Here is a 288358-nt window from a genome sequence, read left to right as displayed (position 1 = left end):
ATAAATCTGTAAGAAGAACATTGGCACGGCACATTTGAGACAAAGCTTTGGCTGAAAATACGAACTTTGCATTAGCTTCATAGATCGAACTCCCAAGGTGACAAATTCCAAAAACGAAGATTGCACACTGAAATCATCTAGCCTCCAGTCACAGAACTTGCACACAAACAATATTAGAAGGAACCTCCTACCTGATGCCAGCCAATGCATCGCGACAGGCAATGCTTTCTAATGTCACATAGAAAAAACACATTTAGGTAACACTGGCTACTGGTTTATGTGGAAAATAAATACTCTTTAACTTATAGGAGGATCCATCAAACCAGGAACCAGGGGATACAGACGTTCCATCTGATATTCTTTAGTCTGCAACAGCAGAACATTCTGCATAATCAACTCATCCCAGTTATCTCCAAAGGAAAATCTGCCAAACCCATATGCTTAATTAGATCATCTGTAGTTCCTATGCAACACTTCTCCAGGAACTGGAATTTGAAATCAGGATTTTTCTTCCCCTGTATTCTGCAGTTGAATAAAAATGAGCAGGCTTGTACCCACATAAATAAATGTTCACAATGCGCCTGTAGATGTTGGTCAATAAAATGACTGAGTAACTCTTTCAGCAGGAGTGTTTAAGCCATGGCTACTGCCTTACTGGGAACGACTTCATAGCAGCACAGGACAGAAATTTGGAAGTTGGATGGGATTTCACATTTACCTGTTTTTTAGTTTTTGGAGGTTTCTATAATTTTAATATTGCAGAGAAAGAAACAATAACATTGAGACCTTTCTTTCTATATATGAGAAATCAGTGTAATCTGTGATGATGAACCAAGTAGAGGATATGCATTTCATATTTTACCAGAGGCCAAGTGGTATGGCAGCTAAGAATTTTTTTTTTAAATGTTGACAAACTTTTCAAGAGGGCAAGCTATGTCTTCTGTATCACCAGAAGTGGGAAATTATCAGTCAGCCTCTTCTTTCCTTAAATAAGCAAAAATTCCATTAACTTCAAGACTGGGATTTTACCATTGTGTTTATAGAGGACAAAAAGAGCTAAGTCCCATTGGGCAATGTTATCTTATCTAGTAGTGTAAAACAGCATTAATTTTGAGCAATCAGAAATTTAATACAATATGAAAAATAATGAGAAAAAATTGTTAACATCTTTACAGATTTATGCTGAGGGTATGCTCCAAGAATTCATTTAGTATAATAATTCTGCCTCAGAAATTGCAGCAGACATACTTGAAGATCCCCGAGCAATTATATTTCTATTCACAGATTTGTGGTGTCAGTTGGAAAAGGATACACTAAATTCTTCACACCAAAAGGGTGATGTATTCTTCTTTTAAGTAAAAAATGAAATCCATTTTAATAGAGGAATTGCTACTGCACCTGTCTATTTATAATGAAGCTTACATGATGGGAAAAACACACACAACAAAGCTGATTCTTTCATTGTGTCACTTTGAATATGAATACCTGCATTAAAATCAATATCAATAAGAATACTTGGCCTTAGGATCCCAAGTGCACCTTATTGTTAATGTTCATTAAGTAAGGAAGAAATAAGGTAAATGACGTAACTTTGTATAAAGCTGTGAAATTATGAAAAAAACTATGTCTGATCCTCACAACTTTATCTTCCTGTAGTCATTCAGTAGCTTTTAGAGAAAATGAACATTTATTTCAAACTCAAAAAAGGAAAAGTTTGGAAACTGTTTATTCATGATCACACTGTTTCCTCTGGGAAATTCCTGCCTGAAGTAGTTCTGCCTGCAAAGTACTTATCTCTGTATAAGTGATGTTCCACTTTCTTACTGCACAAGTGGAGCAAATAATTCAGCCATTCTTTAGATTATTAAGTCTTTTCTTTAGCATTTCTTTTCCTTTTCTCTGTGGTAACATCCTGTTTTGTTATGATACTTTGCCAGTATTTCCATTATAAAGATCTTGGTTTTGGTATGTTATATTTTAAAACATTTGCTTGGTTTAGAGAGAAGTTTTATTACACATACCTTATGTCTTCAGTGAACAGTTTACAATCATCACATGTTGCAAAAGCTCCAATATTGAAATTTTGGTTTTCTAAGTGGCACGCGAGGTTACTGGTCAAATTCAGAGCTGTTATAATGCCACTGAATTAAACAGAATTACACCTAGTATAAATATGGATCACTTGTTTCATCATTCAATAATAATATAGATGCCCTCTAAAAATTTTGTTGTACCTTATTACTTTCTTTTGGGTCACAGATCTGAGGTGTCTAAATTTTTATATACTTGGCTCAAGATACCTTTGCCCTAATTCTCCAGAGCCATTGAAATCTGTAAGTCCAAAATCCATGGGCTTTCAGTCCATGAGAATCTTAAGCTGGATATTCCATAACTGTAGTGCTGAACATTTTACTACTATTTTTTGGATATTTGGATCCTAACTTTCAGGTTTTGCTTGTGTTGCAAGTTTGTTGCAAGGGGATAGACACATAGTATAAGCAATATAAGGAATAAGGAAGGCAACTTGCAACAAGCGAACTATAAAATAATAGAAGCTCTGCTCAGGGGAAGAAATAACTGCTTTCATATTAAATATGCTCTTGCTCTGTGTCACAGACTAAACTGACACAGCATACACAAGGGAAAAAGCTATTTAGGTCACTTAGGAGATATTTATTTGCCTATAGCTGTAATTTCATTAGAATGCTAGAAGCTCCAATTAAAGGTTATGAAGATAATCTATTATGGCAATTTGTTATGAAGATAGAAAAAGACCTTAAAAATAATAGTTTACACTTACTTAGCAGATTGCCTTGTTCCACGTCTTGAGAAAGCCTTTGTTTTAGCCTTTTAGTTCAAACAAATGAGAGAATGGATATGATGGTACATGAATGAAACGACAGGAAAAAACAACCAATGGTTCCTTCGTGGCTATATCAAGTTGATGATCCATTAATCTAGAGCCATTATCAAGTGACCATACTTCCTTAACCTCCTGATATCATTGAAGGAAACAATTAAATGTCTTAGCTGTATTTTCTTCTCTTTCCAAACCTAGAACTGTACCTGAGCTTTGAATGCTTTTTCCATATTTCATTGGGACAGGTTTCTGATCTGCATAACAATCTTAGAGAGAAAGATTTGTACAGGCATTATGGCATTTATGAACTTAGAAGGAAACTTTTAAGCTGTCTTTGAAGCTTTTTACAATTATCTTAAAAACCAATGTACTGCAGACACCTTCAAAGAGTAAAGCATTAATAAAAAATCCCTAGATGTATAAGTAGCTGTTATCATGAAAGATTTAGTCAATTTGAATATGAAAGGGTACATTGTTTTCACTGCAGTGTTCAGCAGGATTGCCCAGGAATTTCTGCTGGTTGTGTGTTTCTTTCAGTGTGTCTGAACAAAACTAGTGACACTAAAATGGATTGTATTTATATGAAAGGTAACAATTTTCAGTTTAGGATATAAAGAATCTGTGTCCCAGACAGGAAAATACATTTCAGTGCTTCTGTAAATAGGAAAATCTTTTCATTGCAATGAAATGTCTTGGGTAAATGGCAGGAATATCTCTCACTTTAAAAGTATGGACAGAAGCAGGCCATTTTCTATTCTGTAATTCTTTCCCTGTGTATTTCTGGCAAATCATTGCCAAAGCAGCTGTACTTCTCAAAACGATGAATTTTGCCTTTGGGAACTTTCCACACAGGACCAAGGTAGAGTAGCTATTTCTTACAGTACTCCTCTCCATAACCTTATCACTGGAAATATTTTGAGACCGAACTGCTATGGCGCCATCGATCTTTCAACGGGATGATGTCATAGTCTGTCGCTGTCCCACAACTGCTCTAAACTAGAACCAGAAAGTTACCAGGGCTTTGGTCAGTATAAAAGCTGCCCCATAGGCAGAAGCAGCCTACTCCTTTGTTATTCAGACAAATAAACCCAGAGAGAGAATTTTTTTCAAGAAAAAAATTTAGGCAATTAAAGCAAATGCCACAAGATATTTATATTTTAGACAGGTACACTCTTCACTGGGTAAAAAGATGGCTGGACAGCCGAGCCCAGAGAGTTGTGGTGAACGGAGTTAAATCCAGTTGGCGGCCGGTCACGAGCGGTGTTCCCCAGGGCTCAGTTTTGGGGCTGGTCCTGTTCAATATCTTTATCAATGATCTGGATGAGGGGATCGAGTGCTCCCTCAGTAAGTTTGCAGACGACACCAAGTTGGGCGGGAGTGTTGATCTGCTCGAGGGTAGGAAGGCTCTGCAGAGGGACCTGGACAGGCTGGATCGATGGGCCGAGGCCAACTGTATGAGGTTCAACAAGGCCAAGTGCCGGGTCCTGCACTTTGGCCACAACAACCCCATGCAACGCTACAGGCTTGGGGAAGAGTGGCTGGAAAGCTGCCCAGAGGAAAAGGACCTGGGGGTGCTGGTTGACAGCCGGCTGAACATGAGCTGGCAGTGTGCCCAGGTGGCCAAGAAGGCCAATGGCATCCTGGCCTGTACCAGAAATAGTGTGGCCAGCAGGAGCAGGGAGGTGATTGTGCCCCTGTATTCGGTACTGGTGAGGCCGCATCTCAAATACTGTGTTCAGTTTTGGGCCCCTCGCTACAAGAAGGACATGGAGGTGCTGGAGCGTGTCCAGAGAAGGGCAACGAAGCTGGTGAAGGGCCTGGAGCACAAGTCTTATGAGGAGCAGCTGAGGGAACTGGGGTTGTTTAGTCTGGAGAAGAAGAGGCTTAGGGGAGACCTCATCGCGCTCTACAACTACCTGAAAGGAGGTTGTAGCGAGGTGGGTGTTGGTCTCTTCTGCCAAGTAACTAGCGATAGGACGAGAGGAAATGGCCTCAAGTTGCACCAAGGCAGGTTTAGATTGGACATTAGGAGAAATTTCTTTACTGTAAGAGTGGTCAGGCCTTGGAACAGGCTGCCCAGGGAAGTGGTTGAGTCACCATCCCTGGAAGTATTTAAAAGACGTGTAGGTGAGGCGCTTAGGGACATGGTTTAGTGGGCATGGTGGTGTTGGGTTGACGGTTGGACACGGTGATCTTAGAGGTCTTTTCCAACCTTAATGATTCTATGATATGCTAATTGTGGATGATATCTTTCTTATGTTCATGGATGTAAATAAGCAGTGAACCACATGGAGATCTGGTTAAGTATGTAGCTGGGCAAAACTGATGATGAAAAAAATGATTTTATACACACTGTTAAGGAGTTTGACAGATATCTCCCATTCCCCAAAGATCCTCTCAAAACCATTAAACCCCTTTGAGTGAGAAAGTAGTTTCACTGACTTTGGTGTCATACTCATCAGAAGAACAGCATAAAGATAAACGAAAACATGAGAATTCTTTTCTTAAAAAAATGTCCATCATAGAAATAGGAAACAAATTGCCAGCATTCTTTCTCATGAAGTTGCTGGGACTTCCCTTAAGAAGAAACTTTGGACAGAAAGCAGCCTGGGTAGCTCCTACCAAGCAGAAGAATTTTAATAAAAATAATTCTTTCTTTCTAAGCTGCCCCCTGACTATCTGATCCAACCTAGATCAGGCTTGTTATAGGCAGCCACCAATGCCAGATTGATTCTTGTCAGAGCTGACATTCCAATGGAGCATCTGACATTAGTGCACATTACCTCTACCTCTGAACTGAACTACTATGCTTTTATGGGTCTTTCTGTCCTTGGTGTAGTGTGATTCTTCATATTTGACAAAACATCAGAGCCTGTTTTTCCCTGTGATCCATATCGTTTTATGTAACTTGCTGGGAAGCAGCACATCATCTGGTTTTATACATCTCAAACTGGGTGTTCTGGGGAGATGGGCATCCTGAAAGACAAAACCATGTCCTCATGATCAAAGACTGTAAGTCTCTGCAAGGGTACTGTGTATAAGAACTGAGAGTGCAGATGGATGAGCAAGCAGCTGTAGCAAGGGTGAATATCAACTTTGTTCCTGCCACCTGCTATGCCAATTTAGAAATGACTCTGTAAACGTACCTACAGAGTATAGGAGATTTCACTGAATATCTGAATGTAACACATCGCTGATGCTTTACTTACTCTTGATAGCTAAAAAGGGTCATATTATATTTGATGATTGAGCAGCTGAGTTGATGTAAGAAAGCACAAAGGTTTGTGGTGTGCAGGCACCCCAAGTCATATTCTGTTCTCACAGAAACTTCCTAAATCGTGAAACCGCTGTTTTTATTAGGGCTACTCTGACTGACAACTGTATAAATGAAAGAGCAACCTCATTCTCTGATTCTATAGCTCAGGCCCAATACTGTGTCCTGCAGGCAGGCTTGTTCCTTAGCTGATCTTAAGGTTTTATGGAAACAGACAACCTCTGCTACTGTGTACAATGAATATAGAAATTGCCCAATCATCTCTTTATTAGCACGTACACAAATAAATTACAGAGACTCAGATGCTGCTAACGACAGCATCAATAGAGTGTTTTCTCCTACACATGCGCAGTAATGTTATGGGGAAGTCTGGGAGGTCAGATGCTTTGAATGTTCTGAGTTCTGCCTGATATGAATACCAGCAATGTGGATGTTCTGTTGGCCCAATGACAGGATATCTGTTGTGCAAGAAAAGTGCTGCCAAAAGCACTTTTCTGTTCTTAAATGCAGAGGACCGACACTGCAAAGACCTTGGGTAGAAGTGACAGGGGGTACGTGGGAGCTCCTCTGCAGCTCCACTAGTACTGTTCCAGTCACATCCACAGTGGAAGTGCTGTACCGGATACAGTGAGGGGTTCAGAGTGACTTATTAGTGGAGTTAAGAAGGTTGATAGATTATAAAGCGCCTATTCAAAATGTTTTACCTATGTTCATAACTCTCCCAATAAATATTTACTAGGGGCTGAGAAGTGTCAGGCTAAATGTCAGGTCAAGAACATTGGGGCTCGTTTATATGTCATTTGTGTCTGCCTTCCCTCATTTTTCTCTTGTTCCTATGTCCTTTATAAAACTTGTCCTGATTTCAGCTGGGATAGAGTTAATTTTTCTTCCTAGTAGCTGATATAGTACTGAGTTTTGGATTTAGGATGAGAGTAATGTTGATAGCACACTGATGTTTTAGTTGTTGCTGAGCAGTGCTTACACTAAGTCAATGAGTTTTCAGCTTCTCATACTGCCCTGCCAGTGAGGAGGCTGGAGGTGCACAAGAAGCTGGGAGGGGACACAGCCAGGGCAGCTGACCCAAACTGGCCAAAGGGATATTCCATACCATATGACGCCATGCTGAACAAAAAAAATGGGGGGAGTTGGCCGGGGTGGGTTGTGGCCGCTGCTCGGGAACTGGCTGGGCATCGGTCAGTAGGTGGTGAGCAATTGCATTGTGCATCACTTGGTTTGTATATTCTTTTATCATTATTATTATTTTCCCTCTCGTTTATGTCCTATTAAATTGTCTTTATCGCAACCCATGAGTTTTACCTTGTTTCCGATTCTCTCCCCCATCCCGCTGTGGGGGAGTGAGCGAACAGCTGTGTGGTGTTTAGCTGCCTGCCAGGTTAAACCACGACAAACTGCGCTTTCGGATCCATAATCTCTTTTTCTCTTAAAGATAGTTGTCGTTAATTTGAGCTGAACTTTCAAAGAGTATTAGGTGTAAGGAAACTTGTATTTTTTTATATTGCAACTTCAGTGGTGTAATAAACTGCTAGTTTGTATAAAAGTGATTTTCTAAATGAGATTTTTCCAAGAATTACTATAGAATACAGCAGAATTTACTTGAGAAGTATTAATAAAAATAATAAAACCAACAGCTATAAGCCTTTAATATGAGAAGTGTTTCAGGAATGTTTCATTGCTTCTTCGATATTATTTAATAAAGAATTATAAACTCTATTTATAACTGAACAGTACATAGACAATATCATTGGACAGTATCACGGACAGTATTATTGCATAAGCTGGGCACATTCCATAAGCTGTATCTCTTTTAAACTGTACTACATTTTTGCTAAAAAGCATTTACATTATGAATGTGCTACTGCCTTGTTAACTCCAGTCAAACAGTGTGTATTGTAGGGCTATTTGAATGTTACCCTGTCATAAGAAATCCTGTTTACACAGTAATTCCTTGGATCTAGGTATGCAATTTGGTTTTGTGTTTGAAAACCACTAGAAAATAATATTATTTTGGATTTGAAAGCAACGTGACTAACTGGTGTTATTCTAAGTCACTAACAATATTTTAATGATCATGATTTACAGTTAATACTCATGTTGTGTGTCAAGAGGCCCCAAACTGAAACTGGAGCCTTTTGTGTAGATGTTATATGCTGTCAAAAAATTGTTCCCTTCCTCTCCACAAGCACTGGAGATGAGATGATTTTTTTTCCTTAGGATTAAATTCACTCTGCATGAAAAACGATGGCAAGTCTTAGGTACTATTTAGGTCTTATACAGTTCTATAAACTGTAGGCTTACCTGTGGTATGTAGGTCCAGATCTATGTGCTATATCTCCTCACAGCCAGAATTTCACACCTAAAGAGTGAATTTCAGAAAAGGCAAAAAATTTATATAAACCGGCATCCAGTTAATAGAAAGATATCTATGGTATGACTTCCACTTGGAGCAAAGGAGTGAAAAAAAGGCTTCGGTTAAGTGCATATTGTCAGAAATGGAGGGCTTGGTCTCTGCCTTTGGCACACTTGAGCACTTATCTATTTTAATATGGGCTGTTTTAGCCTTTACTTGAATGTGACCTGTATTAGGTCAGTTACAGTAACAGTTATGACAGCTCTGCATCACAGTAGGACTATCTTGGATTGGGAGAGCAGCAGAGAGTGGATCAGAGTGGCTTTAGGTTAGTATAAACACATGTTTTTGAAATAAAGTAACTAATAAATTAGTCTTAAAAAGCCTGCAAATTGGTGTAACTAAAATACCCAGGAACAGAAAATTGTATTTGTCTTATAGACCAATATCCTCTCTGCACATGTAATTTGTCTGGAGACAGAGGTGCCCTGCAGAGGAGAGTGGTAGCGTGGTTAACACGAATGGACAAAGTCCTAATTTATGTGTGGGGTTAGACTAATATCCAGAGCTTTAAGTTCACAGAAAATTTATTCCTGTGATAAGCTAACACTAAACATTTTGTTAAGAAAGTTTAAATGGCTACTTTAAAATGTCTACCATAATATTAAAGGAAATAGGGAGAATTTCTTCAAAGTGTGGTTCCAGGGAGGAAAATGAGATATTGAAATTGCAAGTCATTCTTAGTACTAGAAAAACTAAACAGAAAATAGCCATGAGTACACTTCACCGGTGTAACAGTCAGAGGGGCGAGAGTTGGAAACAGTTTCCCAATAACAATTAGAGTAGTGGTGGAAAGCCCTAACTACTTTAAAGTTGTATGTCATTGCCTCATGAAAAACATCGCATGATGTCATTGCCTGTGAAAGCAGACTCTATGAACTTGGCAGTCCCCTCTAGTCCCAAGGCCATTTTTTCTTTCTTTTAGCATTTGATTCCTGCTTTTAAGTGAATGTGGATTTTTAGCAGAAGTACCATATATCACCCTACACTCCACCGTATTGTGGGCTAAGCAAAGGCAAAGGGAGCAGAGTACTATATATTGCCTCAGCTTGTGCTAGACCATGTGAAAATGCCCCATATTTTATTAATCAGCCATGTTTTGTTATGGTTCCTGTAAAAATGGAAGAACAAGGTTGTTATGATTAAACTTAATTTAACAGCACAGTCACTGCTGGGTAATGATAATTCTCCTCATCCACATTTAGGTGAACAGAATACATCTTATTAGCTATGCTTGTTTCAGACTTTATATGCTGGGTTGGCTTTGATGAGAAGATTCAATTCCTGTCTTGGATAGGAATTCTTTTACCATATCTGCTGGCCAGAAATCAGTTTAAGACTGCCCAACCATCATTTTGATAAAAACCACCAACTTCAGTTGCATTTGATGTGGTGTCATAGAAGAGATCTATGTCCATTACTAATCCTTGGATTTACCTCGTCTCCTGGCAAATTTCACCTGAAAAACAATTAGAATTGGTTATTGTCTTCCAAGGACTAGGGGTATCCCAAAGGTTTATCATACATGTTTTAGCTGCTGTACATCCACTCACGAAGAGCACGATGCCTTTCTTAAAAGAGACAGAATGTTGGCAACATTTTTTATCTTGAAGAGCCCTATAGGCCCATATGCTGGAAACAGGTTATCTCCTCTCTTTGGACAGAATCGTTTCTGGTATGGTACTGGTACTTTATTTCTGAAAGAACAAGGCCTATAAAGATGCTCAATGAAAGACACAATATTTTTTTCTTTTAAAAACTGAGGAACTACCTGGGTAGGATTCAGATTAACAAAAAAAAAAAAAGATTTTTTTCTGTAAGGGGAAGACATTTGCAGAGAATCAAATTAAGACAGTCAAAATACAGGACTGAGTGTAAGGAAGAGACTTCTGCTCCTGATCTTAGTTGTTCCATCTGGTCTAGGGAATAGCATTTAAATAGTCATTGCTGTGGATTTGCAGTCTATAGAACAGGACTTTACCTGAGAAGGATGTAGGTCTTTTGTTTCAACTTACCAAAACACTTTTGGTATTTTAGATTAAATAAAATCTCAAAATGAGAAATCTTCTTTCCTTGCATCATGTATTTGCTGTTCTAACATACAGTCAATTTTGTCATACATATTCTCTTGCTTTGATCAGCAGTGGCAAATACATTGTTTCTATTTGATATCTCCTTCCTTATTCTTATTGAAAAAGTATTGTTTCCATGTATTACGTATCCTGAATACATTCTTCTATTGGCATATATGTTTATATCTCACTGCTGGTAACAGAAGCTATATCAAACAGACAAAGTTGAAAAATTTTTAAATTACATACTCTGTAGATCTCATTAGAGTGTTACAGTAAGGTAGTTTAAGCTGAGCTTGCACTTTATTTGCATTTGGTTTATACTGGCATTTGCAGAATAGGGTTTTGCCGGCAGAAACATTCACAGAAAGTGAACGTTAATGCTACATGGAGGAATATTTACAGAATGTTTCAATTTGAAAAAGCTGATGGTTTAGCTGCTTCAAATGTTCATTCAGTTGAGAAACAGGGAACTACTGACATATAATATTTATGCAGTATATTACAAATTTTGAGTATTTGTGACCAATTCCCTATGGAAAGAGTATTCAGCTACAGAGTAAACATGAAAAAAAATGGGATCAGTTCCGAAGAATCTGAAAATAAGATAAAAAATCAGTATCTTGCAAATTAGTCTTTCAACTCGCAAAGTAAAAGACATGGATCTCCTCTCCAAAGGCCATTTTATTTTGTAAACATCTGTGGATCACAGGATTAACAAAAGGATGGATTGGAATTTTCTGTCAGAATAAAGACTGAGTATGAACTGATCAGCGAGGTTCTGCAGTACAACAGAGCTCCTTGCTATTCTCCTCGTCTTGGTCTTCTCTTGTGCTACGCTCTTGAACATTGTAGTGCAAAATTGTTTGGCAGTTTGACTAAGAATAAGAAAGAAACCACTTTGCATAATCACTAGTTTCATTTAAACTACATGTACCCCAGAGGTGGTCTCTTCTAGAAAGCTGATTTTCCTTCATTATCTCAATGTATACTCAAGCTTCATAGTAAAGAATCTGCAGCATTGATGATGAGAAGGTGCTATGTAAGTACAGACAATGATGATAACTATTTACAAAGAACGTGCTTTCTGTTATACCATACAAAGCTCTAGCAAGCCTTTTGATCAATTTATCCAGCACTATTTTACCTGTTTTTGTGACAAAAATAGCATTTCTTTACTAGTTCATCGAAATTGGGATGATGTTTATCACTTTATTCTGTTCTTCTTTGTGTATTGCAAAGAGCTGGAATAATGAAAGAATTTCTGCCTGTCAAATACTCTTCTTCTATTCTTTATTCACAAAAGTCCCAGTAATGCCAGTGATATTTACAGTGATGGTGGGAAGCAATAAGAGCTTTTAATTAATATTTCAGTATTTAGCAGAGCATGGCTTAGAGGTCCTCATCTGTCTTCAGCCATGCTAACTGAAGGAAGTGAGTCTTGTATGCACACATTTGTGGGTGAATTTGGTAAAAATTAAATAGATCCTTACTGAAATACTTTTCAGAAACATAAATCTCACTGTTGCATAAAAGTTGGTACCCTGTCACTGGAGTGCCTGATAAATGTGTCAATAAGCCATCTGTGCTCCTTTCTCAGTGTGAATGGCTCAGTGAGCCCAATTTTGCCTTCTGAATAAAACAGACTGGTCTCCCACTGTTGCCACAAAATCATCCATTTTACTGTTCCACCCTTCTCTGCTGACTGAGTCCACAAACTCTTAATAGTAGCCCCATCCTCTCCTGCACGTAGCAGTCATTATCCCACTCAGTCGATCTTTATGTTTCCCATTGAACCCTGGAGCGAAGCATAAACTAGCTTGTTTTTCCCCACCAAGTAAAAAGCATTAATGCCAGATAAGTCACCCATCAGACATCTATTCCATGCTCACTTTCATTTAGTTTCCAGATACCTTGAAAAGATAGATAACACTCATCTGAAACAGGCTGGTGGGTGGAAAGGATGACATAGTTGCTACTGCCTTTTCATCTTTTGGAGTATTATAGTACTGGATTAGTTGATATCAATCATACAGAGTTATGTACTATATATGGTGTTTTCTATTTTATGCTTGCAAGTAGATAAAACAGAAGGTTTATTGTAGAAACTCAGTCTTATATGCGGTACCTTGTGGGAGTAGCTGTTAGCAGTTTGGAGTTTTAATTACCTATAACTTAATAGCTTGAAAACATCTATTCTAGAAGCTATTGATTTTGTCTGAATTACACAATTTAGTTTTTAAAAGTTACATAGATTTCTACAGCTGCACTGATTACATTTTTCATTTGCATGACAAGGTCAGGTACTTGTTTGTAAAATAGCATTTTATAATATGCAAGCAGCAAAAGGAAACATCTCTTTCTCTGTAGGTTTTTATTGTTAGATTCTTAAAGTCTTTGTATGGAAAGCTACATCCTTCTTAGAGGCAAATAATTATATTGTAAGCTGAACTGTATTAGAAGTCCACTTGTCCTGGTTTTGGCTGGGATGGAGTTGATTTTCTTCCTATTAACTGGTATAGTGCTGTGTTTTGGATGTAGCGTGAGAATAATGTTGATGACACGCTGATGTTTTCGTTGTTGCTAGGTATTGTTTACGCCAGTCAAGGACTTTTCATCTTCCCATGTCCTGCCAGATGTGCAGGGGGCTGGGAGGGAGTGTGGCCAGGGCGGCTGGCCCAGCTGGCCAATAGGCTATTCCATACCATATGACGTCATGCTCAGCATATAAGGCTGGGTGAAGAAGAAGGAGGGGGGGGGGTTCGGAGTGATGGCATTTGTCTTCCCAAGTGACGGTTACGCATGATGGAGCCCTGCTTTCCTGGCGATGGCTGAACACCTGCCTGCCGATGGGAAGCAGTGAATGAATTCCTTGTTTTGCTTTGCTTGCGTGCGCGGCTTTTGCTTTCCCTATTAAACTGTCTTTATCTCAACCAACGAGTTTTTCTCACTCTTACCCTTCTGATTCTCTCCCCGTCCCGCTGGGGGTGGGGGGAGTGAGTGAGCGGCTGCGTGGTATTTGGCTGCTGCCAGGTTAAACCACGACACCACTAAAAAGCTCATACTCTCACAATATTATTTTGATGTGGCATACATTCATCAAATTCTAGTGTCTTTAAATATCACTAATGAATTTTAATTCCCCAGTGAACCAACTGGAGAGAAATCATTGTCTTCTCATGTAGCAGATATTTTACTGGAAGACCTACTGCCTACTTTGCACAGCTTCTTGCATGGTTACTGTCTCTGCATAAACATGAAAGCCAGCAAAAGAAGATGATGTGATCTTGGAAAGTGATTTCTGCTGAGTTGACCCTTTCCCTGAGGTACTCCAAGCAACGAGCTGCATGGATCGGTGCTGGCTCTGTGCAGGGCTGGTATCAGAGCCTCTGTACTGTTCCCCTGCTCCAGTCAGAGATATCAAAATGACCCTGGACGCAATCAGACACATCTCAATGGGCTCATTATTCTGGCTTCAGCACCAGTGTGGCCACAACTGAGAGCAAAGAGGAGGAGAAGGAGGAGGCAGCATCCATGCAGTGGCAAGAGGAGGGCAGAAGTATAGTCGAGGAAATTATAACAGAAATTCTGAGGCTCAGATAGACTCAGGAAGGATTGGTAGGTGTTAGAGGAGGGCTCAGGGACCAGGCAGACCTGGATTCATCTGGCAGTTTTTTCAGCTGAGACTTGGCTACCAAAAGGTTGAGAACCCCTGAACTAGCAGATCTAGGAGTGTGAAAAGATAGACCATGTACAGGCTAACTTGTCCCTTTCAACTTCTCCAGATATAAAATGATGATGGCAATTTTTTCTGACTTTATAAGCAAATTGAAAAGTGTACATCAAATTGTTTGCATGTCAGATTTTGCCTAAGATTATGCTTCCCAAATGGAGTTCTTTGCTTAATTTCATCAGTGGCTTTCCTTACTTACGTGGAAACAGAACTGAATACTGAAATATTTACAGCTAGTTCAGAATGTGGACATCTCCGTTGCCTAATAAAGATGTTAATATATAACCGGATATGCCACACCTCGGATTTTGGAAGTCCTCTCCCCCCTGCATTGCTTAAAGTATTCACTGAGATTTCCTTTAAATTATACAGTGGCATGAGACTTGTGGAGTGTCGATAATTACGAGGAGAATCAGTTATAAAAGGATTGCTCTAAAATGCATGTTAGAGAATATATTTCTGTGCATCTATGTGTGCCAGAACCTTCACCTGAGAAAAACAAAATTAATCCACATTTGCACTGGAAACTGAAGAAATTTCAGACCAAATTAGTTTGGATTTATCAGGATTCTCCATGGTCACCTCTCACAAATTCAGAGGACTCCACCAGAGTTGTTTCCCTATTCTTGCATGGTTCTTACGAGCAGAAAGCCTGGAGAACGAATAGCCACAGAAGCAGCAAAAACAGAGTGTGAGAAGAGCTGTGAGAAGCAGCTGGAATCAGAGCTTCTAAAGAGATATTCCAGTGAGGAGCTCACATTCAGAGTCCACTCCTCCAGATGGTATTTCTCAAAGCCTAACACATGGGTGACCTGCATTCCTTAAAACTTCTTTAGGTAACCTGCAATGTTCAAACACACATTTTTATGTAAACTAACAAACAGAAGACTGGGAGAAAACACAAATGATGCAATATTCAAAGTTTAACAATTTTTCTGGTAAATGGAAATTATTAGAGCAGTTCAAGATAGCCCATAGAGTGTTTTCTAATTCAGTTTTAATGACAGTATTACACAGTGAAGCTATAATGCTCAAGGAAGTATGAAAGAAGAGGCAGAATCAGTGCAGTGGCAAGGGGAGGGCAGAAGCGTAATCAAGGAATTTTTAACAGAAATCCTGAGGCTTGGATAGACTCACTGAATCATGGGACTCTGGTGTTTTTTCAGCCTTTTATCTGAGCTGAAACAGACATTGTAAAGCTTTGGGGGGGTTGGTTTTTTTTTTCCTGAATCACTTTCCTGCTACTTCCCACTCCTATTTTTAGCAAAGCTCTTAACCAAGGAGATAAAGCTAATCAACCCACAAAATGAATATGGAATTGCTTTAAGTAGAATCCAGGTAGTAGTATGCATTTGATTAGGTTTTTTTTTTATTTCTTTGTATATACTTGGTAACTAGCTAATATAATGTAATAAGAGTATTAAAAAATAAAGGCAGAGCATATCAACAATCTTGGCAATGAGGAGTGTCATACTATTCAACAAAGTGTGGCTTGGCTTTAATACTTTTAAAGATTTCTAAACCAGATAATGTGTTGAGAACAGTGTTTCTTTGGACTTCCTCAGTGGTGTTTTCCTGTTCCTTTCAGTCTAACTTAGAGATAGTCTAGTGAGCTTTTTCAAAGTGGCTGATCTGAGCTTAGTGCCTGCTGTCAGTTACTTGTGGTGCTGCTTCATTCACAATGAGTTGTGCAGCTACTAGCTGTCGTCCTTATCATTGCTTAGCCAAACAGCATGGGATTCTGGAAATGAGAAACAAGGAATATTTGAAAAGAAAAAACAGCAACAAAAAAATCATGTCTAGACATATGCAACCTCAGTGTTAAGATTTTCAAGGAGACTGAAATCTTCCCTTTGAATGAATGTGTGTGTATCTATGCCATGGAGCAACAGTTTTAGCTCTGTAGTTAAGCCTGAACTGTGCTCTATTTGGAGATCAAGGTTTCCATCTCTTGGTTATATGTGAAGAAAATGTGCTCGTTTGAGCACTCCGCGTGCTTTGCTCTGTGTGATATTTCTTAACAAAATACCTCCCCATGTTCTAGAAATCTAGTAAAAGGGACAGGTATTAATTAGGTCTTACAAATATATTCTTTTCTTCTAAAGATGTTCTTTATGAGACAATTTTTGCCTGGACCTTCTAACTGCAGTCTACTAAAAGATCAGAGATAAAATCAAACCAGCTCTTCTTGCAGTATCCTTTAAATGTCAGGAAAGGGGAAGATAATATATTTTAGTGTGTACCAGTGAGAAGAGACTGGCTCTGTCTTCTCTGCAACACCCCTTTACGTAGATGAAGACAGCAGTTAAAGCCTCCCCTTCATCTTTTCTAGACTCAACAAATCCAGTTTTCTCAGCCTCCTTTCACAAGTCATGCGCTCCAACTCTCTGATCACCTTAAAGGACCATTATATTGAATGCTACTTTTTGTGAGAGAATTGGGGAAATGTTTTTTTACATTATCAGATATGACTTGCAAGGATTTCCTGCCTTTTTCAGATTTTAAGTAAACCAAATGCATTGCCAATCAAACAAGAGAGCAAGGTTTCATGATCATAACCTCATGCTTTTCTAACTTATCCATAAGCATACTTGTGATTTCTGTAGGAGAAAAGAAATTCAGTTCTTAGTATCTTGTCTAGTTATCTTCAAAAAATCCATTACAACATACTTTGTCTACATCCAAACTGGAACTCATTCTAAACCAAGCCACCTTTAGAGTCAGCTAATAGAAAAGATCTTGAATCAAGAATATCTTTTCGCCATATTTACTTACTGTGACCATCGCTATGAAAAAGAGACTTCAAACGATGTAAGTCATGACGCAGAAGCTCTCTTCCTTGTAGTTTAGACAACAAAAAATAGAATGGTGGCTGTGTTTTTCTTTGCCAGTGTTGGATTTCCAGTGGAATTCAGCTTAGAAGAACCGATGATGAGGCAGTGACTTATCATTTCTACAAAGATCTGTAGGTCTCTTGCTATCTCACAAGCATACAGAGAAAATTAAAATATATTTTTCAGTGTTAAAATCTTTGTATTTAAAATTCAAAATAAATCACAGAATCATAGAATCATAGAATGGTTTGGGTTGGAAGGGACCTTTAACGGTCATCTAGTCCAGCCCCCCCCCTGCAATGAGCAGGGACATCTTCAACTTGATCAGGTTGCTCAGAGCCTCGTCCAACCTGACCTTGAATGTTTCCAGGGATGGGGCATCTACCACCTCTCTGGGCAACCTGTTCCAGGGTTTCACCATCCTCATCATAAAAAATTTCTTCCTTATATCTAGTCTGAATCTACCTTCTTTTAGTTTAAAACCATTACCCCTCGTCGTGTCGCAACAGGCCCTACTAAGAAGTTTGTCTCCATCTTTCTTATAAGCCACCTTCAAGTATTGAAAGGCTGCAATAAGCTCTCCCCGGAGAGAGAGATATATATCAACATATAGAGCAGTAACCTATGGCAATTATTAGTCTCTGCCTTCATCTTTTTCACTAAGAAGAATACCAGCAACATATCTGAACCCTTGAAAATGCATGAAATGCAGCATTATGAGCTGCTGGTTCTTCACAAGTAGGAAGTGGCTTGGAAGTCTTATTTGTGTAAAGATGGGTCACCATTGCCTAATTGCAATATATGCAGGGTTGAATTTGTGATAGAACATCTTACCATGTGATTTCAGGAGTAAGCAAAGCACAGATACACTAGCACATCAATTGGATGTGTCATGATGAAGTGTCCATCTTCAATTGTGAGTCTACTGAATGATTGGTGAGACCTTGTTTGACATTACCAGTCTCCCTTCCTCTCACTGGTAATCAGAGAAGACTATTCATTGTAGACAGGAGTTTGAGATCTCTTTTTCCTGGGCTTACCCTTGTGGTTTTTTTTAGTTTCTTTTTTTTCCCCCTCTGTTTTGGATAGGAAGTCAAGGAAGCAAGGAAAAAAAAAGGATTGGCCAAAGTTTACTGAGGCAAAGAAAGCACTGGGGGGCGGGGGGCAAGGTGGGGAACAGAACAGGAAGGCAGTCTTAGAATCCATCTCTTTAGAGCTGTGGAAGGGGAATTTTAATTTGGAGTTGTGTCTCACTATCTGAAGTGGTAGATCATCTAAAGCTCTCCATATATAATGGCTTTTGAAAAGTAAAAGACTTCAATTTTTCCTGCCCATTACCTTACAGGCAAGTATAGAAATCTTTCTGAATATATCCTTGACGGAAGGTAATTTTCAGAACAGTGCTTTTTTCAGGTAGCTGTTCTTCAAGGGATGAAGAAATTTTCACTTCAGAGATTTGTGGTCTCACAATAACCTGAGGGTGATTCAGGAACTTTAACAGAGGTTTCTGTTTTTTTGACTTAGAGAAGAATAACAACAAAGAGATTGTGCTTAGTTAGTGTTTTAATGTGTCTAATTCACTTGATAAATGTTGATTATTTATTTGTTGTTGCAAAAGCTACAGATACTTAATACAGCACTGTTTACTTGACATTTTTCTATGGCTTTTGGGATGGCTATTACTAAAAATGAAAGGCACAAAGGACAAAATAAAATTGTAGATATGCATAATTCTCACCAACCTCTTTATTTAGATTGTTTTATGTCTAGAGGGGTTTGGTACATTTACACTCTCTTCTCATCTCAAGTCATGAAGCAGATATGCACCTTTGGATTAAATTCAATTACAACAGTCATCTTTTCTCTGAAAAGCCAGATGAGCTTTTCTAAGATGATAATGGCATTATAATGAGAAGTACCAGCATTTGCTAGAGAGCACATTAATACCCACATCCTTGATAGCAACTCAGTAAGTCAAATTGTTGCAACTTCTTTGTTAGCTAGAGATCTGATTACATGAAAGAAAATACATTCTAGAAAAAAAATACAAAAAATCCACAAAGAAAATATTAGCGCTACTTTCTATATCTTGATGTCTAACTGAAGGCATCAAAATCCATGTTTGGGAGCTGAAATATATGATCCAAATGTCAGAGGTGGCCCTATATGTGTGTAAATATGAATGCAAGTGTTTGATTCCCATCTTAATTACGTACATTTGAAAATTTCAGCCAACACTTGCAATCAACTATTCAACCAGTTCTGTATCTGACATTGGATATTCTACAGCACTGCCAATTAAATCATGAAGGTCAGCCAAAATAGAGCTCGAGAAGTACCTTCACAATTAATCATGGCAATTTACTTAATTCAGTTCTGCCTCACACATTTAGACACTTTGGGAAATTAATAGCTTTGCTGATTAGTGTAATGGAAACTGAAAAAATAGATGTCTATTTTATCTTTGATATGTCTCTGCTAACATTCATTATATTGTTTAAAGCCTATAGATATTTAAATACCACATGAATAAATAGTCTCTTCTCACATGCGCATTATTTGGCTTATGCTGTCTGCAAAGGTTTATTGAGAATAAATTATGGAAGTAGGGTGGATTTCTATCAGATCATGTAATCATATTAGGGAAATATATTTCTTTTAGTAGATACTCATATGAGGTCTTGTCAGAGACAATTCTGTACAGAGGTACTCCTCTAAAAGTCATGATGTTTGCATGCTTCAGAAGATGCATGTTAACAACGTAAGATAACTAGTTTCTCGATTAGGTGACTTCAGGGTGCTTGCTCTTTCAGTACTGCAAAGCAGAGTGATATCAGGATAAAACAAGAACTGTGACTATTATCTCACAACCCTCAGCAAAAAGCTGACATGCACTTGTATTTAATTGCCAGTCAGGTTGCACCTTTTAGCACTACCATCCCTGTTGGTACATTACTCATTTTGTAGCTCCACCTGTGCTCAATTAGGCCTGGCTGTCCTTGAAGATTCCCAGTCCCAAAGCCTCTAGACTTGCAGGGATAAATCAGCTCTTAAAAACATTGCTTGTCTGTACTGAGTAATGTTCGGTTAATAGGAACAAAAGCAGCCAGAGAACTGAAGAATCACAGTAATGGCTATCAGAAAGGCAGTGTTTGCCTATAAAAATAAGCACTGCAACTCAAGTTTAAAGTAATGTCTACCTTCTATTCTTCAAAGCAATAATTGATCAAAGTTGGTAATTTGTTGTTAGAAGAGTTTTAAGCAGATGTGCTTCCAGGTTGACTTTCCCAGTCAGTGGGATTTCCCTGAGTAAAGGTACATACAATTTCCTTATTCTTTTTCTATATTTTACTTGGAAAAAGATTTCTTTAAAAGTAAGTTTAGAAGAGCATGGGCCCTGTTCCATAAAGAATGTGAGTGGTTGTGTGGGATAAGTTATCATCTACATAAAAACAAATTGAATGCTGAATGCTACTGAAACAGAATGGTTGATTTTTACACTCACTTAAGCTTTTAGATTTTCTGAGTTTCAGAGGCAATGGCTTAGCAGTCTCTCATTGTTAAAAACTTGCATCTTAACGGTAGTCTGAATCTCTCAATTATTTGCTTATAGATTTTGGCTGTTGTTTTGCCTTTGTCCCTCTTTTAGACTATTCTAGTTTTTAAAGTTTTATTCCCTGTGTAGATGCTTATAGACTCTGGTTATATCATCTCTTACTAACAATTTTATACAAATTGAATGGACTTCTTTACAGTTGTAGGTCTGAAGCAGATTTCCATTCAGTTTTTCACTGGTACAAATGAAAAATGTAAGATACAAACCAACCAAAGTCAAGCTCTGTGAAGTGTAAAAATGTCTAGGTATAGTGAGATACTGACCTTGCAACACTTTTCACTGTTAACTCCCTTTGAAATTTTATCCACAGTTGGGTAGCTCCATCTATGTCTTGTATATTACTATACCAAAGTGTGCTTTTGAACATCCACATCTAAGTGCAGCGTGGGGTACAGTCCCAGTGCCCACGAGCTGCTTCTCTGCTCCTGATATCCACAGAAAGGAAAGGCAGGCACGCAGGCCACGCGGGAGTGTCAGCATACTCCAAATAGGTGACAGATGTGGATGATCACAGCGCACATCATGTTTGCTTCCCAAGGGCAAATAGCAGATCCAGCTTATTTTATTGTTTTCTTGACAGATGGTATAAATACCATTAACTGACAACTGTTGGCTACTGTTGTATTTTGAAACTGGAGATGACTTTTTATTTTACCACACAGCCGTGGCTCCACTGTTCAGTCAAGCAGGATCCAACTACTAATCTGAAGTTAATAAAACTCAGGAACTTTAGTAGATATTGTGATGAACTGAAGCCAATTATGGGCAATCTTGGGTCAAAACCTAAACAGTCATAGGCTTTCTTATGACTACAGGACAAAGTAATGAGTTTTGCAAGGTTTGCAAAATTAGAGTACAAACCTATGAGGATCATATATTGTGGACAATATAGTGTGTTTACATGAAAGTGAATGTCCTGAAACAAGTAAGTTTTTGCCCAGTTTAAGTTGTGATATCAACATGATAATTAGTGACTTCCAAGGATATTAGAGGGTGGATAGGATCTAGTATCTCCTTTAAAATTAATATTTATGTGACTGAAGTGTTCCATTTATATTCTATACTCCTTTTTACATACCTCTACAGTCTGTTTTATCACAGTTAAATCATTTTACATGATTCTCCTATTTCAGCCACTTTGAAATAAAGCAGCATGACAAAACTTTTGATCATTTTCTGTGCTTATCTTCCTTCTTAAAATGTATGCACATGCCATTTAATATCAGTAGACCATATTGTGTCATCAGACGTTAAGCAGAACTTCTGATTGAAATCAATAGGGAGCATACTTAAATGTTGATGACATAATATTACTCGCTGAAACTAGCAAAAAGTTAGACTAGCACATCATATGTGAGCATGATTAGTTTTATGTTAGTATTACAGTTAAATGTACTGTGGCATGAATGTTAACAATGAAACAGATAATCGGAATTTTATACCTATATTTTGAAAAGCAATTGTGAAATGACTATCTCATGTCATGATTGTAAAACTTATAAAGTGCACTAACCAGATAAAGTCAGGAATTAAGACTCTAGGGTTTTGCACAGTTACCACTGTATTCATGCTTTTGCTGGTTTGTTCTTCAAATAAGAAAGGCCTCTCATGAAAATGTGAATAAGCGACATGTAGTTGTACATATGTGCACATGTATATTCATTGGATAATATAAATAAGGGTGGAAGAGTATCAAGATATTATCTCATTGACCCTCCCCAGCCTGACATAATTTCTGAATGATTATACAACCATTTTCAAAATGATAGGGTTTCCTCAACCAGGCAAATGTTTAGACCCTGGCTCTCCTATTAGAAGGTGTTTTCTAACACCTATTCTGAATATTTCTTGCTGTAATTTAAACCTATTATTTCTGTAAATCATATTCAGAGTAAACTTGCAGAATGTTTGTTCCCGTCTGTTCTAAAATACTAGGTATTTGATAAATATATTTATATTTGCTCATTTTTCTCTCTGTAGACCAGACTGACTCATTTCTTTCCACTTTGTAGATAATTCTGGGACCCCAGATGATGTTTTTCTTTTCAGTTGTTCTGCATCTTCTGTGCATTACAATGCTCAACAGTCAGCCTCATAATCCAGCTGGGGCTTGTCGTGGTTTAACCCCAGCCAGCAACTAAGCACCACACAGCTGCTTGCTCACTCCCCCTCCAGTGGGATGGGGGAGAGAATCGGAAGGGTAAAAGCGACAAAACTCATGGGCTGAGATAAAGACAGTTTAATAGGTAAAGCAAAAGCCGTGCACGCAAGCAAAGCAGAACAAGGAATTCATTCACTGCTTCCCATCGGCAGGCAGGTGTTCAGCCGCCACCAGGAAAGCAGGGCTCCATCACGCGTAACGGTTACTTGGGAAGACAAAATGCCATCACTCCGGATATCCCCCCTTCCTTCTTTTTCCCCCAGCTTCTTATTGCTGAGCATGACGTCATATGGTATGGAATATCCCTTTGGTCAGTTGGGGTCAGCTGTCCTGCCTGTGTCCCCTCCCAACTTCTTGTGCACCCCCAGCCCACTCACTGGTGGGGTGGGCTGAGAAGCAGAAGAGGCCTTGGCTCTGTGTAAGCACTGCTCAGCAATAAGGAAAACATCCCTGTGTTATCAACACTGTTGCCAGCACAAATCCAAAACACAGCCCCATGCCGGTTACTATGAAAAAAATTAACTCTATCCCAGTCAAAACCAGCACAGGCTTTACCGGTGTTGAGCAGAGTGAAATAAGTGATTTATGAGTGTTATAGACAATAACTGGTAATAATTGTACGCAATAATTTTTTTTTTTCGCAGCATCGCATTGCTGTTGACATATGTTCAGTTTCTGAACTACAGTATGTCCCATGTCCTTTTTCAAGGAATGTTGTTTACGTGGTGTCCTGGTTTCGGCTGGGATAGGGTTAAATTTCTTCCTAGTGCTGTGTTTTGGATTTAGTATGAGGAGAATGTTGATAACACACTGATGTTTTCAGTTGTTGCTAAGTGCCCTCCTAGTCCAAGGACAGCTCCCATGCCTACTGACTGAGCTAGGTACACAAGATGGGAGGGAACATAATCAGGACAGCCAGCCCAGCTGGCCAATGGGGTATTCCATACCATGTGACGTCATGCTCAGTATATGAATGGTAGGCGTGATCCAGGAAGTACCGATCGCTACTTGGTTATCGGTCAGCGCGGGTGGTGAGCAATTGCATTGTGCATCACTCATTTTGTATATTCTATCATTATTATTATCATTATTATTTTCCCTTTTTTCTGTTCTATTAAACTGTCTTTATCTCAACCCATGAGTTTTTCTCACTCCTACCCTTCCGATTCTCTCCCCGTCCCACTGCGGGGGCGGGGGGAGTGAGTGAGTGGCTGCGTGGTATTTTGACTGCCTGCCAGATTAAACCACGACACATGGTTTTCCTTCTTCAGAACTTGTGGAATAACATTCAACTAAACAATGAAGGAGGAAATCAGTCGCACTACGTATTTTCATTTCTGCATTGATAATGTATTTCAGAATTACTTTGTTCAACGTCAGGGTGTCTGTGTCTTTGGACGTCTTCTGAGTATTGGCTTCTCACTTTTTCTTCCTGTCCTTCTTTCTCCCTTCTTCCTAAAGCTGGGTATTTACTTTAAAGAACTTTCTAGCAGTGTAGTTTTGACCTTAATACAATTTTTTATTGTTGGAATTTTACCTCAAGGCCTCAGTCAGAACTTTAATAAAGAAGATTTTAAACTGATAGAAAAGTTATTAAGTTTGTTTTAATTATTTTCCCTAGGCAAAGTTTCTAAATGGATAGATTAGCTACAGGCTGATACAGAAAATGAGGTGTCCTTAAAAGAATGCAAAGCACTGTCTATCTCAGGAAAGTGTTTGGATCAGAATAATCTATGCTGATTTACCTGACACGAACTCATGCAAACTGAAAGTAATAATCAATTACTCCATGTATAGATGAATGTGAAACTGTGCACAGATTTAAAGTAGCGTTGTATTTTCTACCACCACAAGTGCTGATAGTCCGTAACCTACAGCAGTTTTAGAATGATAGGCAGTTCTTAATTGCATTTATGATGTATGTCGGGAAGCAATAATTTAGCTGGAAAATACCATAGGCAATCTATTGATCTAATCAACTGAAGGAAATAGGCACATCTTTGAAATAAAACCAGTCATATCATGCTAGAATGTTGTCAGCTGAGGCAATTATTTTATCTTCTGATATTGCACAACTTGGTGTTCCCAACTTGGTAACAAGTAAACACATTTCATTTAGAATTTAAGAAGGAAAATGAATCACTTACTAACTACAAAACAACACAGATAATATTATAAACACAAACCATCCAAAAATAGATGGAAAATCAAGCTTTCATGAGTTAGGAATATTAGAATACAGATTGCCCAGCCTTGTGCACAGACACTTTGATTTCCAAGCTCCATTACAGCAATTAATATCATGGCACTTTCACCTCTCTGACCTTGACACTTGTCTGACTTTGCTAATAGTGACACAGTGGATATATCTTAATAGTCAGACTTAACAGCGAGTAGCAGTTTTTTTTCCTTCCTGACTTGCTGATTTTCTTCCTTGCCACGGGATTTCATAAGTCAACTTATACCGCCTGAAATGGAGGCAGTAAGAATACTGATAACATTGCATATCACTCTCCCCTGCAGTGACAACACCTGTTTACTTTTCCATCCCTGCTGGCACTGTACTTTCCACTTTTAGATGCTATTAAGTCAGTGCTCTGTACCAAACCGCTTGGTGAGACTGAACTGGCTCCTCTGCTATGTCTGGCAGATCTTCCCTGGTGTAAAGTTTAGACCAAGAGAGTGTTTTCCAACGGAGCAGACAGTGAGTTGAGAAGTCTTTTTCTTCCCCTACTTAGTATGCTGCATATCTATTCACCACAAAGTGATGAGCTGTATGTAATTGAAGTGTGCTAGGTGAGGATGATGTTGTAGGCCTGCTGAGAAGACTTTAGGGAACTCAGAATTGGAATAAATTCACTAGGAATGGATAAACAAGTGTAGAAGGAAAAAGAATTAGAGCTTCAAAAAAGCAAAAGTAAATCTCGTTTAGGATTCATATTGAAGATGGTTAATGATTTCTTTTTTAACTTATGCTCTTCTGAAGTGCAAAGTATATTTGCAAATATTATGAAATATGTTTTCAATTAATCTTTTTCCTTGATTGCCCCCTCTTTGAGCACATGTTTATTTGTGCTCATTAGCCCTAAGTGAAATTCATAGTAGTGTCTACATTGTGGGATGAGCCACTATGCCTGCAAATATACATGTGTGTGCTGGTTTTGGCTGGGGTAGAGCTAATTTTGTTCATAGTAGCTGGTATGGGGCTGTGTTTTGGATTTGTGCTGGCAACAGTGTTGATAACACAGGGATGTTTTCCTTATTGCTGAGCAGTGCTTACACAGAGCCAAGGCCTCTTCTGCTTCTCAGCCCACCCCACCAGTGAGTGGGCTGGGGGTGCACAAGAAGTTGGGAGGGGACACAGGCAGGACAGCTGACCCCAACTGACCAAAGGGATATTCCATACCATATGACGTCATGCTCAGCAATAAGAAGCTGGGGGAAAAAGAAGGAAGGGGGGATATCCGGAGTGATGGCATTTTGTCTTCCCAAGTAACCGTTACGCGTGATGGAGCCCTGCTTTCCTGGAGATGGCTGAACACCTGCCTGCCGATGGGAAGCAGTGAATGAATTCCTTGTTCTGCTTTGCTTGCGTGCACGGCTTTTGCTTTACCTATTAAACTGTCTTTATCTCAGCCCATGAGTTTTGTCGCTTTTACCCTTCCGATTCTCTCCCCCATCCCATTGGAGGGGGAGTGAGCAAGCAGCTGTGTGGTGCTTAGTTGCTGGCTGGGGTTAAACCACAACAATGTGCAGTCTACAAGATGCTTTTTGTTTTGCTCAGATGTCAAAAGAAAAACAGTTTTGAAATTCCTATTTTACCAGAGTGTACAACATTAAATCCCTTACCTCTGCTGTCACCAAAGCACTGTCACCTGCACGGCAGATATAAAACACTTTCTGGCAGCATCGAAAAGAAGTGGACGAATTAGTAGATGCAGATAATTTTCTTATCACTGAAACTGATGACAGCACAAGTGCATCCATGGTAAGGAGCAAGGAGTTGTCACTTTCAACTTGAACCATGCTACTCTGGACAGAACTTCTGTCTCCAAGAGTATCCATTTCATTTGTACTCATTGACCTGCAGTTTTATTTGATAGTATTCTATCTGCCTGATACAGTTTCTGCTTGAAACTGCACAGGCAAGATTATGCTCCTGGCATCCATCCTAGAAACGTTATTCTCCGGAATGAGTGTGTCAGAAACGCACTTCCGTAATTTTAATAGTACCATGAATAAAATAAACTTCAAAAATGAAGTTCTATAGAGTTATGAAACATGAGGTGATATTCTGACTAGAAATTCTGTATATCCATGCTTACTTTATTAACTATTATTTACTGTTCCGTTTCATACTTTTACAGTTATTGTGGACTCAACTTCAGTTACAGTCTTTGCAATGAACTCAGAGCTACACTTAGTGATGTAGTTATTGCATAGTTATTTCATAAGATTCCAGACGTCTTTCACTAGGACGAAGAGAGTTTTGAACCATATGACTGAACAAACATATTCACAAAACTTCAGTTCAAATTGGTGAGCATCTGTGGCAGAACTCACTTTTGAGTTACTGAGTTCAAATATTTTCATTACTGTGAATATGGAATTGCTGATCTAACAGCATAAGTATGCCAACATTACAAAATAACTTTAAGTGATAAAGAAATAAAATATAAGAGAATTTTTAAAAGATGTAAATTTAGAATTATGTTAGTATATCAGTGAAAATTTTCCATTTATACTACAATATTTTCTTCCAGTCATAGGGATATTGCAAATGTTTTGAAGTGAAATTTTGATTGAGCTCAGTTCCCTTTGCTTTCTACAAGTCATATTTTCTGTCCCCTAAGAATCTACCTTTTTAAAATCTCTTGAGTTTTTTAGTGTTTTTGGCTTCATGGCAAATACTTCCAGCATGACCTTTTCCCAAACACACGTTATTGAAATCCTGTTTTCTCTGAAGACCTTGGGAAATTTTATTGTAGATTTTGATTGTGATAGACTGTTTTCTCTTAATATCTATGAAATGGATCAAAATAACATGAAATTCAGTATTACTAAATACTATATAAATACTAGATTTTGGAATGTAAGGATTATACACTGTTGCAATATTAATCTATTTTTAGAGGAATATGAGTATCTCATGGATATTCTTTGGCTAATTTAATTATCCATTAATTCTTGTATTGGCTAATTTAACTGCCTAACAATGCCTGCTCTCAACTATGCCAGGGAAATTTCTGAAGATTTTTTTTTAAGTGAAATTTTTTCTGCAATTTACATATATATGTGCAATATTGTTTGTGCTAAGCTGCTGTTGTAAATGGGTGGACTGACTAAGATGATTCTTAAAGTATGCTTTCTTTCAAACCTACAGTTACCAACATCTTGTCAACACACCATCTGTCTAAAAATTTTCAGAAACAAGATTATAAATAGTTGCTATGTTACCTTTTTCACTTTGCAAATGGCTGCAAGTGTGAGAAATAATACCTGAAGTCTACTGTGAGTTTTGACATTTTTTACAGTGGGGCAAGAGCAGTAAGCTTCTCACAGGAAAACAACTGGCTGAAATGCTTACTCCTTCCCCAACCTTTTCTCTACAGCATGTGGTATTTCTTCTGTAAATACCAACTTGAATGAAATATATCCTGCCATTTGGAGAACACACTGGAGTGAGAATAACAATCATGATACGTTTACTATAATAAATGAGCTGCTTGAAACAAGTATTAGGTTTTACATTATCATATTGACTCTGGTTCAATTTCTTATCCTCAGAAAGATAAAAGTCATTGAAAGGCTGTTTAGTTTTTAAATTAAGTGGATTAGTGACAATCTCATTAATATTTAGGTGTGTAAGCTTTTACTTGCCAAAGAGATAATCTACAAATTCTAGTGCATGGCATTTAAAATTTCCAGGCTACATAGATCAGGGCTAGAAGTCTTGGTCCTTACAGCTGATTAAGGCAACACAACTTCAGAGGGTATAGCATTAATTGATGCTGAGAACAGGAAGGCCAAGGAATAAAATCTGTTTCTCTTAAGACCAAAATTGTTCTTGGGACTTATGACATAAGGCATTTATATGACTTAATTCATTACAGTGAAGAGTGTGTTCATCGCATAGAATGAAAAAGGAATAATTTTTTTTCTACTTTTCAGGAATCTTTTTGGATGGTGCACTTGTTTCTGCTTTTCCCAGCTTCGCTCTCGAGGCCGACTATGGGTTTTGTTTGAGTGTTTTTGTGTTGCCTAGGGAGGACTCTCTTATTCCTTCTGTACAAAATGTTATTCTTTTTAAGATTAAAACTTGTTTTAAATATTAAAAATCTGAAATACTTTAAGGTTGAAAGCTAGCTCTATGTCATTGAACTATTTAAAAGATGATGATCTATGATTTACTTCTAGTCTTACACTGCTGCAAGTGCATTGTGTTCTTGTAATATGAAGTAAAAACTACTTACCAAGTTCCTACTTACTTGCTGTTAATGTTTTAAGTAAATCTTTCTCTTTAAAATACACGTCATTTTGAGGTTGATTTAGTGTTTTTGAAAGTCATTGATAAACAATACGAACAATAAAAGCTCTTCTGAGTATTTCTGTAACTATCTTTGAGGGTTTGTTTTCTGCTGTTGTAATGTGTTGTTGGGTTAGTAAGAGAGGACTTTAATCTGCAGAAAGGATAAATCTTGGGTAAGGGTAACCCATTTTTCAACCTGCCCAAACTACATCTCTTTTCTTCTTGATCTCAGAAAAAGTAATCTCTGGAAAAATTAGATGCAAAAGAACGGTTAGATAAAATATTTAATGTAGCTGCTATGGAGAATTTACATTGGGGAATCATAGTGACTAAAATGAATCCTCTTTCAGTGTTTTCTGTAGTGCCATGTGTAAGTTGAAGCTATTTGGCTACTCTTTATTCAGCATTGCATTAAATCAAGGAATAAATAATTAACGTGTTTTTCTCTTTAGCATGAAACATGGTGATTACAAAGGGAAAAGGAAATCTAAGATATAGAAAGATGAGTTTGAATGCTAATGAATGTAGCAGAAAAGATTTGTCAGGAATAAGTGCTGTGGCACAGTAGATAGATACAAAAAGCTTTGCAGAAAACTGTAAGGTTCTCAGCGAAATAATCTTAAAAGGGACACACAGGCAAAAGCGGCACGGTAACACCGTACAATGCTGTGTTTCTGTTTCTAGACTTCCTAGAGAGAAGGGCACAGATGATCCAGAGAACATGAACCATCCGACTCCGCTGGTTTTCAGAAACTAATAGGACCAGATTCTATTGCCACAATAGTCAGTGGCAACCATAGTGTAACAGACTAACACAGAATTTTGCTTAGTCACAGAATAGGATATTAAAATATCTTCTATGTGACAAAAGTTGGTTATGTGATTACGCTTATGTTACCTTAAATGATGTTGCACTACAGCAACAGTATAAGACAAATACCTTAAACATCTTTAGGCCATATATATATCCACTGTATATATCTATCTGTATACATCTCTCTCTATATATATATATCATGATCGTCTATAGTATTTCTTCAGTGAGCCAATTCTGTAGTAAATGATATGTTTTAAGAGGCAAAAATTGAATTAAATTTAAGTTTATTGATACTATTGCTCATGCATGTTAATTTTTATTAAAATCTTGGTTAGACAAATGATGTACATTCAAGTCATTAAGTGATAATTAGTTTTTCATTATTGTTGTTATTTAAATTGCAGTTCCTCAGTGTAAACAGCACTAAAACATTCTTAAATTAGTATGATCTGATTTAAATACCCTTTAAATGAGAGTCCTATCCTGTGAAAAGGAGTGTTTTGAATGGTGTTTATTTTCAGAGTAAAACTACATTTCTGATTTCCTCAGTCGGGTGGGATCAGTGCACTCGTTATTGAATATTTAATGGACTATGTTTGTTTTCTTTTTAAATTTATGGTGAATAAAAGTATATGTAAGTGCAATGCAAATGAACAGTACTATTGGAAGTGTTTTGCATAGTTCTAGTAAACAGTGATTACATTATAGCAAATACAAAATTTTGAGTTTCAAGTTGTTTGCCTATTCGCTATCTCTTCTTAATGGCTGATCTTCCAACCTTCAGGTTTTTTAGACTTGCCCAATAGCCTTCACATCTTTGAAGCTTCTCAGCATTTGAAGCTGAGCACTGTCAAAGTCATAGGCTGAATTAATATTTTATCAGTTCAGTAAATGTTCTTATGTATAAGTACATGTCAGAGAATGTCTTTGTTTTCTAGAACATCAAGCTTTACTCACTGTGGTGTATGCACAAAATTTTTTTTTTTCCCGAACTATTTTTAAATAAACTGAGCTTCTGATTTTGATGTGGTAAAGAAAAAATTGGGCCTTATTCATGAAGCAATTTGTCTCTGACCCAGTTTTCAAAGTAAATTCAATTAATTTTTCATGCTGAAATGACAGAGAGTTTGTGATTACATAGCTCTATGCATTTGTAGTACCTTTTGACCTTGCTTTTCATTACTGCATCCATTTCACCTACACTTAGTGTAACATTCAGCTACTATGAAGTTATTATAAATACTATTTAGAGATGTTCTTGGAAGGGACTTTTGGAGGGCATCATAAACCTCCTGCTCACAGCACAGCTAACTGCTCAGTAAGAGCAGCTCTGGGCCTTGTGCACAGGAGTTTTGAGTCCATTGACAGGGATTCCACAACCTTTCTGGGCAACCAGGTCCGGTGTTTAAGCATACTCCTTGTGGGGAATTTTTTTCCTTCTATATGGAATTTCCCTTTCTGCAACTTGTGAGTGTTGCCTCTACTCTTTTCACTGTGTGCTTTCAAGAAGATACTGGCTTTTTCCATACATTTTCTCCCTAGCCATCCACTCGGTAACTGAAGACGACAATTAGATCCCCCCTTAACCTCCTCTTCTTCAGACTGAACAGATGCAACTCCCTTTGCTTCTTCCCGTATGTCATATTGTCATGTGCTTAAGCTCCTTAGCCACCATGGTAGCAATCCACTGGATTCTTTCTAGTTTGTCTGTGTCTTTCTGGGTTGTTGAGGAGCCCAAAGTAGACATAGTGCACTCAAAAGGGTGTAGTATCCACTTACTAAATAGTACATCTTCCAAAAGCACAGGCCTCATGGACAAGATTCATCTTGCCTTACTGTTATGATCTAAAGCAATTTAAACTACCTAAGTAGACTTCTAAAATCAGTGAAGGGAGAAAATTCCCCTGGAAAGTGATTCATCACATCTAACTCAGTTATTTCAGAAGGAGATAAATTACTTACTGAATTCTCTCTCTTCATTCACTTTTGAAGAAACTTGGACAGCTAGACTAGCCTGGACACATAAGAGACAGCTACATTTATAGTAGGGTGGATCCAAACTCTATGCTGTTAAGATCTGCAGTGTTTTATTTCCAAGTATAAGATATTAGCAAACCACACCTTGCCTCTTTAATAGACAATGTACATCCTCCTGTCATCCTGCAAAAGCTGGGGTAAGCATAGCATCTGTTATCTTCTTAACATCAAACTAAGGATACTGGCAAAATTGCATTTTCCTTCCAGAGTCTTAAGCTTTTAAACTTACTCAGCCTTTTTCTCATCATCCCACCTGAATCAGCATGGGTTTCTTCACTTCAGGGCTTACTCATCTTAATAATTTTTTTCCATTTGAGAAGTGGGGGAGCAGACTACTGTGGTTTTAACAGATATAGAATATAGAATAGAATAGAATAGAACAGAACAGAACAGAACTAGAAGGGACCTACAACGATCGTCTAGTCCAACTGCCTGACCAATTCAGGGCTGACCAAGTTAAAGCATGTTATTAAGGGCATTATCCAAATGCTTCTTAAGCACTGACAGGCTTGGGGCATCGACCACCTCTCTAGGAAGCCTGTTCCTGTGTTTGACCACCCTCTCAGTAAAGACATGCTTCCTAATGTACAGTCTAAATATATATAATTCTGTAGTACTTTGAATTCACTTGTAGGAGATGAGAGTTGTGGGAAGGAGGAGAAATACTGTTAAGTCTGAATTTTACTGAGACTCATTATCCCTTTTGGCAGAGGTGTCTAGGAATCTAGGATTCTGCATATGTTTGTGCTAGACAGAGAAATACACAAAATTCTTACAAAATAACACAGCAGTTCTATAATTCGTATAATTTTAAGTTGTAATAGAAATACATGTTCCTTCTGTGTATATATTTTAATTGCTCCAGATTTTTTATTGATACAGTGCTTTATTGCAGGGGAACAAAAGTTGTATTCTGCAACCACTGAGCTAAAATAGAAAGAGGAGGAGCATTCAGATAAAGAACAGAAACTCAAATTTCAAGTGGACTGAAGTAAAATGCAGTGAAAGTTTGGAAAATTTGCCAAGGATAAGGAAGAAGAAATGGAACAAGACATGGATACCACTATTTAGGTTTGTAAAGATGGAGATCAGGACGCTGAGAAAAGGTTTCTTTTCAAAGACATGAAGGTATTTGTAGAGTAAAAAGTACCAGAGTGACAGAACACTTGAAGGGAAGAGGTGTAAAAGAGAAGGAAATAAGTTTGGCTAGGGCTAACCAGCAAAGACAAAAAAGAAAAGATTAAACCAAAATCAGAGTTTTAAAAATAGCATCAAGAAAACTTGCAACTAAAGATATGAAATGCTATTGCCTTAGGAAATGGACGTTTAGTTTTTAAATTTAGTGCAAAAATGTTTAATGAAGTCACACTCGAAAAATACCCAAAAGTCACTGTTGCAACTGTTGTGGGAAACTGGTACAATTCCTATTGTTGAAAACATATATATATGCTAATATATTCTGATTTCTGCAGCTATTTCCATTCAGGTTTTTCTCCAAACAGAATAGCAGAACATGAATTTCTGGTAGAAATAATTAAGTTCACTGAGAAAAAGACCTCTCACAACTGTCCTATAAACAAGAAAATATTTCTAGGTCTTCTTTCATCTGTTAGCTTCTACCAGGAATACACTTTGTCTCTTCAGGATTATGAATTGTATTAATAATTTGTCATTGCTTTTGCATTTTGATTCCCTTTGTGACATAAAGACAGGGTGTCTTTTCTTATTTTAGTTCATTAACAATACAGAAAGGTCCCATGGAACCGAGGTTTGTGAGCTAAAGCAATGTCAAACTGTACTGTGACAATAGCTGGTATTTCAAACACTGACTTACTGATAAGCCACTGAATTTGCACCTGGCTGAATCAGGCCTCTTAGCAAATGAAGCTCTGTAGCTGGCACAATAACAATGTGTGTTATTGCTATACTAATTTCACTTCAAATTTGATTTTTATCCAATATTGAAACAAACTTTTGTGCCTCTTATTTTTTCCTACTAGAAGCTGCTATAGCAAAACAGCCTACTAAAGAGACCTCGTTTCACCTTGCCTCAAAGCCCAATGCTGCAATTAACAGTACAGAAACAGGTATATAAGACATAGGCAATGAAATAAAAAAGTGTGTATTCATCAGCAGATATAGTCATAGGCCTTCCTTATTCAGGGTCCACCTTTTAAGAATGAGACAATTAATATCAAGAAGGCCATAATCGTTCTTCTCTGTATCTGCTTTTAAATTCCTTCTACTATTTTGTTCATCTGCTATGGATGCTTCTGTATAGCCAGAGGACACTTGGGAGAATTCTCCCTTTTGTGGGTTGAAAAAGATCACTGCTTTCACACATCTTTGTCTTTTTTCAGGGGGTCTGAGGATCTATAGTTAGCAAGAAAAAGCGACAGTCTAGTCTTTGACAGTTTCTCTCTCCAAAACTGTGGGTGAAGCCAGTGTGAGTTATTGCAGAGACCCTCTGTGGTATGGTCAAGCATTGCCCTGGCCAATCTAAGTTCCCACAGTCCACATATCTGAAGAGATTTCTCAGAGAAACTTCACAACCTTAGTTATGATAGTGGCTGTTCCACTGGAAGGCTGCAGCCAACACCAGAAGATGGATTCCCAGTAGGATTCCCCGCAGGTAAAGTGGAGCTTCAGGGCTTTTCAGCTGGGATTAGGTAACAGGCTGAGAGAATTTGAAGAAAGTTTCAAGTTAGTCTCAATTTCTATTTCATCCATAAATAGTTTCTATACATGAAAGAAGTGGTACAGGCGATTTTTTGCACCTGCTTTGTGCCTTTGCAAGGACATTCTTCTAGGAGAAGAGAATTTCTTTCCTCGGAGGTGGGGTTGATATAGGAATATTCAGTCAGCATAGCTGCATAGTTTGATAGGGTGAAATTAGCTGTATGGAATTATGTTTGCCTCTCTGTTTCTAGTTTCTGGAGGATGGGTTATCCTCTCACCTCTAGTATTAATTGGCAAGCTTCTTGGCAGCCTCAGCAAAGGACCAAATAGTGCTTAGGTATGGAGCTTAAAATGCCATCTCATTCCTGCACTGAGCCCCCAAGTACGGGACTTATAGGAGAAATTTAGGTAGCTGCTGTATTTTCTCTCCTCCATGGATAAACACAGCTTCAGCTCAAACCTGGTAGTTTTTGAAAGCAGTGATTCCCTGAAAAGAACATGATTAAAGAAGCAGGATATTGATAGTCAGCTGTTAGCTTCCTGCTGAGAAGTGAAAAGGGCCTTTTGGGAAAATCAGGCATGGCATTTGCTCAGGAAGTCTCTAAAATCTTTGCAATGAAGAAAGAGAACAAAGGGAAGCAAACACTGAAAAGCATAAAGATAGTCCTGAGTCTGCAGACCACGTATAATTAAAGATAAATTTACCCTTTTTTGTATTTTTCATTTTGCTACTCCTTCATGTTTCCACAAACAAATAGCATATGTGAAAAATTTTTTTGTTATGGATGGTCTGTGAACTATGTAGTTTAGATAGTCACTGCTCCTTTTTTCTTTTTTGTAATATCTGACAGGTCTGCTAAGTGTCTTGTTTTTACTAGCTACATAGATTTTTTTAATCAATAGTTAATCAGTAACATTGGTAAACTCCTCAGGCTGCAGTGGATATTTTCAGTAGATTTTTAAAATTTCATTGATTGCTACTTCTTTTTTTTTAATTCCCTAAAACTCTTATAGTCTGTGTTTTAAATCACATCATCTGGAGTGAAACATGCATCATTATTATTCTTGCCCAGACATCGTCTCGAGAATTGTTAAGAATCTTCCCCTCAAGATGATAGCTGGTGAGAATGAATTCTTCACTCCCTAAACCAAACTCATGTCATGGGAGACAGGAGGTAACATCACCTTTCTGTGTCAGGAAAAAACAGAATTCTACAACCCCCAGCCTGTACAAGTCTTCTTTAGTATGCATCTGACAGCATTGAACAAGTGTATTGACTTACTGTTCTCTTGTTGTTCTATCCTTGGGACTGTCCTGATGAGGCACTTAAAAAAATATGTGGGGTTGTATTGTGGACAAAATGTCCAGGAGATTAGCTACCAACTGCCCAGTTGTGATAAAAGCAGAAAGTGCCTTGAACCTGATTTCTATTTCTCCTAAAAAACATTTGTTGCTTATCACATTAAACTCAAATGGGATGAAATTAATCTAAATGTGGGGTTGACAAGCAAGCCTTACATAAAAAGTAGGCAGTTATCAAAACTTCCAGATCTGCTTGGAAGTACTGGCTCAGCTCAGTTTTATTTTGTGGGAGAAGAGATTGCTATACTCTTTTTCTTCGAACGCAGATATCAAGAGTCATATTTATATCCCCCGCTGAATCAAATTAAGCAGAAACAAAGAAAATGTGTTCTACTTCATCAAACCTCTTTATCTGAGCTTTCTTTTCAAAACTTATCACTGTCATGTCCCCTGACAGCACACCTCACACTAGAAGCATTTTGTCAGATTTTTTACTATCTTTTAAAGGAAAGCTGGAATCGCTTAAAGGGGCATTGCCAATTTAAAAATCAATGTATTTTCTCAATTTGTAAAATTACTCTTAGTTCCAAACAATGCTAATATTGTTGAAAAGGAGATACCAAAAGAAAGAATCTGTCATTCATGCGCAGTATATTTGACTTTGTGTTTGCCAGATTCTTTGCATCTTGCAGGTGTTACTGAGGGCCACACAACAACAAAGGAGTAAGTAGAGGATGCATGCAAATATATTCATGGTGAACTGAGAAAAAAGAGAGTATATGCAGGGGTACAAATGCTGAGGCAAAGAAATAAATGGAGATACTGGCAATAACTGAGAAGGGATTGAGGAGCTTATTCTAGGAGGAAAGGGTGAAGGTTAGAAGAGAAAAAGAGTGATAAGGGTGAGGCCATAAAGTTGGTCCCTCTCCTGCATCTGGGGTGGGAACTGCGGGGATGGAGTTTTGTCCTTATGTGAGTATTTGAACCTCTTTGATGGCCATGTGGAACTTGGGATCTGGGGATGTGTGGCCTTTAGGATAGTCTGAGCCCTTCACTCTGCAGGGTACCCATTGCACATTTACCTTCATCATAATTAGGAGACCAGGCAGGCAAAAGAAGTACCCAGACTCATCTCTATCCGCACAAGGAGGCAGTGAAACTCTAATGTCACTCTCATGTCAAACCACTATAATTTTCACGTGTTTCGTTTTTAGGTCATGGAAGAGTAAGGATCCCTGATGTTGCTGTACTTTCTTGTAACTCTAGTTGGCTGATGTTTCTAGTGTGAATCATCATGATTACGAATTCTAAATTACTACTTTCTGTGAATATGGCATAATCTTCCTTTTGAGCATATGCCAGAACATAGTTAAAATACAAACCAAAAAATATAAGAAGGCAGAATTTCAAGGAAAGGATACTGAAGTCACTTGAATTTGTTTTCCCTGTTACCCAGCTTCATTGTACATTACCATTTCAGTGGTCCTGGTTTTCTCAAATGAGTCAAGTAGTTCTCAGCTTTGAAGGACAGGAAAGTAATTAGATTAGTAAGGTCTAAAGATCAGTTGAGAAGAAAAGGTAGATAAATTGTCAATATGATAAAAGATGAAATTCATTGCTGACAAATCCATAGTAATGCACAGTAGATGCTATTTGTAGGCATTGTTGAGTTCTAAATGACGATATACTGAAGTATAGACACAGGAATGATTGTTTCCAAATGAAGGAAAGCCTCTAGTGGCATGCAGCAGCACTTACTGAGCAAAGGTAAATATTAAGAATGAAACAGAAATAATCCTGAAATTAATTAATTAGTAATTGTGCTTAATAAATTGTGTGTGCTGTCATCTGGAATATTGTATTAAGTTTTCATAAATAGGCAAAATGTAATAGAAATTTCATTTTTGTACTGGGACATATAAAAAATTGGAGCTGTTTAGTCTGGAGAAATGATTAATAAAGGAAATACATTGTAAGAATTTAAAATAATGAACATTGTCGAACAGTATTTTGGAGAGGGGAAATGAAATTTTTCTTCATTTTAATGAAACTGAGCAATAATGAAAATTAAAGTAGAAAATAAGATTCATGATGAGAGATGCATGATACTGCATACGAGGAAGTGAGTAAATGGATATGGAAAGGAGCTGTGGCTTGGGTTCTTTGAGTTCAAGCTACTGTCAGTTAGACATCACAGAATGTTGTTTTGGCAATAGTATTTCATGTTATGTTTGGTAATTTCATGAAGGAGACTGAGACCTAGCTAGTTTCCAACTTCATAGATAAAGCTAAGGAGGAACAGGTGTCCCCACCTGGGCAGAGACACAAACTCTGAGGCAGTCATGAATCCTGACACATGGATGGTCAGCCCTGGAACAGTCAATGGTGAGTCAGGTTTGCTGGTTGTCTAGGAGGGGATAGAGAGAGAGGCAGATTGTCAAAGGGGAAAGCAACTAGAACAAGCGGCCACAAATATTTTACAAAATACGGTGAGTGTCAACTTCTTTTCATCTGTATGTGAGAAAGAGCCAATTTAGTGGCAAATGAACATGCCTACTTTTTTATAATGCCTTTGGTCTTATAAAAGGTATAAGACCTTTTATAAGGTCTCTTATAAAAGAGAATTCTTTCTTTCCGCCGTCCTTCACGAGTGCTCAAAGATTACTCCATAACAGTAAAATATCCATGAATTTTCCCCTCCCTGTCTATTTCTGAGTAGTTCTCAGAGAGAATATAATTTATTTGAATGTGTTGTCTTTTGCCAAGGAAGGAAGCGAAGATTAATTATTATACCAACATTAAGTACCTGTCCTCCACTTTGCCCTTTCCCATGTCAGAGCCCACCTTATGCTTTCCTTCATTTTTTAATCTGTTGTGCTTCTTTGCTGTCACTGAGAGCTGCCCCCTCAATCTCTTCTGCTTTTAAATCTTTTCTATGCTTCCCTGTGTACTGTGGTCACTTCACCTCCATTGTACATCTACAAATCAAAGCAGTTTGGTAAGCCAACAAAACACAACTGTATTCACTCATGCACATGGCATTGTGCAAGCCACAGAGAACTCTTGTTACTCTCTCTCCCCCTGTCAGCACAGTCCTTAGGACTGTATTTGATTGCAATTGATATAAAGAGATTCAGTTCACAATTAATATCACTCCATGGCCTTTCAAGAGCATCACACATATCAACTAACAGAACCTTACTGCCCTACCAAAGTAGTCTGTTCTGACTATCACTGTTTTTAGAGGAACAAAATGAATTTGTTCCCGTTCACAGGATACCAATAGCATAGATCAGCTCAGAACCAAGATGTTTTGGCAATAGCTGACTATAACCATCAGGTTATATTCTCTCCTATATGCAAATCTAGACTCCAAACAGGGCCTCAGCTGAGAGCACACTCCCCCAGACTAAGTACAGGTCCTGCGCTACAGAACAAGCTCCCTCTCTTTCCACATATTCACCACACTTTGCAAACATTAACTAATTAGTTAATCTGAGGTCCCACTTAAAACCAAGATCCTTTTTTTAGAATCTGATTTAAAGCTAATTAATTAAGATGAGTTTCTGGCTTATTAAGCTCATCATAATAAGGACATTATTTTGATTAGTCTAATGCTGGGCTCTCTCTCTCTCTCTCTCTCTCTCATTTTTTTACTCTGAATTCAGCATCATACTCGATGAAAGAGTAAAAATTGCTTGTTGACAATTTCACAGGGAATAAGAATAGCAAGGATCAAGTTTGCACTCATCAAACAGTATAGCAATCGGGTTTCCCTATATTCTGTGATATCCAGGGTACTTTTGCTTGGGAGTATTAACAAAGGCCCACTGCTCATTTACATCCAACATTGCATCCTGTTCAAGTGGGCTTTCATAACCCTCTGGAACATTCTCTCTAAGTAGCCAATGCTTCTCTATATTTCTAGTCTCAAAAGCACAAAATTCCCTCATAAACAATATTTTCCCCACCAGGTTATTACATTCAGGTACTACTGAGATGATAAGGTACTCACTCTGTGACCTGCCTTAGAATGAAGGATTAAAAAAGCAAGTAAACAAGTAAAGATCTACAAAAACATGAGTGAGCAATATAGAGTGCATAATGCAGACTTTCAATGTAATGTTATAGACTACTAAGGAAGGAAAAATTCTTTTCTGCAGTACATCTCCACTAGTCTGCATGGGCTGCATACATGCACTTTCAAATGGACAACTTTTCAGTAAACTTTGACAAACTGTCCAGTCTCAATAAAATAATGAAGTTGCTCCTTTTTTTTCATTGGCCTCATGTGGCAATGGGGTGCATTTTCCAAGTCGTATGCTGCTTCACACTCCTCTGCTGCTTGTTGGAAGGTAGTAATTAATGAGTGCCCATGAGAATTTCTTTCCTTAAGTGTAGCTCTTCACTTTGAGAAGTCCCAGGCTTACCATTACAGTATCTTTAACATTAGACAAGGATCATTTATAGATCAAGGGTTTGGCTATCTCATCTTTTCCTTGGTCTAACTTCCTTTTTTTGGTTTTTTTTTTTCTTCTCTGATGGGAAAGAGCAGGAGGTAGGGTTCTCTTCCCTTTGCCACTGTTTCCTAGGACAGGCTGTTCCCCTCTTTCTTTGCCTTTCTCAATATTTATTTATTTCTTTAAATTTTATCTTGTTTATCACCCTCTGAATGTGCAATAAACTTTATCTATCACATATCCAGCAGAATATTCAATGTACATACAGCTCCTCAGATTCATAACTTCCACCTAACTGGAAGCTTCAAATAGACTCCTTGCAAGGCATATTAATACAGCTGTTAGAGGAGCTCTGTTACCAGTGGCAAAGCTCTTCACAAAACAACTGTTACATCTTTGACCTCAAGGAAGACTTTCAAAATATCATTAAAAGGCAAGCCTAAGAATTGAAGTTCATAATTTTTGGACACAAAAAATCATACACTTTGATCAAGGTTTTAGAATTTCCCTTGTGCCAAACATCACTCATGCCTCATTGCTCCATAGGTGATAATTACTTCTTTTTCTGTATTCTCACAGGAGCTATTGAACTCTCCTCCCCCCTTTGCTAACATATCACCCTGTCTTATGACTACTAACTCCTACCTCTATTTTTTTCAGACTGATGAATGTAATTAAATTAAACTCAGAGAACTTTTTCACAAGCTATTTGAAGTTTGTTGTTTCTGTTTTCTGACCTGAAAAAAAAATCTGTGAAAAAATGCTTCTCTGTTTTCCCCATCTGTATCAGCTGGTCTAAAAAAATACAATTCTTCTCCATTCAAACTATGACCACCATATGTTGTCTCCTAATGGAGAGACCTTCACTGATTTTGGTAAAAACAAGATGACTTTTTTGCCCTAATCTTGATATGACAATATAAACCAGGACTATTCAATTGGAGGCCAGCAAGACAATTCCATCTGGTCTCTCTTCTTCCAGTAATACTTGTATATAACCTCTAAAGATTTATTTGCCATCTGGCCAATGAATAAACTATTAGAATACAATCTGGCATCCAGTTTGTAATAAATTGAGCAGTCCTGCAATATTCTGTGGATCTTAGAGTAAGACCATGACCTAACAACAGGAGAGAGGAATCTTGTACACACTGGGATGAAGCAGAAGCATGCAGCCATTACTTTTTTTAGCTGCAGAAGGAAGCTTAACTGGAAATTGGATGGCTGGAAAACTCAGCATCCTCCTTCTTTCATCCACATGCTATGCATGCGTGTTTGAGTATGAATATAGCACAGCCTACCTTAGTAGCAAAAGTGTTGAATAAAAGAAGGAAGTGTCTGTCTTGAGTATTACTTGTAGCTTTGAGGTGCCACAACTGTAATGATGGAGAAGATACCATCATGGTGGATTAGATTATGACTATAAAGCACTGTGAGTGACATGTGCCTAGTTCATTCCAGGGCGGGGGGGGGGGGGGGGGGGGAGAATAGGTCTATACAGTGAAATAAAAGGAACATGTCCCTAAAGCCAAATTGTGTTGATGGGCCTATGTCTACATTGCTTCAGGCTGGTTCCTTTTAGAGCACAGCAACTATTTATCACTTAGCTTACATGGTATTCCTGTAGCCCTGAAACACAATTACTTTTATGTTCAAAGTATTTGAAATAATGTGAGGGATGTTCTACTTCCACCAAAATTTTGTTTTTATCACGTGGTACAGATGTTGTTTATGACAGGCCCTGAGGTGCTCTGGTTGCTGAGGATGGGATGGTAGAGAATTGTATAGGGTGGAGAGAGTCAAAACTGATGCAATCTTATGCTCACTCTTTTTCAGTGTGATATCTGATATGAGTTATCCCCAAATCAAGTGGGGATGCTTTGGAGAAAACTGGTCTGAACAGTCCAGGCAAAGCCTGGAGGAGAAAGAACAGCTAAGAATTATACACAGTCGGGGGTCAAGCACTCAGGTTTGATCCTTTTCATTTTACCATTGCAGGCATCCTTGAGGTTTCTCTACTAAGCAATTTTACAGACTAACTCTTTGGAAAACAAAAGGTCAGGAACACTGTGGAAGAAATCTATTATCGTATTTGCAAAAGAGGACAGTAAAAGGGCTGTATTAGAAGGAAGAAAGAAGAATGTTTGGAGCACAGGAAGGAGAGCCCTATTCCTTTTGAAAGAATGTGACTAGAAGGCAGGATGCAGAGAGTTGGAGAGGGAGACAAAGGTAAATAGAGGACAAAACCAAATAGATTGTATAAGAGAGAAGTATGTGCTAATAAGAGCACAGGAGGAGGAGAACCAGACAAAATTAATCAAGCTGGGAGCAAAGTGGAAGCTAGCTATAAAAGGTCGCAGCAAGGCATGCTCATGGGATTCAATGAGGTTTTAAAGAAGGCAGGTGAGTCTCTCTGCAGAGAGTTGTAGACAGCTGGAGGAAGATGAGAATTTAGTCCACAGGATCATGGGGATAGAGGGAAAGTGGCATGTTTAGGAGCAGTAAGATAGGAGGAGCTCTTATGTTATTTTTTAATAATAATTAAAAAAGGTATCTTGGGCTTGAAGAGGGCTAAGTGAAAGTGTTACTAGTTAGCTGTAACTAGCTATTGGCTTCATTTAGTCTCAGTACTAACCAGACCTCTGATGTACCTGATACATACTCTGATGGCTTTTTTCCTCTCTTACTGGCTTTACTTAGTCAATTGAATTGAAGCTCTACTTGATGTATGAGCTTAGGCACAGCTTTACGTTGAAGCTGACAGTATCCCAATACAAGGGCCTACTCTCAGTATAATAGGAAGTGTCTGAAACCTGAGTTGAGGACACTGAAAGAGCAAGGGTAGACGTCTTTAATTGTAAGCATCAAACATTTAGGTTGTAGATGAGCTCAAGTTGGAGTTCTCTGATTCAATCTGGAGATCTCCACCACTTGGATAGCTCTGCTGCTCCTCAGAATCAACCTCTAATCACTCTGGTTAACCCTGCAGCATTTGCTAACATCCTTGAAGTTAGTTCGAAACCACATCTGACTCTTCAAGCTCCAAGAAAAGTGAGGGCATCAGGATGGATGGATGACTCAGTGTAAACACACTGCCTTCAGAAATAATGCTGAAGTCGCAACATCAGTATAATCTTACGGAAACACTGTCCAGCACAGGAAATTAGCAGCATGAATGAAGTGGCTTAGATTACTTGTAGCCAGATATATGACTTGATGACGATCTCTTCAGTCAGAATTAACAATCATATGGTCACTTCATTCTTTTTATTTCAACATGTCAATCACAGTTGGGAAGGATCCCCATCCTCTACCCCCCTTCCAAAATAGTATTGGGAATAAGCATAGACACTGTGCTTTGGTTGGTGATATAGGAGATCTCTACTGCAATTTTATTACTACTAGTTCATTTTGAAGCCTACTATTAAAAAGTAAGGTGAAAGGATGGTGAAGTAAGATATGTGTAGGGAGAGGAGAGACACGAGGAAGTATTTCCAGGCATTGATAGGATTCACCCTGCCCTCCCCATCACTGATACAATGCACATCTTTGCATGTTTTGCTCCCCATGTGCATTTGTCACCCTAAGTTGATTGAAAGATCTGTTGCTCTCTCACACCATGCTCCCACACTGCCTGCTCTCCGACTCCTGTGTCAAGAGGCTGCACCCTTTATCACATCCTTTTATTACAAAAGGATTCAGCTATGTATCCAAAGAATTTTAAAACTGAGAGAAATAGATGATTTTGGTAAGCAGGAGATACTTTTGCCCTGTTGCTGCTTGCACACAGCTGTGGGTATTGGCAAGTAGTGCAATCCAATAGGAGTAGGTGTGTAGGGAGAAGCAGTTGGTGCTGAGGACCCAATGCCCAGTGTGCTGGAGGTGCATTCCTGTAGGGCATCTTTCAGTTCAGTTTCATACAAGAAGTGTTTCGTATATAATACAGCTGCTCTCTGATGTGAGCCAAAGCATGATATATAGCGCATGAACAAGAGATTTACTTCAAAAGCACACTCTTCAGCTAAACTGAAATGCTAATGTAAACATTCCCAGTGTAAGCTGAGTGACTTCACAAATGCCAATGAATTTACATGGTGCAAGAACAAATGCGAAAATGGGATATAGGCAAATAAAGACAGGGAGAAGAGAGCAAGCATTTGTAATTGAGACAAGGAGGCACAAAACCTCTAAAAGAACAGCTGTCTGATACACAACAGACAACTTTGTCAGTGGCAGCAGATATTCCTGTACAGATCCTGCTGTTATTATTTTCTTGTGCATCTTGTGAATATATATTGTAAGTGCGAAGGAGGATCTATCAATCTATAACATACATTGAGCCACAGCCTAGAATAAAATAATTCACGCAGTGCTAGGATAAAAATTATATATGGAAAGATGCCAACGAGTTAAAGGTCTATATTCTCTTTTCAAATCACTTTTGCAGGACTGTGAAGCCCTTGGCTCTGATGGAGTTTCTTCTGGCTTTCATTGTTATATGAGACAGCATATCCAAAAATGTCTTCATATTAATGTCAACTTCTCTACCTTCTGTCTGTGTTTTTTTAGTTAGGAGATATTCCGAAGGGGCATCTTAATCTGTTTACAGTATAAACAAATACCCATGGAATTAAACTTTAATTTTTAAAATAATTTGAATGCGTTTCTGGCTCTTCAAATCAGCATTCCAGATTTGATAATGCGCAGATTGTGTGCACAAATAAATTCTTCCATGTATTTACAATATCAGGATAGAACTCATGAAAGAAGCTGCTATATAGGGCAGAAGTAATTATTGGAAATTAGTTAAAATATTAGCTACAATTCCATGACTGAAATCAGAACCGTTCACTGTTTTATTTAACTTTTCTGTTGTTTAAGAATTTGTTTAATTCCCTTTACCATTTCATTTTGAATGTGCCAAAATCCTGAATACTTAGAATTCTGCATATAGCAGATGATATTGGATAAATTTATAATCCCTTTTTGGTGTATTCTCTTTCTGAGATCATAATGTTTCTTTTATATTTACGTTACATACACAGGGTACCCCAATCAATAATTGTGAAAATATATGGACTTCTATATAAATTTTATGACCAGAAGAAACAGTTATGTCACTACATTTTAGTAAGATTTTTAATACAAAAGACATAACTTAGTCATTGCCTTTTCAAATACCAAAGCAATATTTAGTGTGCTGCTGAGCAATATCTAGTGAGAACAGAAAGAGACAACTTTCCAGAGCTGTCGTGAAACCTTTTTTATGAAACTGTAATATAATTTTGCAATTTTAATTTAGTTTTGCCTTTGAGGAGTAAGTATCTATGTGACTATACTCCACCTGGAAACTTCAAAGCCTGCTTTTATGTGAAGCAGCACATATGAGAGGAAAAACTGTTCTTTCTGAGTACATATTTGTTTCTTCCCATTTCTCGTCTCCATTAGTCGAAGGTCAGAGTTCTTACTGACCAAATATGTTTGTTGTTTTTTGATCATGAAAAAGCATAGTAACTGCTGTAAATAATGTTAAAATAAAATTTAATTTAATTTTATACATAAGTCAGTTACAAGATTTTTTTTAACACCTGTCATTTCAATAACATCAGTAATTTTCAGATTTTTTCCTGAACTCTTCAGCTTGTTTTGGTGAACCAAAAAGCATCTTCTTGTCAGTCTTTGAAATATGATGGTCCTTTATATGACATAGATATTATGTTACAAGACTTTTGACAAGACTGCATTGAATTGGCACAAAACCATAATATTTTGCCATAACTTTTCTTAATTATCTTGTAAGAATTTTCTAATATTAAAACAGCCATTCTAGATGAATGACATGAACAGTTTGCTAACGTTTGTCTGACGCAAGTAGTCCTTTCATAAACACTATCCAGCCTTTCTGTTTGAGCAAAAGTGCAATGTTTGTCATATGCAAGGCTCATATTGCCTTTTCTAATCCCTGAACTGCTGGTGGTTATCAGCAGTACATTCGGGCTGCTAATAATAATGCTACTGAACTGATACTTGTTTAATACCCAAAACATTTCTCACACAGAGGCCAAAATTGGCTTAATCAAAGTATTTTTCCCAGGTATTAGAGACAGCAGTGCAATCAGCTGATATGATCACTGAATCTTTCACATGTTTATGGAAACTTGATTATCTCCAAGTTAAAACTTAGCAGTTCATTGGTGTTGGCTTTCGAGCTATTTGTTAATTTTTTTCCCTTTATTTCCCTTAGTAATCAGCTCTGAGAATTAAATTTACATTAGGCATTCACTATTCGTAGGTGATAAGAAGTTCCTTCTAGTTAGGTCAGACTTCTTTCCTTTCTTCTTACATTTTTCTCACATATATGTAACTAAATACTCTAGATCCACTGGCAGTAGCTTTCTCAGTTTTCCAGCAGGCAGTTTTGAATTCAACCAAAGCACCATTTTGCTTTTCAAAGCAAAGTATGATTAGCACACTTTGAGTCCAAAAGGTTAGTTAGATGTAGAGTTGCCATATGGTACTCTGTGAATGACTGCATGTATTGTATGTACAATTGGAGCATGATTAGACTAATAGCTGCTTGTATTCATTAACTGTAGTAGCAGAAATGTAGTAAAAACAAAGATACTTTACTCCTGATTATAAGTAGTGCACAGTTGAATGATAACAAACTCAAATGGTCACTGATTTGTTTGGTTCTTTATGTTAACAATTTGGATAGGTTAAGATGACTTAAGATGGCTATAAACCAATGTTTATTGGTTTCTGAAATGTGGGATCTGCTTGAATTCTTAAATAAAACAACTTCCCAAATCTTGGCCAGTATAATCAAAATATCACTTTCAACAGATAACATAGTCCCAGGTTTTCTGAGAGGCATAGACTTGCTTACCGTTGCCTAGAATGAACAATTTAGATTACATAATACTTCTAATATTGATAAATGTACCATCTGAATGAATTAAAGATTGTGTATAGCAAAAAATGCACCTATTTCTAATTAGATGCTGTGGTTTCTTCTACTTCCATCCTGTTATTGTAAAAGAAGGGCCTCTTCTGCTTTCGGAGATAGAAGTTGCATGCATAGTCTCATCTGACACTCTTTAGTTATACTAGAAGTTTTTTCATCAGCTATGTTTTATCATATATATAATGACACTGATTCCAACAATGCTCTCTCTCTTCACAGAAGATATATCATAAATTTGTAAATTCATTGTGTTCCTCATAATTCTGAGGGACAGGATGCCATCCAGAGGGACCTGGACAAGCTTGAGAAGTAGGCTCATGTGAACCTCATTAGGTTCACAAGGCCAAGTGCAGGGTCCTGCACCTGGCTTGGGGCAACCCCTGGTATCAATACAGGCTGGGGGATGAAGGGATTGAGAGCAGCCCTGCCAAGAAGGACTTGGGGATGCTGGTGGATGAAAAGCTGGACATGAGCCAGCAATGTGCGCTTGCAGCCCAGAAGGCCAACCGTATCCTGGGCTGCATCAAAAGAAGCATGGCCAGCAGGTCGAGGGAGGTGATTCTGCCCCTCTACTCTGCTCTGGTGAGACCCCACCTGGAGTACTGCATCCAGCTCTGGAGTCCTCAGCACAGGACAGATGTGGACGTGTTGGAGCGGGTCCAGAGGAGGGTCACGAAAATGATCAGGGGGATGGAACACCTCTCCTGTGAGGACACGCTGAGAGAGTTGAGGTTGTTCAGCCTGGAGAAAGGGAGGCTTTGGGGAGATCTTATTGCAGCCTTTCAATTTTTAAAGGGGGCTTATAAGAAAGATGAGGACAAACTTCTTAGTAGGGCCTGTTGCGACAGGACAAGGGGGAATGGTTTTAAACTGAAAGAGGGTAGATTTAGACTAGATATAAGGAAAAAATTTTTTACGATAAGGGTGGTGAAACACTGGAACAGGTTGCCCAGAGAGGTGGTAGATGCCCCATCCCTGGACACATTCAAAGTCAGGTTGGACAGGGCTCTAAGCAACCTCCTCTCATTGAAGATGTCCCTGCTTACTGCAGGGTGGTTGGACTAGATGACCTGTAAAGGTCCCTTCCAACCCAAACTGTTCTATGATTCTATGATTCTTGCAAGAAGTATCTCTCCGGTAAGCGTTTCCCTTCACTCTTGCCTTAGACATACAGTTTTATATGTAGAGGTGAGTAAGTGTTGTGCCCTGTTAACCAAATGAGTGTCACTGTACCAGCAGGCTGCCTTCATTTTTTATTACTTTCTTCATCTTCTTGTTATTGGAAAACAGGTCAATAGTAAAAAAGTGAAGTAGTCTGGGACCAAGATTTGATTCCTGTAGGAAGGAGTTGAAATCAAATCAATTGATTTGATTCTCACAGGGCCTACAGGAATTATGCCTGATGATCTTTGTATCTGAGTTAGCACTACATTTCAAAACGTATCACTGGGTTTCAATCTACTTACCGTATGCAGTCTTAATATTGTATTGATTTAGTTTATTAACTTTGCTTTTAGTCAAAGTGCAAGTCTTCAATAAATCTTGCCTATACCTCTATGTGTTAACTTTATGACCTTATCAATAAAAAACATGTCTATTTATTTTAACTGAATATTTCTTCTAACCTGCATAATAAGAATGGCTTTGATGTAGTAATCACCCAGGAAGCTTTTTTATTCTTTACACTGTTTGTAGGCAATGGGAAATTTAAATTAATGAATGAATGTCTTTCTTACTTTTTTGGTGAGACCAGGAAATCAAGCTGCCACTTTTTTTTCCTTGTGTCCTCTACAGCTCAAACCAAAGCTCAAACAAGCCTTAGCTGTGATCTGAAATAATTAATGGAGCACTGAATAACCAGTTAAAACACATTCTCTACGAGGATTGGTAAATATACAGCAAAGTGAGAGATTACACTATTACATAGTTCATGGCTTCTCAGTGATCTGTTTAGGAGTTTTTTATTTTCATCAAAAATGAAAATAAAAGAGAAAAAAATGTGTTTTCAGGACTATGCACAAGTTCTTCAGATTTTACATGCCCTGAAACAATGAATTTTTCATTGTTCTCCTTACATACACACAGAAGAATCTTTGCTGAGCAAAATGATTATGGGTGATACAAAATAAACATTAAAGCAACCAAGATCACATATACATGAACTCTGGAAAGCATCATCTGTCAGTGTTGTGATATTTTAATGAATTACTTAAGATAATTGATGCAATTAAAACATTTCAGCCTGATCTTTTCTGTAAGGGTAATCTTCAGTTTAAAAATACCTAATGTAATTGGGTCATTTTTGATGAAGGACAAGTGTTGGATTATGCCAGTACTTTGAGGTTAAGCAGAGACTGAGGTTTCCTCAAAAGAGAAACACAGGTCTCGATAATTTTTTAAAACAGAAAGATTCTAGGCATATTTTTCTACAGATGCTGCAAAGGAATCACAATTTAGATTATACCATGTTTCTATGTTTTGGCAGTTGGGTGCGGATAAAGTGCCCCTTCTCAGGCTTCTGTGAATTATGCTCCTTTACATAATCAGAACTTTTATTGCAATCAATTAGGCTCAAAGCCTGGTCTAATTCTTTGCTTTTTTGAGGAAGCAATACAGCCTGATTTACATAAAATACTGCAGCATGTAAAGATGCCGATATGAATGAAGGAGATGGAGTTTATTTAAACTCTGAAGCTCTGTGGTTTTAGACTTTTTTTTTAATGTGGTTCTCATGTTTTAATTGACAGTGTTGAACAAGAAAAAAGGTCTCTTGTTAATTGAAATTTACTGTAAATTCCCATCAATGCCAGTAAAGATGCTGTAGTCCAGTAGATTAAATTGCTATATTATATTTAAAAAGAAAAGTATTAATATTCTGTTAAGGTTATCCTTTCCTTCACAATTTCTATTAGTTATTTTCCATCATGCAATTATGGATTAATTGCTTCCTAACACTTTTTAATATATCATTGCTTTGTAATAGTTTGAATTTAGCAAAGAGGAGGTGCAGTCCATTACACATAATTAACATTGCCACTATTAATACATTCATGGCCAGTGTCAGGGAGGTCATTAGATTACAGGAATAGTCTCTAATAATTGCTCAGCACTAAGTTCTCCTGGGCATGTACGAACTGCAACTGCATGTATAAATCCCTTGCTGCACTTCTCAAGGATCCTGCAAGCAGCACTGGATTAGATTTTGGAAAAAAAAATTCTTGTTCTACAAATACTATAATACAGAATATTTGGCAATTTTGACTCTAAACTTGTACTTCGTCAATGTCAAACAACAAGCATGACATGAACAATAAGACTTCCAAACACTAAAGCAGAGCTATAAGCTCTGAATAACTTCTAACACATTTGCTACCCAAATCACCTTTGTTTCTACAAAAACAATGGGCCAAATTTAGCCAGAGTATAGACTAAACTTCACCAACTTAAGAAGAATTCAGACATTTTAAACTAGGGCTGAATGTCGTGCAAAGAGGTATTTTCCCTACCTCTTCTCAGATGTTAGTTTTAAAAATGCATGCATGGCTGGAGGTTTGAGAAAGTTGTGCTGAAACTGTGCAAGCCCTATGAGAATTTAAGCAGGATGAAATGGCAGGTTGCAAGGTTCACGTTATAAGCCACATCCTGACTTCAGAAGTAAGCAGAGCAGACTTCATTATGACATCTGAAGTTCTGAAATTTGGAAAACATACATAAACATTTTTTTCACCATCAAAAATCAAAGTAAAAACCTTTAAACAGAAAGAACCTAGCTTTCTTGTCAAACATATTTTGTTTTATATTTTGGTATAGTGCGTCTGTCTTTAGAAATTTTTCTACCTTCGTGATTTGTGTTTTAGCAAATTGTGCCAATATTTTGGTATTAAAATAAACTGATACATTAAAGACCGTTTAAAATAAAATAGTCTCATGCTTTCAGCCATTAAAAATCAAAGTCATGGTCTTTTGCCATCTTTCTATGCTCATTGATATTGCAAAGCTCAGGGAAAAGTAGGTGATTAAAAAACCCCAAACTCTCAAAATATCAGCCTCCACACTGCAATGTGTATTTTTCGTCATGAATGTTTTATACAGGAGATGTTCAGCAGTGTGGCTGGTTCATTAGCTCTGGGTTGTGCAATACCCAAGTATAAAGTTGGCCTCATTTTCATAGGTGCTTACAGCTCATAATGAAGTCTGTGTAATCTTGCATTTGCTGTACTGTTCTCTAAATCAGGGCAGCAGCTTTCAATAGGGATAGTAATTAAAAGGAGAGTGGTGATACGATGTTTAATTTGTCTGATAAATAAGCCTGTAATGTAAGTAGGGGGATATTCCTGTTGCTGAATGCTGAATGCTGAATGGTTCTAACAACTCTTGACAAATCTAGTCAAAGAAAATAATATTCTATAGCAAAAATGAAGAAAAAAATTATACATACATGTATGTATACATATATATATCTCCTCTAGCCCCGGTGCAGACTCTGCCTGTTAATCCACCATCCCAGCATACTATCTTCTGTCTTCTTAACCATTTTGCTTCAAGGCTGGTGTTTCCAGTCCATAGTCCATAGTCACTGATATTTCCCCTTCCTCCTACTGTACATCCCTGCTCTCCTTCCGCAAATTGAGACCTGCACCTCAAGTCCTTCAGCTACTTAAGGCACATCATACCTCAACAGCCCTGTGGGATGTGCATCACACTTACCCTCTTCCTACATCTCGCCTACATCCTACAGCAAGGCAGTTTCTGAGCTTCTTGTATTATTGCAGAAGCAACCCTTGTAGCTCCTTAAAGGAGGTGGTCCAGAGCAATAGCAGCAATTATCACTGCAGTCATAAACAGTTTTAAAACTTCTGGTCCTTACAATGACTCTGATTCTCACATCATCCTGGCAGAGTATTTCTTAAGCAGTGAAAGAAGCAAGAAGTTTGACTTATCCACATCAGTGAGATGTGGGTTATTACTAGGTATACAGTAATACCCTGTATACAGAGTAGCTGCAATTTTGCAGCCCTTCCTGCTTCTCTGTGGAAGTGGTTTGCTGCCACTGCTCCATGGGACTTTCATTGCCAATACCAGTAGAAGTTACAAACCCAAAAGGTGCTGTGATACACACATGTGGATCGCGCTCACCCTGCTTGGACAACTCTGGTATGATGGCTGTTAAGCAGCAGTAGTAGAATTCACATTTTCATTTTCCCCTTTCGCAGAAACACAAAGCAAGTGTGTCTTGCTTTCAAATATGCTGCCAGCTGCTGAGGGAAACGTGTTTCCTTCAGACAGATTAAAAGTTTGTTTGGAATTGGCATTATTTTATTTGTGTGTCATTTGCTTATGTAAGATTCTAACCAGGCAAAAAGCTCGCATTATTACTGGAAGCATTAACCATTTAAGAGTCATATGTACATATTTGAGTTCTGTCTTGCTTTTTAAAAGGTAGTCCTATAAACAAAAAAAAATTCTCATAATTTATAAAGCATTATGAATAATGGAAAAAAAGAAAAAAAATTAAAAATCAGTAAAGAGATTGTTGGTATATATTGCCAAGCAGGAGCCACTGTAAGTTGTATTGATAAACAGCGATCTCTTATTTGTCAAAATTCTTTGAAAATGCTAGAAGTATATTATTATAAGAGTATAACAAAAATAGATAATTTGCATTTGTTCACACTTTGATTTCATTTTGTTCAGTATGCTGCTACCCCAGCTGTGCACTGGAATGAGATTCAAGCCAAAATTTACAGATTCTGAGCTGAGACAGAACTCTACCAGAAAAGGATGACACATTCTCTCCTAATGTCCAGGTCAGACTCCTCTCTGCTTCTGTTCCTATTTTGTTTGCCTAGTGTCTGAGGGATCGTCCAATTTCATAAACTAGTGTGAACAACTGTCTCTGGAAGCCATCTCAGCTGAATGTCTCCATGGATCTTCCTTGCTTCCAGGCAAAGCAATGTATAGTCATAGTACTTAAGCACCTTTTATGCACTAGCGTTTTCCTGTTGCATCCAAAAATTTGTCCAGTATCCTAAAGCCAACCATTCAGAAGGAGCTAATGGTCCTGCTGAGGGCTGTGATTACAGGGACCATAGGAACCACGTGGTTCTGCCCACATGACATTGCAAATGAGCTACACAGCCATCAGACTTTGGTGCACCTCAGGAATCTGGAGCATATGTCAAAAGCTGCTAGATCACTAGCCTTTCAGGATTCAGGCTGTAGCCCCTCTACGTCACTGTTCTTTCTTGTTCCTTAGGCCTGGCCTAACTGAGCTTATATCTTTGCTTGGTCTTTGTTTTCCTACCTGGTTCATCCTTATTTTTTTTTCCTGTCTCCCTATTAATTTCACCACTGAACCCTGCTCATTGTCTCCTTGTTGGTCCCAGGACAGCTCTTATAACAGAAGGATATGCTGTTGGCTTGGGAGCCTCACTTCCAAACTGCTTGCTTGAGCTATTCAAACTCAAGGCTTTGTAGAATTAAAATATTTCTGGATGGTGTGGTGAGATTAAGATGACTGGCTTTGAACAAGAGTTATGCACCTATGTTGTCAGGTAGGCCATGAATCTTATGCAAGCATTAAACAGAAACTGCAGGCTCTTTGATAGTTAAAGACCTTTAGCTACATGAATCTGGATGACTATCTGATGTGGATATGGAGTGGGAGCTACAGGTCTGGAAGTAGTAAGTGGGATGAATTTTGGGGTGAAATGTATCTGCTAAATTCTTTTTGCTGCCTGAAAACTAAAGATGAACTGTGCTTTGAAGGTAGGGAGGTAACAAATAAAATAGTACACTTTTCAACACTTGGAAAAAAAGATTAATTACTGGATACCCTGGAGCTATGCATGAAGTTGCTGGCTAAGTTTAATAATTTAAATTAGGAGGTTAGTGCAGAATTCATCTCACCCAACTTCAGATATTTACAACATATGCTGTAGGCATATACACTTAAGCAAGTCACTTGAGGCTTCTCTTTAAGGTCAATGGGAGAAACAGAAAGTGATTTGTTAGGCCTATTATAGACAGGCAGTTTAGAAAGAGAAGATTTACTCCCTATTTCTCCCACTAACCTTGAAAAGAGGCCTCAAGTGACCAGCTCAGCTCTTCCTATCTGCTTTTGGTCAGACAAATCTCACCTTTAGGCTCCCTACAGAGTTAACCTTCACTAGGCAAATCAAAGGAGAAGCCTACTTTAAGCACTTTGAACGGTCCTCTTGGTCACTACTGACCACAAAAGAAAACCAAGGATGACTAGATTTAGCATTTCAGTTAGATATTTACAAATTACACGTAGTGAATTCCTCTGCCCTGATTTTCACTGTATACATTAGTGACAATCTAAGAAGCAGGAATGTATTGCATACTAATTAAGTTGGTCGAACATGTAGATGCCGTTCACATTACTTATAACTAGAAAGGGCTGGATTCAAAAAACCTTAAAGAAACTATATAAATTGGCAGTGTGACAAGCAGAATTCAAGGAACAGGAACTCTGGATAGTTTAAAGATTAACATACCAAAATATAGATTTTAGTACAGGTATTAATAACTTCGAAAAGAGTAGAGCAGTGGCTTAGATATTTTTTTAGATATTCTGTTTTCTCTTTAAATAGGTAAAATTAACTCCAGTTCCAGAGTGAAGGAACTGCAGTGTGTTTCCTTTCATGTCTTTGGATGCTCATCATGTTTTTCTTAAAAAGGAAAAAAAACACTTCAGTTGTGTTACCAATAAGAAAATAAATGAAACCTTTTAGGATGTATACAAAAAATATTCCTCCCCGCTCCCAGTGCCGAAAAGTAGTAAATGAGAGTTCAGTTAAGAGAAAAGAGAAAAAAAACCCAGATTATATGATCATGTGTAGCTTTAGAATTGACAAAAAATAGCGTAGAATGGGAAAAAAATGGTGCTTCATTTGATGTGATTCATATGTGCTATAAGGTTGAATTGAATTTCAGGTAGTTAGAGATTGGCTTGAAATTAAGTGATATACACTGCTGATTAATAAGCACTTATGGAATACAAGATGCCTAGGAAGACAATGGCCAAAAATAAGGAAGAACAAGAACATGATTTTAAGCATGAAAAATAGCAATGGGGCTGAAATGAATATTTAAACTCAGACATTCCAAATCTAAGGATTGCTCCACTCCAATAGTTTCAGCTATCTTCCAGTTGTAATGCAAGTATCTTCCAAGACAACCCAAACCAGAGATCAACTGATTTATTTTCTTATGTATACTTGTTATTTCAGATGTTCGTTCCTGGATGTAATACAAAGAAAGCATAGAAATCCCTGAAAAGATTCTGGAAATGGCATTTGAAAGCCATTTTGAGGGCTTCCAGAGCTATTGAACAATCCAGATGAATTAGTTTAAGATGCAATGCCCTCCATAGATCAGCAGTGAGTACACTAACTTCACTGCGAAGATGAGCCAACAAGTGTGCAACGAGTTGACCAATGTATCATGTTGAAAAATAGGATGGATCCTGGCATAGAAATTTGGACTGCTTCTAGTTTTCTCACTGGTAAGTTGTACTATAGTATATCCTCAGTGTGCAAAAAGGAATTTTTAGTGCTATCTATACAAAATTGAGTCCTAATATATTGATATGCAACAGGGTTTGCACAAAAGCCCTTGTCTGGTGATTGTCAGTCAACCTAAATTAGTACTTCATTCTGTAAAGGAAATGTTACTACAGAAAGCACAGGAATTTTAAAAATTTTGGACTCAGCAGTTATTCTGGGAAGCAATCCCACTGCACTATGATAGTTTAGGAAGACGTAAAAGTATTCTGATTTAAAAAAAAAAAAAAGCATGGATTCAGTCATTGTCAGTCTTGAAAATTTGTATATGTGTTTGCTTCTGATGGTGTATTATGCTAGATAGCTACTAAGAGATTTTAAAGGTAAGAACAGTATGTGATATCAGCAATCTCAAGTTTCAGAAAACCCTTATATTTTGGGAAGGCTGAAGGTACAGAATGTCACAAACTCCCTATGTAGCTGGGAACATCTTTCTTATCTTTGAAGTCAGCTAAGGTTGTGCACAGACTTTGTTGTGCACAGATGTTTGTTTTTGTTTAGATGTAAGGATTTAAGTAGAAAGATACTCATCAGAATGTGATATTGATATTTTAAGGATTGGTAGATTTTTAGTGGAGAATTAAGATGAGAGAAGTGGTAAATGCCCTACCTCTCTTTGAGATGTGAAAAGGAATCGTATAAGGAGTACCATGGAAAAGTGAAATCTAAGCTTATGGTGAATACAGTAGAAAATTTCTGTAAGCTGCTCTGCTGGATATACAGAAATAAATGCCCTTGATAAAGACCTCCATTTCTGTGGATTTAGAGGTGCTCTGAGAAGGTCAAAGTCATCATCCTGAACTTGAACTTGTCAAAGAAGATAAAAGCTCTCAAGTCTATAATGAGATTGAAGCTTTGATTGATGTCCTTTGGCAATAGCTCACAGGAATCATGATTTTATAATGCTACAGAATAATCTGTGTTGCAGTCAGTCATACAGAGGTGATGAAACTAGGGTATGCTCATATTCCCTTGATGCTTTGAATTGTCTTCTTATTCTACTGGCTGTAGAGTCTTCTAGACTAAATGAGTTGCATAAATTAGATAGAATATAAGGAAGGACAGGGTTTTCTCCCTGCAAAAAGGCCTTTGAACTGAATCAGGCTAAATCTAGGTCAGTGCCTGAAAAGAATCTGTCGGCACTCCAGATAGCTTCTAGTAGTTATCAGCAATAAGTGTAAAAGCTTGACCTACAAATCCACAGCTCAGCTTCCAGCTGTGACCATGGTGAAAGCACTTACAGGCTGCAGCTACTTTTTGATGGATCCATTTTGATCACACTGCAGATGGAGAATGTCACATAGGTGCTGCCTTTTCCTGAAGCTTGATCCAAAGGGTTTTTAAAGGAGCCTTCCAGCTCAGAGCGGGTGGCTTCTCTGACCTGCATCATCTGAATAGTTCACCTGTCCCTCAGCATTTTCCAGTGAGAAGGTAGCTTGAACTGATATAATTTGATAAATTTGTTTCAAATTACCTCTGCTGTTCTCTACATATTTTCTAAAATAGGTGATTCAACAAGCTTAACGGACACTTTCCCTTTTACCCTCTAAAGCATGTTTATTGCAATTATGATTTGTGTAAACATTTTTAGCATATACCTATTTCACAACATTAATTACAATCAGTTACAATTATCCAATTTATTTTCTTTTTAAGGACAAGTATAAAAAAGAAAATCAGTTTCTTTAGAGTAAAAGTTGATTTAATCTTTTACTCATTCATAATCATCCTATTATATGTATCAGATTTTTCTGCTTTCTATATTAATAATATTCATAGAATTAAAAGTCAAAGAAATATTTTAAATGTCTCTTTGACCTTTTAAATAATATTAAGATAGAGTTCCTGAAAGTGATTGCTACATCTGACTTTAAAATCTCCGTTTGCATGCATCTTTTAGAAGGACATCAATCTTAACTGCAGGTGATGAAGAATTTGTCATGTTCCATGATGATCACCCTCACTGTCTCACTATTAAATACAGTGTCATTTTTCCAGTTTGAACTCCGCTAACTTCAGATTTCAGTTGTTGATTCAAATTCTGGTTATCTGTAAAATCCCTTCATCCTATTCTTGACCTCATGAGCTCGACACTTTCTTAGGTGAGAGCAGTTGAAGGAAAAAACAAAAGTCCGTTGAAACCTAATAGCGTCAAATCACCGAATAGGTGATTTGGTGAAAAATCTTCCTAAACATCCCTCTTTTGTCAGTTAGTCTCAATCCAAAATGAAGCCTCTTCCTTCCCCCTAGGAACAGCAACAAAGGTGTTCATAGTTCTTGGCAAACCCAACGTTTTTTCCCCACATTATTTGTGCAGTTTTGAGGCCATGGAAAATTGTTTATCCCATTGCCATTTAATTCTTCCTCTCATGGGGATAGATACAATATAGAGTGAAATTTATTCTCTGCCACAAAAACATTATTTAACTGTCTTAGACTAACAAAAGTGTTAGAGTTGCACATCTTATGTGGATGTTCAACTGTTCAAAATCAGATCCTAAATTACAAAATCCAAATGACTATTATTTTTCTACATCTAAACTCCATTTGAAAATAATCTCAAATAAGTGACCATTTATACTCACATACCCAATGTGTGGGACATGAAATTTTATTTCAGCATTTTAAAATATTTGAAGCCCATCTGTTAAAAAAACCAAAAAGCAAAAAGATAGCAATTATGTCCTACTATTCAAAAAACTGTCAGTTACACCACATGAACATTTTATCATTTGGTAAAGGCCATGTGACAGTAGCAACTTTCTGTTACTGTACTAACACAGACAAAGAGCTGATTGTTGATGAGCATTTATCTAACTCCTAAATTCTTTTGGAATAAAGATGAATATAGAAAGAGTGTCTTGCCATAACATACTGAATTCTGTGGTGCCTACAGAGAAGCTGAGGGTAGGTAGCTTATCTGCCCTCAATTAAGATATAACTGTCCCAAGGGAAAATTGAATGGGTCTGAATGGGGTTTACTTCAAGAAAAAAATAAGTACAGAAAGATATTCCACCTTCAGCAAGAGTGATTAAAAAGAGCATGACGGGAAATGAGATGTTTGTATGTCAGCATTCATATTTCAGTTCTGGGATTTTCAGAGAATCAAGACAGATCCTTTTAAACTAGATGACTTGAATGGAGCATGTCTTCTCCAGTCTCTTTATGCATCCCAGAAGGCCAAAATCTGTGTGGCTCTGACTCCTTGCTTTGGAGCATGCTTCAGGTTGTTAGTTGTTTTACACTGGTTTTGCCTTTAAAACTAACTTCTTTAGGTAGTTACCAGCTTGATATATTAGCAGAACTATCTCCTTTCAGAAGAATTTTGATAATTTCTATTTTTTTTGTTATATCAGCTCCCTTGGTGAAACTGCAGTAAAGCCATTCTGGGGGTGGGGAACAACCTCCTATTTTTCATTTCAGATAGATATAGATATTTATAATAGGCATGTCTAAATATAAGCTACTGTGCAGTAATGAATGTCTTTACGCAGCTGAGCATCACTTACTTAGCTTAGTTCTCTAACTCTTATGCTTGTCCTTTAACTGATGATGCAGCCTTGATGAATTCAGCTGTTCTTGTTAGGCCACTTCAGGATGAAAAAGGAAACAAAAGCAGCATTGTTTTGACTTTACATTACCCATATCTAGTGCACATTGGTTTGGATGTCACTTCCCAAACACTACCTTTCTATACAAGTGCACATTTATAAACCATTGCATCTCATTTGATCGTGGATTAGATAATCAAGGCAAGACAAACAAGGCAAGAGCTGAAGTGTGGAGGAAGTGTCTTACAGATGAGAAGTTGGAAACTTACTGAAAGACTCCTCATGAACAAGGAGTCCACGAAGGACAATGTAATTTCAGAGTCGCAAGGTAAGGAAACATGCTGTCTCACCTAAATTACATTATTGCTGTATAACTATGGCTTTTTTTTTCTTCTTTCTCATTTAGAAAATCTCATATACCATTTACATACACATACACACACGCACACAGACTCCTCGCAGTCTTTTTTTTTTTAACTGAAAAATAATTTCAAAGAAATAATTATCAATGAAAATGGTATACCAATATGAGATTTTCAGAACTCCCTTCCAGTGTATAACAAGAATGAATTCAAACACATGTTATCTTTTGATAACTTCCTTCTGGTTGTCTCTTGATAACTTTGGTAAGAGTGAAATGCAACAGTGATGCTACGGGATGAAAATAGAGAAAGAAAAAATATTGTAGATGACAACCTAAGAAACAGTCTCAAGACCAGCGGAGAAATGGTCTCAGAAGACAGTATATCAGATATTATTCTGATGCTGTACCTGAGCATAACCAAAAGACTAATAAGGTGATATGCATAATATTTTTTAGGATGTCTTAATGTAGTAATAAGAGAACCTTAATTCTCTGCTTTCTCTCTGCTAAGCCTCTGTTTTTGAAAACTGCCCTCAAATTTACTTTTGCTCCTGCATACTCTACAGCACTCTTTTACACTTCAATTTTCCTTGTATGCTCTAAAAGCAATGAAAGGAAGAGAATGAAGGCACTCTTTTTATTACTTGTTTTGGAAGGAGCTGCAGAAATATTTTCTTCTTTTCTTCTTTCTAGCCTTCTGGCCATACTCAAATTTACAACTGCAATATTGAATAGATTTCTTTTGAGGATTAAATACTACAGCTGAGGTGACTTTTCAGATTAAAATGCCTCTTCTTTCTCTGACAACTTTAGTCTTTGAAATAAATTGTAATATTTGGTTTTTCTCCATTTGTGGTATTGTATCCCAGATTAATACATATTCTGAAGTTACTGCTACGAAGGGACTTGCTACTGATCAGAAATGAAACACACTGATTGTAAATGCAATGAGTGTCAATAGAAGATTACGGAGTATAAGTTTTTGTAAGCCTCATTTCTACTTCTGTACAGTACTGCTGGTGGTCATCTCAAATGGGTATACAAAGCAAATTCAGGTTGTTGTCCACATAATAGAAAATAAAATACACTGATAAAATCTTTCCTTTGTCAAAGAGCAGACCAGATTATGTTGACTCAGACACTTATATTAATTTTTATGCATGCTTAGAAGATACTGGGCAAACAATGAAAATCCATTACCTATGGGGCATTGTTAATTGTGGTAGAGAACACTTCTATATTAATTAGTTCGAGGCAAGGAAAAATATATTAACAATACTCTGTAAGAGATTCATTTATGATGGCAGCTTAGTACTTGCTACTTAAATATTGGTGCACATCTTTGTTGCAACCATGTCAAAATAATAACATTATACTATGGATAAAAACTGATGTAATATGTTTTGACCTTTATTTCTGAGAGAAGTGTTAGTATTAACTTTCAGTAGTATCAGTCTATAGGAACTCACATCAGTTAGACTGATTAATGTAAATTCTTTTAAGCTATTTCTCCTGACCCTAGGATCATGGAGCACTTCAGTGTAGCGATAGCAAAATTTTTTTACATGGATTTGTGTTGGTTTATGTGTTTCCTGAATGTATTTTAAAAGAATTCCTAATGTTTTTATTTATTCTTCTGGTAATAGTGGCAATCCCAAAACCTGTGTTATGACAAATGTGCTAAAATTTTTTTCGCTACACAAGGACAAAGAACTACCCAGGAACCTTGCACAGCTTTTCCCAAGCGACCAAATGCCTCTCTCAGCTATGAACCATGTTGGTTTTCCTGACTTTCTTTGATTAAATAGATTGCAGAAAGACAAAGAATACTCTTGAACTGTTTCTGTACCTGTACACTGAGGGTAACTGGAGTCCAGAGTAAGCAATTAATAGACTTTAGAGTTACTAGGCTGCTTATTTCCCTTGTGTAGAGAGAAGATGTAGAAATACTCTTGCCTGAATGCAAAATCTAGCCCATGACAGAATCTTTCAAACTAGCAATGTCCACAGAAACAGCAAGAAACTTCCCACTTAATCCCCAAACTGATTCATTATGTATCTTTTTGCTCTGTATGGCATTACTAGATCGATGGGGCTGCTGGCATTAGTACAAAGAGCAGCTTGGATTTTTTTCTGAATTTACTCCAATATGACTTAAGCCTGATAAAGAATTCATATGCCCTGTGGAGTTTGGAAAGATTGCTAGGTTACTGAGCAGAGGTGAAGTAGTAGTCAAACCTGTGTCAAGAAAACAGGAACATCTCACTGTTAATGCATTGTCAGCAGCAATAACTTTTTTTGCTACGTATCTGCAACACTTCTGGGTTTACATGAGATGAAAATTAAGATATGCACATTTTTTTTACTCCAGATATTATTAATATTTGTCTACTTGATATGAAAATGCACATATATAATGCCTCTGGGTCATCAAAGTAATTCTTTTTGACTGATTGTTATAATTACAACTGATACTTTGGTCATGAATTCTAAAAATTGTGGGGAGATAAATTCAAGGACCAGAACGCTGGTGTTCATTAATTTCTCTTGTTTAAATACAGGCTTGAAGTGCTGAGACAGAGCCTTCCCTCCTAACCAAAGTGATGACTAATACCGCCAATGTTGTGGCCACTACTTATTACTGAGGAGAAACCCCAGCAGTATCAGATAATAATTATATGCTGTACCTTGTCTGGATAAAGCACTTTAAAAAATGTATTTCACACTACTGCTCAAACAGAGATGCCAGTCTGTTACTGATGCTTTTGTATTCTACAGCTTGCATGCTTTTCCTGCCCAAAGGCACAATTTTTCTGTTTGAAGTGGCCTGTGCCTTCCATCGTGTTGTCTGTTTTGCAGCCAGCAGTCCAAAAAGTTGGACACTAGAACTGCACTTAACTAAGGGTGCCTTTTAGGGTATTCTTGAAGGACTGTCTTGTACTACAGTTCTTACTCCCTCATTTCCAGCTTGTGATAATGCCCTAAGGCTTGACTTGTGATGATGATACCATAAGGCTTTGAAAAAATGAAAGTAACATTGCAATATATACTGAGATATTTTATAAACAAGGATGAGCCTCAGAACAAGACCCTGTTGTAATTGACCATAGAGGACAGAAGCAGTGAGGAAAATGGCATGTTGCCCTGATGTTCTGGGGTTTTGTTGGTTTATTTGTTTTGCATTCATTTTTATTGCTCCAGAAGAATACAGCAATATCGGAAAAAATCAAAGCTCTGCAATTTGTATTCAGCTGCAAACAAATTTGCTTTCCTTTACTAAAAATGTATAAGCATCTGCATACATAATCACCAGAATGTAAGAGAGAAAAAAAGTTTCTCACTGACAGAAACCCTCTTTACCTCACTGTTGATGGTTTCATTTTCAGAAAACCTGTTCCACCATCATTTGAAACATGCTCTTTTCTCTTGGTCAAGAGAAACAAGGGATTAATTTTACTGTGAAAGATGGGTTTATGTGCTGATTATGTCCAGCTCTGATTGGATATCAGGTAAAGGACTTTAAGAAACAAGGCTATCACTAAATGCATGTTTAAATAGCTCAGTTCAGCATTTTGCATAAAATCTATCCAAGAAATAATGTGCTATAGCTTTAGAGTTCCCTTTTTTCTGTGAATCCAAGAACGAACTTCAGTGCTAGTGGCATTTCTGAGTGCCATGGAAACCCGCAGACAGTAAGACTGAGGATCTGCTCTTTGAAGTATCTATAGTGGTCAGTTTTGAGCTTGCCACGTAGCTGCTATGGTTTCAGGGATGCAAAGCTCTGTGGTAAACTAGGATAATCATCACCAGTCAGGGAGAAGTTAGGGAAAATACCAAAGAATTATCCATGACCTTTCTAACATAGATGTTTGCTGTGCTGGAGTCACCTGATACGGAAGAATCCTCAGCATTTCTACTGACTAGGAGAAACCAACCTGCTTTTTGAGTGTGTTTTATAAAAGTTGAATAATAATTATTAATGAGAAAGGAGAAATCATTTAGCATTTAGCTCCTGAGGTACATAGAAAATGCTCTGTAACTGTGCATAATTTCTAATATACAACAATTTATAAGGTAGCAGTTCACTAAACTGGCCTTAGCTTTAATAACATGCACAGGCAATTATATCACATCATAAGAATTCCAGCTTCTTCTCATTTTCTGTTGTTAATTCCTCATAAGCCTCACAAGTCAGCAATGAAATCAGGTGTATTACAAATTGGTGGTAAAGTGCAAGCCTGTAAAGAAATTGTTGAAGAACCTCAGTACTGTCAGCATCCTAAACTAACTAATATACCACTTTAGTGAGTATTTTCCTACCATCTTTTTTCATCTGGCAGGAGAAATGCATAAAAACCTATTGAGATGTAGTACACGATGCATGAAAGAAATACCAAGAATACATTCATTGGCATTTTAATTCAACCAAGTTTATGAGGCTAGTATTACTGAATAATTAACTTGAATATAGCTTAGTAATATTATTCTAGCTAGTTGGAATGGCTATGGAGCTTTACCCAGTCCCATATAGAATAGAAAAAAAACAGAAATACTTTTGCAAATTACTTTTCCATAATCACTTCAGCTGTGGGGTTTTTTTTTGACTGGGGAACTAAAACTGTTGCCTGTGCAATAGCAGGTACAGATACATTATGCATGCTGTGATGGTGATGGAGGGGAACACAAGGGACTGTATAAACCTTTCAGTGCCATGTGACCAGAAACATATATATTATATGGGACAATGATAATGTGGAGGCTATGGACATGTCAGCAATCCCTGCTTCCATCCCTTCTTCAGCACATCTTCTGTAAGTGTGAGAAATGTTTTATTTTTTTATGTATTTAGAAATATCACTGTGAGTTAGAGTTATAATTTGTCCATCATAGGAGGTGATGGAGCAATTGCAGTTTTCATGGTTCTCTCAAAAGCACTATTCTTTCCCTATAGCTAGAGATGTCTTCACTTCATCAAGTGTTAAATCAAGAGAGGGGAGAGTTAACTTTGTATGTTCCCTGTTGATTAATCTTGGGGGAGGCAAATTTTTTTTTGTATCTCTCTTTGGAATTGTACGGATTAAATCATGATGCTGCCCAGAAGTTCAAAGAAAATATAGGCATATTCTTTCAGAAAATTAAGAGCTGTGATTAGCAGAATGCAAAATAGTTTGTAAAATGTTCATGTTAAACTACCTTCAATTTAAATAATGAATATTTCTGACAATTTTTTATTCCATATGTTACTTTCTGACGATATGAAAAGTATTTGACATTCAAAAATCACATCTTCAAAGACTTTGAGGACAATACAGAGAGGCAGTAAGTGCCTGTTTGTACTGATCTCCATAAAAATAGAATTGTGCTCCATTCTGTACGGGAGGTCTTCCCCTTGTGAACTGGGAGAGAATACTGTTAATCAAATATGAAAAAAAATCTGGAGTTTGATACAGAATAAGATTGCATCATTTTCTCCCATTTTTTTCCACCCAGCATAATTTATAGTCCTGTGCAATCTCAGGGAAAGACAGTTAAGAAAATTTGGGGTTAAAATCTCAACCTCTCTGAGTTGCTGTTATTGAAAATGTAATTTTAATTTGTATATCAGGAACCAGGAGTAGACAAAAGAGACTTTTCACCCAGAAAAAGAGATTGCTTAGAACTCAGTCATTCCAACTAACATGTAATTGTGCGTTTATATTATAAAACTATCTAGGCATTTCTTGAACTACAGTGTAGTGTGATTATTAGTCATTGATCATCAATACTAGCTAATAGACCACCTATTTAAATGTCTTTTTTTGTGGAATTTATTAAGCATGAAAAGAATAACATTTCTAACACACAGAAAGTCACTGAAGAAAACTGCAAAGAAACATCTGCACCTTTTTGATTTCATTATGATTGTGAATTACATTTTAATTGCTTGAATAGGAATTTCATTTATTTCAGACCAGACATGATCACTTACATTATTACAAGTTCTGACCATTTAGGAAGTGGAGAGAAGCTCAACTTCTGCGGAAAAAACTTTCCCCTTTCTGACTGTATATTGAATGAAGATGAATGAAGAGAGGAAGGGGAAAGTACTGCCTTGATTTGCAAGATTGTCAGCAACCTATCATTTCTGCAGAAAATTCTCACTTACTTTGAGCTTTTGCCCCCTTTTGTCCTGTGAAGCTATGTCCTACTTCCTCTTATGAGTCTTCAGGGCACCAAAAGGCACCAAAAATGAGACAGGAGCTTGGATGTACCTGGTAAGACCAGTGTGTTAAAATTAATGGGATCCACAGAGAGGAAAGTGCCATAGGCAGCAATGGGAACAAAAGGCCATTTGCCTTCCTTTTGCAGGAAGAAAAGCTCAGCAGCATAAAAAACGCTGCTGCTTTTCTTTATATCCTTCTTTCTTTTTTCTTTCTTGGTCCCTCTCCTGTGTGGGAGGCCCAATGGCCAACAGGCAGAATGTTGTTCCAAAGTACAGAAGACACACCAGGAGTTCAAGGAGAATGCTTAGTCCATGCATAGTTGTAAGCCCATCTATATTACTACAAGGAGTTGTTGCAGATGGCTTTTTTTTTTTCCATTGTTGCAGAAGAGTCTGTCTCTCCTACAAAAATGCCTTCTTTATGTCACATCTGTTTACTTCGGTCAGGTAAAAAGAAAAAAAACCAAACAGCAACAACACCAAAACGTAGCTTGACTCTTAGTAAGCAGCAGAGTATATGATAGTATATGATTTACCTCCTGTGAAAACAAAGAAACTAAAACCCAGAGGAAACTGCCTCAGAATTGCCGAACACCACGCAGCTGTAGTTACCTGGGGAAATATCTAGCATAGTACTGACTGAAAATCTTCTTGCAATTTAACAGAAACCCATGCACCCACAATTATTTCATACGATCCATGTGCATTTAATGATGTACCAGTACCACTGAGGTAGTCATGTGTACAATGTAATACTGCACATTCTCGTTCTTGCCCTTCATTTGTGAAAGTCAAACACACTCTCACAGACTTTCCCTTTCAATACCACATAAATAGATCACTTAAGCTCCTTGCATTCGCTCCCTTGTTTCCACATTTGTGTCAGCTTTCTCACTGGGAATATAGAAGGTAGACAGAACCACAATATATAGTGCTATTTTTCTATATATAGGAGAGACAAGCATATAATGCAGTTACTGCTCCTATCCTCTGGGCTACTAAGGAATCCTCTCTGCTCTTTGTACTTGTCTAGAAACATAGAAGAGTCCAACAAATCCATGCTTTCTTGCCTTGCCCCCCCTTCTCTCCCCTTTCTCTCCCCTCCCCTCCCCTCCTTTTCCCTCCCTTGCCTTGAGTTGCACTGCGCTGCATTGCCTTCCCTTCCCTTCCTCTCTGTATTGTAGTACAATACATTGTAGTATGCTCTAGAGATTAAGGACAAGTCATTCCAGTTTTTTTAAAATTAATTTTGAAGTTTTTATATTCTATTTTCTAAACTACATAATGAAGGGTAGTTCTAAATAAGAGAGCTTGGTGAACAGCTGTCCTCACAAGGAGACAATCTGGCATCCTGCAGTTCAGATCCAGTAGTTATGCATTAGGTCTTGACATTTCAGTATAATTTGGCCTGAAGGTAATGGAAGATGCTCCAGATCTTACTCACTTTCTCATATGAGGAATTAGTTGGACTCTATGAATGAGTAAAGCAAGCAACATCCTGGCCAGCAACAGGTATTAATAGATTAGAAACGGATTTCCTTGCATGCAGCATAGCAAGTCTGTTTAGGATCCATTTTCTCAATTCTCCTCTTTCAGAAAGAAAAACAAATGCATCTTTATTTCTTCAGGGTTTTCTCTGTTTATGATCTACAGAACTCGTTGTTAGGACCTGTCACTCAAGGGCACTTTAGACATTTTAATGTGCAGCCATTTTGCCAGAAGCCTGTGGCAGAATACCAGAGTTTGATTTCTGGTGAAATAAAGGACTTCCAACTTAATTATTAATTACTATCTTAGCAATCTTTGTTTTTCTGATAAAGCAAGCCTGGAACTTTGTTTGGATATAGTGACCAGTCATACATAGTAACGATTCCAGAACTTACTTCCTCCAAGGATCTCTTTGACATATGAGGAAATTTTCTGCATTAATTGTATTTTCCATACGGTTTTAGATACCTCCTCCCTCAACTCTGGACATCTTCCTCCTTTGTACATTCCCCAGGATACCGTTTCTCCCACATGCTTTTGTACATTGCCTGAGCTAGCTATTTCTCTGTATTCAGCTGTATTTCCTCTTCCCCCCAAACATCTCAACATTTTTTTTCCTTAGGGAGTAGCTAAGGAAGATAACATGGAGAATTCATGCCCCTACCAGAGTCCCAGCCCTCCCTACTACATTCTCTTTCTCACTCAGCTTCTTCTTGCAGTAAAGAAGGCATATTAGAAGAAAGATAGTACTCTACTATACCCACGCGTTGGCTGTTATTTGAGCTGTTGTGAATACTTTCCCTTTAACAGTCAGCTTCTCTGAAAAGTTCGCATCATAAGAGTTACTTTATAATATCTCAGGTTCTGAGGTTTCAAGGAGATTGCTGTCTACAACACTTTCCTTCAAGAAGTAAAACTGATAGGGAATGAGAATCTGAGATAATATCAAGAACTTTCTTATTTTTGTGTGTGCTTTATTACAAGCCTCTTATTCTAGTATCTTATCCCCAAATCATTTTAATGGGTACACTCCCCATGTGCCTTTCACAGCTTTAGGAAATTTAGGGAAAAAAATTAGGAATTTAGGAAAATTTAGGAAAAAAACCTCAACCTGTTCTTTCCTTGCATTACTTTTTTCATTGTTTGTGGCTAATTCTTTGTTACTGCATTATTCATTTTGTCACAGTAATATTTTAACTTATATTGTCCAGCACAAGAGAAAACACAAGTTGTACTGAAGCAGAAGAGAATGATAAAAAATAGTTCTATATTTGAAGGCTAATCTCTATTTCCCAATCTGTTCAGGCAACTGGTACCTGGATTAGCTTATCCTGAATGTAAGTTTCCTCTCTGCAAAGCCCTACCCATATCAGTGTCTCTCCTTTTGCTTGTGAAAATATCAGGAGGCACATCCCACTGCTCTTTCAGATGAGGTGCATCAGACGTCTTCCCCAGCCAGTTGCTTCAGTTCTAAGACAGACATGTTTGGAAAGAACACTGGAGGAATACCAGCTCTCAGTGGCTCTGCCTCTTTGCTCGTGAGCAGCATGTTAGGCTGTTAGAGTTTAGGGTTCGCCCGCCCTATCAGTTACGTAAAGAAGCAAGTCTTGGCTAAAAAAGTGCTTCTACATCTAAGTCATAGGTTCCTCTGTGTAGAGAAGTGATTCTACACAGAAGGTGAGGAAAAGTGACTCATTACAGCTAAAATTAGGCTAAGAACAATATGAACCATGCTAGAAAGACATAGTGAACAGAAAGGGCATTTCACCCTGTTAGAATGGTCTTGTACATACCTATGAGTGAGGGAGAAGACAGGGAAAACATCAGGAAATGTCCTGGTAACACCAGGTAAAGGTGATAAGATAAAAGAATAACAGAATAACAGGGAGAATAATTTTAAACAATTGTGTCAAATTTAGAAAATGTGCTGAGTTGCCTACCCAAAATATAAGAAGAGATTAATATAAAAATACTATGATTAAATGTTAGAATTAAAGTAACTGTAATATCACCATAATTTTTAACTGCTTAGCATGCTTTTCTCGTCTCCATTTCAAACAGCTTTACAGCTCGTGTTATAAGAAGAAATTATATAGGTTGACAGCTTTACTAGATTTGCAAGACATATTCATTATTAATAACCTAGTCTTTGAAGAAATTATTCTGTGAAGAATTTTTCAAAATTGATTCCCTTAACATATTCATAAATATTAAAGTTGGCTTCACTACATTATTGGTACAGAAAACTAAATATAAAATTCTTACAGAATTTTTTCTCCTTTCTTTTTAGATGATAAAACTAAAGTATATTAAAACAGTGTTGAAGGATGCATCTCTACTGTAAAATCAAATATAAGTAACGACATTCTCATCTTGAATTGTGGATCCCTCACAGCACACTGGAAAAGATTAATTACAGCTTGAATAGAGAAACTCCACTTAGGAAGATCTTTACACAGCAGGCACACAGCTAAATGCTACATTATTCTCCCCAGCCTCTCTGTCCCTTTTGCCCTGAGTCCAATTACCAGGTTCCATAATGTTGCTCAATCCTCATCAAGGTAGTCCATCCTCTGTTTGCCATTCTCAGACTGTAGTCCCACAGTCATTAACAAGGTATGACTTGATAAAGACTCCATGCTCACTTGAGATAAGACACATCCTCAAGGCGGGCAGCAGAGGGGGGGTGTGCTGATCTCCTCTCTCTGGTGACCAGAGACAGGACATGAGGAAATGGGATGAAGCTGCATCAGGAGAAGTTCAAATTGGACATTAGGAAAAGGTTTTTGACTGGGAGGGTGGTTGGTCTGGAACAGGCTCCCCAGGGAAGTGGTCATGGCACTAAGCCTGTCAGAGTTCAAGGAGCATCTGGATGGTGCTCTTAGTCATATGGTTTAGCCTTAGGTAGTCCTCCCAGGAGCAGGGAGTTGGACTCGATGATCCTTATGGGTCCCTTTCAACTTGAGATATTCTATGAATCTATGATTCTGTATAATCTGAGATTAGTTTATTGTTTTTATGATGGTGCTAGCCAGGCAGTACCACATTTACCTGAAGTTAGAGTTATGGGAAAAGCTCTTGAAGAAGTATCCATTGAACCAACAGGAGGAACTTATGTTTGATCAACACTTTGATTGCAGGGATGTAGCATTTCTGGGATAGCCTCAGGAGCCCCAAAACAGGATGTACTGAACTGCACAAAGACAAGCCTCAGTCTTCTCTAAAAGCAAACTCTTGTCTCTTCTGATGAAGAGTCTGTGACTGCCTGCATTCCTAGAAAGCCAGTTCTAATTAACTCCTATTTTGCACTTCCCATTCTCAGAGACAATATCCCACTTCTAACCTTCCTTTCCTTTTTGAATGAACTCTTGTATCTTTTATCTTTTATGGCTTGCTATAAGAGAGAGCTTCACAGAAGGACAGAGTCTTTTCTAGTTCTGGTTCCCAACCTCACACAAGAAATATAGATGAAAGAAACCTGGGAAAACTCTGCTTAGTATGTGACATTGGGATATTCTTTACCTATATAGTTTCTTGGAATTTCATGTGAGGTCTAGGAAGTATATAATGAGCAAATTGTATGAATTAAAAGTACAATATGGTCGATTGTGGATGGATTTTTACAAGAAATGAGGAAGAACACTCCTGGTACAAAATCAACCCCTTGCAAGTTCTACTTCCCTTCCAAAGCATGGAGCATACTAACGCCTTTCAAAAAATATTCCTAATGTGCATTGCACAATCTGTTTTCCTAATTTTGCTCTAAGAAATGTGTTTTAGCTGAGGTGCTGAGGTTTTCAATATATAAATAAAAAAGTGTGCAGGTTTTCCAGAATGGAAAACTTTAGCCCAAATTACTAACGTGAGAACATTTTCTTATAAGGATAATTGTGCCTGGCAACCTCAGTAAAAAGATGTACTTTTGCCTTATTTGGTAATTCACTGAGGGGATAAGGAAAAAGCAATTGACATGGTATATCAGGACTTCGGTGATACTTTGATTCCACCCCACATGACGTTCCCGTAACCAGACTAGAGAAAGAATGAATTGTGTCAGTGCTTTCAATCTCTTTCCGTTTTTGTTCCCTAATTTTTTTCCAGGGAAGGAGCAGATTCCTTGCATGGCAAATGCACACCTGATGGCAAGATGCTTGCTTGTCTTAGGTTCTCACAGAACATGCAACCATCTTCTGAAAAACAAAAGGGATAGATAAAATAGAATAGGGCCCCAACTGATTGAAAAAATATATTGGAAAAACAGATACCAATGTTTTGTTGTCAGATTGAGTGGAGATGTCAAGTGTCTTACAGCGGTCTGCCTTATGCCCAGCCCTATTCAGTATTTCCTTTAACGTCAGGAATAATGGAGTTGGATTACCACCACCAAGCTTGTGGAAGACACAAGACTTGTATTTGATGTGGGAGACAGGATCAACATTCAAAACGGTCTTGATAAATTGGAGAAGTATTCTGAAGTGAACAAACTGAAAGTAATAAGGCTTTGCATTAGGAAAAAAACAATCAGAAGTCCACATGCAAAATGTAAGTGGTAACTGGTTATGCTATCGTCTTGCAGAGAATGACAGGCAGTTTATAAGAAACTATGACTGAAATGTAACCCCACAAAGTGATTCTGGTGCAAGCAAGATGAACCTCAGTGTTCGTTATAGAAAAAGAAGCACTGTATACAAGTAATAAGAGAAAAAAATTCTGTTGTAATTGCCCTCTGCAAGGTCTCAGCTGGAGCATCACATCAGGTCTTTGGCACCATATATTAGGGAAGAAATAGACCAACTGAAGTAACTAAAAAAGAAAGCAATAAGAATATAAGGTTTAGAAGACATCTACCTTGAGAAAAAAACTAAAATTCGTTTTGTTTAAAAGAGAGAACTGAGGGAAGTGACAAGGAGACAAGCAGCCATTCTTCCGACATGGAAAGAGTATTAGAAAAAGGACAAAGACCAGTTATTCACTGTCATTGCTATGCACTTGCTGAAAAAAAAGAGAATTCATAGCAAAGCAGATTCAGGACAGATTCTAATAAACTCTCTCGAAGTATAAGCACTGGCAAAGGCAACTGCGAGAGGCTATGGAATTTCCTTCCACTCAGGGAAGGCCAGATTAAAGAGAATCTAAGGCAATTGTCTGGTGCCATTACTGGGGAAGACATAGATGATCACTCAAGGTCTTCCCTGCCCTGCACTTTAATGATTCTGTGGCAGTTTCACTGGAGCCCCTAATGACTGGTTGCAGCATTGGCGTTGCTTGTTTGCTGTTTCTACTATGCCTCTAAAGGAAATGAGATTTTTATGGCCCAAGTGTAAAACTGGTATAATTTAATTGCCATTGTGCAGTTCTGTGAGTACACAATTTGGCCTTACGTTGTTTTTTTTAATGTTTCAAGAATTTGTATCTGAATTTGTAAATTCTAGAACTCGGTTGATGGATTTGAGCATTTAGGTAACTGCTTCAGGTTTTTCAGCTTCTAATTTTATATGTGCTGAACATATCTGTAGTAGCACATTTTCATTACATGAGGATAATTGAATATTTTATAGAAGGGAAGTAGAATGCTGCAAATTCGCTGGAAAACAAATAAACAAAAATAACCCAGTATACTACTAAATACTAAGATTACTTTTACTGCATCAATCTTGCCTACCTTTTCCTCAGGACTATCACAATGCAAATGTTTTCTGCATGAAAAAGTCTTGCTGACAGAGGAAAGCAAAATATGTAGATAAGATGTCTATCTCATATATGCTCATCTTTAAAACAAGGCAATGCATCAGTAAACTACTTGCTGCACATCTCAGGGATTATTCTAATCCTTCTTGTGCAGTATAAAAAGGGATCATACGCACCACAACCAATTTTCAGGAAAGGGTAATGCAGTATATCTTGAACATTCATAGCAATTTCTAGGCCTTGCAGATGATCAGTATTCCACTTTGAAAAAAGTTTTAATTTTTTTTTATTTTTCAGTCCCCCAAAGAAAGTTGGAATTTTTCCTTTCCAGAGTAGAGTATGCAAAATGTGCAATGACTGCAGATCCTCCCTCGTCTGTTTACAGCAGTTCTGGTGATTTAATTTAAGAAATGAAGTTTTCCAATTTCACAGGCGTTTTAATTTTTCATTTCAAGAAGACTTGGTTTAAGACATTGAGAGCATTCATAAGCAAAAATAAGTCTTCCCTTAGAATATATTTCCTGTAGATTTTGTTAGAATGAAACACATTTTGTACAAGAAGTCAGCAAAGTTCAACAGGAACATGTCTCAGATGTGACTGTGACAGGGGGGAGCTACGGCAATGCAGCCTGACACTGCATACAAGGGCCTAACCATATGATACAATGGAAGAAGCACAGCGTGCAGGGACATATATCGATGCTCCCTCATTTAGCCGTTGTCTACCACTATATCCTCCAAGTGAGGATACAGCTAAGTGAGGATGAGCTAAGACTGTTTCTTTAAAGCTGTGGCTTGAAAGGCAAAATGTGTTATGTTTAATTATGTTGATCTCATCCCAGAAGTTCATAAAAAGTAAGACCACCCTATGTCCCGAGGAGCTCACAGACAGATTCAGTCCTTATGAATGATAGCCATCAATGATTCAGCAAAGTATTGGTCACATAACTTCAACACAACTGCACATCAGTAAGCATATGCAAATGCATAAAATTAAGTATGAACCAATTGCTTTTCTGGCCAGCTCCAGCATGTCCCCTTCTGAATACGTAAATGCAACAGAAATATATGTATTGAAAAAAAATTTTTGCTTTTAGGACAGGGAAAAATACTACATCATTCATTCTTCCCCATTTTGCTGAAATGTGAGACACTACATATATGTTTTAATCTTCAAAGCAACTACTGCTGCTCTGGGTGAAAACAGTCTGTCAGAGACAGAATGTTGGCAGCTTTGACTCTTGGCCCCTAATATAGCAAGCAACACAGCTGAGCCAGCTGAGGTGATCTACACCAATGAAAAACCTAACACTGAGTTTTGATACTCGCATTTTTTCCTTTCTTTGAACTAGTTTATCTCGGTAGAAAACTACCCTAGCCCTCTAACAGTAAATCTTTTGCGCTAGGAAGGTGCTTCAGTTTTGTAGTTTTCAGATTGTTGTCAAGATAGATGCACCTTCCTGGTATCTGAACCATTTTTATTTTTGCCTTGTATTGTACAGTTCACAAACTGGTCCATATTGCCTGCTTTTTATCACCATCTTATTATAAGGTGTTTTTTCCTGGTAGCATTTGGCACTGGTAGTTATTCCTTCCTGCCTCTTCCCCTCCTTACAAATAACACTTGGCACATTCTGGATTCTTGTTTTTCTATATCTTACTGCTCCTTCACTTCGTGTTACTTGGTTTTCAGACTTCTTTGTGAAATAACATCAGTGCTGTAAAGTAATCAAGAGTCTGAGGAAGTCCGTAATGCAACTGTCAAAATCATGTAGTGAACATCGCCACGTCCAGTTGAGGACATACTAGTTTGACAGCATGTCTATAGTATTTTCAGCACCCTCACTGGTATGGTAGTAAAGCCCTAGTAGAGAAACATAGTGAAATTCTTTACTACACAACCAGTGGTAAATTTCACCTGTAGTGTTTAATGATTAACACAAAAGCATGGTGCACCTTCTGGCTAAATAGTGGAATTCCAGGAGAACTTATCTCAATCTTTAGGTCTGTTATAGGCTACTTAATGACTTTTGGCATGTCACTTACATTTTTTGTATCTCAAATTATATCTGCTAAATTGGAATAACATTGCTTGCTTTCTTTTTCCAATCTGTGTCTTGTTTATTTAGATAGAGAACTTGAGAGGCAGAGAGTATCACTTAGAATGTATCTGCGTAAAACCTTGCACAAGGGGTCCCAAGATCTCTGCCACAGCCAAACTGAACGTGACAGTGTCTGTAATTTACTTATATTGCACCTCTGCTATAATGTATGCTAGTCACTGATAAATACTAACCTTCAGAAAGCTTATCCTGAAATGTTAATCATGTATGTAATCCTTACAGGTCAGTCAAGCTTTACATAAGGTACACATATTTGTAAGGACATGCTTCCCCATAAGTCAAACCACTCTAAATGCAGGCTGCTGCCGCCTGTCTTCTTCTCCCCTGCACCATGTGTGAACATTGTCCTCCCATTCTGCTCTTCTATGCGTAGCTGGTCTGATTGAAAGACAATCCCTGTAAATGCTGTTAGAACACTTGGATCAGAGTACAAAGATAAGCATGAAGTTAAAGAACTCATGTCATATTGTCTCAGGGGTCTTATTTAATCTTCTTTTAGGTGCTGACACATCAATAAACATCTTTCTGGTCACACAAGTAAGTCTGATGTCTGATGTAACATGACAGATCTCTTTTGGGGGGAAAAAGTTATGACTTTTGTGACATAACTTTCTGCTTGCTCTCAGTGGGAAATACTTCACTAAATAATGACCCTTTCACCTGTATTTCACTGGAAGCCAGCATCCAAATGCTTATAAACACTTCAGTGCAAAATGTTTTAAATTGACTGTATCTATAGTACACAGGATAGCACAAACACAGATGAATCACTTCTAAGTTTTATTGCAATTAGAAAACAGTTTGTGTTAAAGCTTCTGATACTGTAGCTTGCAGCTTGACATTATTGAGCAGGAAGTTTTGAGCTAATTTCCAAAGGGCAGTTATAATGTAGGGCATTTTTCTTTGCTTCAGAGAAATAGCTTCAAAAAACGTCTGTGCTATGAAATTAGGTAGAACATATTGAAGAATAATTTGGAGGCACACAAATTTCTGTATTAAAAGATCTTGGATTATTTTAAAGTATACTCTTTTGTATGGTAGAAACAAAATTTTATAGAAAAAAAGAAAAGTTTTACATCCAAGAGAGCTCTTTGGACACTTCCTGATCTAATACATCTTTTACTGAAAATTTTCCTGAGTAAGTACAAATGTACACTACAGAGGTACTCTGTTGTTTTTAAAAGAAAAAAAAAGTCTCCATGCTGTTTTATCCTTTTTGGAATATATTTCTTCCTTTGACTTATATTAATGCATTGTGGGAATATACTTGGGGGAAGTTTCAGAGTGCTAATCTTAGAGCCTGTTCTTTCACAGTATGGCCCTACCAATCTAGCAACAAAAAAGCATTCACAAACGTTTTCTTCTCTTTGTTTTACTTCCTCCACCTTCTAATTGCATTTTCTTTTCTTTACATTCTTTGTTGTTTATGTAGTAACATTCATGAAAGGTGGTCCAATTTTTCTCTCTCCTCCCTCCCTCCACTTCATATTGTGCAGATGTAGAAAATATATCCCTTGTTATGAACCATAATTTATGTATGTGTTGAAAATAAAAGTGAAAAAGCATTCTTCTATCCCTGGAGATCCCTCCTTCTGCTGGTACAGATCCCTCACCTGCTGTGCTTTCAGTTCCAGTTCATTGGAAAAAACGTTGTCCCTTACAATATTTTTCCTCTGCTGACTACCACTCCTCTGGAACAATTTTAACTGCTGTCTTCAGAGCAAGCGTACTGAAGAGCTTAGATCTTGTCAGCAGTCTGCCTATTGTACTTAGCTGCACCAACCAGATAAATTCAGCATGAAGAACCCCAGCTGAGACAGATGTGAACCTACTCAGCAAACAAAAAAAAAGCCAGCGCCCTTCACACAAATGTAAAGGGTCTCATTCTCAGGGGAGGTGCTGCAGATTTATTTTAAAGAAATGTAGGCCAAATTTTGCCCCCTGGTTACACCTTCATTATACAATTATTTTTGCCTCGTGACTCCGGTGGGGACATAGAGGTGTAATGGAGGACAGAATTTGGCCCCATTAATATGTGCCACTAATGAATGTTATTTTAAGGTGCGGGATGAAATCTTGTCTGGACAAGATTATTGAGGCCCAGAATTGAAAATGTTCTTTGGCAATGTGTGGATGGGTGCAGAGGGAGGGATGAAAGAGAGGAGAAAGAAAGAAGGTAGAGTTGGATTTGAGATGAAAGATATCATATATTCTGTCACAACCCCTGGTGAAAGTGAGAGCATCCCAGTCCACACTATTATGCATTCAGCACATGATGGACCCAAGGGGCCAGTTTAGCACCCTCTTAGATTATATGGAGGTGGAAAGGATGCCACAGGAGAAAAATTCTAGTCCTGGAGTTCGAGGTTAATTGGAAATTTTGATGATATTGACAGGATAACCTTTTATTTCAAATAGGAGATGGACTAGTTGATCTCTCAGATATTTTTATTTGGTTTCTAAAGGAAACAAAGCTTATATAATTATACTATTTGTCTGTCAGTCCCAGGCTGATATGTTCTGAAACACGTGGCTGATTTCAACCAAATCTGACAGGGGAGACGTCTCAAGAGTAATGATGTTCCTAACAGGTGGTTGTTTTGTGTGTGTTTTTTTTGTTTTTAAATCAGCTATTACACGAAGAAGAAAGAGTTCGGGGTTAAAATTTGAGGCAAGAGACACAGAAGAGTTCGGTTAATAGCTGAATCCAGAAAGACATGGGGAGGCTAAAGCAGGGAACATTATCAGTATTAGACAATGTTTCCATGCTATTTTTGAGGTAGGTGTCCAATATGTTCATAACCTGAAATCTGAAGTACCTCCAACTCCAAACCTTCACTGTAACCTTAGTTCGACCCTACCATTGCATACTTGTGACTTCAATTCCTGTCCATAAACTGAAGATACAGATATTCTGTACAAATGTTGTGTGTTATGCTGCATAGGATTTGGGAAAGCAACAACGCAGAAATTATTTACAACTCTCCATGTAGCACTCTAGCTTTTTTCTTAGTGTTTTCCTACTTCGCACCTAGTGAGTTTTACTATTCTGACCCTGTGCATTGTACTGTAGGAGATCGCACTATAGGGAAAAAGCTCTTTTTTTTTTTTTCCTCTCTGGTCCTTCCCTATGGCAAACCCATGTTTCAGTGATTGGCAGCTGCTTCCAGGAGGCTGGAGCAGATAGGCTAGGAGACATGCATGGCAAGCCTGCCAGCATAGAGGAAATAGACTGCTGCAATTGGTTTTTTCTTTGTAGGCTGCTGGAATTTGGGTGGCTAGGCAGGAGCTGGTGGTTTGGTAATTCTAAAATTGTTTGAAAGACTAGTAATTCAATCTGGGATGTGCCAGTGTTATTGGGAGGTTACAAAGATCTCCCCAGCTGAGTGTTGTTGGCAATTTCTAGATGAGAAAGCAAGTACAGCTGAGCTGGGTAAGAAGGCGGCAGTTACCTTCTGCGTGGCTGCCAGGCGCAGCGCTGCTCTTGAAGGTGGTGACAGTCACAGCCCCCTGACTGGACACCAGCTGAAGCCTGCAGGCAATTGCTGCCTGCTGATTTGGTCAGGTGTAGCAAATTCTAAAAAGCAGGTCAGGGCTTGTGTGCAGTCCAGCTCTGCAGCATAAATTAGTACTTTGTAAGGAGGCCTGAATCTATCACAGGTGCATGCATGCATGCATATTAGCTATACAGCCATAATAAGGTTTTGCTATAGGAGTTTTTATATTTGTAGGTATATGCCATTTGTTGACAAAAGGTCTAATGCTCTTGTATATGTGCTGTATTGCTAGAACCCCTTAATAAAAAGAAGTGTTTAGAAAGCTGGAGCACAGGGAGCAGCTCCTTTAAAACTTGTCTGGACAAGATTTTTGGAAGAAAAAGAAGCTGTCTTTTTAAAAAAACAAATGTATTGTAGCTCTACCTACATGTTTCCACTTATATCCTGATTATTTATTCACATTGGCTGGAGTTAACTCTGCTCCCTACAGCATTCATCCTGTTGGTATATAAAATGGAAAGTTCTGTAGATTGCCTAGAAGGATTTTCTCTGAGTGTTGATGTCAAGATGGGCAATGGATTAGAGAAAATCGTAGTGTGAACCACGGTAAAGTAAAATCATGTTATGATATGCATGACTTGCATCTATTGCTAATGATGTAAGTATGATGTTTGTAATTTCAGTCATCCTTGCTGCTGTACTCATCTGACTATGGAAGCAAAGGGCCTTGACAGGAGCAGGTGTTCGGGTAATTCTGGAAATTGCATGGAAGAGAAAGACAGCAGTTTAATCCAGCTCATACAGCCTATTGGAATTGCTGACCTACTATAGAACTGATTGAATTTTAATTAGTTGAATTATCTCTGAATTAAGCCGGTAGGTATACTTGTGGTTGTGGTTTGAACAAACTTGGGTTTTTGCATAGGTCCAAACTGGAAATAAACTGGAAGAGAACATCTGGGAAACAGCTCTCTAACTCTTTTCAAATTAGATTAATGGCCATGTATTCACTAGGGACTGACATAGTATTCTTAGCTTCTTACTTTGCCTGAGTAGAATTTTTATGAAAACACAAAAATTTATAGTCATTACACTACATTTTCCCACTCAAAATCTTCTTTCCTGCTTGGGGTTAGGAAGCAACAAATGCTTTGTAAGTATAGCTTGCTCGTATGATTTTAATAGAACTGGGCTTCTTTTTTTCCTTTTCTTTCTCATTCCTAACGAGAATAGGACTGGGGTAATACTAATGTTGGCAGCAGTAGTAGTAGAAAGACACACACAGCACACCTAGGTGCCAAACAAGAACGTGTTTGGAAAGATGAGCAAACCCACTTTATAGCCTAGGGGTGAAAAGCAACTTCAGCACTCCATTTTGTGACTGTTCTGGATCGGCAGAAGGAAGTTCATCGGGCAGTTGAGAAGGCTGCTGGTAGAGTAGCTAGGGAAGGTAAGGTAAACTAACCCTACAAAAAGCTAAGTCTACGTTTAAAAAAAATCCTAATACAACGTATATGGAGGAATGGGACAACGTATTGTACTGAAGCACAGTGGCATACTGATTCTAGTCTGTTACAGTATTCAAGGATGGGGAGGAAAGCAGGTGGCAACTGCAGAGTGCTACTAAAAACTTTTTTTTAAAATATTTGCAAGCAGCATAAACAAGAAAGCCCAGAGGAATAAGGAAAAGGTTGAAGTGCTTTATATACTGCTATAGAAACAATGTGAAACTTCTTATGCAAAACCAGCATAAAGCAGGCTGTCCTTATTTACAGCACATGCAAACTTTTTTAAGAACATCAGCCTGATGGTGTATTTAAAGAAACTCAAAGGTTTTTTCTTTTCTTTTTTGACTGAATGTTTCCATGTATTCCAGTCCTTTGGTAGTAAGTGCATCTATGAGCACATACAGTTCATAAATGGGCATCTGCAGCTAAAGTTCAGTTCAGCAGGCTTTTAATCAAGTTATTCTGTGTGAGCTTAAAACTACTGCAGCTGTGATTGCCATGCATTAAATCTCAGTGCCTTCAGGTGTGTCCTGCATGCAGTCGAACAACATGGTCCTCATTTTTGCTCCAGGTGTTATAAGAGTGTATTGACGATCTTGGAAATGCCTGAATTTACTCTACTAACTGAAGAAATTAGAGAGAAAGTTATTAGAAAGAAAGATGCAGGTCCTTTATCTGGGTGAGTAAAAATTATTTGCATGTAACATTGATGACTCTGGTTGTTGCTATTTTGTAACACTTTTTTTTTTCCTTAGTATTGAGGTATTATAAAATTGTCTTTTTAATTTTAGAGAAAATGCTGTACTTTATGTTCCTACCAAACCGCTGCTACCGTTCAGGTTTTTTTTCCAGCATTTCATGAAGATACTAGTATTACCTATTAATAATAATCCTCAATTGTGAGGTGCCTTTATCCTTAGAACTTTGAAAGGAAAAACTTCATTATCTGTCTTGGTTCTGAATGATATTTTGCAGTAATACACCTTGAGCCCAATCATAAGGATATTTTAAATCTACCTTTTGATCAGATGGGAGTAGAGTTCACTCCAGACCAAGTGGTTAGCAGAGAACTATTCTACAATGTTCTCACCAACTAGTCCTGATGAACTGCTTTATCATTCAAAGGCTATTTTCAGTTAACTGGTTCAAGTGTAGACTTTTAGTTCAATATCACTTTATCTGAATAACTACATCAGTTTAGTTCTCTGGCAAACTACAAATTGTCTGCCAGCAAATATTCAACAGAAACTGAAATGCTGTTCTGAGCTCCAATAATTATTTTCCTGGTGCTGTGTGAAAAAGTTTTCTTGTCTGTGCTTAACATAGCTTTGCAGAGTGTGTGGGCAATTAGCAAGGTGGCTTTTCATACTGTGAAAAAGGAAAGTCCTTTTTTCTGCTGAAACAAGTTTGAGCTAAATAGCGACACATACCAACCTCTACTAAAAGAGGTGGCAGTGGACTATAGAAACCACACCAAAACATCTTTTATTTTATGAGACACTCGGGTGTCAGGTATCTACGGGTGTGGGCGCTCCAGCGATACTGTCCAGCCGGGACCACAGAAGCGATTTGATTTCTGAGGTCTGGCGCTGGCTGAGCCGCTGCGGGGGGTGAGGGCTTCCAGGCGGGACCTGCACCCGGGGCTCCTGCCCGCCCTGTGCCCGGCTCCGGTGCGCCGGGCCAAGGCTTTGCCTCCTGGCCGGGCGAGGTACGCTCCTGCCTGCCCCGGAGAAAGGACCGGTAGCTCGGTCAGGTTACGCTTCAGAGCGCCGGGAGCCCCTGCTCGGGGCGGGAGGCGACTCGGGGACGGAGAGGTGCTGCGGGGAGCGGTGGCCCCGACGCCCGCAGCCCCGCACCTCCCGCTTACCGCAGCGGGGCCCGGGCGGCGGCGAGGGGCGCATCCCGCCCCGGGCAGGGCTGGGGAGGTCGGACAAAGGCTTCCAGGAGAGGGAGTGGCAACCGGCCGCCGAGCCCCGCGGCGGGATCCGGGGGAGCGGGCCGGTGTCTGCCGGGACGGGGGGAGAGGGGACGAATGAACTTCCCCACGGGCGCGGGGAGCCCCCTGCCCCCCAGGAGGCGGGGAAGGAGGAGGCGGCGGCAGCCGCTTTCCTAGAGGCGAAAGCCGCTTTCTTCTCCCCCGAAGGTGGCTGCCGGGGAGGAGAGACGGGGGAGGAGCCGGCTTCAACCGCGGGCGGGCGGTGGCCCCTCCACTGCGCCAACCTGCAGGCGGGCCGGAGGCAGCAGCCCCGCCCGGCCGCCGTCTGCGCGGGGCCGCACCTCCCCTCGCCTCCGTCCCGGGCAGAGCCGCAAGCAGCCGCTCCCCGCTGCGCCGGTCCTGGACTGCAGCTTGCTGGCGGCGAGGGCAACAAGCAGCGGCATCTTGGAGCGCCTTCTTGCCCGGGTGCCCTTTCATCTCTCTCAGTCCTCTCCTCTCTCGTACCTGCAGCCTCTCCTTCTCCCTCCGCTCCTCCTACCTTGTTATCTCTTCTTTTCTCCCCCTTCTCTTCCCATTTTCTGGGTTTTTTTGGGTGTTTTTGCTTTCCTTCTTTTTCTTCTTCCCCCATCTTCTTCTTTTTTGAACCCTCTTCGTCTAGTGCCTCTTAATTTCTTGATTTCTTCTGATTTTTTTCCTTGGACTTTGCCTTGTCATGTCAAGATGGAAGTCAGGCATGACTGGCTCTCCTCATCCCCCCATGAAGGCTTCGAGCAGATGAGGCTGAAGAGCAGACCCAGGGAGCCTTCCCCAAGCCTCACCAGAGTAGGTGCGAACTTCTACAGCACTGTCAAGCAGCAGGACTACAGTGCCAGTGTCTGGCTGAGGAGGAAAGACAAACTGGAGCACGTAAGCCAGCTTCTATTTCCCTCCTTTTTTTTTCTTTCTAGACCTCTGTCTAGGTATTCTGTTAGGCTACCTCTCTACAGCTTGGACTCCAGAAGAAAAGTGTTGCTCCAGTAATTGGGCATGGCATTTCCCAAATGGTAGAGAAAGGAGCTACTTAGAGGTCCCAGGCTGGTCAAATCTGAGGTAAATAGGATGTCAGTACTGTTCCCAAACCACACACTAGTCTCTTCCTAACTGGAAATATTTTTTAATGTTCTTGGCTTATTCATTCTTCTATTCCCGCAAATTCAGCACTGCTGTGGGAGGAGGAAGATTGGGATGGTGCAGATGGAGGTTGGAGCATTTATCTCACGGTGATTATAATGTAGTTCTAGAATTGCTAAAAGAAAATAGCTTTTTTTAATTCTAGCTGTGATTTTCCCCCTCCCCCCCTTCTTTTTCTTCTTCTTCATGCATGGGACTTTGAAAATATTCAATCTGTGTGGGACAGAAGAGATTTCCTTCAAGACATCTATTCCTGCAGCAGTAGTACATGACTTAACTAAGTGTGTTTGGGAACCACAATAGAACTGACACTGTGGATAGCTCTAGTGAATATTTTATGAGAATGTAAGGTGCTTCTAAGTATTCCTGTCTCAGATGATGTTTGAAAGCATTTTTATGTTACTTCTAAGAGCAAGGAAATGGGTTGAGATGACCTGGATACTGTGTAAGAGTTTTCTGAATAGCTTATTAGATTAAACCCATTGTTACAGTGTACAGTACAATCAAAACAGGGAAGTAGCTGCATTTACGGGATGCAAAAGAATGTGGGTGGGTTTGCATAATGCAACAGTGTGCCATTCTTTACATTAGTGAGTAGTTTGCAATCACAGTCACATTGACTCCAAGATAGACAGAAAAATATTTCTTGTGGTACAGCCACCTGAAGTCTCTTTGGGTAGAAATGGTCCCATCACGAGGATAAATGGCCTTTATTATGTGGAAATCCTAGGCGACATAGTAGAGTCCTTTAAAGATGAAACCCGAAAAAAGCTCCTCTATCAACTAGTTCATGGAGTATTACCCTCCCTTCCCACTAACCTGCAGAGTATTTTATCTCTGTTAGTGAAATCTTAAACTTGAGTTGTTTACACTTCCGGGGAAATGACAAAAACTGATGAACTGTTGGGAATACCACATTTCAAATGTTGAGAAAGGTATTGAATCCTATCTGCCTTCTTACACGTGTTTTTGTGATTCTTCACACTAACAGCAAGCCTTCACAGTAGTAAGCTTGTAAGCAGGGTATTCTCCCATTGTGAATCAAGAAGAAAGGTCAATGCCTTATCTCAGTACAGCTGATGGCTAAAACATAGAAAGTACAGAAATCTGAGCACTGGTTTTTGTAACAGGTTTTTGCTACATGTGCCTACGTGTTGATATGTGTCATCAAATGAATGATTATTAATTGGGGAGGAATAATCTGTCAACAGTTTGACAGCTAACTACTGTTCTGGTAGGTGAATATTAGCATGTTCAGATATCTGTATTTTAAATCATACCACAATATTAGCATGGACAAGGAAAATAAGCATTAACTTGTTCTAAGATTACAAGTGCAAAATCCTTATTTTGTGTGTGGTTCAGTTGGGTGGTTTTTTTTTTTTTTTTTGGATGAAGTCAGTATTTTGTCACGATAGTAATCTTCAATAACCCTGCAGCATTGGTGTGAAAAGCTTTTTCTGCAATCAGTTTGGTATGAATGCATGTTCTTCTGGGGGTTTCCCTCTCATTTGATCCAGTTATTTTTATTCCCAGAACCTATTTGAACAATATAAAGAAAAAAAAATTGGAAAATTGTTATTTCTTGCTTGCCATGAAATACTTATTTCATTGACATTTATTGTGAATACCCTGCAGTACATTAGGTATGCCAACAGTATATATGTGAAAATACTTTGCTTTTATGATTTAAGGTAACTGCATTACTCATGAGTGTTGTAACAGACAGGCTATTGCATAGCTCCCCTTAATGAGTGTAAATAAAATATGTATTAATTTCTAGATTGTATTTTGCTTATGCAGTTTTGGAGAAAGGTTGTTATTTTCTATTTTCAGATAAATTTTTGAGGGTTTTGAGTGTTTTCTTGCCAAAGAAGTTATTTCCTACACTCCACTCTTCCACTCCAAAAGACAAACCAATTAATTTGAGATGCATCATTTTGAATGGTATAGTCATTGACATATGATAGCTTATGGCCAATATTGGATAATGAAAATATACAAACTTCATGAGGTGGATGGAGGACACGAATAACATTTCATTGCAGCTCCCTCTGAGGTAATCATGTTACTTGATACCTACAAAGAAAATCAAAATACAAGGAGTGAGCATTCATGGAGGCACTGATTTTGAAAGTATGTCGTCATAAATTTGATGCTACATAATGACAGATATAGGCAGAAGAAGGATATATAGTGAGTGTAAGTCAAGATATGCATGAACAGATTTTGAAGTTTCATATGTACTCTTTAGGCCTTGTGGAGGGGGTTGGTTTTTACTTCATTGAAATTATTTCTTAAATTGCTTTCAGTGTGGTTGTAATAGGGATAAAATTGGGCCAGTATATTTTGTACGCTACTTCCAGTAAATCCTTGTAGACCACAGTAGATATAATATATTGACTTTCGTTAAAGTGAGTAGCATGATTTATTCATGTGCGACACTTCTTACTAATCCATGTATAGTTTGAGGGACTAAAAAACATCTTCTGAAGCTAATTTTTATCAAATTGTTTATATAAAAAAAATCTCAAATACACAAACAGTTTGTTTCTAGATTTCAAAACTGTAACAAAGTTGTGGGTTTTGGTGTTGTGTTTTTTAGTGTTTTGTTTTTTTTTTTTAAAAAAACAGATCTCAATTTGAAGCATGTGGTAAAGAGGTTCAAGATTCAACTGTTGCCATATCTCTTTGAAAAGCACAAAACAAGTTCAAATGCACAAATATGATACAGTTTCTTTAAAATTGTTCAATACTTAATTATTGACTGACCATAGAGGAAGTCAAAACCTGGAACATACTGCTGGCGTCTTGCTAATTGATTGTTCTTCAAATGGATCTTAGTATAGTGTGTCTCCTCATTGGCTAATTGTTTATGTGGGTTATTTTTTTCCAAAGTGGCAGTAACACAATTGGCACCATACAAAATCTGAACACAGCTCACCCCTGTTTCCTTTTGGGAACTCGACGCTGTATTTAAGATTAAGTGGATCTGCTGTAACATGTTTAAAGATAGGCCAATGAAGAGCTTTTGCTGAAGTGAGGCCTCAGTGTACGTGTGCTGTAGCCAATGGGTCAAAGAGCCACACTTTTAATGGAGGAAATTACTAGAAGTGTGAGGAACTCTGACATTGCAGATGTGACTACAGTGAGGTTGCAAACCTTTGGCTGAAATTCCTGCAGAGTTGCGATTGTTCAGATTCTGTGTATCTGCTTCAGCTGGTTCCTCGTGCCTTTTTGTGAAGTTGTTTGCCCGGTACAGGAAGTGTTGGAGTGAAAGCTGCTGTGTGAAATATTCTTGAAGTCTCCTTTGCATAGTTCTTTTTTGTTTGTTTGTCTTTGTCTGGTGTCGCCTTTTTTAATGAAATGTGAGTTGGTTAAGAGAAAAAGAGGGAGGAGGTAGGGATGGGGAGAAAGAGTAGCTGACCTGATATCCTTTAGCTGGTGGGAGTTATGTCTGGTTTACTTTACAGCAGCTCTCCTTCATGTCTCTGTATCCTTCAGTAATGACAAGTACTGTATAACTGCTTTCCTAGTACCTCAGCAAAGAACTCTAGAGAACTTAAGTTTAAATAATCAAAACTTAAAACAAAAGCAGAACAGAATTCTTTTTAGGCTACAGCAGATATGCTTCAAGCATATATTCTTTTTTATGACAAATACAGGTATTTCTTCTCAAAGATGTAGTGGTAGTCTTTCTCTAATAACTTTTGAATTTAATTATTTACTTAATTATGTTAAAACATTTTAAAAACTGTCTTTTAAGAAACTGTTTCAAGACTATAACTTCTTGGGAGACCTGGTATTAGAACAGTTTTATTTCCTGGAGATCCTCAGTTTGTTACCTTTAGTATTATCTTAATTAGGGGAAGTAATTTATAATTCTTGCATCATCTCTTGTTTTTACTTAAGTTCTGACCAGTAGCAAAGGCAACATTGGGATTTTCAGATTCTAAGTACTCTTGCTATTATGAGAGTTGACTTGACCTGTTGACGTCACACAGTTGATCAGCATACCGCTATCCCTTCGCCAGCGTTGCTACCCGGAGAGAAAAGAGGCTGTCAGGTAGAGGGAGGGCAGTGTTAGGTGGCAACAGAGGCAGATATCTAACATGCAAATGTTAGGCCTAAGACAATTTACAACGCTGGCTGACAAGCATGGCTGTGGTACTTCTCAGAGCCTCATGACCAAATCAGAAATAACATGTAACTTTCATTCACCTGTCATAACATCTTTATAAAAGTTGAAATCCCAAATCCAATTCTGCTGGTTCATTTTTGTTATTCAAAAACTAGTAGTTCCCTTAGGCAGTGGTTTTTTTCTCTTTTTTCTTTTTTTTTTCCTTTTCTTACAAGACAGGAAATTCTTAACAAAAACATTGTTGGAGAGTTTAAAATTGCATTTCCGCTCTTGCATGTAAATTAGCACAAGTGTTAAAAGTCAGAGGATGGATTTATAGGCTTCAGAATTTGACATCCTAAAGATGGCAGAAGACACCATGTGCATAGCTATAACCTGTAATGCCTAAACAAAGAAGGTGGACATAGCTTGATGTAAAACAAGTAACAGAAGTAGAACTTAGTCAAGCCAAATCAGTTACTGGACAGAGCCAACAACTTTAACTTAAGGGAGAATAATAAAAGGATCTAAATCAGAATTAAAAAAATCATTACACGCATTCCCAAAGCAGCCCGTGTCTTGCAGTAAACGCAAACACATGGCTTTTTTGAGTTAAATGAATTGACAGAGTCTTTTGCATTAAGCAGGTATAAATAATTTATCATCTGGAATAAGGTTGGATACCAAGAAGAGTGGAGTCCACCATGTATGAAGGTACATAAGTGGGCAATTCAGAGGGTTCTAAAAAGTTGGTTTCCAGCATTCGGAGCTTTTTGATGGCATGGTTGCAGATTACAATTCCAAATGTCTGTCTGGTCCTGGAGACAGATATTTATATTTAGATTTCATCATTAAAATCAAGGGAACAAACTCCATTAAGTAGAGGGACTTTGGCTTTTTCTCAACAGAAGACTGACATTTGGAACTGCCTGCCTGCAACAGTGGTACTAGCATGCGTTGAGGTTCTTGCTGAAGCAGTAGCGTGCGGTTCGCTTCACTGCTGACAGACTGTGTGTGGAGGAATTCTTCTGTTGAAATGCTGCTTTCTTTGAAGGTGTCTTTCTCTAGTAATGTTTTGTAGACAAACATAATTAGAGAAAATAAATGTTCAGAGAAGTGCGAAAAGGGGACCAAAGTCACTGAACAGTGTTGGGAAAATACTGAATAGCATTTTAGGGCAGAAAATGTAAAATGGTTTCTTTCAAAAATAGTATGGGGAATTTGAAATCTTGACATTTGGAGGGGAAAGAATAACTTATTTCAGTAGTTATCACGCATAAAAGTAATTTTGTATTGCAAAGCAGTGAAAATATGATACCTAATAGTTCCTTTTTCTCTTTCTAGTTGTGGCGGGTTAACCTTGGTTATCTGCCAGCTGCCCACCAAGCCACTCTCTCACTCCCCCTCCTCAACAGACAGGGGAAGAAAATGAGATAAAACATCTTGTAGCTTGAGATAAAGACAGGGAGATCGCTCACCAATTACTGTCACGGGCAAAACAGACTCAACTTGGCGAAAATTAATTTCATCTATTGTGACCAACCTGATCTCCTTCTATGACCAGGTGACCTGCCTAGTGGATGAGGGAAAGGCTGTGGATGTGGTCTGCCTGGACTTCAGTAAAGCCTTTGACACTGTCTCCCACAGCATTCTCCTAGAGAAGCTGGGGGCTCATGGCCTAGACAGGTACTCTCTTCGCTGGGTAAAAAACTGGCTGGACGGCCGAGCCCAGAGAGTTGTGGTCAACAGAGTTAAATCCAGTTGGCGGCTGGTCACGAGCGGTGTTCCCCAGGGCTCAGTACTGGGGCCGGTCCTGTTCAATATCTTTATCAATGATCTGGATGAGGGGATCGAGTGCTCCCTCAGTAAGTTTGCAGATGACACCAAGTTGGGTGGGAGTGTTGATCTGCTCAGGGGTAGGAAGGCTCTGCAGAGGGACCTGGACAGGCTGGATCGATGGGCCGAGGCCAACTGTATGAGGTTCAACAAGGCCAAGTGCCGGGTCCTGCACTTTGGCCACAACAATCCCAGGCAACGCTACAGGCTTGGGGAAGAGTGGCTGGAAAGCTGCCCAGAGGAAAAGGACCTGGGGGTGCTGGTTGACAGCCGGCTGAACATGAGCCGGCAGTGTGCCCAGGTGGCCAAGAAGGCCAATGGCATCCTGGCCTGTATCAGAAATAGCATGGCCAGCAGGAGCAGGGCGGTGATCGTGCCCCTGTACTTGGCACTGGTGAGGCCGCACCTCGAATCCTGTGTTCAGTTCTGGGCCCCTCACCACAAGAAGGACATGGAGGTGCTGGAGCGTGTCCAGAGAAGGGCAACGAAGCTGGTGAAGGGCCTGGAGCACAAGTCTTATGAGGAGCAGCTGAGGGAACTGGGGTTGTTTAGTCTGGAGAAGAGGAGGCTTAGGGGAGACCTCATCGCGCTCTACAACTACCTGAAAGGAGGTTTTAGCGAGGTGGGTGTTGGTCTCTTCTCCCAAGTAACTAGCGATAGGACGAGAGGAAATGGCCTCAAGTTGCACCAAGGCAGGTTTAGATTGGACATTAGGAGAAATTTCTTTACTGAAAGAGTGGTCAGGCCTTGGAACAGGCTGCCCAGGGAAGTGGTTGAGTCACCATCCCTGGAAGTATTTAAAAGACGTGTAGATGAGGCGCTTAGGGACATGGTTTAGTGGGCATGGTGGTGTTGGGTTGATGGTTGGACTCGATGATCTTAGAGATCTTTTCCAACCTTAATGATTCTATGATTCTATGAATTAAAAATAGGGAAGGATAGTGAGAAACAAGGACAAGGCTAAAAACACCTTCTCCCCTCCTCCCTTCTTTCCAGGCTCAACTTCAGTCCTTCGTTCCTGACTCTTCTACCTCCTTCCCCCTAATCCGGAGTGGTGCAGGGGATTGGGGAATGGGGGTTGCAGTCAGTTCACAACACTTTGTCTCTGCCGCTCCTTCCTCCTCACACTGTTCCCCTGCGGTAGTGTGGGTCCCTCCCATGGGATACAGTCCTTGTCAAACTCTTCCAGTGTGGGTCCTCCCCACAGGCTGCAGCTCTTCAAAAACTGCTCCAGCGTGGATCCTTTCCATGGGGTACAGTCCTTCAGGAATGGACAGCTCCAGCATGGGTTCCCTACGGGATGCAGCTCCTGTCAGAAAACCTGCACCTGCGTGGGCTTCTGTCCATGGGCCACAGCTCCTGCCAGAGCCTGCTCCTGTGTGGGCTCTCCACAGGCTGCAGGTTCCTTCAGGGCACATCCACATGGTCTGGTGTGGGGTCCTGTTTATCTCGCATTTTTCTCGCTCCTCTCACACAGCTGCTGTGCAGCGTTTTTTACCCTTTCTTAAATATGTTATTGACAGAGGCACCACCAGCGTTGTTGATGGGCCCAGCTTTGGCAAGTGGCGGGTCTGTTGTGGAACCAGCTGGAACTGGCTGCGTCCAGCATGGGAGCAGCCCCTGGTCCCACAGAGGCCACGTTTGCAGCTCTCCCCCTCCCCCGCCCCACCCCCAAACCTAGCCATGTAAACCCAATACACTAGTCTTAGAAGCTGTCTTTCTCTGACATACGAGAGAAACTTTCAACATTGCATTGATCTAATGCACCAGTTCTGATAATTTCAACATCAGTCACTTTGAAAGTACAAATCTCCAAAGCTAAAATTAAAACATTTGAGAGACATAGTCACTGTAACAGACTTGACTTCATGTTGTTGCACAAGAAAACAAAACAACTTGAAGTTTCAAAGTTGCATTTAAAATTCATTTATATATGCATGTATAAATTTCATTCAACTCCTTCAAGACTTTTTAGAAATTAAGTTTTCTAGTTTCTGAACAAAAGACCTAAAACTATATTTGTTCCAGATGCTAACTTCAGTGAAGATATGGGAAAAGTGGTTTTCACTGCTATGCCTTTCCTAATGCTATCAGCAATAAGGAAAATTCAAATTACTTTTTTGCTACTGTCATCCCTTCTTTTTATCAGCGTTGACCATCCTTGTTTAAGGATTTTGAAATAGCAGCTTCAGAAACTTGTAACTTAATCTCCTTGTGTGTTACACAAACAAATACTCTGCAGTTTTCAGTGGTTTGGTCTTGTAGCAGACCATTGACAGTAACACTTTTAAAGATAGAGGGAGTACTTAAGACACTAGGAAAATTATCCGTAGTGAATATCTCCTCACAAATGCAATCAGTTCACTGTCTATAGAGGACGCCCAAAGAAGCTAGTCTCTGTGGTTGAACGTATGTCTAGCTTAGGCCTTCTTCCATTCCAGAGCAAGGAATGCTAAAATACTGCAGTGAAAGTCTCTTTACCAGACTATCCAAAGACAGAAACAGCAGACCAACTCATGCCAATGATTAATAATCTCCACTTCATTGTCATTCAAGATGGGAAGCCCTGTACTCTCAATCATTCCTAAAAAAGAAAGTCCTGTGCTGGCAAATAGACTCCCTAGATCTGTCTCCCCTGATGGAGCCCTTTCCTGAAGAACATGCTTATGACTGCCCTGCACCTCTTGCCCTGCTCTTTTTATAACGTTATTTAAGGTCTGATTCCCAGGCTTTTTACATAGTTTCATTACTGAGAGGAAAAAAAAAGAAGGTGCCCTGCTAATGCCTTGGAATGTCCATATATCCTCTTAAACTGAATAATCCCTCTGTCATATTTCAGAATCTGAAAGGAGGTTTCTTAAAATGAGATTTGGAGTTTTTTTTTAATTTATGCATTACTAGATTTTGCATTATTAGATGACAGCTGTTAGACTGAAAAAGTATAACATTAATTTTCCAGTGCAGTGACACTCGTCTAGTGTCTATAACATTGCGTAGTCTGAGTGGACAATCAAGTTGCTTGCAATCTGTCCTTTGTGGTTCTTGGGAACTAGAGTAGGTTGTTTGAAGATACATCGAGATTAGGCAATAGGTCTGGGATCCATATCCCCTAATCAGCCAAACTGGGGACCTGTGGTGCTGCTTGCTCGTGACCTGTACGCCCAGGTTTCCAGAATGGGGGAACAATGATGTGTATTTGTACCCAGGTGTTATCTGGTGGGGATGCAGGTGAGCTATTTATTGAGAATTGAGGCACTCCCAGATTCACCAGGCTTTAGTGTTATAAAGGAAGCAAGTTAGCCTACTGTTCCCTCAAAGTGACTTAAATACTGGGCTTCTTGTGATTGTCCGACTATCTACTGTGCCTTAGTGGGCAGAAGAGCTACTCAGCTGAAAGTGAAGAAATATGTGCAGTGAGTTAGGAGGACCTCAGAAGTTCAAGAGGAGGAAGAGAGGGAACGAATGACACATTGGTGCCAGTGAAGTGAATTAATTTAATCAGAAAATAATTTTTATTGGATCATGAACTTCTTCCTAGTTTTTTTGGATGCTTAGCCATCAAAACAGTCTGGTTTTTTTTTTTTTTTTTTTTTAAGGTTTGCTCCTCAGAATTCTTTCACTTTTATAAAGGCTTTCCAAATATAATATAGGATTTGAATATTTTTTATGGGGATTGGCTTCTTTTGTTTTGATCAATGCATTGTGTAATTTGACTGTGTAGATAATATCGAGCCCTGGACAGAGAATTATCAGAGTGGTATTTTTAGCAATACTTCATTGGCTTGCTCTCTGAAGACAGAGACAAATTTACCTATTTTTTTCCACTTTTGCACAACCTGTAAACCCTCTTCCCTATGTGCAGTATTTGTAGGTGAATACAGTTGTGCATTTTAGTAACTTTTCTTATTAAAACCAAAAATTTAAAAAACTTAGTTCTATTTCTGATTGCATGATGTCAACATACTCAGCAGCTTGTTTTATAATTTATATAGTTGTTGCAGCTCATAAATACCAGTCATTCTATTCTAATTTTTGTTGCTATTTGTATTTCACTATTTACAGTTGTAATGAAATGTTTAATGGAATAAAAAAGCTAATGTATTTGAGAATTGCTACTAATAAAACAAATAGCGATTCAGATAATTCCTGCCATTCTGATACATTAAATAGGTTGGATTTCCCCAAGGCATTTTAAACTGTTTGGAGCAGAACCAAATGTGGAGCAGTGCTGAGGTGGCAATTGTGACCAATTTAACTTTCATGAGCCTGTTGTTACTGCAATAAAGGCATATTTACTTGGGGTTATACTCTAACTTGATTCTGTAAAAGCTAATATATGCTGTAAAAAGCCTATCATAATGAGCAGATGTGTATTTGTTTTGAAACACATGAATGAGTAAAAGTTAGTAATGTCTTCAGCACTTCCAGCCACAGTAAACATGGCATGTCTCACTAGTACTTTTCATGTCACAGAAATTGTGCTGCTGCCCCTTAAGTTCCATAACTGATCCCTTCTAGGCAGGAGTTTTTTGATAAGGGAATATGCATTATGTGTGCTGAACAAACTTCAGGCATTCCCTCAACTGAGGCTACCTACTTACTTATGGGAATGGTGTTAAAGGTGACAGTGATTTGAACCCTGCTTCCTCAATGCAGTTTGTGCCCTTTTGTTTGATCTTGTTCCAAAGCCATGGTAAAGTCTCCATTGACGTCACTACTGTGGGTTTTAGTTGTATATGAGCTCCTTGAGAGAAGACTGTGGATCAGCTTGGCTGTCATGGGTTTGGGGCAAAAAAGCAAGTTCAATATATCATGCTAAGCAGTTGGAGGAAAAATCTGCTTGAGAGTCCTCACCTTTTCTTGAACTTTAAGTCTCTGGATCATCAGGCTAGTTGCTGGATTTGAGAACGCTGTGCAGTTAGCACAGGGGAGAATCCTTGACAGGCTATGAAAAGGACAGAAGGCATCCGAATATAAGAGATGGGATGTAAGGAACTGTAAGGTCTATGTGAACGTGCAAAAAATTATATAGATCCAGTTGCCCACCATTTAAGTCCACCTTGAGGTGTTTCATAATAGAGAATACAGAAGGAAGGAAGCTAGACAGGTGCACTTGAAACTTCAATTATCTGCCAAGACTAATGGACGGATACCTAAAGAAAACTCAGAAAAACAAAGCTACCCATGAAATTATTTCTTTGCTCCCAATTAGAATACTTCTGTTCCTCATTAGAAAGTGTGGGTGAAAACAATGCCCATCAAGCTAAAAAACAAGTCAAACCTAAACCGGGATATGATCTCAGTTTAGTGATAGCAGTCGTCAACTGTTTTCATGTTTTGTGCTCATTTAAGTGGAAATGTGCACCTGCTTTAATGATAATAATTGATAAAAAACCCAAACCAAACCTGTTGCCTCTCATGGAAAATGAGTTAGGTGAGCAAATAGAAGAATGTGCATGGATGTGAGTGGTGGCTACAATAAAGATGGAGACTTTTCTCAAGTTCTGCCAATTCCCCATAGTTGTTTATTGGGGAGGACTCATGAGCATCTAGAAAGTCTTGTGTTCGTGGAACACTAAGAATATACTCAAGTGATTAGAGAACGTATAGCAATTCTGAAACAGTATCTTTCCTATGGCTTTCTGGTGGCTGCTGACAGAAGCTGACCTGTTTAGCCTCTTCCTGGGCAGTGATAAAATAGCCAGTGTAAATTAGGTTGGGAAGATGAGTGGAATGGAATAAGTTAGGGCTAAAGCTCTGTCAGTTTGTTTTAGGACCTGAACAGCTCTAAGTGTCTATGCAGTCTGATGGGAGGGGATTTTCTGTCTTTATAAACAGAAGTTGATGTGCATTTGTAACCCTGTGCTGCCCATTCAGTTACCTTCTGGAATAAAGTGGTTTGAAGGTTTCAAGCCAATGGGTTGGCTGAGGTAGCGACCACGCTTTTTCCTTTCTTCGCCTAAATCAGTCCATCCAATAACTTCTTCCTGCTTATTAAAGAATTGTCTTACGGTCTGCAGCACTGTGTTTAGTCCTGTAAACTCTAATATTGAAGGTATGCTATCTACTGACCTTTGTGTTCTTTGATGCCTTATGGAAAAGTAATTTCCCTAAGTTTTCAACAGGATTCATAATGCTAAGTTCCGGTAGGATAGTGAGCCTATCCTTCACATCATGTAGACATGGCTTCAGTCACAGTTTGAAGTGTTTGCTAAACCATGCTATTTCTCCATGTGTGTTTTCATGGAAAACCAGTATGTTTCATGAAGAGTTGACTTTTGCTATTTGCTAGATAAAAAAGCATTTGGAGTCGTGCATACAGTCCTGTGCATAAGTGCTGCTTAAAACACTATGGGATGAAGTATATTCAATGCTGCCTTTATTGGATCTGTGATTTTTAGATCCCTGAGAAGATGCATCTTTTGAGTAAGTCCTGTTACATAAACAAAGATTATACAGCCACCCTGGTTGTTGCAGCTGATGGGATGGTTCTAAGGAAACACACCTTGAAAATGAATGGCTTAAAACAGGCAAAGAAAAACAACACTGATGAATGAAAGCCCAACAATTTTGAAATTATTTGCAATTTGAAACTATTTTTGGAGTGATTTATTTGTAGAATGTGACTTACACCTAATCTGTGATGCTGAAGGCTGGTGCTTGTTTGGGATGCCGTGAGCGTAAAAAGATCATCAATACACCAAATGCTGTTTCAGGCCCTTACAGTGACTATGATTTATTGTTTGAATAACAACAACAATTCCTTTGGGTCTAGCATGAAACAAAGTCACTTAAGTGTTTGGAAAATGTTACCCGTTTGAACAAAGCAATTTCCTTGTCAATGTGAGCTGCTGTCCTTGCAGACTTTTCTTTCAATTCCCTATTGGGCCTGTGGCAGACAGATAGCACCTAACCCTTTCTGTGTTACTTTATCCCATTTTATGCAGCATTGTTCTCTCTGAGCTTTGTTGTCATGGCTTAGTTGCATCAAACTCCTGTTGCGGAAAGCTGGAATGTGCCAGCCTGTGTTCTCTGGCTGTGTGGTATATGGTCTTAATGCACATCAGCCTAAATCAATTTGTTTCTGCAACCGTATGACAGCTGAAACCTTTGAATTCTGGAAATTTCAATTTTTAAAAAATATTTTTTTTTCAGTTTGTGCACTTTGTTCCCCTAATCTGTCTGTGCTGGGGCTGTTCCAAGCATTCTGTTTGGCTTTATATAACTGTGCTTCACATCCAATTTTTAAAAGCTATTATATTGCAAAACTGTTTCCCTTTTTACTTCTCCACATTTGGATTTACCTACCCAAACCAAGGCCTTTGGTTTTTCCTTTTTTCTATAATTTCATCTCATCACTTCTTTCACGATGCTTGATTTTTAAATTATTTTTCTTTATTCCACTGTCCCCACCCTGCTGCCCTGTCCCCCTGAACTTCTCTGATAAATCCCCAGCCCTATTTTGGTATTGCATGTCACCTTCTGCGATGCACCTTGTGTGGAACTCCCAGGGAAAATATGGTGAGTGAAATATATGTACGATTTACAAAAATATAGTTCTCTTCTAAGGTCTATACATAATTTTCATACTGGCAGGGTAACACTTCCTGAAGTTCTTAAGTGACTTAAATTCTTACGTCCTGAGTATGCACTTTTGAAAATCCTGAAGTTACAATGAAAATGGAAGGTTTCTGAGTTGTGTGATGGTTTGAGTTGGGCAACAGCCTTGCAACTGTGGTCTATAGATCTAGTAATATAAAAGGCAATGATTACACTAAGAACAACAAAAGTTTTTGCCACCAGTGTGATTTTGTTGTGTCAGCCAACAGCGTGTTCTTTCAGAATCTTCTCTCCTTGTACTTAAATGAGAGCTCAGATGTTTTCAGTGCAGAGAAATACAAGCAACTGTACCATAGTGCCTTGAAAGGGATGTGAAAACTGTTTCTCAGTATTATGGAATCTGTTTTCCAAAAGATTGCACATTTATTTTTATTTTTCAGAAATAGACAACTGAGAAAATACATCTTTTGAAGGTAGTTTGTGCAGGTAGTAAATAGGATTTTCTCTGATCTAGGGAGAAGTTTGCAGCAGATGTAGAAATGCTTCCTTATTATAGGAGCACCACTGTATATTAATACTTTCTGACTTACAGGCCACAGTACATAAGACACACATGGAGTATTTGAAATTTGTGTATGTTTTAGCTCTCAGGTTACCACTGTATGTTATGTTTGTGTTGTTTTAGTTTTTTAATACATTGCTCAAATAAGGGGTGGTGGTATTTTTGAAAGACTGTAAGATCCTTTCCCGTTTGGACTAATCTGGTGACTGTTTTTGAGCTGTTGCTTTCTATGATTTCTTTTTTGATAAAAGTCTCTCCCTAATAGCTATTTGTGATTTTTAATTTTTTTTTTTTAATGCTTGTTTCTCCAGTGTTTAGAAGATTAACATTTTTTTATAAGAATGTTTGCAAATACTTGTTGCTGTGTTTATTCACTTTATGATTCTGTTTGGCATTCTCAGTTTATTTCTGGACATCATTAATTTTTGATAGTGTATCTGGCTAATTTCTTCAGGCTCTGACCATGGAAGTTCTGACTTAAGTAGAATAGCTTGATGAGGAACCAGCTACTGATGGGCATTTGATTATTACCACCATAATGGAAACATCTTCCTAAAAAAACACTCTAGATAATAATTGCATGTCTAATTAGAGACATCGTGATGATGTAATCTGAAAACAACATAACTGCTGGTAGTGGCCTCTCTTCTGTGAGTTATATTGGTTTTATAGTAGTTTGTTTTAGCTCTACTTAATTAACTTTAATTACATGTCTACATATGTGTATGCTTTTAACTCTTGAGATTGAGACTGTAACTGATAAGTTTGTTTAGTTGTATTTATTGCATGTTTACCATGCATTATGTTGGTTTTTCCCTTTTTGGTTAAAAAAAAAAAAAAAAAAGGCTTGGCAGCAGAAAGGAAGGTTGTCTTATTATATTGTCCTGGCTGCTGTGCTTTGCAGGAAGGGGGAGATGAGTGATTTTTGAGAGCAACTGAGCCATGAGGCCTGGAGAAGCTTTTAGGGAGGACATGGGACAAGCAGAGAAGGGGAGGAACTGGGAAGCTTGAAGGAAACTGTAGGCTGGGAGATTCCTGAAAGGAGCAGAGAACTTGCTCATAGTAGGATGATGATAGAAAGATAGAAGCGCTTTTAGGCCTCTGGAGGGTGAAAACATGAGGATTGTTAAACTCAACCTTTGAAAGCCTTTGGATTGGGTAGCCAAATCAGAGGAGAAGACCTGCCCTGCAAGATGATAGGGCCAAATTTATTTTTCTGATTTTTCCTTGCAGCCGGTTTGAGTTCTAGGTTCTGTATTACCTCAGTATTTTTGTGCTAGTAATTAGAAATAGAGAGGTGGGATTTTTTTGTTTGTGGTTTTTTTTTTTTTGTTATTACTGTTTGGTTTTGTCTGTTGTTTTGATATGCTCAATTTGGCATACTCACTGATTTTACCTGAAGGCTCTGGCTGAAATGAAGCTGCATCATGAATGTCCGCATACAGACTAGCCAAATGTTGTGGCAAGACAAGAACAGAAAAAACAACTTTTGTGGTTGACTCCTTGGAATAGTGGGCTCTAAAAACATACATGAACGTTGATGCAAAGATTTGGGGTTTTTTTTTGTGGGGTGTGGGTTTTTTTGGTAGTATAATAAATGAATGAATATTTGAACCACAGACTCCAATGTCTGCCTGGGACATGTGGAGTCATTGGCTCATTTAACTAGCTTCTGTTACATAGCTTTAAGCAAGGAATGTGGAAGCTACACAGACCACCAAAAAGGGAAATATGAAGTATTTAGACTGAGTGGGGCCACTCTTGCTTTCCAAAAGCTGGAGGTATTCTAATTGTGAGTTAATTTAATTTAAGTCCCAATGCAGCTGATAAGTTCTTTGGTAGCTTTTATTTTTTAAAGTTTTTATTTATTTGCAATTCACTGTGTATGACTGGGCACAAATAATGCTGCTTGCTTTTTCTTTTTTTTTTTTTAATGTTTGCTATCGGCAGAGAAGGCACATAAGTAATTTCTGGATGGCTATGCTTACACTTTTGACATAAGCTTTTGCAAATGTACACTTGCACAAATATTTCTGATGTGAGCTTTTTTCAACCCCAAAAAAGCCCACTCCAAATGTCTGTATGTATGGATGCCACCTGAAAACAGAGATAAAATAAAAATGGGGCTTTTTTTTTTTCAAATGTTGATTTTCATACGTAATGGTCTCACCTGATTTGTTTAAATATACTTATTCTGAGATGCAGCGTTTTTAGTTTCTTTCTGCAGTCTTTATGTCAGGTAAATTGCCATTGATTTATGTAAAGATTCAAGCAGTTTTCCTACGGCTTTATAAATAAAAACTGCATTAAAGGTGGAATACCTTTCTGAGGATTCTAAACCAAGACTACAGAAATGAAATAATGTTTTTTCTTAGTTATCGGCTGCCATATAATCTGTAAGGTTGTTATACTACTTGAAGCATGTAGGGAGAACAACGCAGTCACTTCAATCATAACTTCTGCCATGTGAATAACCCATTGCATGCTATGATTAGTCTCCATTTGTCATTTGGGTGACAGCATTGTCTTCCAGAGAGCTGAGATTCTTTCCTTTCCATGGTGTTTCATCAATACTTTGACTTGATGTGGGAAACACGAGTTGATGTGGGTATTTCAGATAATCAGGAAGCTTTTTTTTCTTCTTTCCACTCTTTTATGTTGTGGGACAGGAAGACATAAAGAGTATGAATAATGAAGTCCAATGGAGACAAGTGTTTTATGACTTGGAGTAGCTTCCAAGTACGGTATTAATACCAGGTATAGCAATAGCAACAGTTTCAATTCTTAAATGACTTTCGCTAGGTTTTCCTTGTTGATAAATCTAATTTCCAGTTGCAGATAAATAACATTGGACTGGTGGACACTTGAAATAACACCGGTTCTTTCAATTTCTCAATCCTGAATTCATGACCATGTATACATCCTAATGGAAAACCCAATATGGACTAATTTCAAAGGGAGGAGAAGGTGTTACTTAAAGCTCAAACTGTCTGCAGAAAGTTTTCTAACATTCTTAAGAAGCCGCTTTTTCCCTATGTATTCAGTTTTGAGGGGGTGGAGGTGTTGATTTTACACTTGTCTTTTCATTTTGTCTTATCTTTTGGGATATCAAACATAGGACTAGTTTGTTTTCTTTCCTTTTCTAGAGGCAATGAGAGATACCTTGTTCTCATAGACCTCAAGAGAAGTTATATACCACTTGGAAATCCTGTTTCTGAGCTGCCTTTTTTTTTGGTTAGTTGATTTGACTTGACGTGGTTTTAAGGATCTTTGTTTTTAACTTTTTTCACCACCACACCCTTTTTTACTCTTAGCCAGAGGAAAAATGAAATCCCTATATTCTCTAGCTAAGGATTTAGCTGAAAAGTTGTGAGATTTTTGTTCCTCTGGATTTCTAGACAGGATAACATTACCTTTTGCATGACTGTCTGTAACCCTTTATCAATGCCAGCTAATTAATCCATTTTCTTTTGCTGTGAAATAATTTTGATTACTTACTCAAAAGGACGCTCATTCTTCAGTAGTCATATTGGTCCCCTCCGCAGTGTGGGACTTTACATTTGCCTTTGACCTTCACAGGGCTCCTGTCAGCCCATTTCTTGAGACTGTTGAAATCTGTCTGAATAGTAGCCTTGTGTTGCCCATGAATGTGCTACAAGTCACTCTGTCCAATTGTCCAAGTCATTAATGAGACATTAAACAGTACTGATCCTGGTAGCAATCCCCGAGATGCTCATGTAGCACGTGGCCACCAGCTGCACTCTGTATGCTCACCACAACTCTTTTAGCCCAGTGAGTCATCCAGTTTCCAACCCGTTTTATATGGTTACCCAGTGCACATCTTGCCAATTTCTCTGTAAGGATTATATGGGAGACTGTCAGAAGCCTTGCTAAGATATGCAAGATGTTCTGCTTTCCTCTAGTCCACAGTCATCTCACACAGAAAGCATTCAGGTTAATCAAATAAAATTTGCTTTTCGTAAATCCAAGTTATGGCCACATCATCTTCCTCACTTGCTGCCTTCCCTCTTGAAGTATGAAAAGTTTGACCACTTGCCATCTCAGTGGTTGATTCCTGAGCTTCATCTAATTTTAACTATGGGAAATGTTTGCCATTTCCAACTCGAAGAAAGAAGTGGATGTAAATTCCTCCCCTGTACCTGCTCTTTAGTGCAGCTGGCTATTACCTTCACAGGATGACTCCCAAGTCAAGCTGTCTGTAATTAGACTAACTGTTACTCTGATTAACAGGTTTGAGACCATATTTGTGACTAATTTTTTTGTATTAGAGAAAGGAGTATCTAACAGTAGCAGTGCTACTTTGAGACTCAAGATGTTGACTAATTTCCCTCATCTGCCAGAATTTTCTTCTGTTGCAAAGTTAGCTTAGCTTAACTTCCTTGAAGCTTGCCTGGCACCAGGAAAATGCCTACTCTTTGAAAGAGCGATGGAGCTGAGCTGAGCAACGAAATGTTGAACTTTGACTTCATTATGAATTTATATTCAGTTTCTAGATTGAGTCTCCTAAAGTTGGCCTAACCTAAAGAAATGTTTTGGGCATAGGCAGGGAATAAGATCTCAGGACAGTGTTTGACTTACTACTCCTTTTAAAGATAGAGTGAAAACAGGCTTTGTTTTTTCCATGTGACCTTGGGCAACTCATTTCTCTGCATGTATAGTGGGCTAATAGCACCACTCAGCTTTTTATAAGGGTTGTGAGGATATATCCAGTGAAGATGATAAAATATACATATGGCAACTTTTGAACCATATGAATACTTTAGATAAATGTTAATATCACATTTTTCATTTCAGCTCCCCAGAATAGATGGTACACTGGCAATTTTAGATGCAAATCTATGCATGTCTCATCTGGTTCCAATGGCAGGTGGATATTGAGAAATGATGTCTAGCTCCTTGAGTTGCAGGGTCTGCCATCTTCCTTGTGTTGCTGCTAGTAACCATGTGGCCAGAGGCTAAGCTGACCAACTTGCTGATTTTTACAGAAAATTTATTTACTTTTCTTCACAAATGAAATTGCTAACTTTCTTTCAGATAGGTGAGATGATCTAGCAATCATGTTGCTGCAGGGTGAGCCAAATTTGATCTAGAAGAAGGAGCAGGAATGTGAGAAGAGGAGGAGAGCTGATCAGAAACCTCCCTTTTGATGGTTGATATACTTGGGTTGGTTGAAATGCAAAGAAAAATAGCATCTTCAGGGATGTGTTTGACTTCATCATGGCCTCTTACAGAGTATTCTTTGTTGGTCTCTGTCTCTTTCAGGGTAGGAATCTATATGGCTGCAGCCGAAGGTTGCAGGCTATTGCAATACACAATGATATTTGAGAACTTCAATTACCTGTTTGTTCCATGTCAATATCAAAATTAACCATTATCCAGGTAGGTTTCAGAAAGTAAAATTCTGCTTAGCCAAATCCAAAGCATTACAGGGAAAATATTTCCCAAAATGACAAGACTAGGTTACTTCTGTAGACCTGCCTTCTTGCTTCCAAGGTAGGGCTCTGACTTGCTTGGAAGTTCTTGAATTTAGAAGATGTGTCCTCACTGCTTTGCAGAACATGGGGCTGAGGGCAAACTGAAGCATATCATCGCATTTTTGACAGGTGGAAGCTTAAATGCTATCATATTACGTTAGCATTTTTCTAGGACTCCTTCTTAGACTTGTTTGTCTGAACAAGGGCTTTTGTTTGGCTGCAAGGTGAATTTGAGCTCAAGGACAGTCTGAGTCCTGGTTTTGAAAGGCAATAGTAGTATGAACAACTAATAATAAAATCTGCTTCAGAGAACCTTAATTTGACTTTATGCAGATTTTTTGCCTTCAATCTTCTAGCATATTGATTTAGCTATTGTTTTATCTCAGGAAGGGTGAAACTTTGAGGCATGTGTTATTGAACTGTTTTGATTGAACTTGTCTTGCTAGTACAAATTCCTAATGTTACTTACCAGTCACTTCATTTCCCACATAAAGTGCTTCTTATCTGGCTCCTTTAAGGAGTGCACTTATTAAAACATAGGCATACATGACACACACATTGCAATAACTCTTTTATAGCATTTATTACTATTTACATACTCTGTGTGGCCATAGCTTCTCACAGCAAGTTAGGAGGCTTATCCTCAAATATTTAGATAAACAGTGCAAGATGTTATTGGAGACACTGGAGTAAAAGAATTATGTCAAGAAATGTGGATCTGCAGACACAGTGGATGTTCTAAAAATTGCTTCCATGGTGTATGGTCTTCATAATATCAGATGGAAAAGTTGATGTAAAAATGAAAAACTGTAAATTGAGCCAGCCTGATCTGCTTGCTTTATTAAGAATAACTTCATGCGACTTTTGTTTTAAAAGTAGAATCTTCCAATGGAAAAATCCAGAAGCATTGTAATTCTTGTTCTTTCTTATGCTTGAGGGGAAAAAAAACCCCTAACCTCTGAGCTGTTCTTTATTTCAATACCAGATTAGCAAAATACTGAACATAGCCAAGCTCTGTATGTGGGTTCTGCTCTCAAAACATACAGTGTAAAATAGACTAGTTATCTTCCACAGAAATACCTGAAGAAGAAGAAAAGCATAAAGAAAACCTAGAAAACTTGGATCAAGGAGGAAAGAAGCTCAATGCAGAAAGCTCCTGTAGGTAAACTCACTGCTGTGACTTCACAGAATTACAGAACGGTTGAGGTTGGAAGAGACCTCTGGAGGTCACCTTGTCCAACACCCATGCTTAAGCAGGACCACCTAGAGCAGGCTGTTCAGGACCATGTTCAGGCGGCTTTTGAGTATATCCAAGGATGGAGACTCCACAACCTCTCTGGGCACCCTGTGCCAGTGCTCAGTCACCCTCACAGTAAAAAAGTGTTTCCTGATGTTCAGATGGAACCTCCTGTGTTTCACTTTGTGCTCATTGCCTCTGGTCCTGTCACTGGACACCACTGAGAAGAGTCTGGCTCCATCTTCTTTACATCCTCCCTTCAGATATTTGTACACATTGATGAGCTTGCCCCCGGTTCCCCGAGCCTTCTCTTCTCCAGGCTGAACAGTCTCAGCTCTCTCAGCCTTTCCTCATAGGAGAGATGCTGCAGTCCCTTAACCATCTTCATGGCCCTTTGCTTAACTGTCTCCAGTAGCTCCATATCTCTTTTGTACTGGGGAGCCCAGAACTGGACACAGTACTGCAGGTGTGGCCTCACCAGCGTGGAGTAGAGGGGAAAGATCACCTCCCTTCATCTCTGGCAACGCTCCTTCTAATGTAGCCCAGGATACCATTGGCCTTGTTTGCCACAAAGGCACATTGCTGGCTCATGTTCAACTTGGTGTCCACCAGGGTCCCCAGGGCCTCTTCTGAAAAGCTGCTTTCCAGTAGGGTGCTGCCAGCATGTACTGGTACATGTACCGATGGGGGTGTTCCTCTCCAGGTGCAGGACTTTGCACTGCCCTTTGTTGAACTTCATGAGGTTGTGCCAGCCCATTTCTCCAGCCTGTCGCGGTCTCTCTGGATGGCAGCACAACCCTCAGGCATATCAGCCACTCCTCCCAGTTTTGTATCACCCGCAGTCTTGCTGAAGGTATACTCTGCCCCATCATCCAGATCATTGATGAAGCTGTTGAATAGGACTGGACCCAGTATCTGCCTCTGAGGCACATCACTAATTAATGGCCTTCAACTAGATTCCACATCACTGATCACCACACTCTGGGCCTGGCCCTTCAGCCAGTTCTCAGTCCACCTCACTGTCTGCTTCCAGCCCATATTTCATCAGATTCCCTATGAGGATCTTATGGGGAAACTGTGAAGGACCAAATAAAAAACCATGTTTATGCTTGAACAAATCTATAAAAACAAAACAAATTACCACCTCATTTCATTTTTCTAAAGTCACTGGAGTAATTATTTAAACCAACAGGCAGTCTTTGACAGATAGTTACTAACACGTTTGGTTACATTTCTATGTAACTTAATGAAAAAATGTATTTCATAAAATTGTAGCCTACATATGCAAACAATGTGGCACAGAGACCTATTAACTAATAGCTATTGCACCGGTGAAAGATCACTTAACAAAAATACATGTAATAGGTGTATTTTATACAACTTTTTCTCAGAATGTAAAGGTTGCTTTGCTGGGAAATGTGAAAAAGAAAAATGGTGTAATAAGATAGTGTACATACTTGCTATCAACTCTTACAACAGTATATGTTTCATAGATAGATCATTAGAAACACACCCTTGAAATATGTCCCTCTCTTAAGTAAATCACAAAAAACAAGACTGAAAGGAAGATTAAGAGTCACATAGTCCATGCTTATGCCTCTGGACTGCAATAACTAACTAAGTGTAATACTTAATTGTGGATGAAGTTATATTTTAGGCATCAGGATAAAGAATGAAAATAGTGGCTTCTGGTAAGAAAATATTTAGAACTTACTATTCTTGCATTTTTGCTGTCCAGAATTATGACTGATGTATCTAGTCTTTTTCATTACAGTTCATATAAAAATGATGAAATTATGTTCTTTACTTACAAATTTACCAAGTCCCTGTGGGTTATTAATACATTTATTAGTATTTTAATGCTCAGTTTTACTGTTTTATCTTGAAATAAGCTAAAGAAGTTCAGTTCAAAGAAAGTGCTGCCTCTCATACGCAAATGTAGCCTGCAGTATAATTGTACTAGGATTTTGAAATAAAGCAAGTGTGTAAATTGTTTCTCAGAACATAGAGTAAGCTCACCCTTACTGTTAATGTGTTTTTCTGCTAACGTGCCTTATCTTCCTGTCTGTTTGTGCCTGTTTATTTCTCTGGAACATAATCCAAAGCCATTGAAAACTGTCTGTTCCAATGAACTTGAGATCAAGGCCTTAAAATTCTCCATTTTAAGCTCTGCAGGAAGAAATGTTGATGGCTTATGTAGTGCTGATTACTGTTTTGAGGGCTTTAGGCTGTGCTTCATTTTTAAGAGTATATTCAGTACAGATACTGACTTATTTTAAAGTCCTGTAGTCTGGCATACTTTTAAATAGAGATCTTTTCTTTATATGTGTATTGTATTACAACTACTTGAGGGGTTGGGGTTTTGGGTATGGGGTGTTGGTTGTTTTGGTTTTTTTTTCTTTCTATTTAAACGTGAATGGGTAATGCTATACTTATACCTTTTTTCCCCTCTAGTAAAAGGAAACACTCTATAATAACAGAAATCCGTGTTTTATCTAAGGCTGTAAAACAGAAACCTCACATAGTTACATGATGTTTTTGCAGAAAATGAACGTTATCTTTTTCCTATAAAAAATAAATTTTGATGCAAGTAGGGCATATAGTTTTAAGTACTTTTACACTTCTGTGAGTCTGCATGCTGAAGCAAGCAAGTAGTTCATTATTTTAAAAATAAAATAAAAAAAGTCACAAAGATTAACTGTCCTGCCTTCCTACGACCCCTTCCTAACACCCACCTTGAGCTAGTCAGGTGATTTAAAACCTGTTTAGGTTCTGCACTGCTTGCCATCTGGGGTCGCGATGGTTTCAGTGCTTATAGACTTGGAGTGCTGCAGAATAGGCAGTCGTGCAGTAGGTGAGGGACAGTATAAATCAGGCTATATTCGAATGAACCATTGTGATGGCTGCACTCCTATTCTTCAGACAGGTAATTCTATTGTTTCTGTTTTTCAGAAAATTGGAGTCATTGGGTCAACATTCTTCATTAAGATAGATGCTGAAAAAGAAACTTTGTTGGTAAAAATTTATTGTTATCCATCAGCAATTGTAGTTTTTGTCTAAGTAAGATGGAGACTAGGTAAAAATGTATGAATACAGTAATTCATAGAATGATTGACTGTCTTGGGTGATAGATTGCAACAAGTATGCTTTGCTTACAAGTATATCAGACAACACCTATTTTATGTTCATGCTCATCAAACTTCTATTACAGAAAGGTTTGTTTTTAACTTTTGTTGCTGTTCCATTTTTGGTTTGTTTTTTTTTTTCCCCTTGAACAATAGTGATTTGTTTTCCACCTCTGTGCAGGCACATACGCAAGTTAAAACAAAAACAACCATTCTTTTCTCATTTAGTAATGCCTTCATACTACTTCAGGTTACAGGCTTCCTCTTTCCTCCCCTTCTTTTAGGGATGCAATTATACCTTTTTTTTTTATTGCATGTAAAATATATGTGTGTATAATACAGAGTTTAACAGTCTTTTACATAGCTACAGATTTGGCCATGTTGTGACAGATGCCCAAAGGATAATGTTACAAATATATGTAGAAAAGTATGAAAACCATGTCTTTACTTTGGATAGAAGGAGAATCCGAATAAACAGTTTCAGATGATTCACTTTATCTCCACAGTTAGAAAATCCCTTTGCCTCAGGAGACTTTAATAGCTACTTTATATAATATTTAATATGTATTCAGTGGTTGGAAAATGTAAAGTATAACATTGGAGCATCTGCTTATTCTGGTGAGGTTGTTTTGTGTTTTTTATCCAACTGAAAAAGTTGTTTTGGTTCAAACTGAGTAGTCAACATGTGGTGAACTCACTCCACCTTTGAAGACACACCTTTGAAGGCATCTATCATCAATTTTGCAGTTCTGGTAGCAGTGAAGATGCAGAGACTTGGCTATGGGGTTACCCTGTGAATGAGTATTCAGAGACAGGCTGGATTCACAGATTATAGGGACAAAGCTGGTCAGGTTCCAGGCTCACTCTGTGACACAGTCGTACTTCATGAACACGATATGGATGTATCCTAATCCCACAGAAATGAAATTATTTGTCTGAGAGTGTATAGAGGAAGTTGGAGGTCACCTTTATATTTTTAACAGCATATTGTATAATAATAGGGATTAGTGTTCTATACCGAGCTTAGGACCTTTTATGCCGTGCAGTGCGCAAATGCAGCGAGAGACAGGACTCGTCATGAAGGCTAAGGAGATGGAATAAAGGCACAGAATGGCAATTTGCCTTGCTCAGTTTGTTGGTTTTGGATTTAAATTAGTTCTTTTATTCCTAGATTGGTGTCCTAGCCACTATATTTAACTTTTTGGCTTGTCTGTCTTTATTGCAAGTGTCTGTAAGATGAGGCACCCTGGCCTCGGTTTTCATCTGTCCCTGGCACTTGCACAGACTATATCTACAATAGCAAGTAGTACAGAGCAATATAAGCAGATACTTAAAGCAAAATATTTGGTGCTAAGGCTGAGTGTCCATGCTGTACACATTTGGGAGGTTTAAATAGGACTAGCTCTAGTCTGGTTCCATTGACTGAACACCTATTAGCAGTTTTTGAGTATTAGTTGCACTCCTGAAATGCATGTGCGGGTTTAATCCAGGTAAATCCAGCAGCATATTCCTAGATCACTCTGTGAAACAAACTGAAGTGGGGATTATGGTGGCTGTCCAGAAGACTATTGTAGAAGGAGTGAGTAATCTGTATGATAGCAAATCCAGGTGTATGCCTCCCTATCATGAATACAGTGTGACTGCTAGGTACTTAAGAGATGTGTGTTTAATCAATGTGCAAATATTATATGTACCTGTTCCCAGGAACTGTTGGTTTATTAATGAGATAAGAGTATTAGGGTCTACCACCATGGTGCTCTTGAATGCTAAGTCCATATTCCAGACTTGATTGCTATCAGTGATAGATGAATCTGCATTGTAAGCAAGACCCTATAAGAATGCAAGTGAACGTAGAATTGGTCAGCCTCACCGTGGCGAAGATCAGTGCATTGTGCCATGCCCTGACCAGAGGTCCATCCAATGCTGTATCATCTTGGAGTTCCTAGCATCAGAAGATGGGGAGGGTCTGTTGGTCTTTTTCTACACAAATATATTCAATTTTCTTCTCAAATCAGGACTGAATTAGCTGGAGATTCTCCAGTGTTCAGAGACCTCAATAAAGCTTTGAAAATAGCCTACTCAAAAGCGGTCAGAAGAGATTTCTAAGAGGAGTATATCCATGTATAACTTTCTTTTCTAAGAGACACTTTTTCATGAAGGAATGAACTACTTTGTTTTGAGACTGAGAGCAAACCCAATCTGTAGTTTTGGTTGGTTGGTTGGTTGTTTTTTTTTAATTACGGAGAAGGGAAATTTAGAGGTCCTTTTGGACAATGTGGCATCTACTGTGGAATGTGCCCCGGGAGAAGAGATGAAAAGATGTGCTTCTCATAGTTGCGATCTCTTATCTGGAAAAGCTTTAGGTTCCTGAAAGCCAGGATAATGTAACCCTAAAGAAAGATAGAGACAGAATGTAAAAGAGGTGTCAACAACTACCTCCAAATATTAAGAGATCAGAATATAATCCAAATGTAATTTATTTAATTTTAAAGGCTAAATAAAGCAAAAAAAAAATCAAAGATTTAGATCTGTGGAAAGAAATTTGTGACTCAGTCTAGGCTGATTCATGGTTTTTAATAGTTCCTGTAAACTATGTGGGCATGCTGTGGCTTTGTCTCCAGTTAGTGGTCAAACTATTTATAGCAGATTCAAAGACTGATACTATCTTAAGGAAATTTATATTTTCAGGAAGCTTTATTGTGTTGGCTACAGAAATGTTATGTGTAATCCTTGTAAATGATGGAAATAATTATGTTTCCCATCTCCCCCCCAAAAAGAATTATCAAGGTAGGAAGTGTTTTGTGTAATATACAAAGGATTTTAATTGATTTAACAATTAAATCTGAGCATTGGATCTTTCAGATTCTTCATTCGAGAAGAGATGTGTGTCTGAGGACACAGTGATGCTTTTTGGGACAAACTTCTCTGTGCTGTAAAGCAATGAGCGTGCAGCAATCAGCTGCAATGTGGAGGTGGCTCCAACCATGTTCTCACTATTCAGATGTGTGACTTGTAGATTCTTGAGCTCCTTGTGTGAGTTATTGGGCTCTGTTCCTACTGAAGCTTATCCAGATGAGGCTGAAAAGAAGATCACAGCACTCAACAAATGTAACATGGACAGCACTGCTGGATACTACTCTTGCTGTTTAGTACACCCCTATGTTTAGTAGTCATAGTTTTTGGACGTTGTCATTGGAATCTTCCAATGCTTTGTCTGGTTTTTTGTTCTTGATGAATTTTCTGGTTTAGGGGTACTTTGTGACCCCTCTTTCATACACAGGTGAAGATTGTTTACTTTTCCTAGCTCTGGTCAACAATTTTGATCTGGCAAAAATAAGCATTTAACATGGCTGATATATGTTTGGTATGTAACATTTTGCAAGTCATTCTTCTTTGTGTTCAGATGTGGTTTTCCTTTCCCTGCATTTTGAAATCCGGTAATTCTTAACAGTAGAATTAAACAGCCTTTTCAGGAATGCGCTAGATGTGTGAGTCAAGAGCGGAAAGCAGTAGCGCTGTGATTTAGTTGTAGAATTTCAGAGAGAGGAGTTGGCCATTGCTCTGCAGAGTTTTGTGCATCACCTGGGAAAGGATGTTCTTAGTGTTTTGCAGGTAAGCAAATGGCATCAGGGCTTCTTTAATGTGGCGGGGTATTGGTTTTGTCATCCGAAGAGCTGTTTCCCAAAGGAAGAAAGGGAGAGATTAAGACTTCATTCTTCAATGTGTGGGATTCTATATATTCCTCAGCCCTTAGTTTTTCAAAAGTGATTTTTCCTGACAGGTCAAGCTGAGGTCACTCTCAATCTCATCAAGGCCATATTTTTCAGTTGTGTAAACAAGTGGAGCACAGCAATAAGTGAAACACAGCGGAAACTACTGAGGGTGTATGTGTGCTGCAGCAGCAAAGAATTTGGCCAGGAAGGATACCCAGGCCTTAATTACCTCTTGGAACTAACTTGATGCCTTAAAATCATTAGGTGATGAAGCCATTAATGATCTTAAGCTGTGCCTTCTGTTCAGCTTGACCGGTAATAAGTTCATTAAGTTATTCATTACCCAACATTAAATTTCTGAACAGTAGCTTTCAGCTACACTGCAAAAATGTGGGTATCAATCTAAATTATTATAAATGCATATTATTCCTTTCTTCCTCTGCCAGTGCAGTATAATGACTGTATGCACCAGGCACACAGTATATTCTTGTTCTGCCTCATGCTTCACTGTACAGTGTTTTTAAGTTTGCTACTCAACCACTGTCCAGACACTTCCTGCTAGCCTGAAAAACACAGCCTTACAAACAGATGATCATCTCTCATCTGGAAGATCTGTTCAGAGAAGTAAAGCTGCTTTGGTTTTGGTTTTGGTTTTTTTGCTACCTTATTGATCAGCTCTTTCTCACTCTTGTTTCCTAATTACAACTATTGATGTCATCTTACCAGCTGACTCCAGGCAATCATTAGAAACATTTCATTTCAAAAGCAAGCAATGTTTTGGCTGCAAAGAGCAAAGCTAAGAATATTCATGTGTTAAGTTATATCTGATTTTAATAATTTACTTCTCCGTAGTGTCTTTTGAGTTAACATCAACTCTGTCTATGATGGCTTCAGGCAGGTAGCAACATTCTCTCTCATGTTAAGACCTTGCAAGTGCGTGAAGCTGTCCATGTTATCCAGGTTGCTCCCTTTTTCCTGTCTTCTGGCATGACAGTCAACTTTGTTGCAAAATAGTTCTACTGTGTCCGACTGGGATGTAATTAATTTTCTTTACAGAACTGTGTTTTGTGTTTTGGCTAAAACTGTTGATAATGCACTAATGTTTTGGCTATTGCTGAACAGGGCTTGCACAGCACAAAGGCCTTTGCTTCTCACTGGCCCCTCAAATTGAGTAGGCTAGCATGGGAAAGAGGTTAAGAGGGGATACAGCTGGGACAGCTTACTCAAATTGACCAGAGGGGTATTCCATACTATATGATGTTATACTTGGCAATAAAAACCGGAGGTAGAAGAAGAAGAGGGGGTGGTTGTGTGTGAGTGACTTCCATGGTGGTCATTGCTCAAAGACTGTCTGGGCATCGGTCTGCTTGTGGGAGGTGGTGAGTGATTTCCTTTGAGTCACTTGCTGGTTTGGGGGTGGGGTGTCCCCTCTTTCCTTCACCTGTTAAGCTGTCTTTATTTGATCCACAAGTTTCCTTGCTTTGTTCTTCCTATTCTCTCCCATGTGCCACTGAGGGGGGGAAGTGAGTGAGCGGCTGTATGGGTGTTTGTCTTCTGATTAGGGTCATCCCACCACAATAGCGTATGTAAGTATAAATCATTTGCAGACCTGCAGTGAGAAGCAGTGTTGCTCTCCAGACACCTGTTTTGTGTGCCTGTTAGGTCAAAATTAGCTATATAACAGCAGATTGTCAATCTGATTTGCATGTATATTTGCTTTGAAGCTTTTGCCCATTGGACTGGCAGTTCTGTCCATCAGTATCCAGAGTGAGACAACCTATTCTTTCTCAGCAATTTTTTTTTTATTTTAAAACCATTGATTTGCAGAGTTTATTGTTAGACTCTTTACTTCACTTTTTCATAGGTAGGAGCCTCATATCACTCAGGACAAGGAATAGTCTATCTTGTAATCCTTTGTTAAATGGGCTTTTTTTTAAGCTTGGTAAAATGAGTGGAAGTCTTTTTTTGTGGATCTCACCGTATTTGCCCACAATTAGTTTAGGGCAAAGCTTCAGCTGCACTGTCCCTCTGTCTTTTAAGGAAACAACCCATCCCCAAAATCAGTTTTCTCCTTTTTCCAACATGGGTAGGATTTTGGTTAAAGAATTTAGTTCAGAAGCTTGTGCAGTTTTCTGAGAAGCCTTTCAAAGACCTTGTCACTAAAATCAGCTCTTCCATATTCTTCTTGTGTGCTTAGCTGCAAGTGGGCCAGATTATCATCCACTGCTATCATCAGTTTTTCAAATGTTCTGTCATTTCCAGATATGGTTTCTGTTCAGCTGTCTGACCACTTTCTGTCTTTTCACAAAATTTCAGGTCTTGCAGTCCATTGTTTTGGTAAAAGTTCTGGTAATCCTCCAACCACTTTTTCTGAAAGTAATTTTCTCAGAGCATCAAGAAAGCCTTTGGTGTATGGGAGTGTTTGGCCCTGCTGTCTTTACTATTTTGAGTGTCCTTGTTAATCTCTGCTCTAATACTGGTAAAATTTGGGGTTTTTCTTTGTGGTGTTTTTTTTTTTTTGAGGGAGTTCTTTTTGTGTCTTTCCCACTTTCTTGACTTTTTGCAGTGTCTATAGTATACCTGCATGATAGTATATGGCTACTTGATAGCATCTGTTTGCTGTTGCTCTTTTGTTTTCACTTTGAATGCATGGAGGCTGGATGTGATATCTAGGGCTTCTTTGATAACTCCTTAATGCACCTCAGATGACTGCCCTTTAGGATTCATTCCTGGGCCAAATCCCACAGCATTTTATTTCCGTATTCTAAGCCTATTGCTGTCTCCACATTGTGTCTTCATAGTTCATCTTTCTCACAGAGCGTATAGTGGGGAGAATAGTAGCTCATGGCTTGGGAGTCCAGGTACATGTTGAAATTAAGGTATTCCTTGCTGCTGCTGTTCCTGTTTCATGGTAAAGGGAATCCTGATCTCGCATGTGTCTTTCAGTACTGTGCAGGTCCATTTCTTGCTCAGCCTGTGCTGGAGATACATATTGTGTACACCTACACTTCTCAAGTTTTCACAAATTTGTAGCAGTCATTTGCCTGCTTAATTTCTTCCTCATGGCTCTTTTCATTTGGAGGTGGGTTTAATCAGCACCACCTGCTTCACAGTGTCTGGTGCATGAACAAATACTGGTGCTGTTCAGCTACTTCTCAGTTCTTTCCTAGGATCAATCCCTTTCCCAAGAACCAGTTGGTGAGGCTCATGTGTTGATTTTTAAAGTTGGTTGTATTTGTCATTGAGCTAGTTACACTGGAATAGTTTGGCACTCTCCTGGCCCTGTTGCTTGGGATTGTGCCACCATGTCTGTCAGATACTGTGTCACCCAGGAATGTGAGCCTTGGTCATCCAATGCCTTTCTGAGCATTTTCTTGTCCATGTGATTTTGCAATAGTACTCTGCTGTGCCTCTGTATTTCGTCTGGAGTTTTCCAGAGCCATCGCTCTCTAGCATGTATCTCTGTATCGGGCACCGGCTTTCTGAGGACAGCTTTGGAAGGGGCATCATGATCAAGGAAGTCCAACAGATGTAGGTCACCCTTATCTGTTGTAGCCCTGAGGTTACACCAAACCCTGAAGATCTTCTTGGGTGCTGCTCCATTTCTCCACTTCTGTCTCAAGCTATTCTCAACTTAGTGGTAGCAGCTTTGATTTTTCTGCCTTTTCTTTCCTCTTCTATCCAAGTTTGAGACTGGCATGAGGCAGAGTACTGCAGCAGAATTACATGTTTTTTATAATCTAGGAAAATTATATCAAGTGTAATTTCACATGGAAACAAAACTGAATTACATCAACACAGCTAATGTTATGTAGGAGGCCAAATACTAACGTATGTATAATGATTAGCTGTTTTTAAAATTGGCTGTTTTTCAGTGTATACATTACGTCGGCTTTTTGTATAAAAATCTGTTTTGTTAAGTACTCAATAGCATATATTGTGATCATTCTTGCTTAGCTGAATTAAGTTAATTCGAGTGGTGGTTGTGAGATGATGATACACTTCTGCGTTTTATGTTTATTTCGCGGCTGGAGAAGGGGCCCGAGCAATGCTGCACCTCCCCCTCGTGGAGGACGGCGGAGGAAGCGGGAGCGCCCGGCGGGCGCCGCCTTGGGAGCGGCGCGGCGGCGGGGGATGCGCCGATCCGCATCGAGTCCTACGTGTTTTCTTCCCATTTTGAATATGGGCCAGTATTTCTTTAGGAGTGGAAGTTACTGGGGGAAATGCTGTTCTCTTAACCGTATTTCTCTGTGACAGAAACAGTTTGTTTCCTGATAAGGTATTATAGCGGTAGCAATTTCAGCATTTAAAGGCTGTGTCCCATCTTCACTAACATATATGAAAAGAGGCAATCTTTTTTTTTCCTGTCGACTAAAAAATTAGGATCATACTCTTCATATTTGGCTTTTCTAGAAGCATCTCTTGAGTTACTTTGTGGTGGAAGGATGCTTGGCGTGGGTATTCTGTAAACTTGCAAAATTGTGATCTGTGATTAGTGCTCAAAATATAATAGACTAAACCCTAAACTTCTTTAAATGGGACTCCTTAAACATCTGCTTCTTGCTTTAGAATATGTTTACAGTTGTGTGCTAATTTCAGTGGTTAGATCAAGAAATCCTGTGATGGTCTGAGTCATTTGGCTGCAGCATGCGTAGCAACAGTGTCATCGTCTCTGTTGACATTGATGACAGGAGGTGGAAGTTGCCCACCCTCTCGGTGCGGCTCTGCACCGCACTCCTGTGCCTCTCCTCCCCCAGCCATTTCCCCAGGGCGCTGAAGAGGCTCTTGCAGCCCACCTGGCTGCTCCAAGTGGAGGAGTGGTGGGAGACATAGGCTCTGTGCAGCAGTCTTGGCGCCTGTGGAGAGAGAGGGTCTATTAATTGTGTTTTCCTTTATGAGGTTGTGCGGGCAGGCATTCATGTGCATATGAGAGAGAGATGGATTCAGCTCCATTTTGAAGCTGTTACCTGGCTGTGCTGTTGGCCACATAGAGGCCGAGGTCTGTGCGTCGCTGGAGCTGGGGTGGTCCAGTGTGACCCCCTCAGTACAATGGTTGGCAGAAACAGAGAATCTCATTATTGTTTCACAGCCCTTGGAATTGCTTCCTTGGACATTGAATCAGTGTATCACAGCAAAATAGAAAGAATTGTTTCCAGGCAGCTGGACTCTGGGAGGCAGCACTCATATGTTTTTTCAGCTGCATCTGATAGATAAGGTGGCTTTCTCTCTCTCTCTCTTTTTTTTTTTTTTTTAAAGAAAATGTTTTTAATATGTTGGCATTTCTTTTGCAACTGTTCTTACCTTTAACTCACACTCTCAGCTCTTCACAAAATAATGGGAAAATATTTCTTTGAAACTTGTAAGCAATGTTTGGTCTTGATGACAGTGAAAACCCATCATCCTCTGTGTATTGATACTGCCCATTTAAATAGCAATCACCTGCTGTGGACAGGGTCATGCTCTAGTTATGATCTGTGAGCTGGCACATCAGTTTAGGCCTGGGTAATGCATGCGGCCTTTACGAGAGAGCTGAACATTCAGGCTATGTTTCAACCTTTGGCTACTGCTGAGTAGTCTTAATCGGTAAGTAGCCTCTTCCATTGTAGAGATGCTGTACCAGTTTCGTAACATCTGAATGTATTTCCACTGATTTGAAACTACATGCCTTCTGGTGTGACGTCCTAATGTCTACAGCAGAATTTTCCATAAAATTTTTTTTCCCCGCAAGGCCGGTAGAACTTCTTAATCCTCTATTTTTGCTTCAGAACATCATTTGAAGTATTTGAGGCTGTGCTTTTATATTAGTCCTTTTAGAGAACAGGATTTTACCACTGGGAAGTCTCATTGACGTTAATGTATGAATTGTATGAATGAGGGGGTTTCAGGATATAGCTTATACGTGAGATTTTGGTAAAGCTTCTTGCAAGGTGAAATACTGCTGTGTATATGGAAGAGTAACAGACTAGTTGGTGATGTCTTTGATTTTGGTGGTGTTCATTGTTGTTTTTTTGTGCTAGCTATTGATTTGTAGATCCAGTGAGCCTTGAAGAGGGACCAGATTGAGATACCTTGCTGTTCTGCCCTTCTCTTTTTTTTTTTTTTTTTTTTTACTTCTTCTCCCCCCCCCATCTCTTCTCCTTCTTCTCCTCTTTCTTTCTCTCTCTCTTTCCAACAACTTCTTTTTTCCTGCAAATTCTGTTGCTTTCCCATGTCACCAATGAAACTGATGAGCAGTGAAAAACTAATACTGACATTTGTAGTTGTGTGATTCGGCTTTGGAGTTCCTGTGCTAGTTAGATTTTTGAAGGAATGGAGATTTTTTGTGTTTCTCTTTTGTGTTCAGTTGACTATTTTAGCACGTAGAAGTACAGCACTTCACCAATTTACACTCAGAGTGCACTTGGGACATATTTCTTCATAGCTGTGCTGGATAGGGACTTACTTTTTTGGGAAAAAACAACTTGATTCTGAAAAAACAGTTGGGATAATGACAGCTAAAATATACAACAAGCTGACAGAATATTAGAGAGAGGTTATCTTGAAATAATGGGCCTGGTGAAAAGGCCCAAGTAAATGGAGGAGGTGCTATCTGAGGTGCAGTCTTGACATTTGTTGTATGAAAATAATGCCACAGTAAAATAAAATAGTTCTTGCTCCCACAGAGTAGTAGGTCTTCTGGCTCTGGTCATCTGTCAGACTTCTATACAGAAAGGTAGAAAGCACAGAGATATTTGCTGCCATATCTATTCTCCTGTCTTGCATAGCCATCTGCCTGTTATCACTGTACTTTTTAAAAGCATTTCTGTTTGCTCTAAGCCTTTAACAATAAAATTCAGAATTCTGTTGTTCAAGTTCATCTGGCCAAGACAGGCTGAACTCCATACTGAAAGTATTTGGGCTTGGATTTTAAGCTACTTGGGTGCCTTAAAATCTTGAAAAGTCTTACGGTGTTCTGCCCTGGTTTACTGCTTTCCCATTCCTGACAAAATGGAATATCCTTAAAATGAGAAAGTGCATGTTATTATTCTGTGTAGATCCCAACTATCATGACAGATTTAGACCTTTTCTGAGAGTGAAGATTTTGGAGAAGGAATGGGAAAAAAGATGCATTTTGTGAAATATCAAGTTATTTAAAAATTCAAAGTCTTTGTGTAGGTGTCTTTGAGGTTTTGTATCTGTTTTGGCTTGCTGGCTTTTAGAATTCCTGCAGATATATTTAACCTAGTTTATCTTTATTCTGTGAAGTCAAACAATGTTGTATGCCTTTGTCTTATTACTCATTAGAGCTGTGATTTATTTTAAACTATTTATAGCAAGATGTTCATAGATCTTTCCATTATTTATTACAACCTATGGGGAGAGATGGTGCTTCATAATGCTGGGGACGATTTGAACAGACTTATAGAGTACCCCAAGGGAAAGACTTGTCCCTTAGGCTTTGTGGCATCTCAAGCAAATCCAAAATGACTCAAGAGTTCTGCATTTAAATTTATTAGGACTTTTCATTTAATGAAAAATTGGAATGCTTTGGTTTTCCATCCTGTCTTCAGATAGCAATCAAACGCCGAAATAAAGGAAATTTTACCAGGGCAAAAATTCAGTTCTTTGATCAGTTGCTTTATGTTTGGTACCTCTTAATACAACTGTTCGATGGTTGCAGATTGAGGGCTCTAGTATGAAGGTTTACGTGCTGCAAAGAACATGCATGGGCGAAATAGAGTAGATCTGGCAACGCAAGTTATTTTCATCACAAAAATAGATTACTTTTAATCCAACTTCAGTTTTTCAGCCTCATTGTGCATTCTTTAATCATTTAGAGTGTTCAAGAACTTGCTTATGTCCTTGCTTAAGAAAAACTTTCTAAATAAGTGTTTAAACTATGTGGCCTGTTAGCTACATTTCTACAGGTGCCTAAAGAATGTGATCAGATGCCTTTGAGAGCTTTCTTTTTATTTTTTGAAATAGCCTCTGAAGCATGGGGCTCCTGATGACAGTTAATCTGCTGAGAGGGGTAAAGTCTGGCTATATATACCTGCCTCTGCATGAAAGGGTTGTAAGCAGTTAGCAAGGATTAAATTAAGGGGTTTAACTCAAACTTGGGAGGAAGATGGTTTCCTCTTGTAAAGAGGAGAAATTCTAGACCTGTCCAGAGAATTACGCTCCCCTTGTTTGTGGATCCTTTAAGAATTGAAGGGAAAAAAAAAAAAACACCAAACAAAAAAATCCCAACTATGTAGATGTAAAAGTTGAAATTCACATTTAAACTATTGCAGTTACACCAGTACACAGTTCTTTCCCTTGGTGGACACTCCTCTTTTCTGTGTGTGTGTGTTTGTGTTGGAAGGAGTTTAAAGTAAATGAAAAATGTGGCCGTCTTTTGAAGCAAGAGTGCTAATGCTAAAGTAAGCCAGTTAACTTGAAAAATCTTTTTTTCTGCCTGTATAGTTGCATTGAAAGCACTTGTTCTGTATAGAAATGTCTTTTAGTTGAACTTAGGAGATGATATTTGCACTTGAATTTGGGAAGTGTGTGTTTTAAATATGAGAAGACTGTGCCAGAATTCACTCTGAAATTTGTATGCATTCAATTAATTCTTAACTGTTCAGTAAAAAATGGAAGCATCCTGGCTTCGTTGTCTGAAAGGTGAAGTTGAAAATTGTTTGCATATATGCATAGGCCCATGTGACCCTGTTCCATACACACCTTGTGTAGAAACATAGGGGCAAGACTTGGCTTCATATTCAGCATCTGATCACTATCCAATATATATCTTTTGTGAATATAAGGGTTTCAGAAATTTCAAGAATTGCAGGAAAGGTTTGCACAGACGAGCAAGATGGCTGAAAACATTCTGATGGAAAAGTTTTTATTTCTAAAGAGCACAAGCCCTCTGTCGCCTGCTTCATGGCAATTGAATTGTTTCGCAGAATCTTCTGTTGTGTCTCAATGGTATTACAAGTGGAACCTCTCTGATGAGAATCCCATTAGCAGTCTGATTAACACAGCTGTATGAGTTGTCTGCTGTCACTGCCAAAGTTCTGGTGTGGCACTGAGCACTTCCAAGTGCATCTCCTGCTCCCTCCATGTTGCTGAAACTGCTCGAGGCAAAGTCTCTGTAGACAGCTTTCTGGTCAAACAGTGAAACCAATGCTCTATACTGATTTTTTTTATCCTGTAAGCTACCTTGTATACTGTTGTCCATTTTCTTCCTGAAATTTTGTCTCTCTGGGTTTTGTAGAACCTGTTTTGCTTAATTTTTCCCTCCTACCTTCTTAATCACTCTTACAATGCCTCTTTCCACTCCATCTTGCTATGTTTCTTAGGGGCTGAGCCATGGTCCCTTTCTTTTATTTACATCACATAATCTCATCTGTAAATATAAATCAATTCATCTTTGTCATGATGGATTGCAAATGAATTTCTTTATTCCAGACCTTTCTTCTTCAGCCAGCACTAAAGAGAGCTTCTTGTGGCTATTCAGCTAGATATCAACAGCTCAACATGTCTAAAACAGACCTCCTGTAGACTCCTCTACTGCTGCTTCCTTGTCACTCTGGAAAACAACCTAATCTTGCCGTGACGTCCATAACATGTGTGTCATTTATTACTTTGTTCTTTCTCTAAGTTCAGAAACAACATAGTGTTATTGATGACTAAATCATATTTCTCTGTGTGATTTCTTAAAATAAGTTCATTGCTGTTTCAACAAACAATCAAAACTTCGATCCAGCTCTTCTTCACCTTTTAAACAAGCTTGCCAATTAGTCCAGCATCCTTTCCCTTGCTTTCTTCAGGTCAGTCCTGCACTCTCATACCCATTCAAACAGATTCAGTGAAAATCATTATTGTATCCTGTGGCAAAGAGAAGAGAAGAAAGCTATGAGCATCTCTTCTGAATTTCTTTTCCTTCCTTGCACAGACCATGGTCTCAACTTTTCTAGATCTTTATAAACTCTCAGTCATTACAAAAGCACCATTCCATCCTCTTTCATCCATTCATTAAAATTTCAGGCTCAGTCCTGTGCTTTCTTAGTGCAATAATATGCTTTCTCCTTGAGAACATCTCCAAGGTAGTCTCCATAGCCTCTTGATGACCCTTTCTTTAAAACTCCTTTATTGTGATGCCCAAAAAGCTTGGAAATGGTCAGGTTGCTGGGATATTACTCTAAGTACCTATCAAACTAGCCAGTATTGTTTGATTTTTTTTCCTTCTGCCTCCTCCTTTGTCATCTCTTACTGTGTTCTTTGATGGCAAGGTCCATGGAGTCAGGACTGTCTTTGTTCTTTTTTTTTTTTTGTATCACACCCAGCACAAGCAGCATCCTGGGTTGTCACTGAGAACATTAAGACTGTTACAATATTAACTAAGTAATTAATCATAGTTACAGCGTTGCAGAGAGATTTTTTGTAGTGTATATTCTTGAGAGGGGTGGAGGTAGAAGCATGCAGTAGAAGCGCCAGTTGATCATTTCATCCCTTTGGAACTTACCACCTTGTTTTCCTAGGAAAAAAGGGTTTTCAAAAAAAAAAAAAAAAACAGGCCGACAAAGAGCAACCACATTGCAAATAAAAGATGTTCTTAGCTAATCTGAAGGGGCATTTGGCTGCCTCACAAAAACACTGTGTATTTTGGCAAAGTTAGGAGCTTTGGCTTAGGAAGATCCATGTTTGGAATAACAGGGTGTGTTGCAAGTCAAAATTCAGGTATCTTGGCAGAGATGTATGCGTAATCTGGCATGATGCCTTTCTGCACTGTGCCTAGCTGTAGCAAGTGCTAAAGTCCCTTGTGAACAATATATGAATCTCATTTCAGGGAGAAGGAAAAAAAAAAAAAAAAGAGGAGGAGGGAAGAGGGAGCCAGGATTTATTTTAACATTTAGTGGATATAAAAAACAAGTATCAAGAAGCAAAACATTTCCGTGAAGCATTTGCTGTGAAAATTCTGCAACTTCTTGTTGCAAACCTCTTTATCGCTTGGATTGGCTGGTTTCCAGAGCATCAAGGCTAGGAATTTAGGGACTGAAATATAATCAGTGGTGATACATTTTAACCACATAAAACATTCTCTGCTTCCAAAGCCTACGGTGTCTCTAGTAAGCAGTGCAACAGCAACAGCTCCTTGCTGCTGGACTCCAGAGACGGGGAAAATATTGGATCAGAATGGTAAGAAGCTCTCTGCTTTTCACCAGATCTAGATTATTACTTTGAAAAGAATGTTTAAAAGATAATGATGAAATTAGTAGGGATCAGTATTTAAACCAAGAAAACAGTGTGTAAGATACAGTGGCATTATCAATGTTTTGCTGGAAGAGATTAGCAAAGCAAGTTGGTGACAAATACCTTTAGCACTGAACATGTTGTGCAGCTTATATAAAATCTTTTAAAATTGGGAAACACTGCTGACTAGAATTTGATGTAAAATGTAAGCCTCTCTACTTGTTTTATTGCAGAAGGACAGCTGCGTGGGCTTTTAAAATAATTTTGCAGTAATAACCACCGTCACAGACTTTATACATAAAAATATAAATAAATCTATGCTGATTGCTTATGCAGCCTGTATGTTTATATGTTTTCTTTTGTTGGGTTTTTGTTGGGGTTTTGGGGTTTTGTTTTTCAGAAGGAAGCAGGGATGCGCAGTACGTACTTTCGACTTTTAGGGAGTTATGAAGTTTTTCTTTTTCTGGGTTTTCAATCTGTGAAGACCTGTTAGTCACATTGTATTTCTCTAGTGTAATTGTTTGGTGGGAAAAATAACGAAGGAAAACTTTTTAGGATAGTGATTTTACTCTTTGTAACAATTTAAATATTCTGATCTAAATATTAAAACAATAGAAGTAGAATATAAAACACACAAATATAAAATCTGAAATTATTGTAAATTGATACCAATGCTATTAGTAGTTTAAACAATGCCTGAAGATACAATAAAAATATTCTTATTAGCAGTTTGCTACGTATTAAAGAATTGGAGGGGGGATGCAAATATTGGGAGTGTTTACTCCCCCGACTCATTGTCAAGACTGTTTTTTTTTTTTTAATTGAAATATGCATCAAGCCCAATCTCTGGGAACACAACCATTCATTTTAAGTGTGTACTAAGTCCAGGAATACATTGATTATGAAATTACAGTACATCAGACTTATTTAGTAATATGTTTTCCTTTCACCCTGAAGAGTACTGAAATGTGCTTACTTGACAGCCCAGCTGATGTGTGGGAAATTATTCTCTTTGTGATTCAAATGGAAGAGGAGATTTTTAAAAGAGCAACTATGGGAGTTTAAAAAGTGTACAGCAGATGTGAAACTATGTCTGATTTGGTATTTTTTATTTCTTATGTATTTGTTGTTGCTCAGCAGTATGAAAATTAGAATGCAAGAACTAAAACTATCACTGAATGCTTTCTAATCTCTTCCTTTTCTAAGTGGTTTCACTAAGTGGCAAGAAATAAAATACTGAAGTACAGTAGATAGTAAATCATGTTATCTTGGCCTATATATTCTAGGTTATGACTGTAAACACACTTTGATGTGTTAAAGATTTATATTTTCCTTCTCAACATGCAGCATAGATTACAAAATTGATAATTGAATGGCAACCAGGCTGTAAGGTTCTTGGAAAGATCCTTAGGATTAATCTAAGTGTGCTGCTGCTTGTTGTTGTTGTTGTTGTTGTTATTATTACTATTTTCTTGACAAAAATGCCCAATGTTGAGTATTCATTAAACACTACTGTGGTACTGAAGAGATTTCAATATATTGTTGTTTCTTGTCGAAAAGAATGTTAGTATTATCGTGTATCTGAATTTTGGTATAGGAAAACATTGGAGGTAGGAGATCTGGCCGCTTTTCCCTGTTGTAAACACAGAACTTAATTAATAACAAATGAGGTTATATATATTTCCAGGTGTGTGATTCCTTAGTTCCTATGTAAGTCAAATACAGATATGCTTCAGAAACAGCAAATTAAGGAAAACATTTCCTTCTAGAAACATAACATCCATGTACTGCCAAATACTTGCTTTTGATAAAGTTTAAGCTAAAGTAAACTTGCCTTGTGTCCTGCCTGACACGGATTAGTTAGGTAACTAGTGCAGGCAGTTCACAAGGGATCTATTTCTTTCAATTTGGATTGCCTGGGCAAGGGTCTGGCATATGTTGTTGAAGAGAAAGAAAAAAAAAAAAGAAGAAAAAAAGAACCAGCTGTCCTCCCTACCCCCCCCAGAGGATGAACCCTTAGCAGTAATCAACTATGGAGTAAATGGCACAGCTAGTCCAAAGGGAACAGTCTCTTACTTACAATTTTAAAATGATATGATTTCTTTCAGAATGTAAATACTAAATGGTCTTAAAGAGGTCAGAATTGCAAGCTGCCAAACGCTTTAGATACCCAGGTTTAATTATTCAAAGTGGTTTTTTCTATTAAGTCTAAGGAACAAAAGTAAAATTAAGAATAATGTACCAGCCTTACCTGAAAAAATGAAAAGTTGTAAACGTGACTATTGCAGTGCTAAATTCTAATAAAGTATCATCTAAGATTAGTGCATGAGATACTGGGTATGACAAAGTTTGTTTTAAGTGTCTTTCTGGTGCAAGATTTAAAAAGCCTACTCAACTATTGGATGCATGATTCATCCAAATGAATTTAGGTTAAATACTTTTTTTAATCCCAGTGACTAAATAGAAGTCTGATAATCTGCCTGAAAATGTAATCCTGTATTTAAAGGTGTATACTGTAAATATGTAAGCTTTGTAGTTTATATGTAATATAAAGTATGTTGAGGGAAAGGAAAAATAGCTTTGTATCTGCTATGAAGTTGATTCAAGACTTAATAATATTCTCAGGTTTTACTGGTTTAGTTTTTTGCTTTGTTCTCCTGCCAATTTTTTGGCAAAAAAAATAGAGTTTGTTCATTCAGAAGTAGTCATCCTGGCTCTTATAATACTACTGCTGAAAAAGTATTGAATAATTTAGTCAGAAGAAGTCTGATGCAGTACAGCTTTGGTGAAATCACAGGTTTTGTGTGTGTGTTTAGTACTAACTTATATGCCTCAACTAATTTTTGGCACAGTTTGGTTCAGGTGATGTGTCATAGCTGTGTCACAGGCTGTTTACCACACCAGTAAGTCTGTGCACCATTCTAGAGTGAAATACGTGCTCTTGCATGCTCCATAAGGATTGTTTGTGAAGGACGAAGATAACAACTTTGACCTTTAATTGAAATGTAATGCTGAAATATCTCCAGATATATATTAGAGTTTACTCATAATGAAATAAGCTTGTGTTCTGAAATCTCTGCATCCATGTTTATGGAGCCTGAATACTTTCAGTGAACAAAATATGACAGCAAGCAAGGTTTATGCAAGGATTCCTAAACTGGAATATTTTTTTTCATGGTGGTGGATTTTTTTTTTTTTTAAGCCTTTTTCCTTTTGATTCATTATCAATATACTCTGTAGATCAGGTTTTGCTCACTGAAATCCACCTTTCAAACTGTGCCATTACACCGGTAGTATAACTTAAAATGAGTTGCTTTCAGAAAGTTATGAATTATTTGCTGTGGTTTACATAATGTATTAGCATGTCTGCTGCATCCGTGTTCAAGACAGGGTTTTATTCCTTCATCCATGTGATATAAAAATAAACTATTAAAAAGGGAGGCTTTTAGCATTAGTCTGTGCTTCTGGCTTTCATCCTGTCATGCCATCAAAAATGAAGGTTGGGGAAAATGAAAGCAGGGAAAAAGGTCAGTCTGGTCTCTAGGTGAAATAATTGATGGGAGCAGCTTCCTGGGAGATAGAACTAAAGTGAGAAGGTGGTTGGATAATATAGATTTTTCTGCATCTGGTTAATGTTCGTATTGCAGCATTTGCAGTGTTTTGAAATATTGGGACAAAATTCAGTTGCCCATATATCTTACGACTCCTACAGCGATGTGATATTTTGCCGCACATAATTTTCTTATACTTCATGACCGTGTTGAGAATACTGAAAACAATTAAGGATGAAACTTACTATGGACTTTTTACATAAAAAAAGGTTTGGAGAAGACAAATGGGTACTGACAACTTTATACCCACTTGATAGGGGGCAGATGTAAGAAGAGCCAGTTATGGAGTTGTGCCCTGAAGGATATGTTTCTAGTGCTTGTATAAGGAGTGTGCTCTGGTCAGAACTGGGGCTGCATAACATGTACCGGTGGGAGACATGATGCACAGTTTTGCTGGATTTCCAGGCTTGCTCCACTACATAGAGTGATGATGGGAAGCTACTATACCTAAAGGAATTCTCTAGATCTTGCACTTGAGTTTTCAGTGTACTGTAAATCTGTTGTTAAGAACATTTTATTTAAACATGTTTTCCAATGTTGCTGTGCCACCTGGGGATACAGCTGCATAGTCAGCCCTATTGTATCATCTGATAATGAAGTGGACAACTCGGAGATGAGTGCTGTCTACTCCCCTGGAACTGTGCCAGAGGCTCCACTTCCCCTCTGCTCACCAAGATACACCTCAGTTATATGACTAAAGCTTTTAGATCCATGAGAATGAAACTCACAGCAGAAGGTTGGCAATCTCTGGTGTAGATCCTTATTCAGTTGAAGAGGATCCTGTGATAAATCCTGTGTTGAAATCCACAGCACTTCTGCCTCCATTGCCATAGTAGGATGGCTTTCTTAGTAGTCATGACTTTAACTCAATAGTGCTAACCTTTTGGATAGCGCAGAGATGTTCTGAGACCATGTGTGGCAGCCTTTTCTCCCCTTATGTGATGGGATGTGGCGTTCATCACATTACTTTTGTGTGATAGTTCTCCCTGTCACAGGATAGGAGGTGGTACATGTGTGTCAGGCTACTAGGCTAGAGGCTGCTGACCTGTTCCTTCCTATGACTGGACGTACACATATCCAGTAACAGGGAGAACGCTCTTTTGGCCATATAATGGGTATTTATTTGGCCAGGTGATGACTGAGAATGGACATTCATTTGGGAAAAATGGCAAGAAGGAGGATGCTGTAAGACTACACCTCCGATTTACCTTTTCCCTGTCAATACTTCTAATAGTTTTTGTTGTGGTCCTTTCTGTTCAGAAAGGAAAAATCTATGTAATGCACTATAGATTTTAGCAGCATTAGTTCTGGAGAGAAAGTTTTTGAAGAATATATGCTTGATTTGGCCCAAACGGAGGGTCTGAGCCATTGGGTCTTGAGTAACCAAAGAGCTACTACTCTGCAGACCTCTGACTCATTCAGGTAAGAATGAAGGATCTTCCATTGGCTCAAAGTGGCCTGCAAAATTTATGTCAGAAAAAGGAATGCTTCTCATCTTTTTTTTCTTTTCACTGGAGAAATAGAAGAGACTAATTTTAGAGTGTGCTAAAAAACTCCATGACGAAAAGGTCCTGTAAGTCAGTTAAACTTTGTTAGGTTCTTTTCTGACTCTACTAAACTTGTTGTATGCACTAATGTTAATTTTCTCATTTTTTCTCTTTGTACGATTGTCAAAAGTGATAGGCATGTTAAAAAGAAATGGTTTTTTGTCCTACTCTTCATTCCACTTTTACACAGGATCCATCACAAAAGCAGCACTTGCATCTAATAATTCTTCCACTACAGCACAGGTAGAGAGAAAATTGGTTTCCCTGCACATGCAAAGCATGAGAAAATGAGTTCTATGTGAGGGATGAATACAACACACTAGGAATGCTATAGGCAGGATATATTAAGGTCTCTGCTAGCATCCGTTTGCTGCAGAGGTCGTCATGACATGATGTTTGTAGTTAGTTGCTTCCCTTTGTGCACTTGGGCTGGTCGTGGACTGTATTTCCCCTGTCGCTCAGTGCTGGTGTGGTCCTGTAGCCAGCAAGTGATGGGGAGTTCCCTCACCTATGGCGGCACCTCATGTATACCTTCTGTTTTGTTATTCATGTATTAATCATCTAAAGCTAATTGCTCAGCTTGGGCTCCTAGGAAGTTATAGAAGAGCTTGAAAGATTGAGTCCTGAAAGAATCTTTTGTCTTAGTGATCCTGGTAGATTTGATGGTTTTGGAATTGACAGGTAATTGCTGTATTGCTAGATTCTGAGAAAGAAAGCAGTCATAATTTTGGGTTAAAAGTTTGTTGGAAGGAAAGAAAAAATACGAGGAAACTGTTACTATGGATGTAGTTTCGGATGGATTGAGAACACGTGCTCTAAGGTGACAGCAGTTCATTCCTCTGATGCTGGCAATAACACCGTTTGTAGTGTGTGCCATTGCACAAACCCATTGTTTGTTCTTTCCTTTGAAGAAAAAAAAAAAAACACAAAACCACCTCCACAGGGTTGATATTTATAACTTTTACCAAATGTGTATTTAGGTATTTTACTTTATATAGGGAGGAGCAGCACTGCAATCTAATAGGACACATGCATGTATAGTTAAGTGCGTGGAAAAAATAAACAAATTTAAGAGTGTCCCAGGATAAACATGAATCTTTCTACTGTATCAATTTCAGAAATTCCTGAAGTCATGGCAAATGCAAACAATCTAACTGAAGAAATTAGTTTTGATGCCATGCATCATAAGAGAGAACATGCAATTTTTTAACTGTGTTATGGAAGGAAGTTGTTATACAATACTTCAGAATTTATATGACTTTGTGTTACATCAATGTCTGTAGTCGTTTTTGGTTTGTTAGCATATCAAAAGTCCCCAAAATGCTGTACCTCTTTCATAAATTTACTAATGAAGTTGGCTTCACTGTTGATGTATGTAAAAGATACCTGCAAGATGCTGCTTGAGAAAGTACTTTATAGAAATAGATAATTATAGGGAAAAAATTACTTCTCTGGAACGATAGTACTTGTTATTAATTTACCAGTGGTGTAAAGGTTTTCCGAGTAGTTTGTTTCCTATTTGTAACACACTATTTTTTCTAATAACCTTTGTGTCTTCAGAAAGCAATTTTAGATCAAAATGTTTTACTGGGCATATTACACTTGGAATTTTAATACAGAACTAATATAGGCCACTGTTGTAAAGGTTTGTTTCATAGCTTAAAAATTATTTGCTCTTGCAGAAGCATGGGAACTATGAAAACTTTCCAAAGACATAGGTTTTCTTGTCTATTTACTACAATTTAAATTGTGTGCATGGTTGCTACCATTGTGAATCATACCCATGTTTCTTTAAAGGTGTCCAGAAGAAGTGACGATATTAATTCACCTGCTGCTAAATACTATCCTACTCAGAAAGTAATGCAGAAGTGACTCAGACATCAGAAATGAAAACAGAGTCAGTTGCTTAGGGCTAAATCTTGCAAGCGCTTACTACTGGGTATGGTGTGTTGTGACTTTCTTGGGATTAATCACACCCTAAACAGACAAAAAAATATTCCAGTTCCCCCTCCTCCTCCCCACTACTCCTCCATTTTCTGTGGAAATAAAAAGGCTTCAGGGGATTTTGTTTTAACTGTCTCCAAACAAAGCTGTAGGCAGTGTGTGTGGTAACGTTTGTTTGCAAGAATGGACAGCTTAGGTACACCTGGAAACTCTTGGTCAAAAATACACGTTGTGGGCTATGCTCTTAGCCTTGCCCAAAGAAACCTTCAGCAGGAGGTGCTTAAGTCTCCCGAGGATGCTCTCAGGTAGGAGCTCCAAGGGGAGGGCCAGGGCCAAGGCTGGTGCTCACTGCTCTGCCCCTGCCTGTGCCCACCACTGGTGAATATTTTGCTTTGCTAACGGGTTGCTGTGTAACGTTTTGCTTCCAGGCCTGACTGAAGAAGGGCAGTGGAAAGTATATGGTGAAAATGAATTGGCACAGCAGCTTAGTTTGGGGAGGGTTCATTGAAGCTGTCAAATGACTTTCCTCAACTATTATTTAAAAAAAAAAACAACAGTGCAATCCATGTCATTGTAAGTGAAAAATGGGAGTTAACCCATTGTTCTCTGTTTTAAAGACAGGCTCTTTCCAGTTTGCTTTACTGTAAACTTTCCTGCTGAGTAAGAATTATGTTAGGATATTGGAACTGTCTGCGCCGTACTGAGATGTCATAGTAACGGGAGTTGAGCATTCTTGCCAATTCTGCTTTACATTTCGGTATTAAGTGTTGCACAAAAAACAGAGCAGAGATTTTGATCTAGACTGCATCTTAGCAATTGGGGGAAGGATGGTGCATTCAGTCAGCACTAATTTCAAAAAGGAATCCTGACCAAAACCATGAAGCCGCATTTCTGTTAGGTATAAGAGGTTTCATAACCTAAACCTATTTAATTGTCTGACTTTAAAAAAAGCAGCTGCTGTTGCTTTTAATAGTCCAAGTGAGACCCACAGCTGAATATGGCAAACTTGCAGAATCTAGATATGGAGATCCTACCCTGAGCTTACATAGGTCTCTTGTATTTTCAGTAGTGGCATGTATATTTTCTGCTGAGTCTCTGATCTCAGACTATGTTGTGTAAATGTGTATGTATTTTTTAAATCAAAAGCATAATTTCTGAATGGACAGTGTACTCTAGGGAAATGGATACAGGACATAAAAGACTGTGCTTAGCTTAAAATTTTTACTACCTTTAGGGCTTGACATTCACAAGGCTGCAGAGAGAGGCATATCATTTATTGTGTTATAAAAACTCTTCTACCCTAAATTCTAAAATAGTTGTTTCCTGATGGAGACTTGGAATATAAACTGACATACCTGACAGTTAATTAAAATTCAGTGTTGTTTGTTCTTGCTTAAATTAGTGAAGAAAGGCTTCTAGGAAAGCTTTAGAGAATAACATTCTGAAGATTTCAAATTATTTTGAAAGATGAGAATTCCCACGACTCAATTACTTAAAGAGTTGAAACATAATTCAGATGCTCCTTTACCACCTGTCACATTTTTAGAGTGAGTATTTTCTCTCTCTCATAAATAAATAAAAGGAGTGAAGTGCACAGAGAACCTCGTATTTTCTTTTTTACCTAGCAGGTTGTTTTCTGAATCCTAGCTAGTGAACTACATGCACGTACTACTTCTATTATAGTGTTGTAACCCACCTGGACAAATGCATACCTAGTGGGAGTCCAATTGTTTCATTAAGTTACACTAGGAATTGGCCAGTATTGTTGTACAAACCAGAGAAAAACATGTGTAATTGGTTTTGTTTGTAATGTGAAATCACTGATTAGCCAGTTAATACCATTTTCTTTCCCATGCACGCAGCCTCCCCCACACAGAAAGATGCAAAAAAAAAGTATAAAAATAAGTGTTAAGCTATGACAATTAGGTCTCCAGATGTCTGATTCCTTGGTTTAGAAAACTGCACAAGAGCTTATCTATTCCTGAAATAAAAATGATTTAGATAGTCCAAAACTTCTTTCACGATTGCCCATCTGCCAGGGTGTGCATTTCATTTTTCATGTAGTAAGTAAAATTTCTGAATAATTCTTTAAATCATTGCTGCACAGCTCATTACACAGATCTCATGCTTGCTAATACTGACAAACAGAAGGCAAAAGGACTGGCAAAGCATGCAGAGCACCCATACAAGGCTTGCAAGGCAGAAAGTCCATCATGGAGAGGGGAATAGTTCAGTGGATTTCTGCAGGGTATTAACCACTTCACCTGTATTATTTCCCTGTTGCCCCTTTCAAGAAATGCAGATACATATTGAGGGGGATGGGAAAGGCAATTTTCCAAGCTTTCTTGTTGGGTTTGTGCCGTTAATTTCCCCTCTAAATCAGGTACTCGGATTTTAAGCTGTCCTTTCACGTTATGTACTCTAGTAGAGGGGACTGGATTCATACCTGTGTTTAGGTAGGCAGACATCTCTAATCTTAATGCTTAAATTTAGAGTCTTACCTTGTTCAGATTTTGGAAAGGTGACTTCTGCATGAGTCTGACAGGTTGTGGGTGCTGACACATTGGCAAATCAAGACCTTTCTATACTTTATACTGAAGTCACAACAGGAAAAGAGGAATCTTACTGATTTATGTTCCCAAAACTGTGGACTGACTCTTGCATACTTTGCTGGAGGTGCAGTTAATCAAAACAGCTGCAGCTCAGAACACCTGGAAGTTGTGCAACTCTTAAATGTCTAAATGTAAATTTAAGAATCTAATTTGAAGCAGGCAGATTTGATCATTTTGCCCTTGGTTACCCAGGAAACCAGTTAATTACTATGCATTTGCTTCAGCAGTCTGCATGGAGCTTTTAAAACGTTTTATTATAATTTTTCTTTTATTTTGTCTTAAGCTAGTGTTTGTAGAAAGGGCTGGCTTGACAGCTCTGGCAAATGAAATAGTCTGCCTGCCCACGGAATATGTGCTCCCTAGACAGTGGCAGTCCAAACTTCCTCATGCTGTTTTGTCAGTGTGCTACAACTCTTCTTGGGGGGGGTGGAGAGGGGAGGAGTTGGAGGAGGAGGTAGGGTCCTTGTACCATCAAGTCTTTGCCACCAAAACATGTCAGCATTGTCAGGAAAAGATGACCTGTATTTTCCTTCCAGCATAGAAAACGGTGCAGCTAAAAACTGGATGAACTCAAGCTCTGGAAACCTATACCCAGTTTGCAAACCATCCTCAAGATCACAAACCTGCCATGTTGCAGTCAGCATTGGTGACAGATGATCTCATGAACTAAGCAGAGTTTTCTTTGCTCAGTGCTGATGCAAAAGGATTTTCAAAGAGTTCTGGTGCTGAAGCCTTCAGCAAAAAGTCCTGGGATGATATTTGCAAATAAGAGGTGGAAGTGGGAAATCTGGGAATTTACTCTAAAATGTTAAAATTGCAGCCTGTTGTGCTTCACTTTCCAAGTGCTGATCAGAGTATCAGTTTATTACTTCAGTTTGTCTTGGTGATGACTTTTGTTGAGACAGATATATAATACATAATCCTGATAGCTACAAATCACCTGGCACTCCTAGAAAAATCATCTAGGAAGCAGTCAGTCTTTTCAACAAAGAATTGTGTATTTGCTTTCCAAGTGGTTTACAGGCCTTCTGGTTCAGTTAGTTAGTAGCCTAACAATCATGGAAGATCACTGACAGAATAATACTGCTGTTCTTTAGTGATCACGGTGAATTAACAAATGTTTCAACAAAAATAACAAGGCAATAAGAATGGAGCATATCCATGACATCTTTTCATTTCACAAATCTTTGCTCTATCATGACTGAAAATTGAAATACAGAAAGAATGTTCACATCCAACTTCAAGCATCTGGCTTAAATAGCTACAATGCTTCATAATTGTTGTTCTGTGCAGCTTCTGTAGTTACGAGAGAGGTTATCCAGGAAGTTGTCAAGACCATCTCTATTCAGGCTGTGCTTCTAAGGCAGCTTAAATGATCCAGTCCAGGCTGCATATTGCTGCCCAGCCTCAGGCCACGCAGCTCCTTTTCCTCCAGCCAGAGCCATCACTTGTAATTAATCAGTTCTGGAAGTTGCTTGCTTGAAAATCAACCAAGAGTTTTGGACTTTTGGGGTAGAAGACATTGGCTACTGCAAGAGAGAGTTTTGCAGACTTCAATTTGGCAAGGAGTCTGTGTTTTGGCTCGTAAAGGCAAGAGTATTGCTAAGCATAAATGAAAAAGACAGTATGTTAAGGCTGTGAGAGCACAAAAGAAAACACTGGAATTTACTCTTTGGTCACAAAAGTTGCTTGGGGGACTCTTGTTCTTTGAATGCTGTTTTGAATTAAAAAATCATTTTTCATAGCTTTTTCTATCAGGTTATACTTTCAAGTTCATCACGTAATTTCTGAGAAAGAGCTGTAAATTCTACTGGTTTTCCTCCTGCAGAATGTATAATACAAAGATTCTTACATTACTGGTGCTCTAAACTTATAAACCTTTTCAGCATCTAAATTCAAGATTCATTGCTGCTTTTAATGTTACTCTAAGAATGGTGCATTGATGTAACTCTAATTGGGTTATCAGCATTGGTCTCGTACATGTTGCATCTTCTTTAAATGAAGAGAAGCAGGAGAGTGCATAGGAGAAAATGGAAAACATCTCATTCGTCATCTGAATTAGAATATGTGCTTCCTGCCTGAATAATCAATATTTTAGAAGGCAAGGAGCACTACTTTTGCTGTCTTGATGCCTGTTAGGGGTTCTTAAGTTTTAGAAACCAGTAACCCAGAAAAGAATTCCATAGTGGATTTGCATTTGTAGGTGGAAGGAACGTTGGTCTGTTACGGAGATGTTAGAATGTATTTATAAATTAGGAGTGAGATCCTGCTTCATAACACTGTAAAAATTTTCATTTTTGAAACCTAGTGAACCTTATTTTACTGGTGTCAACTGATTTTTAATTTTTTAAATTTTTTTTTTTTCTGTTTGAGTAACTTCATTTTTTACGTAGCTGGTTCTGTGATCTTAGGATCATGGCCAAGTAAACTCTGAATTATTCACAGAATTGGTGTAGATCGTGTATTTTTACTGCTGGGTGGTTTGCCCACTGCAAATACCCCTCAAACCTGAATAAAGAAGAAAGAGACTATATTTAGAGCATGACAGTGCTGTCAAATTGCAGAAGAGACTAGATTCTTGCTTACTCTGTTGAGATTGGCCAAAGAAATAGCCAGAAATTGCCCAGCTGCAATGGATTGCCTGTATTTGTTTCTCCTCTGTGTTGGCCAACCACAGACAGACACATTTTACCTAGCTGTAAGATGGTGATGACAGTTATCTTCCCTATGTGGTTTATTAGTTGCTAATTCTGTTTAGTAGAAACCTTTATCAATTATAGCCTTGTCAAGCTTCCAGTGGGACTAGCAGAACTTTTTCATTCACCTAAATGGTATCAACATAGTGAATTTTGTGCCAGTTCCATTAAATTCAATGGATCTTGCTTCACTCGCTGACATTGAGTGTATGATTCATCCTATTTCTGAGAATCATACAGATCTTTTGTAATTATATCAACTCAGGGAGCTTGAAACCTATCCTTTTTGCTTTTGTTTCAGTGGTGACGAGTATCTCTACCTTTTGTTATAATCAGACTCTATTCAAAACAAGCAAAAACCGACTTAGTAAAATGTGTGTTGAAGGCAATAGAGATAATTCTGAGGACTAGACTTCTCAGGTGGCTCTGAGGTACTGCCTGAATTAATTTATCTTCCATTATTATTTGGGAAAGAGGAGCAGGCCATATAGCAAAAGTACTTTTGTGTATGTAGTTATGTAGACTCATTTGCATCGATGCTTGTGTTTATATGAAATATATACATATGAAATCACATAAATCCATAGATATAAGAGCTGTTCTTATGCTAGACAAGCACTACTTTTTCTCGATAAACTTAATTCTTAAGATAAAAAGCAAGTAGAAAATCTAACTCTTGTCTTCATGAATCTAGTGGGCTTGCTATCTGGAAGCTGTGCTTTGACACAGAACATGTGGCAGTGTGTAGGACTGGGGAGCTCCAAGGTCTTGTATGATAATAAAGAAAAATATATGCCTCTGAAGCTAGGACTAATACGTTACTAGCTGGGTTTAGATTGATAGCATTACTTTTTTGGTAGATTGAATCGGATGTTGTTTGCATCACATCAGACAGCACTAGTACTAGTTTTATTTTTCAACATTGAAGCTAGTTTTCCGGATTCATGTTGGTGCTTTTTAGATGTATCTATTGCTGTTGTTTTTATTGAGATCATTAATTTTAATAAACCCAAGCAACACAAGTAGGTTATTACTGTCATAAATCCAAGTACAAATGGCCTTAAATTTTTAAAGATTTATGTAAAGGAGTGTCTCAGTCTCCCTCCTCTTCCCATGCCATGGATAAAATTTACTGAACAGCCCAAAGGCTTAAATTTTTTTCAAGTAATACATCTCCTTTGTAATGGTGACTAGATAAAGCTGACAGATAATGTTTGCTCTACAATGATGTGCAAGAAGAAAGAAACCTTGAAAAAGTCCTTCAGAACAGATACTCCAATGTAAGTCTCCAGGGTGCTGAGAGTTCAGGCTCTTAAAAAGCCTAACAGGTTACTGCACATACACACCCTGAAATTATGGTAAATGCAAGGTAGTTCAACTAAACATTTATTGGATTTATTGCAATCCAAGGGCATACAAATAGCGTGACTTCATTGATGTGTTTTAAGTTAAATAGCTACAGAATCGGATCGTATGGTTGCTCTTCATTTAAAACATTAGGACAGCTTACGCGCAATCACTCAGAAGCGGTAACTCTGGGTCCCTAAGCCGGAGCAGCTGAGACCCCTCTGTCACGGTGAGAGCCTGTGTGCAACGCAGTAACCTCCTTGGGTCTGCAAGGCACGCCCCTAAAAATTGTGATCAGTGAGGTCGTCCTTTGGTGCAGATTTTGAGGGATCAACCAGTAAAATTCTTTTCCTCCTCCTTTCCCAGGAATGTATTTGCCTTGCTGAGGGAGGTGTAGGCTGCTTTGTACAGTGGGCAGCATGGGGACCGGAGGCTCTGCAGGTTAACAGGGCCCAGTAGGAGCGGGGACTCTCCATGGGGGCTGTCAGGGCTGCCAGGGCCCGTCCCACCACCCCAGCCAGGGATGAGGGCAGCTGAGGGGGAAGCCCTGGTGCCAGATGTTAGGCCGCAGGTGGCCCCGGCTCAGCGGCGCCCATGGCAGGGCAGGGCCCTGGGGAGTTGGAGACTGGCTCTGCTGTGACATCGCGGGGAGCCAACATGGCGTCCTGGGCCGTGGGCAAGTGGGGGCAGCCTCAGGGGGCTGATGAGGACCTGTAAGGCTGGTGGGTGCCTTTGGAGTCCTGCTACCACCTGTGCTATAGGGGCATTTCCTTAGTGCTGTGTGTACTGTCATCTATTATGTATCTTGAAGCTGTTGAACTCGGAAGAAAATACAAGTGGTGGACATTCAGTATTGGTATTTTGTCTTGCAAGTGAATATGTTATTAATGTTGAGCAGGCAGTGTGTCTTACAACAGTAATGCCCTGAAATGCAGTCCTGGAGTGTTTAGCCAGCGTTGCTCTCCAGGAGAGGCATACCAAGAACACGAGAGCAGCTGTACTGTCCAGGCTGATCATCCAGCCAGCCTGGTGTCCCATCTCTGACAGGAGCCTGGCAAAGAGGGAAGAAAATAGACCTGATCATTGTAATCTCCAGTTACTGGAGTTGGTATCCTTGTCTTTCCTAGCTCCCAGGGCTTTTCTCCATTCATGAAGAAAACCCAAAGAAATCCGTTTTCAAATCTACGTAAGCTTCTAGCATCTATGGTGTCCTATGGCAAAGGGTTCTACAGCTTAACAATGCCTTGTGTGGAAAAGTGCCTTTTTCTGTTCATTTTGAACTTGCCAACATAATTAATTTAATGCCTTCTAATGTTTTTGTTGGAAGAGACAGTGAATAACAGTTTCTTAGTCATATTTTCCATGCCACTTATGAATTTATAGTTCTGTCACATTCCTCCCTTAGTTGTATCTTTTTCCAAGCTAAAGACTACCAGTTTGTTTAATCTTTCTTTATACAGAAACATTCTAGACTTTGATTGTCCTTTTTACCTTTTTCTATACCTCTTCCAGTTGTTCTGTGAGTTTTGAAATGAGTGAACCAGAACTGCATGTGACTTTCAGGTTGTGGGTACACAAATGTATAAAAATTCACAATGTGAAGAAATTTTCTTTGGTGTTCTGTTCCCTTTCTAGTAATTCAGTTTGCCTCTGACCTCCAGACACTAAGTTGATGTTTCTATAAGGCTATGTACTATAACTATGATCTTGCTCATAGATGGTAATACTCAGTTTAAAAATAATTTTGAGGCAAATAAAGTCAGAAATGTTGTGTGCACTTACATGCACCATGTTATATGCTGCTATATAATTCTCTGGTACCATCTTGTCACTCAGCATCAGTAGGTCCTACTGCCATTTCTTGCCTTTGGCTGCCTTCTTTACTAATCTGTGACTAACTTTGTATCATCAGCTAACTATCTGCCTACTAGGATAAATTTTGTCACATAACTAAGAAAATGAACAATGAAAGCAGTAATGAATGTTTATTCAAAGTGCACTTGCTAACGTTGGGGGAGGAAATCTTTAGTAAATTACTACTGTATTAGATTCTTCAATGATGCACTGATGTGATTTTACAAATTATTTTTGATAGTTTTTTTAAAGATAAAAGGGATATAGAAATGGTTTTAACTGAGTACCACTTTTTTAATGTTTAGTTTAACAGTGTTTTTGTTAGCTTACAATCTTCAGAACTCCCCGAATTAAAAACCTTTCTTCTTCCCTTAACAAACTCCCCAAATCTCCATGCATTTTTTGGACTGAGATAAAGAATAGAAATTATAACATTTGGAGGGGTTGGGGCCAGGAGGCTAAAATGAAAGAGGGAATTCTTCCGTGGTCCTGGTATGCTAAGTCTCTATGCTATTTGTGTATATCTGCAATGTATTTATTAACTAACTCTAGCTGAAATATTAATTAATAAAATTTAAATGTGACTGGTGGTTTAAGAAGACACTTACAGCAGAGGGAGGACTTGGTGTAGCATTCAAAGAGGAGGTAAAACTCTCTGTACCTTCATAAACAAAGCTGGGGAAAAGTACTTCAGGCAGAAGAAGGGAGGGAGGTGTTTCTGGCAGTCAGCATGTAGTGTTTTAATATTGGACTGGTATTTTGGAATGAGGTGTCACAGTTGCATAGGTTTTTATATGGTATTATAGGTGGAATAAGCCATAATAAGAACCATAGTAAGCTATTCACTATGGTCATTGGCTGGGACAAGCTGAAACTATTGAAAGTTTCCACGTGCATATTGAAAATTAAGACAATCCGAAATAGTAGATGGAAATTGCTTCTGCTGCTCCTTCTGTTTTTGGCACCCTCCCATATTCTCAGGGGACTTTAATGTTGTTTTCTGACACTTCTGACAGCAGCCAAAAGATTTTTGTAGAACATACTGAAGCCTCCCTGGCTTTTTGAGTGAAGGTGTTGGGGCGTGCTACGAAGTCTAAATGCATCTTTGCTCTCCAGTGCAAAGATATCTTTTCAAAGATGAGACAGGGAACTTGCTGAAATTGAGGGAGAATTGGTGAGTGGTAACAAAAAGATAATATTATCGCAGAAGAAAAAGCAAAACGTACTGCCACTGTTACATGAAAAGATTGGGTTTTTTTATTCCTTGGATGTAACCAGACACTTAGATGATGGGGGGGGGGGGAGGGGGAGATAAAAGGAATTTGAGCATAGCTTCATTATGGAAGGGTTTTCTGAATATCAGATGCACCGTGACAGGATTTTTTTCTTCATTATGCTCTCTGCTGCAACATCAAGGCCACGGAGGGTGAGCACAAATACTATAGTTACTATCACAGTGCTGGAGCACTCGCCCTGCGTGGCGTTATGGATGCAAACATGACTCTTTAGGTCTTTTGCTAGATTTGCCTGTGAGTCAATGTATCATTTTCAGGGCAATTCAGCATCAAATATCAGTAATATTTTTGTGGTATTTGTCTTTTCACATTTCCAAAAGTAGTTCTTTAAATTCCTTTGTCTTACCACTCTATTTCATGAGCCCCAACTTCAGTCTTCCTTTTCTGTCCTCCTTCAACCCATAGACCTGCCTCATTCCAAGAGAGTCCATAGAGCTCTCTTCTGTGTGAGAGGCTGAAAGGGCAGTTTGGATCCTGTATTATTACATTAACAGAACCACATTCCTGATTTTTCTGGCTGTGCGTGTACCTTGGAGAAATAATAAAGATTTTTAAAAAATTTTCTTAGCAGCGCTGTCTGTTACAGACAGCCCACTATCTGCCAACTCAGTTTTAATCACCCTGTACAAGATGCCAAGATTACTATTGAGAAAAGTGGCCTTAAATAACTTCTGCAGCCTCATTATCCTCAGCTGCCTTTGGAATGCCATCATCTAGGGAGCATTAATTCATTTTGATGGCATTGGTGTTGCCCTGTAGCCCTTCCAGCTCTTAGAATAATAATGGGGCAGGGCCATTCCCTTCCCCTGCCTAGGCCCGTAGGCCTAGTTTGCCTATACATTAGGTATGTTCCTTGAAGTAGCTCTGCTAGCTTTATGGCAGCCCAGCTGAAGGGTGACAGCAGAGAGGCTGGAAAGAAGAGGAGATAGGGCTTGCTTTTCAAAAAGGATACCATCCAAACCATTAGTTACAACATTTTAAACAGCTGTTAGATGACATGCTGTATTCTGCCCTGTGCTCATCTAAGGTAAAATAACTAGAAGATGACAGCAAAATTTTTCCAACTGCTTTTTGGTTTTGCTTTTTTTTTTTAAACCTTCGGATAATTTCTTCTTTCTGTCAAGCTTCTTGTAGATCTTCATTTCAGTCAAGAAATATGCCTTGGTACTTTCTTTCAGCTTTCTATGGGAAGAGTTGTGATTGTCTAGCAGAGAACAAAGCATTGGAAAATTCTTGCATTGAGCCAAAACACTTAAGAGATGCTTTTTGTCAAATAATCATTTGCAGTCTCTGAGCCCATTCTTATACAGAAAAGAGATAAATTGCTGAAGCTGCCATCTACAAAGTAATTTGCACAGCTACAGAACATCAGAAAGGGAATATATTAATTTCTGCAGATATAGCAAATAGATTCAATGTCCTTGGAGGGATCTCTGGATAAGCGCAAGCATATTTATTGGATTTATAAATTGCTAGGTAATTTCCTTCAGCTTGAACTATTGTGGCTTAGATGGAAACTAATAATTTTTTCCCCTCATGTTTAAAAACATAGTTTCTATGCTTCTCAGGCAAAACTGTTGAGCTTTATAATAATTTTTTGCAAAATATCTCAATTTATTACAAAATTATTAGTATGTAGTTGAGATAGCAAGCTCAGTTTCCAGTATGCCTGTTGTTTTTTTAATGTAAGAATTAGGTTGAAAGCCATGCAAGAAACAGATATATCAGAATGACATGTATTTAAACATTTTCATCTTTACTAAATAACTTTGTAGAAGTTGTCAGCCATGGAGGAGCTAAGAAGAACAAGGGCCAAATTCTGTTCATGTTTATATTAGTGCAAATTTTGAAGAAAGTCAATGAACTTAGCAAGGTTATTTTAGCAGTATGCATGTAATAATAGAACACAGTTGCAAACAGAAAAAGAAGTTACTGTCATGCTTTATTGCTCTGATTGTTCACTTTTTCTCAGTAAAAAGCTCAGCAGCTGAGCACAAAGCTAATTTTTAGAAACAAATCCAGCCTTACAGTCCTAGCAGACAAAGTGAGATGTCTTGCCATTTGGTGTGTCCCCTAGAGGAGCATAATTGTCATAAGAGGGACAAAATCTAGAACTGTTGCATGTTGTGGAAGGATCTTTAAAGAATGGCACAGAAAAAAGGGACAAAGAAAATTACAAATCTGTCAAAAAGTCTTAGCAGCAAAGGAATATCAAAATGCCATGTCTTCCTGGTAATATGTAATAGGGTAATATGTGAATATTTAATAAGGTGCCAGATGCCTTGAATCATCTATTAAATTTTGATCAAGACTTGTTTTCAATGTATAAATCAAGCTGATGACTTTACACCATATCTGATGTATGGATAGTGTTTCTTTTATATATTTGGTGTAATCACAAAATGAGATCAAGAGGTTTGTCTAGCAGAGAACCACGTGAAACAGGAGAGGTACTTGAGCTATGCAGTTGCTGTCTGGCTGTACATTCTGAACGTGGCAAAATGAATGTGGTAGGTTATAGCTGCAGTTTTATGTCCTTGGCAAAATCTGAATTTGAGCTCAGTTAAGTGGATGAGTTTTGGCTTAGTTGCGTATGTAATTATGCCTTTAGGTCCATAGGGAACTGGAGTTTTTATAGCCAGACGGAATGAACTGAAGAAAAGACGAAGGTTTTAAACAATGAAGTGCATATTGTTCCTGAAAAAGGTTGTTTTGAACGAGTGACTTCTATGTGATTATAGTCTGCATTTTAATGCTCCTTGAAAGAAAAAGGCTGCAGTTTTATGATTTGAAAGAAAGTTATCACATTTTTATTCAAAATGTTTTTTTGGCTTTTGCAATGTAAAAACAATTATATATGCTTTTTGAAGATTGAGTTAAGCCTTGTTCCTTTTAAAGACAGTGGCAAAACTGCTATTATACATAGCAGCTTGTTCCAAACCAATAGCAAATTCAATACAAAAGAAAGGTGGGGAGTAGAGAAAGGCAGGAGCAGATGGGAAGTTTGCCATCAGTATAAAAATGGGGAACATGAGAAATGGCATAGATGATCATGGCTCGTACCGTGACTTAAATCTGCATTGGGAGTGTGCTAGCAAGCTTGGTGGCTCGTTAGTAGATAAGGATAGCGTTTCAGAGCAACCCTCTCTCCAGTAACTCCTTACTAAACAGTAACAAGTGTGGCTCATTCGTTAAGCTTACTGCAAAGCATTTGTCATTTTTAATGATATAACATCTTGGTGTGTCATGGACATTTATGTCTATAATGCATGCATATACACACCTTTAGCTCTAAGTTGCTACAAAATGTTGTCCTTTGCTATATATTGGGTATACATATTCTGAACATCTCTGCTGTACATTCGGAGAGTTAGGTTTGAGGGGTCTGTGTATCTTCCCCATATCTCTTCACTATAGGAAAAGGTAACTTTGACCCCGGATCATTAAACTCTCTCTGTCTGTGAAATTCTGTAGGGTGTAGTCAGGATAGCACTGATGACCTACAAAAATTATGGTAGATGATCTGTAGCTGACCATTAAACTGTATTACATATTACTGTTTACTTCACTTTTATTGCCATTGTGACTTGTTGATAAATAGGTGTGGTTTTCTGTTACAGCTCTTGAGGTCTGGCAGTGTTTCTGTGACCCAGAAAGTTTGGGAGCTGGTATTCTATGCTTTTGATATACAATGGCATTTTCCTAGAAATAAGCTTTGTAGGATGTACATGCGCATATTTCTTACAAATGCCAGCAAAGGTATCTATTAATTTTCTTGGCTACCATTAATTCATTCAATGCGTGTCAATCAACAAAATTAAACTTTTTTTAGTTTGTGGAGCAATGCTTTCTCTAACTATTTTTGTGGAAATCTCTTAATAGATTAATATGGGAATAAATACCAGCAATTTAAAAATAGAATCTACATAGACATGAACATGGAGTATCAATCAGCTGATAGTATGAGCACATACACAGCCGTTCATATAGCTTCTGCAGTAAGACTGTCTTGTCTTATTCTGATATTGTATATTATCTCAGAAAGAATCAAAACAGTTTGGAAGAAGCACATACATATTGTATCTATACTACTGGATATTTTATTGATTTTCTTTATAAATGACTAGGAAACTAAGAAAAGCAAGCCTGTTCCCGTTAGGCTTACATTTCCTATACAGAGGGAATCTGTAAGTTAAGGGTTGTGAGAACCACTGTTGTCTCAACAGGTATGTACAGGGACATGTGGTGACGCAGTGTAATCCGGAAATGTTATCAATCTGTGTTATCTCACACACAATCTCACATGTGTGAGTAGTAGAGTTTCCATGTGCATTCCTTAAAATTATACTTGTTAAAATGTTACACATTCAGAAAGCAAATGTGTGCCTATTTTTACTTGAATTTTATTTATTATTTTACCAGAATACACAATAAACACTGCATTGGTTTTTATTCATGTGAAATACATTTCAGCCTTAAGCAATGCATATAAAAATTATTTAGGCTCTAAGCTTGTTTTCATAAGTGCAGTGTGCATGTGTTTTACAGCTATTGCTTTCAAGAGAAAACTTAAAATGCAAATTAGTATAATATGACAGTGTAAGCTCTGCATATCTCAAATTACTATCTCAAATTATTTAGCATTTTGCTTCTTTCTGAGACATGGGCAAACGTCTGTATTTTGAGACCCCTGGAACTTTATTATATGAAAATTTCTGACAATGTGGTAGACGAAATGTGGATGTCTGTGTGAATTTTATAGAACTTAACAAAATGACTACTTTTTTGAGAGAACGCTTCTAATAAATTATTGTTATTTTTAGATTGGGCATGAGACTGTCATCCTGAGGCTGAGATTTCCCAAATAAATCTCTCTACCTTTCTCTAGATGCTTTTGCTGTGTTACGGCCTTGATGTTTAACTGAAAACTTAAGCTGCACTTTATTTTGCAGTTTAGAAAGGGCTTGTAAGGTATTGTGAGCACAAACCTGTGCCCAAAACAATTTTCCTCAGTTGATAGTCTGCCATAAGAGGCTTTTATTCCAAATAATTTAGTTTCTTTTCCTCCTAAGAGAGTATTCCCACGGAGGTTTGTTGTCAAAAAAGAAAAGGAAAAAACCAAAAATATTGGACTTCACAGTAGGATGAAAGGTGATAATGTTTAGTGACACTCTTTGACATGCAGTTACTCTTTCCTGGAACTTTCTCTGATACATCATCACTTCTATTGGTGAGGTGCAATACACTTCCTCACCTTTCAGGAACGTTGAAACATCAGTGAGGGATGTGTGCCTCTACCATGTCAAATTGCTGTGTGGCTATTTTGTATTCAAGGTTCGTCTTCATCTCTCTGTTTTTTTACTTTATTGGGATTCTCTGCTACAGAACTGAGAAGAAGAAGCCAGAACTTCACAGTAACTTCATTCCATGTTTTATTTTACAGAATGATTAAAATTCCAAATTGGCAATGATTAAAAAAACCTGTAGTGTAGTTTTTTTTTTTTTAAACAATCACGACAGATTTATTATTTATTTAAAACAATAATAAAACTAGACACAAACTCAAGTAGGCCGGAACACTTGATGGTTTTCATGGGAACAGCCATGTACCTGTATGGATATTTTTAATTTTTTTAACCATAACAGTCATATATCTTGGATATCATATCATTGGATATGTTTTCCTATTAAACTGAGACTTTTGTGCTCAAGGCTGTGTGTGTAAATATGTATATTCATGTGCATGCATCTTTTTCCTTCTTGATAACTTCTAAATTCATTGGTTGACTTAAATGATATGTAATAGAAAGGTGGAGGTCTTCAAGAGATTTTCAAGTCAGGTGTCATGAAAATTGATGATGGATTGAGGGAAAGAGCAGATTCTCTGTCACCTAGTAAAGAGGAATGTTTTACATAACTGGGCTCTGTTTCATCTGGATTTTCAATGACTTGGACACAAAAAACAATCAAAGACAAACTAGAAAATATAGGAAGCCAAGCTAACATTTTTTTAATATATATTCAGTGAGTTATGATGTTGATAGATTAACCTTATTTATAATGTTGTGGAAATTATTATTTTTAAAAACTAATTTATTTCTCATATACAGCGTAAGAAAACCAAAATAAATATTTTCACTAGAAAATCGACCAATAGGCAATGAGCCCAATTCAGTAGAATAATACTATAATATATTATTAGACTAAGAAAAGAGTAGGACAAAACCTTTTCCACAAAGGTGATAAATGAGAAAGACAAGGCAGAGAAACAAAACCTGACAAAAGGCTGTAAATCAGGACACCTTCATATCCCAAAATACCGGAAGGATTCTGACCTTATTAATATCATAGAATCATAGAATAGTTTGGGTTGGAAGGGACCTTTAACGGTCATCTAGTCCAACCACCCCGCAGTAAGCAGGGACATCTTCAACTAGAGCAGGTTGCTCAGAGCCCCGTCTAACCTGAACTTGAATGTTTCCAGGGATGGGGCATCTACCACCTCTCTGGGCAACCTGTTCCAGGGTTTCACCACCCTCATTGTAAAAAATTTCTTCCTTATATTTATCTAAATCTACCCTCTTTTAGTTTAAAACCATTCCCCCTTGTCCTGTCGCAACAGGCCCTGCTAAAAAGTTTGTCCCCATCTTTCTTATAAGCCCCCTTTAAATACTGGAAGGCTGCAGTAAGGTCTCCCTGGAGCCTTCTCTTCTCCAGGCTGAACAACCCCAACTCTCTCAGCCTTTCTTCATAGGGGAGTTATTCCATCCCTCTGATCATTTTTGTGGCCCTCCTCTGGACCCGCTCCAACAAGTCCATGTCTTTCTTGTGCTGAGGACTCCAGAGCTGGACACAGTACTGCAGGTGGGTTCTCACTAGAGCAGAGTAGAGGGGCAGAATCACCTCCCTCGACCTGCTGGCCACGCTTCTTTTGATGCAGCCCAGGATACAGTTGGCCTTCTGGGCTGCGAGTGCACATTGCTGGCTCATGTCCAGCTTTTTGTCCACCAGTACCCCCAAGTCCTTCTCAGCAGGGCTGCTCTCAGTCCCTTCATCCCCCAGCCTGTATTGATACTGGGGTTTGCCCCAACCCAGGTGCAGGACCCTACACTTGGCCTTGTTGAACCTCATGAAGTTCACATGGGCCCACTTCTTAAGCTTTTCCAGGTTCCTCTGGATGGTATCCTGTCCCTCAGGCATGTTGACCGCACCACTCAGCTTGGTGTCATCTGCAAACTTGCTGAGGGTGCACTTGATCCCACTGTCTATGTCATTGATGAAGATATTAAACAGTACCGGTCCAATACAGACCCATGCGGGACACCACTTGTCACCGACCTCCATCTGGACATTGAGCTGTTGACCACTACCCTCTGGATGCGTCCATCCAACCAATTCCTCACCTACCGGACAGTCCGCCCATCAAATCCATACCTCTCCAGTTTAGAGAGAAGGATGTTGTGGGGGACTGTGTCAAAGGCCTTAGAGAGGTCCAGATAGACGACATCTGTAGCCCTTCCCATGTCCACTGATGTTGTCACTCCATCATAGAAGGCCACTAGGTTGGTAAGGCAGGACTTGCCCTTGGTGAAGCCATGCTGGCTGTCTTGAATCACCTCCCTGTCCTCCCTGTGCCTTAGCATAGCTTCCAGGATGATCTGTTCCATGACGTTCCCAGGCACAGAGGTGAGACTGACTGGCCTGTAGTTCCCTGGGTCTTCCTTTTTTCCCTTTTTAAAAATGGGGGTTACGTTTCCCCTTTTCCAGTCAGTGGGAACTTCACCGGACTGCCACAACTTCTCAAATATGATGGATAGTGGCTTAGCAACTTCATCTGCCAGTTCTCTCAGGACCTGCGGGTGGATCTCATCAGGTCCCATGGACTTGTGCACCTTCAGGTTCCTTAGATGGTCTCGAACCTAATCTTCTCCTACAGTGGGCAGCTCTTCATTCTCTCAGTCCCCGCCTTTGCCTTCTGCAGCTTGGGCGGTGAGGCTTGAGCCCTTGCCGGTGAAGACTGAGGCAAAAAAGTCATCCTCCATATCGCAGGTAATCAGGTGTCCCATTTCGTTCCGGAGAAGGCCCACATTTTCCCTAGTCTTCCTTTTATCCCCGACATACCTGTAGAAGCTTTTCTTGTTGCCCTTGATGTCCCTGGCCAGATTTAATTCTATCAGGGCTTTAGCTTTTCTAACCTGATCCCTGGCTGCTCAGATAATTTCTCTGTATTCCTCCCAGGCTACCTGTCCTTGCTTCCACCCTCTGTAGGCTTCCTTTTTGTGTTTGAGTGTGTCCAGGAGCTCCTTGTTCAGTTATGCAGGTCTCCTGGGGTTTTTGCCTGACTTCCTCTTTGTTGGGATGCATCACTCCTGAGCTTGGAGGAGGTGATCCTTGAATAGTAACCAGCTTTCTTGGGCCCCTCTTCCCTCCAGGGCTTTGTCCCATGGCAGGCACTCTACCAAGCAGATCCCTGAAGAGGCCAAAGTCTGCTCTCCTGAAGTCCAGGGTAGTGAGCTTGCTGTACACTCTCCTCAGTGCCCTAAGGATCTTGAACTCCACCATATCTTGGTCACTGCAGCCAAGGCTGCCCTTGAGCTTCACATTCCCCACCAGCCCTTCCTTGTTGGTGAGAACAAGGTCCAGCATAGCACCTCTCCTCGTTGGTTTTTCTACCACTTGGAAAAGGAAATTATCATCGATGCATTCCAGGATCCTCCCGGATTGCTTATGCCCTGCCGCTTTGTCCCTCCAACAGATATTGGGGTGGTTGAAGTCCCCCATGAGGACCAGGGCTTGTGAACGTGAGGCTGCTCCTATCTGTCTATAGAGAGCCTCATCCTCTCGGTCTTCCTGGTCAAGTGGCCTGTAGCAGACCCTCACCGTAATGTCACCTATCCCAGCCCTCCCTTTAATCCTGACCCATAAGCTCTCAGTTGGCTCCTCATCCATCCCCAGGCAGAGCTCCATGCACTCCAGGTGGTCATTGACACAGAGGGCGACACCCCCTCCTCATCTCACCTGCCTGTCCTTCCTAAAGAGTCTGTATCTTTCCATCCCAGCACTCCAATCATAGGAGCCATCCCACCATGTCTCCGTGATGCCAATAAGATCGTAGCCCTGCAGGCGTACGCACGTCTCTAACTCCTCTTGCTTATTCTCCATGCTATGTGCGTTTGCATAGAGGCATTTAAGTTGGGCCCCCGATGAAGCTGTCTTTCTTGCTGGAGTTCCTTTGTGCTGCTCTTCAGGAGCTCTCCTGCTGACCTGTGATCCTTCTCCAGGCTCTGGGCATCTATTGCTGGCACTGGCATCAAACTGGTAGGAGTGGGATGGATTGAGGCTCCCCTTCCCTGGCAACTTTAGTTTAAAGCCCTCTTGACCAGCTTGGCAAACCTATGACCGAAGATACTCTTCCCCTTCTCTGACAGACAGACCCCATCAGCCCCCAGTAGACCAGGTTTCTTAAAGCGAGTCCCATGGTCTAAGTAGCCGAACCCCTGGCTGTGGCACTAGTCCTGTAACCATTTGTTGATATCTGTTATAATCTACTGGTTTTAAAACCTGGTGTCCTTTTTGTGGACTTTTCTCTGCACTGTATTAAGAGAGAAACATGTAAGATGACAGAATAGAGTAGGGGCTTGTTAGTGGGGGTGAGACCATAATAATGATGAATTATTTTGCTGTTTGGTGGAGCAGGGAGGGAGGAAAGGGCGAATATACTTCGAACAGTGAAAGAAGAGGACATCCAGGAACAATTTACTTTTTTTACTTGATTCTCTGCTCTTTATCTCCTCCACGCATAATGGTGTCAACTCCACTAGGGGTAGGAAAAATAATCCTACAACAATGAGGGATACTGAGAACACTGTAACAGATCTCATACAGAAAGAGATTATGGTAGAGGAAAATAGAAGATTGGAGGTCTTAAAGGTCTGTTGCTGTTTGTTTCTTGACTTTTTTTCTTAGTGCTCTTTTTGTTTGCTTGTTATATATCCATGTGTGCTTATAAATTTATTCTCATTGTAAATATCTTTGTTCTTTTGCTGTGATTCAGGGAAAGCCATTTTGACCAAATATTTTTGAATCAATAAGACTTATTATTAACAATTATTATAAATAGCTAGCACCAGACATCCTAGTCATTGAAAACTTTGAGGAATTGATGTTTTTTCCTTACCTAACTCATTCCTGCTTTTCTAGGAAGTGCTTTCATTTAAAAAAAAGCCAAAAGCCCCATACACAAAACAAAAACCGGAACTGGAATGTCCCTCTTGGTCAGAGAAAAGTGAGCGAAGCTGAGCCCCTGGGGCCCCCTCCAAGGGGAGCCAGCTGCCTTTGTGGGATGCATGTGAAAGTGGATACTTAGAGCCTGGCTCTCTTCATGCTGGAGCTTTGCATGCAGAGTAGGGGATGGTGCTGCTCTTGGTGACATCCCACTCTTCAGTCCTTTACTGTTCACCGTAAAAAGTGTCATTTGGAACCATAGACAAGTGCCGAGGAGGGAGATATTTGTCTCTTATTCCTTTTTTGCAGAAATTCAGGGATCTTGATATAGAGAATTTCTTCAAAGCATTGGGCAGGCAAGGAATGATCTGGGCCAAATATCTTTGTTTCCTATTTCCAAAAATGATAGTAGGGATCAGTTTTGTGTATATAATTTTGAGTTCCTAGAAGCCAAAGTCAGTACAGTAGTCCCATCTTTACTCATAATGTTACATATTTTCCAGCCAGTAAAGGAATTATCCATCAAGTAGGATTACTTAAGATACAAAAGTTACGAATACTGTCATTTAATTCAAATACAGAATTTTATAGGATAAGAAACATGGTATCTAAATTACCTCTCAAGTCTGTCATAAGAAAGAAAGCATAGATCTGATACACTTAATAACTATAATTAACTAGTTTACCTTTATCTCTCTGATTAGCTATGGAGCATAAGCCTCTCTTTATTTTCCTTTATCCCTCTTTAAAGTAGAATATAATTCCTATTGTGAATGTCACATTGGCTGTGTTCTCTGTGACAGTGGAATTAACTTGCTTGGCTGAGTGGCAAATCTATTATTTCAACATGTACTCACAGTGTAGTTAGAAATTCAGAATGAGCTAAAAATAAATGCTTCCCATATGAGATAATTTCATTTCATGAACTTGTGTCAATTTATAATAATGTTAATAAAACTTTTTCCTTAAGCGTGTCTCATCAGAAGGAGTAAAAGCAAACTCTTTAAAAAAAAAAAAATTTGAAATCTTCTTAATTTGCTTTTTACACTTTATGAAAGGGAAACTGGCAATTCATCTAACTCATTTAGTACCTCTGGGTTCAGTTGCACCACCTGCCTTTGATTGTAGAATGATTGCTTTATCGGGACTTAATGTCATGTTGCTGTAATTGATGGCACATGAACTCTTAGCCTGTCCCAATTGCAGGATGAAATGCTTAAACCTCAGTGGAAAAAGTTTAAGGTAATGTATTTTGCCTTGTTAATTTGGCTAAGAAAAAACATGCTCTAGGCAGAGTGGTGAGTTTATTATGCTGCAGAACTGCACTTGAGCTCAAATTTGTGTCTTAACAGCCTTCCTGATGGTGTTTATGTGCCAGTAGCCACATTTTCTTATTTTAAGTCTTTTTTTTTTTGTCTTGTCTCTTTTTGAAAGAATCTTAGAAAAACAATGAAAGGCTATGTGCAAGAAGGTTGAGCTGACTGTACATATGATCATGTGATGTGCCAAAAATGACATATGCAAACACTGGGAAAAAAATTTCTTCACAACTTTTAAATTTCATTTAGTTTATCTTAAAGCCTTATTAGCAATATTATTAGATAAAACACTTTCTTGAAAGAAATGTGATTTTTGTAGTTGATGCTGTGTTTTAGGTTACTTAACGGAGTATGTCACTAGTATATTTTTTTCCCCACAGTTACTAAAGTATGAAAATAAATTATAGTTACTTTTAAACATAACAGAGGCATTACCATTTGTAAAGTAGAGATCCCAAGTATCAAATCAGTGTATTCATCTGTATATAGTCTGGTCTGCCTTTGGAAAAAAACATATATAACTGAATCTAACATACTACTAATTTTTTCCTTGTGATTTAGAAACAGATTTGTGTTGGCTGTCAACAGTCATTATTGTATATATGGGGTGCCTGTTTGCCTGCATATTTAAGAATATATATACACACCAAAAAGATTATACATTTAATAACTGTCCTTGTACCAGAATCTACATTCCAAACACTCTCTGATTTCAGGGAACGTGGCACAGATATGGGTAAAACCCCACAAAGATGTTTAGGTGCTTTTCGGATACCAGCGTGATCTGTCATGGACATGACTTGCACTGACATTGTTAGGCTTCCTGTATTTTCTCTTAAAAGGTCCTTTGCACATAAAAGTTTGTTTATTGTGTGCACACAAAATAGCTGCCCAACATTTTGTGATCCCTTCTGTCAGGCAGCCTCAAATTCTTTGATGTTGCAATGCTAAATACCATAGTTAGCCAGAACATACCCCGTCTTGTCCTCTGTCCCCAAATGCTTCTTGTCCTGGACTCAGACTGTTAAAGTGTTCTGAATTGCTGGATGTTGCCATCTCAACAGATTGTCCTTAGGCTGGAACGTGCCTTAATAGCATGACAGGATTGATGTTAAAATTCAGGACCTTTATAGCTGTTATATTTTGCTCCTTTAGGAGCCTTACCTGAAGAGCTAAAGCTGTCCTATAGTTACTGCAGTGCTGCCTAGTTTGGGGCAGCATTGTGCTGCCAGAGCAACCTGTGTTAGACTGAGCCAGTGGCATGGGGATGGAATCACTCTGGAGTCATTGTAGCCAAACCGACTTCAATGCTCCAGCTCATTTTGGTATTCAAAGGTGACCAAATGGAAATAAAACTTGAAATATGTGTTAGGCCTTAAATGCATGACTTCAAGTATTTTAAATGTGGGATGTCCTTCCTTTCTTGGAGAGATGTTTAGAATGAGTCTGAAATGTCTACAGGGAAAAGTTTTGAGCATGTTTCATCAGCAACTAACACGAAAAATGTAATTTCCCCCTTCTTTATTATTTGAAATGTTCCATTTCACTTTGGTATAAACATGATTAATCTTTAGATTAAAAGTTGAAAATGTACAATGAACAGTTCATTCCAGAAGAGATTTAAGAAATTCATGGGTCAGTGTTAATTGAAACATGTTACTATGATGAATGCAAACAAAGTGTGGAAAAGATAGTAGTAATGTGGACTATTATTTTTTGTTCTGTTGATTCTGAAAACAAGAGAATTGCTGGCTAGAGGCAGATGCAATATGGCAAGTTACTGCAGTTTCTTTTTTAGTGTCCACGGAAGATTCTGATTTGTAGAGATTCTGGTATTTCTGTCTAGGTTTTCATTAGGAGTTAAGACTATCAACATCAAATTTAAACGAGGTGTGGAGAGAAGTAGGGCTACTACTTGGAGCTTTCTAACTGCTTGGCCTGCTATGCTGTAGACTCCAGGGTGATACGTAAGGAGTGTAAAATTGCAAAGAGCATTTCCTGCTAGCAATCAGACAACAACAGCGCCTGCTGATACCTGGACTCGTAGACTATAGGGCAGTCTTTGTCTCATCTGCTAGATCCCCCCAGCCAGCTGTCCTCCAATGATTATAACTGATTTTGAATGGACTGTTCTGCAATATACTAAATAGCTTGCATCTTGATGTATTTATTAATTTCATTCTTTCTCAAAATGCTGCCTTATAGGATCCACTTCTTGATGGGAAATAATAGACCTTTAAACGTTTGTTTGCTCAGTGATTATTTGCTGTGTTTCATCTGATTTCTGAAGTGGGCTGAGTTCAGTTTTTAATTATATTTGTGAACTAAAATTGTATATAGAAGGTCTCTTATCTGTATATAAAATATCTAATATATAAAGTTAAGCACTTTATGTGTATACGTGTTAGTAGCACTTTTTAGCTGCTAGTTTGTAGACTCTCAGGTGCTGATCTGTTTTTTACCTTTTTTCTTATATCTTTTTGTATCTTTTCAATTTTATATTTGTTTCCAGTCCTCTCAAGTTTTAGGTTCTACCTCTTGCTTCTATCTTTTATAATTTCTTTTTCCTTCATTCTTTCTTTCCTTTCTGCTTCCTTCCTTTTTTTTTTTTCCCCAACTCTTCCTTTGTGAACCATGGACTTCTGTTGTTGGGCTTTTTTCCCCATAATTTTCCCCCCCCCTTCATATGTATTTTCTTTCCACACTTCCTTTCAGTGTACTTTACAGCCTTTCTTTCTTTGGTCACCCCAAAATGTTAATCCAATACTGTTGTCATCAGTTCTAGCATTTGGGTTTGGGGTTTTTTGTTTGGTTTGGTTTTTCTAAAGGTACTTTGTCTTTTATTGTATGGTGGAGTGCTGATCCAAAAAGAAATCAGTTATAGCTTTCTCTAGCACAGCAATTTTTACTTGCAAAATTCCTGGTGGAGTAATGGGTCTAATGCTAGCAGTGGTAAGAGTCCTTACTTAGAGGCTCCAGGTTTAAAGACGTGTAAAGAGATATCAGGATACAGAAGTCCTATTTACAGTGGTTTTTACTAATGAGGTATTGATAGTATTCTGAATTGGTTGTTCGGGCCAGGTTCAGATTGCTCAATACTTTTTTTTTTTTTCCTCCTTCTTTGCAGGAGACACTGGATTTAAATAGACTGTTATTTTTAGAGTAGACAATGGCCTTTATTTGGCATTGCCAAACTATAATACTGTCTTATGTTACGCTGAAGACTGAATCAATATATCAGGTTGAGAAGTCAGGGGCCAATTTTGGGAAAATGGCACATGAACACTTAAATGTATTCAGGCTTTTCACTTTTTCTCTTATGCCAATTCTGGTCAACAAAATGCATTAGAGGTTAGTTGGTCATGTGCTGCATACCCTTTTTTCTTATAGAGCTCATATTCTGAATGTTAATAGCTTTCTGTAATATAGCACTTTGTGTGGAGGCGGTTCAGATAAGTAACCCCTAAAGCCTTGGATTTCTTCCAAAGTAGTTTATTGGTTTTCTATTTATAGTAACATGTCTGTCCCTGTGTTATATGCCTGACCTGTTGGATCAAATGTTTGTTCAGTGAGCAGCGAAACCAACACAGCTGCTTCGCTGCGGGTGTGTGCTCAGGGCCCTCAACCCCTCTGTATACCACCGCAGCAGTGATTCGTCCGTCCCTGTCTCCATGAGGCTGCATGGTGCTGAGCTGGAAGGCAAAACTTTGGACCCTCTTTCCCTCGGTAGAGGCACTAATTTGCGTCTTTCTCAACCAAGTCTACCTACGTACTGGATTTTGTAAAACGTCTGAGATAATTGTTTCTATAAATCTTTCTTTCAAATACAGATTCAAAAGAAACTGGGCAGACAGGGACTGCTGGGCAGACACTGTGACTTCATATGCCTTGTTTGCTTGGAAAACACTGAAATTAAAGAATGTTGTTTGGAGAATTAACTCTTGATTCTCTTCTTTCTGTGGTAACTATAGGACTAAATATTTATTGTTGCTTTTTTTCTAAACTGCCTCCATACAGTTTTGAAAGGTGAACAAAATATGCCAACTTGAAGTAGAGGGTAAGGATTATTTTTGCCTTGTATGCAGTACAAACATTATACCAGGATGTAGAGATGTAAGTCAACACAACAGTGTGATGTGATTGATTCATGTTCAGGTTGTACTCTGCTATAACTTGTGGGTCCTTCTGTGGAAAAAGGAAACTATTTAAGAGTGTAGAAAATACATTCTACTGCTCAGACCCGTGGCATATCTAGTCCTGTACTGCGTGTCTAACAGTGGCAACAGCATGTCCCCCATCATCTCTGTTAGAGGGCACATCGCTGCCTGTTTTCTCTAGCATCTGCTCTGGACATGTTTTTGAAGGCTTTGTCTAATCTCTTTTTAAACCTGCTGCTGCTGCTGTTTGCTTTCACAGCCTCCCGTGGCAACAAATTCCAGATGCTCAATATCCACTTCATAAAAAAGTACTTTATCTTTTTGAAGCTTAACTCCTACAAGTTTCAATAAACATCCCCTATTTCTGGTGTTGTAATACTTGATGAATAATAATTTTGCCTTCGCTATACCTGATGCTTTTGTGATCATTTTGTACCCCTTGGTCATATTTCTTCTCCTTTCCAAACTGTGGACTCCTACCCTTTTTTGGTCTGTCTTTCTAAAGCATCTGCTACAGCCTCTTAATCATTTTGATTATCCTTTTTCCTAATGGTTTCTCTGTTCCTGTATCTGTGCAACTGATTGCTCCTACCTGCTGGTAGCTCTTTTCTCTTCCTTAATTGAATTTTAACCTATTTTTCTCAACACACCCCTTAAGTTGTCAAGAACATTTTGAAATTTTAGTCTAGTCTTCCAGCATGCTTTCAATTTGCGCTACTTTTGTTTTCATTGAAAACTTAATAAGCACATTTCATTTCTAGTCCATAATTTAGATTGTTAATGAAGACATGAACAAAAACAGATACAGAGCAGAAACCTCTGAATCCCTTCTAAAACATCCTCCCAATGAGCATGATATTCCAACCAGCTTTACACCTCTCCTATGATAATCTGGACATAGTTTCTATGGTTTGCAACAAAGCTTTCATTAAAGATCAATGTATATGTTATTTTCAGCTTCTCCAGCAGGATAACAGGGTTCGTGACTAGGAAAGATGGAAATCAAAATTGATTGATGTGAATTTTTCTTGACAAAATTTCTTATCTTCTAGGTGTTTATGTATAATAGCTTCATTACTTACTTGTTCAATTATTTTCTAGAGATTGAAGTTAAAATAACTAGTTTATAATTTCCCATCTTCTATTGCCTGCCCACCTTTTTTTCTTAAATATGGGTAACATTTTTGCTTTTTCCAGTATTCTGATACTTCACTCATGCTCATGAGTTTTCAGAGGTAGTGCTAAAAGTTCTCTGTTACCCTCAGCCAGTACCTTAAACATCCAAGGATGAAGCTCACTAGGCCCAGCCGATTTGAAAATATTTAACTTAGCTTAGCACTCTTGGATCAGTTCCTTCCTATTTTCGTTTAATAGGAACTTAAGTGTTGACTGGTATTAATCATACTAGCTGGGAGATTTAAGGCTGCAATGAAGATTATTGCTGTATGTGGATTCCAGATTAATGGAAAACAGTCTTCATAGTATGTTTTTCTCTAATAAACACACATAATGATTTTAAGAACCAAGGTTAATCCAAGAATGATTGCTAGTTCTTGAAGTCCAGTTCCTTGCTATCTTTGGCAAATGTACTGTAGCATGCCATAAAATCCCACTCATAAGCAGAATTTTAAGAGCTGTTGAAGAGGTTCCTAGTGCTGAAGATGAGTGCTTTTGTTCTCACACTGGTGTTCAGAGGTGTTGCAGGAAGGAGCAGACTACTGATATGACAGAAGACGCGAAAACCTACCTCTTAGAGCCTCTGTGGTTCTGACAAGCAGATATGAACTCCATATTACTATGCTGTATAAATATTACCTCCTTTATTCTTTAAATAGATATAAAAATAAAGCACTAGTTCAAAGCCGTGACGTGTTTTGTTGTTATGTGCTCAGTTTTCTCAATAGATGCAGCATTGCAATTTCATGGCTCCTGTTTGGGGAGAGAAGGACATTTTTGTACTGTATTGAGGGAAAAGTAAATTCCTGATTAAATTTAGTGTATTACGGAGATACGTATAGTTTGTGAAGAAACTGAAAGCTTTATGGGCCACTGAAGTGTTCTTAACAGCTTTTGAGCAACGGGAGTGCAGTAAAGATGGAAGCCTTTTTCTTGCTCTCATTTTAAATTCTGCCTGGGTAGCACAGGCTCCGATGCAACCTTAACTGACATAGACTATCCTTTTTTCTTAATAATAAATAAACAGATAGGGTCCTTCTCAGATTAAAATCTAGCCTGAATAGTACTTCACTGCATACCCATTGTGCGGCTTTTGCTCTTTTTCTCACTCTCTACCTAGGGATATAACAGCATGAAAAATACCATGCTTTGTTTTAGTAAATGCAGTGTTTTGGTGGATTTGCTTTAACGTAGGTATTGTTTAAGCTAGATGAGGCAGGTGAAAGAAATGCATTTTGCTCATGAAGTGGAAAGTAGCAGCATTTTTGATAGTCCTTATTCCTGCAGGAGTTTCTTTCCCTATCTTCCATAAGCTCTGAAGAAATCTTTCTCTCATGCAACAGAATTTCTGAGCTTACAGTAGAGAGATCTCCACACTGTTAAGAGTGAAACTCTTAGCCATGGTTGTCCTCTGACAGGTCCAGTCAAGCTAGTAGATGCTCTGGGCCTAGGCCTCTTAGCTTCTCTAGCAATCTTCAAATATGTAAAAGACTGCAACAGGGAAGAATGAAATACTCTGTTGTCTGTTTTCAACAAGTATGGGAAGGAAAAAAAATATATTGCGGCATAAGAGACTTAAGTTAGTCATCAATAAGGTAATACGTGGGATGGGTTGCCTAAAGAGACTGTAGGATCTCTTTCAACTGCAGATTTTTAGGGACAGGTTAGAGAAATATCTGTTAGAAGTAAAATTTGTATAAATTAACCATGTATATGGGCAGTTGGACTACATAAGCTTTAGAGGTCCCTCCCAACCTTGTATTCTGCAACTAAGTTTTGAAGACTGAAAGCTTAAACACAGAGGGGTTTTAGGCATTACTGAAGGAAGCAGGAGGATAGGTCTGATAAGCTCTGAGGGATCCCAGTTGCCAAGGGGATACAGACAACATAGCATCAAGCAGTCTGCCCAAGCCCACTGACGCAAGAGTCTGAAGAGCAAATCTTAACAGATTCCTTCTAATCTGTCTATGGCGTAAGCTCTTCTATTTCGAATTCTTTCAAGAAGCCTGCTATTACTCGCACATGCACACACACATACACACAGGCATGCACGGATGCTATAATAGAACAGTGACATGGTCTGTTCTAATTTATTTTAATTAGAAAAAGCCTATTAGAAAATTGCCCTCAGTATGGCGTTAGTGCATGAAAATTAAGATTTATTACCATTGTCAAAAGAAAGGTTCATAAGCCTTGTTTGGTGCCAGTAGCTATTCTTTATTCTTTGTTTTCATCAATTTGAATCTAAGCAATATTCAAATATTCATTTCTAATGTAATATACAGATTTAAAAGCAATCAAAAAATCACCATTCAGCAGGAGTAATTTCAAGATGAACTGTAAAACCATTCAAAATCTTCCTTACTAGCTGTATAAATTTTTTTAAATGTTCTTTATCTGACCCTTCAGACCTGTGACTAAAAATATAGAGTTAGGAGAATCACAGACTTGGAATTTTTGCTTTTTTTATTTAATATTTTGTGCTATCCTTAGTTCAAAGAAAAAATACTATTGTCACAGTTTGATAAGGTGGTTTTTTTTGTGTGTGTGGATTTGCAAGGTCCCCTACACTATTTGTAGTCATACCATTAAGCTGGTACTTAAGAAAAAGTGAAATAACTAATCCATTATAACTGTCAAAGACAAATGCATAATATAAAGCATCTGTGTAAATAAAGCAGTAAATTAGATCTATGCAGTTCTGTCTTTATTTTAGTGCTGGTAGAATAGCAGTGGTCTTACTAATGGTGCTAACTTTGTGCTACTCATAGTGAGAAGCAGTCAGTCAAACTGCAGAGCTTGACAAGCTGTACACATGCAGTACTGAAAGAACAGGGATTTAAACTTTATACAAATTTCAACTACAACACAGAAGTCAGGAAGCCTTGAATACGTTCCCCAAATTTATGTGGAATGGGAATTAAAGCTAGATTAGGAGAATCCATTCAGAATTATTTTGGCCTCCCCTTTCTTATGTATTCCTTGAACATAATCATCTAGAAATTGCTACTGTAAAATTTCCTGGTATTAAAGGAACATAAGGCATCTGTTGCCCCTGCGTTTTTTTTTCCCCTTGTTCTTGTGATACCATATCATTTTCAATACTGTAGGTTTTATATAGCTTTTGGTCGTTAAGTTTTAAGCTCGTTAAAAGGTTTTTAGGGCTATTTTATGACCTATGACATGTGTGATAGAGGTACTGTGGACTCTTTTTAATGAAACATCTCTTGCTGCCTCCATGTGTGCTGGCCCAGCCTTGGAGGCTACTGTGGTCCCTGCTGGTCCAGTGGCCGTGCAACTCTCTGTAGTTGTTTTGCTGCTTGCATGGCGACGTAGCAAGATGGTAGGAGTTATTCCCTGCAGCAAAGGCATGAAGTAATTTATACTATGTAGTAGTTAGGATGCTTGTTGCTACAAATTTACCCAAAATATGGACTCAGGACTGTTCTCAGTGAGTAGAATGGCTGCAGTTATCTGGTTTGAGAGGAAAAAGAATGCTAGTGTTGTGAGTCATGCTGGGTCACATCCCTTGCTCTTAGGGGCTAGAGAATGAGCGCTGGCTCTGTTTGGCTTGCTGATATGGGAGTAGCTTTGCTATCTTGCTGCCATGGTGATACGCTCAGCACTTGGAAGAAGCTGCATCAAACAGTTTCTGTAAATACACTTACGGAACTGTAAAAAATCTGCATGAGACAATGGTTATCTCAGCAAGAGCGTGAGCCATCCTGATGAAGAAATGGCATAAAGCAGTGTCCCAGATTTGAATATCTCTTTATCTTTGGCACTTCTTAGTTTTTCTTGCCAGTAGTATGAGGCAACAAGGCAACGTTTTAACATTTTTCTTTTAAGCCCTACTGTGAGTCTGACTGCAGCCTTAGTTCTGGACACCCAAATGCAGTCATAGAATCATTAAGGTTGGAAAAGACCTCCAAGATCATCGAGTCCAGCCATCGAGTCAACACCACCATGCCCACTAAACCATGTCCCTATGTGCCTCATCTACACATCTTCTAAATACTTCCAGGGATGGTGACTCAACCTGTTCCAAGGCTTAACCACTCTTTCAGTAAAGAAATTTTTCCTAATGTTCAATCTAAACGTCCCTTGGTGCAAATTGAGGCCATTTCCTCTCATCATTTCTAATTCTTTTCATATGTTGCCATGATTATACCTAGCAGCAGAAAAAAAAGATCCAAATTTTATTTATTTCAGAAGCAGGCTTTGTAAATGCCTGAAGAAGATTTTCTTATGTTGCATTCTTGTAAGATTTTAGGTAATGTATTAGAAAACACAGATTTACACATATATTTGAAATGTATAAAAGTGTCTAATATGTATTATATTTAAAATATGCATATAACCTAAGTGGCATATTCAGTGTTACTGTTAGGTAAAAGGATACATTTCACATTAAATTTCAGAAAAGTTGTTCCTGTTTGTCCGAAGTAGTTGTTTGCTATGTTTTAGATTTTCACAGATTGAAATAAAATGCTTATATCAGATTTGTTCTGAAATACATGAGCTTGTTTCTTCTGGGATGTGCACTAGTTTGGAAGTTTTGGAAGCTTATTTAAAAAAAAAGTCAGGCCTTTTCTTTACGCATACTGGAAAACATTCTTACTACTCTGAAACTTATTACCTCTTAAATAAAATGTCAGGAATAATGGAAATACTATGAAGTTGGTTTTCAGCTGCAAGCATGATGTTGCTTCCTTTCCCTTACACTTCTCCTGCTTTCCCATATACTTTCCCACTTTCCCATTCCTTTATAAAGCTTTTTTTCCTTATGTGAAATTTTAATTACAGGGCAATAATGAAAATTAAGAAAATAACTATGGCAACAGAAGTTAGACTTTTATATTTTTATATATATGTGTGGTTTTGTGCAAATTTTCTTCAGTAGAAAAATGCACATTATACTTGTTTGAACATTTGGTTTCAGAATGACATAGACTATACATTCATGCAGCTATGTAAATTGCACGTCAGGAGATTGTCTTTAGGAGGTTTACACAATTGTGTCTGATTTAGTACTGCAGGATTTCATATTGTAGAATAAGGTAGTGCTATGCCATGTTTTAATATTTGATCTGAGATTCGGAGAGCATTGCCTATCATATTGAGCAACAGTCTCCCATTGTTTCCTTGAATCCCATCAATCATCTGTGAATTTGTTTTCCTTGTATTATAAATACTGTGGGGCAAGGACTTGCCAAAGTGTCTCAGTTGCTGTGACACTCATAGTAATAACGTCAGTTACTTTGTGTAGCAATAAAAAAAAAGACTTTGCTCTTCAGTGTTCTTGCAATGACATGTTTTATTTCAGCCAAACACAACAAAACTCTCAAGACTTTTGAGTGCCACCCTAAGTGTATACTTCATCTGTGAGGCGCAATCAGAAAATACGTAGTTACTGTAAAAATCATTATTTTAATGCATAATGCTTTCCTTGTGCTACAAACAGAAAGCAGTTTAAATTATGAATATTATTTGTGACATGAATTATTTAACAATGTCTGAGAGATTTAAAAAACCTCTCAAGGCGATACCTGAAGGACAGTTTTGAGAGTGTTTTCATCCTGAGGTGTGTTTCATGTTGACAGCTATGTCAGTAAGATCTTCAAAGAATTTTAGATCTTATGTAAAAGTTTTAGAGTCTCAGGTCATTGACTGGAATTTGCTCACGCCATTAAAACTTCTTTAATCTTAATCTCTTTCAGTCCCAGCAAAGATGCATTGTGATCTTTGCACTGGTATGCTGCTTTGCAATTCTGGTTGCACTGATATTTTCGGCAGTGGATGTTATGGGAGAAGATGAGGATGGACTCTCAGAAAAGAACTGTCAAAATAACTGTCGGTAAGAGGTAACAAACAAAACTTCTCTTTTGGGGTGGTCAAGGACATATACGTATTATATAATGGCATGTAGTAATTACCATAGTCCTGTGGTGTAATTGGGAAGAGTAGGTAACAGAGGAAGAAATGGTTTCTTGGTTTGAATTTCTGGTTTTGGAGGTTGGTTTGAAGTTATTTTTGGTGGTATGTTTTGAGCGAGATCCTTGTGTTATTTCAATTATTTTGTAAGCCTGGGTCAAAGCCCATTAAATTTCAGTAAATGAGTACTGAGGTGGCTCAATTCTGTAATGTCTTTCTTTCATCAAGAGCTTTTTTTCTTTCTCCAGGAAGGTCGCTGATCACTTTTGACCAAAGACTGCTGTTCCTTTTATATAGGGGGACCTTTTATATATTCCTGTTTGTTGCACTCCCCTAATAGACACAGTGGCTTGCCTAGGAACTGTGAAGAAAATTATTGATGCGGTCAGAAAGACTGGAGTATTGACTATGTTGGATTAAGATTTGCTTCAGACACCTGCCACGGTTGTGTATATCTTTTAACTTTAGATTTAAGTAAGTGATTAGATTTTTTGGGCCTTTCATTTACAGACTGTGAATTTCCTTTTGCTGGTTTTCACTGTCAGATTCCTCCATGAATCTGTTCATCAGTGATGACCAATGCTTTTCCTGCATGGTATTGTCCAAGGTCCTCTTCTGTCCACCGGTAATGCTGATTTAACAAATATTTGTAGAATTCATTCACAATTATATTCTGCTTTTTTTCAAGGCTTTCACTTGTATATAGAGCACCCTCTCTGATTAATTTTGTGGAAAAACAGTAATCTTTAAATAACTTCTCAGAAATCCATTCTAATCTGATCAGGGAATTGCTGGAGTGAGAAGGGTTCTCTGGGCATCCTCCAGTCCATTCTCCTGTTCAGAGCAGGGTCAGCTACAGCAGGTTGTTCAGGGACGTGCACCTTCGGACTTTGTATAGCTCCAAGGATGGACTCCACAGCTTTCCTGGGCAACCTGTTCCACTGTTTGTACAGAATCTACCCAGCTACCAATGGCTGGGTATACAGTGAATTAGAGATAATTGTTATTTATTTTTTAGAATAATCTAATGAAAAAATAATGTTTCTCTGAGCCTTTTCTCCTTATTTCTGCTATTCTTTGTTGATTTTGTGTGAAAACTCTTTGGGGATAGTGCCTTTCTATGCCACACCTGTCACAGTGCAGTCACAATTCACAATACAGCAAATTGGATTATGTTTTTGCAATTATACTGGATTTTTACAATATTTTTCACATGCTGCTTAAGAAAAAAAAAAGGGGTGGGGGGGAAGGAGTTTCTTTAAATTTGTAGCTCCTTTCAAATATGACGTACCTGCAGCATCAGATAGCTTTGTCCTGAAACCAACCATAAGTCCTTCTGGCACTTTTTTCCGACATTGTTTTGTTTTTTGTTAAATGGCTTGGCCCTAATCTGTTCACTTTCTTGTACGCCTACAGTTCTGGGCAGCCTCCTAATATCTTGTCTGAAATTTCTAGAGTTCAGCTAGCTTTCCTTTCCCCATCAGGGTCTTAGGTATTCTTCACTGTGAGTTGTTGCCTTCCAAAATTTTTAAAGATACTGCATGTGTCACCTCTACACCCACTATCTCTACGTGTGAATCTTTGACAGAACTAGGTCAGATGAGGGGAAAGTCTCTCTGCTCATTGGCTTCAATGTGCTGCACACTATTTCAACACATGCAACAACTACTGCACCACTTTTTCCTCTTAGTTGGACCAACTAATGGCTCCTGTTTTGTTCTGGGTAGCTGCATAGGCCTAGCCAAGGAAGAACTTAATCTTCTTCACTTCGTGTTCTTCAAACGGAAAAATATTCAGAGTAGGAGCAGTGTACAGTACTATGGAAAAGTGGGATGTTACTTTTTCCATGTGTAAGAGATTAATTGCTTTTGTCTCTTTCTATGGGTTACACCAGTCTGCCTTTCCAAAGAATACTCACCTTTGCTCAGTTTTTTCTTGGTTGGCATGTGTCACTCTTGTCTCTCCTGGACTGTGTTAGAGGAGCCTGGGAGTAAAACCATTGGCTTTAAATGTAAAAGTCAATGAAACTGCTCTGCATTTACAGTGATAAAAGTGATCTCAGACCCTAGCTCTATTTTAAGGTGCCTTTCACAGAGTGATTCAAGTGCGTGATCTAGCTACTAATGCCTCAACCAGAAGGCACATCAATGCAGTGTGTATAAACTGCCTAAACTATTTCTAATAACAGTATCCAAGTGCTGGCAGCTGCTACCTGCTAACATTGAATCCTTCTCTACTTGATGAAACTGGGCTCCTCTCTGTGTTAAATATATTGCAGACTTAACTGAAGTGCTGTAAGGTCAATTGCTGCCTATGACATGTATTTAGTACTTGGGGTAAGCACTTTTAATAAGACAAGAATTACTGAATTCTTGTATTTCTGCTGTGTGAGTACTTTCACTGAAATTCAGGAACAGCCGCTTAGGTTTGCAGGATGTGCTGAGACAGAATGGTAATAGATGGTCCTTTTTTTTTGTTTGTTTAGATGAAATGATTGTCAAATAAAAGTTTACATATGTGATCCTAGAATTCTTTTTTGTTTCTAATTGATCGAATTTGTGAAGAAGCTTGATGGGAAAGGATGCTATTGATTTGAGAAGAACTTCACTGATGGTTTGTTAAAGGCTTTCGTCTTCTGAAAATCAATTTCATTTATGTCTTTTTTTATTTTAAAGGAAAATATGTCTGAAATAGAGCTGTGGTTTAGAATAGTTCTTAGGCTAGAAATTTTTGGAGCTTGTGCCAAAAAATAGCAAGTGAGAATTTTTTGAAAAGAGAAAGAGAGAGAGAAAGAAAAAGAAAGTAAAAGGAAGACATTTTTAGAAGTCTAGAGCTTTCTGTAGCCTGAGAGAGAAATCACTGTGGTATGTTGTAAGCAGTATTTTCCAGTAAAGCCTAAATCTTTTTTTGTTGTTGTGATTTTATTGTTGTTCATGAATATAAATGCAGCCTTTCTGATCTGCTTGTTGTAATTCAACATGAGGTTCCTCTTCTGTTAATCATTCCTTAAACTCGTATTACATAAGGAATACTTACTGCATATGTTGCCAAAAAGACCTTCCTCTTTACTGATGTATTTATTTCTCTTGGGGGCTTTGTAACAAAAACAAGTCAGGGAAGTGGAAAAGCAGGCTTTTTGCATGTCTTCACTGATTGCTGAAGGGATTGTTGCCACCCATCTAAAAGGGTGCATAGGAAATAGCAGTTTTTGAAGAAATGAAAATATGTTTGAAACTAAAATTATGAGTTATGACTTGTAATCTTTGAGCTTCTTGCTGAAAAACTCAGCCTATGGTTGAGAACTGAAATGTGACTGCCACAATGTGAAATCAGATGGCTGTAGGCTGCAAACCATTTCCCATTTTGTTTGTTACACAGAGGAACTTGATATTCAATAATATTGAGTAGAACATTCAAGAGGAACTTGAATATTTGAAATTTAACTAAGAAATGACTGCAATCAATTTTTTTGACTTTTGACGTGCAGATACAGAAACTTAATTTTTTTTAGCCTGCTTTGCATGTTGTAATCCAAAAATACAAATAGGTAATCTAAAAGAATTTACAATCCTGTCCTAATAATTGAGGGCAAATTTAGGGCAAATATATGTACTTAGCAGATTAATAACCAAGCACCACTGTAAAAATTACTGTGTCTTCTACTGATACATACATTGCCGTTCAAATAAAGAGCTGGGGGGAGATGGAGGAAGGTCTGTAAAATTCATCAGGCAGACAAATTCTGGATCAGAATTGAAATTAGAATCTGAACTCTACTGACTGGAAAACTGCATTGGTTTAGATGCAATAATGCTGTTTGTACTTATTTATGTTGTCCTGTATAACTTTCATACTGTGAATTATGTGTGGAGAGACTGGCTGTCTGAAAGTAGACTTTTTATTTTCTTTTTTTACAGCTAGACCAGATCTGCTAAGAGGCAGCTTTTCACTTCAGAGGGTGCTATACACTCTTGGCTTCGTTCTGTGAAATTTGATTTCAGAATGCTGGACTTAAAAAATACAAATGGCTTTTGACCCTTCCTATTAAAAGGAACGTAAAATGATTGACATTTAAGGAATAAAAAAAGTAGTAATGACTGTGAAAAGTTGAGGTTTTGCAGTTTGTGCTTGGTATGGGATACAAATAATTCTCTTGAGACATCCACGTTAATGTTGTTAGGCAGCCCTGATGGATGAGACTGGTTAAGAGGATATGCTTAGCAGTCTGGGAATTTTGCCTGACTTGCTGTGGGTCCATTAGACACTACATCTATAAAATTAGATTATTGTAATTTGAAAATAGTACTTTTTAATGGCTGATCTGTTGTGACTAAATCTTGGCTAGCCTTTGGCGTAACGTCAGTCAAGACTTGGCTTTGTTGAAACTGGCTGGTAAACTCAAAAAATGGCAATCTGGGAAACAGAAGAAATTACAACTATGAAGACATGGTCTCTATTATCCAAAGTGTTTGAACCAAGGTCATTTTGATTTATTACCAGTAGCTTCAGCTGTTCAATATGCCTCTTCTCCTGCTTGTTGCTGCTAACAGTCATGCTAGGGTTCCTACAGAGCTTGCACATGCCCTTAATTATCCTCGTCTCACTGGCTTTTCCAATACCCATTGAAGCGGTAGTAGCAACTGGCATAGCTCCTGCCTCTGGCTGTGGGTTTGGCCCTGTCTCTTGAGAGGGGCTAAGGAACAGCAAGGCGGAAAAGGAAGTGATGGTAGCTACTTCCCATGGTTCCCAAGCCTAGGGTGTACTAAAACTGCTGTCATAATGAATTTTTTTTTTTTTTTTTGCAATTTTTGCCTTTCTCTGGTGATAATTGGAGGATTTTCTTGTTTCGTGTGTGTGTGTTCAAGGCGGATTATGTCTTGCATTCTGTTCCAGTGACACAATTTTGCTATTTCTTGTCCTCAGAGTAATACATAATGAAGGCACTTGTTCTTTTGTGTTTGGATTTGTGTTGGAGCAATTTGCTTTTCTTTATGACATGAGTGGCAAACATATTTAGTTCACTTGGTGATTGTAGGGAGGTTTTGACCAATTCTGCCCTATAGCAAGTAGGTGGTGATACTTAGGCAGTGTTTGTGTTTGCTTTGGAAATTGTTTGAATTGTTTTGGATAAGGGTTTGTATCCTCTATAATTTTGGTATCCTGCAGAGGAGCTGAATCTTCATGTTGAAATGCTAAGCTTTAGATCTCAACAGTACCCTGCAGCATTGAGTTCCAGAGGTTAAATCTAGTTGTATACAATAATTATTTATATTGATCAGTTATTATGTGTTGCATGCGTTGCTTTCAATTTCATTAGATGTTTCTTTATTCTCGGGTTGTGAGAGAGGGCCCACAACTGGAACCCACAATTGATTTTTTTCTATTGCTTTATAAATCTTTCCTTCAACTCCTCTCTGCTAGCTCACCAAGTAGGGTTTTGCAGCACTATTAAGTAAGCACACTGCAGCACATGCTTACGTTGGTTTACCTTGGAAGTGCTTTGCCCCTGGCTGATTGTGGGGGAGATTGTCTCTGCACTGTGTGGGTTCTGAACATAGCAAGGTTTATATTGACTGATTTCTATTTAATAAACAAACTATGACAGACATAACAATTAAATGTCTAAACAGAACAAGATGCTCAGATTTTGAAAACAAGCCTGTTAAAGAGCAACTGAAGATTTCTGTTTACAAAACACTTATGCCACTTCGCATAAAAATGCCTTCTGTCAACATGATGGACAAGGGGATTGAGTGCTCCCTCAGTAAGTTTGCAGACGACACCAAGCTGGGCAGGAGTGTTGATCTGCTGGAGGGTAGGAAGGCTCTGCAGAGGGACCTGGACAGGCTGGATCGATGGGCCGAGGCCAACTGTATGAGGTTCAACAAGGCCAAGTGCTGGGTCCTGCACTTCGGCCACAACAACCCCATGCAACGCTACAGGCTTGGGGAAGAGTGGCTGGAAAGCTGCCCAGAGGAAAAGGACCTGGGGGTGCTGGTTGACAGCCGGCTGAACATGAGCCGGCAGTGTGCTCAGGTGGCCAAGAAGGCCAATGGCATCCTGGCCTGTATCAGAAATAGTGTGGCCAGCAGGAGCAGGGAGGTGATTGTGCCCCTGTACTCGGCACTGGTGAGGCCGCACCTTGAATACTGTGTTCAGTTTTGGGCCTCTCACTACAAGAAGGACAATGAGGTGCTGGAGCGTGTCCAGAGAAGGGCAACGAAGCTGGTGAAGGGCCTGGAGCACAAGTCTTATGAGAAGCAGCTGAGGGAACTGGGGTGGTTTAGTCTGGAGAAGAGGAGGCTGAGGGGAGACCTTATCATGCTTTACAACTACCTGAAAGGAGGTAGTGGCGGCGAGGTGGGTGTTGGGCTCTTCTCCCAAGTAACAAGTGGTAGGACAAGAGGAAACGGCCTTACGTTGCTCCAGGGGAAGTTTAGTTTGGATAGCAGGAAAAGTTTCTTCACTGGAAGGGTTGTCAAGCATTGGAACAGGCTGCCCAGGGAAGTGGTTGAGTCACCATCCCTGGAAGTATTTAAAAGACATGTAGATGTGGTGCTTAGGGACATGGTTTAGTGGTGGACTTGGCAGTGCTAGGTTAACAGTTGGACTTGATGATCTTAGAGGTCTTTTCCAACCTTAATGATTCTATGATTACTGTTGTCTTCTTGTTTTGGGGTGATGGAGAGAATGAGCTATAAAACCACATAATTTTTAAGATGATCCCTATTTGCAGTCATTTTTATTTTTGCATCAGAAGAAGGAATACCCTTACAATTGAAGTTTCTATGGCTGGACACTGCAGAAGACCAACCTTCAGTGTATTTCCATTGTCGTGTAGCTGAAAACAGTTGCTCTGTGACCCTTTGCTTAGGAGCTGTTATTTTTGAAAGCTTGACATTGCAACGATCATAATGTTCTTTTGACGTGATTTTGAAGTGTAGTAAAGGTATTATGTAGTCCTATAACTCTGCTGGTATTTCTCCCATCACTTTATGCAAACATGACTACTGAGATTAAAAGCATCAAGAGCAGGGACCTGTTTTGTTTTGACTCACTGAAGTGACTGTCAGTTTCTGCACTACATAATTACTAGTATTTGCACACTATGTATAGTTAATATTCTGTCCAAAGGAAGGAAAAGATGCTGAATGCACTGTTCTCAAGCGTAAGCATTAGAGACAATCACTCTATAAGGGTGTGCAATAAGCAATGGAAATGATGGAGAGTAACGTAGAGAGATCATTCTGGGGACTTTTCTTCCAGTTGAATTACTTTACAACAAGCTTAATGTAATTTACTTTCCAACCATTAGGCTGTGTAAAAATTCATAAAACACCAAAGTGCTGTAGAAGCCTAAGGTTAATTTGAAAATTGATACAGATCACCAGAAAGATCAGTATTAGCATGATAGTGACAGCTCCTTGTTACAAAGATAAAACTAGGTAACTAATGCGGTATAACCCAGCAAGATTTGGTCACATGAGTTTACTTTATGGTACAATCGTGCTGTATGCAACAACCCAAGGGTAGGCACAGTTGAGTAGCTTTTCCAAAGTGTTCATCAAAAAACCAAATGGTGTCGGTCAAACAGTGTCAGCTTGGTTTGGACGTTTATTAATGCTCTTAGATGCTTTTGACAACTTCTTATACAACTTTGAGCACAAAATACTTTAATTCCAGGTTTGAAGCAGAAGTCTTGTATTGACTGAGCTAAGCAGCAAAGAAGCTAGAAGAATGTAAAAACATGTACACAAGTTTAGAGATCCAAGTGTCTGTGTCATGTCACTTCAGATGATGGTCTCCTCAGAGCTGCCTAGGTTTGCAGGTGCATTTCAGTCTAGATGACATAAAAAACTTGAACAAGGTAAGAGACCAAAGACCAACCATCACTAGGAAGGCTGAAGCCTGCTCGCAAACAGTAGCAATCAAATGTATACCAAATCATACCAGCGAGACTGCTGTGACTGACAAGACACAGTTCTAGGAAGACAATCAGCCTTCAAGTGCATATGAAACATGTGGGAACCATATGAATGGATAAGACAAAATTCACCAACAATAAATTACCCTACTTTCTTTGAACCCCTATGTAGGCCAAGCCTAGAGAATTGTGGTGAACGGAGTTAAATTCCAGTTGGCGGCCGGTCACAAGCGGTGTTCCCCAGGGCTCAGTACTGGGGCCGGTCTTGTTCAATATCTTTATCAATGATCTGGATTGAGTGCTTCCTCAGTAAGTTTGTAGATGACACCAAATTGAGTGGGAGTGTTGATCTGCTCGAGGGTAGGAAGGCTTTGCAGAGGGACCTGGACAGGCTGGATCGATGGGCCGAGGCCAACTGTATGAGATTCAACAAGGCCAAGTGCCGGGTCCTGCACTTCGGCCACAACAACCCCATGCAACGCTACAGGCTTGGGGAAGAGTGGCTGGAAAGCTGCCCAGAGGAAAAGGACCTGGGGGTGCTGATTGACAGCCGGCTGAACATGAGCCGGCAGTGTGCCCAGGTGGCCAAGAAGACCAACAGCATCCTGGCTTGTATCAGAAATAGTGTGGCCAGCAGGAGTAAGGAGGTGATCGTGTCCCTGTTCTCGGCACTGGTGAGGCTGCACCTCGAATACTGTGTTCAGTTTTGGGCCCCTCACTACAAGAAGGACATTGAGGTGCTGGAGCGTGTCCAGAGAAGGGCAACGAAGCTGGTGAAGGGTCTGGAGCACAAGTCTTATGAGGAGTGGCTGAGGGAACTGGGGTTGTTTAATCTGGAGAAGAGGAGGCTTAGGGGAGACCTTATCGTGCTCTACAACTACCTGAAAGGAGGTTGTAGCGAGGTGGGTGTTGGTCTCTTCTCCCAAGTAACTAGCGATAGGACGAGAGGAAATGGCCTCAAGTTGCACCAAGGGAGGTTTAGATTAGACATTAAGAAAAATTTCTTCACTGAAAAGGTTGTTAAGCCTTGGAACAGGCTGCCCAGGGAAGCGGTTGAGTCACCATCCCTGGAAGTATTTAAAAGATGTGTAGATGTGGTGCTTAGGGACATGGTTTAGTGGTGGACTTGGCAGTGCTAGGTTAACAGTTGGACCTGATGATCTTAAAGGTCTTTTCCAACGTAAATGATTCTATGATTCTATGTTTACTGTTGTCTTCTTGTTTTGGGGTGATCTGTTCAGAGTAAGAGTATTTTTTTTCCTCTGTTCCTGCACTGATACAAAAAAAAAGGGTCAAGTTGTTTATTTTGCATTTACTTTCAGCTCTAAAGAATGTCTACACAAATTAAAAAAGAAGTGCCAAAACTCATGATCTGTTTAGATCTTATTCTGTTTGCATTACTGCCAGTAGATATTTCATTATTAATTACATCATATTGAATAGATCTGGGCTTCAACGCGTTTTGTCCAAATGCACAAACCATTCTTTTCCTCCTGCTCTTTCTTCAGTTAAATCTAATGGTTTCTTCTGGAGTTTAGGACAGAATGCTTTAGAGTCTCCTTAAGGCAGATTTTCCTGTTGTGCTAAGCATTGTTTAGGATGTAATACAGAGATTGACATATTTTGTGTTCTTGGAAGTTATATATTTAAATATGTATTTGTTTCTCATTTCAAGACTTAGAATTTGTGAACTCACATCAGAGAAAATGTTCCAACCTTAACGGAAATCAGATTCCAATTACTTTAAGGTTCCTGAGTTATGTAAGTGGGATAAAGGAACAATTCATGTGCTAGAGTAGACTTTCTCCTGTGTACTTTGTTGGGTTTTTTCTATGATCAAATCTTTCTTTTTTTTTTTTCCTTTTCTTTTTAACTTAGTGTGTTGTCCTGATTTCCACTGGGATAGAGTTCGTTTTCTTCCTAGTAGCTGATATAGTACCGTGTTTTGGATTTAGGATGAGAATAATGTTGATAACACACTGATGTTTTAGTTGTTGCTGAGCAGTGCTTACACTATGTCAAGGACTTTTCAGCTTCTCATACTACCCTGTCAGCGAGGAGGCTGGAGGTGCACAAGAAGCTGAGAGAGGACACAACCAGGACAGCTGACCAAAACTGGCCAAAGGGATATTCCATACCATATGTCATGCTGAACAAAAAAACTGGGGGGAGTTGGCTGGGGGGGGTGGGGCCGCTGCTCGGGAACTGGCTGGGCATCAGTCAGCAGGTGAGCATTTGCATTGTGCATCACTTGTTTTGTATATTCTTTTATTGTTATTATTATTTTCCCTTCCTTTTCTGCCCTATTAAATTGTCTTTATCTCAACCCACATCTTTTACCTTTTTTCTGATTCTCTCCCCCATCCCGCTGTGGGGGAGTGAGCAAACGGCTGTGTGGTGTTTAGCTGCCTGCTGGGTTAAACCATGATGTGTGTTCAGAAAACTGAAATTACTTCATCCCAGCAGGACTCATAAGATCCCTAAGGTCATTTTCTTTACCAGATTGTAAGCCTGCTCGAAACAGGGTTATTAAATCTAAAATTACTGGTCATTCTCGTGATCTTGAAGACTGATTTGCAACATTTCGGAGAGGTTTTTATTCTGCCTGGTGAGAATAGCAATCCAACTTAATAAAGCTCCCTGATAAATCATTCTTCCTTTCCTCTGTGGGAGGAAAGCATTAAAAGTGGCTAAAATTTGTAGTAGAACCTGTCTGAATTCATGCTCCATTTCAGAGCGACTTGTTCATTCAGCCAGGGCTGACTTTGCATCAGATCCTAGCAAGCACCTGTTCCAGTGACACCATTTATTTTTAATTGCTTCTCCACCCTCAGAGCAGTATATAAAAAAGGTACTTATTATCCTGTCAGCTTGCAGTAGATGTGTTGAGTTCTGTGTCTAATCCTACGATGGTACTGTGAGTGTCCTTTCAGCTAGCGTGATTTGATACTCCTCAAGAGTACAGGTGTAATGTGCTAGATGCTGCCTTTGGTGACCTGCTGAGTACATGGCTGGGTCTGCCTCCCAGAGCACCAGGGCAGTGCTGCAGTTATGAAAAAGCAGTTGTGGTGCCCGCTGAAGCATTATGCCAGAGCTGTTGGTACTGTTTGGCTGGGTGAGCTGGAGCTGACTATCTTTTTCAGCCACACGCAGCACACTTTGCCAGTTGTAGCACCAAGGTCGTAGTCCGACAGTAGCGGTTCTTGCTGTTAATGCCCCGCTGGGAGGCATGGAGAAGAATTGATGGTTGAGGTTTGCTAGGACTCTTTTTTTCCAATGCTCTGTACACGTTTCAGGAAGATATACTTGGGTGAAACATTCGGGATTTTCTTTGTTATTCTGAACATTTTCTTCCTGATTTGTTTTCCTCATATTAATACATGAGTTCTGATATAGAGCCAGATACGGAGCCAGAGGCACCTCGCTACGGTCTCTCATATGGCCTCCCTATGTCCATGTCTCTCTAGTTAGTCAGAGCATCGCTGTTTGTGAGTAACGCTTTAGATGCAAAGTACCCCTGTGTGTTGGGCAGCTGAATCTCTCTGTTTATGACCTTTGTTAATCAGGAAAGTATGAGTTTGCTTCCTTTATTCAACTTGCCCACATCCAATTGTCTTGATCAAGAGGAAAAAATGCATTGGAGGAGTTGATCCATTTTATTACCATTACTATTTCTTCATGTTATGTTTTTCCACAATGAATTTACTTCCTGTCAACCTGGCTGGCAAACAGCAAAATAATGCACAAATACCAGCCTTGGCATCTGCCTTGGCATCTGCCTTATCTGTCATTTATTCTTTATTTAATGACCAGTTGTTTCTAAATAAGACTATTGCAAAATTATCATACAGCTCAAAGGGAGTTTTCATGACTGACAGCATCATAATTTGGTACGTTTAAATCTGGTTTCTTCACATACTAAGTGTTGAAGTGGCTCTTCTAAGAGCCATCAGTGATTTGCATGCCTTCTGATATGAGGGGGAGGATTCATCTTGCCTCAGACTAAACTTCTGATGGATATTTAATGGCACATTAAAAGTGTTGGCTTTGGCTTTTTACTGTTTTTCTAGATTTACTTGGAACTCTCGGAATAAATAAGTTGTACTCATACATATGACCACAGATGATAATCTGATATCTTTTGTCAATTTGGCAGGTATATAGCTAATTGATCTTCATTGATCTCCCAAAGTATTTCTTTAAAAAACCTGTTTGGAAAATAAAACGAGTTTTTAGTTTTCTTTGTTGTCATTTATGAAATACCTCCTCAAGTCAGCTGGACTAAAATAATAAATTTTAGAGCTTAGCTTCCACTGGCTGAGTATTGGAGAAAAATGCAGCTTTACCAATAGCAAAACATGAATATCCGTAAGCTTCATAACTAATAACAAAACTTAAAAGAAAGAATGAATGTGCCACCAGCATGAGGAGGGCAGCCACCATTTGATTTTGTTCAAACACTGTCTAAACTACTATTCCTTTTTTCACTCATTTTTGCATCACTTGTATCAGCTTGGCAGTGCATGTTTTGCAGTTCATTACAGATGCTGGTGGCGAGTAGACAGACTTATTGTTTAATAAAGGCACTAGAGGATGCTAGAGGTGACGTATTTTGGGCAATGGAGACTGAAGTGCTGGACTAGTAGAAGTGTCTTCTCAAGCATGCAGCCAGCGCTACTGGGATGGTGACATCTCCAAGAGCTGCCCCATCTCGTGTGTTTTATAGATGTATGTGAGCCACCTTAAAAATATCCTAAACACCTTCCAGTTTTGGGCAAAGGCAGGCTGCTACAACCTGGAGCCAGTCCATCACTATAGCAACTTTGGGGAATGGTATGGGAAGGCAGTAGAGATGTAACCTCTGTATGACATGAGACAAACTATTCTTTTTCCTAGTGACTCATGTGTTTGCATGTGAAAAGAGTTGTTCAGGACTGACTAGAAAGGAGAAAACAATGAGGTGCTCAAAGTTGCTCTTGAGAAGAGTGACACAAATATCTGGGGATGAACAGCCAAGTGCTTCAGCTAGAAATGTATTTGTAATACTTGAGGATATTTTGATGTTTTCAGGGCTTTTTTCAGAGACAGGATGTTGCTATTAAAGTATATTCCATAGAGTTCTCTGTACAGAATAATTACCAATAACTCAGTTAATGCTTTCTACTAAAATCTGAAAGGATGGTGTGTTTTTTTTTTTTTTCTCAAGTTTTAACTTGGATGCAACAAGTTTTAACAGATGCAATTTTAACCAGATGCAATTCTACGTGGACTAAACTTAATTACCCTTTTTTTTTTTTTTAAAAAAAAAAAAACAACAAACCAAACCGAAACAGAAATACAAATAGATACCTAAAAGCAACAGACAATAGTCAAACCTATCTTAGTGCTCCTAGGGTGTCCTGGAACATTTCCATATAATCTTGCCTCTGTACTTTGAGTGCTGGCAATGTCCTTTGGGAATGGATACTTTGAGTACTTTATTCTTTTCATCTGTGGATTTTTATTACCATTCCTACCTTGACTATATCTGCTGAATTTGCAGTACTGATTTCAAATAGTTGCTGACTAAAGGTTTTACCTTGAATTTTCCTTCATTGTTTTGCCAAAGTAGTTTTGTTTGTTCTTGTTGGGCAGGAAGGGCATTAATTAAGCTTAAGGGATTGTTGGACTGTGTAAATGTCAACATCATAGAATATCCTTTTGTTCCTATTCTGGGGAAGAGAGCTCTTACTTAAAAGGTTCTCATTAAATTATTGTTAACACCATAAAATCATGTTTATTTATGAGGAAAAATAATATTTTGATTCTTGACTCATTTCTACAACTGTGAGCATTTATCCATCCCAAGTGATCCCAAGATAATCAGGGGCTTTAGAAAGATGCACAGGCCAAGAGAAAAGAAGGTAGCAATCATATTCCCACTTATTGTGTATAGATATATGATTATTCAGTCCAAATTAATATTGCTATTTACAGTTACAAAGTGTTCATATAAGAGGATCAGGGGTAGTGTGGAAGAAAATAAAAAGACAACATATATTTTGTCATTAAAAAAAAAAAAGGTCTAAATGCCCCTGTAATATTTATTTGCAATATTCAGGCCTTATGAAAAGGTTTTGTATGAACTTACATGGACACAAGCTGAATGTAGAAATAAAATAAAAACATCTCACTGACTAATTAATGTATATGACAGTGGCTGTTTATACAATATTTGTTGATCTTTTGAGAGGCTCAGTAAAGTTGATATGTTAGGATATTTTGCTGTGTTTTACAGATGGGTGAACAGTGAATGGGTTGCTGCTCAAAAGAGCTGAATAGATGTAATCCAGCTGATGAGGGGCTTGTGTGCCTGCTATGCAGCTTTGAACAGGACTCTGACTAAGTAGCGCAGCTGTTAAATTTTAGACAATTTGAAAATCAAGGTAATGGTATTTACCCAAGACGTAAATATGGTGCAAACAAAGGAAAGAGGCTGAGATTCTTTCCAGTGGCTAAACAGGTACCGAGTCAGAGCTTACTATGTTATGTTGGGAAGTCTGAGCTCCTGACTCCTGATGGATGGATATTCAGGGTGTTCCCTGCAGTATGCATACCATAAAATATAAGAGGAAAAATTGCAGATTTAAATTTAAAAATACAATGTTAACACCAAGAACAGCAGCTGGATTTCCTTATGCATGACAGGGGCAAGAATGGCTTCACCTAAGAAGGGCAGCGTTATCCAACTTGTGTGCACCTTACGGTCCTCATCTTTGTTGGAAAGGAAACTGCCTGCCCTGGACTGGGGTGCAGAGCTTCTCCAGCTGCCATTTAGGTGTATTGCCTGGAGCGACGGTCAGTTGTCAGGAAACAGGCACCTGATGTGAGGCAAACTGTTGTGTGTTACTGTATTTGGAAGACTTCTTCTAACAACATTTATAGATAGTGAATCTTGAAAACATTTAGCTCAGAATTAAGAATGTATAAACAAATGAACTGTTAAGAAAACAAACTCAGTAGGAATTTTTTTGTGTATAAATTATGAGTATAGTAGTACCGTGGCATCAAACTGCAATGGAGATATTTGGAAGAACAGAAATAAAACCAAGCCCAACCTTTGCTTCTTCCTGGTGAGGGGGTAGAAATCTAACGGGCAAAAAGTGGTTAAATAAAAACAAAATTGGCTGGTCCTTTCTCAAAACTAAGGAGAAAGTGGGAGGGGAAAAACAGTACTTTTGGTAACTAAAATTGGGGTTTAAAAAAAGTTTCTCTTCTGATGGTGTCCTTGTCCTTCATGTCTAGAGATTAAGCGTGAACTTTTGAAATACGTAGACAAGGCAATTGTGTGGGTTTTTTGATAAGCATATCCTGTAGATCTTCAGTTGCAGTGTGGTAGTGAACAGAGAAAACCAAATGATGTAGTGTCTCTTGGTTAATAGTATATATGGCATTCTAAATAATAAAGGTAAATTTCTTATCCTAATTCAGCAGAATTGGGTCACACTGTTTCTTTCTTCGGTAGGAGCTTTGTAATACGTACTTCATCTTCCTTCATTTCAATTCACCTCAGATCCTCAGGATTCTTATGAGGATAGCATCAATGTAGCATCTAACTGTCCACAATGTGATAATGTGATCTGCTCTTTACAAGGGTGAGGTTTTAATTTTTTAAGGCGCTGAGTGATGTAACACCTTGATGGTAGGACAAGGACAGAGGCACTGTGGCTGTGTTGCACAGGCAGGACGCCTGCGGGCACTAATGGGAGGAATAGCATTCCTCTCATTAACTCCAAACTCTGAGAAGCACGGTAGATTTCAAGAAGTTTCAGTGTGAGTGTGAATGTTTTGAATAATGAATGGTGGTGTGTTAAATTGTTAGTACTTTATCTACAAACCCTGACATGAAGTAGTTGGTGTTGCTGCTCATGTGGACTTAGTTTCCTCATGGCTTACACTCTGATAAGATTTTGTCATGCAGTAAAGATGTTTCTTCATACTTTCTATTTTTACAGCTTTTTAAATTTCCTTTCCTTCCCCTTGACAGACACCTGTAACTTTGTTTTCCTTCTCTCTTTCCTTACCTTGTCATTTAGGTTTGGCTTTGTGAGCTTGCGCTTCCCTTGGGCTTTTCCTTACAGGCCTTTTTGTGGTCTTCCCCTATCCCCCAGTGGTTTAGGAAACCACTGGAAACTCCATTCCTTGGAACGTTGTCAGATTCCCTCCTACACCCATGCATGTTCCCTTCCTAGATGAACTATCTCGAGTCTATATTAGGAGACAGAGAGTGTCTCGAGGATAAATCTGTGTTGGCCACAGTGCTGCAAATATCAAACAAATCCACAGTTTTATGTATTGGTATAACTAGGAGAAGAATTTGGCTAATTAGTTAAGAAACATTTTGGTGTAATTATTAGAAGACTGTGTCATAAGATAGTTAATCCAGTGAATATGCTTATGTGATCTCAGTTTTATTAGACTTGAAATCAAAACACTTAAGGTGTTCTACTCCTGCGAAGGATTATTTTTTCCTGACTGCAATTAGTAGACTTTAATTAGGTGTACTGAAACAGCAAGGCAGACTCTTCTTGGGTTGGCCAAGGAATGTGTTTTGGGGGAAATATGTAGGGTTAGTGTTTAACCAAGAGACACTATGGAGAAGGAGTGCTATTCTGCTTTTAGCAGAGGGGAAAGTGCATTTAACCCCTTACTTGGACTTGGATTCCTGGATGTAATTCACCCTTTGAAACTGGGTGTCCAAGGGCTGGATGGCTCCCCTGAGGAACAGCAGGTGGTATCGCAATCCTCCTATGCCAGCCGCCTCAGCCTGAAGCTCTTCTAGAGACTGCATGCGCTGACTGGCTCTTGGCGTTACTGCTACCTCTCACCCCACCCCTTACTTGTACATTTAGGTAATGGCCTTTGAAGAAGCACCTCTAAGTCAGACACACTGCTGTCCCCGCCTCCAGGTAGAAACCTGGGACACTCTGGTTCTCTGATTTTGCTCTTGCTTGCTTTCTCAAAGTGCGTGCAGTAGTTACAGCATAGAGGTCTGTGACTTAAAACCCATATATTAGGTACAGCTTATGGGAGTTGAGGTTCCAATTAGCTATACTTCTGCTCTTACATGAGTTCTTATAGAAAGCTGCTTCTTTTGTTAAGATCAAGGAAACAAATAAGGATTTTAATGTTCCTTGCTACACAGAGCACATAGACCACAAAGGGCCTTTATTTTGGCATGCTCCTTGGAGGTGAAAGCTGCTGTTTGAATTTTCTGTGGAGTGTAAAGACTGGTCAGGTCAGCTAGTTTCTCCTGCCTCAGCACCCTCAGGCACTCGTCTCCCAGCAGTCTGCCCTAAGAATCCGCTGACTGTCTCTCAGTTCTCCCCGCACAGCTGCAAAACCCATTAGAATGTTTTAGTGCTGACAGGCAGAAATGCTGTAAAAATGCAAATTTTCATCTGATGAAGGGCAAGATGCCAAGAAATGCTTTTTAAAATGTGTCACTGCTGAATAAGGGTTTAGGGGAATTGATACAGCTGGAATGCAGAGTTTTAATAGGAGAGAAGCTTATACCGTCAATAAGATCACTAGTATTTTGGTTCTTTAGTCACTTCAGGACTTTGGCAGAGTGTTTCCTTTCTGTACTTCTTTTTTTAAACATAAAATAATGGGCTAAGAGGTGGTGTTCTGCTCTGTTGGTGCACAAAGGAAGGACTGTTTTATAGGCTTCAAAATGGCACTGTCTTCACCTGCCTAAATACTATACTTAGAAGCTCTATAGAAAAGCCCAGGATAGAAGGGTCAGCTTTCATTCAGCAGATATTTTAATTTCTTGTGCACATTGATGCTCTGTAGAGCTGTGGCCAAGTGAAATGCACAGACTTGCGCCCTTGACTCTGTCAGTGGAGTACTGAGCTGAAGAGATTGTTTTGTTTTTTTCTTTAAAAACAAGAAGATTTAATGAAAATAATGGTGTTTTGTGTTGCAAAAGAAATAGATGGTGAGTGCTTTGTCCAGATTTTGGAACAGGCTGTGACCTTTGATCAGAAAATTTTAAAATTCTTTTTCTTTCATCTCTCAGTTGAAATAATATAGTGGCTGCATAACAGTTGATATTCAAGACTGTTTCGAATGATGTTATTTTCTTCCCTTAACCAGGGGCTGAAAAAATTATATTATGATTATATTTCTACTTTTTCCTACTGGTAATAGTGTACTTCCTATATCAACAATGCAATAATTTTGTCCTCTGTTAGTCCTCCTTTGCCCCGTATGGACTGTTCAGGCATAATGTGCATGATATGTTCTCTGAAGTGTGGTCACCTATATTGAACTACTGTATTTGTGTTGCTGTATTTCATTTTAGCTTTCAGTTTTACATCAGATGATACATAACAAGGACAGGTAGGATTAGCCCTCCGCAGTTCAGCAAATTACTTTCTCTGAGGATTGTCACTACCATCTTCAGAATGTTTTACACAAGTATAAATAATAAGCCAAAATAATATGTCTTTTCTAGGTACTTTCTCATAACACTACTGAAGTGCAGTAGCTCTTTGTAGTAAAGTTGCCGTAGTGATCTCAACAGTACACAAATGTGGAATTTATACATATACTTCAATATTGTTTAATTTTAGTCTGAGCAGCCAGGAAAGGGGCATACAAATGTATTTGAAGATTCTCACAACTTATTCTGAGAAAAATCTGGGTCACACAGAACTGTCTGCAGTGTTCAGTGCAATGTGTGAAAACCCCATTAATAGGAGCAAAATATAAAAAAAGCAGCAGAAATCATACCCTCCCACAGGGGAATGAAGCCTAAAAATTTCAGTGGGACATTTAACGCTGTTTGAGAGGCTCAGCGGCATTGGCACAAATGTACCCTGAAGGTGTGCACAAATTACAAAACAGTAGGTTCACATTCTGAGATCTCAGCAACCACAGACTTTGCTTTTTTTTGTAATCCTGTGGTAGTCAAAGGGTCTGTCTCTGTACCAAACTTGTTGATCCTCAAGCTATATCTGAAAAACCATACAGCAAGATAAAGTGGTTATCAGTGGAGCTGAGAGAAGATTAGTTAGGTGTATTATAGTATTAAAGTTGTATGTATTATCTTAATTATTGTCCTGATATATTTGTGGAATATTTGTGTTATAATCAAAAATACATTTCTCTAAGTTTTCCACTCGCCCTAATTATGTTAACCTACTATGCTATTAGATAACTAACCCATGTGTAGCAATTCTAAGAAAGAGTTAGTTGTAGATTCTTCACTGAAAACTTAGATTTTAATTGTTTCTATTATATCTTTCATCTGGAAATAAACTGGAACCGTCGTGTCTAGAGCCTTAACTCACAAATTCTGACTTTGTTGTTTCCAGTTATAACCAAGATGAATTTATTTGAAAAATCCACTAAAGATAATAAAAACTTTGAATCAAGTTCATAAATTTATCCACAAACAATAAAAGGTTTGCTTTTAATTTCTTTGGGAGTTACGCAGATGCGGTGTTTAATCAGTAGCAAAGATAAAAGAGTAAACACCCATTTTCTAAATGCTACCATTTATTTAAAACTAGCTTATTTCATATTGGAAGTAGGTGGTTGGTCTTCATAACAATAAGTTCTCTGTTGCATCTTCTCTCTCCTTTTCCAGCTCCGGCAATCCATCATGATGATGGTACGTAACTTTTTTTTCCCTTTTCCAGGTTTCAGGTAATACGAATTCATTGAACTCATACTGTTACTAATAAATGTGGCAATGAAGAGGGACATTTGTTTGACACATTATGTCAAGCTTAATGGACTCCCTATGCCTCTCACCATCTAGCGAGGCAAGAATGCTGATTGGCCTTTTATTAATAATGAGTGTAGTGTGGGACACTCTTCCTAGACATTAATGACAGATTAGGGGTTGAAGACAGCTGGACGTATAGCAGAAAACAACTAACCTTTGGTTATTGTTCCTCAATCCCTAGGAAATATTCTATGTTTGTCTTTGTTCAAGGTCAAAAGTAGTAGCAAAACTTGAGTTCCCCCATCCATGACTTTTTTTTCTTATGAGTGTGTGTTGTAAATATTGTCCCATTGTTCAGTGCCAATGTTTTAGAAAGCTAATGCATGCTAGAAGGTCATCACATTGCATGCACAGTGACCAGCCTTGAAATTGTTTGTGCAAAATACCTGATTGCATGAGATGTAGCGTAAATGAAAATTGCCCATCTCTACATCAGAAAGAGGAAAAGATGAAAGGATCTTTATTTTCTGAGGAGTGTATTTCCAGCAGGTTGGTTTGTTTGTTTGTTTGTTTTAAATCCATGAAGACTCTCTTCAGTTGGTTAAGCAGCTGCAAGTTAACAGTTTTAAAGGCAAAGCACTGCCCACTCCACTCTGGCTTGGTGTGATGTTGGCGCTATATTGGTATTGGATGTAAATGGAAAGGAGAGTAATGAACAAGAGCGAAGCATGGAGTAACTGCATTTTCTATCACATTACTAAGTGAAACAGTCATCATTGTTTGTGTCCCTCTTGAGCCTTTTAATTTTACTGTCGGGCATTTTGCTTGCTTGCAAAACTATTGTCATCTCTTTCTTACTCAGAACTCCCCTCTGTAGCGTGCCATGTGCATGAGGGGAGTGCAGCGGTAGCCGGGCAAACGAGCTGTGAGCGCTGTTTGGACCAGGAAAGAGTTGGGGCCCCCTGTCTCCATCTGCACCCTCTGGGTACTTATTTCTTGTCTCTGAGTCTCTCTGTTGGAGTATTGCTACCTCTCTGAACCAGGAATTACCATGTTTGAATAAGATTTAGTGCAGTAACTACCGAGTTGAAAGTTGAAAATACTGCTACAAGGCTATATGGGAACACAGAGTTTCTACTTGGTCACCTGGTGACTGCTTGGTCTCTCTCATTTGGAGAGAGTGTTTACCTTACAAATTACTTCCAGATTAGTGTAAGACCCCTACATAACCAAGTGTTTTGATTGTCTGAAGAGTTAACATGCTGAATTTACATCTTTTTTTTTTCTTTCAAATTTACCTCAGTTTAAATACTTAGCTTTTTTTTTCCTATAATATGACAGTGAAAAAAAGATTTTTAGTAACAACATTTATCACATTAAGAACAAAGTACAGTTTAATCTAAAATGTATTTGGTATGCAAAGCATTTGTAATAAACTATAGACTGCTTGGAAGTCTGTATTTTGCCATGGTGCTAAAGGAGCACCATGTCAGTAACACAAATGCTTCCGTTTCAGTAACCATTCACTGTGTTTTTAAAAAACATGTCCTGTTTCCAGTGAAAAAGAACCAATTTGAAGCAATAGAAAGCACTTTCAAGCTGGTAAAATCTTACTATGAATTTGAAGACAACATTGGAAAAAGTGATGTTTTTATTACAAATGCCATTATTTTGTGTATGGCTACTAACTAGAAGCAAAACATTTCTGCTAATGCTTAGCAATATTTTGCTGAAAACTTACAGAAATTTTATGATCTTTAGTGAAGTGGGTTAATTTATGTTCTTGTTGCTCCTTGTAGCACAACAGAAAGCCCAAATTTCAAGCAGTCAGTAATTCAACTAGTCAATTCTTGGGGTTTGTACAAGAAAGTGCTTTGCGCATGTGGTTTCTGGGTTTGGGGCTTTGATGGTTTTTGGTAGACTAGTTGATTTCTTCTTCTACCTACAACAATTTGTTCATTTTAAAAAAAAAAATTTCCCTCTGGAATGTTTGGAAGGGAAGGCACTGAAAAACCCTAGGTCCGTCAGGCAACCAAGTGCAGCCCAATACAGTCTTGACATCTCACCAACTACAGAATTAAACTATGTGAAAACTGAAAAAAAAATCCCCATTGTTTAACTTGTACAGAGCTGCTTGTTTCAGGGAGTGGGCAGGTGGGGAGTGTTCAGTATATATTATTATGTCCACAAATCATCTTAGTGTTTTTTAAAAATTATTTAAAAATTGAATACGTTATGTTGGGTTTTTTTTCACACCAAGTGACTTTATTGTTCTAATTTTTGTTTTAGCTGTGTGTTGTTTTTTAATTATTTGACTTATAATAGAAAGCTTGCAATCACAGAAAGTGTTTGATTGTCATAAACGGTCCCACTCTCATCAGGCAGTCTGTTTATGTGCTACAAGTGCATTTTTTCAGCTTTCATATGCTTTAAAGCAGAAATAATTTCTTTTTCATAGGATCATATTGTTATCTCTCACTGATGTATTTTATAACTATGCTATAATTATAAGTTATGTGGCTATTGCTTCTTGTTTTCAGTAACTGAAATGACAGAATATAATAATGAGTAAACTTTTCTTGTTCTTGTAACAGAGATGGATTTACACTAGAGATGTGATTCTCGTGTATTCCAATATTCCCGTTCACAGGCTCTAGGACTGGAAACTTGACTTGAACTTACCTCTAAATTATAAGATGTGAAAGATACATTGTTATTTTAAATAACAAATGTATGACTTCTTCCACCAAAGCTCTCAAAATTGTAATTGCAATGCAATTATTAAATACTGAATTAAAATTCAACAATAATGAATGAGATAAGGAAAAGGGACTGTCTAGAAGAATACATAGAGTACATAAATGTAAAATAGTATTATGAACTTGCAGTTGATACTGAAAACAACTATTTTATATTGGGAACAGGGGAAAGAATTCATTAAAATGTAAAAACAGAATAAACGAAAAAAACCCAAACCAAAACACTTTTTAATTTTTTTCATTTCATTTTAATTTGCCACCAACACTGCACCTCACTTCTGTTACTTAATTTCTTCTTGGTTGAGTGTCATATATTTTTAAAAAATTTTTTTAAAAAATCAAATACTATGCTAAACAATATTTGGAATTTATTTGATTAAATGATATAAAATCCTGCTTTAGCTTCATGCACGAGGCCTGTAGAAAATCTTGCTAAGCACACTACATTTTCTTTGTGTCAAAGGGTAAAATTATTGGGATTTCTTTTAATATTGGCAAACGAGTAATGAATTATATACACAGCAAAATTAATTTTAAATTGTCTCTAAACTGTTTTATTCTGTTTATTCTGAGGTTGTGTAGTATTATGTTATACTCTTAAGTCTTATGTTTGCTACAACACAGATGTGCAGTTCCATTTTGCAGTATAGCTATGGGTTTACTTACTGAGAATTTGAGCAAGTTTAGGGATGTTCAGTGTCTGTGCCAGGCTGTTATGGTCCTGTCCTGTGATTGCCAGGCAGTTGTGTCTAGAAGACGCAAGATGACTTTCATGTCACTTAAGACCATCGGTATTTTTTTTTCCTGGAGTCTATTTGCTATTGAAAGAGTGCTATTTATTTTTTAAAGCAGTTTTCGGGCAAAATGTGCCCCACTCTATCAAGCTGTTCACCTTACTGTTATCTTGAGTCTGCATCTCATATTTCTCTGCTTTCAGCTTGTTTACATTGACAGTGCAGAGAAGGGAATAACAGGAATAAGCCAAATTCATTTCCAAGTATCAGTACCTAAGAGGTCTGTTCTAAATTTGGAAGCTTGGATGTACCATGGCAATTGGGAATGCACCTCTGGCCTCTTATGCATTGCTTGCATACCTTCTGCCTCTCTGGGTTATGGGGGTTTTTTTGGCAGGGTGGAACGGTGGTGGTGGTATTTGTCTTAGGTCTGTCCTGCTTGCCCTGCTTTTTCTTTTGGTAACCTCTGCCAGAATTTATCATTCTGTAGGTTTTTTTTCGTTGTGGTGCTGAATAGACATACTACTTGGTGAACCCTTTTGAATTTCGTATTTACTTTCAATTTGTTCTTCCAGGGATCAAACTAGTTTCCCAAAGATTTAGTTGTTTTCCAGACATGCAATTTGTAGATTGATATTTATTTTATTGTTTACATTTGGAAAGTGTAAAAAACTCCTTGCTGTTACAAACAGGCTTGTTATAAAAATTGAATTTTTCTAATTGTATTTGAGCTAGTGACAAATAAAACAGCAATTTTATTCGTCCAGTTAGTATTTGAAGCTGGACAATAGAAAGCGAATATAGAGAATATAAAATAAGAATGATTTAAATTGTTTACCTCTGTGTGCTCTAAATCACAGTAATGGCTGTGTTGTTATCCAAGTAAAGTGCATTTTTTTGTCCAGGATAGATTTCCAGAGTGAACTTCCCAAAACCTAGATAATACAGCAGTGAGGATGTGCCAGCGTAAACTCCTGAAGTTGGATCAGTGACTTAATGTATATTTGGAGGACTGTCAGCAGAGATCTGAGGGATTAAGAAAGACTAGGAAAGGAAGTTATGTTGCAACACATTTTGGGAGAAAAGGCCAATGCATTAATTGGCAAAGAGATGCTAACTTCATACTGGAAAGACTTCTTTTAGGAATGCATTGTAAGGTAAATAACGTATTGACAAGTATTCATCACAAAAATTGTGATTAATTGAGTCAGAAAACAGTTTAATAAAGAGAGGGCTAATAGAATGGAAACTGTCCAGTCAAAAGAGTATGTAAATGATTTATTTCTCATCTGTTCAGTACTTAGAAGAACAGGGAAAATCCTATTTACCAAAGACTTATCTTGATCCTTTAAAAGAAGTTAGTGGAATTTTGTTAAAACTTCCTCAGGCACTGGAGTAAGTCTTGTCCTAAACAACTATTTTAGCTAAATTCTTTCAGTCTTGGTTTTGCACTTGGTTACTCCTGTGGCCAAGGAGTTCTTCATCATGTAATTATGCTACAATTAGAACAGACCAGACAGTATGCTTATGTTGTCATATCAACATCATGTTGTTTTTAAAATAATTTTGAGAATTCTAAATTGATTGTGATGGTTCTGTCCTCTCACTTTGTCTTATTTTAACTTCTACTGGAAAAGGTCTCCTTTGAAAAATCACGGCCAGATATCCCAAATTGCACCTTTTGTACTGAAATATAAACTAGGCAGAATTTGGGAGCTGAAGTCCATAATTTTTTTTTTTTTAAATCTATTGAAAATTAAAAATTTACCCCAATAAAAAATCAAGGTTTCTCCTACTCTGCATTTCTAACACTGCTACCTTTTTAGCAGAGTTCCCCATCTTGTCCTTCAGCAAATTTGGGATTCACAATTAAAATATTTCTGGGAAATTAAAATGATCTGGAGATATGCTCAGGCCGAACCAAGCAGAGCTTACACCACTGAGCTCATAACCATGCCAGGCAAGGAGGTTGGTGCCTGCCTTTATAGAGTCAGCAGTAGATGGAAAACAGAAGAGCTGTGCTATAAGCTTTTCTTTGCATCTTCCCTTTCGGAAGAGTATCTTAATCACCATATGAAGGACAAGGCCAGGTATATGTTTTGTGGCGTGTTTTGTGCTGTCTGTGAAACAATGCAAAGTTCATAGGGCCCATAGAATGAACAACTGTGTAAAGAGAAAGCGTGTAAGGTTTTTTTTGTTGTGTGTGGCCACTGATGAGGGTACGCACAGTGGATCATGGCCCTTACAGCAGATATTAAACAGCCTTGAATGGCTTTTTTCTATACTTTTGATCATCAAGAACCATTTAAACTTGACTGTTAAAAATGTTCACTTGCAATTTTCATTCCTTGCAAATTAAAACATTTGTGATTCATCTACATACTAATTATTTATTCTTTTTATTCTCTCATGAGTTTATGCAAAAAAAAAATGCTGGGCCAGAATTAACTGAATTTGAGTATTAATGAGATCAAACAGACAGTTAATGTATTTGAGTGAACAACTGTAGAATCCCTTATGTATAGGCTTTTTTGGAGGTTATTTAAAATGATTAATCAGAGCCAACTGAACTGTTAGGAATTTTGTTATTCACTTTAGGGAGGCCAGTGTTTTGCTTTACCACAATTCACTATCAGCCTCCTCAGGTGAGGGACACATAGGGATCCATGGAAGTGTACAGTTTCCATAAACAATTGGCCTGCACCTGTGAGGGCAAGAGGAAACCCATCAATTCTGTGAGAAGCCTTTGCTTGCCAGTGGACAAATAGGAGAGACAAAGAGCTGATATTTTGTTACTGCCTTTCCCTCTCCCGTCACCACGAATATAAACCTTTTTAGAGTCTCTTGTTCTCTGCACCTTTGTCCCCATTTCTGTCTCTGGAGCATCAGTAATGGGGGCTTTGTTTGGAAGATGCTGTGCAGCTCCTCAATTGTTTTTGTAATTTATTGGGAACCACTGGGGCCAAGGGACAGAGACATACTTGAAGACTTTTGTCCTGCTGTAGCATCTCCATTGATAGGCTTAGTTTGGTTAAAGAGAAATAGGCCATAAGAATTCTTCTTTCAGGAGAGATTTTTTAAAAAACATTTATAATCAGTTACAACTAAAGTACCAGTTCAAAAATAAACTCCTCTGCTCCTTCTCATCCCTGAGGTTTCTCTGGTGTTGGGAACAGAGGAGATGTGAAACCTTCAGATCAATATCCTCTTTTCAAAGCATCTTCCTTCTTCTGTAATGGTAGACCAGAGGAGGGGTTTTGAAAGATTGTGTGATAAGGTGGGGGGAATCTACTCTGAATTGTAGGTTATTTGTTGAGGGTCCAGGTGTTTGTATTTGTAAGGGTTAGGAACAATAAATTAATCCAGTTGTAGCCTGTTGGTTTTATCTGTCCTTGCATCTAGCTATCTTTACATAGTCCTGATATGGTCTGTAATATATTATTGTCCAAAATATGTTAGGTGTTGCACAAAAACATGATTTGACACAATCTGTACCCTAAAGAACTTAGTCTTGAACTTGTAAGGAAGTTAGATGTAATAACCTTTCATTATATCTCTAAAATAGCCACCAGACGAATTATGCTAGAGTGGGTGGAACTCCTGAGAAGATTGGCATGGAGCAAAGCAATTCCTATCTCAAAATATTGCTGAGTTTTCATCAGATGTTTCTATCCTGCAGTGGGAAAATAAAATTTCAGCGATGTAGACCTGTCAGTCCTTATTGTTTTAGTAAGCCTGGGTAAGTTATTTACCATAAGATGCTATAGGAGATAGTTTATGATAAGTATTAGAAGTAGAATAAGAAAAGAATGAGAGGTAGTTTATCCTATATGGGTACTGCAGGCAGTCCCAATGAACTTACCTTTAGCTATGTTAACTGAGAAAGTTATAGGTCCAGAAAATACTGGAGATGGGAAAATGAAATAATTTTCATTTTTTTCATAGGGAAGAGGAATAGCCTGAGTAATGAGTAACCAATAAACATTTTTTTTCCTTTTTTGGATCAAGGTAAGATGGCTTCATATCCAATTACTTTGTATAAATTAAGCTAATAGAACATTTTGGGTTTCTCTGTCCTTGAATCTATTTTTATGTAGAGATTTCCAGCTGCAAATGTCCAAACCCTTTTATAAGCACAGCTGCTGAACTGGAGTACATTAGGGAATATTTTTGCTTTACTAGTTAGTGTTCCTATTGAATTTTCTTTGAAATAAGTTTTACTTTTGGTTTTACAAATCTATCTTTCTTGTCTTACAGTTTTTGTTCTATAATATTTTAATTAATCATTTCCATATATCTCATTCACTGTAGCAAGTGCGTTTTCCACATCCCATCTGTATTGCTTTTTTTTTTTTTTTAATTTACTCATTATTATGTATGATTAAGTCAAGTAAAATTCTTTTCATCTGTTGTGATGAAAGCCTGGTCTCTTTGGGATAGGTTACTTGAAGTTTTATGCGTTCCCAGGCAGTTCTTGTAAGTTTACAGATCCTCTACTTAAAAAAAAAAACAAAACCAAAAACAAACAAAAAAACCCCACCCAGCCGGTAAATAGAAATAACACTAGCCTTCAGTGTTATATAACGTTTTAGCACAGAGATGTTTGAAAGAGCATAAAAATTTCCCTTGATTTTGTAAAAGATAGGTTGTATCAGACTAATATATTTCCAGTGATAAGGTAACTGACTACTTTAACAAGGCAAGGCAGTGAATCTACTCTGTATCAATCTGAGCAAACTATTTGGTGGATGAGAAATTGCCACAAGGGAAGGCAACAGTGGGTACTGTAAAATCATGAACAGGGAGGAGGGTACAGCAGTGTTTTTCAAGAATCGGTGATCCTCAAGATCAATACCATTTAATATTTTAACTAGTGCATTCTGTGCTCAAAAACTAGAGAGAAATATTGTCAATGTTAGGAAGAACCTGGTAATTCTGCAAAAGAATTGGGTAATATAGAAGGCAAGAGGTGATTTCATGGTCTGGAATTACAGAAAAGTTACTTAGTACAGCAAAGCGCAAAAATCATTCATTTGCAGATGAAAAGCATGAATGAGTGCTACAAATGAAGAACTGGAGGAGCCTCGATACTAGGGCAGGGCATTTTACTTTATTATAAACATAGGCTATTTGACTTTTAATAGACTAGGATTAAATGAAAAGCTTTATCGGATTTCTCAGGTTGCTGTTCATTTGAAATGGGTGTAAAATATCATTAGCCTTTATCATAGAATCTTTATTCTTAAAGTTAAAATTTTGTTTCTCCTTTATGATGGTTTTCTTGTTGCCTTTAAAGAAGTTTCATGTTACGTATTAGTGATTTAAGAAAATGACACTGTGCTTTTGTCACCTATTCAGAGATAGGGTGTGCAACCAGCAAATCTCTTCAAGAATTGTAGTTTGCATATTCTACAGTTGTATATGGCAAAATAATCTTGAAAAGTTGTTGGGATGGACCATGTTTAATATTAGGTAGCAACAAATAATCAGACAACACTGATCTCCCTTATATAAAGACATGAAAGCTTTTGCATTTGTGACTTATTGAGAAGCTGTTTCTTCTGTTTGCTTCAGCTCATGCTTTTGTTAGTGTCGTCGTTATTTCATCAGGGAAGAGCATGAACTGGGTGAAATACCAATTGTTCTGTTGGGCTCAGAGAGCTGTGATCATCAGTACCAATTCAATGTGGGTAAATGCGAAGCCTTGCACATGGGGTGGAATAATCCTGTGCGAGTGGTTAGAAGGCAGCTTTGCAGAAAACGATCTGGGGTGCTTGATAGACAACAAGCTTGAATATGAATCAGAGGAGGGCAACTGCATGCTGGGCTTTATCAGCAAGAGTGTAGCCAACAGGGTGAGAGAAATTATTCTTCCCGTCTGTTCAGCACCTGTGAGACTACATTTGGAGTACTGTGGCCAGATTTGGGTCCTCCAATACCCAAAAGATACTGACACACTAGAGCATATCTAGTGAAGGTTCACTAGAACGGTTAGGGGACTTGAGTGCGCAAAGTACAAGGAGAAGCTGAGAGAACTGTAGCCTGGAGAAGAGAAGGAGAGATCCTAGTGCTGTCTACAACTACCTCATGGGTGGTTACAGAGACAATAGAACCACAGTCTTCTTGAGCGTGCACAGTGGTAGGACAAGAGGCAACAGATAGAAATTGCAGCACAGGAAATTCCAGGTATGTGGGTTGGGGTTTTGGGGTTTTTTTTTCATTGTGAGAGTGGTCAAATATCAAAACAGGCACCCAGAGAGGTTGGAGAAATTGAACACTTTACTAGACAAAGTGCTGAGTAACTTGATCTAAGTGGACCTGTTTTGAGCAGGAGATTAGACTCGACTAGATGACCTCCAGGGGTACCTTCCAAGCTGAATTATTTGATGATACTGTCTGCTGTTTTGTTTGCTGGAATGCCAATTGGAGCTCCTTATTCCCTTCTGCAGTGGTGTTCTTCCTTATAGTTATGTGAGCTTTTTACGTCTGCTTCTCAGAGGGGTGTCTGCCTTCCCTAGGATTCCATATGACATACGTGATTCTTCATTCTGTCAATCTCCAATATCTTTGCTAAGGGTTAATTCTGGGTCTTTCAGTAGAATTTCTTCAAGTTTTTTTGCTGCAGATCCCAATCATCATACAATTTCTTATCAGGGACTGGGTTAATGCCTCAAAATTGCTTTTTGCAGACTTTCTGTATTTTCACCTTCTTTTTGTCCTCTCTGCTTCACAACGTTTCTCATGGTTCATATTTCACGGAGTTTATCAGTCCTCAGGTTCTGTGGTTAGTCTGTTCTTGGATTAGTTGAAAATAATAATAAAACATCCTCAGAAGAGGCTCTGAGAGAAATAAAGCTACCTCAACTATCAGCTGTTTTGTTGGAACGTGTTGCTTACAGTTTTAGAAAAGGGCTGTAAAAAGATTTTTCTTACGTATGTTGCACATTTCAGCAGTCATCTGGCTTTCAATTAGTCTGTTTCTTTAGTCTTGGTATCTTTTCACTTTGTTTCAACCTTTGAACTTCACAAATTACAGCAGTCATGCAGAAGCAGGGAATGACAGAGGTCTGGTTTAGTCAGTTTTCTGACTTAAATATGTGAATAAAATAACAGCTGACTGTAGAGCCTCCTAAAGATACGTTTCCCCACAGACGTCATTAGAATTAAATTTGAACAAGAAAATACATGATCTGAAGGCAGAAATAAATATAAGTGATCCAAAAATGCCCTTTCCTCAGACTGAGAATGGGAAAACCCTTTTTCAAATTTGTGAGACTATAGTGGATCTTAAATACATCTTTTGGTTGCTCATGGGGATATACGTACCATTTTGGTTAACAGTTTGATTTTAGTCACTCTTAGGCAGTAGTCCAACTGTAATTTAACTACATTTTCCATCTTTATAGTGTTTAATGGAAGCAATTCCTTAGGGAAACTGTAATAGAAGAAGACAGAATTGCTTAGAGATAGATGCAATACTATTTACATCAGGCAAGATGTAACCAGAAGTGCAAAGGAAGTATTAATGCCATTTTGAAAGGCATTGATAAGTTTTAATCTGGTATAGGATGTGTAACTGACCATCAATAATCCAGAAGGTTGAACTCATGCTGAGTAGGAGGAGGTTCTAGGAATAAAGAGTCTGTTTAACAAAAAAGGCACTAAAGGCACTTGGCTGTGCAGGGTGAAAGCTAAGAAGGCAAATTATTGTCATCCATAAAAATATCACAGGAGAGAGAAATTCCAGGGTGGGATCTGGGTTACTGGGGATAAAGGATAGAACAGATAAAAGGATATCAGGTGAAGCAGATTTCTGCCTACGAAAGCAGCAAGATGCAAAATATTCCAGTATGACAGGTGGTGGTAAAAATCCTTCCTTGTTCTAATATCTTTTCCTCATCTGGACAATTTAAGAATAAAAGCATATGAAACATTGCCTGAAGTAGCAAGGACAGGGACTTGATCACCCAAGAAACCTTCTCCATTTGAGTTTGACACTTCTACTTAGGTTCCTACACACTGTCCATGGCTTACTGTGTTACCATGTAAGCTGCTTGTAGGTAGGGTAACCACATTTTTAAGTCAATATATCTGTTTTTCTATTTACTGCAGCTAAAGGTAGGCTTTAGAAAGCCTAATGATCCCCACAAAAGGACTGTGCTGACTCCGATCTCTGGTTTCTTCCTAGCATTTCTTTTCTCAAGAGCAAGGAGAAAAGAATGAATGGTTCATTCAAAATGATGCATTTTGAGCACTTACCAGCAAAGTTTAAATTTCATTGTCTAAAACATCATCAAAATGAAGGGTAACTGTGAAAGAAATTCTTGTCGTTCCCTGTCACAAAGTGGTCCACAATGAGCTGGAATGAATGTCTGAGCATCTGGAAAAAAATGAGAGAAGGAAATGATGAGAAATAAGGGAAGGAAAGAATGAAGTTGTGGTGGTCATAGAGAAGCTTTGATGGGAGAAACTTGTTATGCTACCTGAAGTTTGGCAGAGCGCATGTGAGCTCTTGGAGTGCTGTTGTGACCCCAAATGAATTTCAGCTGTATGCAAACATTGATATGGCATTCTTCTTCATCGGTGTATTTTTTTAATAAGATCAGTGGAAGCTGTTTTCCTTCTGCTGTCTTTAAACTATTGTGAAATCACAGTCTAAAAGGAAGTTATTCTGGCACGTGATAAGGTGCTGAAAAGTTTTGTAGCATGTTCTAGACATGATGAGGACAGAGGCATGTCACAGCCAAATTTTAGAGCTTCTTCTCATGGCTCGCCATACCCTAACAATAGCCTAATGGAAGTGTCTTAAAGAAAGCCCAAATATATACGAGGAACAGATGGCAATTTCCATTCTTAGTCTGTGTCCATTAAATAGATTTCACACATATCCCCAAGGCTTATATCTGTTGTGCATAAAGACAGTCATGAGCAGAACACTGCAACGTTTGACCTCTGTATTCTTGTGCCTTCTTGTATGTGAAATTCAGCTACAGTGTACTCTGAAATGAATGATGATTAGTGTCTAGAGATACTGTTGCTTTGACATAAAAGTGTCTCAGCATTTCATTTGAGAATAATTTTTGAGTATTTCAGACAAGTGCTTGTTCAGTGAAATACTTGAGCTTTAAGAAATTTGTTTCTGATCAAAATGTAGGAATTACCCCATTAAAAAAGGATGCAAATGAAAGTTCTGACAGCAAGCAAAGAATTGCAAGAATCTAGAAATGTGGAGTATGATGCCTCCTCTATTGATTATGAATTTTGAAATGTCAGCTCCCATCAGAATGTGGGGAGAGTCAGATGACTGCTGTGCCGATTTGGTTCAAATAACATCTTTTTGACATCTCTAGTGGCCTTATCAAACAATCCAGGCACGTTTTTGCATTACGTTGAATAGTAAATGTATTTATCTGAGTGCTGAACTTGTAGATTAGTATGAAAGTTGTGGTACGTTTCAGTTCTGGTTACTATTTAGACAACATAGAGGGACTTCAAGAGCTGCTGGCACAGGCTGGATTTAGATATTGATGATCCGGTGCTCATCAGTTCTTGCAAGATTTCGCCTGAAGTGAAATGATTACATAAGACACTTGAATGTTTCTTAAAATGAAACTTTGTTCTGTCCCTTGGAAACTCAGATGTAGGTGTCACCATTGCAGCTCTAGCAAATATCTTCCCTCTGGAAGAGGTGGAATAAGGCACTAATTGTCATGGATGAAGATGGGAAAGCTGGGACCATAAAGCATAGGGTTTTCATTGGGATAGTGTATTGATTTTCCAGTCAAACCAGCCTTAATTAAGTCTGTAGTTAATGTACTGTTAATTTCTGGTATTAAGTTGGGTTCTTTTCTCTTCATAGGCCAAATTCACATACAAAATTGAAATTAGGAGTAGCACAAGACCTCTATCATATAGATTTTAATTTTATTATATTTTTACCCTTGCCTTTATTGAATGTAGGTATGTTCATTTCTGGTTTGATGGCTTGGCTGCTCAGCTTGATACTGCATTTTTCCTTAGCTTCTGTTGATAAACTTCTTGTCCCAATCAGAAACCATGAGATATTTATAATTATTCCTATAATTATTCCATAAAACATGTATCTGTTCTGATATACTAGGATTTATCTGTTTGATCTGTATGTATATAAATGGTTGCAGAAGGTATAAAAAAGAGGAGAAATTGTTCTGAGAAATTAGGAATTGTGACTATACTGGGCTTTATTGTAGGATTGTGAAGGATTAGGTTCCAGTAAAATGTTTTCATTTTGTTTACACTCAATGTTTACATTTAATTCTGGAAGAATTAGGTTTGTAGGTCCAGGAGCTGTGAAAGATCTTTGCTGAATTGCTGAGAAATGCCAGATTGAAGTTTAGAGGACCAAACTCCACATCCTATCTGTTCAGTAAATTAACAGTCATTTAAAGTCAATTCAGTAAATTAAAGATTTCTTTGGTCCACTGCATTCTTATGATGTTAATCCTACCTGGTAGAAAGAGATTTCAGGGTCTCAGCTGATGATACCTGTTAGTGATTGCTAGTTCTGAGCTTTATTTGGCTTACTTATGACTGGACTTTAATAATCAGTTACATTAACTTTCTTTTGAAATAATTAAAATAATCTAAGTTATCTAGGTATTTTTCAACAGGTGTGTTAATGTTGTGGTTCAGGCTTAACATAACAGAGCTAGAAAACTAATTCAAAGCACCTGAAGCAAAACCACATGCTATTTTTATTCCAGAAGGGTCTTTACACATATTTTGTCTGTCCCCTTCAATTGCATTCTAATTTTTTTTTCTTCTTTTATGAGGGATTTGTTATTGAGTCTTACTGATGCTAAATAGTTTTATACAATGGAATCAATGACCTTCATTTTCAGCATCCTATTTATGGAGCAAGGGGCAGTTGATAAGGAGTATTTTGGTATGAGTCTGGATATGTGATAGTGGAGGGAAAAGATCAGTATTGAGCTGGACTGACCTGCATGATTCAAGAAAATGCCTAAGCCTGCATCAGGCATATGAGAAGTCCTAAGAAAATCAATAAGGCTACTTAAGGGCTCAATGCTCAATGCACTTCATTTACATGTTTTTTTGAACTGAGGCAAATACCAGTCATGTCAGTAAACAAGTGAAGATCTTTAACGCTTGCTATATATTCTTTCTTGTGTTTTTCTTTCCTCCCCATGTCTGTGCTCCTTTTTTATTTGATACTTTATATGACTGCTATCTTAGTTCCATTATTAAAATGGTTATGGCAGGCTAGTTTGAATTTCTGACTAAGGTTCAGACTTGCGTTGGCACAGGGGAAATACTGTCCCCAGAAGGTTGAAGTGACATTGTAAAACATCTGGTCAATTCTTTCCCTCTTTTGGATGCAGTTTTGCCTTTGAGCACTGAAAGTTGCATCTGAAATACAACAGTGTAAATTTCATTTTATCACCTAAAATATGTTTAATTAGAAATCATTCACAGATTTAAATCTTAGATGACTTGTGGTTTTGTACAGTGGGTGGTTCTTTTGAAACTTATGTGTCTATGGTATGTTACAACACAAATATTGTGTTGCTCGTCACTTGAGGAAAGTTGAAATAGTAGGATTTTATTGTTGGTACGTTGATGATGGTATGAGAGGGAGGGAATCATCTTTTTCTTACATAACAATCCATAGGGCATTCCAAAGAGAAGAGGTATTCCTGGAGTTATTCTAGTTATTTATTCTATAGGCCCAGAGAATTGAGTCTAATCTTCAACTGGTAAAAACCAATATTGTTCCACTGACGTAACTGCTGACTGAAATTCTTATTTTTTTATATTGTACCAACGAAGAATCTGGCACATAAAATCTTCCAAGCTTGATGGATGCGTTGTGCATGTCTGCATGCTATATTTGGCTTGTAGACATCGCAATGAGTGGGCACAAAAGCAATTCTGTGGGAATAGCAATAACAAAGTGATCTCCAAGTTGATTATGAAAAATATAAAAAGGCCTAAGTGGTGAGGAGTTAAAGTATGTGTTGGTATATAGTTAGCATACTTCAATTGCTTCTGTGGACCGATAAGAAAAATTGAAAGGAGACTAAGTGCAAAGAAGAGACTAAGACATAGAAGGGAAAAGCTGAAAAGCAACTTCTAATTTTAGGCATTAGCTGAAGTGCTTAAGGCTGGAGTTCAGTGAACACTTGAAGTTGGCAGGGCAGTTTCTTCCCACTCTTGTACCACAGCCACCTCCTGCAGCTGCATGTTAAATAGGATCAGACCACTCATTTGGCTGATGGGGCCTGTCTTCTGAGTCCAGTCACAGACGGTATTCACAGAATTTAGGCCACTGGTTAGGAGATCTGTCACACTGTGTTTGCAGTAGGTGCAGGACAGCTTAACCACGTTACTTAGCATATTATCTGCATGTCTTGCATTTGTCATGTAAAATGCTGTGGCCCTTTCTTGTGTCAGGGTGCCCCGGTGATCAGTGTGACCGAGGAGTTACCGACTGACTGCTGTGATGAAGAGCAGAAGCTCAGGACCAGTATGTGCCTCCTTGCCTTGAGGCAGCACCACTAGAAGGAATGCTGCTTTGCTGCACCCTGTAGCCATGGCTCTATTTCATTATATGCTCCAACACAACAGTCTAGTAGTCCCATTTGCATGCACACGATCAATCCTGTTAAACCACTCCCCTTTTATCCCACTAGGTTGCAATTCACATGTCCAGGGACAGGGAATTTAGGAAATCTGCTTTAGACCATCTAGTTGGACCTCCTACACAACAGTGTTTTACCTTTTTACCCTCATATCTTGTGACTGGTTACTATTATCTTCCAGAATAATATCCAGCCAGATTGTGAATATAAAGACAATCAAGAGATGAAGAATATTTTTTCAAAACAGAAACTGGTGCTATGTGTCTCTAAAAATCCAGCACAATTTGATTTCTTAAAATAATAAGTGTTAATATGCTTATTGCAGTGTTTTATCATTGAGTGCACGGAATCATGTTGAAAATACGTTTTCATCAGGGAGGCACTGGGAGCAGCTTTTCAGTTTAAACATCCCACTAGTCTCCTCTATCAAATACTCAGGAATGTTCAGATAAAGCTCTGTACCTGTAGCCCAATGCTGCATGTCTGCAGAAAAATGTATTTAATACCATAAATCTGAACATATCTGCATTCACTGCAGAACTAATTCAAAGCATAGTCTAAAACCAAGCTCAGCATCCCAAAATTTTTGTCTCTGGAGATCGAAGTCTTCATGAATGAAATTCAAAAAACAGACAAGCAAATGTCAGCAAAGAGCTTTTGTAGTGTGCATTTACTCAGGCGTGTGCACGTGTACAAACACACACATACACGTGCCTCACCAGTTGAGATTGTCAGTGTTAGAGGACTGTTATAGAGCTTGTGATATTCTCAGTTAGATGCTAATAATCTAGCTGCTTTTGAGTACTTAGTCTGAGTTCACAGCCCCTTTTAAATTCAGTCTTATCTGCTCTGCATTTCACTTTTAACCAATGTGTTTTTTCATTAATTTACTTTAATGGGTCAAACATATTTAAAATTGAAATCAACAGCATAAGTATGTGATAGCTAGCAGATTTTGTAACATATCATACTGGAAGAATTAGGTGTAATTAATTACAGAGTAAATATTACATACAACACCCAGTTTAATTTTTCTTTACTGGATATACCATGTAATTATCTAAATATACTGTATACCTTTATGCTCTGGAGTCTGATCTCAAGTAGAATTGTAGGGCTTGATCTTCCAAATCCTTACCACTGACTGTAAAGGGAATATCCAAATATGTCAATAAGTTGTGCCATACTTTCTCTTTTTTTAGGACACCACTTCTCTGAACCCAGAAAAGAGACTTTGTTCTGCATGTTTTTTTGAAATAGTAATTATACCCTGTCTAGAAGGATGTTTCTTAATCCTTTTCAGAAACGACAGCTGGAGCTGTGGTTCTGTTGGGGAGCTAAAGAGAAGATGGTCTTGGCCAGCATGACAGCTAATGAGTAGATCTGAGGGAGAAGAGTGGTAGGAGTGATATGATGTAGAAGAAAGTGGAGGTCTTTAAGGTAATGTGATGAAAGACTCAATTGAAAGCACTGCTCTGAGGAAGATGGTAGGTTTTGAATGGATATTAAGACTCTGGGTTTATAACAAAGCTGGAGCTGGAACTCTGTGAGGAGCTGTGGTCCTTCAGGGCAGGGCTTGATGATTCCAAGGCTTCTGCATTAAGAAAGAGAGAGGGGTCACAAGGGTCACATCTTTAACTAGGACCCTGGTGTAGGGGCAGGACTCACGCACCTTTCCCTCTTTTTTTAATTTTTTAAATCTTTTTTTCTTTTTTCTCCTTTTTCCTTGTTTTTCTTTTTCCCTTTCTTCCCCCCCCTTTCCTCCTTCCCCCCCCTTTCCTCCTTCCCCCCCCTTTCCTCCTTCCCCCCCCTTTCCTCCTTCCCCCCCCTTTCCTCCTTCCCCCCCCTTTCCTCCTTCCCCCCCCTTTCCTCCTTCCCCCCCCTTTCCTCCTTCCCCCCCCTTTCCTCCTTCCCCCCCCTTTCCTCCTTCCCCCCCCTTTCCTCCTTTCCCCCCCTTTCCTCCTTCCCCCCCCTTTCCTCCTTCCCCCCTCTTCCTCCTCTTCTTTCCTTTTCTCTCCCTTGTCCGATATACAGCAGCCTTGTGACAAAGATAGCCTTTGCTCATTTTTCATTTCTTTATTGTCTCATACGAATCATTGCAGTGTTTTCTTATCACTTTAATGGTGAGTAAATTCAGATGTTGTAGAGACACTCAGGTGCATATGACCTGGATTTTCTTTAGTGTATGACTCAGGATTGAGATAAACTGGAGTGAATAATATTCTACAGCTTTTAATATGGTGTTAAGTTTGAACTATCAAAAGAACTTTCCTTTTATATTTGTGTAATCATTAGAGCTAAACTTTTCAACAGACAGAGCTTTTGCCAATAACCCCAAGTTTATTCAAGGGACAGACATGCAAACTCTGCCTATTTTCACTGCCCTAGCCCTCTTTCTACTTTAATTAAGGCAGATGCTAAATTAAGAGTATTCAGAGGAGAAAATTGGTGTGAGGTCAGAAACAAACCTTCTCACTTTCTGACCAAAGAACTGTCAAAAATGAAGAAGAATCCTTAGCCTGGGAGAGAATTCACTTGAAAATACTAAATGCAAGTCATGTAGCTGAGCTCAGAAAAGTCTTACTATTGAGGTCACGGGCTATTCTTTGGTAGGCATTAAATACCGTTACACTGCTTACCACATTTCTGTTAGCTTAGAGGAGCTTGAATCTCAGCTCTGACCCTTGTCTCTCCCTGTAACTTCACAGCAATCATAGAATATTACTTTCAGGTTTCTCAGTCTGTGTGAGGTAGTTTTGAGAATTTTCAGCTATGTAACTGAAGAGGCTAGCCTATGTTGGCATTAATCAGATGAAATACTTAGAGCACCAGGAAATCAGAGAAGGGAAGGACATCTCATCCAACAGGTGTAAGGTTATCTGCTAATGATTTTGAGCATAGGAAAAGTCTGTTTTAATCACCATGTTACATTTGTTCTGTTTTGCTTTGTTAATTTATTCTGAAAAAATGGCTTATTATGTCACCATGTCTGATCTTCCTCAAGGTCTGTGAATGACCTTCTGTCCTGGAAGTTTTTGTTATACAATATTTTAAAAACCTCTTTGTGGGTCATACTGGAACAAAAATGAGAGCTAAATTTAGCTTTTATTGATAGAATTGGGGCTTGCAAACTCAAACTTTTGCACAGAAGGTTTAACAAAACTCTTCTTGACTAAGCACTGGAACTTTGCTGTTGTGCCAGAGGAAAAGGGAAGATTATGAAGGCAAAATCACTTTGTTTAGAAACTTGGTGGTTGATTGTTTTTTTTAACTTCTGAGCTTGGTTGAGTTTTTGAGTGTGTAGGGGAATATATTTGGGAGGTTTGGCAGAATCAGTTCATTATTAAAGGAGGTCTAAACTCTGAAAACAACATTTTAAATAGTGCCCTAGCCAGATGAAATGTCTTTGTTTGCTAAAGAACATAAAGTACTTACTATTTGGTTAAACAAAAGACTAGGAAATATATTAACAGATAATATCTGTTCTGAATAACAGTTTCGCTAACTGGAATGCATTTGGCTTCCATTACATAATCAAACCCAAATTATAAAATGGCAGGAGCTGCGTAGTCACATCCCTTTTTTAGTGCTAGTGCTGTAGCCTGCTGAATGATATGCAGATTGAAAAGTTGGGAGCTGATCTCCTAGTGAAGGGCAAGTTCAGCCCAACAGTCAGGGCAACCTTCCTTACCAAAAGGCACCTCGTCCCTGACAAGGGCCCTTTTAAGAGGGAGGTGCATTTCATTTTGCCCAGCAAATTTGCCTTGCTACTTTCTTTGAATAAGTAAATGGGTTTAACCTGTGGAACGGGAGGAAGAGCCCAACTTTTTTGCCTATTTTGACGGTATCTGTACCCAAACGTATCTATAGAGCAATGACCCACATCCGCAGCTCTTCCTGCATACACTTTAAGGTATAGCTTCCAGAGACTTCTGGAACCTGGGTTTATAATATATAGATATAGCATTTTCCCCTACTTCGGACCTAAATAACATGAAGTCAATGCATCAGAAATAAGCGTGTATGTGTTTGGCTGGACCAGGGCCCTAATCTCAAATAGAACATGTTAAGCTTCTTGGATTTGGAGATATTGGAACTATTCAAAACCTGACTGGACAACGTCCTGAGCAACCTGCTGTCATTTACCCTGCTTTGACAAGGAAGGTTGAGCTACGTGATCCCCAGATCATCTCAGCCCTTCTGTGACTCTGTGACACTGTTACCTTTTTGGCAGCTTTCAACTTGCCAAAGACAGAGATAGGAAGAATGGAAGTTAAGCTAATGCTTTCCAGTGAGACAGCAGTTCAGTACAGCCCATGGGAAACACCACTACAAGCCACTGGAAGTGACCATGACAGATTCAATCCTATCAGTTATTTTGTGGGCTCTTGTATATTCATTTGCATAGGTTCAACCAGAAAACACTGTGTATGTCAGGCAATATTCTAATGTTGAGAAATTTTGGTCACAACTTGTGTTAAGGGAGTGATACGCACATTTAAATTCTAGCTAAATCAGAACCACATTGATAGATTATTTTTTGAATAATCGTTTGATATGAAGAATGTCTTTGGAGAATATTCAAAATAACTCTCTCCTGTATCTACAGTGTGATTGGGTAGGGGATGGAAGAGGCCAGAAAGACATGAATTCATTTCCCATCTTTGCCATTGGATTGTTGGAGGATTGCCTTGGGATGTTCAAACCAGCATGTTCCTATTGCTATGTCTCCTGAATGTGTTTCAGGCTTTGTTTAAGGTTGAACAACTATTTAAGAATAGCACCCAGAGATCTGCCCCGAGGCTGGATAATTATGAGTGGCAGGGTGTGTGGGATAATATGGACAAGTGCCTAGGACAGCGGTCACCTCCAGTGTTTTGGAACTTCACCCCTGAACAAGTGCAGAATCCTGAAAAACTAGTAAAATGTTTGGAGAACGTATGCTGTCACCCTGGCAATTCCAGAGAGACACAAATCACTGCAATGTGCTGGGGCCTGGCCCACGCCTACCGAGCCCTGATCAACACTGTTCAGAACCCTCAAGGGAAAGAGAAGGTCTCCGGATCTGATGACAAAATGATGGGCACTGTGGCTACTCCAACCCCTGCGACAGGCACTGCAGCTACCCAAACCCCAGCAACAGGCACTACAGCTGAACCAGAGGACCAACCCGTGCTGGTATCAGTCACCTCTGTACAGAAGAGGAAATCTTGGAAGCGAAAGTCAGGTCATTTAGAAAGGAATGATGGGAAAGCAAGACCATCACGAGGAGGGGAGGAGGAAGAGGAAGAACTCATAAACGAGACGGAAACCACCCGATCCCTATCCCTGAGTGAGCCGCGAGATATGCGAAAAGATTTCAGCTGTTGTCCAGGTGAGCATGTTATTACCTGGCTGCTCCAACGCTGGGACAATGGGGCCAGTAGCCTGGAATTAGAGGGGAAGGAAGCCAAACAGCTGGGATCCCTTTCCAGGGAAGGGGGTATTGACAAAGTGACTGGAAAAGGGGCACAAGCCCTCAGCCTCTGGAGGCGACTGCTGTCAGGCGTGAAGGAAAGGTATCCCTTCAAGGAAGATGTTATATATCGCCCAGGCAAATGGACCACCATGGAGAGAGGTATCCAGTACCTCAGAGAATTAGGCATGCTGGAGGTGGTTTATAGTGACCTGGATGATGACCAAATGCCCAAAGATCCAGATGAAGTCCAGTGCACGTGACCCATGTGACAGAAGTTGGTACGGGGCGCACCAGCGTCGTATGCCAGTTCGTTGGCAATACTGTCCTGGAAAGAGGAAGAAGCACCAATGGTGGATGATGTGGTTAGCAAACTCCGGGAATACAAAGACAGTGTCTCATACTCCCTTGTCTCGGCTGTGGAGAAACTGTTCCGGAACGTCCAGCAACTTGAAGAGGATATGTTCTACTCTCCACCGGTACGGACCAGTATCTCAGCCATTAGGAGTCAGCGTTCCTCTGCTCAAGAGAGAGGATATAGAAGGTACACACCACGGGGGACCCTGCGGTTTTACCTGCGTGACCACGGAGAGGACATGAGGAAGTGGGATGAAAACCTACGTTGACCCTAGAGGCACGGATACATGAGTTGCAAGGAAAAACAATCACACAAGGGGGGTGTCCCAGGAAAATTGCTGCTCCAGTTTCCAGGAAAAACGTGTCTCTCACAACGGTCCAGTTTCCAGTGAACAGTTCCCCAGACAGAGTAGAAGGGCTGATCTTACTTTGGATTGTAATGAAGAAATTCTTGACTCGTATTTACAAGAAGTGAGTAACAAATACTATGACCAGAACTAGAGGGGCCCTGCCTCCAGCCAGGTGGAGGAAAGGGACAACCGGGTTTACTGGACTGTGTGGATTCAATGGCCTGGCACATCAGACCCACAGGAGTATAAGGCTCTCGTAGACACCAGTGCACAGTGCACCCTGATGCCATCAGGCTATAAAGGGGCAGAACCCATTTGTATTTCTGGAGTGACAGGGGGATCCCAGGAGTTAACTGTATTGGAGGCTGAAGTGAACCTAACTGGGAATGAGTGGCAGAAGCACCCCATTGTGACTGGCCCAGAGGCTCCGTGCATCCTTGGCATAGACTACCTCAGGAGAGGGTATTTCAAGGACCCAAAAGGGTACCGGTGGGCTTTTGGTATAGCTGCCCTGGAGACGGAGGAAATTAAACAGCTGTCCACCTTGCCCGGTCTCTCGGAGGACCCTTCTGTTGTGGGGTTGCTGAGAGTCGAAGAACAACAGGTGCCAATCGCTACCACAACAGTGCACCGGCGGCAATATCGCACCAGCCGAGAGTCCCTGATTCCCATCCGTAAGCTGATTCGTCAACTGGAGAGCCAAGGAGTGATGGCTCACAAGACTCGCTCACCCTTTAACCATCCCATATGGCCAACGGAGAGTGGAGACTAACAGTAGACTATTGTGGCCTGAACTAAGTCACGCTGCCACTGAGTGCTGCCGTGCCGGACATGCTGGAACTTCAATACGAACTGGAGTCAAAGGCAGCCAAGTGGTACGCCACCATTGATATCGCTAATGCCTTCTTCTCCATCCCTTTGGCGGCAGAGTGCAGGCCACAGTTTGCTTTCACTTGGAGGGGCGTCCAGTACACCTGGAACCGACTGTCCCAGGGGTGGAAACACAGCCCTACCATTTGCCATGGACTGGTCCACACCGCACTGGAACAGGGTGAGGCTCTGCAACATCTGCAATACATTGATGACATCATCATGTTGGGCAAACAGCAAAAGTATTTTTTGAGAAAGGGAAGAAAATAATTCAAATCCTTCTGAAAGCCGGCTTTGCCATAAAACAAAGTACAGTCAAGGGACCTGCACAGGAGATCCAGTTTTTAGGAGTAAAATGGCAGGACAGACATCGTCAGATCCTAATAGATGTGATCAACAAAATAACAGCCATGTCCCCACCAGCTAGCAAGAAGGAAATACAAGCTTTTGGAGGATGCATATCCCAAATTACAGTCAGATCGTAAGCCCTCTCTATCAAGTGACCTGGAAGAAGAACGACTTCAAATGGGGCCCTGAGCAACAACAAGCCTTTGAACAAATTAAACGGGAGATAGTTCATGCAGTAGCCCTTGGGCCAGTCCAGGTAGGACAAGATGTAAGGAATGTGCTCTACACCGCAGCTGGGGAGAATGGCCCTACCTGGAGCCTCTGGCAGAAAGCACCAGGGACACTTGAGGTTGACCCTTAGAGTTCTGGAGTTGGGGATACAGAGGATCCGAGGCCCGCTACACTCCAACTGAGAAGGAGATATTGGCAGCATATGAAGGGGTTCGAGCTGCTTCGGAAGGGGTTGGTACTGAAGCACAGCTCCTCCTGGCACCCCGACTGCCGGTGCTGGGCTGGATGTTCCAAGGGAGGGTCCCCTCTACACATCATGCAACCGATGCTACATGGAGTAAGTGGGTCGCACTGATCACACAACGGGCCCAAATAGGAAACCCCAGTTGCCCAGGAATCTTGGAAGTGATCATGAACTGGCCATAAGGCAAAGATTTTGGAATATCCCCAGAGGAGGAGGTGACACGTGCTGAAGAGGCCGCACTGTATAATAAACTGCCAGAAAATGAGAAGCAATATGCCCTGTTCACTGATGGGTCCTGTCGCCTTGTGGGAAAGCATTGGAGGTGGAAAGCTGCTGTATGGAATCCTACACGCCAAGTCGTAGAAACTGCTGAAGGAGAAGGTGAATCGAGCCAGTTTGCAGAGGTGAAAGCCATCCAGCTGGCTTTGGATATCGCTGAACGAGAAAAATGGCCAGTGCTTTATCTCTATACTGACTCATGGATGGTGGCAAATGCCCTGTGGGCGTGATTGCAGCAATAGAAGCAGAACAACTGGCAGCGCAGAGGTAAACCCATCTGGGCCACCGCATTGTGGCAAGATAGTGCTGCCCGGGTAGAGAACCTGGTTATAAAAGTACATCACATAGATGCTCACGTACCCAAGAGTCGGGCCACTGAAGAACATCAAAAAAACCAGCAGGTGGACCAGGCTGCTAAGGTTGAAGTGGCTCAGGTGGATCTGGACTGGCAACATAAGGGTGAACTGTTGATAGCTCAGTGGGCCCATGATGCCTCAGGCCATCGAGGAAGAGATGCAACATATAGATGGGCTTGTGATGTCCATATAGGTGGACTTGACCATGGACGCTATTGCACAGGTTATCCATGAATGTGAAACATGCGCTGCAGTCAAGCAAGCCAAGCGAATAAAGCCTCTTTGGTATGGAGGACGATGGTTGAAATATAAATATGGGGAAGCCTGGCAGATTGATTATATAACACTCCCACAAACCTGCCAAGGCAAGCTCTATGTGCTCACCATGGTGGAAGCAACCACCGGGGAGCTGGAAACATAACCCGTGCCCCGTGCCACCACCCAGAACACTATCCTGGGCCTTGAAAAGCAAGTCTTATGGTGACATGGCACTCCAGAAAGAATTGAGTCAGACAACGGGGCTCATTTCCGAAACACCCTCATAGACACCTGGGCCAAAGAGCATGGCATTGAGTGAGTCTATCACATCCCCTACCACGCACCAGCCTCTGGGAAAATCAAATGATACAACGGACTGCTGAAGACTACGCTGAGGGCAATACATGGTGGGATATTCAAGCATTGGGATACACATTTAGCAAAAGCCACCTGGTTAGTCAACACTAGGGGATCTGTTAACCGAGCTGGCCCTGCCCAATCAAAACTCTTACGTACTGTAGATGGAGATAAAGTCCCTGTCGTGCATATGAGAAATATGCTGGGGAAGACAGTCTGGGTTACTCCTGCCTCTGGCAAGGGAAAACCCATCCGTGGGATTGCTTTTGCTCAAGGATCTGGGTGCACTTGGTGGGTAATGTGAAAGGAGGGGTAAGTTCGGTGTGTACCCCAAGGGGATTTGATTTTGGGTGAAAATAGCCAATGGACTGTATTGTATGATGTTAATTGGTATATGATATTGTATATCATCACTTCTATGGTTGCTATCAATGGTATTGCAGTAAGAATCACCCAGATTAATGAACTCTGATGAAACCAAGCAAAGTGCAACGATGATAGAACCGGACGAGTGCAGCGATAATGGAATCAGAACTGGCTTCAGGATGCAACAATCCAACACCACACACCATCTCTCCTGCCCTGAAAGACTGTTATGACAGATGGAGCCCAAAGTCATGGACTGAATAAACTCAATGGACATTTTAGAGGGATGGCGCATAGACTAAGGGAGTGATATCTGTGTGCATATATATCAAAAGACAAGAAAGGTGGTGGTGATTAATTGGAATGTGTTAGAAAATGTGAGACCTACGCATGACATAGATGGTATAGAATAAGGGGTGGATACTGTCCTGGTTTTGGCTAGGATAGGGTTAAATTTCTTCCTAGTGCTGTGTTTTGGATTTAGTATGAGAAGAATGTTGATAAGACACTGATGTTTTTAGTTGTTGCTAAGTACCCTGCTAGTCAAGGACTTTTCAGCTTCCCATGCTCTGCCAGGTGCACAAGAGACTGGGAGGGAGCATAGCTGGGACAACTGGCCAAGCTGGCCAACCGGGTATTCCATGCCATGTGACGTCATGCTCAGTATATGAATGGGAGGCATGCTCAAGGAAGTAGTGTTTGCTGTTTTGGGCATTGCTCGGTGGGTGGTGAGCAATTGCATTGTGCATCACTCATTTTGTTTATTCTATCATTGTTATTATTATTACCATTTTCCCTTGCTTTTCTGTTCTATTAAACTGTCTTTATCTCAATCCACGAATTTTACTTTTTGTTCCAATTCTCTCCCCCATTCCACTGCGGGGGGGGACGTGCGCGCGCGAGCAAGCAGCTGTGTGGTGTTTGGCTGTCTGCTGGGTTAAACCACAACAAATGTAATTTGCAAGCGTTTTGAATAATATAGACAATAAGATCAAGGAGCTTTCCAAAAAGAACAGGAAATTAAAAGGGCATAATTCTTCTTTTCTAAACCACTGGATCGCAGTTAGAGCCATACACAGGTAAACAAAAGCAGAAAAATTAGGTAGCTTAGAGCTGTCAGAAAGGGAGTATTCATATATAGAGACTACAAGGTAATGAAATGTCAGCTGTAAAAGCTGACCCAAGAGAATGCCAGCGAGTATAAGTCTTACCACATTGCTTAGAGAGAAGTAGAAATTAAATGCAAAGATGAGAGTGGCAAAGCAAGAAGTGATTGTTTCATTCTTCCCATCCTCACCTTAAGGACTGATTCCCACTTACTGTGTTACAAATAAGCTTTTCCATGTTTAAGCTAATTTTGCAGAGCTTCAAAAGCTTAATCGGCTTTGCTGCATTAACAGTAAGTCATTTCCGCATTTTATTGTTTTGGGAAGTGCGGAGCATGACAGTCAGCAACTTCAGAGTGAGTTGCGGGGTGGCACACTGCTGAGAGCCTCTGGGAGCAGATGTTGAACCACAGGCCCAAAACCTGACGTTCTTTACAATTTGGAACTTTTTAATAAAGAAAAGTGCTTTTGTTAAGTGGTTATTTTTTCCTTATCTATTCTCAGGGTTGCTCTTGTGGAAAATATTCCTGAAGGGATCAACTATTCAGACAGTGCACCATCCCATTTGTCTCTTTTCCAAGGCTGGATGAATTTGCTTAATATGGCTGAAAAGTCTGTTGACATAGTATCTTCCCAGTGGGACCTCAATCACAGTCATCCATCAGCATGCCAGGTATGTTCTAGCGTAACAAAAGGGTGGACTTTAATAATCTGTTCTGGTTGTTTCACTATTAATTTTTTAGAACTACAGCCCTTCCCTGTAGCAGACCTATTTGTTTGGGTAATCTAAAAAAACATTTTCTTATGGGGGTTTTCCTGCCAATACAATAGTTTTCTGGGAGTGGTGACATGCTTGGACTAGATAACACATCCAACGTTCATATCACTTCCATCTTAGGAAAGGATGTCATTGTGTAATCTTAAGAAACCTGCAAAATTGTACCTATATTAACACATCCATAATTTGGGAATATCCATAAATCTATACACTTATTTTCTGTTCGGTGCAACTGATGAAGTAAAAAAGCAAGCATGTGGATTAATTCTGCAGCCAAATAGATGGATAGAATTACATTTATAAAGAACAATGTAGTACCAGATGATTTCTCATACCTTTTCAAAATGAATCTTGGGAGGGAGCGGTGTTCAAGACTTCTGCAATTAAGAGCAATAGGAAGAATCATAAATCGTAGTGAATGAGGCAGACATGCATTACAGTGGTGCTGTACCAAAAACCACTTTATTCTTGAGAGCGATCCTCTCAGAAATATGGTAAGGGCAGATTTCTACTTAGTATCACTTGTGAAACTAAGATATCAAAGAATTGATAGGCTGAAAGTATCTCCTCTTTTCCACCAAATGGATTCTTTGCTGAAAGAAGCCATGCAGGTGACATGAAATGGGGTTAAAATGACAGCTGTGTAACTGTAAGGAATCAACTCTATTATACTATGTCATAAACTCTTCACTTTCCTCTCTAGTTCTGTTGATGCTGTGCAGTAAAAAAATGCCTTTTGGTAGATGATAGACAAAGACTGGTATTCTGAGCAACTAAAGATAGTACTGCAAATAGCCTGTGTTTTCAAGTCAGGAATTGGATTCTACTTCTTTTGAAAGAGGCTGTAGCTTAGTTGAATGGCATACATTAACTTTTCTTCAGAATAAATCTGCTGCGTGTCCATTTAAAAGAGTGAAAATCTGAGGAGCAGCCAAATGAAAAATGTAGTGCAAACCCTTCCTTTTAGAATGTTTAATAAATATTGGAATATGGTTTGTGACTAAATTTATTGAGTATCAAAATATTGAGATTTTTCACAATGTAGTTATGTAGCTAAGCTTTATTTAAACTTACTGCCTAAGAAACTTCAAATCCAGGTACTGTCATTCAAGCAGATGAATTCAAAGAGATAGTGCCTTAGATGTTTTTAGGATGTGCAAGAATTGGTATGTGCGTGAATCTTTTTTAAATGTTTTGTCTGAAAAAAATTCAACATGTCATTTGCGTCAAAACCAGCAGAGCCTAACAAATCCCGAATAGAGGACAAAACCAGCAAACTGGAAATTAGGATTTCAGTAGTTAAGCATCAAATCCATTCACTGTTCCACATTCTCTTGCAAAGTAAAAACTGTAAGGTATTGCCGAATGTCACATGTAAGAAGTGGATTTGCTCTTTCATCCTAAATGCACTGTTAAAGCCAGAAAAATGAAACATTTTTCATAACGTTCTATTCTAGTTATCTATTTCTGCCTGTTAGTAGTCTCACAAAAGTGAGTAATTACTTCTGTTTAAAGGCAATTAATATTCCAGTCATTTCCTCGTTTGTACGGCAGTGTGGGCTGAGCAGCTGATAGATCTTTCTGTCAAGCTTGTCTATTCATCCTAAAACACTATACTGTTACTGGCCAGTCTAATTGCTAAAGAAATTGCCAAGAGGCAGCGTTTCGTAGCAAATCGCTGCCCTGGAGAATGTACACAAAGCTTAGTGTGTGAAAGGGAGGGGAGAAAACTTGTATCGTGATGTTTGCTTTCTCCACTTGTAAAATAGAAGTGAAATTTCAGAGGAGCTTCAATAATTGTAATCTAGTAATTTTCTGAAGTATAAGTCGAATGTCCTCAAGTCTTTACAATTTGAGTTCAGGGATATTTGCCCCGAAATAGCAGAAACATCATGAAAGGTAAGGGGGCGAGATGCAAAACTTCCAGGTAGTATGGTGCTTTGTGAGTAAGTTCTAGTTGTTCCTTGAATTATTCTTGTTTTATCAGAAACTAAGGACATAACCATTTTCCATATGGACCGACATCCTGCTCTATAACTAGCAATTTCCATTTTATGAATATTCAAAGCATATTGCAAAGCAAGGTTCTCTACAAGAGCACTTCAACAGACGTGGATATTTGAAGGAGAAAAGCTGAGCAGGCTAGATTGCTTTTTCTTAATTAGTTACACGGTTTAGCTCTGTTCTCTGTATATGTGGTTATGTAGTTGCATACATATATACATACTCACCTATGTCCAATATATGTATTGAAGAAAAATACAGCAGGAAATTCTGCAATTTTATATACACACATACATATATATATGCCCAATATACCTATCATCCATGTGTATACATATTGTCCATGTTGTCCAAATGTATATTGGACATACATATATATGTATGCATGTGCATATATAAAATTGCAGAATTTCCTGCTGTATTTTTCTTCATATTTGTTTGTGGGTATGTTACCTAGTGTCCTTGACAGTTGCCTGTCCATGTGTAGTTGTTATAAATCTAAATAAACAGTCGTGGCTGACTGAGCAAGTCAGCAGGTCCGACTGCCAAAGTCCAGGTCACAACTGCTGCGCTCGGCCATCTGAGTTCATGAGTCTTGTTAAATTGGAGTCTTCAAATGCAAACACACCATGCTACAATGTTGTGCGTGCTTCCACAGCTTAGGCGGTCAAGTAAAGAAATATTTGTTTGGCAAAATACTGAGCAGGCTTTCTACACTTGCTTTTCTCATTCAGAAGAAAACCATGTGTTTTGGCGACGTAGTGATGTCATCTGTGTGCATTTTCAAGATCCACAGGGTAGTTATCATAGAGAGGCTGTGAGATTTTTGCGGAATGTGAACGTGTGACTTCTCCTGTGGCAATCTGATGTTTGGAGATATCAGAGGACAATGGAAACAGAATTTTTGAGGATAGTTTTTAATTCATTTGCAGCGAAGGCAGAGGTGAACATAAGATCACGCTAATTTAATGATTTTCATAATTCATTTCCTCTGGCGCATCTCATGTTTAGAAACTTTAATTTAGAGTGACCTTTTATAGTTGCAGCAAGTCCTTCCTCACAAATTTCATTTTAAGTTTAACAAATAAGAATTAATGCCGTCATGGCTTATTGGTATTGCCACGGTTATGGCACAGAATCGGCTACAATCAGCTATAGAGATTGCAGTGTATTTTCTTTTCTGTAAGCACATCTTTATACAAACATCTCTTCTCTTCAGGTGGTGGCATTTCCCCGATGCAGCTCGTACAGACTGAGGCATAGAAAAGAAATAAAAGCAGAGAGTTTTTAAAGTGAAAGCATTGTTTTAACTCTGATTGAAATTCCAAAAATTGACATTCCCTCCCTTTTCATTAGCTATCTTGCTAGAAGAATTTGAGAGCATTTAAGTTTCTCTGTTCTGCGTTAAATGGCAGAAGTTAAATTTAGGGTTTCTTGTTTTATTTGCTTTATTGGTTTCTGCCAGCATGCTATGATTTTTAGTGATGTTTTATAGATATACCCGAAGGCTTGATCATAGGACAACTTTTAAAAATATTAGTAGAATTATATAGAATAAATCCAGAAGAATATCCTGGAAGTAACCAGTTTTATTTCTGTGGAAAGAAAAAGCTAAGCATTGTCTAAACTGTAGGAATCTAAGTTGCTAAAGAGCACAATAATTCAATTTTGGAGTACTTCAATAAATACAGCATTTTTGTGTTCATATCTCCCCTATTTTATTTTTAATGAGAAACACATAAAGATAAAGACAACAGCAGGCAAGGGAAATCAGCCAGGCTAGAATCAGTCTGCCTAGTGACTGCTAAGAAATTGCTTTGGGGGCAATTTCAGGGCCTTTTGGTAATGATAACTTCCTTTTTTTTTTTAAATTCACTGGGTGGCTGTGGCAGGTACAGTTGGGATTGATGTTTCAGATGTATGGTAGTTTAAAGCTACCGTGAGAATGTCAGTTTGTTCATGTGTTATACACTTTTTACATCCTATTTTATCACTTTCAGTAGGTTTTTTGAAACAGCCCAGTGAAAAGTGTAAGAGAATGTTTTATCAGGATAGGCAGATTTCTAGTGGTATTGCTTTTTAAAATGCAGATATGGTATAAGGCAGCACACTGCAGTTTCATAGCACTTGGCTGCTACTATTTCTCCGTCCTCACAAGCTGAGTATATAGAAATGATTCTGATCGCTGTCACGTAGTCGCGCAGCAGCCTGGTATTGTCTCACAGAGGGAATGTGGTCTGAATGACAGCATGAGGGTTTGTATTCAACAGAAGCATTTCAAATGTGCTGACAGCAGTGACAAAACTCTTCAGACCTTCTGTCCTGTCTTTTTCCTTTTCATAGAACAAAACAGTAAAATTGCAAGTAAACATGTCAGAAAATGTAGAAACTGAGTTTCAAATTAATATTAATGGGGAAGAAGGCCAGGTTCTTCAACAATAGAAGGAAGAATTTCTAGTACCCTACTTTACTATAGTACGTACAGATTTTTAAAAACAAGTTGTGAATTTTTCATAGTTGTTTAGAGTGTCTAGACTAAGCCTTGGGGAGCATATGAATGCCTGCTGAGGGATGATGCAGTGAGAGATGACACGGAGGGAATTCTTTCCGGTTCTGGCACCGGGTGGTGTTTTTTGTATACCTGTATAAACATATTTGTGGTGAGTGCACTCCTAGTCTTAACCATCAGTACTTAAAGATGCTTTAAATGTTTTCTCAATTTGAGGTTTCACCATAATTGAACAAAAAAGGATATTATAAATGCACAGCTTGTGGTGTCCCTGATGGGAAAAGAGGTGTATTTTCAGAGAAGGTGTTTTCATTGGAATGCAGGGCTGCACTCCAAGTGATCTGTTCACCCATAGGATGGGCCGTTCAGATGGCAGCATGGCCTATAAGAGAGAGCCAGGTGGTCCAGCAAGGATGCTGTCTTGGTCACATCAGGGTATACTAAGATGGGGTAAAACTCAGGAAATGCTGCCATGTTCTTTTTTGTCCAAACTAAAATTAATACAGAAAGTTCAGGCTTGTTTATCAAAGCTTTTGTAAATCATATGTAAGTAAAATCTTGTGCAGGTAGAAGTGAAGTGGCAATAATGTCCAAAAATAATTACCTTGGGGAAAAAAATGTAAAGAACCATCCCCTGAAACAAATTATCTTATCAGCTTTAGATGTTAACTTTCTAAGCATTTCTTTAGTAGAACAGTTAATGCATTAATTCATATTGATAATGTGAATCACTTTCCATCAAATTTATGAATGCTTTTTCCATGTTTATTTTTGTATGCTACAACTTTCTACTATGCTTCTAGTCAAAATCAGTTTTTACAGATAACCCAAACGAAAACAATGTGCCTCTGTTTGCCTTTCTACCTAGTAAATTAAATTAACACATAGAACCTTTCTGAATAGCAGTTTCTACATATATATATGTATATAAAAAAATATATATTTAATTAATTAATGTCATGCAAGCCTTTTAGTCCTTAATTTTCCCTGCTCACTTTTTGCAGAGATAAAACTAATGAAACTCAAAACTGCTGGTGTCTCCAGTTGGTGAACCCAGAAAAAGTGGGGCCAACAGCTGCCTGAGCTCTGGCACGTCAGGAGCCTGTCACCGCAGGGGAGCTGGGGGACAGGGCAAGGCATGGACTGGGAACTCGGCAGACAACAGCGCAGTGATTGTGGGTCCTAGATTCGGCTGGAGTCTAGCAGTGCCAGTCTGCAGCAGTTGTGGGACAGACCCTCTTGGGGGGACCAGGGCACCCAGGAATACTGGTCAGTGCCCCTCTGCTCCCCCAGGATCATGATGGAGCTGCTGCATGACTCTGTGTGCAGCATCCATCCCCTCCACACTATTCCCTCATTAATTCTTACCTCTGGTAACATCTACCCCGCTTCTCCTTAAAAAAAATCAACACAGCCGCTGATAAGAGAATTAAGGATCCTTTTAGCTTCATGATGACTGTGAGGGAAAGACACTCCTTGACTTGCACAGCAACTCAGTGAGGGCTTCTGGGTGTGTGAGTTAAATCATGGGTGTTATTTCTTACATATGGGACCACCTCGTCACCTCAAGAAATGCTGAATCTGAGTATAGGAAGCATTTGGAGCTTCATGCAAAGCACATTTTTGTTTTCCTGTTCTGTTAGCTATTGTTTAATGCTTTCATTATGGCAGTATCTTGTTGACTACGAAGTTCCTGTGAGCCCTAGGATGAGCAGGGAGCTATGCTGTGGGTCTGAGCAAGCAAGCAGGTATATATTACAAAAGTAAAACATAAACAGTAGTTCTGTGTTTCCATTGCAGCCTCTGGCTGCTCTGTAATTTTGAGAAAGCTATTTTTTAGGAGGGTGGGTATTCTTATTTTGCCACATATATTCAAAAGAAATGAATATTAAAAAATAGGTCTGTACTGTGGACAGGGTGAAGACCTACTTTCTGTGACTGCTTCATGCTTAAGTCCCAGCAAGGCTCAAAGTGTCAATCTGTGCAGGCAATTACAGGGCAAAGGGTCTGCTGCTTCTGGGTGCGATGTGGGAGGAGGGCTTCTGTCTATGTTTTGATAGCCCATGCTATGTCAGGTTGCATCATCCCAAACTGCTTTTGCATCAGCCGATTTGTAGAATAGAAAGACCCTTTAAAGATTTTTAGAGTTACAGTTTGTACAGAGAATTGTCTAACATGGTTCTGTGGAAAGTTTTATCTTCTAACTGTTTGTTTGAAAGTTGATATGACTGTTGCTTTTTTTGTTTTAGCTTTACCTTTGGGCCAGCATTATACTGAATCTAAAATGAGCTGTGTAGGTAGGGCGGGCACTTTGTTAGCTGATGAAACACAAAGTTTTTGAGTATTTGACTACTAATTGTAACTGGTGTCTGCTGTAGTAAGTTAGAATGGCAGTAAGGAAACAGGGTCTAACTGTGGTTGTAGTAACACAGCACAGTAGTGGTACATTGGATATTTTATTCTTGATGTTATGTAGATAGATGCTTCTAACTAAGCATTTTGCTTTAATTTTTAGATTCAATATTTTAACTTAAACATTTACTATGCGATCGGACAGTCTACTTTTTCTTTGTTTCTTGGATGTGGAAAAATGTGGTAATTTAAAATTTTATTTTTCATGTGAAACAAATATCTTGATTTCTGTTTTAACAAATATCTAGTTCAGTATGAGACTCTCTTTTTTTGTTCTGAGTTAGAAATAGGGCTTAAATTGTAAAGTTATAACAACATAAAAAGGAATAGCATTATTGTTTTTCTTCCTGGTATGGCTTATCTGAAGATGAGCATGTGACCACTTGAAAATGTATTGTACTATGGTTAGAACCACTTACAAAAAATCATTCAATACAGAATAAGTGTAATTAACTCTTTTCCTTGCACTTTTTATCCTGATTTAACAGAATGTAATTATTTAGAAGAAAGTTAATGTAAAAGTATGTTTATGCAGCATAAAAAGACTGGACACTTCATTCTCTGCGTGTCACCTGTCATCAATAGTATTGCACAGTCTGGGAAAAGGAGGAAGCAAGTTTGGCCTTCAAAACAGTATTTCTCCAAGAAAAAGCTGAGTTGCTAACCTTTAGCGTAGATTTAACCGTATCTAGGAACATATTTACTCAGCAGTCGTGCGATATGTTTTTGTTCTAACATGCGTCTTTAATTTGTTGATATGAGGTTCGAACAATTCTGTGTCTTACATCTTCTGCTCTCCTTTAACGTTCTTCCCAGGGTCAGCGTCTTTTTGAAAAATTGCTTGAACTGGCATCCCGAAATATTGAGATAAAACTAGTGAGTGATATACTACCTGTGGAATCAAAGGTATTAAACGACTTGAAAACAAAGGGTAAGATCAAGGTCTTTATGTTGTTATGCCATTGACTGCTATGTAATGTTCCTTTTACTTAAAATGCAGATTCGGATGATGTATAAAATGCATGCTGTTGGTTTAGCACTGTTACTCTATAATCCTTCCACTTTCCCTGGTTCATAGTTATCAAAAATCTGAAACTCTATTACTGTAGTTGGAGTAGATGTTTGCAGTTTGCAAGTGGTCAAAAAGGTGGTGCAGTGATTAGATAGATGTTTAAACTCATTACAGCTATTCTAATGGTAGGCAACGTAACCTGAGAGACTGCTGTCATATCTTGTGGGACAAGATAATTTCCTCCTTTCAGCAACGGCAAAATAAATTAATAAAACAACAAGTTTATGGTACTGATGATTCTGAAGTACTAGAAAATAGACCATCAGTCAGATTTAGCCAACTGACAAGGTTTTCTGTGCTACATGTATTTCTTAGATGCCTGCTGTCCTAATGGTTGTTTTGAGGCTTAAAATCCCTACCCAAAGAGGGATTACACACTAGCACTACATGACTAAACTTGCTTTATGTAAAACTGTGTGGAAAAATAGCAAAGAGAGTTTAAGAAATGCTGAAAGAAATTAGAATCTCTTAGGAGTTCTGACAATCTCGCACAGGCTTCTCCTGAATAATAATACGCTAATTTATCTCTATAATCTGATAAAAGTATGATTTTAAGGGTAGGATACATTTTTCAAAGGGCAAAAATAACCTATATATTTTGATAGTGATAATTTTTGACACAGATTACTATATGGATCACAAAGGAAATTCTAAAAAATGAATTAAGCAAAGCATTTGCTATGTGTAGCGGCAGCCTAACATAACATGTCTGTTTATGGTAAAGAATAAAGAACATCCTTTCCCAACAAAAATCAATCTTTATTTGTTTAAATTCCTTGTAATCTCCTGACTGAGCAAGTAAAAGAAAATTACTAATGGAAGTCCTGGTCCCTTAAAGAGAACATCTTTTGATCAGGACTGACATATTATTTAAATGTAATAAGTACAGAGACTTGTCATTTCACGACACTGCCTGTTCCAGGGCTTTGTTTATTTTGTTACACAACCAAAAGTGATATCGATCCTTTGATAACCAGTGAGAATACATCAGCTTTGTCAGACATCTGTGAAGTAAGGAATTATCTTTTTCTGATGTGTTGAAAAAGAAATAGGTGTTTTAATGTCAATGTCAGTGAAACTGTCTTTGAAAAAGCGGTTTCTTTTTCCTGTGATTCTAGTGTCCCAAGTTCTGACCAGTCAGAGGAGAACAGAGGTAGGGCCTATACATTTATACTGATGTGCCTGGCAATAGATATGTTAGCTATCATTTATTGAGAATACCCAATATCAAAAACTATCCTCTTTCAAAAAAAAAGATGAGCAAAAATTTTAGCCAGAAATGGGAATTAATCAGACCTTGTTTTTGAACAAACAAGCAAACAGAACATAGGCTTGTAAAATCTTTCTAGCTTCAGTTTCCCTTAGGCCTTGTTCAGATTTCTAAGACAGGAAATTTTAGAGTATTCAAATGAAGTGATCACTATATTTGAGTGCTCTGAGCCTCAAAGAATAGGAGAAAGTCACTTTTATATGGTAATTCTTGTGAGTTTTGCTGTCATCGTCTTTGAACCCTGTAATTGTAGATATCATTGTGTACTGTTGGCCTTTTTCAAAGACCAGTATTATAACTTGTGATATGCTCACTATTAATGTTTTTTTTCTCATTCCATGTTTTGGTTTGCTTATTTCTACAAATTCTGATATTTTTGTTAGAAGTCTTGATTATGTCGTGGTGATTGCCAGCTCTGTTGCAAGTCTTCCACCTGCATTTAGGTTTGATGTTTGGTTTTTATCTCCAGGAAAGCTAGGTAAATATTTGGTTCTGCATTCCTGAAAAGAGATAAGTTAGTTTTAACATTCAATCAGATTTAGTTGTCTTAATTTTATGTTGAAATGAGCAGACCTTTTACGAACAACAGATTCATGGTATGCCCTGCTTGTGTCAAATAGAAGCTAACTGGTAGGCTAGCTTAAAAAAAAAAAGACTACCCCAATTTTCATTAGTTCAATAATATTATTAACACAGTAAATGGAAAACATATCTATATTAGCCTTTTTCATGTCTGCTGGAGAAAAAATTACTGTTATCTACTACCATTGTCTTCGCTGAGGGCAAACATATCATTAAATTTGCTATGCTATCCTGGAAGATCTGTCTACTAAAATTATTAATCTCTTTGCTCGTGAGGCACTGGCCACCTGCATCCTCAGAAATCAATCAGAATTGATCCTTGAAAGGAAACTGTGCATCATCATTCGGACACGTATATTCATGAAGATAACTAATTTTTTTTTCCCTGCAACTGGTCAGATTTTTCTTAGAAAGTACCTTTTTTAATAGAAATGTTCCTCTTGTGGGAAAGCAAACAGTAAATATATCAATAGCTTAGCCAAGGTTTGAAGCTTCTCAGGATGGAGAACCAGAATACATTTGGCTGAACAGACCCAAACTCCCACTTGCAGTGTCTGTCTGAATTAGGCAGAGGAGGTCCAAGCACTACTCTGCGGTTCACTAGCTAATAAACTGAGCAGATTGTTCCTAAACAGCAAATATGCTTGGAGCCCAAGCCGTGGGCAATAGTATGGAAAGAAAGCACATACGTAGCCTGTGGGGTTCGGGGAGTTTCATGCATTCCTGAGCCTGCCTTCACCTTGTGAGGTGAGCATAGGCCAGCCACTGCTTTCCAAGGCAGATTGTATGCAAGAGTCAGACTGTCTTCAGGTAGCAGGCTGTCCTACTAAACGTGACAGACAGTTGCTATCGCACAGAGAAGGTAGAAGAGCCTTGCCTTGTCAGCAGACCGGGCAATCAGAACCCCTGAGCTGTGCCCGCAGGCTGTGCAGGCTGGTTCCTGGGGTCAGGATGAGGGATAATTTGGGTGTCAGCTCCAGGATGTACCTGTTGATATACTGCCTGGGAATCTTTAAGGATGCTGCAGTTCCTCAGCCCATGGTTATCTACCTCATGCTGCATCTTCAGGTAGTGTGCCCTTTCTGACTTAAGTAGCCCCGGTAAAAGTCTTAGTCTCGACACAGTGGCATGGGTTTATATGCGGTTGCTTGAAGAACTATACTTGGTCATCCATATTGTCTTGTGCAGTGGTTTTTTTTGTACTAGGAACCATGATACGTTACAGCACTGCTGCATCTCAGCACAGATGTTGAGACTACTTCTGCCAGCCAGATTATTCTAGCACATCTTTCATTTTTCTAGACAGGCATGCATGGAGCCCCCTTGCCTCTTCTCCCTGTTTCTGAAGTATTGTAGAAAGCAGCTTTGACAGACCTTTTCCAACCCAGGGGTGCATCCTAGAGTCCTTCCTACATATCCTTCCTCTCCAGCAGCTGTCCCTACTGATTAACAGAGGAGAAAGTTGAAATCTGACTTCAGATTTGAGCTGATGGGGTAAGATAAAGCATAACATATGTGGACGGGAGAGCAGAACTGAACTGATGTAGAGTAAAATAAAATTAGTAATTTACAGTTGCAATGTTAGTACAGATATCTGAGCTGGCTGTGAACCTGCGGGTTTGTCGCCACTGTTAAACCTTTTTTTGTCATGTCTTTGCTATCCTGACTCTCTTGAGCTCGCTGTAAAACAGGGTAGCTTGATTACAGAAGCAGTCTAGCAGCTGCAGCGTGAAACATGGATTGATTTACTGTGCTAACACATAAAGCACCTAGAGCTGTGGTGACAGGAGCCTCTGAGTGCTGAGATAAGGTACATTTGCTAATAATTGCTGCACTGTGGGAGCGTTATTTAGTTGCAAAATTAAGCATGTGGAAATGAGGAAATACTAGTCCCAGAACATATATTTATAATAGACTTTAATTACATTATCAGATTCTATATTTTGCGTAGAATACCTGACTGGTACTTGCTATAATCTTACCACGTTACTCAGAAGTTTTTCCCTTGTATTGAATGAGAATACGTCCAACATTTAATGCCTAAGGCAGACGATGCTCATTCAGGGGATATTATTTCTGCTGGTAATGGCTAGAATCTTTTTTTGTCTTCATATTTAATGTATGTCTCCAGGCTTTCTTTATTGCACATCTGCCTCATCCTGCACTGAATGCAGAATGATTAATTTCCTCATAGGCTTTTCTGTGCTGCTTCTCACTGTGGTATCTGAGTGCTCTGCAAATACAGTATTAATGAATTTTTTTTTACAACATCACTGTTAGGTGAGGTCGCTTGCTGTTTCTGTCTCTCAGGGACAACTAGCAATTATTAATGGCAGCACAGGCATCAGAAGCCAGATCTGAGCATTTGTTTTCTATATTCATAATTTAAAAAATGTGTATTTGTAATCTAAAAAAATCAACCACATATAAGTTCTCCCAGCTTATGTTGTCAAAATTATTACTAAACAGGCTATAAACTATGATGTTATTTTTATAGGACCTTTTGTAATATGCAGTCCTAGGGTGTGTAGTCTTGCTTCTCTACAGTTAATGTTAAAGCTATATTTCACTTTCACGTATGTATACAAATACTATGCACATATGTATATGACTCTCTTGTGAAAGGTAGGTCTGCCTGTAGGCAAAATTTGACTCACTGTGTAAACAAACATGATGTTCTTTATCCTTCTTGTGCTGTGACAGTAGCTTGTTAATGCTTGTTTTCAAGGTTATTGTTTTAGCCTTTTCTCAGCCGTGGTTCAGTCTACTAGATTGAAACATTTCTTGTAACCCTCCCACTCCTTGCACATAATTATGTACCAGTCTTTGTTCCTCAGTAACATTTGAATAGCGTTGTCTCCAATTAGCATGTTGTTGTATCATTTCTTATGTGTACAGAATCTAAATCCCTTACTAATTACGATCTTATTTTAGCTGACAGTGTTAATGCTTTTTAAGACATGCCAATGGATTTCCTTTCTTCAATTTGCGTTGCTTCATTCCTTTTCTATTTGCTTTTTTCCCAATACTCCCTTTTCATGAATCATTTTTCATATACTTGCTAGGAATATTTTTTGTTTTGTCAGTGCTGGCTGAGGCAGATATGAAAAGAGGAGTCTGTCCATGTCACAATGTGATTTTAGAAAAAGAAGTATCAGCTAACTCAACTGATAGCTATTGAATGTTAGCAATGAAACTGGAGAATAATAGAAAGTCTTTGTGCTAGGGCAGGATCTAATCACTAGATCACATGTGCAGCTGTTACTCACTGAGCAGTTCGTGCACATTTGCCCAGGATTACACTCTCTCTAACCAGATACAACCAAAATAGAGAAACTAAAAAGTTGTATTATTGCAGGGAGACAAAGAAATGAGTAGAAAGTGGAGCTCTAGAAGCTTTTTGTGCTTTTATTTGTGCACTTTAGATTGCAAACACTAACAGATACCATTCCATGACAAATTAAATCAATTTATACCTGGGCAGCTGCATGATCCCAGCCTCCTCTTTGCCCTCCCCATCCTATGTTGTCCCTGCCTTCTTCCTTGCACCAGTGATCATGTGATAAGACAGTTCAGGGGGCTGATGTGGCTACAAACTGCTTTTTTTTGGCTGGCTTAATTGTCATTTGCATTAGATGTCTGCATTACTCAGCATATGATCTCACAGGCATAAATGCTGGGTACAACACAGAGATAGTAAACACATAGCTGGGGTTGGCAAGGGAGGTAGCACCATTGGAACCTGGTTAGATGGGCTTAATCTGCCATGGCACCAGAAAGCTCAGAGTTCATGTAATGCCTGACTTTTAGTGGGTTTGGTTTTTCCTGTACTTTTGTTTTAATGAAATTGTTGCATGACGGACAGCAATAGTGAATATGATTTATATATCAGATGAAATGTGTTTAGTCCCATATTCTGTCTGCTTCTGTTGGCACACTTAAGGTGCTGCATAGTGTTAGAGCTGTGATGCTTGTGGTACATGAGGAGTTCTTACCTTTGGCCACAGTCATGTTCCCTTTCCCTGTCTAGTTGTGGGGGAATGGGAAGAAGATGTCATATTTTTAACATGTTACAGAAGGACTGAAAAACTTGTGTTATGTCATAGAAAAGATGGAGATCGCCTGGGAACATCAGTTTCTCCTTATGAAACAAGCTGTGAGTTAAACATTTTTTTTTAACCTAGATCCTTTGTGTACTGCAAACCCTAGGAATGTGGAGTTCACCATTTGGGAGAAACTAAAACTTTTCTCTGGAAAAGAGAAAGCTATAGGAGAAAGAGAGGGCATTTCCTGATAAGTTTCTCTGGGCCTAATAGACGTTTGGGTTGTGGGGGACTTGGGTTTTTGTGAAAGCTCTTGGTAGGGTAAACCATGATGACATTGATTTATATTCAGCCCAGAATATTTGGTTTCAGTATTAAAGAAAATGTTCCAAATATGGGGACAGTGAACTATGAGCAGATTATGAAAGAGCTATCACTGGCAATTTGAAGAAGAAAGTAGACAAGCCCCTGTGAGGAGTGGCCTCATGAGTATTTGGCTCTGGTGCATGGGAAAGGTCTAGATTGGTTTCAAAACTGGTTTTAATAGTTCCATAATGATTTGGAAGGAGAACATAAACTTATGTGTTCAAGTACATTCATCTCAACATAAGAAAGAAAGAATTTTTTTACAATAAGAACAATCATTCACTGGAACAACCTCCCTAGGAACATGGTAGACTCCCCGTCGCTGGAGGTTTTCAAGATATGACTGTACAGGGTGCTAGATAATCTCATATAAGCTCTCTTACCCATGAAAGATTGGGCCAGATGATCTTCTGAGGCCCCTTCTAACCTGAGCTTTTCTATGATTCTAAGTAAGCCTTTAATTCCTCTTCATGTGAAGATAATGTTGAGAGTCAATGTAAAAACACTGCAAAGACTAAAAAGAAAATATCTGTTCGTACAATGGGAAGCTGAAATCCTGAAGTTGGGTCTTGAAGAGATTTCTGCCTGTCCAGATGGCCAGTTTTTGCACAGTGTACCATAAAAATAATATTATCTGATGCATGCTCCATAGGAGTGTAAAGAGTGCTCTTGAGAGCTGAAGTTCAGTTGACGGTTTTATGTAAGGTATTGAATGGAGTTGTAGCTCCATTGCTTTCCTAGGCTGGATTCTCCAAGACTGTGTGAGAGGGAAGGGTGTTGAAGATGGGATAAGTTCCTGCTCTTTTAAAATTCAGCAGTACCAAAAATAGTCTATTTTTCCCTATGATTTTTCAGGAACAAGTAAGCAGGATCCTTTGAAAGGACCAGTATATTAGGGGTGAGTCCTCCTGAAGGAAGCAAATAATTTGAATCTGAGTTTCATAGAGTTAAACAAAGTTGTATGAGAACAGAGGGGAAGAAATCCCTTCTTCCATTCCTTTCAGATTTTAAACGTTCACATTTTTCTAAAACTCTGCCTAAGCCATACCCTAAAATATGAGAGTGTTCAAAAGGCAGCTAATGAAAATTGTACTGCCAAGGCCTTTGACATCTGATTTTAAATTCATTTTTATATTTTGATTTATTATTAATCAGGCCTTGTTCCTTTTTTATTCTTATTTTATATTCCTTGGGTGCCCACAACAGAGCAGATGCATGCTTTGATTTAGATTTTATTAGTTGCTGCTGGAGAGTGTTTCCTGATATTTTCTCAACAACTTTCAGCCTGTGACAAGCAATCTTAAAGCCAATTCCAAGATGAAAGATCTCATTATGTTCTTTACCTCTTAGAACCTGCATAATAACTTTGACAGGGTTCTGCGTAATGAGAAATACCGAGCAGAATTTCCAAAACTAGTTGCATCTCATCTTAAAAGAAAGAAGCAGGTACCAGTTTTGCATCAGAGATTTAAGCATTTGATATCTACCTAACATCTACGCAAACATGCAGAAACTCATGCTTGGTTGGTTTTTGGGTAAACATCTTTCTATTTAGGCATCTAAACTCTCTAACCTCAGTTTATGTTGCTAAGTGCAATGTTGCAAGACATCCACTAATGTCTTGATAGCAAGGAAATGTTCAGCATTAGTTTTATGTCTAAATCCCATAAGAACTCATATGCAGTGTTTCTCACTTGTTTCAGCTGGGGAGCTAGATCCTGCAATGTAAGGTAAGCCATGTCCAACCTTATGAAACGTGGTTGAAAAGAGCAGGTGGGTAGCATTTTTGTTACATCTTAGACGTGCATATAGATACACAGAATGCCTTTGACACAGAACATCTGCCTGAGTTGCAGAAGATTAGGTTAAAAATCCTGTTCTGTCTGAAGGTGTCTAAATTGTCAGCTTGAAGAAGAGCTGTCTACCATACCAGGCACCTGATTGAAAGCAAATTGTTTAAGCTAGTATTGAAAATCTTGAACTCCGTAAAACAGAATTTGCAGTCACAAAGGATTGGGATTTGCAGAGGGTATTCTGTAGTGGCGCTCCCTTGGTCCCTCCTATCCGAGCTCTAAAGTTTGCAGAAGATCTTCTAATCTCTGTCTGCATTTAAAGATGACTCTGTAGTAGTCACACATTAATTTGGGATGGAAGAAACCTGGCTTCCAGTCCCTGCTCTGCTTCTGCTCCTTCTACTGCCACCAGATATATTTTGAAAGAAATGTCTTGTCCTTATCTTTGAAAGAATTATTTTAAGCTTCTGATTGTAGGACAGGATTTTGAAACTTCATTGGAGAATCGATCCTTTTGTGCAATTCCAAATGAGGGGCCGGGGTAAACAACATACCTTCCATTGGCATTGCCTGCTACCTAGTTTAGATGTCTTTTAGCTCAAAAAAAATAAGCTGCTGATAGTCCAGTTTTTATTATAGGTTCTACAGGAAACTAGATGCCTAATCTGGGAATAAAACTTCCACTGGGGACACAAATATCCCCAAGTTAGGCACCATAATAGATCACAATGTGAAACAGCTTATTTTCCCTTAGAAGTCTGAAGCCCATCAACTTTAAGAAGATTTAGGCATGGCCTGCCTTACAGAGTTCTCTAGCATGAAAGAATTGGCAGTATGAGGCTGTCACATCCACAACCAACAGAGAAAAAAAAAAACAATAACGAAAAAACCTCACTATAATTTAAATTCTGAAGGCAACCAGGGCCTTGGGTTGTACTGGCTTGTTTTGCAAAGAGAGAGAGGGAAAAATGTTCATTTAAGCCAAGAACTCTGTGCCCACCAGAGCCAGATATACAAGCAATAAATTCTAATTCTAACCTCTACAGCCTCTGTATCTGTAGACCTTACTTAGAAATGAATGCCTTTGCTGAGAGGAACGGCTCTGTTCCCAGGGACAGTACCCTCCCATTGGTAATATGTACTTTTTCATTATAAAATATCAGTCACATGCTTTCCATTATAGGAAAGACCCATAGGTAAATAATATTACATTTCTTTTGATGAATTAAGACTAGATGTACTGTAAGGCACTTTTAAGATGCTAGGTGTTTAGTAGAAACAATATCATAATTCTTCTGCTTTGAAATTTGTAACTGAAAAAGTCTTTCACGATAGATTGATCAGTATTTTAGTACATAATTTCAGTTTGCAAATGTCCTTGCACTTGAGTCTGTTACTAATGCATGAGTATTCATGGATTTGGCAGAAATGGGCACTTCTGTATTTTGTAAGCTCCAGCATAACTATGAGTATTGGTAATCCAGCCATCTTGTGAACAGCCAAATTGCTTTTGTCTAGTGTTAACTAGTCAGTTCCAACATAGCAGGTTCATACCACAGGGATCATGTCCAAATCTTGCTTGATAGTTTACATGCTGGAATAGTTTCTTCCCGTATGGCAGTAGTTGGTTTGAGTCACTGACACTTTTTAGTACAGAGGAACCAATAAGGGATGGCATTAGCAGAAATTAGTTGTGGCATTTTTAAAACATATGGATAGCATGCAAGTTCCTACCTACAGTTACTAGAAGAGCTGGTAAGAGCTGCCAGATCCATCTGAGCTCAGAAAACATTTGTTAGGTAGCTATGCTCCCTTTGCAGAACTTCTGGCACCCCATGCTTTCCCTTGTATGCAAAAGCACTAACACTATCTCATCCTGAAAAGAGATGAAGGCTGAGGGTCATAGAATCATTACGGTTGGAAAAGACCTCTAAGATCATCGAGTCCAACCATCAACCCAACACCACCATGCCCACTAAACCATGTCCCTAAGGGCCTCATCTACACGTCTTTTAAATACTTCCAGGGTTGGTGACTCAACCACTTCCCTGGGCAGCCTGTTCCAAGGCTTGACAACCTTTTCAGTAAAAAAATTTTTCTTACTGTCTAATCTAAACCTCCCTTGGTGCAACTTGAGGCCATTTCCTCTCGTCATATTGCTAGTTACTTGGCAGAAGAGACCAACACCCACCTCGCTACAACCTCCTTTCAGGTAGTTGTAGAGCGCGATGAGGTCTCCCCTAAGCCTCCTCTTCTCCAGGCTAAACAAGCCCAGTTCCCTCAGCCGCTCCTTGTAAGACTTGTGCTCCAGGCCCTTCACCAGCTTCGTTGCCCTTCTCTGGACACGCTCCAGCACCTCCATGTCCTTCTTGTAGTGAGGGGCCCAAAACTGAACACAGGATTTGAGGTGTGGCCTCCCCAGTGCCGAGTACAGGGGCACGATCACCTCCTTACTCCTGCTGGCCACACTATTTCTGATACAAGCCAGGATGCTGTTGGCCTTCTTGGCCACCTGGGCACACTGCCGGCTCATGTTCAGCCGGCTGTCAACCAGCACCCCCAGGTCCTTTTCCTCTGGGCAGCTTTCCGGCCACTCTTCCCCAAGCCTGTAGCGTTGCCTGGGGTTGTTGTGGCCGAAGTGCAGGACCCGGCGCTTGGCCTTGTTAAACCTCATACAGTTGGCCTCGGCCCATCGATCCAGCCTGTCCAGGTCCCTCTGCAGAGCCTTCCTACCTTCAAGCAGATCAACACTCCCACCCAACTTGGTGTCATCTACAAACTTACTTACTCATCCAGATCATTGATAAAGATATTGAACAAGACCGGCCCCAGCACTGAGCCCTGGGGAACACCGCTTGTGACCGGCCGCCAACTGGAATTTAACTCCGTTCACCACAACTCTCTGGGCTCGGCTTACATGGGGGTTCAAAGAAAGTAGGTTAATTTATTGTTGGTGAATTTTGTCTTATCCATTCATGTGGTTCCCACATGTTTCATATGCACTTGAAGGCTGATTGTCTTCCTAGAACTGTGTCTTGTCAGTCACAGCAGTCTTGCTGGTATGATTTGGTATACATTTGATTGCTACTGTTTGCGAGCAGGCTTCAGCCTTCCTAGTGATGGTGGGTCTTTGGTCTCTTACCTTGTTCAAGTTTTTTATGTCATCTAGACTGAAATGCACCTGCAAACCTAGGCAGCTCTGAGGAGACCATCATCTGAAGTGACATGACACAGACACTTGGATCTCTAAACTTGTGTACATGTTTTTACATTCTTCTAGCTTCTTTGCTGCTTAGCTCAGTCAATACAAGACTTCTGCTTCAAACCTGGAATTAAAGTATTTTGTGCTCAAAGTTGTATAAGAAGTTGTCAAAAGCATCTAAGAGCATTAATAAACGTCCAAACCAAGCTGACACTGTTTGACCGACACCATTTGGTTTTTTGATGAACACTTTGGAAAAGCTACTCAACTGTGCCTACCCTTGGGTTGTTGCATACGGCACGATTGTACCATAAAGTAAACCCATGTGACCAAATCTTGCTGGGTTATACCGCATTAGTTACCTAGTTTTATCTTTGTAACAAGGAGCTGTCACTATCATGCTAATACTGATCTTTCTGGTGATCTGTATCAATTTTCAAATTAACCTTAGGCTTCTACAGCACTTTGGTGTTTTATGAATTTTTACACAGCCTAATGATTGGAAAGTAAATTACATTAAGCTTGTTGTAAAGTAATTCAACTGGAAGAAAAGTCCCCAGAATGATCTCTCTACGTTACTCTCCATCATTTCCATTGCTTATTGCACACCCTTATAGAGTGATTGTCTCTAATGCTTACGCTTGAGAACAGTGCATTCAGCATCTTTTCCTTCCTTTGGACAGAATATTAACTATACATAGTGTGCAAATACTAGTAATTATGTAGTGCAGAAACTGACAGTCACTTCAGTGAGTCAAAACAAAACAGGTCCCTGCTCTTGATGCTTTTAATCTCAGTAGTCATGTTTGCATAAAGTGATGGGAAAAATACCAGCAGAGTTATAGGACTACATAATATCTTTACTACACTTCAAAATCATGTCAAAAGAACATTATGATGGTTGCAATGTCAAGCTTTCAAAAATAACAGCTCCTAAGCAAAGGGTCACAGAGCAACTGTTTTCAGCTACACGACAATGGAAACACACTGAAGGTTGGTCTTCTGCGCTGCTAGGGTCAGCAGAACCGCATGCTTACGGAAGGAGCATAACAGCTGAAACAAGTGGAGGATGAGATTCCCCTTACTCTGTATGCCCTTCTAGCAATTTGTAGGTTAGGAACTGCCTTGTCATGCAGTTCAGCAATCTGTTGTGGTGTTTGGATGATTTTTTCCTTTAATTTGTGCTTTTGAATCTATTTGTATTTTTGTCATCCACAAAACACTATGCACGGTAGCAATGTGTTCTGCAGCTTCAGTATCCATACTTCCTCAAAAATCTTTTTGATTCACTTTATATAGTTTTACATTTAGCTTGCCTGAGTTTAATTTTACTTTTCTCTCTTTCCTTCCCTCTCTTTCCGTTCTTACTTGGACTCAAATCTGCTTATTGAAGGATACCATTTTATCTCTAACATTCTTCTTTAGCTTCTCTTTTAACTGTCCTTGCATCATCTCTTGGTAGAGGGATATTTTGTTTTGGTAATCATATACATTTATGCTGAGACTCTATTGAGTGTTTTCAAGTATTGCCAGGAAACCAGTAAATATTTTTCTCTTTGGCCTTTGATTTTCTCTTAGCATACATCCTTATGTTATTCTTCTTTCTGAAATTAAACATTACCGGAATGGGCTTGTGGGATGCAGATGATGTTGTTACAAAGATAGTGAGCTAGAGTACAGTGTGGTCATCCTTGCAGGGGCTTTTTGATAGTAGCAGCTTGAATCAGTACTATGCATTGCTCAAAATAAATCAAGAGTACCTTCTCAGCTTGTGCGTTCTCTAATTGGTCCATGAAGCAATCATTTATTGTATGTAAAAACTTTTTCCCTGTATCATGTCTTTTTGTACCACCAATCTGTTCGCAGTTATGATACTGACTTCAGTTGAATATGACATAATCTTCTTCCCACTGGACCCTATCAAATTCAATGCACAGGGATTCTTATGCTCATGTAAGCATGTGTAGAATATTTTATTTCACAATCATTTTCATTGTGTTGTCTCTTCTTTCGCTTACTGAGCACTGGTCAAGACCCCATCTGGGCACAAACTTGTTTCCTTTTTTTTTGCTCTGGTATTAACACTGAAATCAGAGTGCTTCATGAATATTCAAGAATAAATGTTCATGATCCTCACATGCAACAGAGGAATAGCTTAGTTCCCATTTTATAGATGAACAAATAAGACACAGGTAAGAGCTAAGACATCCACTTATTTTTATGTCAGCTTGTGGCACACACAATCTGTTGCTTGTTTTGGTTGTGTTTTTAAAGAGTGTTTATCACTGTGTAGCACTTAATATGTATCAGTGTCATTGTGAACAAGATTAGACCCCAAGGGCTCAAACTAAGTCCTCAGAAAATGACATGTGCGCCAGCCCTGCCCTGCCCTCTCTCATGCAGAGCGGCTTTGTGGAAGATCAGCTGTGGGATCCAAATATTCTGGGTAGCTTCAAGCAACTTAAAATATGAGACTATCCTTTTCCTCTTGAATCCTAACTTTATTTGCTCCATTCATTTTGTCTTTTGTAATACACAAGGGAGGGGATCTACAGCAGCAGTCTTTATTCCAAGGACCTGATCTTCCCCCCAAGCAGAACCGTCTCCTGTGCTTCATCGTATGACCCTGTTAATGTCTAGTACTGCTTTCAGTTTGATCTTTCATTGTTTTCACGCAGGAGTTGCCTGCTTGCCTGTGCATTCACCATACTTCATATCAATATTCAGCCATGTTCACCATCAAATCTTTATAATTTCCACTGTACGTGCATTTTGTAGTGTCTCTTGTCTGGCTGCCCCACGTTCTCATCCCTCAGGCTTTCCTGGGCGCGCATCCAGCTAGCTACTTCAGGTGGGTGGGCTTCTGAAGTAATGGCAGCGCTCTCTCCTGCAGCTTAGGGTGAGTGCCTCGAAGGGATTGGCACCAAGTCCACGATGTGATCATTGGGACTAGAAATGCACATGCTGCCTTCTGGCCTCACTTTCGTAGAGATCCCAGTGTGCAGCTGCAAGCAGTCCAGTTACACAGCCCCTGTCCTGTACCCTGCTGCCATCCCAGACAGCTCTGAACTGGTCTGCCTCTGTCTCTTAGTGTCCTTGAGCTAATTCTGTCTGTCCTGTGTGGTTTGGAGAAGAAAGGCAAGTCCTACGGACCTGGTTCTCCACCAGTTCAAGATATAACAGGGCAGTAATATAGCTATATTCCTGTCCTCCACAGACAGTTGCTGATATTTACACTGGAGAAATGAGATGATACTTGTGGTCTAGTCCCTCTGGGACATTAAAATCCTCCGTGATTTCAGCGTGCTGTCACTTTTATTGACTGTATATTGCGTGTGTCCTTCACCCAGCTAATGTGGAGTCGTGGCTTCCTTTTATTTTGCTTTCTACATTTCAACTAGGCTGTTTGGATGAAAGTCAATCTGTGTTAAAAAGCTGCTAACTGACAAGCTATTGATTTGTTTCCCCTATGTATTTCCTCAAAGACAAAGCATTTTTCCTCGCATGCTTTTTTTTTTTTTTTTTTATCAGTGCATTGTGTGGATTTTTCTGCTTTTGACATTGGGGCTTGTCCATTTGTCTTTTTAAAATGTCTCCATTTTAGTGTATGAAATATTTGGGTGACCAAACCGAAATGCTGAAGCCCTGAAACATGCATCCAACGGGCTGGTCAGAGCAATAGTAAATCAAGTGTGAAACTCTTCAGCAGAGCTGCAGTGTCTATTCTACATGGTTGCTTTTATAAAAGAAGAGACTGTAAAAGTGCCTTGTTCTTTTAAGAACCTTAGATCCATGGTAAGAAACAAAAGCTCAACTTTAGTTGCTGTTTGGACTAAGAAAGCAAGAAGAAATTCCCCGAGTCCCAATCTGCAACAACCATCAGCAATCTTCTCTGCTATCTTGGGGTTGTGTATCGTAAGTTAATACCTGCAGGAGTTCTAGCACATGCTAAATAAAATAAAATTAGCACCAAACTTGGCATCCCAAAACTGTGCTTAGCCTTAAAACTCTTAAGAAAAAATATTTTTTCCTCTCCACAAATTTATTTGTAAAGGCTTGGAGAATATATCATGCTGCTTATGTAGTTAGAGAATAAAATATGTTCCTCAAGTAATTGGAGAGTGGGGGAGTGAATTAATAACTGAATTAATATATGTGATAAATGAAACAATGAATGAGTGGGCAAGGGCAAGAGTGAAATGATGAACTGAGAATGAAGTGGGAGAGAGTGAAGGAGAGGGAGGAGGCATTATGTGGGGGGAAAGTAGTGGGGAAAATGAAATAAAAGGGAGGAAAGCATCAGATGAAAGAGAAGGGCAGAAACAGAAAACAGTAATTAATTTAGGAAAAGATCAGAAAAGAATACTGGCAAAAGGCGAAGCGTGTTCTTGGTGGGCTGGTGACAACATAGATGAAAGGAGAGAAAAATAATTGGAATTGAGATAGGGTTGATCTGAAAAAACAATAGAAAAGTCAAAGGCTGACTTGGCAGGATAATAGGACAGGATCAAAAGAAAGAGGTAGGGAGAGATGCTGAGAGACAAGTGAGAAGTAGTAGTAAAAGGAAATGGCTGCGCCGCTGGCAGGCCCGGGTTGTTCTGGCTGTGCCTCTGCTTTCCTTGTTCGGCCGTGGCCAGGTCACTGGTGCTCTTGGCTTCCGGTAGCCTGGAGGTAATACTCTAGGGCTGCTCAGAGAACCAGTTAATGGAAGTGCAGGAAAAAAATCGATTCTATTATGAAGGTACTGTAGAAATAAGAAGCAGTAGTTTAGGACCAAATAATACTGCCCTCTGAGGAGGCATACTCCATCCTCACCTCTTCGCCTGCCCTGCAGTACGCTTTCTCACCTTCCAGAAGTGAGATTTCTCCTTCACGGGAAGGAAACCACCAGAACCCAAAGCGGAGCTACAGGTGTCCGAGAACCACATTTTGGGAATGGTTGCACAAGTGTTGTTATTGCTAGTCAGCACATTTATAAGTGACTGTTGCCAATATTGATGGTTTTAGAATATATAAATATCAGAATGAAATCATGTTGTTAAGTTAAAAAGAGAGGGATAAATAGTCGCTGCATTTTTTGGTAGTGATTTAGCCGTGTTCATTCATAGAAGGCTGTGATTCTAATTCCTCATGTGTTAAGATGAAAAAATGTCCCTGAATTCTTGGATGTTTCATCTAGGAAGTACATAAACAAATCTAGTGCTTCATAATGCTAATCCAAATAAAGAAGAGAGTTTTTGAAGGGGGATGGGGTAAGCAGTGTGAAAGTTTACTAATCTCTCTATTATACTTAAAATAGCTTTCTTTTATAGTAAAAAAGTATGCAATTATAATTAGGCAAAGAAAACAAGCCACAATCCAACTTTAATGCTTTTACTGAGAGTATTATAGTCTTCCTTTAAGCGGTGTTATGCTTTGTCGCCTGAATCGAGTAAGAAAGAAAATTACTTTTCCCAATCTCTAAAGCAATCACTTTTATAGCTTCATCTAGTAAACGAGCAGCCTACTCTCCAACAATGAAGGGCAAAAAAAGATGTGGAAATTTTTTTAAAATATTCTACCAGACTTTGTTGTATACTAGTTATCTTACAGACTCTACTGAATCATCAGACTTACAAAACAGATTTATACTCAGAAAATGCTATTTAGAGGAATGATGAGTTCTGCTAAGGGGAAAGAATTGAACTGATCATCGCTGCGTTCATTATTCAAAGTTTTAGTCAAAATAATCTATGACTATTGATATAAAATACCTTAAATAGCTCAAAAAGAAGTAAAAATTTGATTGAAAAATACTGATGTCAGAGTCAGGTCATGAGGAAATGAGGATTTCTCTCATGTTTGCTACATCAGGCAGCAAAACCTGTTAAGAGAGGCATGAAAAGTTTGTTACTTTCAATAAAATTATTAGAGGGAAAGGAAAAGCTGTTTGGATCTTTTCAAGTTACGCTAAATTCTTGTGCACAGACTCAGTTTAATTTTTTTGTTTTTAAAGATAGTCTAAAATGGGAGTCCTAAACTTTGTCCCACACAGTAAGGGTTTCTATAGCAGATATAGTACAGAAATCACTTACTTCAGAGGTCAAATCCAGGTGGAGTTGAAGCATGTCTGCTTTCCTGACTTGTTCCGTGTAAAGGACCATAGTGTTGGCTGCTTGCATTTCTGGGGTCCTTGCTTATTAAATATCTACTGGGTGGCAGCATGTGCCTCCCAAGGATGTGGTGACACGGATGTGTCTTTGTTAAGAATAGAATAGATGTTTTCTGGTGGAAAATGTAGAATGTAAAATTCTACAGTAACACTTAAAAATCTTAAATAAAAAGTCAAGTACACACCACAGGGTTTACGAAAAAGAAGTGGAACGAAATAAGTGCAAATAATAAAAACCCATGGGGTTAACAAGGTTAATTTACTTTTAAAAAATCATGTTATTATATATTCTGCATTAGAGAAAGCGATATCGGGCTTCAAATCGTGTTTCGAAATACTGGTGTTTTTTAACATGGGCTGCACTGCATTTTGTGGTTTTCCTTATGGAATCTCAGTGCTTTATGGATTTATGGAAGCACTCTGTCTTGTGGGGGAAAATGAGAAAGCCACGAGTTTACTCTGGAAACTGGATTTCCATCTTTGGAAGGACCAGAAGTCTGTAGTCGTATGAGCTGCTTCCTTGTTTGCAGTCTAAAATTCTGTGCATAGGTTAATTAAATATGCCCACGTGTGATTAATCAACTGAGCTACCTGCTATTTGCAGGGAAGCTCAAGTAGAGCGTGCCTGTGCTGTATCTATTCTGTGGGTAAAGAGGAGAGACCTTTTATCTCTACACTGTCGTATTTGTCATGGTTTGCCCATCCTGCAATTAAGATGGACCTTCAGCTTTTTGTCAGTGAATCAGAAATTATGTGTAACTGGGTGGGTAAGTATTACAAAGAAATATTGTCAGGCCTCTCTTCCGTCTCTCCTGTGACATGGGGTGGGAAGCGTTCTGGTTATATGTCCTTTTTTTCTGCCAAATAAATCGAAAGAGCCCAGCAGGCAGCGTAAAATGCGTTCACGTGGGTGAGACTCCTACGCTGAACTCTGTCTACAGCAGGGTCCTTAACTGAGAAATCGGTATTTTGATTACTTGGACTGGCAACAAAGGCCAACAGTTGACATCTTCAAAGCCACTGTAAGGGCGTATTTAGATTAAGTGTTACCTTGGGAACTAACTAGCTCCCAAGATGTCATTGAAGTTAAACAAACAATTGAGAGAAATTAATTCTGACCTTTCGTTTGTTCTCAAGAATCTGCCATCCTGCATCTGGTGAGCAAACTCTGCACACATGAGGATCCCCTGACGGGTCTTCTCTGGATCTTCTGTGTCACTGTGGACCCCTGCGTAAGCGCCTGGGAAATGTCATCCCAAGCAAATGCCAGCATTGCCCTCCTATCTGCTTCGTTTGCACGAGGCAAATGGTTATGCGAGATAAAAGGCAAATAAATACTGGGGCTTGCCACCTGGAATTTCTGAGAGGCCTGATTTTGAGAGGGACCGAGGCTGCGATTACGTGAGCCTACCTTCAAATGGCAGCACTGGCATAAGCAGTTCCTGCGTCTTGTTGCGCCCAGCCACAAGCCGCGCGTTCCCACACTTCAGCTGTGTCGGAAGAATTGTTTTCCGCCACGTGGTGAGCTGGACTGGTGAATTGTTCTACATTTGAAACAACCATTTTATTTTTATTTATTTTTAACCTGGATCCATTTTACAGCCCAGTTCATTCCTTGGACCCCGAAAAAGCTACTTGGGCACAGCTGAGGACGTGATGGACGTCATTTTTTCTCTTGTGAAAATGAGATCTTTTCATGCCACTATTCCTGGGGGCTTTTTTAACCATGCCAGTTGTAATTCTGTAATACTTTGTTTTCAGTCAGAGAGCTGGGTTTTGTATGCTCTTTTCTCACTATTTCTTTTTCTTCCTGCTCTTTCCTGTCCCCACACTCAGCTCTTGGCTTCCTCAGCTGTGTGGATAGAGCAGTTTCTGGGGCTGTGCTGGCTCACAGAAATTATTTTAATCCACTGAACGAGTGAAAAACAAAGCAAGAAACCAATGGTGAGTGTAGAGGATATTTGTTCTCCCATGCGGGACAGAGCCCAACAGCGTGTTACAGTCTGCTGGGGAGGGAAGGGAACCAGCTGAGAAGCTGGCTCAATGCCTAGAGAGGGGGCTGGGAAGTCAGCCGGCAGCGACGGAGTCCTCTCTCTTCTCGCACCCGCAGCTCCGCAGGGAGATCCTTGACTGCAGCCCGTCTGCTCAGGGAAGCTCTCTCGTAGCAGCCTTTCCTCCAAGCTCCGGCCAGGCACGGACACGTGAGCCGGCTGGGGAGCGTGCCAGTGGAGATGGGCAGTGGCAGCACGCAGGGGGCACAGACTGTTTTCTGCGTGTTTTCCCTGAACCACCCGCGCCGCAGCCTCGAGCGCATGAGCCTGTCCGTTGCGATTCCAGTGGCTGCTGCAGGCAGGACCGGAGGGGCCCATGGAGCTGCAGTCACAGATTCCTCTCCTGTGCACTGATTTCCTCAAAATTATCTTTGTATCAGTGACCTCAGATGCTCTAAAATAAGGCAGTAAGCATTACAGTAATTTTTCATGAAATATATCTACATCAGAAACAGCCTCATTTTACTACAGGCAGCATTAACTTTGAGGGCCGGTGTTGTTTTGAGAAGCTGCATGTGCACGTAGTTTATGGCTGATTGTACGTGGGGAGCGAGTGGGAATTTCATTCAGAAAGAAGACATGTTTGTCATGCAGGTAGTTTGAGTGCTACAGTTTAAGGCAGGCCAAAGTGGTGTGAACGTAAGTTGTACTGCGAAGGCTTTCTGGGCATTGCTTGGGCTTGTACTAGAATGTAATTTCTTTGAGTAACTATGATCTCATTTTTTGTGTGTGTAGCGGTTGCATATTGAGCTGCTAAAGGCAAGGGTTTTATTGTACACTGGGTTTTTTTAAAATTATTATGGGCTTAGACTGATGAATAGCACATAATTCCAGAGTAGCAGGATTCAGTCCTAGTAGTTTTTAAAAAGCAGGGGAGGGGGAGTGTGTGAGGAGTGGACGGCAATGTAAACGAAACAGCTGATTCAAAGTTAAGGTATTACCATCAGAGATTTCCCTAAAAGTCCTTGGGTGTTCTCTCTTTAAAATAAGTCTCAATCATTAATCCCTCTGGGGCCAGGCAGACTTTTAAATTGCGTTTCAAATCCGATATTCCATAAAGAGCACAGAAATACTAAATAGTCTAGTTTGCCTTTTAATCATTCAGAGACGTAGCAAAAATAACTTTGTTGTCAAGTTGTGCATTCCTCTGCGTGTGTACTCGTCCTCCTCTGAGTGCTGGCAGGTCACGCTAATGGGGTTTCTGGAACAACTCCAGACTTCTTGCAATCAGTCGAGAAAAAAGCATCAAAATTCCTGGGGAGATGATCCTCTGCCTGGGTCACCTGTGTCTGCCCAATATGAGGCAGCTGCTCTGCCCCTTGTGGGCAGGGTATGGAAAACACGGGATTTTTGTCTCAGTAGAATAAAAATTATTTTTATTCATGGGTGTACTTTGTGTGTAAGGCTTGTAATTGAAAGCAAATAAATAAAATGAAAGTGTCAATTGCAAAATATAGGGCAGGAGACATTCACTTTATATGTGTAGACATCCATATGTCCTAGTGAGAAAATTGTATTTAAAAAAATACGTTTGGGACCTAGGGGTAATAAAGGATCTTTTGTTGATCTTTCTGAGTTAGCACATGATGATTAACTGCCTCTATACTGCCCTGAAAACTCAGTTTAGCTGAAAGAATACAGCAGGTCTACGGCACAATGGCAAGCGCCGCACGTGCCACCACCCACCCGTGTGGTAGCCTCCCAGGGAGGCCGTACAGGCTGCTCAAGCACCAGCTGTCCTCAAGTGTGCATATGCCTGTGAGCTGTCGGGTTCATGGTATGGACTAGTTAAGTCTCCTCTTGACTCTGGCTTGAGGCCACCCTCCAAAAGGTATGGGTCAAAACATGTATCTTTGTGTGCCAAGTGACTGTCAGCAGTGGGTGAAACAGAGAGGCCACGGCTCGCATTCTCAGACTCTTTTTTGTAGGTCTCATTACTTGGAGTATTTGCTTGGGAATATACAGAATTAGGAGAGGGAAAAAAAACAGTGCTGTGAGCAAAGGGTATGGACATGGTGATGAGGAGAGTGAAGAGATGGCAAGAACGGGGTAAGCAGAGGAGGGCAGCTGTTCCTCTGGAACAGCTTGGTGGTGACGTGGGGAATGGTGGCTGGAAGATGCACAGTGGATTGGATGGGGTGCAGGAGCATTTGTCAGGTTCAACCTGCGAATATACAAGAGAGCCGTAAGCAGTTTTGCTTTCGCTGGCCAAACTCATTTCATGTACTAGTGCTTCCTTGCATCCTGCTCTCCTCTCTCCTCTGTGATCCCTCTGCAACCTCCCCACTCCCCCATCCTACCAACAGCCCTGTGTAGCTCCCCCTGCCCCAAGGTGCTCCCCCTTCGTTGCCTGCTGTGCCTCTGCAGTGTGCGCTTGACAAGCTCTGTTTTCTCAAAATGGGGAAGGAGAGGCATTTGAAAGCCCCTGTTCATCTCCTCCACCTTTACAACTCTCCCGTTCCTAGCAGGAGGTAGCGGAGCCACCAGATCCCGTATCTCCATTTCTCTCCACTCTCTTTCTGCTGCAGCACAATTTTTCCTACTGTCAGGGCTAATGAGGTCAGGGCTCTTGGTGCTTTTCTCATCATTGCTTTGCCTGTTGTGAATCGCCCGTCACTGTTGCTGCAACTTCCCAGATACCTCTGTCTGGGTCTCCTCTCAATCCTTAAATCCTTCCCCTTTCCCGTTTCTCTTTCTCTCTGGTTTTAAAAACACTATAGTGAAAGTACGAAAGTTGTGAAGACAGAAGGCCGATTTTAGCCGTGGTACAAGCAAATGCAGCTTCTGTTTCTTGGGCGTTATGTTTGCTAACTCCAGCGTGAGTTTAGCTTGTAACTGGCACTGTTGAAAACTGTTGCAGGCAGAATTTGCATGTTTGCTTTCAAGGCAGCTGTGATAATAGCAGCCTAAACAGTTGCTCTTTCTGGGTCGTCTTTACAAAAATGATTTACCGTATCCACCAGAGAGGTGATTTTGCTCAGTGATGTTGCCTCTGGTTCAGGACAACCTGGTAATGTCCTAGACTGCTTGCAGGCGTTGGATCCAAAGCCTCCTGGTGCACCTTCTCCAGACTGCTGCATCAACCTGGATCTGGAGGCCGAGTGGCAGCCCCGCGAACCCCGGCCTCCTGCAGCCTCCCACGAAGAAGAGCCTCCCGGTTTGTAGCCACCTGGTGACCTTGCTTGAGCAGCAGTAAAATCCGCAATTAGCATATGCTGCAACACAGGTGTGCCAAGATGCACTTCTCGATGACACACAGTTTTTCATGACAGAGCGTATACGTGAGGAGCTCTTGATTAAAGTCTCCTGCTAACTGCTCAGAGTGTTTTGACTCAAATCTGTAGAAAAGGTCCTAGCCTTAAGCTCCTGTTCTTGAAGTCAAGCTTGCCCTGTGACCTTCATGATATCATTAGAGAGGAGGCAGCTAGACCAAACAGGAGGTTGCAAGGCTAGAAATGGTAAATGGCACCTGCTTGTGCCATCCTTCTTCTTTGGAATTACTTTGGGAATTACTTTTTGGAAATGGATAAAAAGTCAGTCTTTTTGCAATACTACTATTGTCTTCTGTTTTCTTCCTCCATTATGAGGCAAAGCAAGAGGCTGAGCAGCAGCCTGCCACCTCCCAGGGACTGTGTTCCCATCACACGTAGGAGGTCCAGGCTCTCAAGGGCAGGGTCTCCTCTGCACATCCCAGACTGCATCAGTCATCTCCCTTTTACAGAGTGCAAAACCTCCCCACCTAGAAGAAAAAACACTGAGAGAAATGTCTGTTATTTAAAGCATGCTTTAATCCCTACAGCGGTCTTTTTTTCCTGCAGGAAGAGGGCAATCTGGCCCAACCTTTACAATGCACGATTTTATGGGACCGGCAAATCCACTTGAGTTTTAAGTGACAGCGCTGGTTTTCTCTAAGGTCTCACCCTGCAGTTTAATCTTCAGTGAAACAAAATTATTAGATTTATTTTTTAAGAACCTGGCATCTATATTAGCAATCAAGCCTACAAATTGTGCCTTCTGGTTGAACTCAGTAGGCCCACAGCTTTGTGTAATTGAGACTGCAGCATGACAGAGAGTTCTGTTATGGCTTCACATATCGATCAGTCCAATTTAATTTCCTCATGGGACCTGGACCACGCTAGGGATGATGGATTGTCTTGAAGGCCTGATAAGCCTATTTTAAGAAAACATCTCAAGGGCTTCTGGAACAGAGGCAATTATCAATACTGATGCATGTTTCCTTTCATCAAAAGTTAAGGGCTCATTAATAGGCTGCACAGCAGCTGGTGCACAGCAACACATGACTTTTTTTTAATTAACTTGGGGATACTGTTTCCTCAGCCTTACGAGTTGGCTGTTTCCAGAAGGAAAAGAAACTGGGTTCCAGGTTTTGATTTTAATGATATGTGTGATAGCAGTATCTCCTGCACTGCTACATTCACTATTTTGGTAATCGAAGCCTAGATTATATTTTACAGTGATAGTCCCATCCCACTGCTTATGGCCATGTCTAAACTGCCCGTGCCCACAAATCTGGTGTTTTACAACTTTTGAATTTTGTGTCAGGTTACTGATGACGTCTGCTACTTTTAACATTAGTATTACTGGTTAAATAGTGTCCTGTTGTAACTTTGGCAATCAGCATTTTTGTTCGGCATTGGATATTTCAAAAATGTTTTTAAACTGTGTTTATTTTAGGCTCTCAGTTATGAGAAGGAAGCTCATTGTTGCTTCCGACTGTTTTACCTTTCCTATACAAAAATCCTAACATTTCATTTATAACCTATTTCATGTAGGTGTGTTGGGGGTGTTAAATTCATACTGCTATTCAATGTTGCAAACTGGATGTACGGAAAGAAAATATGATCAAGGCAAACTGCTGTGTTAAACTTGATTTTAAACAGAGTTTTCAGATAAGCAGCTAGAAGTTTAGTGCCTTACAGAATTGTTTTCGTTAGCTAGTAGGAGGAGTTGCTTTTGTTTTCTTTATTCATCAGAACAATTTAAACCATTTAACACCTTCTATAGTGTTTTCTGATTTCTTTTCCATTTCACACATATTATCTCATTAATTAACACAGTTCTGCTCATTAATGTATGGATTGAAAGTCAGCAGCAACACGTTTCAAGGAAAATTGGAAAATACCTTTGTTTCTAAGCATAAATGAATGTGGATGGGTGATACCTAGAAAAAATTGGAAAGGTAACTGAGTTGCAGTAAATGTAATTGTACAACAAACCAAATTCTGTAACTTGCTCAAAATCCTATGTTGCATGTTTGGCACTTCGTGAAAAGTGGCACTTTACCTGATTTTTCTTCTTTTCTTGATGTCTGAACTTCTAGAATCATTTGTTCAAGTGAGAATTACAGTTTTTGTAATAAAAAAGAAATATTTAGCACTGGTAACTGTTGCTTAAAATTGCGAGTCAAGTGTTTCTTAGGAGGTCAGAAATAGGAAGTTAGATGAAATATATTTTAATTCTCTAGGTAGCCTGGAATTCTTTTGAAGTTGTGACTCATATCCAACCATTACTGGAATTCATGGTACTAAAGATCCCATGAATGTTTAATAGGCTGGTGCCGTTACTGCCCTCCAGGCTGCTGTTTACTGTCACTTCTCTTCCCCAGTTACTGTCATGACTAAAACGTGAAGATAAGTCGGTTACTTTAAATTACCTTCAACAATGATTAATTCAGATTAATCACCTAATCTTACAAACACTGGAGCACTGAAAGAACAATAATGATGTGATAAATCCCCTAAACTCACCTAATATTAAGCATATTCTGGATTTACTCCTGCAAACATACTGTTGGGGCCAATTCAGACATTCCCACTGATGTGATGGAGCCAACGTGCTTTTACCCGAACAAGTAGCTCCTTTGATTTCGGTGGCCTATAATCCTTATTAAAACTGTGCAGTTCGAAGTGATAGGTTGAATGTCACAGATTAGCAGGATTAAGAGCAGCTTCAGCATACTTTAGGCCTTTGCTTACTTCTTCACTCCTTAATTCTCCACCCGTGTTCCTCTTGTCAGGGTCTGTTCCATGCGACAGCCCGCCGTAGGCCACCTGCTCGAACCATCGCACGGGGCGAAGGACCAGAGTCTGCTTTTCAGGAAGGGGTTGTAATGGGGTTCATATTTTAAAGGTCATTGTTACAATATGTAGCAGGTTTGAGTTACAGAATAGACCTTTAAAAATAAACTATTTGTAGGAACATACAGTGCTGGAAAAAAAAGCAGCAATTATTTGGTTCTAAAATGGAAGAACATTAAGTAAACACTATAATGCATGGGAAGGTTCCCTACACCTGCTTTTCTGGAATATATGTTAATTAAGGTCTTAAATAGTGGGACAGTAACACTGTTTATCATTGATTTTAAACCTTAGTTGTACATTTAATTACATCTCTCGCTAGTTTTGGAAGCTGAGGCCCTGAAATGTGAAGTTGTTTCTTGTTTTAATAATGTAAATTATGTTATTTTGAACAATGCTATTTATTATTTTATCCTTAAATCTCTAGGTGCTGAAGTGTTGTATATGAACATGTCAGCATATAATGAAGGTCGGCTTCAGTCATCTTTCTGGATTGTTGATAAACAGCACGTGTACATTGGAAGTGCCAGCCTAGACTGGAGATCGTTGGGACAGGTAATGTAATTGAAAAAGTAATCCTATACCCTTTGAGGGTATAATGAGGAAAAAAATAAATGTTTCGAGGCCAGCAAGTGGAGATGGATAGCTTTCTTTTTCTGATAGTTTGCTGGCAAAAGTGCCAGCATCAAAAACTGTGCTGCCACAGTTTTGATGACTCTCCTGTGTTGGCAAAAGTATGTTACTATAAATTTTACTTTTTTCATTGGAATAGCTATCCTCAACAGTTATGCTTTGGGTTAAATTTTAAAAATCTGATTGCCTTTATTGATTTCTGTGATTATCTTGTTGTTTGAATATTGTAGTAGTAGTTTATTTATTTAAGAAAAAAAAATTTGAGCAAACCTGTTGGAAAACAAACCGCTATGGAAACTCCGTGGTAATGTCATGAGCATGACCTAGTCCCGCTCATCTACCATTTAAATAAGGAAAAGCAAAATTTGGAGACTTCCAGAAGGATAGTGGGTATTATCCTGAAATACCCACCACCTTTGGGGAGGGAGAGATTTATGGGTACAGAGAGTCAAATAGCATAATGTTTTTGAAGGTTGTACGTATTAGAGAGAATTCCATATTTTACGTCCTCATAAACACGAGAGTTGAAGGATGTACACTAAGGCCTTTGCCAACAACAACCCGTGCTGAGACTCTCTACAGTCTACGACCATTTTGAAGAAGTAATTCATCAGTAATGCAGCTCATTTGCCTTCTTGTTAGGTATCTGTAGCTTTTTTCTTTCCACAACGGTCTCAGGATGACTAACGGCTGTCACGTTCATTTTTGCTACATACCACTGACTGTGTGAGGCTGCTGTTGGTCACATTTAGGGAGTGGAACCTGTGCTTTTAGATCTCAGTAACCGAAATGCACAACAGAGGGGAAAAAGAAGCAGTCCTAGGTAGTTACTAGTTACAGTAAAAAAGCTTACTTTCTAAATATGAACAGAATCTCAGAAACACATGACTAATTTTGAACATAGGTTCTAATGATTTTGGAAAGAAGAAGGTGTGTGTTGGTTGTGTTGAAGTTTTTAAGGTTTATTTTGAGCTAAGAGACCGAAAGTCTGAATAAAACCAAATCAACCGTTTCAGTAAAGAAAGAGTTAATAAATGCATTTTTGCTGTTCCTATGTGCATTCATTTATTTAAAAGGTAACTTTTTGAATGTTCACAAACGAATCTGGAAAACTGGTAGAAAAGAGGATGTTGTTAGCAAACCAGAGAAAGTCTTGGCCAAAAGGATGCTGTATTTTCAGTCAATGTAAGAACATATAGTTTGGGCTTTTGGACATTTTAGAAATTAAATGTTTATACATGGTCTGTGCCTCATGAGCTAAATTGTTCGTATGTCATAACAAAATGTATAGCTCTTCACAGAACTATTTAGCTTATAAATAGTTTAGCTTTAAAGCCTCTTCTAATTGGGGTTTTGAGTAGTGAAAATAATAAATGTGGAGAGAAGCAGCACATCTACTACACAGATTATTATATTAATGATTGTGTTCATTATCTTCATCACAGATGCTACAATTCCTTATAGGTTTGGTCTTCTAATACTGAAGTAAATCTTAACTCTTGTAACATACCTACGTTAAACTTTGATGCCGGTTCTCTGTGGGCCGGTGTTTAAAATGTGATTCCTCACTGTTAATATTATCACCCTCTTTTCTGCATGCATTTGGACATTTTTTTTCATCTTATTGTTATGTAACAGTATATTTCTATATGTAGTGGTAAGATGAAGCTCAGAAGAGTATTTGTACAGAGCAGAAAGAAATCTCCTGAATTGCAGTTAAAGAGAATTTGCTTTCAGTTAGTTGAGAAATGTGTGCTGGGGTTTCAGAAGAGCCTAAGGAAATTAGATGCTTGGCTCCTGTTGACATCAGATATGAGTATCCAATTCCCTCACCCCGGAGTTACGAGTTAATGAATCAGGGCAACTGTCAAAGATATGCAGGACTGATATGCAGTCCTAAAATAATACTCTGTCTTGAACTTTTCTTTTCACATAAGAGGCAAAATAAGCACAGAACTCTGTCATTTTACTCTGAGTGCCTTCCTCAAGGAAAGTGCTTTGCACACGCATGGGACCTAATCCTGAAGCCCACAGTGAGCTGAGCCCTCACTGGGGAAACGCATCTCCCACAGGTTCCTATTGTCAGAGTCCCAGTGTAACTGCAAATGAGGGATCAGGTCCCTCTTCTCTTCCCTCAAACCAGCCTAAATGAGTAAGGACTGTTTAACTGGGAGATAGCGGAGCAGATAGCGCCAGGCCTGTCCAGACCCGTGCCCTTGCACTTGCACCGCCTGCGCTAGCGGGGTAGGGCTTCTGCGGTTTTGCGGCAGGAGGCAGGGAACTCGCCTCCCTGCACATTTCCTGTTACAAGCGGGTTTACCTGCAGGGAAAGGACCGTGAAAAGGCAGACTGGGCTGCTAATTAGTCACATATGGTCTCTTTAAAAGCTCATCTGACTTTTAGAGTAACAGAACTCTCGTTATTGAATCAGCAAACCTCTTTGGCCAGTCTTACTAGATCTTGACAGCAAACCATGGCGTAAAGTAGGTCTCTGCTATTCTAGAAACATATGGTACTTTGGCCTATCAAGCACAGCGGTCATCTTCCCACTCAAACAAAACATCCAGCATGAGTCAGTCACCTTGTAGTTAACAGTATCTCATTATTCAGCAGCACAGTTCCAGTGTAAATTATGTGAGTGCATCCATCTAATAATATCTAGAATGCAATGAAAAGCTTAAGATTTTAACGGTGCATGGTTATATGCATATCTTTCCACATGCCTTCCTCTGTATTCTCTACACGCATGTTTATTGCTTTCTCTGTACTGAACCTTTGCATACATTCAGGCCAGTACATTGCGTGATTCATATCGGAGCACCCGCTTCGCTGGTGCGGCAGTTGCACTAGAGATGCAGCAGGTCTCTACAGGATTTCACCCTGGGGTATAGTCCCAGAGCCTTCCTACCTCTTGCTTGCTAGAGGCCTAAAGATGTAGAAACGCTTCTGTGACGTAGCAGTACAGAGCATTTAACATATAGCAGCTCAGCATACCAGAGAATATTTATGCAAGGTTACTGTGGTAGATATAACTGGATTTTATTGCTCTTTTATCTCTTTGAGGGTGGGGAGGGGGATAAAAAAAATAATCTAATGCATCCTTCTTCTCTTCGGAGCCTGAGTCTAAAGCTGAAATAGTAATTTAACTTTTAACAGTTCCTCAGAAAACATCAGGGCTTACATGTCCAAAGGTGTCAGCTTTGCTTTTACAATCTTTGTGAAGAATTCTTCTTTACATTTATAAGCTGGTCACTAGCAATCAATATCATATGAGCCTTACTGAGTTTTGTTGCCATTTTCTTGACTTGCCAGCACTGACAAGAAGCAATACAAGTATTTCCTTTAAAAGTAAATCTTCTGCATCAGGGAGAGATTTTCATATGCTGCATATATTACATGGGGAATAACCTTTAAAGTTGCATATATCCTTGAGCCTTCACTGTCAAAGTTTTAATACGTGCCAGAGTCTCAGCTTAGAAATTATGGCCAAGGCTGACAGCAGAGTCTATTACCAAGCTCGATCATTACTTTTCAAGTAAAACTGTGTTTCAGGTGGGTTGCAAGTTTTCCAAAACTCTAATAATTTTGGCTGAAATCATCTATGCCAGCTAGCTGCTTCAGTCTGAAATCAAACCCCACAGGCAAACGAAAAATACTGTTTAGACTGCCTGAAAAAAAAGATTTTACAAAAATCAGATTTTTTTTTCATTCATAATGAAATATTTTGATCTTTTCTTCGAATAGGTCTAGATTTTGTGTCAGGGATATGTCTTTTTCTGTTGTTAAATATATATAGCAAGTATTGCCCAATTACATAACCCGCTGAAAATTCCGGGTTATGAACAGCCAGGGTTTTACCACTTTCTTAGACAGGTACCACTTTCTTAGACATAGTAAGCTGTGTAAAATTTTGTCAGTGAAATAATCTTTCTACCAATCTGGTTTCTTTCTGGTAAATTTTTGTAAACTGATAAAATCGTGCAAAAACTGTATAAACAAGTCTTTCAGGTTTATCAGCTTGATGAAAGACTTCTGGAGAGATGGTCCCCTGTTCTTTGTGGTGCCATTCTGCCTTCAAAATATAATTTGGGGGGGGGAGGGTACTAGAGGAGGCAAATGATGAAGATAAAATTTTAAATCACATTTTGAACTTTCTATTTCATATAGGAGATCTATGTGATCAGCTGTACAACCTCCGTCTTCCACTTCACTGACATGCATTCGGTAATGGATGCAATTGATGAAGTGTTTTCCCAGTGTTCCCAGGCTCTCACCTGCTAAGAATTTAGTCTTGTAACCATCGAATAAACCAAGCAATATCTTTGGGCCACAGCTGTGCAACCTACTTAAGTATATCTTTAAGATAACGGCATGTTGAAGTCTATTTTTATTCAGCAAAATACGTGCACCTATGTTAAAATGTTTGGCTGAAAAAGGGTTCACTCAAACATGCCTAAAATTAGGTATATACTGATTAATTTTTGCCTGTGGTTTGAACTAATAACGATCGAGGTGGCCATGGTGCTGTATTCTAGTTTCTAGTTCCTTGACCAGTTAGCTTGTTCATGTACTTAAATAAAAGAAATTGGTTATGTAAAAATTGTTATAATCCGTAATATTAATGCAGAGCAAGAGCTAACAAAAAGTGTCATTTCTTTTGTTCCATGACTCCCTCCAATAGTTCCAGCAAAGCTTGAAAATGCATTTAGCTCCTTAATTCTGTAAAGGAGCGTGAGGTTTGTAGTACAGACAGACCTTTAATCAGCACAAGAAACATTTCTGGAGCTCTTCATGATAACAACATTTTTGGAAAAGTTTTATTCGCACACGAGTAATGGAATCCAGTGGGCAAACAACTGTAATAGATTAGTTGAACCGCTTCCAAAAAATACATTTATATGCAACAAATAATCAGCCCTTGGAAAATTCTATTACTGAAAATTATTGAAACAAGTAAAATTAATCCAATTGTCTTCACTGGAAGTGGAATCAGGCTAATATTAAATATTCCTGTAGGCAAAAAAATAGCTTAAATCATGAATACTAACAGGTAGCAGCAGGTAGTTGGGTGTATGTGTGGGGGTTAGTGTCCAAATTTGAACATTTGAGCTCTTGAGCAAGCCTGTTGCTTGCTCCCTGTAATTGGTCGAGTCTGATTGTAAACACCTGGACTGAATGAAAGTGGCATGTCCAGAGTCCTCCAGTTACGGCAGAGACCTGAGACAGAACCAGCAGTTAGGGGCTGCTCACACCTTGTGCTTATGCATGGGAACTGTTTAGACTGGGGGAAGTGTGAGTCTTGGTGTGCCAGAAAATAAGGAGTGCCGGAAAGAAGTGGTCTTGGGAAAAAGAAGGGGAAAAGAAGAAGGTGAAGTTCCTGGCTGGAGGAAAGATCCTGAAAGCGGGAGAGATCCTGGAGATCAGGGAGCTGTGAGGAGATGGAAGCCAGGGATGCACCAGGGACACTGGCTGGTGACGCCTGAGGCAGGTAACGCTGAGCAGCCACCCAGTAAGGACGGACCCGACTTTCTGCCCTAGCGTCCCGTCCCGGGCCAGCAGCCACCTCCCTGCAGGGATGGAAGGTGTGAATGGAAGGTGTGACAGATAATCAAGTAGTTGCAAAAGCTCTCATCTCGTTGGTTCTTAAACAAACCCCACTATCCAGATCCACTGCAGGTAGTCATTTACTCTATCTGGCCTGTTACATCTTAAAAGCATTATCTCTGGAAGTCCTACTTAAATTTTGGCTCAGCTGATATCGAGGAAAAGTTCCTAAGCAGAGCCATGATTTTCTTTCTTAGTTAGCTGTGTAAAAACTGCTAGCAGAGGATTTTTCTTTTTAAGATGCCTCTTAAGTCCATTTCTGGATTGTTCATTCTTCTGATTATTTTAAATTCAGATGAGTTTAATGACCTGAATGGCTGTAAGATGTAATTTTTTAAGGACAAAAAACCAACCAGGCTGTAAAATGTCATTTTTTTAAGGACAAAAAAACCCAGCCAGGCTGTAAAACATACGTTTTTAAGGACAAAAAACCAACCATGTGAACTTGCTCTCATTTTCCCACTTACTTTATGTCTCTGTTGGATTCCTTGTATGATTTCTTTCACCAATGCAAAGTAAGACTTCAGAAAGGCATTTGATTGCTCGTCATCTTAAAAATCCATCAGGAGGAGGAGGACTGGAAAAATAATATCTGATGTCTTCACCTATGTATTTCTTTATGAAGACATATTAATTCTTGGTAACTTAGGCTTGGTCTTATAAGCAGAATTTTTTGACCTTGCTTCTTTCATGAAATTAGTTCGGGCAATGTTTCGAATAGCAGAAGTTTATCTAATCATCTCTGTTGCACAGGATCAATGATTTGTTCTTGCTGACGCTCAGCAGCGCCTTGGAGCACCTCTAAAGTGTCTCGTGTGACAGCTGGGTACCTGGCAGGACTACTAAACAACAGTATTTCCTTTTCAGGCAGTTTCCTCTCCATCCTCCTCTTGCTCTCTTGTTGTAAGTTAGAAACTGCTGATTGTATCTACATAATTTAAGGTAATTAGAAAATTAGATAAACTGTCCCAACACTGTTTGGGGTTGGAAACAGTGACCTGTTTTATCTGAGTTAGGTTTTTACTTGATGCACCTAAGATGTTAAATAAATATACAGGAAGGCCAAAATACTGGAGGAGGTAGTATGTGTGACAGTGCATGAATGAGAAACCCTCTATTGACTGCTTTTTTTTATTATTATGTAAAGCGTACTTACGTCTCTTTAGGATTGACTCCTACAGTACATGAAAATTGTAGCAATTATTAATTATCAATTACATTTGAAGAATAAGAAATAAGTTGCCCAATTCATTTATTCTGTTAGCAGTTTAGTTGAATCAACAGTCAAATTAGCTGTGTGAGATGTTAAGAGAGCTATAAGTATTAATTATTCAAAAAAGGTTTATTAAGCATCTGTAGATACAGTAGATAAGCAAGGTTATGCTTTTTATGATAAACATGAATAATCTAGTGCATACTTATGGTGAAAGTATATTGGATTCTGAATTTTCTGAAATTAAGAACCCTACAGTTATTAGAAGAACAAAAAAAAAAAAGGAAAAAAGAAAAACCAAGCCAAAAAACCCCAGTTGCTCAAAAGATATACTTTTTGTGTGTGTCAATTTTAAGTAAAAACTGGTGAGCCAATATTTTATTTGTTTTAATATGAATTAGTTTTTTGGACTCAGCTATAGGAAGACTTGCAGCAAGACAGCTGCAGGAGCACTTGGAATATTGCTGTGTGTCTTTCCTGTTCTCACCAGAGACAGGACAGAACTGGATTGAGAGATCCTGGGGGTTTCAATTTAGTTGTTCAGGCTCTCCTCCTTGTAACATGAGAAAGGAGACAAAAGCAGCAGTTAGAATTCTTCTCTACCACCTTCTCCTCTTCTTGTCTTCCGTGACAAATAGATTGATAAAACCTAACCTCTTTTTCTTCCTACTCTGAGATGACAAAAATTGGGAGATGAATATGGTATCTCAGCTATTGAGAGCTACATCTAAAAGGGCAGTTTTGGGGCAATTTGAGCTTGTGGGAATATTGGAGGAGCAACCCTTTGATTGCTTGTGGGGGGTAAAATCAACTGGAAGCAATCCATGTGGTTCTTTACTCAAAAGTCTCATCCCAGTTATGAGGAGACTCGTGGAGGAATCACAGCTCGAAGGCAGCACTTAGTGATGAAACTCATCTTGGGATTATTCCTTCTTCTCTTGGTCTCCATTTCTGGGGCTACAGATCCAAATCAAAACTTTCCCAAAATTCAGGAAGCTCTGGAACGCTGCCAGGAACAAATGCAACCCATGCTTCTTTTTATGTATCTCTCTTGGGGAAAGGGGACTGATCATTTCCTCAAAGTATATCCTTGAAAACTCTAGTTTCTATTTATTTGTGTGATCAAAATTGTTCTCCCGTAAAAACAATGTGTAATAAATACTGGATTTCTATATACCTCAGACTACATCATGATGATCTCATTTGTTTCTCGTTTCCCCAAAATCTTGCTATTGTGGACCAGCTCTCCAAACTGATCACTGAGACAGGATCTGCACATTTGCAATTTCTGTTAATGACAGTTCCAGCCTATCTTTACAGAACTGCGCAGAGCAAAAAGCACGCTATAATCAGTCAGTCATTTTTTTGAACTTTTATCTAAATGAGTCTCTTGAAGTTATGTAATGATGCATCTGGTCCTTTTGAGATAAGAGACTTTGTCTGACAGTTAGTGGAATTACATCTTTTCGCTCAAGCAAAAGTTACATTGAGAGTTTCCATTTGGTATAATGTTCTTCTGGTATGAACTACAGTTATGTCCCTAATATGCACTTTAGACCGTTGCCAATCCTTGCCATCTTCTTCTAATAATTTGCTTCATTTTCTTACTGTCCCAGTGGTGTTCAGTATCATATCGCTATTAGTAAATTGAGCACAGTTTCAAGTGTCTTGTAACATGAAACAAGGCTCTTCCAACTTTGTCATCCCCCAAGGTTCAATCAAGCTCAGATGGGTAAACGTTAGACTGAAAGTACACGTAACATAATACCAGTAAATTCTATCTAAATTCATATTTCTGTGTTAAATAATATCTCTTATGTATGACAGAGAATATCTGCTTCTAAAAAGTTTTGATATATTGTTAGCCATGTGATCCAATCCGTAAAAAACCTCATGCTGCTAATCTGATTTATTTCAATGGGTTTATTTCCAGAACTAGCTAGTATTATAAAGGTAACATAAAAGTGCAACCCAGGTCTTCAAGCATAGGTGAATGAGTCCAGATGTGAAGAAAACAGATCAAAGTAGATATTACAGGGCTGTATTGACAATTAAATACCTTTTTTGTGTTTTTATTTCTTGCTGCATAGAAAGCTAGTTGGATTGTCAAAACTCTGCTGTGATGCTATTACAGCTTGTCCTTCAAAAGACAGCTGAAAATATATTTATTATTTTCACTAAGAGCTTTTGGCTAGGCTCTCCATCTTTGACCAGATCTAGAGCAGTTTGATGACTGTTACCCGTCTCCAAAATAGCAGCTTTTCTTTCTTCTTACCTCTTTTTTTGGTGGTGGTGGCTGGCGGGGGGAAGATATGTTGCTCTTGGAAATGTGCAGAACTCACAGTATGCATTTATCATGTATTTTTGGAAGTCTGATGTTTTGTTTTATTCTTCTACTAAGACAGGCCACTTTTTCTGTTACATCCAGTAGATCAGTACAGTCAGCATTGCCCATTAGGCTTACTCTGCTTGAAATTTATTACCTGACCATCCAGTATTTACAAATGAATCTCAGTGAAGCACATGGGCTGTTTGTCTCTTGCTAGCATTGCTGTGCACTGCTAACAGAGGGCTGTTTAAAGCCGGACCAGAACATGGGTACTGTGGCTGCTACGCCTGCATTCTGCATGTACTTCTGTTACTGCCTGGCAGTGTTCTTGGCTCCTCCTTACTCCTGTGGCCTTCTGGGTTTGTGATCTAGCGATGGAAAACAGCATGGGGATGTATATTCACCTTGCATTTGGAGCCAAAAAGACTTCTCATGCCTCCTCAGCTTGGCTGGTTTCTGTAGATGCAGAGCCGATTCCCAGCTCCGAGGTCCTAGGAAGCTATTCCTGTTTATCATACTTCTCCCACTGTGTGCTCCATTCTCGCATGCATCATCCTCATTATGTGTTTGTATTTAGTGTAAGAGAGGGCAAAATACAGCTTGCTGCATATTTTTACTTGATTTCTGTTGACTGTAGACCTCTGCCTCTGACCTCTGAAATTACAGATCTATTTTCTTTTCATTTTTTTTCAGTTGCTGTGAAAGTTCTGTAGAACAGGTTTACCTGCTGTTGGAGTAATCAATAATAAATTGTAAATCAATAAATAATAAACCTGCAGAGCAAAATGATGGAATATCCAGTTTGAACAGATAAACTCCTTTCCAAAGCAGCATGGGATATTCAGGTAGTTGGATCTCCACAATCCAAAGGAAAAGAGAAAAGTTCTTTCTCCAGTAAAACTAATCTCATAATCATTTGCTTGCTTTTTAATACTTGCCATGCCATCGCTACATCTTAAAATAATTAAGAGTCACAGAAGCTGTTGCAAAGAGAGTGTGTCTGGTACTGGTTTTTGAGTGGTCCCTCAGATACTTGGCAAATAGTATCAGTGCATTAGGATTATCAGACTCGAGAGTTTTGGATGGGTTCTAGAAGCGTTTGGGGAACTGGAGGCATGCAGGAATTTGGTGGCAGAACACACACTGTACACCACCGCACAGAGGACAGAAAATCATCCATACAAGTGCGTGCAAAACTAGAGACAGCTTTAAAGACCCCTACTGCTATCTTGAAGCAAACAGGCAGGCAGTGAGATGTGCTTGCATGAGCCCATGGACTGGAGATAAGACTCAGTAGCCTAAGAGTTAAGCTATTGAAATTTGCAAAAGCTGTTTGGGAGGATCTCCCAGAAACTGCATCACAAATAGCGCACTGGGCAGTTGTCTTGCCTTTAAAAAAAGGAAATTTAAAAAAAAGGCATTGGTCACAGTGATGAGAATGGTTACCAGGCACACCTCTATAAGCCCTGTCTGCAGTGATCAGTAAAGCAGAAGGGTTCGATTTGAATTCATAGATCCTCCAACCAATTGCACTTATAAGTCCTGTAGTTTCATTTGTGTTGTGTTCATTAAGAAACCCTGAAATAGTAAGACGTGCTGAGACAGCAATGTGTATTAATGCAGATGCTGCACTAGACTGGTTTTATGCTTTCTTCACCGGAGCTGGCTTGCAGACAGCCTGCACAAAGTGGGGGCAGCAGAACTTGACCTGTTTGCACCGATCTGTCCTGCCCACTGCTGTTCTCAAGCCCAAGCCAGGCTGCATGGACGGGGCAAAAGTGTTTGTGCTGCACTTCTGCGCCAGAGCCTACTGCTGGAGCCCAGTAGCTAAGGGGTAGGCATGCCTGTAGAGTCAGAGCTCTTAAGACCAGTGTGGCCTTTTACAGTCATAGAATAATTTAGGTTGGAAAAGACCCTTAAAATCATCAAGTCCAACCGTTAATCGTTTTGTTTGTCCTAGATAACAATACAGGCCATACAGTCTGATCCAGCGGTTCCATCATCTGGCTCAACAGCTGGTGGTAGAGTCTTAAATAATCAGTAAACTTACATGAATGTAAGAAAGGCAGTAAATCCACCACTTTCCCAAAAATGTGATTTATGTTGTGCTGAAAGAGAACTTGTTCATTAAAACCCAGCTGAACCTCTGAAGGGGAGCTAACAATCTATTCTGTCATCTCCCACGAGAACTTGCTGGCAACTAATCTTGGTCAGACTTGTTAATGAATGGAGGCAGAATCCTCGCAGAGGGATTTAGTTATTAGCATACCCCATCAGATCAGTCTTGTTCGACTAAACAATTAAAATAACAACATTAAAATAATCATGAAAGTGTATTCCCAATATGTGGTTCCACCCACACACACAGACTTTGATGTTGCACAGACGACAGTTCCCTTCTAGACAAATACCTTCTTTCAGAACTGCCTCAGCTCCAAAAGGTTCCCAAATGCAGCAGCCCAGTCACCTCCCACTTTAACAGTTGAATCCTTTCATGGAAAACTGGAATTAGTATTGTCCTGTGAAAAAGCCACACAGTAAATCAGGCTGAAATACTGTGCCATAAATCTCCATGAGTCAGGGCAAGGAAGGACAATCATTTCAGTCATTCTACGAAAAGAATAATGGTTCTGCAGTTCAGTATAAAATCTCATCTTTCTATATCCGTAAGTCATCAAGCAGAACAAAACAGATTCTGACAAAGCATTCCTTCCATATGAATGTGCAGAATTAATGGCATCACTAAACCTTTTCAGATTTTGATATTGTTGTCATAAGCGTCAGGGCCTAGTTTGGAAGTCACCACGCAGTCACCTTTCTTAACTTTGCTAAGTAAACGGCAGTCACCAAAACAGCGAAATCATTGATGTTTGCCTGGAACTGCCCAGTTGCTAACTATTAATCCTTGCTTGAGGGAGGTGTATTGGGCAGGCAGCACATGCAAACAGAAGTGTGGGGTGTATCTTCAGGAAACTGCAGAAGTCATGAGAATCCCTGTATTGGACAGTCAAGTTTTGCTAATCAGTATAATGACTTATTAGGCATTTCTTTCAAATTTAATGGTATAGTAGATTTTTATGATTGGGTAGCAAATAATTTTGTAAGTAAATCTGCAGCATAGGTACAGAACCTACATATGCCATATATATATATATATACACACCATGAACATATACTACAATTTCATGATGTATGTTCTGCTTAAATATATTGAAAACATCTTTTATCATCTTTGTGACTTACATTTTATTACCTTCAACTCTGTATGTGCTGTAACAAGGAACTCAGTTTAACCAGAAATTGTGAGAAATGAATTTGATCTTGTAGTTTTAAGACTGGAAGTTAGTGTTAATGCTGAATTGGAATAACATGTTTTCAGGTATCTTTTCAGACATTTCTTTCCTTTTCCTATAAAGTGATTATTATCCAATAATGCAGATGGAAATGGCATCAAGCCTTAAAGTTGTCTCACACTTGTTTTATGTGGTTTTTTTAATCTTTGTTCTGTTCAGTGTTAACTTACATAAGAGCTCTGCTGACTTTTATTAGCATATTAAATCTCTGACATCTTTGGCACACAATACTTCTGTTTCTTGCACAAGGGGTGTTAAACATTATTTAGAAATAGACCATTTTTACATCCACAAGGGCAGCATCTGCCGTGCTTTGAGATAGGAGAAAACACCCACGTCATGACCTTATGCAAGAAACAGATTAATATTCCTCTTTATCATGATGATATAGCCACAGCATGCATTATTTCTATTTGTTCATGTAGTAGCAGCCAGCTGACGCCTCAGCTGAATCCATTGCTTCACCAAGTACAAAGAGGCTTTTCAGATGACCCAAATGACCTTTACCTGTACGTGCAACATAGTGCTTTAGCAGAAAGAGGGAATTAAGGAAGCATGAATCAATGTGTTCCCAATTTTACTGCTGGGGTCAGGAGGCACGAATATGATGTATTAATTTAATTCCAAGTTTTCTTCCTAGGAGCATATACCAGGAGCACATCTTTACAGGAGACATTGCTTCCGTGTTGAAGCAGCCAGAAACCCTGCAAATATCTAAGGTGGCTACTCAGAAGAATAGGACAAAGAGCAAGTATGGATTTCTGAAACAGATTTTCATACAGGCTAGCCATTGTCCTGGGGCTGCCTGCGTACTGTTTCACTACATCACCTTACCTATGGAAACTGCTTGGATTCCTAGCTTACCTCAAGGTCCTGTACACTGAAGTTAATCAAGGCTCAGTCAAAAATTAATTAGAGCCTTTGGCCCTCTGCTTACATCAAGAGAAGAGGTTTCTAATTCTGATCAGGTAGTCTGGCAAGGCTCAACAGTTACAGCAATAATTCATACGCGATGTCAGTGTCCCAGTTTGTGTCCACAGCACGCCTGCCACCAATCCCTATTTGGTTTGCAAAAGGAAAACCGACTGTGTGTGCCAGTAGTGTTACAAATAATGCATCCAATTAGTCAACTTCGTGCTGTTGCATTTCCCTGAAGCCCATGAATCTGAAAGCCCCAAAGAAACGGTGCACTTGAGAGAAATGTTTATACATAAATACTGCCCTTATTCTGAGGTCAGTCCTTTGCACTCTCCTTTCTGTGCTGCACCGCAGAAGACGTACAGAGGCTGCCCCTTGGAGCATTACATAGGATGAGAACAAATACTAAGAGCTCGTGCTGTGATTTCCAGCTGCGTGAGGAGGATGCAAGATAAGGGCTGACAGGACGGGCTGTGATGCAGGAAAGATGGAAAGAGGCAGCAGGAGGTATGCGTGTGTGTGTGGTAAAGAAGAGTCCAGGCCTTTCCAGAAGCTAGCAGGATCTTTCACCTCACCTTTTAATTTTTTTTACGGTTCCACTGAGGTAGTGAATTGTTTAATGTCATATGAATGACACCGGTACTGAAATGTGATGCAGCTTGCCAGCAGTGAGAGGGAGGCCAGCACAATGTGGTCCTTTTCTTCTCAGCCTTCACTTTTCTTTGATATAAGGAACAAAAACTGTGTTTCAAAAGAGGAACAGAATCAAATTAGAATTCACATTAATTAGATTTCCTGCAGTAAAACCAGAAATAAATCAAACATGATCCTGGAAAAATGTTTTCTTGCAGTTGCAAGCTTGCTTTTCCCCTAAAGAGACACTTGTGCTTGCTTTGAGGGGGTAATGAAACTGTAAACTGAAGAGTCATTTGAAAATGACAAATTAGGCTGTGATTATGCCAAGTGATATTAATTATGCTGATAGACTATACAGCAAAGAATTTTTAACTGATTCAGTTCAGCCTTCTGGCTTGCTCTGACAAGTAGCAATGTGTCAGGCTTGGTTTGTTAGTGAGCTTCATTAACAGGAGTAAAAAAGCCCACACTTGCCCTCTGTTTTGTGTTAGGTTCTACATGAATATCATCACAGAGTGGTCCATGGTTTAAACAAATTGTGTTTGTATTGTTCGTATAAACAGGGTTATTTTTGCTGAGTTTTCTGTATCAATAGAGCATATGGCTGAAAAAGAAAAATCATGATGGGTTTTTTTTCTAATGTGGCAAGGACATGGGGGATTTCTGCTTTTCTGCTTTGAAGATGCATTGCTACCTCTTCCTCACAAAGTTCTTTTTAAACCACACCATTTTAAAACAAGTCCCCCTTCTGCCTGGGTGTCTAGCTTGCTTTGCATCTCGGTGGCAGTACCTTTCAGCAGAAATGAAATGCTGAACCTAATTTTTTTCAGCATGGTTTTCTTAAAATCAGGGTGCTATGCAAAATACTGGTGGGACTATCTACTGAATGTAAGGTGAAGTGGAAGTTAGTAGAGCATCACTGTGCAGTTTTGTGTTCTTGACCTGTGGACCAGCAGAAGAAGGAATGGGACACAAAAATTATCAGCTCCTAAAAGATCTCGTCTGCCTTATCATGGCAGCTTTCTGACATTAGGTAATAAAAGTAAAAATCGTGTATGAAGTTGTAACTTCCCTGGGACTTTTATTCTGCAAGAACCACAGACCCAAATCTATCAATTGTACTTTCTAAAGGTGAGAATTAAAGACCAGTGGGCTGCTAGTGGCTGCCAATTCAAGTGTACTTTAACAGTTCCAATGGAGTACAGTCAGTTCACTTAGTCCCTTCCTTTGTTTTAGCCAGAGCATGTCACAGCTTTGTACCAACCTTCAGTGCCGATGCTGGGTGCACTCTCTATCGTATGCATCGCCTCTTCTTGGTCACATGCTCAGATTTATTTCCAGCACAGTGGCTTGAATGACAGTTTTCCATTTTCAGTGATGGGATCGAGTTCCCAGCTCAGGTTTGAGACTGCGTTCTTACGTCAAGTGGAAGGGACTTTTTTTCTAGTTCAGTAGAAATTCTGCCTGCCGGTTATTTTCAAATCACTTAAAACCATGATGATGGAAAATTAACCTTTGGCCTTAGGTGACAGCAATGTAAAACCGCACAACTGTGGGCCAAGCGCAAGAGAGATCCGTATGCAAGACTCACAAAGTGATTCACTGGAGAATGGTTAAGAGTTGAATCTAGGAATTTCAAAATACCCATTTATTCAATAAAAGTGTCTATAGAAAATAGGAACGATAGTTACAATGAAAGTTAATCTCAAAATTTAATCTGTTTGAATTCTTTAAGTAATCTTCAAAAGCAGTTTGTGGTTTTCAAATAACAGGGAATTCAAGTAAGAACATTTACTGTGCCCTAGATGATTTCTGACATACAAAGATGCTGGTAATTTAAATTTTGCATTTATCACTCTCGCATAGTTTAAGCTAGACCAAGTTTTACTAACTTTCTGAGAATACAGTGCTTTACAATTTTTATTAATCTTTTTCTATTTAGTGTTTCCCAACAGTAGCGTAGCTCCCATGTTCTTACCAACATAGAAGGAAAAAGTGGAACTCAGAGCAGAAGCAGGACTGTGCTGGATTTGGATTTCACTGAATTACTTTTGATTTTAATGTAACAAAGCTGTGAAGCCTCTACACTGTATTACTAGCCAAGCACGGAGGGAGGATTTTGGCTCGGGATGCACAAGGGTAGGTTCCAATTTCTAGTGAAGTGTTAGCTGAGGTACATGCTTTTGCTGTTTTGGTGGCCTCTAATACCTGCATAGGTTTTGTGAGAGAAGAGCCGGGCAGACTTGCAACCTTCTCAGCCTCTTCAGCATCAGGTTGCATTTTTGGTTTACCTTAAAATGACGACTATCTGAATGGGGTCTGTTACACTTAATGAATTTGTGATGAGCACTACTCCTGTAATCCTGTTATAGGAAAGTCCGCTACAACAGCCACATCATCAATAATACATACAGGAACACTTTTACCTTTCTCAAATCTCTTTCTCTCCCTCTCTCCATTGGTGATGGTCGCTCCCATCAGAACGCCCTTCCCCTCCTGCGCTGCTGACACAAGCCACCGCGCGGCTGTTACCTGTGCCTGGCATGGGGCTGGCACACTTACCTGCTCAGTGCAGGTTTTGGTGACAGGTAAAGAACAGCTCCACAGAAGGCAGCCTTAAGATGATGCTACGTATGATTGGAAAAGATTCACTCAGCATTATATGATACCAGATGAAAACGTAAGGGAGGTTTGCAGTAGGGCTCAGGTAAGACTGATAACCAAGTGAAAAGGAACCGTATGTTTGGATTGCAGGCTAACCAAATAAATAGAGCACATTTTATGAAAAGATAATGAGTTTACCACTGTAAATATCTTGATTGGCTCTAAAGTGGTAATTAATACATTGTATATTATTTTTCTTTAGAAGCTACTGAAAATCTTAGGTCCTTTTAGGCCTGGGTAATTGATTTATCAGTATAGAATACTTTTTGTTACTCCATTACTCGCCCCTGTTGTGATTCTGGTTTTGCTCAGTCATTCATTTGGAAATTGGTCATTAAAAAAATCACAGGCTTGAAAGGATAAATAAATACATTTTCAAACACAGGCAAATGGGAGATGCACACAGAGTCCTGCATATAAAAAGTCTACTTAGTAAATTTAGTGTGCAATAGACTACCTGTAGTTAATCCAGAGTTTCTGTAGCACAGGCAATGGATGCCCAGCACCTGCTGGTGGCCAGAGCTTTTGGACAAATGGCAGTTAATGCCCGACGAGAGCTGCCTATCATTTTCAGAATCAGGCTCGAGTGTGAGCTTTTCCTTTAAAAAACTTTTCCTTTAAAAAACTTTCTCTTTAAAAGAAATTAACAAGGAGTTTTCTAAAGCCTCCTGCTATGTTTGCCACAATTCAGATATTGCAAGCTGTGAACCAGATTGTGCCACTCTTATGTAGGTCAAATAGTACCTTGCCTACACAGTGGGGTTGTCTCTTAGAGTGTAGCTCAAGGTAAATATAAAATGCAGTCTAGTCTGCACAGTGCAGGATAAGGACACATCGTACGCCCTGTCTAACCCACGATCCAAATGTATTTGAAAAGTCCTGCTAACAGTTTCTCAGTTTATGAAGCTTACAGTGTTATGGGTCCACAACCCATATTGTTTAGGTTCTTTTCCTGTGTTTTTCTCCTTTCGTATATGGCGCCTACAAATGTAAAGGAAAAAGAATAAGCAGAAACTCCTGTTTGTGAAATCCTGCTCTTTGTCCAGTCTAGTAGGGAATTCCTCCTCTTGTCATAAAAATCAGTATTTTTCTAGCTAGGCCATATTTGTTACTTTTTGTAGCTTAAATGATTTCTGTAGTTAGAGCATCATTATGCAGTGGGTATAAGCCACCATTTCTTGAGTCTTGTGTAGCCATTTGCTTCTCTGGTGCTTCAAGAAAGCCCTTATTGGCAAGAAAGACAAACGGTGATTTGATAGCCTTTAATAGTTACTCTGCACAAATGTAAATGTCATGGGGAACAAGGAAAACCAGCTCCCATGTTTTTCATTCTTTGAGAAGAGCACTCATGGTGGCTCTTGACACAGAGGGCAAGAAACCTGCTCCTGAGACGACACAAGATTCTCTATCCAGAAAACCATTCCTGTCCCCAGCCCCCAGCACATGCCCTGAGGCAAGCAACCCTGTGACTTTTAACATCCAAATATTTCAGTTCTACTTTGAAGTAATCAAATTTGTGACTCTTTATTTTCATTTCAGATTTCTCTTCTTTAGTTTTATCAAAGTTTTGATTTCTTGAGATCTTCACTTTAATTTTTCGGTGATGTTTTCATTACTGTGTGAGTTGCTTTTAAAACTCAGGATGAAGAAATACTTCCCTTGCCTTAAGAGCTCTTGTCCTGAAGGATTTTACCTTAACAGATACCTCAGATGGTGCTTAGCTGCAGGTTTCAGTCCCTGCAAGCCATGAAGCAACACTCAGGTTTTGATTCTTTCAATATAAATGTTTTTTTCTGCTTCTCCTCTGAGACTATTTAAAAAAAAAAAGTCTGTAATAACAGCAGCTCTCAAACCGAACAGAAAGTCTTTTCCCTTATCTAGATGACATACTACTTCATACTAAATCTGTCACTAGCACATCCTTGCTGCCCACTCTCTGCAATGCCTCCAGGATGATAGGCTTTGTGATTAATTGGAAAAAGAGCAGTCTCTCCTTACCTCAGAGTATGGGAGTAAAAATAGGCTCCGTGTGGAAAATGCTTTTGAAACACTCAAGAGTATTTCTTTGGTCTCCAAAACTATTGGGCTGTTCTACAAGAAAGGAGATGGCTGGGGTTTTACTGCATAATGTATGCGTTATCTGTATTGTTTCCATTTCAAGGTGATGTATTGTACATAAACCAAGACAGCCATGAGGTGACAGGCTGACATCTAACCTGGTTTCCTAAGGAAATGAGGTCTGCACAATAAGCATCGGAGTTGCTGTCTGCCCTCTTCCAATAACTTTGAACCTACTTTCCAGGTTCAAGGAAAATTTGAACTGAAGTTCATAAATCTTAATGAAAACAAGCAGCTGGGTAAAGAGGATATGTTTTCCCAGAGGGGGAAAGGAGGAGCCCAGTCTGCATCGTGTGCCAGGGAATCCTCATGGGGGAGAGCTCTTATCATGGCTTCAGAAGCAGGAAAAGCTTTGATCAGTGCTTGCCTCCAGAGAAGCCAACTGCAAGATGCAACGCCGTGGGAAGCCAGGGTTCATTACTGCGCTGTAAATACGTCTCTTGAAATGGCTTTGTTCCAGTCTGCTGTTTGAGTGTAACCGCTGCGAGTGGGTGAGTGGCAGGGCCTCAGCCAGGGCAGCACCGCGGCCCCGGCAGACGCCCGCTCCCACGGGAGGGTGAAGTTCCTCTGCAAAACGGGCTGGTCCGGTGCGTGTCTGTTCACGGGGAGAGGCTGGCGGTAAGGCATGGCTAATGCTTCGTTTTACAGTCAGGCTAGGTCGCAATCTGTAAAAATTGCACTTAAAAAAACCCATTAGTGCCCCTGGCTTCCTCCCTATCTCTGTACATGAGGAAGCACTTAGGCAGAAGGGCAATCCTTTAATTCATAAGGAGAGGACACACTGCAAGCACTCCTGCTCCGAGGAGAGCTGCTCACGCAGATGCAATCCTGGCAGCTTCTGGTGTGCTATGAGGACACTGTTTTATCTTTACTTTTACTGGAAGGGATAAAGTGAAATAGTAATAATGGGACTGATAAATGTAAGGAAAACTGTAACCACATAATTATGTCAGAATCAACTAATGGCCATGAAAAGCCGATTAAACCACATTATGCAGATACATGTAACAGAATACTATTAGTAAGTCCTTTGCAATGGCATGCCTGGCAATTAAAAGAACAGTATTGGCAGCACACAGTGAAAACAGTGATAATGTATAGTTAAAAATGTTTGGAGACAAACAGTGCATAGAGGACAGGGACAGCCTAGAACTGAATACATGAGCGTCCTCAAAGATACCAGCACCCAGGGGAAAAACCAAAGATGTTATTCCAAATAGACTGTTTGACTAGGATGTTGGGCATAGCTTGGAATAATTTATATTTATAATCAAAATGAATTTACTGGCTTACCCATAAACGAAAGGCTGCAGTAGCAGCAAGTAGTCTATATTTTCCAACCCTCCACAAATTTCAGGTTGTGCAGGCTAATGGAGGAATTCTGTATTTTTTCTGAATTAAAGCTTGCAGAAATATTCTGACTTAGGCAGTAAGAATATATAGGTAATGTTCCTGCGGTTGCAACTATTCAGTAAATATTTGGGAATGAGATCTATCAGTGTTGTATATGCGTATGCATGTGGTATTTCCAGGTCGGGAACCTGAAGAAGGTGTCACTCGAGTTTCTTTCTCATTGGAGTATTGGGATTTGTTGCTTCCTCTCACCCACCATAGAAAGAGAGTTGAAGGTTCAATTCTATCCTTCACTTCCCCTCCTCTGCCCACTCTTGCAGAGCAGTTCTCATCTGCAGCCAGGTAGAATTGCGCAGGAACAAGCTCTGAGGTAACGTTAGTGTGGGGTTCAGAGTTCCCGCAGGCTTTACAAAAAGATACGCTCCTACCAGAAACTGCTCCATGTGACTGTGGAGAGCTCATCTAATGGAATAAAACCAGTGGGGATTTTTTGGTGTCAAAGGATGAGCATGCTGGAGAGTTCGCACTCCCCTTATTTTCTTCATCATGCCTGACAGACTTCTGAGATATGCTACTAAGAGAGTTTGCTTGCAGAAAACCAGCGTGGATCCTTTAAATATTTATCCTACGCATTGTTTTCCAACATATACATGCAGGTTTTCCTCTCACTTTGTTTTTGGAGATGGCTGAACTAGTGTGAAATGCAGATAATGAGAGGTCAATAGCATCTGTGCCCACAGCAGTGCTTTCCTGAGCTATTATAAAGCAAAGGAAGGGAGAGAGTGTGCGTGCGGTTACGCTTTGATTACAGAAGTCAGGAAGTATGTTTATAAATTAAATTCTCTCAACAACTTAAGTACTAGGGATGTCCAATTAATGAAATCTCTGCCAAACCAAGATTTATGATGACCAGGAGACATGCCTTTACTTAAATGGAGAAGTGAGACTGTGTCCGTAGAAGGTTAAAGCATTTAATTGTACTACGCTGTCTGTATTTACTTGGGCTATTTTTCCTCATACTTTATATGTGAGAATGTTGATGCTTACAGAGTACTTTTCATGAGAGAAGAGTATCGTTATCTCCATTTTCAAATGTGAAGAAACTGACATCTAGAAATTTGGAGTACCCTAGGTGAGGTACCATACCATAGCAATGGGGGAATTAAAAATCCAACCTTTTTGTGTCCTAATTGGGTATATTATATACTGGATCATGCTGGATTCAGTAGCACAGTAAATCTAGTTACTGATAGTATTAAACACCTGTTTTTTCATCCTTTTATTTGAAGCTGGAGCATCATATTCTTTCTCCAGCAGAGAAATAACTGAAGTCCATTTCTTTCACCTTTTCCAGAACTCACAGAAAACAAATTGTTCCTGAAGTAAGAAACTGTCACTAGTAGCAGTGTGTGCTCCTACATCATCCAGCAGAAAGGATGCTTTTCCTGTAAACAAAGTAATATAAAAATAATAAATAAATAAAAACCACTCTAGCCAAGAGTAGTAAACCTTGGGCAACACCTATAACAAAAATGGTGCCTATGACAAATGGGTATCACTCCCAAGTTGTGTCCGTCCATAAGGTATGTTGTATTCTATCAGGACATGCGGCTCTGATATGCACTGAACACACAAACCCTGTATGTGTTTGCTCACTCTTGACTTGGAAGATTTAGCTTTGAAGATTTGCCTTTAAAAGAGTATTGTTAGGCACGTTGTTCTAGTTGACAGTACTACCGCTGAGCTCAAGGCATGCTTCTGGAAGATACCCCTCAGACACTCTTACGTTCTTGCTGCGTATTTCCACAGATCCATCAGCCAAAATATCACTAATGATACAAACTTTTAATTTCACAGATGAAGGAACTTGGCATCATCGTATACAACTGCAGCTGCCTGGTCCTGGATTTACAAAGGATATTTGCCCTGTACAGCTCATTAAGATACAAGAATAAAATACCTCCAAGTTGGTCTAAGAGACTATATGGAGTGTACGATACCCAAAATAAACTGACGCTGCAGCTGAACGAGACAAAATCAGAAGCTTTTGTGTCGGTAAGTTCTGAAATGAGTTGCAGAGAGGGAGGGAAGGGAAGAAACTTACTTAACCCACCAGATTTTTGGAAGACCTGAAAATTTAACATCTGCTTACTCTCCTAATATTGTCCTTTACGAACTACAGAGTAGCGAGACCAGGTTAGGTAGGCGTTAGTAGCAACTGTGAAAAGAATCTCAAGTATCTTTTCACTGATACAGAGATGTTCACAGTTCCCTGCAGTAAGTCCATCATAATGCTCCGTTCTCCCTGACAGATACTGTCAGGGAGAAATTACCATGGATGGTAATTTCCATGAATAGGAACATACATGGTGTAAATTAAGTATACTTACCATATTACTATATATACTTACTACTTATAGTAATACTATACTTAAGTATTTCTCTAAATTGGCCCTAACTGAAGAAGATGCACGTTACCACTATGTCCTTAACCAAAAACAGCTACTAAAATTGAGACTTATGTGAGTGACTAGAAACTCAACTATAGAGATAAGACCACTACAGCTGTCACCTACACAAGACAGAACTTGATTGATAGTCTCATAATGCTGGAAAACCAAATCATTCTGTTCTCTGGGAAAGTGGTTCTTCCAATAGGTATTCTTTTGTGGGAAAGTCTGTAATGGAAAGGTTTTTAAAAAGTTATTTGCTTTTTCCTATGGTGCAGAAGAGACAAATCACAATTTTTTTTTTTTTTTTCATTCTGATTTCTGTGACATTGTTCTTACATGCAATTTGCCAGGACTGAAGATGCTGCAGAATTTCATTTGAGCATTATTCTTTTTCCCTTTCTCTGTAATGTTACTGTTTTTCCTCGTGTTCAAAAAATTATAGGGAGGCTCTTCAAATTAGGTTATTTATTTACACTAGTAGATAGAAGGTGAATGATTTAGCAGTAAATGAACTGTTAATCAGAAATCTAAAATGATACAGAATAAGCTTGATATCAGAGCTTGCATTTTTATCAATGTAATTTATAAGGATTAATCCTCTTCACCCTGTTCCATTGAAAGCATTCATACTTTTGTAGAACATTACCTACTTTAGCTTTATTTTTAAATGACATTTGAGAACTTCTAAAATTCAAGCAGCAATCCCCATGGAAGCACTGTCTGTGTGTGTATTTTTAATGGGAAGAAATGGAGCAGTCCTCCATCTCAGCAGCGATGTAGCAAAACTGGAAAAAAGTACACAGAGCAATAGAGACGATGAAAGATGCGGAGCATCTTTCATTTTGGAGGTAATTACATGAGTAAAAACCACCTCTTCAAAATCAGGAATATAATGAAGTTGCTAAGAGTTATTTACCACCATGCATAAAACAAGGGGCAAAACCCCATTGCTTTATAGCCAGTTACGTCTAAACCAACACAAGGCGTGTAGCACACAATTAAGTGGTACAGCCACTAGCACAGGATGTTGGTGCAGATGAGCGGTTATACAGGGCAGGGTTTACCTTCACCTGCTGGAGCCACGCAACATGCAGGTGTCCGGGATTTTTCACACCCCTACAATCAGTGGAGAGACGGAGAGCTATTTTGGAGGGAAAATCTGCAAGTGCCTAAGACAGCCAGAATTAATAGACATCTGAAGAGACATATGCTTCTATTGATTCTGGAGAGTCCTAAGGACTAGCTTAAATTAGAGACTGACTTTCGGACAGTTAGCTAAGGAGCTGTGAAATGAACTCCTTCTCCCTTCTAAGCAATCTGTAAGAAATGGAGAAATCCTACTGAAAGCCAGTCCTGGAGGGGCACACAGTAAGGAAAGCTGGGCAAAGCCAACTTGAAGGAATGTGAGATCCTAAACAAAGACAAGTGGAGAGAGGCTCTACAAAAACTGCTCTTCTGCAGTTCGCAGAACGTTCACTTCCTCCCTGTGATTTGTGTTTTCCTTTTGTGTGGGCAACAAAGGCCCCTTCTCTTTAAATTCCACTTCAGAAAACAAAAGGAAGGAGTCACTGGTACTCCAGAAGCTCAGATCAGCGAAGTCTGACTCCAAGAGCTACCTGAATTTGTAGTCACAGCCAGATGGGCTGGTTCTTCCTTCCTGAAAACAGGCTTTTCAATAAATTTCTCACCTACTAGCAAATTCTCTAGCAAGTTCTCAGCGTGCCCCCCTGAAAGGCAGTCCTGGAGTTGCACTGGACTGGTTTGGTGGAACCAAGCGTTAACATCGCTGTCTGTTCCTGAACTAGTGGTAAGAAGAAAGTCTCCCCAGGCCAGGCAGTTCACTCCTTGCCATCGCTGCCCTGCCTGCGGGCAGGGATGGTCGTGCTGCCCTTGCCCAGTGCTGCGCCGCTCCCTCCCCCAGCCTGCGTTGCCTCCCCGTGGCTCTGGGACAGCACACGCCCGAGCAGCGGCATGGCACGGCACTGCTGTCCAGCGACAACAATGGCCTCTTTCTGGTAGGTGAAGAGAAGCATCAAATGGGGATTTGATCAGAACGGCAAGTACTATACAACTAACGCTGACAGAAGTACCAAAATTTTTTTTATGACCACAAAGGGGGTCAGCCATGCCACTGGGTAACAAGTGGCATGCCCAAACATAAGTGTTACAGTGAGAACTTTAACAGTAGTTTTTCTTTTAATTATCTTCTAAATATCTTTCACTTTCTGGTCTTTATATTGAACGCATCTGAAGAAGGCAATGCATAAGAATTCCATTCTTTAGCTGTTCTGTAACTTAAAATTTCTATTCAAGAAAACAGTAAGAATGTAAGAATAGAATCGCAGTGCAATAACCTCTTAAAAGTTTCAGATAATAGATATAAATTATATTTAACAAAATCACTTTACACTTTTTATTGAATCGAAACTCATTCTTTGAAAACGTATTTCACTTTCAGTATTTGTGCTATATAAAACAAGCACAACATGCAGTCATTGAATTTTTTCGTTATACTCGGGCATCATGGCTATAATGTTGCTTAGCAACAAAATAGTCTTCCAGACTGGCTGATAAAATGCAAGAGGTTTTGGTTGTTTTTCTTAGTGTTCAGGAATGGATCTGGAATATTGGTCTTGAAATCTTGCTGTTAATTTTCTAGTATTTTCTGAACTTAGTTGTAGGAAATACTTAAGAACACCATTCAATGATTAAGAAACCACTGTGACAGACATTGTATTGAAAGAAAAAGACTAATCAAACCCCCAGGATCTGTCCTTAAAGAAAACATACTGATCTAGATGTCAGATGCAACCTAAGCAGGTACAAAGGTGAGAAGGTGATACAGCAGCAGGAAGGGAGAGGTCTGGCAGGGCCAGCTGTTAAGAAAAGGACAAGTGGCACCTGCCCTCGCTCTATAAAGTGCCTTTAACAACCTCTACTCCCAGGAACTGTGTTCTTGCCTGCGAGCAACTTGGCAGGTGGCTCCACTTCTCTCTCCCTGCTCGGGCAGGAGAGCAAAGTCCTGGGCCTTTCTGCCACAGATGGGTGATTCCTGCTGGCTTGGCCTTGCTGACCGACACATTTGACAGCCCTAGATACAAGGCAAAAAAGCTGAAATCTGGGCTTACCACATACCGGCTCAGTACCAGGTAAAGAGTTAATTTATACCTGACACTAGGTTTTAAATATAAGTTCCTTGCAAAACTGCAGCATCTCCCTGTGACAGTGACTGAGCAAACAGTGACTTTGCGTGGAACGTTGAACAGAACTGACATGGTAGACTTAATTCTTCATAGTGCGTGATGGATCAGGCTCACGTGGTAAGAACACAGATATTACTCCATCCAATAGTAACCAGTCCTGGGACTCTTTGGAACAAAATTCTCTGGAATGTAACTTCACCTAGAGCTTCTTTGATGACAGTGGACGTTTTGAAGTTTTTGTCTCTCCTGCATTTTACCCACAGTTACATGTAAATGGCGAGGCTTTCAAGGGGAAATTAAGCAAATAACTCTCCTTGGGTTATACCTTTGAGTATTCTAGCAGGACCGCTGAAGGTATCAGTTAATATTCTCTACTAAAATAAAGGATACCACTTGCCATCTCAAGAAGAATGAGGGGAAGAGAAAATAAATCACGTATTTTAAATTACATACTTGAACTTTTCCCTTCACAGAATTCACCTAAACTCTTCTGCCCAAAGGACAGAGTCCTGGATATTGAAGCTATATACAGTGTTATCGATGATGCGAAACAGTTTGTATACATAGCTGTCATGGACTACTTGCCAATCGTCATTGACACCAATGCTAAACGGTGAGTGTCCATGTCCAGGACTAGCACATAATGCCAATAAGGTCTGCTGGAGAAAATGAACCCACAGGAGATTAGTTACTACTGTGGACCAATTTCTTGGGGCCCAATTCTGCTCTTATTGAAATCAGTGAGAGTTCTGCCATTGACTTAAATGGGAGCAGAATTGGGACCCAAGAAGACATTTCCAGTTCTGGGTCCTAAGCTTTGGATCTGCCTATCGAAGGAGATCAGAAATTGTCTAGTCTGACCATCTGCAAGTGACTGGGACCCAGGAATACAAGAATCTGCTTATACATGAATCCTATTTCTTACACTATTGTATTCACTATCTTGATACCACAGCTACTGGCATTTTACGAGTATCATACAGATATTCAACATGAGAAAGAGAGAGAGAGAGTGTGTGTGTGTGTGTGTGTGTGTGTTAAGAGAGACATAACATGTTGTAAGTTCTTGTACACAATGTGAGAGATGTCATTATTTTATTGAAATATACATATACATGGAAATTCCAAATTCAGCACAGATTACATTTGAATTATATCACATTTTGGTTAACTGAGAGTTGCTAAAAACAAACAAAACCAAGTAATTTTTAAACACGCTGTTTGTATGGACCATTAAAAAGCACTCAAGACTCAAAACTGGAGCCATAGTGTAATAAAACCATCCAACTCAGAAGGCAAGTATCCAGTGGTCCCTCCTACTCTCGATAACTCTCGCAATGAATTGAGCGTTTAGTAAAGCTCACCATTCCATCCATGCACTTTATCTGAACACAGTTAAGCCAAAGTAAAGATGTGGTTATGTGCTTTTTTCCAGTTTTGCATAATTAAAGATGTTTTGTTCAAATTTTTCAAAAAATAACTATCATTTCACTGATATCAAGCATAAGCTGTTTCAAATCTACAGGAGAGTTTTTCTGATAAACTCATTATGTACAGCCTCTATTGCAGTGAAAGAATTGTGTTTCTTTCTCAGTTTCACAATATGCATCCCTCGTGTTTCTCCTTTATGTTGGAAAGGAACTTAGTATGTAGAACTGGTATAGTGTCGCAGTTGATGTTATCTCCTATACTCCTCCTCACTTTGTTCTGATGTCTGAAGAATTCAGAAATCTATTGGATTAGGGAGATCCAGGGAAGCCATCTGTGTGAATCTTCCAACATTTTTCCTGCAGCATGGCTTTGTGTTTGAGGCACTGCCACAGCTTCCCTACCTCGCCAGCTCCCAGTTCTTGCTTGTAAGTTATTTTCTGGCATTGTAGAGCTCAGACATCATTAGGTCGAATGCCTAATGATGCTGCTGGAATAAAGAAAACATGCATTTTCTTTGCCCAATTCTCCCTGTCCTGACTTGCTCCCACCAAAGGTCAGGAACACAAAGCTAACTACCGATTGTGAGAATAGCACCATGGAAGCCACCATCCCATTCATGGCAGAATTTCTGCAATCCTCATCAGGAAAAATCCCCATCCTAGCATCCTCCTTAAACGACCTGTCTTCATCTGCCACTGAAGGATGCAAGCACCCTGCATAGCAGCAGCTCTCCTTTTCCCAAGCAAGAAATTACAGCAAGGCATTCCAGTCCCCAGCCTGTATGGTCCCAGTACACAGGAAAAAAAGGATGGCAGTCAGGGAGGGATCCCGTGTTCCTGCTCCCTTACTTGTGTAACCAACAGAAAAGCCGCCTTGTCCCTCTGTCTGGGCTGGGTAAGCAGCACCCTCTAGCTCTAGCTCACTCTGCTGATTCTCTGGCACCGCAAGAGCTCTGCTGCTCCTCACCACAGGCTGTGACACAGGAGTAACTCTCCCAGCTGTGGGCGGAGAAGGTACCTGTATTTAGTGCAAGTGTTTTGGCAGCTCTCCGTGCACCTACACAGATGGAAGATGTGCTCAACCATCCACAACATCGCTGTCCCTGCAGTGACAGTTTTGGTGCAGGGCAGAATGACACAAAAAAGGATGCTGGCAGATCTGCTTAGTGAGAATCCCTTTAAATGAGAATGGCATTCCTTCAACGGACAGAAAATGAAATTCACACGCATTTAGTTTTCTCTATGATGTCTAGACTTGGCTGCATAAAAATCCAAGATTTTTTTAAGTTCTCTGAATATATTGTATTCTTTCTCCACAGGTACTGGCCATATTTAGATGGGAAGATAAGAGAAGCATTAGTTTTACGAAGTATTAAAGTACGACTTCTCATAAGTTTCTCAAGAGACACAGATCCCCTTACTTTTAACTTTGTTTCGTCTCTGAAAGCTATTTGCACTGAAGTTCCAAGCTGTAGTTTGAAAGTTGTAAGTATTGCTTTGAAATCTAAGATATTTCCCACTCCCCGCAAAAATCAAGAAAACTTCACAACGGAGAAGTGTTTTCTGTTAGTATCAAAGCCTTTAAATTTCATTAAATAACATAGGAAATGTAATATAATTAACTGAATTTATTCCTAGTAGTAACAGACATAGAAATTAAGACAGAAAAATAGAATTATGCCAAAAGGCAGTCTGTGTGGTGGACAGCCCGTGTAAAACACTACCTCTGGTCTTTCACAGCAAAGCTACCAGAGTGAACCATAGTCATGTGTCTTGTTTATACTGGCTGATAAAAGTAAATGTGACAGCACAAAAATGTGTCTTAGTCTGGATTCGTGTAACCTTACTGTTCAGCTGCGTAAGCATCTACTTTTCCTTTAGTCAAGTACAAAGTGCAAGAAAAAATAATAGAGATTTTACATTAAATTCAAGGCTACAAATTCAGAATTGTGAAGACTAGAACAACCATTATATGACCACATTAGACATGAAATACAGGAAAGTGAGAAATACCACATATGTTATGTTTGTATTAGAGAACAGTGTATGGTAGTAAGTACTACTTTCAGTTTGATACAGTTCATTTTCATGAAATTGAGGCACACTAGAAATGAGCCATCTTGGATCAATTTCTTATTGGTTTTTTTTGCAGATAACTACCTTAAATAATCTGCTGAATTATTTAGACTTCTTAAATTGATAATCCACTAAATCATTTTGGCTTTTTAAAATCGACAACAATTGTAAAAAACAAGTACTATTTGTGTTATACACACTACGTGATACTTATGGATATCTAGAAATAGGGATTTTTGTTATAACGTACACTGTTATTACAAGTTTCCTAGGTAAGAAGCAGCATAAAGTGTGTTTTTAAGTCAAAAAGCCCATACATGGCTGACACTGCTTAAGTCACTTCAATTTCGAGTAACTTCTAGCTTGTTACGTACTTACCATCAAAATTCTATTTATGTATTCAAAATTATTTTTTATTTAAGTGGCACTTAATGCTCTACATACTCATATCCATTTCCATCTATTTATAGCAAGTAAAATCTTCAGTACAGAATTTATTGTGTCAAGAACTAAATACTAAAAGGAAAAAAAAATTATTTCTAGACATCTACTCTAGGTAGATAGTCTAGCTCGAATATCTGCAATTAGAAAATACAAATACGACTTCCAGTAAAAAAAAGAGACCGCCCCAGATTTAAATAGTTGTAAAGGTACAACACACCTCAGTTACCTCTGTGCTCTGCATCACGTTACACACACTGGGTAAGTTACTGCCTTAAATAAGCTTTGGTACGAGTAACAGCCCAAGGCTCGGAGTTTACTGGTATCTATTTGATTTTGGCTGAAACTGTGCCACAGGCTCCATCACAACACTCCTCTACTTCACAAAACGTGTCAGATGAGCACTGGTTTTTTAAAACTACATTTCTTTTGTATTCATCTATTCTAGCCAGGATCACAGTGAAACAAAACTATGTGTGTGTATGGGAGAGGAGGAATAGGCTAACAACGTAAAAACTAAACTTAAGCCTTTTGAATTATTGGAAAATTCTGCTTTTCCCTTTTGGTTCTGCTTTGGGTATGAGAAAACATAACGTCAAACTAAACGCTGTACAGAAAATACTGTCATGCATATACATATTGTACGCGTTTATACACAAGAATACTGAAATTTTAAGAGAACATCAAGTTACAAATTCTGATTGAAATTATACTTAAAATTGCTAAGCTGTCCCAATACCTCAATATTGTTTTGACAGAAATGGCACACCGCCCCCTGCTTCTTGTGTTCTCTCAGGAATAATATACCTGAGTCCTACGAAGCACATTCAGTAACTTTTTTCTTTCATTTAGCTTTTGACCCCCGTGATATGCCTTGTCATGATTGTTTTCTTTTTTTTTTTTTTTTTAATGCCTATGGAAAGATCAGTTTGGCTAGGAAGTTTCCAGCGAGTGCAAATGGTTTGCTGCAGCTGCAGGGTACACTGTTTTGCCGATGGCAGCAGCCTGAGGTACACGGTCATCTTGGAGAAGGCTGCGCAGATGTAATTTCTCTGTTAGATGGGAATCTCTTCCCGATTTCCCCTGGTCTCTGACCAGGCTCATGGAAGTTTTGGTATTCCCTAACTGCAAGTATAGTTAGAAACAGGGCACTGCAAACCTGTTAGGCCTAGCAGTGTCCTGATCAGAAACAGCCGCCAACCACTGTGCATGTGATTTTTCAGTCTGCTGTTGAGGTCAGGAAGGCAGGGACCGCAAGACACAATTTCCTAGTTGCGAACACTGAACTGTAACAGGGTGCTCTGTCTAGAAGCAAGTTTTTTCTTCTCTTTTGCCACAGAACTTTGATAATACTGGGCAATTAACATCATCAATGCAGTTAGAAAAGTCCCTCATTATGCATTCCTCAGCATCTCACTCAGAGTCCAGAACACATAAGCATTAATAATTACTGGATTCAACTGAAACTGCTTTGAGAGTACAAATACAAGTACTCTGAAAAAATGATCACTAGGAAGAACTCAGGAGGAAAAAGCTTTGCTTGAGGACTAAATAAATGCTATAAGCACACAGCCAAATGTCAAGGAGTAAACTGCATACCAAACTGCTGCTCATTCAGGGAGCTCTGTCCTATGCACTGAACCACATGTGGTCATGAAATTAAAGCTTGAATCATAAAGTGTAAACTCAAGGTGAAGAGCTCACCATTGTGCTTCTTGGGACCTTGATTCCAGTACTCCTTAAGTTTTGTGTGCTTGACCCTGTAAATACGTCTTATATACAAGAATGCTCAGTCTAACTCTCGAAGGAGCAGTTTTGTTGGGTGCAGTGCTGAACAGAGAAAGGTGTGGGTTTTTGAAGGGCCCACAGAAAGAATGAACTAGAACAAAGTGTCTTTAGACACCTGGAGACTGGGAAGGAGGGGCATGGAGCAGACATGTATATCTACAGCACAAGTTGTTCTTGAGCCTCTGCATGAATCTATGTTTGAGTTGTGCAGGTGTATTCCTGCTAAGGTAAGAGGAAGGAAAAACTGAACCTTTCACTAATTCTCAGAAAGCCAGAAGCGCCCTACGAGTAAACAAAGTGTTATGAATTAACTATGAAACCTTTGCTTCTAAGCATTAATCTAATTTTAAAGCTTTAAACTCCTAAAATAAGGATGGAAAAGATTAATGAAATGTTAGCAGAAGGTGGTGTATTATTAACACAGTACTTCCGCTGAATGCGCATGTTGGATAATGTTAGGCTGTGCCACTTAATGCCAGTGCTGGTTCACTTGCTCATCTAAGCTGCGTTTGTGAGGGCAGATGGGTTTCCCTACTGATATCTCTATCGTCAAGGAGTTAATGGGCTTCTCTGCTGTTGCTGGAGAACACATTACATTTTCAAGCCTTCTATTTTTTCCTGTCTGAATCTGAAATGTTCTCTCTTACAAAGTTATTATACAAACAGAACACTAACAGTATGATTTTTCAATTCAGCACATCTGCTGAATGTATCTCAGTTTGACAACTCTAAGCTCATATGATTATTGTACATACATCAAGGTATGTAACTTTTTGCTAAATCTCAAGCTTGGGAAGAAGACAGCTTGTTATGTTATAATTCCTAGCGTTGAATACTCTACCCATTTGTCGGTTTTAGACTATTCCCTACAATATTAATACTAGTCACACAGTATCTTCCACATCCCTGTGAAGTTACTGCGAGTACCCTTGATGGACACCCTATGGCTGCTAACTGTCTCCGTTCCTGTTTTGTTGCGCCAGGAAAAACAAGACCATTTTCTTCCGGCTTTATCCAAAAATTCAAGACCCTTTCAGAAAGATTCAGATCCATCTCTGGCTTGCTAAGTACCTACTTTCTGTGATGGGTGCGTGTTTGTAGAGCAGTTTCTCAGGCACACAGTTGCAGTCTTGATGTTGTCGAGAACTAACTCCTAATATCTTGTAAACTTTCCTTTACAGCTGCTAAGATGGTTTGTTCTAATTTTTTGATTAAGTGTAATGCTGTAATTGTTAATGATGTTAAAAATTTGTAATTAAAGGTGTGATTTCTCCATGCAGCTTAGTTAGATGTGAATATAAAATATAAATCTCATTTAAAGGACAGATAGAATAATCTTTTTTAATGCCCTTTATAAAAACAATCACTCAAACAGTTTGGGGGGTTGTGCTTGTTTTTAAATTCAAAAAACTATCTTTGGAATTTTGCTATTATTTGAACTCATTACAAAAATTAAACTACGGAAGGTAACAATGCCATGTACAGGTAAGTAAGCATGTGGTGACATACGAAATTCAAAGACTGTTTAAGGAAACAACTTCGTGATAGTTATCGGCCATAAAACTGCACTGCAGTACCAGCCAGTACTTGGACACTGAAAAAACACAAACCCTTTGAATTTTGTGTCTAATGCACTAAAAACCTGCTTCAGCGCTAATAAACTTTCATCATTGCGGGCAGGGAGGTGTGTCAGTCCAAGAACAGAAACTCTCCTCAATGCTGGAATCAGCAGGAGCCTAAACTAGCCTTGGTATTTTACAGAGTTCTTCCAAGCAGTTTTGATATAACCTCTGACAACATAAAATTAACGCCAGTATATTTTCCAATGGGAAAGAGAGAGATTCTGACAAGAGTCCACAGCATGAAGTGTTAGATAAACAGCAGCCTCTGGGCTACTCTACCTTTTGTCTGCAACTGAACCATTTTAATTAGGTTTGTAACACTAACTGCAGATAAGCCTGTTCAGAACTTAGAGGAAAGTTCTCCAAGGAAAACCAAACTGTAATGATCACGACTGATGATTAAGAGGAGAGATTTTTTGAGTGAGTATTTATATGCAGTTCTGAAGCAACCAGTGGTATAAAACCTAAAGCTGGCGTTCTGGTAATCAGTAACAACACATTTTGCAATAGTCGAGCAGTTTACTGCAAACCATCTTGAAACCTACCTACATCATCAGCTGGGTAAAGAATGCTTTATAAAACTAACTGCCAGTGTGCAAGGCATACACCCTTATTTGATTTAATCAAACTGATGATGTCTACCACAGAGATCACTACATTTCAGTAACAAATTTAGTATTTTACAGTTGGGTTTTCAAAGTAGTAAGATTATTCTGAAAGACGTCTCCATAACCTAAAAGGATTCGTTCAAGGTTTGTATCAAAAAGAGCACTGGTTCAAGCGATGAATTTTGCATTACAGAAAACAGACCCCCAAGAATGATCAAGGAGTTTTGGGGTGTTTTTTTTTTTTTAATACTGTTTTTCAGTGTCTTAAGTGGGTGCAATGTAGAGCCAATCACTTTCATCAGTAATACATTGTGAATTACGTTTGTTCTCAGGATCTACGCCATCACCTCAATCAAAGTTTCCTACTCATGCAGTAAATATTTAATTTCCCCTTCATCATGTTATTCTCTACTTCTGGTTTTGGAATCTGTGTCTAACTATTCGTTTCCTTGATGAAACAAACAATACTTAGATTTGTACTGGCAATCTCATTTTTTTGCCTGGCACTGATGCAGACAAGTGCATATAGCTCCAAAATTTAAAAAAAAAAAAAAAAAAAAAAGAAAATAATTTTTAAAAAATCTAACTCAGACTTCACCCTTTAGGGTAAAACAGATGCATTTTCCTCTTGTTGTCTGGTAAATTTGATCCCTCCATATGAGATTTAATCCCGAGAAATTTCTAAGTTTCTGAAATCAGTAAGTGTAATATACAGATATTTGCAGTGTGTAATATACAGATATTAATTCAGCTGTTGGTCTGCCTGCTAATCCTGATCCTGAAGCAGACTTCAAACCCATGTCCCTTGATGAATGAGCTAAAGAAAAGTTCCTGGCCCTTACCATGCAGAACACAAAGATGGGGGTTTTTTGTTCACTTCATAGCCTTTACTAGCTGGCACTGTATTGCTTTTAGTATGCTGTAGCCATATGCTTTGTATAGTTCAGAATGCCAAGGCATAGTGAGTACCAAACTATGAGAATTTAGTAGGAAATACAATGTGCAGCGTTTTATTAAAATTAATGCTTGGCTATAAAAACTCAAGCTGTTCTGTAGCACTAACTTATTTTCAATAAAATGAGAACAGTTCAAATTAACCTGCACTCCATTCTATTTTATGGCAGAAATTCTTTGACCTTGAGGAAGAGAGTGCATGCTTTCTTAAAGAACAGAAGAACACTTCCCTTCCCAAATTAAATCGTAACAAATATATGGTGACTGATGGAGCTGCATACATTGGTAAGTAACCACATCGCAAGAAATTCTAGTTTGTAGCCAAAAGCCTGAAAATAACACCCATTTGTAAATGAGGAATCTACAGCTGATATGCTTGTTAAGTAAAAGTAACAGTTCATTTCTTCGGGAACCTGGATGAAGACTGAGCTTTGAGCCTCTTCTCAGTTAAAAACTCTTTTTTTCCCCTATGAATCAGTTTCTCAAAAGCAACATTCTGCTTTCAGTATTTAAAAACCGACTAAAAATACAAATACAACACACTTTATGAGGTAGGAATAAATTGGATTATTAACATATTCTCGTTTCTGTAATCCAATGAAGATGGACTGGTCTTCATTTCCCATGTTAATACTAAACTATGGTCAGTCCTGGTGAATACTGTACAAATGCTTTTCATCCTCATCTTCTGAAGTCCTATTCCATTTACTGTAATGACATTTCAGACACCCTCCTAACATTAACCCAAACTACCAATCAGATATGTACCTAAAGTTGCATTTAAGTAAAATCGCAGTACAGCACCTAGCAAAAGTTCATTATCATTCAAATGCTCATTGAATGCAGGCTAAGAACTACCTTTTAAAGAAATCTGACTGCTTGAGCTGCGCGTGAGCTGCAGGATCAGAAAACTGCTACTGAATTAAAAAGTAACTCATGAAATTTTATGAAGACGAGAGAAAACATGCATTCTAATATGCTGCAGCTTGATGCTTCAGTTGCTTACTTCCTCACCCTGACTTACTGCAAAGGGCTTAAAGCTGGTGATCGCAGAGGCAGTGAGGGAGGGCAAAGGCTGCAACCCAGAAGCATGCCCATGCACACATGAAGAATGGAGAATCCCAAGTAGCGTAGAGATACAACCGAGAGCTACTCTGAAAAGCGCACCTTGATGGGGTCTAAATACACACACCTCTCTCAACCTGTCCAAACCTTATTTTTCACTTCACATAGTGCAGCTTATTGCTTTCTCGTCCCCCAAATCATAGAATCATAGAATCATACAGGTTGGAAAAGACCTCTAAGATCATCGTGTCCAACCGTCAACCCAACACCACCATGCCCACTACACCATGTCCCTAAGCACCACATCTACACGTCTTTTAAATACCTCCAGGGATGGTGACTCCACCACTTCCCTGCGCAGCCTGTTCCAAGGCCTGACCACTCTTTCAGTAAAGAAATTTTTCCTAATGTCCACTCTAAACCTCCCTTGGCGCAACTTGAGGCCATTTCCTCTCGTCCTATCGCTCGTTACTTGGGAGAAGAGACCAACACCCACCTCGCTACAACCTCCTTTCAGGTAGTTGTAGAGCGCGATGAGGTCTCCCCTCAGCCTCCTCTTCTCCAGACTAAACAACCCCAGTTCCCTCAGCCGCTCCTCATAAGACTTGTGCTCCAGGCCCTTCACCAGCTTCGTTGCCCTCCTCTGGACACGCTCCAGCACCTCCATGTCCTTCTTGTAGTGAGGGGCCCAAAACTGAACACAATATTCGAGGTGCGGCCTCACCAGTGCCGAGTACAGGGGCATGTTTTATGAGCCCCCCCCCCCCAAATCATTTTTTTTACTCTATTTTAAATTCCTTCCAATAGCCAAATCAAATTTCAGTAACTTGTCTACACAGCATGGATTCTTAGCTGAGTTGTTTTTTTTTCTTTCCCATTGCCCTTACAGCCTTAGAGATATATATATAAATAAAAGACAGAAATAATCAAAGCTGTGTGAAAGTAATACAAATGCATCTTAAGGACCTGATATATCTTTTACTTGAAAGCATAGGCAGAAATGTCCCTTATGATGACGCTTCAATTTACCATCCTTAACAACTTTAGAATTCTTAACATTTCCTGCTGAAGTAGCTGAAATGACGCTGAAAGAAAGGGTATAAATTTCTCAGATATACCTTCATGTTTTATGTATGTTCAGATACTGTTTTAAAAGATGATCTCTAGTAGCGGCATTTTTTTTCTCCAAAATACTGCATGTGTCGTAAATGTACAACTTAGTTATACTTCTAGTGAAATAAAAAGAAATAACTGAAACACACGGTTTATCTGTTTTCCATTAATCCAATTATCCTCTTTGCCTTGCGATCACCAGGATTTGAAATGCTCATTTATTACCTTAGATTTCAACGAAGGTGGTAATAACTGGCATAAAACAGTAAAACCTGGGGTTTTTTTCCTGAAACAGTATCTACCAATGGGTAACCTGTAAAAGATCTATTGGTTTGGCTCAGCATTATGCAGCAACCACTCCCCATCCCGACTTTAAATTGTTTATACAGCAAAAAAATATTTTCATTCTTGGCACTGAAAAGGCCAATGAGGAAAGTAAATGGAGTAATAATACAATATATGCAAAAAGAAGAGCAAGTTAGTTTTGAATAAACAAAAGAACCTATTTTATGAAGGATTAGAGCTGTTAAACTTCCAGAAATGATCTGTACTACACACTGGTACCTAATGGAGGTTTTTTCTTTCCTGCTAGTATAAAAAACTTATTTCTGTCTCTGCCCAAGTAGGCACTGGGGAAAATGATACTGTATCATGCTGGATTGCCTTTAGGGAGATAGCGCTTTTTTTTTAAAAAAAAAATGTTAGAAACTCATTGTATATTCCTGCCTTTACTTGTAGGTAATTTTGATTGGGTAGGAAATGCTTTTACGCAGAATGCTGGAGCTGGCCTTGTAATCAACCAAGCAGACGCGGGGAACAGCACAAGCATCATTAAGCAACTCAAGGCTGTTTTTGAAAGGGACTGGTATTCACATTATGCCAAAAGTTTACAACCAACAAAAATCCCAAACTGCTTTAATCACAAACTTAGTAAAGCAACATCAAATAAGACTGCCATGAGCAATGTGAATTAGAAAGACTATTTTACTGTTTAGTACGGCAATGAAGAATTACGTTGGGGTGTAGACCTCTTTCATATTTACAGACAAAAGACTTAAAAAGCAAAAAAAAAGTTTGGTTGGGGGGGTGTTTTTAGGAAAAAGCACACTTATATAAAAACTGTCTAAACTATATTCTCTATATTGAATTATTTAAGACTTTCAAATTTGTTACTTCTGACACTGAATGTCATTTCTGCTTCCATGTTAATTTTAATGTTCCACGTCTGAATTTAACAGCATGTGTCAATTTTTCTGTTTCAGTTTTAGGACTTTCCCTTAATGTTATCCTGGCTAGAATGAACCTTGAGGCAAAAATCAAGATTCAAGCTATGAAATGGCATTCTAAGATCAGTTATTATTGACATACAAGTAGATGGTAGGTTTACTGTATTAGAAAACATACAGGAATAAGTAAACTTTCACCCATATAAATCATTCCCTTTAAATAAATACCCAGTCATGCAAATACTTTCTGGTTTTCAGCATTTAGTTTGAGTATCACTCTTCCATGTCTTCTAACTAGCCTTAAAATTTAGAGTTACATGACTGGTAATTCATTCATCTCCTAAAAGTATGAGAAGGTTTTGAGGGATTGGGGTTGGCCTCATCAAATCCGTCATAATCCCTAAAGCCTCTCAGATAAATGGATTTTTTTAATCAAAGTAATGTGGAAATAACATAATAAGTTATTTCCAATTATACGTGCTTCATGTAACAATGAAAATCTGTAGATTAATAGCAAAGACCTAGGACTGATTTTTTTTTTTTTGTAATCTCAACGCAATTTCTTCCCCAAGTTAAATATTTATCAAGTGCGAGTCAGCAGTTGCGTGATGACTCATTATCAAACCAATGCATATATAAAAATCAAATACTACTTTTTAGGAAGGGCAAGGGTTATGCAAAATCATGCAGTAATTGTTGTTAAATGATCATAAAGTAATTGTTTGATTTAACACCTGGAAGTTTTTCTTTCCTAAATTTTACTTAAAAAAAAAAAATTGTGAAATGGCATTTTTTGTTAAAATGTCATCCACATAGGTGAATACATCAGCACAAACAGAAATGTGATGCCTTCATTTAGGCCACAGTTTCAGTTGGTGTTAATAGTGTGCCTCTACAAACACAACTCAGTTGCACCAAGAAGCAACTGTTCTGTAAAAGTGTGAATTTGCGCTTTAAAAAAATACATATTAATGTTTGACAACGGTTTTTTCTCCAGTCAGAGCTGTAATAGCTTAGTTTCATAATAAAAGTGTTTCATTACTATCCCTCTGCTTCTGTTGAAGAAATACGGCCATGAAAGCAAACTGCGTTCTGCATTTTGTTAAACATTCACAGAACTTTTTCCAAAATGCAGACTTTTCTCACCTGGCTGTATGTTACTGAAGGCACACTTTGAAAGCAGTGGGCAAAAAGAGGAGGAAAACCAACCATGTCTCAATGTACTATTTTAACCTTAAGAACATGTTAAAAGCCCACCTTGACTTTCAAAACACAGGTTTCGTTTACAAGGTTAAAAATAAGTTCAAATTTGTTTTAAAGTAAGCACAGCTTAGGAAATTCTAATAAGGTAACATATGCACAACTTCAAATTGCCAGCTAGAGACACACCACAAAACTAGTTATGACTGCAAAAGGCACGCTTTCGACAAAGAATATTTGTTTCTTTTGCAATTACCGAGATTTACATCATCTTACTGAAAATGACATAACAAAAAATTTTTTTGAAGTTCTCAACTTTTACAGAAAAGATTCTGCACAGCTCTAATGCTCAGTAACATTTTCTAATACTCAAATAAACACATGCCATTTATTAGCCTCCCCACACACACACAGAAAAGCATATATTCTGACATTCATATAAGAAACAAATATCTAAAAAGAAACAAGTTTCCTGAGTTGCTATGAAGGAAAGATCTTTGTGAAGAGAAATTTCTGCATTTTCTTCTTTCTGTATATACTTTAGGGTATGTACAGCAAGTATGGGAGAGGAGATCCCCAGCACTTGATTTACTTGTTGGGGTTTTTTTGTTTTGTTTAAGAAATAAATATTAGTCCAGATTAATTTCTGGTGAAAATGTCAGCCGAGTTATACCACCAATGAATTTAGTCTTATGAGTCAAAGCTAAAGAAACCCAAAACAAATAAATAACCAAAAAACCCACATTTTTAAAAGCCGGCTGAGATATTTGTAAAGCTTCTGAGGTCCCCATGGATGCGTGATCTAAAAGCTTGAGATAAACTTAATACCAAGTCCTTACATAAGATACAAAAAAACCCCAAGCAAACAAAAAAACCCCACTGTCTAGAGTTATTAATTGTAGCATCTGATGGCAATAATATACAAGAATGAGTCAATGTAATTTTTTTCCCTCTTGCATTATGGATACTTGAAATGTGTTAAGTTTTTTAAATGACATCTTGTACAAATAATGGAGGATCTGAGCGGAACAGAAATTTGTCAGATGATAAAGCTAAGCTGTCTGTTTACAAAGCAGGATTTAGTGATGAAATCAAACTGTGGAGTTACCACTGACCTTCTATTTAGTATACCAAATGAATGAATCAGATGTAGTAGTTTTACTTGACAGATCCTAAGGAAATACAATCATGAATATTAACGAGAGCCATTAGTTTATAAATGCATTCTTATTGGCTTGATAAACAAATTCTGGTGCTTCAATGACCTCCCCAAAAGAGCTGATACGTAAAAGTACATTTTAAAAGTGGCAGTATGGTCTGGTTTTATGAATGGAAGAGTTTGGGGTTTTTTGAACAACTTTTAATGAGAAATAGCAGTCAGCCATCCTACAAACGGTCTGGCAGACTCAAGTTTCATTTGGTATAAAGTATGGATTAATATTTTAATAACTGTTTAGAATGGCAGCAGCTCCAAAGTAGTACAGAAGGCTTTGGTCTGTTACATTAGCCAAAAGACAAAGTGCATCTTCGGACTTCAGCAAGTAGAAATTAAAAATATCAGATTCTTTTTTGAAGCTAAGGGGATTATAGCCAATTATTTGTTTTGGGTTAGCACTGTTACTGTTTAATTAGGTTTGCCACAGCAGCCTCGATTCTGGCTTCAGATCCTTCTACCAATGTAAGCAAATCTGGAGCAAATCCATTACAGTGATTGCACATTGGTTTAGCAGGGATCAAAATCTAGACCAGCCTCCTCTCGCTTTAGCTCTCCTGAGTATCACCATTGCACAGGCTATTTCCAAACTTAACTGGGATTTCCATTCAGTGGTTTCTCACAGACCTCACAGGCATAATCCAAAAGATGCACTTTCTCTAACCCCCTTCTAATTGGCATTGGTAACTCTGTAATATTAAAGGCAATTTCCTAAACAGAACGGCTTTATTCTTAAAGAATATAGACTGTAATTGTTGTTTGCTGCAAATATTTACTAGTGCCTTATTCATACAAGCTTTTGTTTAACTGTTCCTCATGTGAAGTCCTGCTAAAGACCTTGTATCTAGTACTGAGGCATACAGCGAACTTCCTAAGAAGACTACATATTGTGATGTTTTAGTACCTAAAACTAAAGTCACAAAAAGACAAAAATTGAATGTGAGATGTTGGTCCAAACCACAAGCACATCTAAACCCGAGCATTTTTATCCAAGCCCGGTTCTAGAACTAAACTTCCCATCTTCATTATCAACTAATCCACAACACAGTTGAGTTATTCTGTCCTGCCGAAGTGTAAAAATAAATAAAATCTGAATTCCCCCAACATCTGGCTGATATCAAAAGCATAACCACAGAAATTCCTGTAAGCACAGGGCTTACAGGAATCACGCAGTGGCTACTTTACAAATCTTGCATGTTAAGTCTCAAGTTGCTGTGGGCTGGCTACCACTTTTTTCTGCCTGAAGATGAACTAGTATCCATAACTACTCTCACCTTCTCTTTGAAGACCAGAAAAGCATGGATTATGTGCCACAGCACAACGGCCATAGCTGTACCCTGACAGGAACAAATTTAAGTTTTTGTCCGATTTTTTTTTCTTCACCTTTTTCTAAAAAAATGCATCTTTGAACTGAATTTGAGGCTGTGCTGTACAAAGTTTTACACAATACAGGGTCAAGTGTTCCTTCCAGTAAATCCAGGCTCTGCGGGTGGTTCAGAGGAGAGCTTGAGAAACAAGTAAAAAAGCCTCAGAACGCTACTTCTAAGACCTACCCATGAGTTGCTATACTAGTAGCTACCTAAATTCTACTACTTTGTTGAGTTTTGCATTTACCTGCCATTTAACCCTAATCTAAGGAGAAATCCAGACAATGAATTTGTAGGGTTTTTTTGTGACTTTAGTATGTACTTACTGAAAATAGCGCAAACTTTCTCATCAAGATGGTAAAGACATCAGCTGGCTATTCCAGTTCTTCAAACTGAAGTCCTTTATAAATATCCCCATCCTAAATATCATGCGCTTGACTCCTGGGAATGGCCTTATAGAGCACACTAAGTTATCTTAAAACCATTTTGTACTTCAAAATTAACTCTTCATTTTAATACAAAAATACTGACTACGTGTATAGTATGTTTCCAGACGATAACTTCTGGCACTGTGTTTTTCTTCCACTCCTATCCTTTCTCTACATATATATTCATGGTTTTTTTAATCACTGTTAATCCAATTCAATCTATGTAAAAAACAGAACGAATCCTTGGTATATTTAGAATTCACAATGATGCCTCCTGACTTAAAGGCACCAGTAAACATATTCTACTTTTAACACTGCAGAGTGTAGTAGCTCAACTGATACTGTAGAGTGATTGCTTTTCTTAGCTGTGGTTTTTCACTTTAATTATTGCTGGAAGTTATTTATGAATTTCTCAGTGTTGAATCAGGTTGCTCTTGAATCATCACTTTGCACAAATGCCTTAGAAGCTTGCCCAACTAGCATGTAAAAGAGACTTCGTTCAAAATAGTTTAGACAAGAAAAGAAGAACTCACGTGCTTTACACTCTGTGGATGCTGAAGTCAGTAGATAAACTCCAGTCTTACAATACAGTGGAGCTTTCTATTGCACCTCCTGTTTGGATTAGCCCTGCAGGGGCTTCAAAGAAACAGTCTGTGAGAATTGTGTGTTTGAATTATCTTGAGATCAAGAATTTACAGAGAATCTGAATGAAGAATCCAGCTGTACTCAGTAGTTCAACATAGTAACTTAAATTGGGTTTTCATGAAAACACATTTCTATTCCATATCCATATGCTGCAACCGCATTAACATACTAAGGTTAGGTTTTCCCTAAAATTCAAAATACATGTAGGACAAAAATCAAGCTACTGCAGCCTATTTCTGAAAACCTTGTTAAAATGAGATTTTAAGAGCGCAACTCAATTGTGGCTGCAAATTATTCTGCTATAGTCAATAGAGTCGGCTCTATTTTGTTCACAACAAATTCTACGCTACAATTTTACAGGAAGACTCAATAAATCTTTTTAATCCTGTAAAATGAAGATGATAATTTTCCCTTTAAGAACAGAAATAAGGTTGATGGCTGATTCAGGCTACAGTATAGAACAAAATACAATAAAATGGCCAACAACTGTAGCATTGCAGGGGATTATTTTGTGCTCCTTTATGTCGCATGGCCACAAACATGAATAATACAAATTATATGTATCGCGATGGTGTTGCGTGAACACATAGCGGGCATTGCATCTCACATAGTAATATCCGTCCCTTCTGCAACAGCATAAAATGTTAATGAGGGTAGAGAGGAAGGGGCGAAAATAGCTACAGAAGCAAATCAGCTTGAATCAGACTGAGTCAATGGACTTGGTGCTGGCCTAAAAGCTCTGGGCTATGTTCTCATTTTGTTTCTTTCCCTGCAAAATCCTATATTTCTTATGCATCCACCTTGCTTTTTATGCAAGTGAACTCCCATGATTTGTTTTCAGAGTGAGGAGGGAATCTTCAACAATTACAAACTTATGCTTAACAGAAAGAAATCAGCATGAATAAAAGCCCATCAATTTCTGTGTAGCAGGTACTGAAAAGTAAAGCAGTATTTGAAATGGGGTTCTTCCTTGTACATTTCAAGTTTCCAGTGCTATATAAGCAAGTATTTACAACATAGCACACGCCTGCAAATTTCACATCATATGCAGCATTTGCATATGTTCTCTCAATATATAAATATAGTCAAGTCAGATACCATTCTGAACTCCTAATAAACAGGTGAAAACTAAGCACAAGTTTTCAATTCAAATTTGGCAACCAAATTTGGCAAATTGATCACACTCAAATGAAAAAAGAAAAATTCCCCCCAAAAGTGCTAATTATATAAAGGTCATAAATGACTTAGAAGCTGGAATTATTTTCAAATGTAACTTTGAGGGACTTACTTAAGGGGGATTTTAATGGGGAAGGAATCTTGATGTTAAAGATTAAAGGCATGCACCATTATATGTTGCGTTGTGTAAGCAAGACAGCATATAACACATAAAATGAGAAGCTCTTCAAATGGAAGTGTGTGAAACAACATTTTATTGACTGACTTGCTAACAAATGTTTTCAAGTGGATTTGCTCAGTATTCCATTACTCCACATTATTCCTTATTTGTATTTCTTCAAATGACACTGTACCTGTATTCAATGTTCTCCTTGAAA

At 39.0% G+C, this 288358-nt stretch overlaps 1 protein-coding gene and 1 long non-coding RNA gene across 3 annotated transcripts in view; one reads left to right on the top strand and one right to left on the bottom strand.

Moving 5' to 3' along the window:
• Positions 1–122347: 122347 nt before the first annotated feature.
• On the top strand, positions 122348–283861 carry PLD5 (phospholipase D family member 5). Of its 2 annotated transcripts, none has more exons than XM_075146543.1 (10): positions 122348–122697; positions 162254–162390; positions 209326–209494; positions 217341–217455; positions 243580–243707; positions 265831–266028; positions 270103–270242; positions 272379–272544; positions 278719–278833; positions 279395–280848. In XM_075146543.1, exons 1-10 carry the CDS (start codon positions 122695–122697, stop codon positions 279397–279399), a joined length of 1176 nt encoding a protein of 391 aa, XP_075002644.1. In that variant the 5' UTR covers positions 122348–122694; the 3' UTR covers positions 279400–280848. The 2 variants fall into 2 exon arrangements, with proteins under 2 accessions (XP_075002644.1, XP_075002643.1); XM_075146542.1 differs by lacking the exon at positions 279395–280848 and adding an exon at positions 281465–283861 and having other exon boundaries at positions 122416–122697.
• Positions 283862–288257: 4396 nt separating this feature from the next.
• The window catches only part of LOC142080696 (uncharacterized), a 4471-nt gene continuing 4370 nt past the window's right edge, over positions 288258–288358 (bottom strand). Inside the window, exon 3 of the long non-coding RNA XR_012673088.1 lies at positions 288258–288358. This exon is cut by the window's right edge and continues 140 nt beyond it. This is a non-coding gene — a long non-coding RNA (uncharacterized LOC142080696).

Source organism: Calonectris borealis, chromosome 3 (genome assembly GCF_964195595.1).
Source record: "Calonectris borealis chromosome 3, bCalBor7.hap1.2, whole genome shotgun sequence".
NCBI lineage: Eukaryota > Metazoa > Chordata > Aves > Procellariiformes > Procellariidae > Calonectris > Calonectris borealis.
This window is presented reverse-complemented; position numbering and strand designations above follow the sequence as displayed.

Bases quoted from the DNA above. Each gene is read 5' to 3' on its own strand.
- PLD5 (XM_075146542.1), top strand. The intron at 209,495-217,340 runs GTATGTTCTAGC...CGTTCTTCCCAG, and splicing joins GTCATCCATCAGCATGCCAG to GGTCAGCGTCTTTTTGAAAA. The intron at 270,243-272,378 runs GTGAGTGTCCAT...CTTTCTCCACAG, and splicing joins ATTGACACCAATGCTAAACG to GTACTGGCCATATTTAGATG.